The sequence below is a fragment of the Pongo pygmaeus genome, chromosome 14, assembly GCF_028885625.2.
Source record: "Pongo pygmaeus isolate AG05252 chromosome 14, NHGRI_mPonPyg2-v2.0_pri, whole genome shotgun sequence".
In the NCBI taxonomy this organism is placed as follows: domain Eukaryota; kingdom Metazoa; phylum Chordata; class Mammalia; order Primates; family Hominidae; genus Pongo; species Pongo pygmaeus.
Window position 1 is genome coordinate 115,160,269 of NC_072387.2, and position 288,358 is coordinate 115,448,626.

Genomic DNA, 288,358 nt, shown 5'->3' on the forward strand with positions numbered 1-288,358 from the left:
TCAGGTTTCTAACCTTTATCTGGGATGATCCATGTAGATTTAGTCCATTCATTTTTACTGTTGTAAGCGGTTCTCTTTTTGGTAGTATAAAGCAAATAATTCATCCCTTCTCTGAGGAAATAATGTTTTCTGAAATATCTTGAACATGACTCCTGAAGCACATCTGCAGACATTTCTCCAAGTTATAACTGATTCAGGACAAGCGAGCCTCCAAACTGGGGTTTCGCCCAGGGAGGTTCCTGGCTTCACCCGGGAAGGAATTCAAGGTCAAGTCCGTGTTGTTAGACAGCAATCTCTCATTGAGCCGTGATGCTCCTTTCGGAGCAGGTCTAACTCACAGGCAGTGCTCCAAGAGTCCCCAAAGGATGGGCTCTTGGCCACTGTACTTATTTCCACTTATACCCTCCTTCAATTACCTGCAAATTAAGGGTCAGGCTAATGCAAATTGAGACTCTAGTTATTTAGAATTTTGTAGGAAAAGGGCGGCAATTTCCAGCTGGTTGCCATGGAGAGGGACAGCAACTTCCTAGATATTGCCATAGCACTTATAAATTGTCATGACGCTGGTGGGAGTGTCTTATGCTAATGAGCAATGAGGGCAGCTAGGGATTGCTTTGGTTACCATCTGCTGGTTCCTGCCAATTTCTTCACTTCGTAACTATGCATGGAATTTCTGGGTTGTATGCTGTACAAATGCCAAATTGTTTTCCAAGTTGGTTCTACCGTTATCTTCCCGCAGAAATGTATAAGAGTTCCTGTTGATTCATATCTTATCCAATAGTTCATACCGTTATGCTCCTTTTTTCCTTTATTTCACAAGTGTAAAATGATTTCTCATTGTGGTTGTAACCTCCGTTTTTTTAATTTGGGATGACGTTGAACATACATGTTTCCTCTTCTGTGAAGTTACTGTTCAAAATTTCTTTTGAATAAGTGTCTCTGACTTGATAATTTATATTTTGTGTTTCAATACTTGTCCGTTGTGTATGTTGTGAATATCTTCTAGATTTTGATTCATCTTCACTTTTTAAACTCTCCTTTATTGAACAGAACTTCTAAATGTAAAGGTAGTTGAGTGTATCAATCTGTTATTTTAATTAGCACATTGGGTCTGTTAAGAAAATACTTTCCTATTATACGGTCAGAAAAATATAGTTTTATTTTCTAAAAGAGATGTGTGTGTGTGTGTGTGTTTGTGTGTGTGTGTGTGTTGTGAAGCAGAAGTCTGATATCAGGTTTTGTTTATGCATCAAAAATATATATTAATAGTTTATTAAACAGGACCCACCAGGCCTGCTTTGTCATATATTGAAACTCCATAAATATGTTCTGAGGCTTCTATTCTAGCCCTTAATTTTCATTGTTTTATTTTAAATTTTGATTATTTATGGATTATATCTAATCCTCCACTTCTTTAGTTTCTTGGCTGTTCTTTCTTTTATATACATTTGAGATTTAGCTTGACCAGATCCATGAAAAAAAAAACTGTTGGTATTTGGACTTTCATAGAATATATCTCAACTTTGGGAGAATTGACATCTTTGGAATGCTATTTCTTTCCAACCAAGAACATGGTATTTACTCTGTATGTTTACGGTCTTTTTAATGTAGAGTTTTAATTTTTTCCACGTTCTGTAGGCATTTTGTAAGATGTATTTTTAGTTGGTTTGTTGTTTATATTGATAGTGTATATAATGGGTTTTTGCTGTTTGTTTCTGACTGCTTTATTGAGATGTGATTAATGAAATGTGTTTTTAAATGAAATTTTAAAATTTTGACTTTGGTGTACATACTAAACATATTCCAGTGTTTTTCCAGAGAGCTTATACCTGTATAACGTGCTACTCTCATATTATTGTGAGTAGTCTGCCTGTAATATTTCTTTTTAATTTCAAAGTAGATAATATAATTATAGTTACTTCTTCCAAATTCTTATGTTTTTATTCCTTTTCTTTCCCTGCATTGTTTCCATGATCTAGTACATAGTTGAAGAGAATCTAAGAAAGCAAGCATCTTTGTGTTGCTCCTGATTTTAAAGATAATAGCTTCCAATTAATCCTTATTACAAGATATGTATGTTTATTTTTATTTGTCCCAAGTACATTGTACCATTTATATCTATAGATTTATATTTTAATGAGATTTGGAATATTTTCAGCCATCATATCTTCAAATATTATCTCTCACTCATTTTCTCTACTGTCTCTAATTGTTGTGTGTGTGATCTTCTCATTCTGTCTTTAATAAATCTTTATGATTATTTCATATTTTAGTCTTACTTCTTAACATTTCACTTTATCTTATATTATTTACTAGATTGTATTTTCCATTTCTCTGTTTCTTTTCAACTCTGTTTAATATATTGGTAAACTTTATGTTGACTTTCAAATTTAAATAATTAAATATACCTATATAATTAATGTTATATGATATATATTTAGACATACAGCCTAGAAGTTTTGTTTTCAAACTTCTGCATTTACCCCTGATAATGTGTTACTGCTGATCAGTCTTTGAAATTGTGTCTTTTTTAATAAAATATTCATATATAATTATTCCATATTTTGTATCAAAAATTCTAATATTTTTGTCTTTGGACACATTAAAACTTGTATGTATGCATATTCACTTATTTGTCGTTGCTGATTTTCAATCTCAGTGGTCCAAACTCTCATATATTTGTGTTTATTGATTGAAAACTCATTGTTTGTTCTTAAATAGGAGTCGTGTGATGCTAAATTGGGACACTCTGTTACAGAAAAGATTTGTTTCAATCAGTAGCCATGGGATGCCACTATCTCTGACTTGTCCAGCTCTACCTCTTTTAAGTATTTCAGTTCCGAGTTCACACCCTAGAGTGACATTCCTATGCCTCTAGTGATCCGAGTCTCCCTGTTTCCTTCACAGGGCTACTGGATGGTGACTTGATTGCACAATTTATTTGTGCACAATCCTCCTTTAATTCTTCATTGTGCTTTATCAATATATTAAGATACTGAGGCTGTAGTTCACACTTTTATTTTTATTTATTTATTTATTATTTTATTTCATTAGGTTTTTGGGGAACAGGTGGTGTTTGGTTACATGAATAAGTTGTTTAGTGGTGATTTTTGAGATTTTGATGCACCCATCACCCGAGCAGTGTACACTGTACCCAATGTGTAGTCTTTTATCCCTCACCCCCCTCACCCTTTCCAAAAGACTCTCCCCAAAGTCCATTGTATCATTCTTATGCCTTTGCATCTTCATAGGTTAACTTAACTTCCACTTATGGGTGAGAATATAGGATGTTTGGTTTCCCATTCCCGAGTTACTTCACTGAAAATAATGGCCTCCAATTCCATCCAGGTTGCTGCAAATGTCTTTATTTTGTTCCTTTTTATGGCTGAGTAGTAATCTACGATATATATACATATATATGATACATATATACCACAATGTGTTTATCCACCCGTTGACTGATGGGCATTTGGACTGGTTCTATATTTCTGCAATTGTAAATTGTAAATTGTGCTGCTGTAGTTCACACTTTTACATAGAGAACTTGCTTTACTAGTTAGAATTGATTATAAAATGCTATTTTAAAACTACATTAAAGCAGATTATCAATCTACATATAGGGAAGGAGATTTTATTGCTAAGATATTTACAAAGGTAATGAAAATATAGTACTTTTGTCATACGTGTTCCTAGATCCTTTAAAACTCCAAGCAGAGGCCTATAGATACATGGACAGAAAAATCGAAGGTCGAAATAGTGGGTGAGCAATTAAATATGCTCATGGTTAACAACTATAGCATATGATTGGAAATATTGAAAGCTATATTGCTGGTGTTATTTACATCCATGGCCAATGCAATGTCGTGTTTGCATTTCTGTGTTTTCCATAAGTTCAAATAAAATACTGTTTTCCACAATTTGCTGTCAATATAGAAAATAAATATAAGTGTCTGCATATTGCTTTTCTTTCTGTTGCTGACACAATGATTCCTGCCCACCAAAAGTTTAGGTGTAATTATATCACTTAGGCAGACAAATATCCTTTGTTTAGCTTTTTGAGTATTTATAGAGAATTTGGGTTGATAAGATGTCTTGGATGTATCCAGTCTGCACACTTGGCCCTTGACAGAATGAGGTTATGTGCTAATGGAAGCATATCCTGGAGTTACCAATAATCATATAGAATCCAATGGATAACATATAACATTGTCTTGATAACAAGTTTCCTATTGATATATCGGTTAACAAATTTACGTTGTTTATTGAACAGATAATATGCATGTTTTACTAATATATTATAAATCCTCCCCTAATAGATTTATAATAAATAATTCAGTGAAAATATATTTGTTTTAAGGGAAAACCTGTTGTTTTTGAAGTGAATTTTTCTGTAATTAGATTACAACATGACTACAATTTAGTTTCCATATGTTTAATAAAGAATATTATATATTTATATTTATATACTGATAATATACTCTTAAAAATCGAGACTTTTCTGAAGAAAACAGGTCCTGATACCTTATTAAAATATATCATTTTATCTTTTATGTGCTGTAAGGAACTAAACCAAAAATCTGTATGAACTTTGCATTGTCCTCCATACTAATTTTAAGCTAATATTGCAGAACTAATGACAGCCTTGAGAAATGCTATTATCAATTCCAGCTGTCTCTTACATCAAGAAACCCTGAATTACAGCAACATCTTTGGAAATGAAGCTCTTAATAAAATCCTTTACAGACAAGCTCCTGTTTTAATATTTTGCAGACTCCTTTTTATTGTGGCTATCTTCTTTCATCACAGTAAAAAACTTATGACAACCTCGGTTATTTTACGTTTTTATTTTTTACATCATTCAGTCTAGCTGAATGATGTTACTGAACAGCTTACCCACGATCTGATGATTTGGAATATTTCCAAATTGATGTTGGTATATTTGATAATGTTACTCAATCAGTCTTTCTTGCGGTCTGAAAACTGTATGATTTCTCTTCTGTATTCTCTACTTTCTTAAACATAAAACCACAGCTCTTCTAGGTTCTATGTATCTAATCAAATTAGAATTTTTAAAAAAAGTCTTATTCCACAAAGTAACAAGTTCTTCCCAGATTCTTCAGATGAAAAATACTCCATTGCCATGCATCTACTGTAACACTTACTACCTAATATTATTTACAGTAAAATTATTTACACATATACTCTTCTCCTTATATCTACATGACATTATTGAAGGTATTCCATATATACAGTCAGACGTGAAGAAACACCAATTTAGATAGACTTTGAGCATTTGTTATTATATTTTTTTAGTTACTCAGTCTTTCGAAAATCTTCTTTAGATACATACTATGTTTCAAACTCCATCTTCCTTTTGAAGATAAGGAGAAGAAGATATTGTTTGTAAATTTTTGATATCCACAGTGTCATGCATAGAATGGATCATGGACTGACAAATAATCAAGCACACACTAATTTCAATGACTTAAGTGCAGGTGCATACTTACCTAAAAAATGAACTAAGTGGACCGAGAAGAGAGCCTTCAACTCTACATTCTGGTGAAAGAAGCTATGCTAAATAAATATCATTTAACTAAATTTAAAATGATGGGGAACTGCTCACCTCAATGAAGAGATGTGTGTAAGTCAGAATTATAAATACAGTCTCCGATGGGCAGAGGAAGGGAGAGAAGAAAGATCTTGTTTTGGCCTACTATATGCAAGTAATTTGTAATGCCTGCAGTTCAACTCAACTGCAAGTAATAAAAAGATAACTATTATTCGATGAAACTAGAAAGCTTGGCAAAACCACATTGGAAAGGATTTCTGGATAACTTGCTAGGACTGATGGTATTAGACAACCATTGAAGAATTCTGTGCAATTGTGACGTGAGAAAACCACTTAATTTTAGAACAGTCATTTTGATGCAACATTTTATATTCATTAGATGTGAGTAAGAATGTATGTAGAAGATCCCAGGCTGAAGGTTAGAGATGATTAACAACAATGCTAATATTTACTGAACATTTATAATATTGCAAGCATTATTCTAATTTCTTTAAATACATTAGCCTATTTAATCATTCATGAGTTAGTTATTACTAACTGCATTTTATTTGTAAGAAAACCAAGTTACAGAATATTAAATAGCTTGCTCATAGTTGCAAAATTTCACATGGTAGAGTGGAAATTAACATCTATCAGTATACTGGGAAGTGCTTAATTTTGCTCTACCAACTTATCGCAGATAAGCATTAAGCTCTTCTTGTTTGTCTTAACTGATCCCTTCATGCTCTTTTTCTAACTAGGCAATCACTCTGTACTTCCATACACGCCTTATTGATTTCTGTTTTTGTGATTTCACATAGGCAATTGGCATATGGGCAATTCTTACTTCATCCTGTAGAATCTTTCAGAAGCCTGCTTGAAATTCTCACTTAAATTCTACTTCTAAATTTTCCCTAGTGTTTCAGTCACATGGATATATTACTTTTATGTGATTGAGTTGCCCCCATTTATAATTTTTTAATTTAATCTTTCATAAGATTTCTTACTGGTAAGAAAATCACATCAGTTTGTAAATTTTGTATTTCCCTAAGGCCCATGCAGGTCAGAGTCTTGAATACAGCTGTGTTTAATAAATCCTATTTACTGACCTATTAGCAGCTCATGATTCAAAAAATATTTCCTAAGTCCTTCTTTACCGGAAACCTCAATGGTTGCTGGAAATAATGAGAAGATACCGGAAAGAATCACAGAGCTATATTGTACTTATCTCTCTTCCTCATGGAACATGAACAGAATACAAATCCTGAAGAATGTAGGAGACCCCTGTAACTGGAGCTTGGGATAAGGTGAGGAAGGGCTTGAGGAAGAAAAGGAATTCCCTCTAGTGGCTTGATGGAGCACCAGCAGTTTCCGCCATATTCAGTAAACGCAGAGAAGAAAATTAAGAACTTGACAAAATGACTGAATAAGGACAAAACTAACTGTTCATGTGGCAAAAAGTGGTAAGAAGGGAGTTGATGCCTCTTATCTTTTAGAGAAAGTCAGTGGACTTCCTAGGTCCTTTCTTTCTTTTGTACGCTCTGCCTTTCCTCTACCATTTTTTTCTCTCATTTCCTGAAGGTCTAATTTCTATCTCTTACTATTTATTAACTTTGCACTCTCTTGTCAGCAAACAATAGCAACAACAAAAAACTACCTGCCTTCAGCAGGATAATTAAATTGCCTTCTTTCCTTTGGTCTCTAGGCTTCAGCTTTCTGTCCCTCTGTAAGATCTTAACATCTAAATATTTCCTAATTGAGGGTTGGCCATTTGCCTCCCTCTCTACCTGTCATGGCTTCCATTTTTCCTTTATTCTTCACTCACCCTCTACCATATTGAATTTCAGTCACCATTTATATTTTTATATTAAATAGTTTTTCCTCCATGCTGTATAAAAAGCATAACAATACAACAAACAAAGTTGGGGTTCTGACACTAACTTCAAGACTCAGTACTTATAATAAAGGGACAATAATCAAGAGAGTGTAGTGTTGGTGAAAGAATGTACAAATAGATCAATGGAACAGAATAGAGAGGCCAGAAACAGACACACAAAAATATAGTCAATACATCTCTGACAAAATAAAGACAATACCATGCAGTAAAGATAGATGTCAACAAATGGATCTGCAGCAGCTGTATATCCACATGCAAGAAGCAACAACAACAACAACAAAGAAAAAACAAATAAAAAGAATCTAAGTCAAGACTTTACATGCTTTACAAAAATTAACTCAAAATCAGCAGTAAAATGCAAAAGATAAAACTCCCATCCCTCAAGGATCTAGAACTAGAAATACCATTTGGCCCAGCAATCCCATTATAAAACCCCAAAGGATTATAAATCATTCTACTATAAAGACACATGCACACATATGTTTATTGTGGCAGTGTTCACAATAGCAAAGACTTGAAACCAACCCAAATGCCCATCAGTGATAGACTGGATATAGAAAATATGGCACATATACACCATGGAATACTATGCAGTCATAAAAAAGGATGAGTTCATGTCTTTTGCAGAGGGACATGGATGACTCTGGAAATGATGGTTCTCAGCAAAGTAACACAAGGACAGAAAACCAAATACCGAATGTTCTCACTCAAAAGTAGGAGTTGAACAATGAGAACCCATGGACACAGGGAGGGGAACATCACACACCAGGGCCGGTCCGGGGGTGGGAGGGTAGAAGACGGATAGCATTAGGAGAAATACCTAATGTAGGTAACGGGTTGATGGGTGCAGCAAACCACCATGGCACGTGTATATCTATGTAACAAACCTGCTTGTTCTGCACAGGTACCCCAGAACTTAAAGTATAATTTAAAAAAAATGAAAAAAAATCACATATACCACATATATACATACAACTAATATGTACCCATAATAATACATTTTAAAAATTAAATTAAAAAATAAAACATAAGTGGGAATAAAAAAAAACTCCTGGAGGATGACATACTATTAAAACTAGATAACCTTTGGTGATGACTATTTAGACACAACATCAAAGCCATAATCGGTGAAAGACACAATTGATAAGTTGGACTTCATTAAAATTAAAATCTGCTCTGCAAATGCAATGCCAGATGAATGAGACAATAAGCCGTAGACCAGGATAAATTATTTGCAAAGGACATATATGATAAAGGACTGTAATCCAAAATATACAAAGAACTCTTAAAACTCAACAATAAGAGAACAAACAACCCAATTAAAAAATGAGCCTAAGTCCTTAACAGACACCTTACGAAGAAGATATACAGATGGCAAATAAGCACATGAAAAGTTGCTCCACATCATACGTCATCAAGGAAATGCAAATTAAAAATGAGATAGAACTGCACACCTACTAAAATGGCCAAAATCCAGAATACTATCAACATCTAATGCCAAGGAGGATGGAGAGCAGTGCATTCACTGCTGGTGGGAATACAAACTGATAAAGTGTGGCACTTTCTTACAAAACTAAACATCCTCCTTCCATACCATCCAGCAATGATGCTTTTTGCTATCTACTTATAGCAGCTGAAAATTTATGCCCATGGAAAAGCCTGCACATGGATGTTTATAGCAGCTTTATGCATCATTGTCAAAAGCTGAAAGTAATCAGGATGTCCCTCAGTAGATGAATGGATGAGTAAATGGTGGTAAGTCAGGACAACAGAATAGTATGTAGTACTAAAAAGAAATAAACTATCAAATCATGGAAAGACACGGAGGAGCCTCAAATACATATTGTTAAGTGAAAAAAGACAATTCTTAAAAGGCTATATATGATTCCAACTGTAAGACATTCTAGAAAAGGCAAAACAATGGAGGTTCGCAAAAAGATCTGTGGCTGTCAGGAGCCGGGTGGAGGAAGGGTGAATAGGCGGGACACACAGGATTTTCAGGGCAGTTAAAACTGTAAGAGAGGAATGGTGGATATAGATAGGTGCCATTATACATTTGTCAAAACCTACAAAATATACGTCAAGAGTGAATCCTAATGTACTCTTAATTTGGGGTGATTATGATATGTCAATTAGGTTCATCAATTGTAACAAATGAACCACTCCAGTAGGGATTCCAATAAAGGGGAAAACTACTCAGGTGTTTAGGCAGAGGGCATATGGGAAATCTCTGTATCTTCTGCTCAGTTGTGTTGTGAACCTAAAGCTGTATTAAAAACTAAATCCTAGAAAAAAATATAATTACAACTAACCCAAAGAACACTTACTATGCACCAGGCTTTCTATTCTATTACACACACACACACACACACACACACACACACACTCACACAATTATTCAATCTATGAGCATTTAACATTAAAATGAATACATATTTAAATTGATTTACTATTTACTCAACTAATCTTCAGCACAAACTATATAGTAGTATTTTTTAATAATCATCATTTTAAAATAGAAGAAACCAAGAATACAACGTTAAGTAACTTGCCCATGACACAAATCTACTAAAGGGAGAGCTGGGTTTCGAACCTGGCACATGCGTCAGGAAGTCAGGCTGCCATCCTGAGTCTGTCAGTCTGGGTCGGATGCCTGCAGTGAATGATCTTATAGGATCATATACATGCTCTTTGCAGTTTTCTTTAAATGTGTATTTCTTCCAATAATAACGTGCTCAGCGCTTGTTTTCTCTGCTAGGCTGGAGGCGCCCTGAGGGCAGGGAAAGCATCTGCTTACTTTCTCCTGTGTCCCACCGCTGGCGCAGAGTGGGTGTCAATCAGTGCTTGTTCACAGACTCCTAGGAGAGCAAGTCAATTAGAGAAACTCACAGCAAGAAAAATGCCAACTGCTGAAAGTGTCGACAGCAAATGACTTTCTGCTTTGTTGACTTTTACTTAGGGCAGAATAGAAAACTGTCATATGTGACTCAATATAAAGTGGTATTTTCTCAAAGTTGTACCTCAGAAAGGGTATCACCTTGTATTTAAGACCTCACAAAGTATCTCACATTACAGGGCACTTTTGAAATGATTTAATTTCCAACCACAAAGTACTGTTTGGGGGAAGATATGTAACCTGAAACAACTTCAATTAATGATAGCTCAAATGCTTATAAAAGCCACCTGAAGTAATAGTAGAAAAAGAGACAAAGAAATTGAATACACGTTTATGAATTATTTAGAGGGAATGACCTCACAAGTCCAAATGTTGGATGTCATTACAAACAAGTATTTTATTATAATATATGTTAAAAGTAATACAGTAAATAGTTTACCCACATCATGAAGCAGATGAATTTATATTCATAAAGCAAATTAAACAAATAATGTTCTTAAGGTGACATGAAGGGATACTTGTGGTTTGAGATTCAGTTTCCAGTAATGGCATCTTATACGGATCCCCAAATGTGCTACATGACACACAACTTGGATGGAAGTAGCTAATATTTAAAATGTGAACACAGAGTTTGAATTAAATTTTTAAATTAAGATGTTATGAAAATATAATAGCTCTGTATTGATAGTTTATGATACCTATGTAAAATTTGGTTTATATACACATTTAATCAAATAATTTGATATATTATTAATTATATAAATATTAGATGCATTTATAATGATAGAAGTTTACTACATATAATTATAATATATAATCTAATATGATTTGTTCTATAATTTACATATGAATAACAATGCATAAATTATAGATATAAATACCAGGTGTGATTGACCACATATGCATAAGTGAGTAAATAATTAAATCCATTCAATGTTTATATATTCATATTGACCTAAATTTTTTTATCTTTTTATTGGAAAATTAGACACATGTTTTTGTGTTCACGTTCACCTTATACATGTAATTCCTGTTATCCCTCCTCCCTCACTTGACATCCATCCTTCTCAGCAGAGTCATATACACTAACCTTAGTGACCCAGGGAGGTTGGCACCTTCACCCAAGTACATTCTGTATACAGGTCCGAGTTGTCCTTCCTGGTTGTGGGTGTGATGGTAACAGGTAAGAAACCAACAAGCCTTGGAACAGTCGTCCGTGAGGCAGGAAGGAAGGACCAATGTGCTCTTTCTACTTTCTTCTCTCCCTCAATTTTTTTCCCTTTTCTTCATTCCACCTGAACTTTGAAATACCACCACGGATTATAAAAGTATGCAGATTATATTTATCAAATACATTTATTTATATCTAAACAAACAGCAATGATTTTAGGGGCAGTAACAATTTGTGTAAATTATATTAGTGTCAAATTAACTTGTTACAAATTTTGTAGAATCATATCACTAATACCTGTTCATGAACCCTCAGTTATTTCAGTTTTCAGGCCCCGTGATGATAAATTCATAAATGGGAAAAAAACATCCAAAACATCAAAGAGAACATAGCTTCTGACCGTCCTAGGAATTTGTATCTACAAAGATGAATATACAGCTAATTTTAAACCTACCATTATTTTAGTTAGGGGACGTATTACTATTTTTTAACTGTATCTAGTGACATACTTCTTGTGGTGTGCTCTGTTATGCTTGTAACAAACAAAACCCTCTAAAACATCTGTTGTGTAGGTGTATTCCAGAGGTTCTACGTATAATTGCCAAAACCACAAATATGTCAAATATTTGGAATGTTTTCTGTATAACAAAAAACATATATATGTCAAATATGGGAATGTTTTCTGTATAACACTTTTTCCTTTCTTCTTAATCTTCATGTTTACCTTTGAAAATAAAGATGTTTTAAAGTGTTTATTAAATTCATATGTATTTCATTTTAAGTAAAAATCTCAATTTCAGAGATTTTATATCCAACCAATTGTTTTAAATAAAATATTGTTTTTCAGTCATTCATATCATATTCAAGAATAGTATCCTTACTGAATTCTGAGATAGCTGTTTTCAGAATCTAAGGATCATTTAAGGGTAGAACTGAAGAGAGAATGTCCATGTGTTCTACATTCCTCCCCTGCTGGGCACCATGCAAAATTCATCTCTAGCAAAAAATGTTACCCTTCAATGTGTTGTAAATTGTGTCTGTCTCTCTTGAAACCTTTGTAGGAGAGCAGCATGTAATATGTGGCTGTATGTGTTAGATCCAAATGTCGGCCTCAGTTTTCTGAGAGTGGGCATCAAAGAGAGTGGACAGATATAATCTGTTATAAATTCACAGAGACTTTTAATTCTTGCCAGGTGAGAAATTCACTGTGCTCATTACAAAATTTAGGGAGATATAAGCCCCTTTCTGTGTTTTAATAACTATTTAAAATTCCTTGTGATATTAACATGTTTTCCTACTCACCATTTTCCAGTTCTCACTTAACTTCTGGGAATTTGATGTACCTACACTTACAGGAGATGTCAGTCTCTGAAAAGACAGCACAGCCAACAAGATGAGAGCTGGATTCAGAGCCAGGCTGCCCGGGTTTGACTCTATTCTCTCCTATTTTCAGATATGGCCTTGGGTAAGTTTAATGTGTCTCTGTCTCAGCTTCTGCAGTTGTAAGATGAATATAATAGTTTTTACCCTGAGAGAGTTATTTAGAAAATTTAATAAGTTAATACATGATTGCTTAGAACAATTGCTGACACATAATGAAAGCTATATACGTTTGCTTAAACATGATCATAGAAACGGTAAAGTGAAAAGAACCTATTTGCCTCTGTTTTTAGAGGCACCACTGTGCAGTAGCGAATATCATTTATTCTCCTGGGGCCTACCGTGAAATGCCTGCCACATGCCAGCATTTTCATTACTTCCTGCATCAAATGCTTATTGAGCACACTGTGCATTGGGCCCCATTTTAAGTGGCAATGACCAATTCTGAAAATGTCAGGATATTTAAGCTTCAGGAGCTGGCAGCACAAAGGGGAGAATCTCACATATACAGAAAGATAAAGGCTCATAAGCACCTTAGGTAAGCATCTTTGCAAGGTAAAGAGGAGTGGGAAACTTTAAATTAAGGCCACCATGGTGTGACCACAGCTAGTACTCTGGAGCCAGTACAACTTAGTTTAAATGCTAGATCTGCTAATTATCAAACTTCTGAACAAAAATAAATTATCTTACCATTTAAGCTTCCATTTCCTCTCTGCAAAATGTGGAGATCACATCATAACAGTGATGTTGTTAATAATTTTTTATGGCAATAGCTAATATTGATAGAACATTATAATTCAGGTAATAAGCTGCCTACTTTCTGTGGATCCTGAAGAATTGTACATAAGGTTGTTTGACTAATGCCTTACATGTTAGTAGACATTTTAAAAACAGCTGTTAATATTTGTTTTATTTCCTTTAACATAATATAAATCTGCATGTGCGTTGAAGGGATAACTGCCTTTCGGTAGCGGATTGTTCCACTGGGTAGATTTTGGTTTCCTCTCTACTTTCTGAAGAGTCTGACTGAGTCTATTATTGGATCAGAAAGCCTTCTGTCCAGGACGATTTATGAAAAAGGGGTTCTGGAGTGTTTGCATGCTTCAGTGAATGGGAACAAATCATTAATTCTGAAAGGTCATTGTAACTTCCAAAGTATCTCACATAATCTGAACACCTAAAATGCAGTGACGGGTGCATGGTGGATGGAACACAGCCATTTTTAGTCTCCTCAGACAAAAGACAAGAGAGAACACTATGGTCTTTCTATACAAAGATAATGTATTTCCCAAACGAGTCAGGCTGTTCTTAACTCAGGCTCACTGGTACTTGGTTAGAAGTAGAAAATACAGTTATACAATAATTTGGCATGATAGATTCATTTCATTGTAATGTTCAGAAGGCAAAAAAGAGATTGTTATGAGACAGGGTCAGAGCAAGTTGTGTTTAGTCAGCAAGGGACAGGATTTTTAATTATTTCTGAGACTGATGACAAGCTACCTGAAGATTTTAAGCATGAGAATGTCAGGATAGATTTTATGTGGCTTTAAAAGTTTATTTGGCTGCCAGATGGAGAACACAGAGAAGGATTAAATGCTGGAGTGGAAGGCCAGATAACAGGTATTTTAATAATTCAGGCAAGATATGGAAGTGGAGCAATGACTTACACCTGTAATCCCAGCAATTTGGAAGGCTGAGGCGGGTGGATCACTTGAGCCCAGGAGTTTAAGACCAGCCTGGGTACTATAGGGAGACACCATCTCTACAAAAATTTTAAAAAATCAGCCAGATGCCCAGGCGCGGTGACACACGCCTGTAATCCCAACACTTTGGGAGGCCGAGGCGGGCGGATCACAATGTCAGGAGATTGAGACCATCCTGGCAAACACGGTGAAACCCCATCTCTCTCTACTAAAAAACACAAAAAAAATAGGTGGGCCTGGTGGCGGGCGCCTGTAGTCCCAGCTACTTTGGAGGCTGAGGCAGAAGAATGGCGTGAATCCAGGAGGCAGAGCTTGCAATGAGCCAAGATCGCGCCACTGCACTCCAGCCTGGGCAACAGAGCAAGACTCTGTCTCCAAAAAAAAAAAAAGAAAAGAAAAGAAAACGAAAGAAAATAAAAGAAAAATCAGCCAGGCATGGTGGCACACACCTGTGGTCCCAACTACTTGAGAGGCTGAAGCAGGAGGATCTCTTGAGCCCAACAGGTGGAGGTTGCAGTGAGCTTTGATGGCACCAATGCACTCCAGCCTGGGCAACAGAGTGAGAGCCTTTCTCAAAACACAAAAACAAAAACAAAAACAAACAAACAAACAAAAATATATATATATAGAAGTGCCTTGGATGAGGCAGTAATACTAACAATAGAAATGGTATATTTTCGTGAGATAGCTGACATATTTTTTAATCCCAACAATCATTACCCGGGAATGAACAGTATCAGAAAGTAAGCAGGAGAATAAACAACAACAACAAGGTCTTGATTTTTAGTTTGAGCAATTATTGATTCTACTTCTCTAAGTGTGGAAATCTGAGGAATGCAATTTGGGCAGTGTGGGAAATGAAGATTTGTTTTTATTGTTAAAATTGAGAAGTCGGGGTGGGGGGAGGAGCCAAGATGGCCGAATAGGAACAGCTCCGGTCTATAGCTTCCAGCATGAGCGACGCAGAAGATGGGTGATTTCTGCATTTCCATCTGAGGTACCGGGTTCATCTCACTAGGGAGTGCCAGACAGTGGGCGCAGGGCAGTGGGTGAGTGCACCGTGTGCCAGCCGAAGCAGGGGCGAGGCATTGCCTCACTCGGGGAGCACAGGGGGTCAGGGAGTTCCCTTTCCAGGGGTGACAGACGGCACCTGGAAAATCAGGCCACTCCCACCCGAATACTGTGCTTTTCCGACGGGCTTAGGAAACGGTGCACCAAGAGATTATAGCCAGCACCTGGCTCAGAGGGTCCTACGCCCACGGAGTCTCGCTGATTGCTAGCACAACAGTCTGAGATCAAACAGCAAGGCGGCAGCGAGGCTGGGGGATGGGCACCCGCCATTGCCCAGGCTCGCTTAGGTAAACAAAGCAGCCAGGAAGCTTGAACTGGGTGGAGCCCACCACAGCTCAAGGAGGCCTGCCTGCCACTGTAGGCTCCACCTCTGGGGGCAGGGCGCAGACAAACAAAAAGACAGCAGTAACCTCTGCAGACTTAAATGTCCCTGTCTGACAGCTTTGAGGAGAGCAGTGGTTCTCCCAGCATGCAGCTGGAGATCTGAGAATGGGCAGACTGCCTCCTCAAGTGGGTCCCTGACCCCTGACCCAAGAGCAGCCTAACTGGGAGGCACCCCCCAGCAGGGGCAGACTGACACCCCACACGGCTGGCCGGGTATTCCAACAGACCTGCAGCTGAGGGTGCTGTCTGTTAGAAGGAAAACTAACAGAAAGGACATCCACGCCAAAAACCCATCTGTACATCACCATCATCAAAGACCAAAAGTAGATAAAACCACAAAGATGGAGAAAAAACAGAGCAGAAAAACTGGAAACTCTAAAAAGCAGAGTGCCTCTCCTCCTCCAAAGGAACGCAGTTCCTCACCAGCAACAAAACAAAGCTGGACGGAGAATGACTAACGAGCTGAGAGAAGAAGGCTTCAGATGATCAAATTACTCCGAGCTATGGGAGGATATTCAAACCAAAGGCAAAGAAGTTGAAAACTTTGAAAAAAATTTAGAAGAATGTATAACTAGAATAACCAATACAGAGAAGTGCTTAAAGGAGCTGATGGAGCTGAAAACCAAGACTCGAGAACTACGTGAAGCATGCAGAAGCCTCAGGAGCCGATGGGATCAAATGGAAGAAAGGGTATCAGCCATGGAAGATGAAATGAATGAAATGAAGCGAGAAGGGAAGTTTAGAGAAAAAAGAATAAAAAGAAATGAGCAAAGCCTCCAAGAAATGTGGGACTATGTGAAAAGACCAAATCTACGTCTGATTGGTGTACCTGAAAGTGACGGGGAGAATGGAACCAAGTTGGAAAACACTCTGCAGGATATTATCCAGGAGAACTTCCCCAATCTAGCAAGGCAGGCCAACATTCAGATACAGGAAATACAGAGAACGCCACAAAGATACTCCTCGAGAAGAGCAACTCTAAGACACATAATTGTCAGATTCACCAAAGTTGAAATGAGGGAAAAAATGTTAAGGGCAGCCAGAGAGAAAGGTAGGGTTACCCACAAAGGGAAGCCCATCAGACTAACAGCGGATCTCTCGGCAGAAACTCTACAAGCCAGAAGACAGTGGGGGCCAATATTCAACATTCTTAAAGAAAAGAATTTTCAACCCAGAATTTCATATCCAGCCAAACTAAGCTTCATAAGTGAAGGAGAAATAAAATACTTTACAGACAAGCAAATGCTGAGAGATTTTGTCACCACCAGGCCTGCCCTAAAAGAGCTCCTGAAGGAAGCCCTAAACATGGAAAGGCACAACTGGTACCAGCCACTGCAAAATCATGCCAAAATGTAAAGACCATCGAGACTAGGAAAAGACTGCATCAACTAACGAGCAAAATAACCAGCTAACATCATAATGACAGGATCAAATTCACACATAACAATATTAACTTTAAATGTAAATGGACTAAATGCTCCAATTAAAAGACACAGACTGGCAAGTTGGATAAAGACTCAAAACCCATCAGTGTGCTGTATTCAGGAAACCCATCTCATGTGCAGAGACACACATAGGCTCAAAATAAAAGGATGGAGGAAGATCTACTAAGCAAATGGAAAACAAAAAAAGGCAGGGGTTGCAATCCTAGTCTCTGATAAAACAGACTTTAAACCAACAAAGATCAGAAGAGACAAAGAAGGCCATTACACAATGGTAAAGGGATTAATTCAACAAGAAGAGCTAACTATCCTAAATATATATGCACCCAATACAGGAGCACTCAGATTCATAAAGCAAGTCCTGAGTGACCTACAAAGAGACTTAGACTCCCACATATTAATAATGGGAGACTTTAACACCCCACTGTCAACATTAGACAGATCAACGAGACACAAAGTCAACAAGGATACCCAGGAATTGAACTCAGCTCTGCACCAAGCAGACCTAATAGACATCTACAGAACTCTCCACCCCAAATCAACAGAATATACATTTTTTTCAGCACCACATCACACCTATTCCAAAATTGACCACACACTTGGAAGTAAAGCTCTCCTCAGTAAATGTAAAAGAACAGAAATTATAACAAACTATCTCTCAGATCACAGTGCAATCAAGCTAGAACTCAGGATTAAGAATCTCACTCAAAACCACTCAACTACATGGAAACCAAACAACCTGCTCCTGAATGACTACTGGGTACGTAACGAAATGAAGGCAGAAATAAAGATGTTCTTTGAAACCAACGAGAACCAAGACACAACATACTAGAATCTCTGGGATGCATTCAAAGCAGTGTGTAGAGGGAAATTTATAGCACTAAATGCCCACAACAGAAAGCAGGAAAGATCCAAAATTGACACCCTAACATCACAATTAAAAGAACTAGAAAAGCAAGAGCAAACACACTCAAAAGCTAGCAGAAGGCAAGAAATAACTAAAATCAGAACAGAACTGAAGGAAATAGAGACACAAAAAAACCCTTCAAAAAATTAATGAATCCAGGAGCTGGTTTTTTGAAAGGATCAACAAAATTGATAGACTGCTAGCAAGATTAATAAAGAAAAAAAGAGAGAAGAATCAAATAGATGCAATAAAAAATGATAAAGGGGATATCACCACTGATCCCACAGAAATACAAACTACCATCAGAGAATACTACAAACACCTCTATGCAAATAAACTAGAAAATCTAGAAGAAATGGATAAATTCCTCAACACATACACCCTCTCAAGACTAAACCAGGAAGAAGTTGAATCTCTGAATAGAACAATAACAGGAGCTGAAATTGTGGCAATAATCAATAGCTTACCAACCAAAAAAAGTCCAGGACCAGATGGGTTCACAGCCGAATTCTACCAGAGGTAAAAGGAGGAACTGGTACCATTCCTTCTGAAAGTATTCCAATCAATAGAAAAAGAGGGAATCCTCCCTAACTCATTTTTTGAGGCCAGCATCATCCTGATACCAAAGCCGGGCAGAGATACAACAAAAAAAGAGAATTTTAGACCAATATCCTTGATGAACATCGATGCAAAAATCCTCAATAAAATAATGGCAAACAGAATCCAGCAGCACATCAAAAAGCTCATCCACCATGATCAAGTGGGCTTCATCCCTGGGATGCAAGGCTGGTTCAATATACGCAAATCAATAAATGTAATCCAGCATATAAACAGAACCAAAGACAAAAACCACATGATTATCTCAATAGATGCAGAAAAGGCCTTTGACAAAATTCAACAACCCTTCATGCTAAAAACTCTCAATAAATTAGGTATTGATGGGACGTATCTCAAAATAATAAGAGCTATCTATGACAAACCCACAGCCAATATCATACTGAATGGGCAAAAACTGGAAGCATTCCCTTTGAAAACTGGCAGAAGACAGGGATGCCCTCTCTCACCACTTCTATTCAACATAGTGTTGGAAGTTCTGGCCAGGGCAATTAGGCAGGAGAAAGAAATAAAGGGTATTCAATTAGGAAAAGAGGAAGTCAAATTGTCCCTGTTTGCAGACGACATGATAGTATATCTAGAAAACCCCATTGTCTCAGCCCAAAATCTCCTTAAGCTGATAAGCAACTTCAGCAAAGTCTCAGGATACAAAATCAATGTGCAAAAATCACAAGCATTCTTATACACCAATAGCAGACAAACAGAGAGCCAAATCATAAGTGAACTCCCATTCACAATTGCTTCAAAGAGAATAAAATACCTAGGAATCCAACTTACAAGGGACGTGAAGGATCTCTTCAAGGAGAGCTACAAACCACTGCTCAAGGAAATAAAAGAGGATACAAACAAATGGAAGAACATTCCATGCTCATGGGTAGGAAGAATCAATATTGTGAAAATGGCCATACTGCCCAAGGTAACTTACAGATTCAATGCCATCCCCATCAAGCTACCAATGACTTTCTTCACAGAATTGGAAAAAACTACTTTAAACTTCATATGGAACCAAAAAAGAGCCCGCATCGCCAAGTGAATCCTAAGCCAAAAGAACAAAGCTGGAGGCATCACGCTACCTGACTTCAAACTATACTACAAGGCTACAGTAACCAAAACAGCATGGTACTGGTACCAAAACAGAGATACAGATCAATGGAACAGAACAGAGCCGTCAGAAATAACACCACATATCTACAACTATCTGATCTTTGACAAACCTGAGAAAAACAAGCAATGGGGAAAGGATTCCCTATTTAATAAATGGTGCTAGGAAAACTGGCTAGCCATATGGAGAAAGCTGAAACTGGATCCCTTCCTTACACCTTATACAAAAATCAATTCAAGATGGATTAAAGACTTAAATGTTAGACCTAAAACCATAAAAACCCTAGAAGAAAACCTAGGCATTACCATTCAGGACATAGGCATGGGCAAGGACTTCATGTCTAAAACACCAAAAGCAATGGCAACAAAAGCCAAAATTGACAAATGGGATCTAATTAAACTAAAGAGCTTCTGCACAGCAAAAGAAACTACCATCAGAGTGAACAGGCAACCTACAAAATGGGAGAAAATTTTCACAACCTACTCATCTGACAAAGGGCTAATATCCAGAATCTACAATGAACTCCAATAAATCTACAAGAGAAAACAAACAACCCCATCGAAAAGTGGGCAAAGGACATGAACAGACACTTCTCAAAAGAAGACATTTATGCAGCCAAAAAACACATGAAAAAATGCTCACCATCACTGGCCATCAGAGAAATGCAAATCAAAACCACAATGAGATACCATCTCACACCAGTTAGAATGGCAATCATTAAAAAGTCAGGAAACAACAGGTGCTGGAAAGGATGTGGAGAAATAGGAACACTTTTACACTGTTGGTGGGACTGTAAACTAGTTCAACCCTTGTGGAAGTCAGTGTGGTGATTCCTCAGGGATCTAGAACTAGAAATTCCATTTGACCCAGCCATCCCATTACTGGGTATATACCCAAAGGACTATAAATCATGCTGCTATGAAGACACATGCACACGTATGTTTATTGCAGCATTATTCACAATAGCAAAGACTTGGAACCAACCCAAATGTCCAACAATGATAAACTGGATTAAGAAAATGTGGCACATATACACCATGGAATACTATGCAGCCATAAAAAATGATGAGTTCATGTCCTTTGTAGGGACATGGATGAAATTGGAAATCATCATTCTCAGTAAACTATCGCAAGAACAAAAAACCAAACACCGCATATTCTCACTCTTAGGTGGGAATTGAACAATGAGAACACATGGACACAGGAAGGGGAGCATCACACTCTGGGGACTGTTGTGGGGTGGGGGGAGGGGGGAGGGATGGCATTGGGAGATATACCTAATGGTAGATGACGAGTTAGTGGGTGCAGCGCACCAGCATGGCACATGTATACATATGTAACTAACCTGCACATTGTGCACATGTACCATAAAACCTAAAGTATAATAATAACAATAAAATAAATAAATAAATAAATAAATAAAATCGAGAAGTCTATTAGATACTTAAATTGATACATAAATTGGCAGTTGAAAGTGTGATTTTAGAATTAGGATCTAGAAATTTTAGTTACATATATATTTGAAGATTTTGCATTGGATATAGAAGGTAGTTCAAGAGAAAGTTTGGGACTAAATACAATTAATATTTAAAATCCTGGGGCTGAATGGAATCACTGAATGATAGAGAATATTTAGAGAAGCGAAGACAGGTCAGAATCCTGGGGAATGTCATTTAGAGAAGAGAAGAGATAGGAAAGGAGTCGGCAAAGAAGAATGGAAGAGAGGTGCCTGGAGGAAGAACAAAAGGCAAAGGAAGGCTGTGTTCAGGAAATGAAGGGAAGAAGGGGAGATGAGGCTATTTTTTGATGAATGCTGCTGAGCTATCACTGAAGAAGAGCTCAGAGATGCCGAATGTGGCAATATGGACCCTTTGGAGACCTTGGTAAGAGCAGTCTGAGGGAAGCGATGTGGTCAAGTTCAAGTCGGTTTTTACTGGTAGTGGGACTCAGCAAATGACTAGAGACAGGAATGTCAAGATGTTTCGTTGAGGAAAGGCATACCAAACTGGATGGGGAATTGGAAATGAATGTGAAGTAAAGGGATATTGTTATATTATTTAATTTTTAAAATATTGTTGATATTAGGTCATGTTTATGTAATGATGAGGATAATCTGATGGGGGGAGAAATTAGAGATGCAGAAGAGAAATTTCACAATTGCAGAAGAAAGTTTCTTCTGGCAATTTGGCAATACGGGATGGGATCCATCAAATTAAAGGAACAATTTGGCACTGGTAGAAGGGACCTTTCATCTTTAACGATAGGTACAAGACTAAAAATTATAATTTCAGAAGCAGAGAGGTTGGCAGTTATGGCGGTGAGATGATGAGCATATTTTCATCAAATGCTTTAGGGCACTCCCTTTTACGTCTATGACTGTGGAGAAAAGCACAATTGTCCTGTGCATAAGCCTGGCAGGCATCTCTAGGTTGTCCCTGTGATGCTGAGTCATGGGCCTCCCTCCCCAGCTGGCTCTGTGTCTTGCCCAAGCTCAGTGCCTTGGTAACCCAATGTCCAGATGCTGAGAAACTGGTGTTTGCCAACACTTTCCTAAACAGAAAGCTTGAGATCAATGTATTTGTTCCTCACTTACTGAGCCCTCATGCTCATCTCATAAAACAAGACAGAAATAAGGTCACAAGTTTCTCTCCCAAAGGCCGTACTCATGGTTCCTCTAGGCCTCTTCATAGAATACCGGAACATAGAAGCTGTACACCTGCCACAACTGCCCGTATGTTTCTATGCCAAGTGCAGCTTGCTGGAAGTTCATGCATGCAAACTTGTGTGGATGTTATTGACCTGGCACATGGCAGGAGCCTTAAACTCAGTCATCTCAAGGGCTGAAGTCATCTCCTGGGGTATAGGGTAAGTTATAAGAATGGACAAGAACTAGGTGGCCATGTTGTCTGTCTGTAGGCCACTGCTGCTCTTGAGTTTATGGGAGCTGGCATCCCTCTTGAGGGTGATAGTAATTCACTGTGAATACCAGATGGCATGAGAATACAGGTGTCACTTACTTCCCAGGTATACACCGGGTCCGTAGGGCATTAATGTCTGAGATAAGGCAGGTTACATGGAAGGCAGCTGATGGAATGGCTGTTTTATACACCAAGGGCCACACACTTCTGAGTGGGCAGATCATTCAGAAACCCTAAATTACAAGGGACACCTGGAGTGATTCTGCCACCAATTCTGTAACTTGGCACCCCTTCAAAGTTGGAAGTTCTTTCTAGCACTAACAATAAGAAAGAATGGCTAAAAACTGTCCACTCCAAATCACTCCATGCCCCTTGAAATCCTAGAGAAGAAATACTGAGCTACCTCTCCTGGGAGTACCCAAGGGGAAAAGAAATCTTGGGATAGAGTAGATACATCCATGTAGTTGAGTGAAATCAAGAGCTTGGTGATGGAGTTAAGACTCCTAATGCAGATATCCTTCTCTGAGTTCAGGACTTAGGAGCAGTCTACTTTATACTTGAGCTGGTTTTTGGTGATTTTAGAGCGCATCCCACATAGCTTTCTGAGAGGCTTCCTGACAGCCTCACTGAGACATAAATGTAAATCAGAATCCTTTTACCGAAGCCACTCTGAAACAGCGTGTCATAGTATCATGGTTACAGAAAAATTACAAGTTATATAAATGATGTCAGGAAATGGAACTCTCTATAACCAGGACTCTGTGTCTCCGCCCAAAGGGAATATTAGAAATAAGACAATAGGAGAAGAAGAGATGAACAAGAAAAGGAAAGATAAATCATCACATAGACTTCTTTGTGCAGCACATTATGGCAGTGTTTCTGACCCAGATGTGTGGTGTGTCCAAATATTCTTCAGTCAGAATACGACTTTTGATCTGGCTTGGCTTTTTGTCCCAATCCAAATCTCCTGTCAAATTGTAATCCCTACATGTCAAGGGAGGGAAATGGTGGGAGGTGATTGGATCATGGGGTCTGTTTCCCTCATGCTGTTCTCATGATAGTGAGTCCTCATAAAATCTGATGGTTTAAAAGTGTGACACTTCCCCCATCCATCTCTCTCCCCTGCCACCATGTAAGATGTGCCTTGCTTTCCCTTCACCTTTTGTCATGATTGTAAGTTTCCTGAGGCGTACCCAGTCATGCAGAACTGCAAGTGAATTAAATCTCTTCTCTTTATAAATTGCCCACTCTCAGGTAGTTCTTTACAGCAATGTGAAAATGGACTAATACAACTTCCACAATTGGCCAAGAGACGAGGCTCCCTTGGGTCAGCCAGCATTGTGTCCATGAGTTCCCACACTCAATGGTACCTGCTGTTCACCCTGAGCACTCAGCACTACAGATGGACTAAAAACATGAATCACACCCTCAGAGTACACATCAAATAGATTCTATTTGTATGCTTTCATTGTAACCTGTCATCCATCAATACTTTTATATCTTAGTCTCATTAATTGTATCAAAAATATATAGTAAGAATACTTCTCTACAAAGATACATGACTAAAATCATCACAGTGTTTTGGAAAACAACTAAACCAGCAGTTGGACATCCAGGAATCTAGTTCCTACATGCCTGCACCTAACTGTTGAGACTTGCGCCAGCCCTCACAACTTGGTTTCCCTTACCAGAGTGAGCAGCGCCAGGGCACCCTCTACAGTGGGATCATGCACATGACTGACCTACCACCATCATCAGTGTCAGCTTTCCTCCACAGGGACACTTATAAGCGTCATGATATTAATTAATTTTGTTTTAGTGTAGTCATGCTTTCCTAACGGATTGCATTAGTTTATATTTTTTTCATCACCAAAGTGTTCAGGATCCTTGTCTTTGTAAATAAATTGCAAACTTGTGAAATCATATTGCTAATTTTCTTCCTGCAAGTTGGTAAAACAATTGTTTCTATTTTTAGTCCAGTAGGAAATATAGATTACATGCTGGTCTAACTTTAAAAAAAGCTTTATGAGAGAGAGAAAAAAGAGAATTTGTGGAATATAGGCTCGTTTCACCGGTTTTAGGTAACTAAGCAAATAAATATATTTCTATGTCAACACTAAAATACAGTAATGACAATGAACACCTAAAAATAAATGAATGTGCAGCATATTTTTAAAGTCTGTATAATTTCAGTTATGATATAATGTCTAACATGTATTGTGTTTCATACATGTTAATTTTATTTATATATATTTTTAATGATGCAACATTTTTCTATTTTTTCTTTATAGTACCAATATATTGTTGGTGACATAATTTATAAAAATGTGGTAAAGTCAAATAATATTTAAGCTAGTAGAAAAAAATGTGTTTTATTTGAAATAATATTTGGCCACTTTGACTAAAATTTCCTGGGATTACTTATGATCTGAACTCCCTTGGGCATCATTTTCTATATCAACAGTATCAAATAATTATATTGATTCCCACATATTTTTATCCTAGTTTAATGTAATTATGTCCATAAATCTCTCATCCCTCTCCTCAGTATTTCTGTCTCTGTCTCTCTTTCTCCCTCCCTCAACACATACTCAGCCATATTTGTATCATTCATATTCATATAAATGCTAATTATTTCAAATGAAAACTAAAGATAAAGGGTTCAGATTTTTAAAATTTATATTAATTAGCAGATAAGAGAAACACAAAAATATATTTTTATTAGCAGACTTTGAATCAATAAAAATATGTTATAATATTATGCCCTTATAAAAAATTAAAATGATTAATTTACATAGCAGCTGACCTTGTTTATTGTCTATAATACTGGTCTTAATTTGGAAATCAAAGAAAAATATTAAAGCAAAGGAAAACAAAACAAATGTACATGTATGTCAAAAGTTTTTGAAATTTAAGCAATACAGTATTCAGTTGGAAACATAATGAGCAATTATCTTATAAGTAATGTCATGTCATACTAGAATTTTTATAGATTAAAAGCAGTATTCAGGTTTGGTAAGTTCTAAATGTACAGACCATATGTTTAAGGTACTATGGACATGTGCTTTATATTCAGACAAGACTGAATACAATATGATATTATTTGGAGCAAGATTTTGTATCAGTGATACAAAGAAATGTACATCTATAATATTGATAAAACATTTAGTTACATTCATTATTTCAATGTGTTACAAATCAAATGTACTGAGAAAAATGTTTTATATCTTTTAATCAGTATGGGGATTAAAATAATACATATTCCTCAAATATATTAACTATTGGGGCACTGTAAAATTTCAAAAATTATTTTTATTTATTATAACATACATATACACATTTGTTATATACATACACATTTGTTTTATATATATATATACATTTGTTTTATATATATATACACTTTTGTTATTTATATGTATATATGTACACATTTGTTCTACAATAGTTTATAGATTTGCATTACAATTTTATACGATCTCACCAGGAGTTTGCTGCAGCCAGGAGCTAGCTGCTGGCTATGATTAGAGAGATTATCTGTAGTAGAGTATCAGAACAATCCTAATTGGGGTGTGAGTAGATTAAACAGAAAATATTACCTCCATTAAGACCATGTGCTAAACAAATCAGCCAATCACCCTTAGGATATAATGCTAACAAGCTCTTATGAATTCTCTGCATTAGATGGTGATTTCTTACACTTTTGAAGTCACTTCATATATTTGTCATTTAAATTTATCTCCTCTAAACAGAGCTGCCTATACTACAGACATATGCTTCCAAAATGATGGTCATTCCTAGGAGAGGAAAACAAGTGAGAAAGTCTATCATCTCTCTTTATTTTCTAATAACTTTTTAAGAACTCAAAGTTCTTGATCATAGCTTTAAAAATTGTCAAATGCTGCAAAAGGTAAGATGAGATGAATTTTATTGTAAACAGCCTGGGAAAGGATAAACTAGTTCAATCTTTCTGAAAAAAGTTTTGACAAGGTTTACAAATAGCCTTAAATATGCCCACAAATTTAAATTTAATCCATTATTTCAACTGTGGGGTTCTATTCTAGGAAAATATTATATTTTATAGATAGATACAGATATATACAAACCAGAGACAAAAGTTTGGAAAGGGCAAGTAGAAATCACTCAACCTTCCAACTAAGACCAACTTATATATTGTCGATTTTTTAAATTTTAGTTTTCATTTTTATGGTTATATAAGAGTTGTGCATATTTATGGGTTACATGTGATACTTTGATACAAGGATACAATGTGTAATGATCAAGTCAGGGCAATTGAAGTATCCATCACCTTAAACATTGATCATTTCTTGGTGTTAGGAATATTCTGATTCTAATCTTCTAGATATTTTGAAATACGCAATAAATTACTAACTATAGTCACTCTATTGTTCTACCATATGCTAGCTATTATCCCTTTTATCTATCTGTGTGTTTGTGCCTATTACCCAACCCCTTTTTATTCTCTCCTCCTCTACCCCTCCCAGCCTCTGGTAACCATCAGTTTACTCTCTAGATCTATGAAATCAATATTTTTAATTCCCACATACGAGTGAGAACATGATATTTGTCTTTCTCTGCCTAGATCATTTTACTTTACACACTGTACTCCAATTCCATCCATTTTGTTGCAAATAACAGAGTTTCATATCATTTTATGACTGAATATTCCATTGTGTATATATACCACATTTTCTTTATTTATTCATCCATTGATGGACACTTGGGTAGATTCTATATGTTGGCTATTATGAATAGTGCTGCAATAAATATGGGAGTGCAGACATCACTTCAATACCTGTCAATTTAAATTGTTCTTATAAGGGACAGGAATTTTTTTCTATTTTATTGATCAATTTATGACATTACTAGAGAAATAAAAATTATAATAATTTAATTTTAATAAATACATTCTCCATGAATAAAAGATTCATTCACAGTTCCAGATAGACCAATGGGTTTTAATGTAACATTGTGTAAAAGTCTTGTCAATGTGGTTTTAGTTGTCACTAACCTTTAAGAAACCACCATTTGTCACCTTTTGATGTAGTATCAAAGAAGAATATTTGCAAGTATCTGGAACAACCGTGAAAATACCATCTCTCCTTTAACTTAATATATTTTCGAATTTGGTCTTTCATTTTATGCATCAATCAAAACAACACATTTCTACAGATTGAGTACAAAACAGCCAGGAGAACTCAGCTAGCTTCAATTAAGCCTGGCGTTAAAGAGACTGAAGAATATGTAATGCAATTTCAGCCTTCTCACCAAATTATAGTTCTTTTTCATAAAAATATAACAATAATAACACTGTATGGGTTTATTATTGTGACTTTAATTTATAAGCACTTTTTAAAATTGTAATGTCTAATAAGGTAAATATAATTGGTGTTGCTTCTCAGTAATTTTTAATAGTGTCAGAGACCTATTCAAAAGTGTAAAGCTCACTTTTTAGAGGTTCATAAGAGAGAACTTAGTGGTCCCCATATTCTTCACCAGAAAAGTACCTGCTCTAAGGTTTAATGGTGATATTGTGAACTGCACCAACAGCCGATTTCTGAGACAGACAGGGAGAGAGAGAGAGAGAAGAAAGAGTCTTTTAGTAGCCTGTATCTATCAAATTGATCTTGCGGACAAACACCTCACCATCTGATCCGTCTCACACTCAAAATTCATATATTTTATACTTTTCCTACATTTATGAACTCTGTTTCTCATTTATGAACTCTCTTTTCCATTTATGAATGCTCTTTCCCTCTTAACCTTTTTTTTCTTAGAGAAATGCAGTCCATGTCTATGACACACCTTGAGCTCACGTGCTCCTCGTGCCTTCTTCCCCGACAACATTTATGGTTGAGCTGAGAGGTCCCTGCCAGTTCTTTCCTCCCCTAAAATGTAACTTTTAATCTAAGTTTTAAAAGTGGAGCTATTTAACAGGTCCAAGGGATTCTGCATTATTAGGTTGGTGCAAAAATAATTGCAGTTTTTGTCATTACTTTCAATGGCATAAACAACAATTACTTTTGCACCAACCTAAGTATGTCTCAGTTTTTGAGACCTTCAGTTTTTTTTTTTAATCATATTTATTATATTGTGTGTGGTGGCTTTTTTAATGTAAAAAACACATTTTGATAATTTAAAATCTTTTTCCAGAAATATAAAGATAGTTTAGAAGCTGTCTACTTGGGGGTCTTTTAGTTTTCAGCTGAGAAGACTAAGACTAGAAGAAGCTATGTGACTAAACTCATGGATTGAACAGTGTCACTTTTCTGCCTGGGCTCTGTTGTCACGAACTTCCGGAGCCTCTATCTCCTCAACTACAAAATGGAATGTGTGTTAGTTTTCCTGTGGGTGTCGTAATAATATACATAAGCTGAGTGGCTTATAAAAACCAAAAACCAAAAATGTATTGTCACACAGTGTTGGAGGCTTGATGTCCAAAATCAAGATTTTGGCAGAGTTGGCTGCTTGTGAATGCCATGAGAAAGAGCCTGTTCCATGCCTCTCCCCTAGCTCCTGGTGATTTTCTGGAATCTCTGGCGTCCCCTTGGCATGTAGACCCATCTCTCCCTCTCTCTCTGCCTTCATCTTCACATGAAGTGTTCCCTGTGTGTGTTTCTATGTCCAAATCTTTCCTTTCTATAAGGACATCAACCACACTGGATCAGGTGTTCACCCCCTTGCAGTATGACCTCTTTAAGCAATGGCATCTGCAAATGCCCTAATTCCAAATAAGGTCACATCCTGAGGCACTGTGGGCCAGGACTTCAAATATGAATTTGGGGGGACATAATTCAATCCACGACCGTAATATTTAAAATATTCTGTCAGAGTTTTTTTTTTAACAGTTAAATGAAGCAAAGTATAGAACATGCTTGGTGCAGCCTCTGAAACATAGTCAAAGGTCAATCAACGAAGCTACTCTTTTAGCATTTATGTGTAAAATGGAATCAAAGACACCAACTCCTTAGGGGTTTCATTAAGATTAATGCACCAATGTGTTATAAAATGCTTAGTAGTGTCTGTTATATATTAGTATCCTAGAAATGGTAGCTTTCAGGTGGCTTAATGAGAAGCAAAAAGAAAAGCATCTCTTTTTCAGTATCAATACATCAACCAATGACAAGTGGGGAAGAGGAGAAGGAACAGACTCCAAGAGACAAGAATTTTAAAAAAAGAATCTCTGCATGTAGCTGCCCTGTGGGGATAGAGCTAAGGAAAGAACAACTCAAGAAACAAAAGACAATCCACATGGCTGTGGCCTAAGTCACATTTCCAGCAGAAATCGTGTATCTGAAAGCTTTAAGTGGGGCTGTTAAAATATTCAATACATTCACTAATATTAGACATTTGCATGTTTTGACTATGATCTACTAACCTACAAACTTCTTTTTTCTAACATGACACCAAGTTCCTCAGGAATATTAATGCTAGGTCTATCTGGCATGATATAAATTGTTTCCAATTTTCCTTCTAGGTATGTTTTTCATTAATGAGCCAAGGACTAGAACTACCTAGGTAAACCATGCCCTAGGCCAAGCCCAGTTTAATTCCAAGCATGTTAAGATGTATGCACTGGCTTTGGGAGTCATATTTTAATTAAAAATATAGATTTATATTTTAGATGGATGAACTGAAAGTACCATGTGGCTCAAAGAGTCTGTGCACTTTTATCATAATTCCATTCACAGACTTGCCAGTATGTGCTTTAATCCTTTTCCTGATGTAAAAACATCTGCTTCTTAAGCTCATTTATTTATTTTCTTTGATGGTCATTTTGCTCAATGCATTCCATATGCTTGTTACACAATGTTTGGAAATGTTGCACCTGAATTCTTTGCATATTTCGAATCATCAATACTTTTGTACTATGGATTGTCAGTTTCCTACTCATCTAAAAAGATCTCACATATTTTTCTCCCTGAAAGTAACTCCTTTTTCTTAATATAATCTGATATTTTCCAAAATAACACAACCAAGGAAATCTATTTTTTTCCCTGTGAAGCCTCCAGGGATCTTTTGATACTAATACTCCTAAGAGCATACTTACGACTTGCCGGTTGAAGTTGTGCTGAGGAAATCCAAGATCAAAGTTCAAAGTGGATCAGGACCAGGGAAAAAGAAAGAAAACTAAAACTGAGTCTGTACATAGGTACAAGGCAGCAGCAGGTCAGGGCTTGATGTTACGCCACTTCCGTGCGGAAGCTGTTCAACATCGCACTTTATCCCACCCTGTGCAACATAAATGTAATATCAAAATGAGCTGGTGTTGGCCAGCACTCTCCACCACTGATTCAAATTTTAGGAATGACTTTTCTCTTTTACAATAAAAATAGACTTTAAAAAAGTTTGCCATAGAAAGCCAAAGAAAATAATTTTGACTTCTAGTATTTATTTTGATATCTTTATATTACATTGACGAGGATATGATGTTAATTAATTTTTTAAACTAAAAATTTAGTAGTTCCTTGTTGCTCCTCTGCCCAGCTCAAAAACTATTTTTAAGTGAAAGTCATATTTACAATATATAAATCCCAACAGGTTGGGAAATTTCTGTACTTAAAATGAGTTGAAATTATTGATAAAATCCCAGGTAAATTATTTAGATCTCTTAAAGATACCAGGTGTTTCATTAAGGTTAGTTTTTGGAGCTAATTACTGTTTGGATAATTGAGAAAAGTGATGATAACCTATTTAGTATACGTATTTTTAATCATTTAAAAATAAAGTCAAAATATGATTGCATAGTTAGATAAAATTTGTATCTACTAAGTTTACTTTGTATGTGTAATCTAAGAAGTACAACATTTAAATAGGTGTTGAAATAAACAAAGCTTATGAATAACACTCTCTATTGTCAAAACTTACAGAATTGCTCACTTCTCTTCAATATTCACTGTTTTGCTTTCACACTAGGAGATATTTTCTGTTTGCTTTCATTTCTCTTGTCTGCACATGTATACTCGAATGGCTTCAGAACACTAATTCTAAATAACTTAACAGTTTCATTTGTCCCTGGTCTTATCTGGTCAGAGGTTCTATCAAATTGGCCAAAAATTCCTTTTGTATGAGGCATATCTCAAAGACTTTTTGTGTTTTAAGTTACAGAGGCCTACACATTTCTTCTTCTTCAAACATTAAGCCAGTGGTTCTTAACAGGTGACAATATTGCCCTCACCCTGCTGGTAACCATTGCAATGCCTGGAGACATTGGCTACTGGTATCTAAAAGGTAGAGGCCAGGTATGCTGTTAACATCCTACATGAACAGGAAAACCCACACAACAAAGAATAATCTGACCCCAAATGCCAATAATGTCGAGATGGAAACAAACTATCATAGGTGATTCTAAAATGACACTTAGAATTAAAATTACATTGCATTGATTTAATTGTTCCTCACTCCTGCCTTGAAATCTCTTTTCTTCTTTACAGTGACTGAACAAAAATTGGTATTTTATAGGGAGCAGGTTCTCAGCAATCCAAAAAATAAAAATCAAAAAGCATGCTCTACATAATTGTCTACAAACAATCGTCTCTACATCAATATTTGAAGTGTATTGTAATATTCAAAACATATATTAACATGTTTCATTCCCATTTTACATTCTGTTGATGCCATATACTTTTCTGCTTATGATTTTCATCTTTCACTTGATTATTAATAATATTATTTCAAAATATATAACAAAGAAGTAGAAATTATTGCTCATTCTATGGTAGTTTCAATCATTTGGTTTTATTCTAACATACAGCATGGTAACAGTATATATGTATACTAAAAAAAGAAAGTTATTATGTAGTATTAACAACTATAATGATAATGACAAGGATGATGACAGCTTATCTATTATCAGTGCAACTAACATTAATTTTGTACCTAACAAGTGTCAAGCATGGTGGTGAGAACTCTACTTATATTATTAATACATTTAAATTTTAGAAAGTTGAGGAATGCCAATGTAAGTCTCCCTGGATTGAAGTTACTTGTGATCTTTCCCATTTTAATACAATTTCCTCACTAGTCTGGGAGATAATAAGCATTCAATATATACAAACTGAATGAATTAATGTTTGAAGAATTTAATCTCATTTCACAGACTCAAAATACACCAGTCATCTATTTATTTTCAGGATCACCCATTAGCTTCAATATACAGACCAGGCAATCTTATTTGCAATTTCCTCTTACAAAATAGTGCCTGGAAAATGTCAGCTTCATAAAAGAAACTTTGAAATGAATTCATGAATGAGTATTTGAACTAATTATTTTACACCCTATTATTTCATCAGAAACAATGTAAATGAGACTACAAAGTAAACCATTGGACATTGTAACAGTCTGCTTCCTTGTGGTTAACTAAAAAGTTGATGAGAAAAAAAGTCATTCATATAAAACCTTATCACAACTATGTGACTTTATTTGCTCTTTTTGAGAGTCTGAATAATTATCTATCTATCTATCTATCTGTCTATCTATCTACCGATTGATCTATCTACCGATTGATCTATCTACCTATTTATCTTTCTGTCTATTCATTCCTGTCTACTCTGATGAAATAAATAAAAGACTGTAGGTTGTTTCATCTCTATTCAATAATGTTCATTATCAAAGCTTGATGTCTATTTCTCATAAAGTAAAAGTACCACAAAATCTAACAAGCACTAGGTATTATCATTTACGAGAGAGAGAGAGTCATTTCTCTTTGCTTGTTGAGGGGACAGATTCCCATCAACAATTTCATATTATTATCTACCATCTGTGTGATGGCATTACATAATTTCTTACACACCATATCTTTGATAGGCCTTATTTCTGATACACAGAAAATACAATTAAGCTCTCATATGAGATCCATTACAGAGGAGGCTTGGAATAAATATAGTAGCTTTAATTTTTCCCTTTCACAAACCTGACAAGGCAGCTGCAGGAAGGCTCACTTATAAATTTTTGTTTAGAAAGAAATTCAAAATGATGAAGCTTCAGCCGTTAATGACAAAATGTGCTATATGGTCAATGGGAAAAGAAGTGTTTCCCAGGCTTATATCATACATACATCAAGATTAAAAGAATACGAGATAATTTAGAATAATAGATAATCATTTTGTGCCACTGAATTTTAAATCAACACCTGGGTGAGGCATGGTGAGTAGAATAAGAAGCCAAATACATTCAAGGAAGCACTAGCATTTGCTTTTAATATTCATAAAGTTTTAAAATTGAAGCTGTACAATATGTTGTATCACAGGTGGCACTTTAGGAAATTATGTCATTTGATGGGAAATAGGCAGGTGTATGACTATTAGCGTACCAAATGAGGTTGGACACAGGTAGGATACTGATCACTGAAAGGGAAAAACAGCAAAATATCCAATCTGGATATGTAAAAATCTGTTACAAAGTGAGAAATAGCTAAGACACTATTGTCCCTAAAAATTACATGTCAGAAAATAAGTTATGTTGCAAAAGATGTGAAAAATCACACTAACAACAACAACAACAAAATCAGCATCATTAACATAATGCGAAACATACAAATCTTAAGTGTTCCGTCTTTCTACTTTTGGAAATTATTTATAGACTTAAAGATACGGAACATCCCATCACCTCAAAGAGTTTCTCATGACCTTTCCAATTCACTCCAAGGAAACCCTTTTTCATTTATGTAACTATAGTTGTCCCAGTTCATGGGATATTATAAATGAAATCCATCAGCATGTTATTATTTGTGTGCATTTTCTCTCACATAAAATTCTCTTGTTAGTTACATACCTGCTGTTTCACGGCTCAGTAGTCTTTATTCTTCTTTTTTTTTTTTTTTTTTTTTTTGAGACGGAGTCTCGCTTTGTCACCCAGGCTGGAGTGCAGTGGCACGATCTCTGCTCACTGCAAGCTCTGCCTCCCTGGTTCATGCCATTCTCCTGCCTCAGCCTCCCGAGTAGCTGTGACTACAGGCATCCGCCACCACACCCAGCTAATTTTTTTGTATTTTTAGTAGAGACGGGGTTTCACTGTGTTAGCCAGGATGGTCTCCATCTCCTGACCTCGTGATCTGCCCGCCTCCGCCTCCCAAAGTGCTGGGATTACAGGCGTGAGCCACCGCGCCCAGCCTAGTCTTCATTCTTAGTGCTGACTAGTAAATAATTGTTTGGGTAAACTACAGTGTTCTTGTTTGTTTGTTTCATCTATTCTTCTACTGATGGACAGTTGGATTATTTCTGGTTTGGGGATCTTACGAATTTGGCTGCTAGGAAGGTTCTTTAAGAAAATCATTTTTATGAACATACGGTTTTCATATATTTGGGTATGATTAGGAGTGGAATTGATGGATCGTACATTGGCTGTATGCTTAACTGATAAGTAAGTGCCAACCAGTTCTTCAAGGTGATTGTGCCATTTGACGCTTCCACCAGCGAAATATGAAAGTGTCAGTTCCTCTATAACCTAACACAAGATTTTCAGTATATATTCTTTAAGTTTTAGACATTCTAGCAAGTGTAAAATGATATCTTACTGAGGTTTAATTTATATTTCCCTGATTGATTATCTTTTCATGTGAGTATTGGCTATCATAATATATGTCTTTTTTTGTTGAAGTGTCCAAGTTTTGGGCTATTCATTTTTTAAAAATAATTTTGAGGTGAAGTTCACATAACCTAAGATGAACCATCATATTAGTCCTTTTTCACGCTGCTGATAAAGACATATCCAAGACTGGGAAGAAAATTTCGATATGGCTGGGGAGGCCTCAGAATCCTGGTGGGAGGTGAAGGACACTTCCCACGTCGTGGCAACAAGAGAAAATGAGGAGGAAGCTGAAGTGGAAACCGCTGATAAACCCATCAGATCTCGTGAGATTTATTCACTATCACGAGAATAGCACGGGAAAGACCGGCCTTCATGATTTAGTTACCTCCCCCTGGGTCCCTCCCACAACACGAGGGAATTCTGGGAGATACAATTCGAGATATGAATGGGGACACAGCCAAACCATATCGACCATTTTAAAGTGAGTAATTTAGTAGTATTCAGTATATTCACAATATTTGTAACCACTTCCTCTCTCTAGTTCTAAAACATTTTCATTTGTCCAAATGAAAGCCACTTACCATTAAGCCGTTGTTCCTCCTTCCCGACTCCCCTAGTGTCTGGCGACCACCAGTCGGCCTTCTGTCGCTAAGGATTTATGTGTTCTGAGTAATACGTATAACTGGTTAGAATGTGACTTATTGTGTAAAATTTTTTAAAGAATTTGTAATTTGGCATAATGTTATGAAAGTTTCTTCACATTGTAGCACATGGTGGTACCTCATTCCTTTCTGTGGTTAAATAATATTCCACCGTATGCCCATACCACAGTTTGTCTGTCCATTCATCTGTTGATGAGATTTTGGGTCGTTTCCAACTTTTGGCTGTTATCAATAGAGCTGCGATAAACATTTGTTTAGATGTACTCTTTTCAGGTTTTTTTGGACATATAATGAGCAGTGGAATATTGCGGTTATATTGTAATTCTATGTTTATTTGTTGTGTGTGCTATTTTCCTTTTAAGTGTGGACTTATAGGAGTTCTTGTATAGGTATATAAGTCTTGTCAAATAAGATGTAAATATATTTTCCATTTTGTGGTTTAACTATTCCTTTTTTATAAGTACACATTTTGAACTTGGAAAACATTTAATTTATCTTTCTTTTTAAAAACAGATGATGCTTATTGTGTGACAGTAGAGTTGACGAAGAAAGCCCTTTACAAAATTCGTTTTGCTGATAGATGTAATGGAATGAGGATCAGCCTACTGGGTGCAGTGGTTATACATTTCTCAATTCAGAAGAGGCATCAGTACAGAGGAAGGAACAATGGCTTTCCCTTTTGCTATGTGGGCTAATAACATTTGTGGTGATTTTCTTTTCAGAGCAATTCTTGAGCACAGTTTTAGGCACTATTCCTATGAGCTTAGCTTTAAGCTTTGTTCTCTTATATAGCCTTCCCAACTCTGTGAGTTATCAAGTTTTTTTTATAATAAACTGCATTCCCATACAATTAAGATTAAGCAAATGTTCCCTGCAACAAGAACACTGACCAATATACCAACTAGGGATATTATACTGTTTATTGCCAATTTTATGGGTGAAGTTGATTATCCAATATTTGATTATTTTTATATTAATGATTATTGAGACAGAACGTTTTAAAATATTTTATTGGCCTATTTTATTTATTATCTTGTAAATTTCATATCTTTTGCCTGCTTTTATGAAGAGATTTCTTTATAAAATTTTTTAAAGAATTTGTAAATATATTGAATACCTATATGTCTTCTTCTACCAGTTAATTTGTTATTTTTTGTAACCCACACGGATTTAGCTAGAGCTCTAGTTAGCTCATGAGTAGGGACAGTAGGGTTTGGAGTTAATTTTACCCTGTACTTACGACTTAAAACTGGATTGGAATTACCTTCTGAGTAAGTGTTCCCTTATTACCATATCTAAATTAGATGTTTCCTTCTTTATAACTACTGTAGCATCTTCTTGGATCAACTATATAATTTTTAGGGCCAGTGAAAACTGAAACTATGATGTCCTTCACTAGAAAATGATTCAGGATTTTCAGGAGGTGCCAGCAGAGTGTTAGCCCAAAAGCAGGTCCTTCTACAGGACCCAGAATTATGGCACAGCCTGGGAAACAATAAAGCTGGCCCTGCCTCCTTCCTCAGTATTTATCAGAACTTGTAGTTGTAATTTTTATAAAATATGTATGGTAATTTTTCTGTTGCATTTGTTTGTTTTCTGGAAAACTTCAAGCTTCACAATGTGAGTGACGTGCATACCGTATTTCTTGGGTCAGCTCAGCATCTAGCACAGTGCCTGATGCAGCAGACACCGATAAATTTTGGTTGAGTAAATGAATAAATGAAAGTCTAAATGAACTAATAGATTTCTATGTAATAATGTTAACATCTCAGTTACAATTAAAACCATAGAAAGAAAATGAAACAGCACTGTCTGTGCAGCAGTGAGAAGAACACTACCATAGCACTGCACTTGCTTAATGGGAAACCCCTTCACCCTACAGGAGTAGTTGTATTGGCCTCATCCAGAGTGGAGTTACTGAAGACGAAGTACTACAATGCCTGCATACCACATCATTTACATCACATCAGTATACCCAGTCAGTAGAAGGAGAGGAAGTTGGTGCCAGTCCCTTAGCCAGATTTTGACTTGATTCAACTCAAGTCACATCCTGTTTTCAGGACTTCACCAATGTTTCCTGCTGGCATAACCCATAGATAGTTTGTATTCATTGATTCCATTGGTCTTTAGTACATTAACAAGTGGAGACGGAGTGCAACAGAGAATTGGTATGTATTACCTCTTTGTGTCCCTACTGTAGGTATGATTTGCTCATGGTAGGCACTAAAAATATGTTTAATTATTCAAATTGAGACACTTGTGACAAAAATAACATTATTAATACTAACATTACAAATTTCTCATAACTTTCTTGGATATAACACAAAAAACAGAAATATGAAATAGAAAATACAAAAATAAAAACTACAATAAAAATAATAGGCAAAATTTAGAGTGTATACATTAGACTTATTGGCATGTCAAATATTTTATAAATTCCTTTCCCCATTTGAATGTGTTTCATATGACACTAAACCTACTTTTTTGGAGCATATCTTCCATGCAGGTAAAAATAAGTAGTATTGAAGCTGCTTACAATATAAAACTTTATTTTAATCCATTTACAACTAAACAAATATGAAATTTAACAACATATACTGTTGACAGGGAATAGAGTAGATGATGTAAGATCATATGATTACTGGAAAATTACATTTACCTAATGGGAAAACTAAGCAGTGGCTTCATTTCCTAGTATTAGAACTTTCTTGGTGTCTGCTTGTCCTAAAAGATAAACAACAGCTAGCATGCAACATGAGTCTTTCATTTACACAGGACAAAGAGTACATACTTACTCTCCTTGTCTTCCAATATTAACTTGTCCTAATGGAAAAATTTCATTACAGAGTGAAAGATAATTGCCGTACATCTCCCTCTGGGAAACAGGTTAGCAACAGACCTAGGACATCTTGAAATTTGGATTTCCATATTCAGAAACTGCATATTACCAGCTAGATACAGTTGAGTTAGAGCAATCTAGGCAGATTATGGGGTTCAGTTTCAGCGTTGTTCCTTTTCAGGCAATGAAAAGTAATAGAACAAGAGCAGATCTCTCCCCTCATTGCTAAATGCAATAAAAGAGCAGGCTTCCTTTCTCCAGTGCAAATGACACCATCTTCAGGTTGCTGAATAAATCCTCTATTGTTGACATTCAAAGGAAAAGGAATTCAATTCCATAGCATCAAGAAGGAGCCAAGGACATGGTAATTGATACTCGGAATAACAAGGTAACCTATTTTCACAGAAAGGTCTTGAAAGTAACAAAAAAGACTTAGAAATTACCCACAGATTCTGAAAACAGTGGCCACAGAATTAGGTGGTATTAAGTATTGTGCTGTCCTTTTTTTTCGGGGGGCGGGAAATACTTCTAAGAAGTAGGGTATGTTGCAATTTAAACTCTAAGAAAAAATAAATATTATATTTTAGAAAACACTATGAAATATGTCTTCATATTTTTTATGAAAGGAAAATGAATAGAGTGGTTTACAATAGTCCAGAAAACAAATAATTTGGTGTCATACAAAATAAATGAATATGTTATAAGAAATAAATAAATAATTATTTAGACACATAAAATGGAATGTGCACAATTATGTGTGTAGTCTACAAATATATTCAGAACTTTTAGTCATAATATTGAAATACTACCATTGTCTTAAACCTAAATCTGAAAAAGGGATATAAAGAGAGGAATGAAAGATAACTGAAATGAAAATAGAAACTACCATCAACAAAATTCCTTTCCTAAACGTATTTTTCCATTTGTGTGTATGTGAGTGCGATGGTGAGAAATATAATGTGTTGAGAATAAAACGATACTTATTTGAATTGTCATTTTAATTAATTATGTACATGTAAGATTCCTTAACTTAGGCTAACTGAAGACTTAGAACAACATAAAAGACAAATAGCTTAAGGGGGATTGATCCACACAATTTAGTTAATATCTGAGATGTTTCTTCTTTCAGTGGGTCTTCAGTGGTTCTCCAAACAGAAACCAAATTCTCTTCCTCCAAATTTCCGTAGCTTTTTGTAGCCAGATGCCTTGTGCCGCTAAATATATTGCAGTATAGTTGTTGAAACTCCTTAAGTGCAAGACTGATGTCAAGCTTAATTACCTCTGTCTAAGATCAATTTCATAAAATGCATACTTATGACAGCAATTTGCTAGAATTATATCACTATACACACAGTAACATGAAACTCTTCGGTGAATAATACTTGCAAAAATAGTTCTAGGTATCAATGTTTTAGCTTAAAACAAAACATATTTTAAAAATGGAAATGTCTGAGAGTAAGTGAACTTTCCTTGTATGCCTATTAAAGATGAAAGCAAAACATAAATATTGGCTTTTCCCCAATAAATAATGAGTTGTGTTACAAAGGAGACATTGTTTTATGCACTGTAATCTGACCTCGTGTTGTCCTTATGTAGGTTCCTTTTGACTTTTCTTAAAAAAAAACCTTGACTTTTCTTCTGTTTCCGTTGCCTGCCTTTTTTTTTTTTTTTTTTTTTTTTTTTGACAGAGTCTTGCTCTGGCACCCAGGCTGGAGTGCAGCGGCGTGATCTCGGCTCACTGCAACCTCTCCCTCCTGGGTTCAGGTGATTCTCCTGCCTCAGCCTCCCAAATACCTGGGACTACAGGTGCACACCACCATACCCAGCTAATTTTTGTATTTTTAGAAGAGATGGGGTTTCACCATGTTGGCCAGGATGGCCTTGATCTCTTGACCTCGTGATCCGCCCGCCTCAGCCTCCCAAAGTGCTAGGATTACAGGCGTGAGCCACCGCGCCTGGCCTGCCTGCTCCTTTTTTGTATACCACCTCCTTCTCCAAATATGAGGGTTCTAAGATCTTCCCTGGACTATCCCATTCTTTCTTATTTCTCTCATGATAATCTTGTTAAATCTCATGACTTCAGGTCACAGTTCTCTTCAGAAAATTAACAAACCTTCATCTCCACTTCAACCATTTCCTGAGTTTTAGTTCCAGGCTTCTAATTGCCCAATGAACATGCCACCATAAATCTGCACTTGGTCTTCAAACCCAATAGGTTCAACACAAGACTCATTATCTGCTCTTTGAAATTATTTCCTCTAATTCTTTTGTTTCTACCTTAATTGTACCAGCTTCAGTGCCAACCAAGTTTAAGCATTCAGCATTAGTTTTTACTCTACTCCCTTTCTTGTTCCCATACCCATGAATTAGCTAAGATTAAGCCTGTCTCTGCAATGTCTTTTGTGTCCATTTCTTTAAATCCTACTAAAACATGAGCTCTTCATAACTTTCCCTCATTTCCCTCCCTTTTGTCCAGTAATAAAACTTACCAACAGGCTTCTAACTCTAGATTCTTTTTAGCCTGAACCACCTTTTTTCTAAACCTAGATTATCGATCCTAGGTCATAGTTTCTTATCATGTTGCTTCCTTAATCACATTCAAGTTCAAATTATCCACCATAATACAGATAGGCAGTCAGGAGCTATTGAAGGCCCCTGGCAGCTGCTGCACCTTTTCACTCTTATATCCTATCCCTCCATTTCAAGCACACTTCGCATACTCAGTCAGCCCTAGTTGATGTGTTCATCACTGCATGAAGGTGCTCAATTTCAGAATATTCTCAGGCAGGAACAGAAAAATAACTTCTTCTGAATCTTCACTTTTCTGCATTCCCCTCTTTCTTCAATACTCTGGTTAACAATTACCTTCTCCACAATGCATTATTCACCTTGAGGGCAAACACTTTTCATATTCATCTTTTTAGTCCTAGTACCTAGCAAAATTTATCATCTATCCTAACATTCAAAAAAGATTTATTGAAAGTAATTGAATCATCTGAAATAATTTCTTCTTTTGAAATTACTTTAAAATATAAGTATACTTTTATTGTTATTTTAATATTTTTCCTTAGTTTTCCTTATATTAGATTTACTTTTATATTGGTCTTATCTCTCCAATGAGACTATAAAGTCTTACTTGGTAAGATTAACCTTTTTATCCCCAAAAGACCTAGAATAGATTCTCTCATATAGCAATAAACTCAAGCAAAATTTTAAAGAATATGTCTTTGGGATTTTTTTGATATAAATCTGTTTAAATAATTATTGGCTTATGAAGCTAAGCACAAAATCTGTTTAGCTCATCATTGTTGCTGGCATGTTAGGTATGTAATTTTTAAAAATATGCTAAATATTTATTGAGGAATATGAATAATTAAGTAGAAAATAAAATAGAAAAAATGTATATTTACTATTGGTTTGCAATAGGAGCAGTGGAGTGAGAAGCATATAAAGGAGAATGCTACACAGATTCTGATATGAAATTCTATGCCCTTTTATGAGGTGCTGTAGTATTTAAAGTATAGGTACTTTATTATGTTGGAAATGATTGCATATATGTCTATATATGTACGGGCATATGTGTGTATATATGTGTAATTTGTCTTGATCATCAGCCAGTTATTGTTATTTGTTTCACCTACATTTGACATAGATTTGCATATGCTGTGGCTGACCACTTCAGTGAAAGTAAAACAATGAAGAATTGGAAATTCTGAGCTCTAGTAAGGGGATTTCCATGTTTTCAGCTTAGTTACATTTCATAACATCATGTATATATGTATATATGTGAGAAATCGTAACTATTTGTTGGGTGAAATCTATATTTTTTTAAGTTGGACATCCTGTCCTTTAGCTGTCCAGGTCCTGGTATGCACGTTACACACGTGTGTGCATGTGAGCGTACCCACCCACTCCCAAACATGCACACGCACATTTATCACTTCATATTTTTCTTGTTCAAAGTTGCCACCTAACTTACTTCCCACTTAAAATTATGTGGAAAAGTCTCAGCCACCGCATGATGCAGCAACTGCAAATTTGCACAATGCCTGGCATCCTCATTAATCGGATGTGAAATCCAGGAAGAATGTGGACTCAAAGCCTCTTTTTCACACGGGATGTGCTATTCTGACTATGAAAACAGAGCCTCCAACACAGTGCTCATCCTAAAGGAATTGCCCCTTAGTGTGGACTGCCTGGAAGAAAACTGTAAAAGGCTTTCTGTAATTTTATTTTCTTTAACGTCTCAGTTGAAAGTATATACTCTTTTTTTGTTATTTTATTGATTCATAGCCCTAAAAAAATCTTAAATAGAAGATGTTAAAAATTGTAAAGAAAAGTGCAACCGCTGAATTACATACACTTGTATCTCCTTTGAACTCTAGGTACTCTATCCAATTGCCAAGAAAGAACTGTATAGCCTCTTTTATTACCCTTGTAAATGTACCCAGAGACTATTATGTGATGTGGGTGCATCCAATAAATAGGATAAATAAGTAAGTTTATAGCAGAGCCCTTTCAGGCAACCTTAAAAAGACCAGGCAGCTAAGCAATCACGTGATAGGTAGTTTCAGACAAGTACTAAAACTTAGCAGGCCTTCCTGAGTCGTCAAATGCCATTATTCACATGGCTGTGATTAGAAAACGTGAAAGATTCTTCCTTCTTTAGGGCTCCTATTGCCTTTAAAATTTGCTTACATCTTACAGCAATATCTCAAACATATCCTGTCAGGGAAAAAAAATACCAATATTTTATGTTTTATTTAAGAACACCAGGCTTAAATGTCTATGAGAAACGGCTAAAGGATGTCACTGTACAGCATGAGCTCAGATGTTCTATGTCATTATGCTACCATTAAAACAAAAGAATAAAGAACCTCGCAGCCTCCGTTTGAAGCTTTAGCTTGTTTTGAACTTTCAAACTAGAAACATTTTCCTGAAATGTGTAGACAAATAGATAACAAAGTGCTGCAAAGTGTGCCAACATTATAGCTTTGCTTCATTGTTTTTAAAACATAAGCACTGAGTTTAGATTCTCTGTTCTCTTGGAATGCTATTTAAGTTACTAATAATTGGCTTTAAGTGCATAGCTTCAGCATTCTTCTCACTACCTTAGAAAAGTAGGAAATGCTGCTGACACATTGTTCTCCACTGCAGGCCCAGGAGCTCCAGGAAAAATAAATAAATAAATAAAAGAAAACTCCTTACTGAATGTTTTAGCATGCCATGATCTAAAGTAGAGGTTTGTTTTATTTTTCCGTTTTTAAAATTGTATTTGCCTACCAACAAGACAGTTATGGTGAAGGGATTCTAATCATTGTTAAGCACCTAATGTATGCCAAACACTGAACAAGGTAGTGTTACAGCCTACGCAATATTCTGAAGTTCAAATTATGGGAAGAGTGCTATCCCTACCAAGGAGGTATTGGTGATCTTACGTGCCTCAAGTTGCCATGGCCTCTAGAACATGAGATGCACTTTCAGTCCATGTTCCGGTCACAAAACAGCCCTACACTGGGAAGAACAGGGCATAGGCTCTTTGATCTGTCTAAGCAAATTTCTTTTTCCTTTTTTTTTGAGACGGAGTCTCGCTTTGTGGTCAGTGCAGTGGTGCGATCTAGGCTCACTGCAACCTCCGCCTCCTGGGTTCAAGTGATTCCTCTGCCTCAGCCTCCTGAGTAGCTGGGACTACAGGCGCCCGCCACCACGCCTGGCTAATCTTTGTATTTTTAGTAGAGATGGGGTTTCACCATGTTGGCCAGGATGGTCTCGATCCCTTGACCTTGTGATCCACCCACCTGGGCCTCCCAAAGTGCTGGGATTACAGGCATAAACCACCGCGCCTGGCCCGCAAATTTCTTTTTCAAAAACAAAACCACCACCACCAGCAACAACAAACAATTGTCTCTTATCAAGAAATCCTTCAGATATTGCTATATATAATTTGACCCTGAACTGGGTTCACCCTAGTTGAGACTTACCCTAAAGCTTCTGATACTCAAAAAATGTTAATGAATTGGCATCTATCCCACAAGTGTTTGTAACCAGCCTTATATTCTTTGTGTTGCTAATGCATGGCACCAGTGGTTCTCAAAACAATCTACACACCATCATCATCCGAAGACCTTTTAAAAATACAGATGCCTGCGCTCCTGCCCAGACTTACAGAATTCATAGTAGATTCTTCAAAGCAACCAAATTTGAAACTCTGCGTTAGACTTTGTATGTATATACTGTGTATATACATATATACAACATTTATATATAAAATTTAATTTAATACTTACAAAACTTCTGTAGGCAGGCATTTTACCTATATTTTTTACAAAGTAGGAATCAGGCTAAGGAATGAGTAATAATAGGCTCAAAATTGTATATCTAAGTGAATGGTAGGCTTCATATTATAAGGCAGGTAAATCTATCTCTAAATTCTATGCTCATCCTATTTATCACATTGCCTCACCCAAAGGAAATCAAATAGGGAACTCTTTCAGGGAATGAATGAAAAAAAAATTCTTAAATGAGGTCTCAGGTGATCCTGAAAAATGCAATAACCAAGGCATCTCCAGGATATCTTACACTGTAACATTAATCAATTAATTCATTAGTCCATTCAGTGAGCAATCATTTATTGCGTTCCACCTATGTACCAAGCACTGAAAATATGTAGAAAATAAACAAGTCAAAATAATCTCAAAAGTATTTGTTTACAAGCAAATCTCGGCAAAAGTAAAGTAAAAAGGGGGTGGAAGTCAACTTGTCCCAGTGTAAGTGGGCTTTCTATAAAACATAGCATTTATGGGTTGATTTTTTTTTCTCTGCAAAAGATGTGTTGAAGTCTTAACTCCTAGTATCTATAAATGTGACCTTATCTGATAATAGAGTCTTTGCAGATGTAATTAAGATGAAGTCATACTGGAGTAGGCTGGGCTATTAACCCAATATGACTGGTGTCCCTGAGAGAAGAGACACACACACACACACACACACACACACACAGAGAGAGAGACAGAGAGAAAGAGAAGAATGCCATGTGGATACACAGATACACAGAGAGAAGACGTCAGAGACTGAATTTAAGAGACTGCAAGCCAGAGAATGGTAAGGATTGCTAGCAACAGCAGAAGCCAAGACAAAGACATGGGGCAGATTCTCCCTTGAACTTCAAAGAGTGCATTCGGAACTCAGATTTCTCGCTTCCTAAATGTCTGTTGCTTTAGGCCATCCAGTTTGTAGTGATTTTTTATGGCAGTCCTCGAAAAGTAATACTCAGGGATTCTCAAAATTTTGAAGTCAGAACCTCTTTAGATTATTAAAATTTATTGAAGACTCCAAAGAGCTTTTGTTTTTACGGGATATATAATCAATATTTATTGTTTAATAATTAAAAGTGGTAAATTTTTAAAATAGTAACTTTTTAAAAGAGTAGCATCCTCATTATGCATTAATATAAATAATATATTTTAAAGTAACTTTTTTCAAAAACAAAATTCACTTAGAAGAGTGACATTGTTTCACATTTTTGCATCTCTTTAATGTCTTGCTTAATAAAAGGCAGCTGGGTTCTTATATTGACTTCTGCTTTCAATCTGCTTCAATATGTTGTTCTGAGTGAAGTATATTAAGGAAATATGGCCTCACACAGATATATAGTTGGAAGAGAGGAATATTTACTTGTCTTTTCTGATAATTAAAGATATTCTTCTTGGATGCTACACCTAAATTCATTAAGTGGTAGTATCTTAAGCTTGTTGCTATGTAGAATCGAAACTTTATAAACTTTTTATACCCTTTTCTATTAAATCCATTGGTTTGTTAATATCCAGCTTTCATTTTGAATGGATCTTTACGCGTGCATTATTTTGTACCCAACGTGCACTATTCATTTTGAAAATATTGGTTTACTCACTTAGGGCTAATCTTCCAATGTTGACACATGTCCTTATACAATAGAAAAAAAATAGCACGGGTTAATGTCAACAATCTTAACTAAAAATTACTTTAAGTTTTCGGTAACCAGTAAGTTCATGGTGGCCAATACAATTTTTTTATTCTAATTTTGATTGGTAACCGAAATTTTATAATTGATAGTTGATACTCTAGTTATCCTTGAAATGACATGCTCATTTTATTCAATTTGAAAATATGTCTGACATACACTGAATCCCTTATAAAGATCATTTATCTGTCAAGCATTCTTTCAAGTAAACATGGTGCTTTGTGATTAAAACTGCTAGTTCAGCTTGTAACTCAAGAACATGCTATTATCCCAAGACAACCATCAGAATTTGAGATGAAGCAGAAGTGCCTTTCATGTATTTCCCCTTTTATTACAGGGAATATTTTTTAAAGTCTGTTTAAGTGTAAAAATATAATAAGGTTTTACTGCTTCTGAGTTAACAAGAGAAGAAAGAGAAGAAAAGAGTGCATGAAGACATGTAAATAATATTAGGCACTGTTTTCTGCTTTGGGAAATGTCCAACAACCAGACAAAAATCTTTCCCAATTATTTGATACTTATGTGACCTTAAATATTTTACAAAATCTCTGTAGGCCTCTGTTTCCTTAATGGCATGAAGAAAGCTTCCACAACATTATTATAAGTCTCAGATCCAATTATTTATAAGGCATCCAGCACGGGGCCTGGTACTTCTTGGTGATGACAAAAAATTTAGTCCTTCATAACACTAGTCTTCTGACAAGGGCTCTTGTCCAAGGTATTAGAGCATTGACATTTATTTTCCCCTGACATATACCTGACATACAGGCAAATTATGTTTCCTCCATAGAGCATTGTGGGTACAGCAATGGTAGAGACATGAGTACATTTACTTACTGAGGGTGAGAAACCAATGGCATAGAGAAAGAGAGATTGAATATTCAGATGTGACACGATGTGGGAGCAAAATGTCAAAGTTCTCAGGAGAAGACAGGATGTAGATCCTATCCAGATGAAAAATAGAAGGCCTAAATAGGAAGGGTACCTCTTCGAGAACAAGAAGAAATAAAGAAGTTAACACTGAGACCTATGCAGGTAAGTTTTCATGGGACTGAAATTGGATAGAAATACTTTTGTTCCGATGTCTTTTTGTTACCAGGAAGGGACTGAGGTTTCTGAGTTTCCTGCACACCTGTGTGGATGTGACAGAGCAGGAGGACCTGGGGCTAACTTGAGGGTCATAAGACCAGGTACTGCTCCAGCAAGCTGTCTTCCAGTTTAGAGCAAGGGGCTGAGGGTCACAATGCTCGTCCCAGTGTTTGTTGGAAAGAGGAGCTGACAGTCATAGGAGTCATCTCACACTCTATAGGACACTTTCCTACAACCTTACAATCAGGATTGTGCCATTATGTGAGAAATTCTACAGCTAAATTTCTTTGCTATACACTTGAAAAATACTATACAGCTTATTTCCTTCCAATGAGAAAAATCTGGGGAATATTTGCTAACACAACTCTTTTTATGTTAAAATATTTACATTCGTTCTAAATGGTTCAATAAAGGAAATGGGATTGTTTACTGGCCTCTAACTCAAAATGAGATGTACCTGATGTCATATTCATAGTCCGGTACTCCAAGTTTTTTCAAAGTGCAGAATTACCTGTGAAGACAAAGCAATCCAAACTTGTCTTTCTACTAGGATTTGGTGGTATACAGTGAGTAAATTTTTCAAAATGCTTCTTTCTCTATGTGGAGAAAGGATGAAGAAAGCATAAATATTAAAGTACTAACTTATTTCTAAATTGTCAAAAATACAGATATGGGAGTTCCTCTGTTTTGTTCTTTGTCCATTGAAAGAATTTACCTTATTTTATATATATTTTTCACTTTTTTTTTTTTTTTTTTTTTTTTTTTTTTAGACAGAGTCTCGCGCTCTGTCCCCCAGGCTGGAGTGCAGTGGCAAAATCTCAGCTCACTGCAAGCTCCGCCTCCCAGGTTCACGCCATTCTCCTGCCTCAGCCTCCAGAGTAGCTGGGACTATAGGGACCTGCCACCATGCCTGGCTAAGTTTTTGTATTTTTAGTGGAGACAGGGTTTCACCGTGTTAGCCAAGATGGTCTCGATCTCCTGACCTCGTGATCCCCCCACCTTGGCCTCCCAAAGTGTTGGGATTACAGGCGTGAGCCACCACGCCGTGCCTCTCTTTCTTTTTAATATGATTGTTTTCTTCACTTAAATATGAACTGATTGATAAAGTTTTGTGGAGATATTCTACAACAAGGTACATCATGTGAGTCTGAGATCATGTGATTGGATTTCTGCTGCACTAATTACCCCAGAGATTAAGATGGCTGAAATGTATCAGATTGTCTAATTTGTTTACCAAATAGAAAGGCAGGTGTATAAAGTGATCTATTTCATTTTAGTATTAGAGACATAAGTAGAAAATCTCATCTCCATGTCTTGCAGCATAATTCTCCTTTTGCTATGAAGAAAATATTTCACCTTCTACATCTTGACTTACAATTTGCTTTATTACTTGTCTTCCTTTAGGAAATAGCTCCTCTGCTGCCTCTTTTTAGGCTACTTATCCAATTGTGTGTTATAAGCACCTAGTTTTTGTGGTAACATTCTACTTTCACATGTATCAGTGCACTCAATTCTATCACTGCCCTGGAACTGTGCTTACTCAAGTATCTTTCCCGATAGAGTGAGGGACTTAAGATGAAGAATACATTTTTTGAAGTGTTGTATCCAAACAATGAAGCTGCTGTTGAATGAACACTTGAAATAAATTAAGAAATAATTGTATGATGATACACCTAATTCCATTTCCAGCAGGTGACAGCCATTAAGAGAATCAGGACACATTTCAGCCTGTGTACATAGAATTTATCTCCATTTTCTGTGTCCTTTATATGGATATAACCAAGCCCTGTAGCTCACAAAGGCACAGAAACTAATTGCAGTTTCTATAACCCCTCCTGAAAAAAATGTTGCCCTCCTAGAAGCTTATTATAAATGAATCCAGTTCAGAGGAGGATTGAAACATTTTTATGTTGCGAATCTATGTTAGAAAAGGTAATAGCATATGGCAGCAAGAAGCTATTCATATTGACCTAGAGAATACAGACTTTTGCAAGAAGAACATAGTTAGCATGATTGCCCCCTCTTCTTTTTGAGACTATTGTATATGTGAGCCAGCAAAGACAAAAACTGATGACTGATTAGAGTTTTATGAATCAGAAAAATAGTTCTCATTTTGGAAAACACAGGAAGTAAAACAACTGTGCCTCATGGGAAAGGTTTTCAAAACTAGAATAGAGGATTCCCCAGTTTAAAAAAACAATGGAAGAAGATGACATTATGCAGATCTCATGTTATTATTATTTTTTCTACATTGTCCAGCTTTTAGTACCCAGTTGAACTTCGCTTTTCTGTACTTAACGCATCAGCGCTGGTCTAACTACTTCAAGTGTGAGCCTGCCTGCAAGCAAGTTGAGTGTGACCTTATGGATTCTCGGATATCTTCTTTCCACTTCTATAATGCAGGAAAGGTCTTAAAAATTATCTTTTATAATTAGATCATTTATAGATTTTAGTTAATAAATCTAAGATTTAATTTTTTCTGTGTAAGAACCTTGATTTGCGTTAAACATTTATTCTCATTATACAGTACAATTCATGTGCATGGTACTAGGCAAATAACAATTCTGAGAATAATAAATTCATCTCACTAGATTAAAGAAGACAGCTATTGAATGCTTAATTAAAAACAAAGTGATAATAAGAACGTATTTCCAGAGATTCAATCAAATGGCAACACATACACAATCTACCAAATAAGCCATCATAAGATAATTAAAAATTTTTAAATAATTAGCTATTGTAATAAATGCGTAGTTAAGTTGATTCAATATTATCTAATTCTTTGGGGGATATATGTACATAAAAGATGGGTTAGAGTATATTTAGCAATACCAATAGCAACTTTTCTTTTAATTTATAAATATTAGGAGTATGAAAAAGTAGCCTATTTATCTAAAGATGAAAAATATTTAATTTTTAAAATATTCACTAAAATACCATTGCAGAATTTGAAATGGCACTAAGTTTTGGGTTTAGGGGCAAAGAGTTTAAAAAACATCTGGAGATGCTGAAATAACCTGCATTCATTTATGTTATTTAGATTGTAAAATCATATTCAATCTTGACCCACTCAGGAAATCTAACATAAACGTCCTGCTGATTTTGACAGTCATACAGCAAAAACACCCTCTAATGAGCATTTAATAGTCACCAAAAGTTTTGCATTAAGTACAAAGCCCTTTTGATTACTTATTCCACTAATTTAAAGTAAATGCTTTTACAGATGGCATCTGTTAGGCCGCAGAACGTGTGCAGCATTCATATGCACTCATTGAAAATAGATTCCAGCTTCACTAGAAAGATTGTACCAAAAAGATCAAAAATGAGACACTGAGTAAACATTTACCGGTGATATATTTTCTTAAAACCTCTTCATAAATACTTATCCAATAAGAGAGTACAATGCTTAGGGCTGAGCAGTAATTGAGAAATACCTTGGCAAATTAACACCTACAACTGAATGATCTAGACAAAGACATAGAGCTCTCCATTCTACCTCTCATCTTCTTGCGTGTGGGAGCATATAATATTTCAGCCCCCTTCAAAGTGTATTATGTTACATACATGAAAAACGCCATGAAATACTTTCAGATGGCCGAGCTGATCAGAAAAAAAAAAGACACATTGCAAAGAAAAATCAAAGCAAGCCAAAGATGGCCTTATAGACAGATGAATGGATAATTTTCAGGTTTTCTTTTCATTAATAGATTTACTGTGAGTAATAATTCCTCAGACATCAAGAGACATTCTAACAGAGAACTAATATAAATTTAATTATGAGATTATATAACTGAACTTCATTTATTCATAAGAAATATCATACAATGAGAAGACATGAAATGAATGCATTGTTCCTGGTGTCTAATTCTGTTTTTTATGCTTTGGGAAGAACAGGAGCCTTCTCTGGCCTATGGAGTACAATATAATGTAGTAGAATCATAAATGGCTCCCCCGTAAATGTAAACGAAGGTGAGAACATATCCCACGCTTGCTAATAATGCAAAAAGTTGCTTAGAAAATACCAAGAAGTAGCCATTCTGATATCAAGTGACTCATTGATTTGTAAGTCTGGAACTAATTAATGAAACTTCAAAAGCAACAAGATTATAGTATTGAATAAGTACCAGCATCTAGTTTTGTATTAAGAAATTGAGTGATATAATAAATGTATGTGAAGACTTTGTTTCAAATTTTTTTTATTTTTTGAGACGGAGTCTTGCTCTGTCCCCCAGGCTGGAGTGCAGTGGTGCCATCTCGGCTCACTGCAAGCTCCGCCTCCCAGGTTCACGCCATTCTCCCGCCTCAGCCTGCCAAGTAGCTGGGACTACAGGCGCCCGCCACCACGCCCGGTTAATTTTTTGCATTTTTAGTAGAGACGGGGTTTCACCTTGCTAGCCAGGATGGTCTCGATCTCCTGACCTCGTGATCCACCCACCTCGGCCTCCCAAAGTGGTGGGATTACAGGCGTGAGCCACCGCGCCCGGCCCCTCAAATCTTTCATTTACTAATATGGTTAAAAATACATGCTTGAAAGCAAAACTACAATAGAAATATATCAGTTGTCCAACTTGGTACTATTGTATTGCAGGCTAAGAAGTTCTTTGTTGTAGAGTGCTGTTAGACACACTAACAGAGAGATTTAGCAGCATCTGGCTTTGTCCCACTAAATGACAGTAACATCCTCCAACACCAGTTGGAACATTCAAAAATGTCTCCAGTGATACAAAATAGTTGCTGGATGAAAACCTGTAAAATAAATGAATCTGGCTGAAATATTAGAATAATCACTTAATTGAGGTTATATTACATATGAGTACCGAAAACATATTTGAAACTTTGATAATTTGTCATGCTACTTCATATGGCTTTATTATTTTCAGACCCTGCTAAAATCCCAAGTCTTTTTTATTTTCGCTAGTATGCATCCTATTAGAAATATAGGGTATGATTTCAACTTTTTTTTTCAATATTCTGTTAAAGCAATGCATAGTTTTGTGGAATGCATAGTTTTATACCTACTATGAGACTAAAAGATAGCTAACGGAATTTCTTAAAGATCTGTAAGCATTTGAAAATAAGAATAAAGCAGGTAAGAGACTGACAAACAACTTGTCATATAATAAATAGTTGAAGAAACTGTGATGATTATCCTGGGGGAGGGGGAGGAACTCAGGTGGAGGTTGGACTTATTAGCAGCTATATATACTTAAAGCCATAGCCTTATGGAGAAACTGGAATACAGTTATTCAGATCTGTTTGCAAAATATTTATTAAGAACCTACAATGTCCCAAGGAATTTTGTTATGCTCTAGAGCTAAATAAATAGATAACGTACTCTGATGTGACACATCCACGATTAAGACAAGTAAGTATACATGAACTTCATTTGATTTTTTAATTTAAAAAGATAATTATATATATGTAGGCATGTGTATATACACATATAAACAGAAGAAGGAATGCACGTGATGACACATACAGTACTTGAAAATATTTAATGCCCAATAGTGTTTCTTTGTAGATAAAATTGCCATATTTTTTCTTCCAATATCTAACATAATTAATTAACGGATGGATTACTCAGAGATTTTTTTAAAAATCTGCCTGGCGTAAGTTTATACATTCTAAGATCAGTTGTAAGTAAGAAGGTTTATTTCAACTAAACTAAAAAAACTGAAGCTTGATTCAGTAGTAGGTTATTACTATGCTTACACTTTATTTCTTCTTTCAGAAGTTATAAGTTAAAAAAAATTTACATTTATTGCCCTGAATGTTAAATGGTTCAATGGAGTAACTAGTTTATCCTATATTTATGTATTTTTATTTTTATACATAAATAAATGAGTAAAAATCAGGATGCTGAGAAAATAGCAGTTACAAAAAATTTCATTCACAACGAGCGAGAACCTTTTGTAGATTATTTCTTTATGAACTTTGGGTCTTGGTCTATTTCTTCTTATTTTGTTAATATTCTCCAATGTAAAATTTCCAAAACCAAAGTTCTGGTATGTACATTGCTTCCCCTACAAAACATGTGCTTATACAGCGGAGCCACGTTTCTTAATACTACATGTATCCAAGAAAAGACCCTAATTCTCATGTCAACTCAGCTAGGATCCACTTCCTGAAACTCCCTGTAGGCCTGGCCTTCCCACTCTCTGGTTTCCACTGAGCTTGCTGTCTGGACCTCACTGGGCCACCCAGTTCTACAGTATTCTACAGAATGCTCTTATGCTCTTTGCCACCTACCTTCTCATGTGAATACAAGGAAAGAAGAATTCTGTTGACTCTATATTAGAGTTGGTGTAAAAATTTGTAACTGAACTCAATACATGAAAGTAATTTAATGTAGATTTGAAGAAAAAGATTCTAGATACTTATAAACTTCAGTAGCCAACTAAATATTATATGTGATGTTTCATAGATAGAAGAGATTCAGAGAAGTTGTTGAACAAGAAATGTTTATATTTTCATTCTACCCCGAATGCAAGTTTAATTAAACCCCAGCGGCAAAATAATAAACTGTGACTGATTAATTTAGTCTACAGTTATGGTTGGACTCATGTTATCTGACCCCTAATTTAACATATTGACCCCTTCTATAAGAATAAACAAAGAATATTATAATTTGAAAATATTTATTATCACATTTATTTTTTCTTTATTTTCTCATTTTTTAATTATCTTAATGTAAATACATGGCCAACTCCAAATCTGTATGTTGGAAAAGACTGATATTTCAGGTTCTCTATCATTTAGAAATTGATGATCTATACCTAATCATTTAGAATAAAATTGTATTTTAATTTATTCTTATCCTTTTACTTTACAAATTGTTTCAAAGATATTTACAGTAATAATACAAATATGATTACTACCCTGAGTAAAAATTAATCCTTAATGAAAAAAGAGAAGAGAAAATGTATAGTTATAAATAAAGATTATAAATGACATAATACTTAACCATAAAATCTAATTTTTGCTTTTCTAGATTCTGGGGAAAATAGGAGAAAACAATTATGTAGATCTTATTATCTACCGATAGAGGGCAAATCAATTCATTAAAAAAAAACGAGCCTCTTCCTGAACTTAAGGTCAAAGAGAAGCTTATTTTTAATCTTCTTCATAGATAGACACTGAACGACATAAATGATAACATCATTGGCACTATTTAAAAATTCAGATGAGTGTTTCATAGGCCTATGTGTTAGTTACCCATCATTACTGTAACAAGTTGCTACAAATGTATTGGCTAAAACAACAGAATTGTAATGTCTAAGAGTTCTGGAGGTCAGAAGACCAAAATGAGTTTCACTGGGTTTCAATCAAGGTATCCTCAAGGCCATGTTTCCTCCTGGAAGCTCTTGGGAGGAATCCTAGAGCCCTTTCCATGGGCACCATATGCCTTAGCCCATTGCTCTCTTCCTCCGCTTCAAAGCTGTCAACATCAGGTGGAATTCTCATCTTACTGCATCATGCTGACCTGTGTCTCCAACCTCTTTCCTAAATAAGGACCCTTGTGATTACAGTGGGCCCTCTAAGTTCATTCAGGCTAATCTCCCCATTTTCAGATCAGTCTGCTAGCAACCTGAAGTCCATCTGCAACCTCAATTTCTCTTGCCATGTAACATACATATTTACAGGTTCTGGGAACAAATGTGGACAGCTTTGGGAAGCCATTAGTCTGTCAGGCACACCCCATATCTAATATCAGTCACCTGGGAAAACTCAAATTGCATGATGCTTTGTGTTGGAGAGGGAAGAGTGAAATGTGGGTTTGAAGTGAGACAAGGGTATTTATAACATGCCTTAAAAGTAGTTTAGAATACCCTGAGAATAGTGTGTGCACACTTTAGACTAGTGGGTCTCCGTCGTAGAGTACATATAATGGAATGTCATAAATTTGGTTAACAGAAAAATGAACAGTGATAGCTAGCTAGTATTGAATTGTTTTAAAATAGGATGCTTATATAATTATGGACAAAAGTCTCAACACTTTTGAGAGTGAACAGTAGGTGTTAACAACAGAAAATATAAACCAGGATCTTTCCCAGTGAGCTGGAGATTATGGTTATACTCATAAGCCAGGCTGTTGCATCAGGCAGTAAGAAATGGGTATGGATGGTATGTTTTGGCATATATAAATGTTATTATAGGGAGACATCATGCAGTTTGGAGGGGCAGTTTGAAAAACAGCCTTGATTTCCTTCCTAAATATCAGTTGTTCTATGTGACATCTCAGCAACACTGAGAGTCAGACCGTGAAAACTCAGATCACTCTAAAAATGAAAAGCTAAATGTTCCTTTATAGTAATTCAGTGATATGGTTGGGACACTTCTGGTATTTAATTACAGAAACATATAGGACACATACAGGCAGGGACAGAAGGACAGTGTGCCATGGGTGTGTTGAAACAAATACCTAGGACATTTGAAGTATTGACCTTCCCCCAAATCATGGCTCTTCACCCCTCTTCTCATGTAAACTTTAGCATAATTACAGAGACTAGTGTTATTCAGTGGTGCTCCCTGATCTGCCCTTTCCATCACTGCATGACTAGTCCAGGCCCTCTCTCCATACCTGCAACAATTCACTCACACTCTAGCCATTATCCTTCCAAGCTAACACTTTCCTTCAATACTTCAGATAACCTCCTGCTCAGACACCATGAATACTTTCCACTTACTAGAGGATCAAGACCAAAATCCTCAGCTGGGCATTAAATGCCTGACCCTTCCTGCGCTAACCTACATTTAAAGTCACAGCTGTAGATTTTGAAAAGGTAACGACGCAACGACACTCAGATCTAAATCCATCATTTCATACAAGAAGAAAACAAAGCTCAGAAAGATTAAGTAACTTGACCTAGTCACACCAATAGTGACAGGTTAAAGAAGAGGAACAAAGATTATGTGACTAACAGTCTGCCCCTTGCAAATTCCCAACAGTATTTTCTGTTCACCCCAATATTGTATTAGTGCTGGTCTTCATGTCTACTCAGTATATCATCCTCATGCTGTACTATTGTATTATTGACAGAAGACAGAAACTTACCTACTGTTAGCTTAACTAAATTATTGAAGATAATATTGACTTTTAAAATTTGTCACCAATGAAAGTTATTTTTATTTTTTTTCTTCCCTTCTAGGTGCTTTAGAATTTTTCAAGTTTTGGCTAAAAAATACAATTTATGTTAACTTTTTTTTCTGAAGCCGAATATCTTATATTTATTATATTTATTTCCTACAACATACAATATACTATCTTATGCCTGCCTTTCTCTTCTTCCCTTCCTTCTTTCATTTCTTTACTATTTCCTCAAAAAGTGTATTTTTTAAAGAAATATTTACGTTCAATGATATTCTAGAAAGATTTTCAGTTAGTTTATGAGAAGGCAGGCAAAACAACAGAATGTGACAAAAAAAATAAGGCAGCAAAAGAAGTAAAAATATGTATGGGCACAAAGAATAGCCAAGAATAATACTAAAAATGCAAACTCTAGTGACCTACATGGGGAAAAGGGATGGAACACAATTTTAAATCTTATATTTGTATCAAATAATGTGAAGAGGAAAGATATGCCAATTAATCAATTTCAAATTTGTAAGTTTTATATATATAAACAATATATCTAGATTATTCTGGGAAACTATAAATGCTCTAATAATATTTTGGAGTTCTTTCTAAAGCAGTAATTACATTACCTACTAAACTCTACATGTGACAAGATGCATACAAGCAGCTGTTTACTAAATATTATCAACTTAACCTGATGATTTCACAGCAAAACATGAATGAATGAATGAATTATTCAGAGATTTCTGGCTTTTGTTCTGAGATATAGACAAAAATTGAGCATCATTTCTAATGTTAAAACATGAAAAAAATCTGGACAAGATTACAAATTTAAGAATTTCTTAGAAACCATCAGATAACTTGAGCTTGCAGAGTAGAAACTCAGTATCTGGAAGAGACCAGTGAATGTAGGAAGAAACAGGACCAGAGAATTTGGTTATTTGGGACAGATGCCCCCACATGTCATATAACCAGATACAAAGATTCAGCTAGAAATGTTTGATAAATTAAAGAAAGCAAGTATGGTTCAGGATGAAAAATCCCTAGGTGCCGTAACACAGGGGATTCACCTTTTCTGTAAGCTTTTTTTACAGGAACCCTAACAGGTGTTCATAGCTGGAAAGAATCCTGAGAAAGTTTCTGCCTTAGAGAGAAGAGGTAAGGAAAAATAACAGCAGGCAGCCCTATCACCCCTGTGAAATAAATGCCTTTATCTTCAGAGGGAAATAAAAGCAAAAACAAAAACAAAAATCAAAACCATTATCCTGAGGGCAGAAACTATTGCATCCTGGAGAAATGGACAAACAACAACAACAACAACAACAACAACAAAATAAGCTCTTTCCCTGGAGGAGGAATCCCTGGTAGTTTTAGCATCACTTAAGAAAAAGGGGCAGGAAACCTTGTGAAGGCCACATCTGCAGACTCAGGTTTAAGAGGTCTGGCTAAAACTGGATCTTAAAAAATGCACACTGTGTTCCTCCCTCCATCACCACACTAACAAGTACTGAGTGGAAATCACCTCAGAATGCAGGAGACAAATTCTCTCGGAGGAGTAAACTGAAGACAAATTCTCTCTGTCAGCCAGACACGGAGACCTCAGTGGAGAGCACTGTAAATCCTGTCTTGCTGCTGAGACGGTGAACACAAAATGGACAGCTAAGGCCTAAGAAAAGGATACACATATCCAATGCCTCTCATTTAAAAACCAAACCAAACCAAAACAAATCCCTCATCATCTACAATTTTACACATGTCCATCTTTCAACAAAACCATTGGAGATGTAACTTAAAAGGTAAAAGCAAATACAGTCTGAAGGTTCAAAGCAATTATCCAAACTATACTGAGATACGACAAATATTAGAACCATCAGAAAAAGAACTTAAAATTACTACCATAAGAGATTAAAGGTTCTCATGGAAAAGGTAGACAATATACAAGTTCACAGAGGTAATTGCAATTAAAAAAAATAGAAAGTATAAGAGAGAATTAAATGTAAATATATTTTTAAAAAACACACAGAGGAAGAATGTATTTTACTTGTTCATGATTAGACTTAATTCATAATGGGAAATCAGTGAGCTGGAAAATAAGAAAACAGGAATTACCTAAATGAAAATTTAAAGAGAAAAACATTGAAATAAAAATAACAGAGGATTCAAGAGCTGTGAGACAATGTCAAACAATCCAATGTACTTGTAATTGAATCCTTCTGAGAAAAAAGTGAGCACAGCACAGAATAAATATTGGGTGAAATAATAACTGATAATTTTAGAAATTATTGGCAGACAGTATACCAGAGGCCCAAGAGTCACAGAGAAAACCAAAATTAACAAATATTCAAACAGAACAAAACAAAATGAAAATGACAAAACCTAGGCATTCAAACTGCTGAATGCTAAAGACAAGAGAAAATCTTAAACGTTAACTGGATTAAAAAAGCCACATTATCTACACAGGACTGAAAATAAGAATTAGGGCATATTTCTTGTCAGCAGGCACAGAATCAAGAAGTCAAAGTTGTGAACTCTTTAAATATATGAAAGAAAAGCAAAACTCCTAACCTAGAATTTGATGTACAAATTGAAAATAAACAAGTAAAATTTCAAAATTTCAAAAATGAAGAAAAAACAAAGACTTTCACAGACAAACAGAAAATGAAAAATTCAATTACCTGGAGATCTCATCCATAAGAAATGAATAAAAATTTTGTATTAGCTGGCATCACCAGAAAATTTGACCCATTCAAAGAATTAGAATACCAGAATGGAATAAAGTACATTTTTCTTATTTTTTATTGCTCTAAAAGTAACTGCTCATTAAAGTAAAATTTGTATCAAAGAATTTTGTTTTTGTAGAATATTTAAAACTAAAATATATTACAAAAATGGCAGAAGGAATGGGAAAACAGAATTGAAAATATAATCTATCAGGTTCTTATACTACATATGAAGCTGTGTGACATTATTTGAGTTTAGACAGATTATTTATCACTGTATACTATAAATCCTAAGACAACCAAATACAGATTTTATAAAAGTAGTATTAGAAATAAGCTAATATGCTGTCCCAAAATTTAAAAGAAGAAAAATAAATAAATAAGCCAATAGAGAAGATTAAACTGGAACCAAAAAAAAGAAAAAAAGAAAAAAAAAAAAACCTCAAGTCCAGAAACTGCAAATAAAGAGGAAGAAAAAACAGAACAATGGAAAAAATAGAAAACAGCTAGTAAGAAGGTAGAGGTAGAATTTAATCCAGTAACATCAATACATTAAATATAAATGATCTAACCACAACAGCTAAAGCACAGAGATTTTATTATTAGAGTAAGATTTAATATGAATTGAGGAATTTTGACAATATTCACATGTAGTGGAATAAATTGATAGTTAAATGATTATCACTGATTTTTTTCCTACATTCTAAATTTTAAACAGTGCTGTTTATTAATGTATTTCTAAAACATAGCTTTGGCCATATTACATTGTGCCTTTCGTCATTGATAAACTATACAAAAATTACCTGAGATAAAAATTTCAATCATGGTTCTTCTTTTAACTGATTATTTTCAGATATGGTACTACTAAGAAGATGTATGCAAAAAATTTCAAAACCATGCAGTCACATTTTCAGATTGCTCTTGTTTTTTTTTTGAGACAGAGTCTCTCTCTGTCCCCCAGGCTGGAGTGCAGCGGCGCCATCTCGGCTGACTGCAAGCTCCGCCTCCCGGGTTCACGCCATTCTCCTGCCTCAGCCTCCTCAGTAGCTGGGACTACAGGCGCCCACCACCAAACCTGGCTACTTTTTTGTATTTTTAGTAGAGACAGGGTTTCACCATGTTAGCCAGGATGGTCTCGATCTTACCTCGTGATCTGCCCACCTTGGCCTCCCAAAGTGCTGGGATTACAGGTGTGAGCCACCGTGCCTGGCCTCGGATTGATCATATTATTTGTGACTATTTGCATTCATGGAAGAACGTAAATATAATTGCAATTTCTCTACCATCTAGACTGATCAATAATGATCATTTTTATTTGAAATTTCGCTAAAATTATGAAATAGTTCTGTTGAGCCTAGAACTAATTTTTTAAAACCTAATATTCAAGTCTGAGGGATAAACAGATTATGTAAGTGCCAGATTCAAGCACAGTATCTTACTGCACATTAATTGTGTTCTAGAAATTTTATGTTCAGTTTTTTAGAAAGAGAATTATGTAGACATTTCTTGCATTGATTGTTCCTTTTGTTATCTCTTGGTATTATTAGTATGTTTACCTTGAACAGACACCTTGCCAAAAGTACCAAGAGGTTGGAAACACCTTCCAGACTAAAGAAATTCTATTACTATGAGCATAACATAATGAGAGGCAGAATTTTCAAACTTCAATCTTTGAAGACTTTGATTGAACTATTAGAAATGAGCACAATCTGCAGAATTAAAGGCTAAGAATGAATTTAATAATTTTGACTACTTTAAAATGATAAAATCATTTTTAGGGCATTAGGACATTGTCCCTATAAAGCTTTGCCAAGTGATTATTGCATTTTCATGGATAATGTGAAACACACATGAATTGACCAATACATTCTGTTTTTTATTATTATATTGAGCAAATTTCTTTTAGAGGCAAATGCTATGTTAGGTACAAATGATAAATGACAATGAATAGTGCACAGGTCCTTTTTAATGTAAGAATTGTACATTGAAATAGACAAAAAATATATGAATAAAACGGGGATGTAACTACAAGGAAGCATATAATAAGGGCCAAATGTACTTTAATGAACAATGGGAGGAAATATTACACTTGCCTGAGATAATTTTACTCTGGAGAATTTTTATCCACCCTGTTCCATGAAATATAGATATCATCCAAAGAAAACTAAATCTCTGGGAAAGTTATTAAGTGTCATTGTCATGATATACTTTTCTGGGTCCTACAATTACCTTTCTTTCTTTACCCTGGGCAATCAAATTAAATCAGAATTGAAAGCACCAATTCACTTCTGTCATCCCATTCCATTGTGTTGGGCTGTTCCTATTGTGAATCAAAAGTCTGAGCAGCCTGTAAATGACAGAAACTTAAATTATTTCAGTAGCTGAAAGTCCCAATTACTGAGGAAATAACTCTATACAGATAAGTAGAGTGAAGTAGGATGGTTAGCACAAATTGAAATATTTCCATCAAAGTACCATAGAACCAAGTATGTCACCATGCTGTATAAAATCGACTAAGTAAAACCTAATAGTTTTCACCCTTTTACATTTACTTTTTAGTTCCTTTTTTTCCATTTCCATTTTATTTTTGAGAAGGAATAATGCTATTATCATTTGCAAAATTCTTATTAAGTCAATCATTTTCTAAGCCCCTACTAAGTGTGTCAAGTTCCGTGGAGGATATGGGAACAAACAAGAAAAGTTTCTCCTGCCATCAAAACCTCAGAGGCTAAAAGAAGAAACATATATAAAAATAATTACAAAACAATGTGAGATGAATAAAGGCAACAATAAGGTGTTAGGAAATTATGAAAGAAGACTCTGACTTGATGGCATTAGGATATAAAAGAAGGCATCTGAGAGGATGATCTGATATACAATGAACCAGTAGGAGATACTTAGGCATCTGGTTAGGGGAGCTCTTCCTAGACAGAAGGGCGGCCCTTCTCAAAGATCACATAAATAGAGTAGGGCAAATTCAAAACTCACAAGCAACTCAGTATAAATGGAGTGAAGACTGATGAAAGGAAATTGGCACGGGAAGGCAGGGGCCACATCATGAAGACATTTCTGTGCCATAAAAAAAGTCTTCATTTAGCCTCTAAGGTACTGAAAACTGCTGGTGGATTTTACAACAGGGGATGGGGTGCTCAAGGCCACCAAATGAGTCATGCACTTTGGTCGCAGATGAGTTTGCCCGGCAATGGAACGTCATTCTGCTCGTCAATCTATATGGTCACCTGGGCCAGATTCTGCCTGCAGGAAAGAACATCTATTTTGTTATCTGTCTGCAAAGGGAATGCCTTGAAATAAGCTTAGAAATTAGGAAGTTTGACCTTAACAGCTCTATGAAGAAAGAATTTTCTCTATTTTGAAATGGAAACAACTGAAGCTCAGTGGGGCCAGCCCTCTTGAACGGCTAAGAAAACGGGCCCCAGGTTTGAAATTTATACCCATCTTTGCTGACTATCAGATCTCTGAGAAATTCATTCACAGCTCTGCATCTCAATTTTACCATATGTCAAACAGGTATGATAATACTACCTATCACAAAAGGTTGTCATAACCATTAATTTATTATTAATGAATAATTTCATTAATACAAATGATTACGACAGTTACTGACACATCTTAACTACTCAGTAAGTATTAATGGCTGGGTACAGTGGCTCACGCCTGTAATCCCAGCCCTTTGGGAGGCTGAGGCAGGAGGATCACTTGAGCCCAGGAGGTATAGGCTGCAGTGGGCCTAGATTGCACCACTCTACTCCAGACTGGGTAACAGAGTGAGACCCTGCCTCAGAAAAATAAATAAATAAGTATTAACAATTTATATTTCACCAAATCTACTAAGTAATGAGAGGTAGATTAAGAAGCCCAACCTTGACTCCCGGCTAAGTAAGTTTGTCTATTTCTTTATATATGTCATTGATATTTACATTTTATAATGAGATATAATAATTTTAAAGCACAATTTGATTAGAGTACAAATTCTCCCTGTGACCATCAACAGTGGAAGGCTGGGAGAGCAGAGGAGTGAGGGGGGACCAGTGGTTACATTATCTGGACAAGCCATGTTTACTATGATATGAGTGTTTGCAATGTCTGTATAACATTTACTTTCACCCATTTCGTTGACTGAACAATTTGAATATGATCTGGATATGCCCTGTTCTTTCTTCGTTGAGATGCTCCAAGTTTGCCATAGGAAGAAAAGTCAAATGCAATTAGAACACGACAGCAAAATTTATCCTCTGTAATTCAAAACTTAAAAGAGAAAGATGGTTCACGACTGTAATCCTAGCACTTTGTGGGTCCCAGGTGAATGGATCCCTTGAGGCCAAGAGTTCAAGTCCAGTCTAGCCAACATAGTGAAACCTCACCTCTACTGAAAATCAAAAAATAAAAATAAATTAGCCCAGCGTGGTGACACGCCTGTAATCCCAGCTACTCAGGAGACTGAGACATGAGAATCACTTGAACCTGGGAGGCAGAGGTTGCAGCGAGCCAAGATCCCTAGATTGTGCCACTGTACTGTAGCCTGGGTGACAGAATGAGACTCTGTCTCAAAAAATAAAAAATAAAAAAAGGAGGAAGAATGAACAGAATTGACCACTGGGGCCTGGTGCTTCCAGTGAGAAGAGAGGCATTATCTTCTCACACTGATTCTTCTTGTAACTGTCTCATTTTATTTTCTAATACTGTTTTCTTTTAGGAAATGGCTTTATTACTTGTTTATTTATTTATTTGATTATTTTATTTTTGGTTTGTGTTGTTTTGGTTTTCATAACAATACCAAGGATACAACATTTCGGCTGAGAAAAACCAGCCCTTCACCTTCACCTTTGGGCCACAGCTTCTCTTACCTTGGGTCCTGAACTCATTCATCTTCTCAGGAAACTTCCACTCACTTTGTGGTGAAAGCTATCTGACTGGTAAATCATATATTATGTTTTTAGATTTAAAAATGTTTTGTTATATTCATTATAAAAGTATTAACTGTGAAAGCCACAGTTTCAAACCTACTTCTGGTTTATACAGAAAAAAAAAATGTAAGGCTCAATAAGAAATTTGACTTTACTATTGACAAAGTTGCAACAGATCATCATTTTCTACTCAGAATATCCCTCCTAATTGATTTCACTTGCTGGATGGTTCCAAGGTTCAGGGAATACTGAATATCCAAGATAGACTATTTCTGTTTCTACATTGCATTAAGAGAATGTTCTCAGATACAGTGCTTAAGGTACGAAAACATAAAACTATCCCATCTGCATTTAAATGCTCAGCAGTTATTCTTTTGTAAAACCTCAAGAGTATAAAAAATTTAGATGGAATTCAGAATAAAGCCATCTAGGAAGATGATGATAGTCACTCTGTTCAGACATGATATTCCACCGTAGCTGCCCAAGGCCTGAGGAACCCCTTGCCCCAGTGTTCCCTAGATGTGAGACATGGAGTCAAAAGAGATTATTTTGTAGCTTTAAGATTTAATAAGTGCCCTGTTGGGTTTTGGACTTTCATGGGGCTTATAGCCCCTTTCCTTTGGCCGATTTCTTTCTTTTGTGATGGAAGTATTTACCCAATGCCTGTACCTTTATTGTATCTTGGAAGTAAGTTACTTGCTTTTGATTTTACATGCTCATAGGTGGAAGGGATTTGCCTTGTCTCAGGTGAGACTTTGGACTGTGGACTTTTGAGTTAATGCTAAAGTAAGTTAAGACTTTGAGGGACTGTTGAGAAGGGATGATTGTACTTTGCAATGTGAAAAGAACATGAGATTTAGGGGGGGCCAGGAACAGAATGATATGGTTTGAATCTGCATCCCATCCTAAATCTCATGTTGAACTGTAATCCCCAATGTTGGAGGTGGGGCCTGGTGGGAGACGATTGGATAATGGGAGCAGATTTTCCACTTTGGTGCTATTCCTCTGATAGGGTTCTCATGAGATTTGCTTGTTTAAAAGTGTGTGGCATCTCCCTGCTTTCTCTCTTCCTCTTGCTCTGCACATGTGAAGACGTGCCTGCCTCCCTTTCCCTTCCACCATGACAGCTCCACATGTTGTACAGGAAGCATAGCTGAGGTCTCCCCAGCAAGAACACTCTAACACAACAACAAAACCACACAGAAACCTAATATATGACCAAAAAAATGTGGAAGATGATTGGTAAATGAATTCTCATTCTAAGATGGGTTCATTATTTTAATTATGAGGGAACTTTTCATACTGATAAGCCAACAGAAAACATCAGAAAGCTTTAGAAGTGGTATAGATAGGAAAGCCTACCTCCCCTTATTCAGTATAAGGTGAAAATAAAATTATGGAAACTGTGATCAAACTCCCTAAGCAGTATAAAACAGGGAAAAATATCTAGGCCTATGTAATTTTAGTGAAGGGACCATGTTCTGGTCATGTGAAAATATTTATTGCCTTGTGAAATTGCCATAATGTTTCACATCGCAGGCCTTTGTACAAATTGTACCTTCTGCTTAGAATAGAGCCTTTTATATCTGCCTGGCAAAAAACTACTTATCTTAATGAGAAGAATGCCAAGGGCTACAGCCTGTAGAAAAACAAGCTCCTCTTTTCTAGGAGGATCATATACTGAGCACATTGACAATTACAAATATTTATCAGTGAAAAAACTCATAAAGTAAAAATTAACCAATTCCAAAGAGAATGGAGTTAGTTTAAAAAGTGAAACATGTTATTTTTGACAATATCTAAGTAAAGTATATTTTACAACAAAAGTTGTAAACACATGAAACACTGAAGATTTATAGGGGTCAAAAATGTAGACACTCCAGAAAAACTTACATAGCTATGGGAGCTGAAACAATTCTAGAGAAGATGATATAGATATTTATGCTATACATGTAATATTTGTGATTCAGTTGATACATGAGAATACTACAGCTTTTTAAAAAACATTTTGCAGTGGCAAAAATTATCTGGTAGATGTTTTCTTTCTCTTTTCTTTAGATGTGATATAATATTCTCGTTGTTGTCATCCTATAATTTCTTAAATTTTATTCATAAACACAAAACAATGTATATCATTAACAATGTTTGTATGTGTTACAATATTTTTCTTCATAATTATAGCTAGTAATTGAACAATTCACAACATAAGAAATATAAGTAGGTTTTGTTCTTTCAATATTTTTATTCTTTATTTCCACTAATAATATCTTAAAAACCTAAAACATTAACAAATGCCATAATAACTTGAGCACTCTTAAGTAAGGAAAGCTGTCTTTCTCCATAACTGTGTTTTTTCTGAGATTAATGGCATGAGAAACACATCGGATGAGTTTCTGAACCATAATACGTATGCTATACTCATGACAGGTGTAATGTGAACTATTAATCTGACTATATGGGATTTCTCTCCAATTACCAATCAGGATTAATGTCAGCAAGTGCCAAGGACATTCTAACCTTCCAGGGCCACTGATGTGTTATATAATTTGTAACTCCACCTTTAATATGTTCCCAACAGCACCTAGAATGATATTAGCTAACATCAATATTTCAAAAATTGTGTTATTATATTGCTGACCTGGTTCTTTCTATCAAGATTAAGACCTGGTGGTACAATTTCTAAAAATAAACACAGTTTAATTTAACTTTTTAATTATCCTTTCCATGATATATGTTAGTTCATAATTCCTGAAAAATCAAATTTCCTGATCACTATTGAAACAACTTTAGAAGATATTCAGCATGATTCTCCTCTTCTGTCTCTCTGCAGTATGTTGGGAAATGCCTTCAAAGTGGTTTGCATTAGAGAGAGCATATATTGTTGTCTTGATGTTAATTTCCTGCTGAATCATAGCTTATGAGCTCAGAACCACAGGACATACCAAGAAAAGTTGTGAGTAAGGAAAGAGAGACTAGAGATGCTTTGGAGACAGAGCACCAAGAAGACACAGATTCCCAGTGTTCTGCTCAGACACTGACCCAGTCACCTTGGGAGACTCACTGATGCACCCATAGTTTTGTCATTCTACATTTTAGTGCGTGTCAGATAACATGTCAGAAGTTGCACACGCATATACATAAAATCTATTTAATCTTCACAATAGCATAACCTGCGTTGATAAAATGAGGAGGGTAAAATAGCACAGGACCAGCACTTGAAGACCTCTGGGTCACATCCCAGACTATCTGACCGTAATGTCTTCCTACTCCTCATACCCTGCATACATTTCTTTCATTGCATTTAACGTTGAGGCTAGACTGAAGTCAAATGTTAAAATGAAAATTGCTAGAACTAAAAATTATCAGTGACTGCTCCTCAAACCATTTTGTAATTTTTAGGACCTGGGAACTTGACTCCTAAATTGGCAAGAATAACTATTTTTTGTCAGCTTTTCTTTTCCATAGACTATGGGGCTAAAAACAGATGAACTGGAAAAGGACAAAAGGCAAATTCATGCCTTCTCTTCTCCAGCACACTCTCTTTTATCCTTCTACACATTAGCCAATTCTCTTCCCCTCAGTCACAGGGTTCATTTGTATCCACTTGATGTCCATGCATTAAGCAACCGCTAAGAGGTAGAAGGAAAAAGCCTGGCACCTCACTGTTGGTGTAATTACTTTGTGAACATACACATGGCAGGTATGTACAGCTGTTTTAGGCTGTTGATTCATAAATTGTGCTTGACATTTACACTATTTATTCCATTGTTAATGACAAAATCAGAACACTTTTTGTTGCTTGTTTTTTATTCTGAAAATATTTCTTTAATCAAATTCCATAATTTTTATTTAAGCAACAAAAAGCAGAAACATGGTTAATTCATTGTTAATCCAGCTTGCTTTAAAATTAAATAAAAAAGATAATAACTGCCAAACAAAAATTATTTTTTCCCACAACCCCAATGTATAGTTCAGAAGCACATATACTAATAACAGTAAATTTTTGGTGATAGCAAACTATAATTCTTGGAAAAAGTTTTCAATAATGTGTTTTCTACAATCAACGTTGTACCAAAATATCATAACTTAGGCAAATCTCAAAATCCATTAATTATACCACTGAAAATCATTGATAATAAGAATCACTGGGAAAATCTTTTTTAAACATACACTTTCAGTCATAAAAACAAATATACAAAGAATTATTTTTTGAAAGATTATTGTAAAATGTGTTGGGATAATGCTTGCTTGTTTAGCTTTTCTTAAATGTACCATTTTTCTCTAGTAGCTCTTTATCATATTTTTAAAATGATTCTTTCTCTAGATATTCGTGGTGATAAATGTGACCTCTTCTTTTAATTCGTCTTCACAAAATATGAAACATTTCCAAACAGAAAATAGTTTTTGACTATCTGTTCCTGCATAACAAAGTACCCCCAAATTTACTGGCTTAAATAAAATCAATTTGTTCATGATTCTTAAGACTAGGAACTCAGGCTCGGCGGCGCAGTACTGCTCCAAGTGGTGTTCACTGGGATCGTTTACTTATCTGCATTTAGCTGGTGGTTGGTCAGAATGGGAAATTTTTAAAATGATCTGGGTCCAAGTCTGGAAGGGGCTGCTGGCTGCCGGCTGGGAGTTCACCTGGGACTTTCAACGGTGGCTGTGCTTCTACTCCACATGGCCTTGTGGACTTCTCACAGCATTGAAAGTGCCTTCCAAAGAAATGGCAGCCCACATACATGGAGAGCAGAAGCTTCTCATCTCCTAAAGCCAACCTGAGAAGTGACGTAACTTTTCTTTTGTCACAAATTATTGTAGACTCCACATCTTGATAGAGAGCTTCAAGATGACCAGGCAAAAGGCCTTTAAGATAGAAAGTATTGCTCTGGCCATGTTTAGAAATACAATCTGCCAATAAATCTTTTTTTTTTTTTTTTTTTTTTTTTTTTGAGACGGAGTCTCACTCTGTTGCCCAGGTTGGAGTGCAGTGGCTCACTGCAAGCTCTGCCTCCCGGTTTCACGCCATTCTCCTGCCTCAGCCTCCCGAGTAGCTGGGACTACAGGCGCCCACCACCACGCCCGGCTAATTTCTTGTATTTTTAGTAGAGATGGGGTTTCACCGTGTTAGCCAGGATGGTCTCAATCTCCTGACCTCATGATCGGCCCGCCTCGGCCTCCCAAAGTGCTGGGATTACAGGCATGAGTCACCACGCCCAGCCCTTTTTTTTCCCCCCAAATAGCTCATGGCTTAAATCTTTTTTAAACATGACAAAAATATATATATTTTGCAGTTTATTTCATGATATGAAAGCTTGTATTTCAAGAAGTTCTCGAAAGATTAGTTGCATGAGATAATCTGATCTCTAAAATTCTGCCTTTTTAATATTTTATCAAGAGATCCAAGAACAGTTACTGCAATATTCATACCATAATCAACTTTACAATTTGAAAAGACACCAGCCTGTTGGAGGAGAATGAATTGTGAGTGGAGAGAGTCAGAGAGGAGATAAGACTCAGTTTGAGGAAGGCCTAGTGAGACACTTGGTTCATGTGACAGTCTGGTGTTTTGTACTGTGGTCATTTCCACGGAGATGGAGATAAATGAGCATATTTTGGACAGTTTATTTAATAGCATACCAACTTTTCATATTTTGAGGTTTCTAAAGTTAAACGCATCTTATAATTGATGACATGTCAGTTTGATACATTGTTTTTCTCTGTGTTAAAAACATATGCTGTGATACATGGCACCTTAGATGCAAAGAAATATGGTACTTTGGGTGGCACAGTGTACGTATAGCACATAGTAGGTAATACCTATTGAACTGAATGACAGCCAAATCAGATGAGTGTATTTTCTCCAATTATAATGTGTTTTGAATATCATATACAAAGGTAATTCAAACATGTTTTGTGATTGGTATGCCTGATTTTTAAATTGACCTAAAGAAACATTTCAAGGATTTGACTGCAATTGATCAGAAATGATCATACAGAGCTGGCATAAGGCCTTAGCATTGTTTACTTTTCAACTTGAGTCTTTTTGGTCCATAGTATGAATAAATGCTTTCTGTGTTCTTTGCATTAAATCGTGTCCTAGGTGGGGTGGATAATGTTCCCCATGCATTAACACCCTTCTCCAGGTACATTTTAAGCAGCAGCCCACAAATAAGAACAAAGCCTACAAGGTGAAACGAGACAGGGAGGCATCACTGAACATCATTTAGGTCTTGCCCATTTTTACTCCCAGACTTGCTAATTGCCACCTTTTCACTTGTCACTAACTTTGCAGACATCAAGCCTCCTTTCCAATAATTAGTCTTTCTGAAAAATATTTAACATAAAAAAAAATTTAAGACTAAACTACATTTTTTCTTTTTTTGTTGTTTTGTTTTGTATTTTTAGTAGCGATGAGGTTTCACCATGTCGGCCAGGCTGGTCTCGAACTCCTAACCTCAAGTGATTCACCCTCCTTGGCCTCCGAAAGTACTAGGCTTACAGGTGTGAGCCACTACACCAGGCCTAAGGCTAAATTATCTTCATCAAAGGTTAAAAGACTTACTTTTTCCAATGTGCAGCCTCATTATATACTGATGAATAAGAGTAAACATATCTATTATATAGAACTTTAATGAATTAAAATTAACAAGTTACAAAAGGGGCCTCACTGAAGAAAACCAAAAATGCTATATATCATACTTGCATTCTCATCATATTGATTTTCTCTTGGGATAATTTAAGGATTTTGAAATCATGAAGAAAACAGCACAAGATGTAGGACCTTATTATTTTAATAATTATATTTCATTTCCAGAAGCTCTCTTAGATGGAAAACACAGCTCATGGTCAGGTGACTGCAGCCACTATGATAGTGGATCACAAAAGTTAAGTTATTACTCATTCAAGATTTATAAAGAGTTACTTCTGGAAGCCACTTCAGCTACCTGGTATTTGGAGGTTTTATGCTGCTAATTAAAACCACATGCTCTTCTGTGACTGGAGAGCGCTCGATGCTGGAGTGAGTTTTAGCTGGCTTAACTGCACAGCATTCTATGCGTGAACACAATAGGCCTTATTAGGTTTGATTTCAATGCAATGATGTTCTCAAAGTATAGATAAAATTACTGAGCCTACATTAGAAAGACTTACATTTACTTGTTTTGATCCTCTCAGGAGTGGGGATGGTTTTCCCCTCATACTCAGTCTGTCATTTTGATGATCCGTGGCATTTGGCACCATAGCTAGTTGGCGTTAGAGAGCAGTCTGAATCCATGAAACAACAGAAAGCTAACCGGTCCATGCAGGAGTTGACTTATGATCTTGGCCCTGTTAGCCCATTGGCCTAAGTATGTCCTTGCCATCAAATCACTACTATTCACTCGCCTAGTTGCAATGACACTGGTAAGTAAAAGGGTAAAGGCCTTGGGAGTTGGAATTATGACTTTCTTTTCTTGAAGTGTTTCCACCTCAAATTACAGTACAACACTGACAAGTTGTTTGATCTATCATGCTAACCCACAAGGATAATAAGTCTTCTCCTCAGCCCTGTGGATTTACTCATGGGGTGGTTAGGTCTGTCACCATACCAAAAGCTTTGCAGAATCTCATTTCACCACCTCTTCATACAGTCTGGCATTTCTAGGACTTTTACTGCCCACTGTTAATGGAGAAATGTTATTATAGAATTTTATTAGCATCTACATCTATAGTTTCTTGCTCATCATAAGCCATTTGAATACAGAGTATTTATACATTTTGCCACATCATTTTATTAGTTTAGATTTTTAACATAAAAATAAAATAAAACTTCCACAGTAAAATATTTAAGAAGTTAAATGTAGCCTGGTAGTGTGATGTGTCATCATACAAAATGCTAGATATTATTATCATAGAGAAGTGATGTCTGATTTAATCTAGCATTACTTGATTTGAGCCCCCAAAAAATCTAGCCCTAGATTAATTTTGGAAATATAGATTAATGAAAGCTAGTGTTTTAGGCCTGGTTTTCAAATGTAAGACAGAATGATACAAAAGTGATTTCCTTGAATTCCTTAAAGGCATACCTCAGAATGCAATTTAATGTAGAAAACTGAAGGTTACTTGTTAAAGTATGTTTATTTGCTTTATACTTAATATGCATAAATATTACTTTTTATGAACCAAATCTAATTTGGAACTTAGAGGTTTTCAGATTTGAAAATAGTGCCCTATTATTATTATTTATCCTGCATAAACAATGTGATCCTTTGACATTTGTGTACTAGTAATTTTCAAAATTAGTCTTTCTTACTAATGAAAAGTAGCTCACATGTAAGTGGGCATGAAATAGTTAAATAAAAAACAGCATTCGCTACATCCAAGGGGAAAATATGATGGTGCAATACAGAAATTAAATAATAAGATGATTATCTAAAACGTGGCAGAAGGTTTTTGAGGTGAAATTTAACGAGAAATTATATAATAGCCAAAAATGCCACAGCAGCTAAGGGGGGAAATTCATTTCTAGGTATTCACAAGAAACTGCAGGAGGGATTTTTACAATAAGCACTCTAAGTTTCAACTTTTGATCTGCGTGGTGATAGCTAGTGAGAATAAAAATAACCAGCTAATGAAGATTCTGCACTTTGAGTTACAGACACTGATTCTGCAGAATAGTTGGCAATTTCTTCAAATATGCAATTAATATGTCAAAGCTGATCCATCTCATGATGAAAATGCTGACCAGTTCAGAAGAGCTTCTGTATAATATGTTGACGATAACTTTTCATCAACTATAAAGCTGATAGAATGAGATTTGAAAAACACAATTTGAGGATCACCAATAACATTTTATTGCCAGTGAGCCTACCACTGAGAAAACTCTATTTCCTTCTCCAGGATCAAAAATACAGATTGTAAAACTAGGATTGGAGCAGCTGTATTCTAACGCATTCCCACAGATGACAGATATCTTCCTACATCTCAGCCCATTAGCCAGTCCCCCAATTTCCATATGTATCTCCTAGCTGTACATTGCAACTCTCAGAACATTAAATAAGGAATGAGAACTAAGGGGCTATAGTTTATCCAGGAAAGTAAATGTTTTCTAGTAACTCTGTTAGCAGATATAGAGAAAAAAAAAACCTGAAATAGTAAATATTAGGACTTTAATTTGTTTGTTTCTGGTATGATTGCTTAGGAATTAGAAGCAGCTTCCATCTCATGCAGCCATGGGAAATGCCTGCTAAACACTGGTAATTGACTGAAGGGATACTGATATTGCCCTGTGGTCCAGCTCTAGACCCCAAAAGGAGAGAAAGGCTCAGAATTGTTGTAAGCCAAACCCATGCACTAGGTTGGCAAACAAAAGATCTGAACAGATATTCATTTTCAAGAGTGGCAATGAAAACTTATATAGTCTATAATAAAAAAAAAATGAGAGGACCAATAGATAATGCTGAAAACTTAAGGAAGAAGAGATGCTTTAAAAAAAAAAAAAAAGGTACGTATTGTAAGATCCAGAGGTTTGAAAGATACGTTTTAAAAATTGGCATGCCCTATGAACTATTAAGAAGTAGGCATCTAAAGAACACAAAGTGGAAAGACACCAGCAAAAAAAAAAAAAAATATCTGGAGGGCCAGAAACCAAGAACTATAGATATTTTTGAAGGAAATAAAATGTGTTAAGGAAGCAACTTAAAATTGCATTTAAAAGACAAAAATACATAGTGTTAAATCAAAGACGAATTCCTGGATGTTCACTTCTGCCCCAAAATCAGTAATTTGCATGAGAATGGCTTTCCCACTGATAAAAATCTAGAAAACTAGATAAATGTAAAAAACAACATTTTTTACATATCAGACAAACAGAAGCACAGGGTTGTAAACTTTAAGGGAAAAAACATAAATGGATGAATGGATGTCTCTATTTTTTGCCAGGAGGCAAAATCCATACTGCACTGAAAGGAGGGTAAACCCACTTTGAGCTAGGCAGGCTGTCTGGGTTCATGAGACAGAGAGGCGCGCACAGAGGCCAAAGCATTTCCAATTACAAATAATGTACTGAAAAGAAGGGGCTTTGCAGAGAAAAATCTCCATTCATCTGCATAGCATTGTCTTATGTCCCTTATGCATTTAAAAATAAAAGCAAAAACAGAAGATATCGATTCGAATATATAACATACTGAAAATAATTTTTTTTATTTTTTTCCTCTAACATTACTCTGTATTCTGTATTTCATTACTCATCCTGGGTTACTTACATAGTGGGCCAAAAAAATCTCTATCATAAAAGCAACAACCTTACACAACCTAAACAAAGTGTTAAGGGGTCAACCCAGAGGCAGGGAACCACCAGGTTCAGTACATTTAGCTTCTAATCTTCTATTTCTTAGAATCTCACTTACTGAAAGAATAAAATACTATTTTTTACTCTCTAATATAGTTATGCTTTCCTTTTCATCTTTATTTTTCTTGGAGAAAACAATTGTAATACATTTGCTAAATGATAGTAATCCAGTGCTAACCCTTTTAAGTTCTAATCGATTTTCCTTTTAATCATGCGTTTATAAAAGAAATATCTTCCCTTCCTGTGGCTTAAATCTTTACTTCATTCTGTGTTTTTTTTTTCCTTGTTATGGAAAGCTGGCATACAAAAATATGGCTAATTTCAAATCTTTCTTAAAATTAATATCAAGTTACAATATAATAAGCTCGTGGACAATAGCATAAGATGTAGAAGAGGGGTGCAAAAAATAGTTATATCTGTCAATACTAGGTTCTGCCTGTTTTTCAAGAAAAGAAGAATTTTACAGTATTGTTGCTCCAGAACGACTATCTACAGTTAAAATGCAGCCAATATAAAAATTCCGATACTCAAGTAGATTTAGAGATATATTCAACACTACGCAGCTAACAGGTGGTGGAATTAGGAATTCAAATCCATCAGGGCTTCCCCTTGGGTCTACAAGACCCTAGACAAATATGTTTTTTGGGGTCTTTGTCTATATAAATATAATTTTATAAATATAGACATTATAAAAAGATTTTTTAATGTCAGTAATCATGAGGAAAACTCAAATTAAAACCAGAATGAGACACTACCTCACACTCAACAAGATAGCTATTAAAAAATAATACAATAGAAAATAACATGTATTGGCAAGAATGTGAAGAAATTGGAACATTTGTACATTGCTACAAGGAATGCAAAATAGCACAGCTGCTATAGGAAACAGTGTGGTAGTTCCTCAGAAATTAAAAAGAAAAATACTTCATTCATCAGCCATTCCATTTCTGAGCACGTACCCAAAAGAACTAAAAACAATAGGTTTTTGAACACCTATGTTAATAGCAGCATTATTCACAATAGCCAAAAGTTGGAAGCCACCCAAGTGGTCATTGAGGGATGAACAGATAAACAAAATGTAATATATACACACAATTGAATGTTATTCAGCCTTATAAAGAAGGAAATTCTAACATACTACCACATGGATGAACCTTCAAAGTATTAGTATAATACACTAATACAGTCACAAAAAGACAAAAATTATATAGTTCCATTTATATGAATTTCCTGGAGTAGCTAGTTCATCGAGACAGAAAGTAGAAGGGAGATTGTCATGGACTCAGTGGAGAAGAAAGTGAAGAAATAGTGTTTACTGGGTGCAGAGTTTCAGGCTGGGAAGACAAAACATTTCTGGTGATAGATGGTGGTGGAAGCTGCACAACAGTGTGAATGCCCTAGTGCCAACGGACTGTACATTTAAAAGTGGTTATGATGGTGCATTTTATGTTATGTATAATTTATTGCAATAAAAAATACAAAATCTGGGAGCTCCTGTAAAATATAATGATTCAATCTAGACATTTATATCAATGAGTAGAGAGCAGAGTGGATTACATATCTGTCCATTGTCTAGCTGCCTTGTCTTTCTTGTCTGATGCAGGAACTATCTCTTTGTGTTCTTAACTGTCAAATATTGAGTGCTGGGCTACTTTTCTATCTCCTACCAGTAAAAAAAGTTAGCAACCTTCCTATTACCCTCCTTGTTAGGCCTGTGTTTGTACTTGAACAATATAGATGACCTTTTCCCTGCGGTTTCTTGACATCACTGTTTTAATGCTGGATATATCATCCCTCATCACTTTGCATTGTCCATCCTGCTGCCTGTGACCTCTGAGTTTCAAGGACTCTTCTCTTCGATCATGACCACAATGCAATCCAAAGTATATAGCAAAATGTGAACACTAATTCTTTGTCTGGTTATGTTAAATTTACATTTAACTTTTTCAACTTTTAGAGTGTGAACATAGAACAGTTTTCCAATCAGGTGCTCTGTGGAAATAATTGCTGTATGTAGAGGATGTTGCTCTTCCCATGTTGACAATGCCTCTGCTGGCCACACACCTGGTCCCCAGCAGGAAGGATAAGCACGGAGTTTGCATGTGGAGCTGGAACAGTCCCATTTATGCAGAGTATGGCAATTCTTCATTGAGCCTGGCAGATGACCATTCAGCAAACATGATATCACCCCATTGGTTGAGGTTAGAGAGGAGAATTGGAAAGGCTTATTAGCATTGTGGACTAATCATCTCAAAACCTCTTGAAATAGAGAGGTGCAGCCACCCAGATCTGCCTCACATAGAGTACAGAGCCAGCAGAAAGACTGGGTGACCACCCCAGGGGCAAGGACACACAGGGTAAGGAAGGTTGCTGTCACCCTTGCCAGCCTTGATTGCTGTAAACCAGACATGGTTCCATGGTTGGAACCCAGAGGTGAGAATCAGCATGCAGCCACACCAAAAAGTCACAGTGGATTGCGGGCAGCCCTATGCTCTAAATTTGTCCTGTGTCAACAAGCGTGACAGTGACCAGATCCTCTGAAAGAAATACTGTGACTGCCAGTGGTACATTCTGGACCGATGAGGCCACAGGTCTGAATGGAACCCAAAGAATGAGTCCCAAGGCTCCTCTGGGCACCCAGTTGAACCCACTCATAAGATGAGGGACCACACATGCCCCAAAGGGAAGAGTACAGGAACCCGTGCCCATGCGAGTCCCTTTCAGACCCAAGCTAGATTCCTGCCAGCACTGCTGGCCCTGGATGGTCTTAGCCACTGGAAGGGGGACTTAGAATCTTCTGAACAGAGTATTCTAAAGTGAGTCTAAAGTTGCTACTAGAATTGATATATGCCTACCTCCAAATTTAGTTTCACTGTCAGTGGGTTTCTAATTTTTTAAATAGCAGATGCTTTAAAATAAAATCTTACATAAGCCTAAACAGAGAAAGCAGCTAATAGAAAAAAATGTCTGGTTGAAGCATGAGTGAGGCCTAAGACATCACTCATATGTCCAACCTCTTGGCACCTCCATCATTCAGTGGCAGCTCCCAGGACATTGGCAAAACACCCTGCGAAACACCTTCTGACTGAACGGGGCTGTTGTATTCCATCCCTGCTCAGAGCTCTTTGGAAGAATCAATGAGATTGATATAATTTGATCACCAGGAGTCTTTTCTCCCCAGTTTGCCAGCTACCCTGGTTTCCTGTTTCATTCTATTGACCCTCACTCAGCTATCCCTAGGGAATGGACCTCACAGTATCTTACATCTTTAGTTTTATAATCTAACATACATATTCAGTAAATTAAACAATGCAAACAAACAAACACAAAAGTTATGATCAGGGAAAATAAAGCAAAAAGAAATTAATTGGTCCTGATACACTGATTCAGTGCTATAGCAGTTTCCTCTCTTACTGGGTATTTCATAATCCCTACCCCTTTGATTTGTACCATGACTGACTTTTCCTAGATTTTAATTTTATTAGGAAATGTCAATGCTTAACAGAATTTAAGTGATTAATGTGTAAATGAAATTATTCTATTTATAACATTTTGTATTCTGTGGTCAGAACATTCTCAAACATATTTTATGTTGGCTGTAGCTTTTATCAGATAGTTCCCTGACTTTAAAACTTTCAATAAGTATTAATCACCAAATGTTATCCAGATTCCTTATCAAACTTTCAAGGTTCACTGCAATTCAATCTCTAGCTGCCTTTGAATCTTTGCCAACGATTCTAATGGACCAACTGCTAATATCACTTATTAGACCATTTTTATGTGTCACTTAAGTAAATAAATAAGTTCATTGTTTAGATGTATTTATGTATAGATACATATGCTGTATATACAGTATAGATATTGTATATATGTGTGTATGTGTGTGTATATAAAACTGAGGTTTAGAAAACAAATAATTTTACCTAATGACACAAAATCACTGATTGTAAAGTTTAAGTTGATTTCAACTGAAAGGTGTTGCCATTTCTATTAAAGAAGTGAAATATTACCTGCCTCTTTATACCATCTCATGTGTTTATTTACCTCAAACACATTTTCAGCACTTCCTTTCTTCTTCCCTCATTCTCTGTTTCTGACTTCTCTCCATCTGCCTTCCTTCTTTCCTTCCGTTTCTTTGTTTTTGAGAAATTACCTTTATAATTCTGAGCATTGGACTCAATCTAGAGGAGCAATTGACATATAAAAATATTATATATCTATGTGTATATAGGCGTGTATACAATACACTTATTGACCAGCAAAGTTCAGTGCAGGTGCTGGGAGTTTTACAGGAAAGCTAAAACTTGACAGCAGTTAATTGCTGTACACTATCTGTTGCACAAGGAACTTGCATACTATGTTAACATAGTATGCAAAGATTTTATACCCTGAACAGGTACACATAGATTGATTGATTGATTTATATACATTATGTAGATGTGTATTAAACATTAGTTATACCCATATACTTAGGTACATATCAGTTATATGTTATACATAGTTATGTATACGTTTCTATTATATTATATATAATCCATATTGTATTATAATTATATTTTATGTTGATATGGTTTGGCTGTGTCCCCACCCAAATCTCATCTTGAATTGTAGCTTCCATAATTCCCATGTATTATGGGAGGGACCCAGTGGAAGCTAATTGAATCATGGGGGTGGTTTCCCCCATACTGTTCTCATGATAATGAATAAGTCTCAAGAGATTTGGTGGCTTTATAAGGACAAAACCCTTCCTCTTGGCTCTCATTCTCTCTCTTGCCAGCTGCCAAAGTAAGACATGCCTTCCACCTTCTACCACGATTGTGAGGCCTCCCCAGCCACATAGAAGTGTAAGTTCATTAAACCTCTTTTTCTTCATCAATTACCCAGTTTTGGGTATGTCTTTATCAGCAGTGTGAAAATGGTCTAATACAGTAAATTGGCACCTGGAGAGTTGGGTGCTGCTGTAAAGATACCCCAAAATGTGGAAGTGACTTTGGAATGGGTAACAGGCAGAGGTTGCTACAGTTTGGAGAGCTAAGAAGAAGACAGAAAAATGTGAAAAAGTTTGCAACTTCTTAGAGACTTGTTGAATGGCTTTGACCAAAATGCTGATAATGATATGGACGATGAAATCCAGGCTGAGGTGGTCTCAGATGGAGATGAGAAACTTATTGGGAACTGGAGTAAAGGTGACTCTTGCTATGTTTTAGCAAAGAAACTGGTGGCATTTCACCCCTGCCCTAGGGATCTGTGGAACTTTGAACTTGAGAGAGATTATTTAGGATATCTGGCGGAAGAAATGTCTAAGCAGCACAGCATTCAAGATATGGCTTGGGTGATGCTAAAAGCATTTGGTTTTAAAAGGAAAACAGCATAAAATTTCAGCAAATTTGCAGCCTGATGATGTGATAGAAAAGGAAAATCTATTTTCAGAGGAGAAATTCAAGCCCGCTGAAGTAATGTGCATAAGTAATGAGGAGCTGAATGTTAATCCCCAAGACAATGGGAAAAGTGTCTCCAGGACATGTCAGAGATGTTTGCAGCAGTGCCTCTCATCACAGACCCAGAGGCCTAGGAGGAAGAAATGGTCTCATGGGCTGGGCCTAGGGACCCCTGCCATGTGCAGCCTAGGGACTTGGTGCCCTGCATCCCAGCCACTCTAGCCATGGCTAAAAGGGGCCAAGGTACAGCTCAGGTTGTGGCTTCAGAGGGTGGAAGCCCCAAGCCTTGGCAGCTTCCACATGGTGTTGAGCCTGCGAGTGCACAGCAGTGAAGAATTAAGGTTTGGGAGCCTCTGCCTAGATTACAGAGGAAGAATGAAAATGCCTGGATATCTAGTCAGAAGTTTCCTGCAGGGACAGGGCCCTCATGGAGAACCTTTGCTAGGGCAGTGTAGAATGGAAATATGGGGTTGGAGCCCCACACAGAGTCCCCATTGGGGCATTGCCTAGTGGAGCTGTGAAAAGAGGGTCACTGTACTCCAGACCCCAGAATAGTAGATCCACCAACAGCTTGCACAGTGCACCTGGAAAAGCCACAGACACCCAGTGCTAGCTAGCCCATGAAGGCAGCTGGGCACAGGGGCTATACCCTGTAAAGCCACAGGGATGGAGCTGCCCAAGGCCATGTGAGCCCACCTCTCACAACAGTGTGACCTGGATGTGATACATGGACTCAAAAGAGATCATTTCAGAGCTTTAAGATTTGGCTGTCCTGCTGGAATTCGGACTCACATGGGGCTTGTAGCTCTTTTGTTTCGGGCAGTTTCTCCCATTTGGAACGGCTGTATTTACCCAATGCCCATACCCCCATTGTATCTAGGAAGTAACTAAGTTGCTTTTGATTTTATAGGCTCAAAGATAGAAGGGATTTGCCTTGTCTTGAATGAGACTTTGAACTTTGAGTTAATGCTGAAATGCGTTAAGACTTTGGGATACTGTTGGGAAGGCATGATTGCGTTTGAAATGTGAGGACTTGCGATTTGGGAGGGGGCAGGAGTGGAATTATATGGTTTAACTGTTTCCCCACCCAAATCTTATCTTGAATTGTAGCTTCCATAATCCCCACATGTTGTGGGAGGGACCCGGTGGAAGGTAATTGAATCATGGGAATGTTTTCTCCCATACTTTTCCTGTGGTAGTGAATAAATCTCATGAGATCTGATGGTTTTATAAGGGGAAAACCCTTTTGCTTGGCTCTCATTCTCTCTCTTGCCTGCTGCCATGTGAGACGTGCCTTTAACTTTCCACCATGATTGTAAGGCCTCCCCAGCCATGTAGAACTGTGAGTCCCTTAAAGCTCTTTTTCTTTATAAATTACCCAGTTTGGGGTATGTATTTTTCAGCTACATGAAAATGGGCTAATACATAATTATATAGTGATTCATGAAAAGCATATAATTTATCATATATTGTATTACACACCTAGTTCAAAAGTAATATAATATATTGCATATAATGAAAGTCGTATTATATGCTGTATTCTATAGAGCCTATATAACATATATCATAAAAGTTGTGTTATATACTATATACTAAATAGCCTATATAATGTGTGAAATATATAATATATTAAAGAATTCACTAGGGCTAGATTGTGAGATCTTGACTCACATGCCAAAGTGTTGGTTCCTCACCCCAAAGGTGAGGCAGAGCCATAGCTGCAATACAGCCCCCTCCTCTGTCATGTTCCTCCATCACAACCTACTATAAGCTTCTGTGGTTGTAATTGTATTGCACCACAATAAGTCAATTGCCTTTTAATTCACTATATTTTCTTTGCTTTATTTTCTTCAAATTTGGCTTATGTATCCCTTGCCTCATGAATTCAATTATGATTTCCTTAAGTGCAGGTGCTATGTGTGTTTTGTATATTTCAGAGCACCTAGATACTTTAAAATAGTAGTAATTATATTTTTAACTTTTAGTTTCAGGGGTACACGTGCAGGTTTGTTTAATAGAAAAATCACATGTTGTGGGGGATTTGGCGTACATATTATTTCATCACCCAGGTAATAAGCATAGTAACTAATAGGTTAACTTTCAGTCTTCACCCTCCTCCCACACTCCACCCTCAAGTATGCCACGGTGTCTATTGGTCCCTTCTTTGTGTCCATGTGTACTCAATGTTCAGCTCCCATTTGTAAATGAGAACATGCAGTGTTCGGTTTTCTGTTACTGCATTAGTATTCTTAGAATAATGGTGTCCAGCTCTATCCATGTTGCTGCAAAGAACATAATATCATTAATTTTTACGGCCGCAGAGTATTCCATGGTGTATATGTATGAAATTTTCTTTATCCAGTCTACTATTTATGGGCATTTAGGTTGATTCCATGTCTTTGCTATTATGAACAGTGTGGTGATGAACATATGCATATGCCTTTATGGTATATACTATATTTCTCTGGGTATATACCCAATAATGGGATTGCTGGGTTGAATGGTAGTTCTCTTTTAAGTTCTTTGAGAAATCTCCAAACGGCTTTCCACAGTGGCTGAACTAATTAATATTCCCACCAGCGGTATATAAGCATTCTCTTTATCTGTAGCTTCACCAGTATCTGTTGGTTTTTTTTTGACTTTTTGATAATAGCCATTGTGACTGGTGTGCATATCTCGCTATGGTTTTTATTTGCATTTCTATAATGATTAGTGATGTTAAGCATTTTTTAGTACGCTTATTGGCTGCATATACATTGTATTAGCCCATTCTCACACTGCTACCTGAGACTGGGTAATTTATGAAGAAAAGAGGTTTAATTGACTCACAGTTCTATAGGCTGTACAGGACGCATGGCTGAGAAGCCTCAGAAACTCAACAATCATGGCGGAAGGAGAAGGGGAAGCAAACACGCCTTACCATGGCCACGCAAGAAGAAGAGAGAGCGAAAGGGAAAGTGCTGCACACTTTAAAACAACCAGATCTTGTGAGCACTGTTTCACTATTACAAGAACAGCAAAGGGGAAGTCTTCTCCCATGATTCAATCACCTCCCACCAGGCTCCTCACTTAACATGTGACTCGGGTTTGGTGCTCAGTTGGGTTTGGGGCAGCTGCTCTGCTGTCTTAAGCCGGGGGCTCAGCCTTGTGAAGCCTAGTGGGTGTGGGAAGAAAGACTGTTCTCCACTCTGCATGGCAGCTGTGGAGTGCTGGAGGTGCCAGCGATGCAACCAAGCCCTTTGTTCTCTCCCCAGACCGAAGGCAGGAAGGGTAATACCACTGCAGCTGCAATGGGAGAGGGCCGTTGGTTGTCTCTGGGATTTCCTCCCCAGAGTAACATGGAGCCACCACCGACTGAAGTGTTCAGTCAGGGACAGGATGGTTGGGCTGGGGACCAGGTTGAGAGGCCCTGCCTAGTGAGGAGTAACAGGGGCAGGGACCTATGTGGAAAACACTGTGGCCACTATTGTGTAAGGCAGCTGCACAGCGCTGGAGGCCTGTGTTAGTCCTTTAGTTCTTCCTCCCTCCTTAGCCTGAGGGCAGCAGAGGCAGGAGCTGCAGAACAGTAACAATGGTGGGCCTCTCTGCTGCCTCTGGGAGCTCCATCTCAGGGAAGTGCAGAGCTGCTGCCAGCCCTAGAGCTCGGGTGGGTCTGGGGTGGCTTAGGTCCCTGGTTGGGAGGCCCTACCCAGTGAGAAGTAGCAGGGGAAGGGACCCATGTGGAAAACAGTCTGGCAGCTTTTGCATAAAACAGCTGTGCTGTGCTGGGGTCTGAATTTGTCCTTAATCACTTCACTGTCTCCCAAGCCTGAGAGTAGCAGGTGTGGTGGGGCGGGAGGTGTTGGGGGGTGCTGTAGAGCACCAAAACTGGTGGGCCCGTGTGCGTGTGCTGGGAGCTCCATCCCAGGGAAGGACAGGGCTGCTACTGGCCCAAGAGCTCAGGCACGGCTGGGTTGGCCATGCTAGGGTCCCAGGCCACTTGGCCTTGTCCTGTACTGTGCAGTACAGGCAAGGCCTGCAGTCCATCTGCTCCTCAGTCCCATAGATTCAGTCCCTATTCTGACAGCGTGTAAGGGAGCCTGGCCTCCCCTGTTGCCAGAGCTGCAGTTGCTGGTGCTGGGGTGTCCAGATGTCCAAGTTCCCTAAGGCTAGGCATGTGCCTGCACAGTGGCTCTGCCCAGACTCCATGTCACTCTCTGTGTCAGTCTGGAAGTCCTGGTGGGGATGGGAAGGGATGATCACAGGGAATGGCCTGAGCCCAGAGTTGCAAAGGTCTGTGGCAGAAGTGTGATCCTCGGGGGCTTTCATCCACTCACCGTTCCACACAGTGGGGAGCCTCCTCTGGCTTAGTCTTAATCCTGTCTTGTCTTGCTCTTCTTTGTTCTCTGTGGGTCGCATTGTTTCCTGGATGCATCCCAAAGTGTCCTCCTGGACCATCCAGGTCAGGAGCTAACGTATACTCACCACTGTTTCTCCTCCCCATGAGAATGGCAGATATCAGCTTCTAGTCAGCCATCACGGCACTAGAAAGTATTTCCTGGCTTCCAGGGATCCTGCTGCCTTAGTTATGGGTGGATCTCCCAATACCTTCCAGTCCCAGAACCACAGAGTCTGCAGTAGGGTCACCTAGGGTCTCCAGCAGCAGAGGGCACAGAGCAGAGAAGACAGGATGTGGAGCTCTGTCTGGAGCAAGAGACAAAGGCCCTGCCAGATCCCAGTAATTATTTTTTAATGTAATTTTGTCATAATACTTTTTCTAATTTGTTCTAATTTATTTGTGTATAAAATGTACTTAAAATGCTATTTTTCATTAATAAAATCATAAAATGTTTTATGTATTACCAAAATTTGTATTCCAATTTTTCAAATTGGGAATAATGTCCTTGAATTTTTACCATTTAAGTCTAACAAAGTTTTATATCATTATTGTATGAATACACACTATATAAATAATATAAACATATTATATATAAATATATTGCATATATGTACATGTAAATATATAGATCTAGTATATATGTAGATTTATTGAATACATGCATATGCATTTGCATATGTGTGTAATGGTTACGGGCATTACCCTCATTATCAAGATCTATGATATAGTAAATATCAGTATGTAAATTTTCAAGAGTCCTACTATACCCGTTCATAGTATTTACACACATACACATGCACACAGCCTGCAAGAAGAGGTGCTAATCATCTTAAAGCATATTGCAGCCTTTTTCAAACCAGACTCATACATTATTATCTCCACTTCCTGATTTAAAGCCTGGCTTACAATTTTATGTATCACACATCTATTTGGATCATAATATATAGAAGACTATTTTATGAAATGATGGTTATAAACTCTTTAGGTATGAACTTATAATTAGGTCCAGATATCAAGTATTTTGACCGAAAATACAGCTCCTTTGGTGGAATCTAATCAAATTGGTCCAATTAATGACTCAGTATTTCGTACTTTTTAGATGTTTAAGTGTTCGTTAGCACAAGTTAAATTTTTAAATATAATTTTTTCACACAGAAGTGTTCCTTTTTAACTAATATTTTGTACTGAGTTTTGGGATACTGTTAAATGGATTTTGTTAAAATTTCTTTGTCACTGTTTTTCAAAAACAAATGTCTCCCAGACATTCTATGTTCATGGATTGAGAGACTTAACATTGTTAAGATGTCAATACTACCTAATGGTATCTGTAGATTTAATCCAATCCCTTTCAAATTTCCAATGGCATTTTTTTACAGAAATAGATAAACCCATTCCAAAATATGTATAGAATCTCAAGAAATCCCAAATAGCAAAAACAGTTCTGAAAAGGAAAACATAGCTGAAAAACTCACACTTTCTGATTTAAAAATTTACTAGTCTTACAACAATCAAAACAGTGTGGTACTGACCTAAAGACATAGACCAGTGGAAAGAAAGAGAGAGTCCAGAAGTAAATTCTCAAAAATATGTGCAGGGGATTTTTAATAAGGGTGTTAAAACTAATCAATGGGGGAAAAAAGTCTTTTTTAACAAATGGTGCTAGGAAAACTAAATATCCACATGCAAAAGAATCAAGTTGGACCCTTACCTAATACTATGTAAAACATGATGTAGTATTTAAATAAAAATGAATTCAGTATCTAAACAGAGACCAGAAATTATAAAACTCTTAGAACAAAACACAGGACAAAACTTCACAATATTGAGCTAGCAATAATTTCTTGGCTAGGACACCAAAGACACAGGCAACAAAGTAAAAAATAGGCAAAATGCATTTTATAGAAAGTAAAAGAAAATAAAAATAGATATTCAAAGGACACAGTCAACAGAATCAAAATGCAACTCACAGAATAGGAGAAAATATTTGCACATCATATACCTAATGAGGGATTAATATTCAGAATATAAAGAGAACTCCTAAAGCAACAACAACAAAACACACAACCCAATTTAAAAACAGGCAGACAGCACAATTTTTAAAAAAAGACTTAAATAGAGATTTCCCCAAAGAAGATATACAAAGGGCCAATAAGCCCATGAAAAGATGTTCATCTCTAGTCATTAGGGAAATGCAAATCAAAACCATAATGAAATACCAATTCCCACTCTTAAATACCATTTCAGGCAAAATTGGTCATCTTACTGCTTTAAGTGCATTTATCTGATGCTAACATTATTCTTTTTAAGAGACAAATATCTTTATCAAATAATATATAAAATATTTCATTTTTTCTATCATGGAAGATGTTTGCGTACAATGCAAAATAAATAAATGCTGGCCTCTTGCGAGTATGAAAGGAACTCAGTATACAGCACATGCTGTTGGTAAAACACCCCTGGCTTTCTCTATTTTGTCATGAACTCTGCTAAGAACCACTTACCCTAGTCAAGGCCTTAGATTGCGCCTGTAGTTTGGCAGAGAGTCCAATTTATGGTGTAAGTTGAAGAGCTCTTCTAATACACACTTTCTTTGTTTGTGGTTCTAAAAAGAGTTGAGCTCTGTACAGAAAGCTCATTACATTCACAATAAACAAGCAGCCTTGTTCTAAGATATTCATGCGGGGTAATCATCATTGTGAACATATGTATATCCAAGTTCTTGGTTAGCTTTTTTTCCCCACCCACCCCCTCCCCAAGGGGTGCCATTTGGTATGTATTAAAATTCTGTCTTCTTGAACATTATTGACAGTCAGTTATAATGATTTCACCAGAGGTGATATGTGCCTTATTCAAAAATAAAAATCTTAAATTCCAAGAACTTCAGTGATACTAAGGAGTCCGGCATTCCCAGTGAATCAAAAAATTTGGTTTTCAGATATTAAGTAAGTATGGAAAACTCACCTATGCTTAGAAGATATGGCACAGATTGAAAATAAAGAAAAAAATTGGAGGGCTAGGGGCAGTGGCTCATGTCTGTAATCCCAGAGCTTCAGGAGGCTGAGGCAGGAGGACTGCTTGAGACCAGAAGTTTGAGACCAGCCAGACAACACAGTGAGACCATGTCTCTACAAGAAATAAACAAAAGTAGCCAGATGTGGTGGCCTGGATGTGCTGTAGTCCTAGCTACTAGATTGCAGTGAGCCCTGGAGTTCAAGGTTACAGTGAGCTATGATCATGCCACTGCACTCCAGTCTGGGAGACAGAGGGAGACTCTGCCTTAAAAAAAAAAGATTGGAAATGTAGGTAGAACTCAACTGTATTATCCACCTGTTGGATAATAACTGTATTATCCAACTGTAAGGTGGTTAACAATATGTGGCCCTCAAGTGTCTGTATACACATATACATATGTATCTAATGTTGCATATATTATTGCTAACATATTATACTACAGAGTATATAAGTGTATATCTAGAAGTTACATGATATTATAACTATAAATAAAATGTCAAATCTAAATTTTATTTTCAGACTATCTTAATAAGTTTAGCATTTGGGAACATATTAGAATCATCTCCGTATGTGAGAAATTGGGAGAAAAGTTTTCAGCACAGCATACATTAGCTCAGGATGAAATCTTACCTGGTTGCAAGTGATTGTCAGAGATTAATATGCTTTAAGTTTCACAGGGAGGACACCCCAATAATCATAGATGCTTCTTGGACAGTTCAGCCGTGTCTTAAAGTCACGTGCAGAGCTCTCTGAGTTCAAATCTGTAAAAATGTTCTCTTGTCTTATCTAGTTCAGTCTACACTTTTGTACAGATCCAAGGTATTTATTTTTTTTTTGTTAATGTAAGAATATATATTATGCTGAAATAATACCTAAGTAGGTTATAGATACTGAACACTTAACAAAGTGACAAAGTGCTTACTTATTATGAATTTTGTTATTTGTGTTTTTTGAACTAGTCTATTTTAAAAGCACAGATGTCCAAACATTATAGTTAGTTGTTTAAATACCTTGTATCTCATTTGATTGTAAGCAAAGCAGGGCTATGAATGAAAGAGAAATACTTAAATTTGATTGTGTTAGAATATTTAACTGCATAAATTATTCTAAAAATATGAAGTCTTGTGACTTAAAGATTTGGAACAAAACAAAATGGTGATGACTATTAATAATCCGTGATGACTTGTGCCCTAGTTATTTTTTATCAAGTTAAAGGTTAATTTACAATTGTTTAATTACTAAACTATTAATTGAAATTCCGTCTCAGTATGGGCTCAAGATGTTCAATAAAAGAGAGATAAGTGAAACTTTCTTTGATTACTGAAGCTCATCAAATGTTTGCATATGCCAAATTTTATAATAGATTTAGGCACCAAAGGAACTTATGCTTTTCTCCAGGAAAAAAAATAAAATACCAATCACCACCATGATGTCATGATGTATACATCAGTTTTGAGGCAAGTCACAATCCCCACTTTCACTCCCAAACACCCCATTGCAATAACTGTGCAAGTAAGAGTCCTCAATTCTGAAGCCTGGGTGGTCAGCCTGGCGAGTTTGGAGGTTCTAAGTAGTTTCTGATGATCAGAAAATGAGCAAGCAGAGAGAAACAAAGCAGGCCACAGGGAAATGGGAGATACATACATCTCTCACGATGTGAGCCCAAGTTTGCAGAATGAGAGGTAAAGGTTAACTACCTAAGCTGATCCCCACAGGCTGGCCTCCCGGAATTGGCCTCCTCTAATCCTCTGAGCAAACTGGCTTTGGTCAAGTGCTAATGACAATCATCCATCTTGGTCAATTGCAGAACTTAGACCCCAGTCTCACCTCCATTCATTAGTCTGTGGAAGAGCCTTGTGTTTTCTGAACCAAGAATGCTGTTGTGGCAAATACTGCCAGTAGCTCGTCCCATCGTGCAATTGCAACACTTCATGGATGCCTGTACTGAATCATGCCAGTGGAGGGGCTGGAGTCCCCTCTAATGAACACAGAGCAGGAGACAAGGGACTGACTGCTCCATCATCCTGCTATTGTGCCTTGCTCCCAGACACATCAGGGAGGGAGCTGATGTTTGCCCAAGTATAGAACTTGATTGCCTCATGGCCTTAGGTAATTTGAGTTTCCTCTTTGCCTTCTCTGTCATTCAGACAGTCTCTTAAAACGTAAGATTTCCTTGAAATATCTCCAGCTAAAAACTGTGGCTTGAATATATCCCTGATAAAGGCTTAATTTTCTTGATTTTATCTGGAAATACAAATACGGGGCAGGGAGGAAGCACAATAAATAAATAAATAAATAAATAAATAAAATAAAATAAAACCAGGGAATAGGAAAAGCTCTCATTTGAAGAGTCATCTTAATTGGATACAAGTTCATAGAACTTTTATGAAATATTCTTGTAACTCTCACTTATGTATCTAATAAAATAAAATAAAACCAGGGAATAGGAAAAGCTCTCATTTGAAGAGTCATCTTAATTGGATACAAGTTCATAGAACTTTATGAAATATTCTTGTAACTCTCACTTATGTATCTAAAAAAAATCACTGGAAGTAGATACTTATTCCAAACTGCCCATGACAACAACTATCTGTGCTGTCTCTCCTGCCTTAAAGAGGCATCATTCTCTAAAGGCAAATAGATAGCAGTTCTGTCTTCTAGAAGAGAATCTAAAATTTAGTTTAAAATATAACACCTGGTAAAGTAAAGCATATAGTAGATGCTTAATAAATGTTTTGAGAAACATGAATGATGATTACATAAATGAATTGATCAAAGGATGGTGGCATTAAGAAATTCTAGTCCAATTGAAGCCACTGTGACAGCTGTCAGATAATCTAGGCTGACATCCTAGGGCACAGAATAAAAAAAAAAAACCTAGTTTCAAATTGCTTTCTTCAGACACTGATCAATACTAATAAACTTTTAATACATTTGCAAATAATACATATTATTTGCAGAAATACCTTCTACAAATCCTCTGAATAACAGGCTGCCTGGCTAGATCTCTTTTCATGACAATGATATTTGCATGTCTAGAGAAAGATATGGTTTAACAATGTTGTCCCCTGGTCTGGAAGATCCCTCCCTGTAAGGAGAGATCTTCTCGTGTTTTATTTTTATTTCTTCAATTCCTACATAATCACTGTCCACAGTCTGTAGTTAGTAAAAGGTGCTTTTTAAACTGGACTAAAAATATACAATGGCCTATAATTAAAATTTTTAAGTTATTTAATGCAGAAATCCATAAAAATAAAGGAAAAATGAGAGACAAAATAGAATTGAGAAATAAAAATTATATTCCAGATGGAATTTAGTCTACATGGTCCTTAAAGATATAGAACTCGTCTTATTTATTACCGTGTATTTGACACCTAGCCCAGGGCCTATAACATAGTCATCATTTTATCAGTTTGTTTATTGTGTTTATTAATACAGTTGAAATATTTATTAATACATTGTTGAAGGAGTGATTCTGTCCTCTCATTTAGGCCTATGCACATCAGATTTCAGTTTCCATGTCTAGATTAATGTATGTTAACTTGAATATAAGGTGAAGAATAAGAACAGAAAGTTGAATTTTCCAAGATCTTGTAAATCTCTGAATTACCAATTTTGGTTTATGTAGAACTAATAGAAGTTATGGCTTTAAACTAGATAAGCCTACTCTAGCCAGAAAAACTTAGTGGGCTTTATTTCTCATTTAAGTAAATTGGCCTCTATGCAGATGGTAATAGAATCAGTCTCAAATAATAGCCACAAGCTTAAATGAAAAGATACATGTTATTGTGCAAAGGCTGAAAAGCACATGTGCATCAGATAAGGACTCCCAAGCCACCTGTAGTGAGAGACAGTGATTTGCATCACTGTGTCTTGTTACCCTCGAGCTCAGAGAACATGATACTTACAGGCCAGCCAAGCCCTCCTTCTTGGACTCATTCTCATTCAGAATCTTCCACAATCTCTGACTCCTGCATTTTCATCCGTTATTGACTCCTCAATCTGCTTCCTCACAAACAGAAGATGACATTCTGTCACAAACATAGAGCGAACCTGTACCCCCAAATTCAAAAAAAAGGCAGATTTTCTGCTCTGTGTGTCCACATAAAACTTCATACTCGGTTTTCCAACTTGAGGATGTAACCCATCTGAACAACTTATGTCACTCAAAGCAATTGAAGAAAACACTTACTCAGAGAATCGTTAGCAAAACACCATGAGCCTAGGTCTAGTTGGGAAGGAAAATATTTCAATCCACTTCAAAAATATTCTGCCAAAAAACATGTTAAAACACCCATCAACTTTTTGTTTTTTAGATTTTCCTTCCCCCGTCTTATGTGGGTAACTGTTTTGTTGCTGTCAAGTACTGACATTCAGCTGTAATCTCTCCTTCCTTGGTAGTCTTGGGGCTGTTTATTTTCCTAGGGTTTTAAATTATTTTTCTTGGCCTGAAAACTCATGGTGCCTACTGTTAGAGCTGCACAGAACCCAGTGCTCAGCCACTGCGTGCCTCCAAGCGCTGACGTCCTAACAACAGCCTGGGTCTCTGAGGTCTTGGAGCAGAGGGAGGCGAGACAAAGATAACAGGGTCTAAACTGTGCCTACTGGAAGTCTCTGCTCTCAAATGATAAAAAACTTAAAATGAACAACATTTTACTAAATATAGCCCGATCACTGTATTTGCATGGGGGCTGGATTGATCTGGAACAATCAGAGCTAACATGAAGCTCTTTTCTGGAAATGTGGGACATCAAAGTCACATACTAAGAAGGGATGAAGACATCGCAGTGTCTCAGTCTCCCTCACCCTGTCCTTCTCTAGCGATACCTCCTCTCTGAATCTTTTCCTACTGGCCACAAAGAACAAAACTCTCAGTGCAATGCCATGACAAATTTCTCCAGGAAGGCTAACCAAATCGTGAGAAAGTGCTTTTTTTGTTGTTGTATTTTTAAGGAGTCTTTAAAGGGTAAAGTGAATCCATAAAAGTCTGAATTAGAAATGTTATGTTTTTAATTTTAATAAGCCATCTTACGTGTTGCTCTACAAATACCAAGTTCATTGTGGAAGCTAAGAAGCAGCGCCGCTGTGTGCATTTGTTTTGTGAGGTCAGTCACCTCTTCTCTCTCATGCACACAATAACATATGCAAAAAATTCAACTCATACAAATGTGCTCCACAGGAAAATCAATGCTTTTTTGGCCATGCCAACCTAGTTATTTTTCTTTAATGATTACGGGCTAACTACACACAGTCGAACAATGTTCACTAGAAATAGATTAACTCAGCCTTTCAGTTGATGTGAGCTGGCTTCCAATGCTGGTTATGAAGACAAAAGCCGGCCCAACAAAAGCTTCTACCCTCTCTTTAGTAGCTTTGATGCTGCTTTTCAGCCCCTCTGTGCAGTGACAACCTCATCCCTTGTGATTGATCTGAGAACCTGTGCACTTGGATTCCTTGAAACTTTTTGTCTTGGTTTCACTGGCATCTATCTCGCATTCAGTTCCGATATCTGTGACTTCATCATATCCATGGCCTGCCACTAGCTACAGAAGTGCTTTGTTCAGCCTCTCTTCATGCCGGAGGAGGTTTTCCTAGGGGTTGCTTCTTGTTCTCAAACATGAAAATGTGTGAAGCATAAAACTCCAGCTGTGAATACTTACCTCCCTGCAGTGTTAAAAAGTTCAATATACAAAACACCTGGTTTCAAGTAAAATGTACATCAAGATATACAGCAAAGAGACAGATTTAATATCCCCCATAGGGCCCTTGGGCGGTTTTTAAAATTGAAGACACAACACACTTTCTTTTTTTTTTTTTTTTTAGTTGAGGTTTTACTATTTTACAAATAATGAATGAATAAACATCACGCAGTTGAAGGGAAAGTTGTAAGAAAACAGTGGAAAGGGTCATTGTCATGTAAATGAAAATCACACAGGCGTTACTTAGACACATTGTAAATGTATTTATTCCTGGTCAGTAAAATTCTTTTTACAAGTGATAAATGTGGCCAAAAGCCTCAATGATTTAAATCCTGTGGGGAATACGAGCTCTCTTAACTTCAGCGACCTTCTAAATGTTCATCATGAATTAATTTATTTACTAGCAGATAAAAGTAGTAGAGCGGCAATTTTAATGTCTTCTTCCTTGCAAGAATCCTAAACTTGGATAAATGATTATTAGAAAGTAACTGAATGGTTATTTTTATAACTATCCTTAAATCCTCCCAAAGTTAAATTTAACATTTTTAGATATATATACGTATATATATGGAAAGATATTGAGAGGGCAAGAGTGGAGACAGCAGAAAACATATTAATACGGTTTGGTGCAAGGTATTAATCGAATAAAATATCTTTAACTATTTTGTTTTTTTTCTGGATTTCCCATTTCAAGGTTAAAGAGCCAAGTGCCTGTCTTTAGGAAGAACGGTGAGTGTGGGTATCTGCGGGGGTATCAAGAGTTACCTCAATGTGGTTCACAATGTCTTTCCAAGAGGGTGCAGAAGCTGCAGCAGAAAGTGTGTGGTTGGCCTCACTTTCCTTCCCCCTCCACTCACACCCATGCCCCCCCCATCAGGACTCTCTCCCCTGCATTTTTGGTCTAAATATCCTAGGACCGTTCAGGGCCAGGTTCTGAGATAGAAACAGCTTCCCATTATAATTATTGTGCAGTATTCAGTTACAAGGGTCATTCCCCACAGTCTACTTCAGAAAAGGAAAAACAAAAGAGCCCAAATTTAACATTCTGTAATTCTCACTTGCTTCTGGTGTAGTTGTTAAAAAGCACAGATCCTCTGGGCAGAATGCCTTAGTTCAGACCTCACTGCTCCTTATGCTGTCTGTGCAACACTGGGTATACTGCTGGTCTGCAGTTTTCATCTTTGCGAAATGGGAATAATATTAGTACGAATCTCATCCAATTTTGAAAAGGATGAAATGAGTTAAAACAGGACAAGGCTTAGAATAGTGTCTGTCAGATAATAATATTCAGCACGGTTAGCTAATATCATCACTGCCGTCATCTTCTCCATTAAATATTGATTTTAGTAAACTCTGATTCTATCTTGTTTATACACCCTACCAGCAGGTTTTGATTCTATTTTACTTCATCTTTGGTGGAGTTTTTATTTAAAGTATTTGGCAGAAGTAACGTGATACCGGTAGTGTTACACAAAGTGTTGGTGCATTCACTCAGCAAATGCTTATTCATTAAAACTCAAGGGACCCTTGGGCATCATCCTCCAAGAGACGGTTTTTGAAACAGGGAAGATGTATTAGGTTTTGTATTTGGGATATGCAAGCGCCAAGAGTGGTCCTAGTGTTAGTTTAACAAGCTTAACAAATGATGTACCTTTTAGCATCTCTGAACTATAAATGCATAGTCATAACCTCATTTGTTTATGGAAGGGTGTTCTGGAATAAGAAAATATTTTTTCACTCAATTAGCTCTCCCACACTCTGCAATGATCATTTTATTCTCCCTGCAAAAGTAACCAACACCTCTCCTCACTTTCCCACTCACCAAGTTAGATGACCTTGCCAGAGAAAACAGAGGGCATTGGTTGGAATATCTCTCAACATGTCCCGACCCACATCAGGAACTGTCTTACCTCTTACTAAACAAAAGGAATCATTTTTCTTTTTGCATAAGGCCAGTATAATTGTCCCATGTTTCAGTACTGTTAATATTTGGCTTCTCTGCTTCCACTTTTATCACTTTCTTGCTGATTCTCAACACAGTCACAATCATCCTGGTGGTCAGCTAATGTCTCTCCTCTGCTAAAACATCCTTGTGATTTTCCATCTCACTCAGAGGAGACACCAAAGTCCTCCTCACAATCTGCAAAGCCCTGGAGCTGTAGCTCCTAAGGTGCTCCTGGTGTTGCCCTGTATCAGTATTCCCTTAGAACTTATTAGAAATGCAAATTCATGGGCCCCACCTGAGACTTAGGGAATCAGAATCTCTGAGAGCTTAGAAATCTGCATTCCTTAAGCCGCTGGGCGATTTGATATGTATCTCACCTTTTACTCTCTTCTAAACTGATCGTTCTCCTTCATTTTCATCAAACACCCGTTAAATATTTTCATCAAAACCATCATGCTCTCAACGCAAGACATTTGCACTTTTGGTTTCCTCTGTTAAAAACATCCTTCACCCACATCAACTCAGGCCTCCTTGCCTCCTGCATATATTTATTCCAATGTGACTTTCCCAGTAAAGATGTTCTCAAACATCCTATGTTTAATTTCACCTTTCTCCATTTAGATATATTCCTTTCTCCCTTTCCTGATACATTTTTCTCTGTAACATTTATCTTATAATACACAGAATATTTTACTTATCCATTTTTGTCTCCTTGCACTGCAATAGGAGCTTCTCTACAGCTAGTATCATTGTCAGTTTACTTCACTGGTGCCTCCCCAGACCCTGGAAGATCAGAAGAGCTGGTTAACACTTTGATTTGGAAAATTTTTGGTTTTGTGGGTCCTATCTGAACTTTATCTCATGGACATCCCAGTATTTCTTCATACCAGAGCACACATATTTTTCAGCTTTTACTGAGGCAACAAATAAGCCCCAGATCTTAAGTTCTTACAACTGACTCGTGGTTCTTGCTGAAGGTCACCTGGGGTCTCTGGGAAGTTGCAGTTCTGCCAGGTTCTGCTGGGCACTACAGGAATCAGCTCAGCCCCGCTCAGTGTGGCACTCCATGTCTTTTTATATGGTTCCCAGGTTGAGGGAAGGAGCTCCAGTAGCAGAGTGAGGGGGGAAGAGGGTTCTTGCAATATTTCTAAATGTTTCTGCTAGTATAAGGCAAACACATTGTCTATTCACAACCCACTGGCCGAAGCTAGAAGCATGCCTAACCCCAAAATCTATGGAGAAGTGAACATATTCCTTCAACAGGACGGGGTAGAAAGGGGATGGATGTAATTGGAAACAAGTAGTACAATCCACTGCATGCAATCTCTTCAAAGTGAAGTTTGTACTTCTTGGATTTCAGAGAATTATAATACTCTGGAAGGAAAAAAGGTCCCAGAACCTCTGCTAAGTTATGACACCATACTGGAGAGCCTCATCCTGTTGCATGTATAGACTAATTTCTAGCAGGACACACAGGGAATGCAAATAGCAGCATTCTCTGTAAAGTAAAAATCATGAAAGAGAAAATAGCATTCTCACTTTTCATAAAAACTACTTAAGAATTGCTTGAAACTGTTTTCAAAAAACATGTTACTTTTGTAATTCTTGTTTTTTTATTGTGATAAAAGACAGATAACACAAAGTTTTCTATTTTAACTATTTTGCTGTGTGCAATTAATTCATTGGCATTAAATACCTTCACAGTGCCGTGAAACCATCACCTCTGGTAGCTCCAGAAGTTTGTCATCACCCCAAATGGAAATCTCATACCCACTAAAGAGTCACTCCTTATTCCACCTAACCCCCAGCTCCTGAACAACACCAATCAGCTTTATGTCTATATAGGTTTACTTATTGTGGATGTTTTGTATAAATGGAATCAAACAATGTGTAGCCTTTTGTCTCTTTTTATTTTCCAGTATTTCATTTCTTTTTGTAGCTGAATGATAGCCCATTGTATGGGTCTAGTCTTAACTTCAGGAGTATATATATATATCTCCTAGAATAAAGAAGACAGCTGAATTCCTTTTTTTTTTCTATTTAAGCCAGATGTTTCAAATGGTAGACACAGGCACTGGAGATAAAAAAAAGTATTTGACATTCAGAAGATATAAATAGCAAATATCAACAATGAAAACATGATGAAACAGGGCATAGAACTTATTTATAAACAGGAGACTGGGAAGATTTCATATGAGAAGGTAGTTCTTGTCTCACCACCATCCAGCATTCTCTCCTCACCCCTCCCATCGCAGTCCCACTAAGAATGATACAGTCATTGTTTAATGAGGGAAAGAGCCAGAATTATGGAAAACAGCAAGAAGGTTAATGACTGATGCAAAATTTTTTCAAAAGGGTGTATTAGTCCATTCTCACGCTGCTAATAAAGACATATCTGGGACTAGGTAATTTATAAAGGAAAGAGGTTTAATTGACTCATAGTTCAGCATGGCTGGGGAGGCCTCAGGAAACTTACAATCATGGCAGAAGGGGAAGCAAAAACGTCCTTCTTCACATGGAGGCAGCAAGGAGAACTGCCAAGCAAAGAAGGAAAAGTCCCTTATAAAACCATCAGATCTCGTGAGAACTCACTATCACGAGAAGAACAACATGGGGGTAATAGTCCCCATCCCCATGATTTGCTTACTTCCCACTGGGGCCCTCCTATTACACCTGGGGATTACGGGAACTACAATTCAAGCTGAGATTTGGGTGGGGACACAGCCAAACCATATCAAAGGTAGTTGTACCTTGGCCTCTAGTAGGATCAAAAACCTTGGGAGAGGTAGAATAAAAAGATGGAATTTTCACAGTTGTTTTAGGGAAATCCCAGGAGAGAAAGGACCTGAGCCCTGATTTCCTGGAAATTTCAGTCATAGAGAGATGCCCTGATTGGGCATGAAGCTAGAATAGTCAGTAGCAATGGCACAGTGCCTTGTTCAGGAGAAGGGCCTGAAGGCATCCTCAAAGGCACACCAGCCAAGGGAGAGGATGACATGACCTGGCTCAGTCAGGGTTTGAAAAACTCAGAGTGCAAACCCAGGGTCTGGATATTGAGGGGGGACATCAGACATCAGGCATTGTCTGCAAGAAATGCTGGCTAAGACCTTAGGGGAGCTCCACTGTAGAGGAAGCCAGTGGGAACATGCCTAGGCCCTGCAAGGTACTTGCTAAGTGCCAACCACTGTTTTTAGGACTTAAATATTGTAAAATATTTAATTCAATTATCAGTATAGTGGGAAAAATATGGTTATTTCCATATTCCTTTTACAGATACAGAAATTAAGTCATAATAACGGTATGTAACTTGTCCAAGGAGGTCCAGATGGGAGGAAGACCTGGCGTGAGGCAAACTACACCTAACATCTACCCTGGAGAAGAAAATATGAGGGAGTGGGATCAAATCTAACAGAGCATCTAAGTCTGGATTTTACCTTCAATTGCAAGATGAAGGTCATTGGATATTTGGAACTACCTTGAGTACAGGTAAACAAAAACTAATGTGTTTAATTTTTTATATATTTTATTTACATTGGATATGAAGTTGCCTATTGACTACATGTCTCTGTATCTCTCTATCTTCCATGTATTTATTATTACCTATTGTATAGTAATCTCGACATTTCCTGCAATGCCTAGACTGATACTGTTCTCAGAGTAGGCATTATAACATGTGATTGAGAAATCAACCAATAAATCAAGAAGTTCATTCTTTTTTTGAATTTCCCAAGACCTCCAAATTGATTGTTGCAGATATAATTTTTAAAACAAAAATTGAAATAACTAATTTTATTAGTAGCAATAGTAGCATTCTCTGAACTTTAACGTATCTTTGAAATTTAGATTGACCCAAAGTTGAGTAATTTAGTTAAGCAACTAGTCTGAGAGAAACATTTTATTGGCTTTAAATTTTTAGTTGGGTAAAATAAAGAATCACAGTATGCTATATCTAGAAAGCATTAATGTTGTCATTTCATGAATGCAACCACTCTGGTTTTGCAATTTTAAGCAAGATTTTATTGTTAAATAATAACAGAGTTAGCATCAGCCATAAAATAATTCTAAGCTCCTTGGTCTGTCCTTGAAGGACTGGTGTGTTTTTGGTTAGCCTTTATGTTTGCTTTCTTTTCTAAAAAATCTTCTTCATAAAAGTGAAGTGTTGAATAGATCAAGAAAAAAAATTTAGACAATTCCAAGAACTCCTATAACTTCATTTGAGGTCAATAGTCACGCATCCCTCTTGAAATCCTTCAAGCTCAAAGCATTGTATTAAGCATAGACTTTTCTATTAAGTTAACCAAGATATTAATACAAAATATTGTATTAGTCTGTTCTCATGCTGCTGATAAAGACATACCTGAGATTGGGATGAAAAAGAGGTTTAATTGGACTTACAGTTCCACATGGTTGGGAGGCCTCAGAATCATGGTGGGAGGCAAAAGGCACTTCTTATATGGCAGTGGCAAAAGAAAATGAGGAGGAAGCAAAACCTGGAACCCCTGATAAACCCAGCAGATCTCATGAGACTTATCCACTATCTCAAGAATAGCACAGAAAAGACCGGCCCCCATGATTTAATTACCTCCCCCTGGGTCCCTCCCATAACACGTGGGAATTCTGGGAGATACAATTCAAGTTGAGATTTGGGTGGGGACACAGCCAAACCATATTAAATATGTTATTTTATCATCAACAACTTTGTTTTCTAAGAATCTTAAATTTAGCTTTGCATTCTCTGTTTTCATAAGATCAGTATTAGGTAAGAGAGATATAATGTTTAAATTTGATACTAATATCCCAATCTTAAAAACAGGACAAATTAGTCCCATCATAAAGTAGAATAATTTGCCTCAGTCCAGCAATTAGCAGTACTTCTAGAAACCAGTCTTAACAACTCAATTACTGGGCTAATATTAGAATTCTAAATAGAATTCTATTCTATTTAGATAGAATAGAATTAGATGGGATTCTATTCTATTTAGATAGAATAGAATTAGATGGGATTCTATTCTATTTAGATAGAATAGAATTAGATGGAATTCTATTCTATCACATCAGATGTTTGAATGCAGTTCTGTCTCTAACTGAAGGGGAGTGAGAAAGGGACAGTGGTTTTGCTGTGGGCTTTTAATATATAGTGTTTCAAGTATAGTATTTAAAGGCTTATTCAAGGTGGTACCACTAATATGAGTTTGCAGAGGAGTAAACATGAGGTAGAGAAATATATATATATATAATTTTATTTTTATTTTTATTTTTATTTTTTTGAGATGGAGTCTTACTCTGTCGCCCAGGTTGGAGTGCAGTGGGACAATCTCTGCTCACTGAAAGCTCTGCCTCCCGGGTTCAAGCAATTCTTCTGCCTCAGCCTCCTGAGTAGCTGGGACTACAGGCATGTGCCACCACACTCAGCTACTTTTTGTGTTTTTAGTAGAGGCAGGGTTTCACCATATTGGCCAGGCTGGTCTCGAATTTCTGACCTCGTGATCCACCCCCCTCGGCCTCCCAATGTGCTGAGATTACAGGCATGAGCCACTACACCCAGCCAGTATTTTCATATTTTTATAACCTTTCTATACTTTTATACTTTTGATAGGTAGCTCGAGCTGGTTGTTTTCTTTGTTTCTGCATTCATCATCTCTACATGTTAGTTCTTCCAGTAGAATGCTGCCGTACGTTTTACAATATAGACTATATGCACATTCCCAAGCATAACGACAATCTTTAAACAATGATCTTCCAGTCCACTCCTTTCTCTACAAGTGATATTGGAGCCAAGTTACACAGAATGACTTTTATACCTAATGCCAGAGAAAATACATTTCTTATTAGCTTGATTTGACCTGGAAAAAATGTAAAAAATTGATATCCGGGCAGAATATATTTTTGAATCAGTGTATCACACTGGCAGTCCATTCACAAGCACTGCAGGCACTTTGATGCTTCCATAAGCTGATGAAAACACAAATTGGATTATGCCATAGTTGTCATTTAAACTCACAGTGAAAATAGTCTGATAAATGTCAGCCTGCCACTGGGCTGCTTAATTGTTCTATTTTGCCATGAGCCAACGTGATGAGGTACAATTTATTCAATATAACACTATGGACAAACACATATTTAACAAGTTCTGATTAAAATCAATTTCCAGATAACAATCCAGCTTCCATACCAGTGACAGCTTCTACCAATTGCAGGGAAAGCTGAATTTGAAGAAAGAGGTGGTTGAATTTGAGCTTATAGGAGTATTAACATATTTTTAATGACATTGAAATAAGTACTCGGTCCATTCTGTTTAAAAAAATGTAAGACCCAAAAATGCTGAAATGTAATTGGCTGGAACTGCTTCACATGATGAGGAAACTTTGCAACTTATCAATTATTTTCCTGGGTATAGTATCTCTGAGGAGTTGCATGCAGAAGGCCTATTAGGCTGCAGTGAACTCAGGAGACACATCAGCACACCAATGAGAAAGGCCAGAATGGATTCAGGGTGACACTGACGTATAATACGGTTGCACCAGTGGCCACAGGGAACTCTAGAACTGAAAGGACCTTGAGGATTCCAGCAAACCTTAGGGAAGGAGCTAGGCCATATCCTGCAGTCATTGGCCATGGGCTGCCCTCTTAAAGGGGTGTAAACTTGGTTGGGGTGGTTCCCTGTGGCTGAGGGCAATTCCTAGTGAGAGGCACATCTTCTCTTGCTCAGACGCCAATATCCACTGCATTTAAGAGGTGGGCATGTCAGTCACACAAGAGGGTATCTGGGCAGGCCTCACAGTGTCCAGTTCATTCTGTATAAATTACCTGCAAAAGATACTGTGTGCAGAGTGATATTTTTACCCCACTAGCCCATAATCCATTAAGTCTACCCTGAAGACAATGTGTTTCTAAGCAAAGTTTGACATGTAATACTCAATAGCAAGGAGAACCAGGGTGTTTTCGTGAGTTTCCAATCCTAGAAAATGCTAGCACTCATTCTCTTCTTAGGCAGGTCAGGCCTCTGCGGCTTATGTGAATCCTCTTTTTGACCTGTGATTCTATATTCCAGCTCATTAATAAATCTCAAATATAGTGCCTTTATATATACTCATATGCAAGACTCTAGTAGCGTGCATTCGGTCATGCCTGATAGTACTGAAATTTGGAGTTTAGGTCAAATTACTCCATAAACCCCTAAAACATTTTGTTTGTGCTTAACCCTGGTGTGACCAAAACCTTTAATGTATGCTTAGCCAACCATATAGTATATACAGTACCTAGAAATGTATTTTCAAGGCTGAATTCTTTAGCTTTTTTCTTCTACGGTTGTAAAGAGGAAGGGTGTGCAGTCCAAATGGTCTCCAAATCAGAAACCATGGAACACAAACCATTTTTAAACACAGCAGCTGGCTAGCTTCCAGCCACAGAAGTGCCAGTACCAAGATTTGTTTGCATATGAAGTTTTGAGGTTGAGATGAGATCTGGAGGTTTGGGGAACTAGTTTGAGGATAACAACACTTGGGACCTCTCTTTGGATGTAAGCTGTAGTTTGAATTGACTGCATTAGAAATTTAACATTTTGCTTTCCCATAAACATAGTTGCATACTTTGAAAAAAAAATCCAATCTCATATCAAACTTCTACAAGCTTTTGCCATATGTGATATGTGTTCTTGCATACATATCAGTGGCCACAAAACTTGCTTACTTTCCAAGGTACATATGATGAGTTTCAGATGCTTAGGAGCTATAATCAAGACTGGGAAGCAGTCGTGACTGTTGTGGTGTAACTGAGATGATAAGTACACCTATGAAGTGGGGGTGTTGGGGACCCCGTTGCTAGCAGTTATGAGATCCTTGAAAACTGGACTGTGCTTTATTCAGCTTTTATTCCTTCCACTGAACACTAAAAGTGCTGCATAATCTGAATGATATGTTTTGTACTAAATAAGCAAGGTATTGTTCTGAACCTTTGTTAGCTCTTATCTAAAATGATTCAAGTCCCTGGGAAAATATGACTTTGATAGTATTGAAAGAAGGGCATTGGGAGAGCCAGGTACTCATAAGGCTGTGCACCTGTGAATATGCAATAAATCTTGGTTGACTGGTTGATTAATATATACAATACTTCATATGGTTCTCCAAAAGATCAAGCAATGAACTAAGTAATCTTCCAAGGTCTCTTCCAGCCTAATAATTCTGCTTTTGTCTTTTCTATTCACAGACGAAAGATGATACTGAAAGCTATAATATTGCCTAATTCTACATAAGAACTTTAATAAATGATGCATGACATATTATGCTACCTACCTTAGGCACATGTGTAGATAGTCCTTTCATTAGGAACGGTGGTCAAGATGCCAGTTTGACACCACGGGTCAGATGCTTCACCTCAGGGGAGTAATAGAAACTTTGAACAGTAAATGCAGCCTCGTTCCAAATTGCTTCAGGCCGGGTCTGACTGCTACCGCTCAGAAATCACTATTTATGAGCAATGCCTCCTTGGGCCCTATTTTCTTATATTAAACCTAATGAGTGACAACAGGATCATCCAGGGAGTGAAAGGTCCCCGGGGTTCGGTAGTTAAGATATGAAAAGACACACACTCCTTTCCTGTCACTAATCTCACTCTTTTTATGAAGATGAAGTCTCTACTGGCTCATAGTGAAATATCAATAAATGATAGGAAGTTATTTTTAAAACAATAGTAAATGACCCATAATCCCATCATCCAGAGGTTTACCTCCTCTGTTTATTTTGTTGCACATTTCCTTGTAATTATTTGTATAGATTAATAGGAAAAAAGTGTGTGCATGTGAGTCTATATGTGTGTGCATAATTTCATGGTTAATGCCTTGTGTATGACATTTTATACCTTGACCATACCATAAACATGTTTTATTACATAAAAGCTGGCTAAGATTTTGGGAGTTATATTTATTATATTTCTATTATATAATTATGTATTTTATTATATAATATATATTACCTTATATTATAATATATAGCTATTATGCATAATATCATATATTATATATTATATTATATATTATTATATATTATATATCATATATTTTTATTACATATATTATTATACTTCCATTCTTCCCTTCACAATTAGTCTCCTGTGGCACATATGCTTTCCTTCCAACACTACATTATTATTCATTTATCAATTTATGTTTAAAATCTTCATTACTCCAGAGAATCAGGTGAGTCCTCTCTTTCTTCTCTGCAAAATCCAAGGTACAGGTTCCATCCTTCACTTAAATTTTCTGATCACTCCCACAATCACAGAATATGATTTTTTTAAATCTTAATTTCCTGAAAAATAATCAATTCTTTTTAAAAATCATTAATTATTTTCATGACTGACCCTCAAGTTCAGGGTGTCTCCAGAGTTTCCTCCAGCTGATCATTCTTCTTGGTGATCCTGCTCACTTGGGGGTCTACACCCTGCCCCTTGTCTTATTCCCTCGCCACCATGATCTCCAAGTGCCTGTATCCCCAAATCTTTATCCTGAATTCCAATCATCCTAGTATTTCTTAAGTTCTTGCTCTAGGTTTTACATTGTCTTAAGAATTAGAGATCTTAAGGTAATTGAGACATTGTGCATTAGACATTTGGCACCTAAAACTCAATAGATCCAAATCAGATTTCATTGTCTACTAGCTCCAAGCCTCCTCAACCTCCTGTATTTCCTGCATGGATTGAGGACCTCTCCAAGCAACCAGGCAATAAAAGCCAAACTCACTAAAGGCCTCTGCATCCCAAATACTCACCAGTTTCTCTCATGTTCATCTCTTCCTATTCAACCTTCTCTTTCTCTTCAAACTTTCAGTATATGTCCGGGCATGGTGAGCTCATGCCTGTAATCTCAGCACTTTGGGAGGCTGAAGTGGGAGGATTACTTGAGCCCAGGAGCTCGAGACCAACATGGTGAGACTTTGTCTCTACGAAAAATTTTAAAAATTAGCTGAGCATGGTGGTGTGCACTTGTAATTCCAGCTACTCAGGAAGCTGGAGTGGGAGGATTGCTTGAGCCCAGGAGGTCGAGGCTGCAGTGAACAGAGATCACACCACTGCACTCCATCCTTGGCAACAGAACAAGACCCTGTCTCAAAAAACAAACACAAAAACCTTTCAGTATGTAATCCTCACTTGCCAGGGTTATTGCAATAGAATTCTGGAAGTTTTATTTCCTTCCTGCTTTGCTCTCACTAAAATTTACTTCAAATTGTTAGCAGAGTGAGGCTTGCCATAAAGACGGCAACTTATCCACTTTAAAAATTAAACAAAAATGACAATGGAAACATCATTCTATTGCCCAATAAATGATATACAACTTTCTACCTAGCTAAGTAGAACACACAGCTACTTGCAAGTGAATGAGTTTTCTATCTGTATCTTAGAGTAGGTAGTTTTGGTAAATATTTATATCTTTCAGATTTGAAGTAACACTGCTGTATATGAAACTGTGACATTAAATTATCTTTAATCAGTTTAACCACATCATGGGAAATATTGTTCAAAGAGGTAGTTTGGCAGAGTGGGTAAGTTTCAGACTCTGAGTTGAAATGGTACATTTGAATCTCAGGTCTGCCACTGATATGATTTGGCTGTGTCCTCACCCAAATCTTATCTTGAACTCTAGTTCCCATAATCCCCATGTGTCAGGGGAGGGACCCGGTGGGAAGTAATTGAATCATGGGGCAGCTACCTCCATGCTGTTCTCGTGATAGTGAATGAGTTCTCAGGAGACCTGATGATTTTATAAGGGGCTTTTCCCCACCTTCATTCTGCACTTCTCCTTGCTGCTGCCATGTGAAGAAGGACATGTTCTGCCATGATTGTAAGTTTCCTGAGGCCTCCCCAGCCATGCAGAACTGTGAATCATTAAACCTCTTTCCTTCATAAATTACCCAGTCATGGTATGTCTTTATTAGCAGCATGAGAATGAATAATATAGCCACTATCTTGCTGTATAACTCTAGAAAAATCACTTCACTACTCTTTTCCTGAGTTTTGTCATTGATAAGATGCTGCTGCTGAAAATAACATATTTACCTACATGGTAGGGTTTTTCTGTGAATTAAACAATACATAAAAATAACTTTCTCTGAACCCGGCACATCATAGATGTTTAATACACTTTAACTAGTTTTATTATCTAGTGATGATTTATGGAATTTGCAAGTATGTGTCCAAGAGCATTGAAACTGTAGAGATCCCACAAGAAAAACCAACATCTTCTTTACAAACACATCTAAAGACATTTAGAATTTTTATTTTGAATATTTAAATATATGTGCAATTGATCTCTGAGAAATGCTGTAATAACTGAAATCTTATCAGTACTACAATTAACAAGATGTGAGATATATTGCTCCTGACACCAGGATCTAAAGGGCGGGTTCAAATTCTTGATTTGTCCTTTGCTATATTGGCCAAGTTACTTAGACTCTTTGGGCCTCAATTTTCTCATCTATAAAAGTGTGATAATATCTACATCAAAAACTCCATGACCTGATCTCTGTCTTTGAATGCAAAGTTCATAGTTCAGAGTTGACACTTGATAAATGGTAGTTACTATTATTATTTTAAATAAAATATAGTTGCTTAATTCATATCAGATATTATAAAAATGATCCCATGCTATGCAAATAAATAACTTAGCTATGATCTGGAATATCTGAGATGATGCCCACTAACCTATTTTTACTCAACTCAGAAAAAAAGCAAGAAAAAAAAGGATCACTTAACATATTATTGTGTGCCTACAATCAATTTGACACCACCTTCAAGCTCCATTAAGTTTGCTCTTCTTACGGTACATTCCTCAAGTAGTGTAATTTCTCAGAGTGAGATTTAGGTATGTGGGTGAATGCTACAAAACAGATCTCAGCATCTGTCTGAGATCTAGGGGAAACTTTTTAACATATAAAGAATTTCATTTAGTTGAGTTCTGAATTTGTCCTATAAGAGTTGAAAAGGGGCAGAGGTCACATTTTTTAATGTTTGTATTTGCACACTACATTCTTTCTCCCAATTTAACTGGGTTTTCCCCTTTCAAAGGAAAATATTCTGGATTATATATGATACTTATAATAAACACCCTTTAAGAGAATTTATTACAAAGTAACAATAGTTAGCCACTTCTAACACAACAAAATATACATCACTGAGGCTTCTTTCCCAAAATACTGAATCCATAAGGGAGATTTCTACAGATGTATTTATTTCTACAAAATTAAGTGTGAAATAACTTTAGACTCTGTGATAATTCTGGTGCTAAATAAAGTTAATGCTAGAAAATGCACTGAGGTATTTGGTAGCTGATGATTTGGTAGTAAATAATGGCATATAATTTAATCTTATAGTCCTTTAATATTTGAAAGCTTTAAGATTCTTCAGTGAAAAGACCCTATTTATTATCTTTATACAAAATTCAAATACTGCAATTTGTATCTGAGCAACAGGTCAATCTTGACTGAAAACTCACATCTTCTGAGTTAGAATTTACCTGAAGCCTGGCACCAGGTCTTCCTTGGCTTCTGCTGAGAAACCTCCTTCAGTCATTACTTTCTGCTTACCTGTTTGTCTACAGTTGAAACCTCACCTCTCCATACTGGAGAAGGGTAAAAGGAAAGCATTTAAGTCTATTAAATTCCTAGCAACCTTTCATTCTTTCCAGCTCTCTTAATGCCAATGTGCATTGACTCCCCATCTACCAAACCCCTCTCTAGGTATCATATTTAAGAATAGCTTTATAACTTCTAGCTACATAGGATATGAACAGAAACAATTCACAACTGGTAGCCGATTTCTCAAAGTCAATTTTGAACAATGCAGAAAAAGCAATTTTTTGATTTTTCAAAAATCAATCCAGATTTTAAAATATTATCTGGATAAGGCAGAATTGTAAAAATAAATAATTACACACTTTATGAGGAGATGCCCCTGGGTGGTGGAAAAAAGAAGAGGGGATCACAAGCCCCCAATAAACACAGCTCTCTGGGTGTGCAAATGGGAGACAAAGGGTGGCGAAGCTCCCCTCTAGCTCCCAGAGGCATGCGACACAGCTGTGCCACTAGATACCTTTGCTTCATTATCCGGCCGCCTGTCCCTGAATTTGTGACTGGGTTCCAGCCCTGTCAATATGCTTCTTTCAATTTAGATCATTCATGCTGGAGGCCAAGGCTATTTTCATTGATTCTACCAGCTACTTTGACAGACACGTTCAAAAGTGGTATGTGGAGCCTTCGAGAGGAAAAGCCCTAAGTGCACGCCCAGCATTACCGTTCTGGCACAAATGCAGTTCATGAAAGCTGGCCTGCAATGAGCCGTCATTATCTCATGCAAACGTAGCACAAAGTCCTACTTTCCCATAGCTTTTACAGCCATTAGAGTCAAAGCTAACGAATGCTATTGCTATCTTATTTCCAGAACAATAATGGCACTTAGATAAAATACACTCAGGGTTCTTTCCCAGAAAAAGGCAGTGTCAGTAATGCAGCCTCATATTAATCAAAAGCAATTCTGGACAGAAAACATTCTTTCATGAATATAGAAATTTTCTCTATTATCCTCAAGACATAGTATGCTGGTGGCATTCTGCAGAGTTACAGGGCAAATCTTGAAAGTAATTTACTGGCCATAAAAGAAATTCTTAATTAGAAAATAGGTTCATTTAGATAACTTTACTCTGAAATAAATGATGATGGATGGCAAATAAGTGGATTTTACATTTATGTGCTTCAGATTCATTCCTTTCCTGGAATTGTGACCAACAAAAATGACTACAGTTCTGTGTATTTCCAATGGTACTTGAAATATTAAGTATTTTTAATAATAAGTACTTTTAAAATAATAAGTACTTTTAATGTTTAATTTACAAATGTCTTGGCATTGTAAGAATAATACAGGCATATTTATATTAAATATTAAATGAAAAAAAGAGAAAAAATACTCCAAAAACTTTTTAAATGGATGGATATTAGTACTGATCTTTTTTGCAATGAATGTTTCTGGATGTTTTATTATTCTACTTTGCTGTTCTAAAGATACATTTCAATTACTAAGGAAATACAAGGAACATAGCTACCTTCCATCAAATGAAACATCGTCTTTCTTTTTGTTTCCTTTATTCTGTATAATTTTTTAAAGAACCAAGATGGAAATTATTAGTTCTGCATTTAGTTCTCAAAATGTGAAAAGCACTCTCATGCTTATACTTCACTTATGAAACTTTTACTACTTACTGCTGCATTAAACTTGTTACTTAATTGTATCAACTAATTTACAATTAGTAACTCAATTCATCCTTACAGCAACTCTAAAATGAATACTACTGTGATCATCGTGATCTCACCCACTTTGCAGATGAGGAAACAAGGTGCAAAAAGGCTTCACTAAATTGTCTGAGATCATGCAGCTGAGGAGTAGTAAGACTGGGATGTGAATCTATCCCATAGAAACCAGAGTTCAGCCTTTTAAACCTGATCCAATGGTGGCTTTTTCCAGAGGCTGCTTCCTCATGGTGCTCTTCACAGTAACATGTGATGTGCAAATCTCATGTTATTATCCCCATTTTAAGAAGGGCTTTGAGAAACTGGACAGATTAAATCATAAATCAGTTATTACAGAATCAAAGTACTGAGTTCTTCTAAATTAACTTTTTTCCTACAACATGATACTATATTTAATGCTTGTGACTTTGATAAACCATAAATATACTATGGCTATGATATAAATATTTCAACTATCAGAAAAGCATTGTTAAATTAATATTTCTATCGGTCTTTACTATACTCCTTGGTGAGTAGTATGTTTTTAGAGGAATTCAATCCCCAAATAAGAAAACATAATCCTGAAATGTATATTAAGAATAAGACATTAACATATTGGCACACAATGATCTTATTTATTTGTATTACAGGCAAATAAAAGTGTGGGTCATGAGGAGGCTTCTCAAGAGTTAGGCTTTTAGGGTGGCCAGGTACTTCATCAAGCCTCACCACAGGAAAATGTCAGTATTAATTATTTGATATCAATTGTCAAAGGCAGCAAAGAGGAAGATTCCTTTTATCCAATCACTTGTCAAGATGAATGATGCTCTCATTGGAATAAAAAAAATTTTGTTTAAACATTTTTGATAGCATGATGTACAGATAACACAAAAAAATTATAGACTTAAATGGGAAAACCTGCCATATAATACAAATGAGAAAACCTGACAAATAGTATAACCCTATTGTGTGTGTGTGTATGCATACATATATGATATGTGCAGTATCTGAGTCCATTTCAGCTGCTATAACAAAAACACCATAAACTAGTGGCCTAAACAATTTATTCGCTATTGTTCTTAATGCTGAGAAGTCTAAGATCAAGCCACTGGTAGATAAGGTGTCTGGTGAGGGTCTGCTTCCTGGAAGACAGATAGACTCACCTGGTGGAAAAAGAGCAGAGTGAGACAGCTCTCGGGGTCTCTCTTTTAAGGGTACTAATCACATCCATGGGTACCCCACCATCATGACCTAATCACCTCTCAAAAGTCCCATGTCTTAATTCTATCACTTTGAGTGTTAGAATTTTTCAACATATAAATTTTGAGAGTATAAACATTCAGTCTATAACAGTGCAGAAAATTAAATCTGAAGTACTAAATATTTAATAGGAGTTATTTCTACCGGTCAGGTTGATATCATATTTTGGTAATTTCTATAATATTTGACCATTTTTAAGATAAGAGTAGATTGTTTTCCTAACTACAAAAACTATTGTAGCTATATAATAAGGAATTATACATACATATCTTTTACCAATAAAAAACTATAAGGTGAAAAAATAACCCTCATCATATCACAGAGGAATCAGTACAAGAATGCATGACAGGAATAAATTATATCAAGGTTAATAAAAATTCAACCAACTTTTGCCATCATTTCCAAGTGTATTTCTCCAGAGTATTGCATGGTTTGGTAATTGTGGAAAACTTTTGTTGCTGTTTATAGGTAAATAATATTTAACAGCTTAAAGAAGAAAATCACAGCTGTAAGGAAATAGAGAACATTACATACAAAGTTAATAAGATTGATTGGGTTGAAAAGTAAAATTGAGACAACTGTATAAAGACTTAGAATTTCACATTTGTTTGCATAATACTTTTTATCACATCTAACCATACAATATTTAGAGATCACAAAAATGAGACTTAAAGATGAAGTATTCTAATGAGAGGTAAAACAGTACGAACATGTAGTATTTTATTAAGAATCATAGAAAGCTTATCTTGATTATTTTTCTATTCAGTTCATAGCACAAAGTTTTCTTCAGATGTTAAAATTACACATCTGTAAGTCAATTGTTTCTCCTGCCTTATGGTGTATGCAGGCAAACCCAGAAGAAAAATATGGAGCTTATCACCACATCAGGAGGCCTTGAAAGAATCAGAGCCCCAATAACTGTTATGGAGAAAGTAGAACAGGGGTTAGGCCCTACACAAGTGTGGGGAGAACTTGGAAAGTTGGGAATGGAACATGGATAGGATTAAAGCAGGAGTCTTTCTGCAGCCACCACACAAGCCAATCATGCACCAAACTGGGACCAAGAAGGAAAACTGGAGGGTCACCTCTGGGAAGCTGAGCCTCTGTGTCATCAGTACTCAGTGCATCTAGAGCCAAGCATCTGGTTCATGGAGTTGGAACCACTGTTGTTCAACAGGTTATGTGGACATGAAGGTGAGCTGGGCATGGATCAGAGGACGGCGAGGACAAACTGGAGCCCAGCAGGCACTTATGTGTTCACCTGACATTACATCTGACCATAACAACCTCTACGGATAATGATAATTGCTTCCCTACCACCTTGCAATTTCATGGACTACCTCCTTTAGCCAACTCTAACCGTAGCCATGCTGGGGAGACGAATCTGAGAAATGTGTTTTCCTGCTGAACTAATTTCACACTTTATAAACCCCCAGAATCTGTGTGCACAGTTACGTTGATACTTGCTCATGAATCACACTTCCAGTATTATGCATCTTCTTTAGCCCCCTCCCATGTTGATCCTGTCTTGTTTATGTGGTTTTACTGGGCCAACAGGACATTAGCAAACATGATGCAAGCAGAAACTCGATAAGCATTCTCTCCATGGAACATGCAACCCAGGGACCACCTGCCGTGCAAGAACCCAGGTCACCCTCCTTCAGGCTCAGAAATGGTGGATGTGGAGAGTCCTCGAGTCCACAGGGAGAGAGAAGTTCATCCATTGCAGAATCCCAGTATAGCTCAGCTACGAGAAAACCCATTAGATAAAGGAATCTCATGAGTGAGTCCTGCAAAGACCAGTGGAAGACCTGTCCAGCCAGCCCACAGAATCAGAAGCACCTGAATTCTGTAGCTGGGTATGAAGCAATAGACAACTGAATCAGCCACAAAACTTACATGAACTCTTTCATTGCTGATGAAAAAATAAAATAAATATTATTACGGTCTCACCAACAAGAACCTTTTTAAAAAGGCATAGAATTTGAGTTACTAGAAAAGAGTTTTCATTTGAGCCTTAGCTTTCTCATTCAAATTACTGAAGGGACACATCAAAAATTTTTCAATACTTAATATTTGCCAAGTACTCTATTAATACCCAGTGTCCTCATCATATCAGTGATGAACATTTATTGAATATATACTGTGTTCCAACCTCTGCATTAAGTCTTTTACTCCATGAATTCTCATAACTTTATACTTCAAAGACCATGAGTATGCCTCAGTAAAAACAGAAGTACAGAAATGGAAGTAATTCACCCCGCTGTATCAACAGAGCTGGGATTGGGATCGTGGCAGAGGCTACAATCTTCCTCACGACCCTAGAGCTTCTCTGAGGAATGTCATGCGCCTGGGGGTTTGGGAGGAAACATCTTAGCTCTGGGTTACTGCAGAAGCACAGGTAATAAAGTTCAGTTACTTGCCAGATTCAAAGTTAACCTGGGCATGAAAAGGGGGAAAGGAGGTTTATTTTGATTCCACCAATACCTCTGGAAATGGATTAAATGGTTTTAGGAAGTTAGCACAGAGAAGCCACAATAGGACTTCCTTTATCTCTCCTCTGATGATGACAGGCCTGCAGATACAAAGCATAGTTTGCCTCTAGCTAAATAAAAACTGGTGTCATGTGAAAAGATAGAAGTTTATAATTTTTCTTCTGATGAACTTTGCCACCCTTTTCATCTCCATTCTAGGGGCTAGAGTAGTCTATCTTCGATTCTAACATGAGAAAAAATGATAGAAATTAAGGACTATCTTGCTTTTAATCTCCAGGATGCTAAACTTTTATTGGAGAGACTTCAATATGTGAGAGAAATGTCACTGTGAAGAGAGCTGGGGACTTGAGTTTCCCATAAAGGGCAGAGAGAAGATCGTTTGCGCTAGACAGAGTAAACAGGGAGACAGAGATGAAGAAAACATATAAGTTCAGTGTCTCAAATTGATGGTCCCATGCCCTGACACCAGACAGAGGTTTGAGTGAGGGAGCTGGGGAGAGGGGTAGGGTGAGAAGGGGATTAAAAGGCTAAAGAATGGAAATGAGTTTATAGGAAATCTATGTAAATGTGCCTCCTCAGACCCTAAGAGGGTGTCATATCCAAGTGATTATAAACCTGGTGAATGGCTACATAGCCTTAGATAGGACACAAAAGTATCTATTACCTACAGGCAAACTGGAGGTAAGATAAGCTCATCAGTGTCCAGCTCGGATTTCTGTTTAAAGATCCCACCACACAATGAATCCTTCAGCAAATACCATCTTAGGTGGAAGATTCAAGATGGCGGACCGGCACCAGAATTCAAACCTTGCATTGACATGCGTTGGTTAAATGGGATCTCAAAACTCAAATAGAGCCCATTTAAGTAGAAATGAAGAAATCAAAACTCAAATAGAGCTCATTTAAGTAGAAATGAAGAAAGGTTATTTGTATTTTCTTGAATGCTTTAGTTAGACATTGTTTCTGATCTGCTGCATCCAGGGTACAGCTATGTATTCTACTCCACGGCTACTCTCCTAGGCAGTGTTGAGCTTCACAGACAGAGCAGGTTCAGTTTATAAGAGCAGAGGGAAGGATTGGTTTCCTCATGAGGCATTTAGAGGTGAGAGAAGAAAGAGGAGTTGCAAATATAATGGAGAAGGAGCAGTCAGAGAGCGCAAGAAAATACAGTGTCAAGAAGACCCAGGGAAGTCAGAAGCTTCAAAAGATTAGAACTTAAAGAAGGGAAACTGTCTAATAATGTTACAGAGAGGACAAATGTTTAAAGTATTGCAGAAAACATTAAAAAGGTGTAAGACATGGAAAAAAGTAGCCCGTCTGGCTATTCAGGTATCTGAGGTATGCTAGATTTGAAAGATTTTGCAAGCGTTAGAGAAAGGGATATGTTCTAAGGGAATGAGCACAGTGAGTATAAAAACGGAAGTTAAAGGATTTGACTATAAAATATTTGGGAAAATACGGTAATCATTGGAAAGGGAGAGGATCAAAGGGTTTTTAAATGGGAACTGCAGAAAGGAAGAATACATGAGGAAGTTGACACAGAAGGTATTAGAAAGAAGTCATAACAGTATGGGAATAAGGTACTTCAGGAAACAAAAATAAATTGGATTAAAGATGAGAAGAGAATTCTCATATTCAGAATGCTTGCAGACGCATGCAAATTGGAGTCAAAATAGATGACATAAAAAGCATAAATGGTGGGAAATTGGTAAATCAAACACCAGCTGTTCTTAAATTCATAATAAACAGATAGAAGCAAGGTTACAGATCAAATTGGGGGGTGAGAAACTGAATGTGAGTAAAAAGAATGTGTTTAGGGAATAACTTTTGTGAGAAACAAGAAAGAATGTGGGTGGGCTTAATGCTTTGCCCGTAGTAATAACTAAATTAATATTTACTTTTAAAATGTTTTAAATCACAAATAAAAATGACAGCCAAACACAGCTGATTTTTTTTTCTTTTTTGGTCAGTACAAACCTGTGACAATATCTCCTTGTTTATGAGAAACTCTTCAGTACCTAGCTCAGCATAGCTTGATTACAAGTTGCAAGTTCTTTATCTACAAAATAGACATAATACAGCCTACATTTCCCAGGGTTGTTATAGAAGTTAATTAATGTTTATAATACCCTCTAGGATACAAAGTGAAAACTCTGCTACTCACATATGAACACAGAATAATCTGAAAGGCCTACTTAAGTCCATTTGCCCATAGTGAATAATCAGTCTAACAAATGGAGAAATTAAAATCTACTTTTATATACTTTTACTTTGTAAAGTTGTATTTCTTAACCATAACATGTAAAAAATAGAAAGATAATATAACAAAATACTAAGAAGACAGGTTTCCAGAACCAATGAAACTGACAGATTGACTCACTTATGGCAAGTGAAGGATAATTTTGGAATGCCCCATAAAGACAAAAACAGATATGGACTCTAAAGGAACTAAATACTCCTAAATAGTTAAGGAAGCAAATTATGTTTATGAAGAAAAATGATTGTCACTTTAGGAAACAACTTCTCATTATTGTAAAATGCATTGTGTATCTAAGGGGACTAATAAATAAAAAGTCAAAAATCACATACTTTGTAAAGATGTAATGACTTCTCCAGCTCAAGATTGTGTGTTGGTGAGTTCACCAAGAGTGAACTCCTTTAATCCTGCTTTCAGAGAGAAGTATATAAGATTTTACAGCTTTGACCATCAAATTCTTATAAATAAAACCATTACATAATAATTGATTTTGATTCATTTTGTCAGTTTCATAAAATTGTTGTCAAATCTCACTTGACTCTTCCTTTGTGAATGGGAAAAACTGCTTAATATGCCTGTAGTATTTCAACACTGTATCAGAAGCTGTGGTATATATATTTTAAATGGTTCTTTTGCTATTCTATGAAAAGCTTAAAATACGGATGAAGATAATGTTCCCAGGGTGCAACAGAATATTCCTAGGAATATTCCTTGCAAAACAACAGAGAAGTAGAACTGACTTCCACCTCCGTTACCGTGGGACTACAAAGAAAGAGAACAATCATCAGAGCACAATTAACACAGAATCATGGGCTTGAATAGATTCCATTTTGCATTTTTCATAGCTATTTAAAGTGCTTAAGTATTGCTTTCCTAATTTTAAGACCTTTGTGGAATTGAAGTCAGAAATCTGAGTAGAAGAGCAGCTTCTGCCTTTTTCTAACCTTTCAGCCCGGACAATCCATTTCTCTTAGCCTCAGTCTTCTCTATGAAGCTGAGTTACTATTTACATCTTAATGAGATGGTAAGAGAAAATTAAATGGAATAACCTGTGAACAAACATAATTCATCACAATGGCTCAATACTTGTTTATTTGAGACAATTTTGAGAGAATTGGGACTTGGGGTCAGTCATTTCAAGACATTTTGAAAACTGCATGGGTATAAAAGAGCACATATGTTCCAAAAGTAATATAGAGGTAGATTTATATTAATTGCTCAACAGGTTTTTATTAATTTATGAAACATACTGACATTCAAAAGTTAAATAACTTGGAAGTGATCACTCTACTACATGTAATAAGAAAAAGCTCAACAAACTTAAACATGTTTTCTTGGACCCATTACCGAACTGAGGTTTTGGGGCAAACCACCCCAAAATCTGGAGAGACAGGCACAGCTGACAGGTGGAGTTGATATACCTGGACAGAAGCTACCGGAGACATAACCTGGTAGAACACTTAGATGGTAATTTTAATAAATTGCTGAAAGCTGGGTGTGGGTTAGTTTGAAAGTGAGGAACTACTAAGGACCATATTCTTAGAGACTAGAGTTCTAGTTTCTAACTAGAAACTTAGTTCTTGGAGCTAAGAAAAATCCCCTTTTGGCTTTAGCAGAAGGAAGGGAAAGTAACAGCTGTGAAATATACCCAGAAAATTCTCTAAAACAAAGGCCTAACTCCACAGGAAAAGACTTTATCAGAACCTGATCTATCCGTGGAAAGGTCATTTACCTGACTGTAGGCCCCTCCAGCCTTCCTGTTTCACCTGAGAGGAGTGGGGAAGCTAAAAAAAAAAGTGTGAAAGTGAAGTTCGCAGCTCAGGAACACAAGCCCACTAACAGATGGAGGGTGTCATGAATTTCCAGAACATTTTCCATCTTCCACATCTATCACTGCACCAAAAGTGAATTTTCACTAAAAGATGTACAAGATACAGACCCTCTCTTTGAGCAGAACCACTTAGGAAAGTCTGGAGTTAACAGGTGAGACAAAGGCAAGGCCAATAGAGGAATATGAAGACTCTGACACCTGGAGTACCGCTAAACCTTCAACACAACCCAACTTCTAGACAGGTTAACGTAAGCCCCCAAACTATAGTCGTATTACCTCCATTCCTGTTGTCCTATACAACACGCCCAGCTTTCAACAACAACAACAAAATTACAAGCCATGACACAGGCAAGAAAAAAAACACATAACTAACCTGCACATTGTGCACATGTACCCTAAAACTTAAAGTATAATAATAATAAAATAAAATAAAATAAAGAAAAAAAACACGAGAGCCACATTTAGACATGACCCAGGATACTAAGCCTGGCCGATGGAGGGGGATGAAAAGATACTGCTGGAGAAGAGGAATGTGCTTCCCGACTGCGGTGTTCTTGCTGTCAAGGCTCCTGCAGCATGGGTGGCCCAGGCAATGCTCTATAGCCAGCAGCACGCAGTGGGCAGTGGCTGCCCCGCAGCATCTTAGAGCTCTGTAAGTTCCAAAAGGTGAAGTTTCACCAAATTCCATCAGAATGCCCCAACAGAAACCTACATGCCATACAATGATCGGTGACTATGTCCTCACCAGTGAGGTCTGGGAGCCTAGTTTTCAGCCTGGGAGGAAGTGGGGTGGTTCTTCCTTGGGTACTGTATCTTAGCGCCAGTGATGACAGCTATTATATTAGATGATATTGGATCATGCCATATCATATTATGCCAGATTTTATTGCATTGAATTATGCTACATTGTATTACCTTACTTTTAACCCTTCATATAATATTTATATTATATAGGTATGTTATATTGTGTTATATCATATCTGCTCATATTCTTTAGAATATTTTTAAATTCTTTACAATTCTTTTTGCTTCTTGACATTCCTCCATTATTTCAATACTCTGTAAAAGTTAATAATTATTTGTTATATATTTATTTATAAATTTTTCTCTTTATCTTTAATTTTTCAGTTTTTATCTTTAATTGTTTATGTTTTATAGCATACATTTTCCTGTTCAAATTACTGTGCAATTTCACTTTCTACATTGGACCAAGGCCGATAAAGAAAAACATATTTTAATGGCTGTCGTTTTATGCCACTAAGTTTCGGGTGGTGTGTTATTCATAAACATTAACCAAATTTGGAATGTGAGTAATTAACTAATAAATTGATAATTTTGAACTTTGTCACATTGCTTGAAATTCTCTTGCAACTGGATCAAATAAGATTTTCTAAATATTTTCTATATTCAGTTACTCTGAAATTTCTCTAAGTCTCAATTTTTTGATCTGCAAAGGTATCTGGGGGTAATAACAATATTTACTTCTTAATATAGTTTAATATGAATATCAAAGAAATACTCTATACAAAAGACTTAGCACAATATGTGGAATATAGAAGGCATATTAACTAATAAAATAATATGTAAAACTGTAGGTCTTCTCATTGATGCTACTTTTGTAATAGTTAGAATTATTCTAAAAATTGCTACCAAAAATTACATCAAATAAATATTTATGGCAACCCATTAAGGAAGAATATAAATTGAAAATGTGCAAAATAAAAAAAAATTACTTGATCCTTTTGTGTGTACCATTCATATTTTTCAAGACTCATACTTTTAAAATATGAGTCATATAAGACAAATATTATATAGTGTGGAACCTAAGTTCTTCAGAAAATGAAAAGAGAACACCTAATGTATAGATAATCAGGAAATAAATCATGTAGATAGAAAACACCTCCTATATTTTCTTATGGTTATACATTTTTAAATAAATGTTATAAATTTATTTCATAAATTTTTGGTAGATAAGGCAGAAATTTTTTCCTTTATCTTCCCAAAATAATCTTTCTGCTTTAATTTCACAGCCTTTTGACAGACCACTTACCTATTCCATACTCACCAATTAATTGCTTAATTTGGCTAAGACCTGCAAGGCTGTGATCTAAAATCCCTTCTTAATAAAAGCCTTCTCGGCCTCCAGCTCTGATTTCTCATTGCGTCTTATACGCAGATCTACAATAATACGTTCACACTGCATTGTAAATGAATTTTCCTTCTTATCTGCCTATGTGCTTCAGGACCATAATAAATCAAGGATAAACTCAGTGTCTGACACCCAAGATTAGTACATTTTGTTGGAAGAAGTATGAATGAACAACTGACTAAGTGAATGACACAACACACTTCATTTTCTGCACATTGCCAGGCTCTACACACCAAAACCAATGAATATAGAGACAATCCCAAAACAAGGAGAAGGCAAATGTATTAGTCCATTCTCTCGCTGCTAATAAAGACATACCCAAGACTGGGTAATTTATAAAGGAAAGAGGTTTAATTGACTCACAGTTCAGCATGGCTGGGGCGGCCTCAGGAAACTTACAATCGTGGCATAAGGGGAAGCAAACACTCAAACTCACTATCACGAAAACAGCATGGGGGAAACAGCCCCCATGATTCAATTCTCTCTACCTGGTCCTGCCCTTGACATGTGGGGATTATTACAATTCAAGGTGATATTTGAGTGGGGACACAGCCAAACCATATCAGCAAGTTTGTCACTAGATTATGAAATAAAATATTTCAAGTAGTGACTATAATGTGTACAAATGTACACATATGGAATTTGGAAAAATGAAATGTTCACCATCTAAATATTGAGTATCTGTTTTATTCATAGGTATCATATAATTGAGTTACACAAATACAATTCTAGATTATCATTTTTTATGAAAATAGGTAAGAAAAATCAAGAAAGACTTATATTAACATTTATGAACAGTTTATCCATGGATTAAAATATCACACAATAAATGTTAAATGAATGGTCCTTTTCCACATTAGTTTTAAATTCAAAAACTATTTTACAACTTGTTTGAATAATTAATATTAAAAACAGCATTGCCTTGGGATGATTTGTTGGGAGATGCTGAAACAATAAAGTCTCAGTGTTTCAGAGCCACAAGATTAAAAATCAAATGACATCATTTCTTTTCTTCCTTTGAGTGCATATATGCATGTGTTTCTATTACATGCAAGATGGCTGAGTAAAATGGAAAGGTCACTTGCTTATTTTCAAGTCAGAAAGACCATATTAGAATTCCAATTCTAACACACAGTAGCAATGTGACATTACGAAATTTATTCAACCTTTTTGGGTCTTATAGTTACCTCATCTGACATCTGGGTGTAATAACCTTGCCTGTATGGGGTTGTCATGAGAACTGATGAGATAACAGAGGTGGTAGTGTGAGTAGAGCCTGGCAGAGAGACACTTTCTAAAGTCAAAGAATTAGTCCATGGGCTGATGGGGTAACAAAGATAGATACTTAAGCTGACCTCAAGGAATGTAATGTCATTGGAGACAATGGAGAACAATGATATCTGCCCTCCTCATCCAGTATGTTTCATTAAAATAATGATTAAATGAATAATGTATGTGGCAGAGATTGAAAATGCAAGGTGGTGTGATAAAATACAAGAATATTATTTCACAATAAAAGAACAGGTTCAGAGAGCTAAGTTGAACTGTTCTCTAAATAGATGCTATTAATGATTTCACTAATGACACCTGTTAGAAAGGGTCTCCGAGGCAACACCTTAAATGTCTTAAACATGCTTTCCAGTCACATCCTTGGCTTTAGGTTTTGTTTTCTTGACAATGTCCTGGATTTATTTTCTGTCCAAAAGCCATTTTTTAATCTCAGCAGACTTTGCCATCTGGACAGACTAGGAATAAAGAACAGTTTTATTTTCAAACCGAGCAAATCCCAGGTCTTTTGTAGTTAACAGTTCTTTCTCTAGTTTGTCTCACCCTCTCTCATCTGTCATGTGCAGATAGAGAAAGTCACGTGGTCCTGCGGTTCACTACCTGTTTCAAAATCTCTTCACTACATTATCAACTTAATTAGAACTCTTGTTAATTTCCTATGTTACTTCAGGCAACAATGTTGTGAAACTTATTGCTAGTATAAAGCAAGGGTCTCCTTTCTGCCAGCTTTTACTATCATTTTCATTTTTCATATTTTTTGTTAAGCCATACTCAGAAGCCTCCTGCAGGCCCATTATGTCTCCACTAACTCTCTCCAAGGCTCTCTTGTGAACATCATTTAGTGTCCTCCTCGATTGTGTCACCACTGCCTCAGCCCAGAGCTAATGTCAGTGTTTGGGTAGTTATAGGAGCACCTTCCTCCAGGTACAGAACTCTGTTCCAATTCCCTTTAAAACTAAGTGGCATCAAACATCCATGCTTTTTTTTTCTCACTAACCTGTTTTTTGGGCCAGACTTAGAGGAGGTATCCCATGTGGCATCGAGAGGGGCAACTGGAAGGCCTGGGATGGCTCGATCCTAGGTACTGAAATAATCAGTGTTTCTCATTCATGCCTGATGACTGCTGTTGTCTGGAATGCCAGATGGGGCTATCAGCCAGAACACCTACATAGGATCTCTTTATGTTGCTATTTGTTTTTTCTCACAGCATGGTGATGGGTTCCAAAATTGAGTGTCCTGTAAGAATATCAGGAGTGCATGACCTTTTATGGCCTCACCTTGGGTCTTGCTTTGCATCACTTTCACCATACTTGCTCACTTGGAGCAGCCCCTAAGTCCCACGCAGGTGCAAAGGGATGGGACATGTCCCCTCAGTGAGAGCAGGTCAACCTCACATACACAGAGGAATATGTAGGGTGTATTGTGATGACCAACTTAGAAAGTACAACCTGACACTGTTGCCAGGGTACTCCTTTACCTGCAATAAGAAATGATGAACCCCAAGACAGCATAAAGATTTCTAAAGAAGAACTCTTTCCTACAAATGTAAAAACACACTCTCCTTTACAGAGAGCTTTAATTTATCTATTAAAAGAAGGGGATCCATAAGGTTATCACCAAGGAACAAGCAGCACGTGTCCCACAGGATTTCAGAATGGCCATGGACTAGTGGTTTCTGTGAGCCTCCTAGTCTCTTCCTTTTAGAAGAGAAGTTTTGAAAGTCTATATCCCATGCTTGTGTCACCATTGTATATTGTGTGCGATGGCGCTGGAGACGGAGAGACAAAACACTTCTCTCTTCAATTTACAGTTCTTCAGTCTGAAAGCAAATACTCAGGGAATGCAACCAAGTAGAATCATCTGTACCTGGAGACGATTTAGGTAATAGACTTCAAACAGCTATCATGGAATAGACTAAACTGTGTCCTTCCAGAACTCGTATGATAAATGTCTAACCCCCCAGTGCCTAAGAATATGACTATATTTGGAGACAGGGACTTTAAATTGGTAATTAAATTACTATGAAGTTATTAGGCTGAACCTGAACCCAACATGGCAATAGGACTGGCGTCCTTACAAGAAGAGGAAATTTGGAAACAATTACAGAGGGAAGACTGTGAAAACACAGGGAGGAGATGGCCATCTACACAGGGAGAATCCTGGGAGACAAGGATCAAAAGAAACCAGGCATTGTGACACTTCGATCTCAAAATTCTGACTCCAAAATTGTGAGAAAATACACTGTTATTGTTTAAATCACCCAGTCTGAAATATTTGTTATGGCACTCCTTGCAAACTAATATATATCATAAAGGCCTGAGACTTAGATTTTGAGGGAGAGGTTGAATGCATTTTACATGGAAGAGGGGAATGGATTGTTGTGGCCAGGTGGCAGACTGTGGCAAACTGTATTTTTCAAAGAGGGCCTCTGCAAGATATTTTGTTCCCTGTGCTCATGTTAAATGACGTTCCTCCCATGAGGTGGTTTCCGTGACTGACCCCTCCCTTTGAACCCAGGTAGAACTTTGTGAATAGAGTAGAAAGGATGTTATGTGACCTTCAAGGCTGGTGATATGCTTTGGCTGTGTCCGCACCCAAATCCCATCTTGAATTGTATCTCCCAGAACTCTCACGTGTTGTGGGAGGGACCCGGGGGAGCTAATTGAATCATGGGGGCTGGTCTTCCCTGTGCCATTCTCATGACAGTGAATAAGTCTCATGAGATATGATGGCTTTATCAGTGGTTTCCACTTTTTCTTCCTCCTCATTTTCCTCTTGCCGCCACCATGTAAGAAGTGCCTTTCATCACCCGCCATGATTCTAAGGCCTCTCCAGCCATGTGGAACTGTAAGTCCAATTAAACTTCTTTTTCTTCTCAGTTTCGGGTATGTTTTTCGGATATGGCCACAGGAAAGCCACGGTTGACCATTTTATCTCCTTGGGATACTCCCTTGGGAACCCAGTAGACATGCTGCCAGGAAGCCAACTAGCCACAATGCAAGAACATGTGCAGAGGTTCTAGCAGATGGCCTCAGGCAAAGTCGCAGCTGGCAGCCAACCTCCACTGCCAACTCAAGTGATCTATGCAATAATTCTAGTCCCACCTGTCAAGTAACCCCTACCTTTGGGCTGGCCCAGTGGATGCATGCAGAGAAGAACTGAGATATCTACTGGAGCCTTGATCATACTGCAGCGTCAGGGACAAGATAATCATAATTGCTTTCACACTGAGTTTTGTGGTGACTTATTATACAGCAATACTTAACTAGAACAGAAAACTGCAGCCGACATAAATAAACTGTTTGTCATGTAGAGGTTTCCCTTGCATCCTCCCATTGACCTGAAATTCCGTAATTTCTCCTGATAATTTTAGTTGGTATGTTCTTATTAAGTCAACTATTGTTTTATAACCTCAAGTAGCAGGATTGCAAATTTCAAACCAAAAGCAATTAAATTAAGTAAAAATCAAAATGAAAAAGTTGGCAGAGGAGGAGGAGGTGACCTATGAGTTCATTGGTTCATTCCACTTAATCTGCAGAATTCATTTTACCTAGACAGACATTAAAAAAGACACACAGGTGCACAAACGCTTAAGCATAAATTGTCAGTTTTTAGCCCAGGTCTGTCCTATTCCCATTATTACATATAATTGGATTAGAAATGTCATTTTAAAATTATTAAGCTATAGGTAAGGCCTTTCTTTGCTACATATATGTGTATATATATATATATATATATATATATATATATATATAATCTTGACTTCTTTAAAATCTAGCCTAGAAAACATTTTTGTTTCTTTTTCTTTTTTTCTTCATCCCTTCTTTAGCTCCCAAGAATTTCAGAAAATTGTTGCATTTTAGATTATTCTGCCAGCTGCATACTTTTCTGTCTAATTTGCAGACTTCACTTACTTGATAACACTTCACACAGCTGTCTACCCCAAGCTTAAATGATTTTCTGATTTCTGAAGAAGTGGCTACACAAATAACGGCTTCAGATCAAGGTCTTTGGCAGTATAATTTTATCCACCAGGCCTGGCACAGAGAAAAGTAAAAAAAAAAAAAAAAAAAAAAAGGGGGGGGTGTGTTAATTTATATTAAGAGTTTGAATTTTTGTCTTATCAAATGTTGAAGAATACAATTCAAAACTTGCTTATAGCATGCCACACAAATATCTCAGTGTCTGTTTAATCCACATCTTCCTTTGGAGTTTATCATACTTAGAGGTAAGTTTTTTATTTTTTTTAGTGTTTCTTATTTTCCCCAGTAGAGTATCACCATGATTCTGGCAACATTTTACACTCCTTTTTGTTACAACCAAAATACATGTAACCCTTCAAGCAGCTATTAATGGTTATCACCTTGAAGAAGATATGAGGAACCTGGAGCTGTCACACTGTGACGTGGCCAGGCTCACTGACATTACCCCTTTTAACATACCCCAGGCTCTTTTTCTGAATATATACTGTATGTGAAGTTACTAAAATGAAGACAAAAGAGTGCTAAACAATTCAAAAAGTCAATGATAACAACACAAACCACTTGATAAGAGTCAAAGAAGCTAAAGAAACATCAATTACAGTTGGAGTAAACAGTTTTTTGTGTGATTAAGCAAATGAATAAACACACAAGAAGTAAAACATTTCTTTATTAAATACCTGACAAACTATGTTAGTCAATAAATTTTTTTTGTAGAAATAAAATACCTTAGGAGTAAGGAAAAAAAATAAGAAAAAAAATTCATAAAATTCTGGGAGCAGAAAAGATGGTGGCTATTTCAAAATCCATGATCCGTTTTCCAGCTTGTGCTGTTTTGCCATCATTTGACTCCAAAAAGGCAAGATGAATTTTGCTAAACAATGCAAGATGATTCCAGGTTAGATAAGAGCTAAAAATACACTATTATAAGAAATGAGTAGTTAATTCCTAACTTTTTAAATTAAGTTTTACAAACTCACAGCATTTCAATAACATCTTTAATTCCTTTTATTTTTACCAGATTTTATAATAAGTTGTACTAACACATGTGCTGCAAAGTACCTTTAAATCTAAAAGGAATAATGGCAAAGAACACTAACTTCTTATAGCACAGGCCTTTTTATTAAGTTTTTAAATATAACTTAGTATAACTAAAAAAAGAATTCAACAGAACTTTGCAAATGAACTTGGAAAAAATTATTTTTTAAGTGAGTAGGCTGAATCTTAAAGTGCATTTTGAATTCAGTCTATTGCATTCTCAATAATATTTTAAATATGGGGCAATTATAGTTCTCTCCAAAAATTTCTGACTTTGTGCAAAGGGAATATTAAGCAAAATTGCAGATAGCTCTCAAAATTGGATAGCACTTTATCCTGCTCTCTAGACCAAAACCAAGATGAGTTGAACTTACCAATCAGTGTACTCTGTGAATATGAGAATATTTAATCAAAATAAAAGCAAAAGGGAAACAATATGTCTTTTCAAGGACTAGAAGCTATGCAAATGGCTTTCAACTGCCCCTTTATCACAGAAATACAAAGAATGGGAGGAGACCAAGGAGAGAAGTTTGCAGTGGAGTATTATTCCAATTCAAGAATGATGTTTCCAACTCTATTATGTTCATCTGTGTATGAAAGTATAACTGCTGCGTAACAGCCAGTTTTCTTTCACAAAGGTACAATAAAAACTGTTCAGGGCTTGGTGAAGATAATCTTTCTCTGTTGGTATTCTCTGAAACTGCAAGCGTCTTGAGTGTAAAAGACACCCACACCTAAACTGATTTGATTTCTTTTTTTTACCACTTTGTACTTTATGAATAAGTACAATATATAATTTCAGTCTATATTACATGCTGTAAACAGAAGAAGATGCACATAATCCTGTCAGAACACTTCTTGATAATCTTTTTTCCAGGACAATATTTATTGTATATGATACTTACTTCTTCAAAATTATTGACAATCTACTATGTTCTGGTTCTGGGAAAAATAAACACCATACATTGTGTTTGCATTGTGAACTTGGAGAGTGAATCTCTATTCTTTGTTGTTGGCAATGTGCTTCATTGTTTGTTACAGTAAAAAATTATTTTATTGATTGATTTTATTTTTTCTCCAGTTGTATGTAAGCTCCCTGAGGGCAGGGAGCTTTGTCTTACTCACAGTTGTATCCTGGCAATTAGAACAATACCTGACAGAGGGAAGTATTCATAAATATTTGTGGAATTATTGTAAGAATGAATCATTGAATAGATAGATATGCTACACTTATAATTTATAATAAAGTATAATGCAATGCCTCAAAATGTCAGGCTTTAAATGTCTTAGAAAAGTTATGTTAAGAATACTACCAACTGGCAAAGGAATTTATGTTTTATAATATATCATGTTTAAGAAAAAACTGTAGAATACAAATTTTCCTAAAGCATACATTGGTTGATGAAATGCTGTGATTGGAGGGATTTGGTAGAAAAATACATACTAAAGCATCTAAATCTTCAGTCTGTAACAATCAAAACTTCAAGAGGATTCTGTAAATTTGTCTATGCCTGGGACAATAATAGATAAGGTTATTAATAAAGTATTATAATGTGAGTGATAATAATAAAGGTGTTAAGGTTATGATTTAAATGACCCACTATTAAGGTTACAGAAAAGCTAATTTTCACGATGGGTAATAAATTGTTATCCAGAGATATTTTAGAAGATGAAACTAAGAGTTATGTTCCAGTACAGTTTAGATCAATTCACATTTCAGAGGCACTCTTGAAAACTGTGCAACCTCGAGTGTTTTAACCTGAAGAAATGCTCCTTCAGAATGTTCCTTGAACCACTGGATTGATTGAATTAATATTTCCCCCTGCTTTGCCATCCATTCAATATGTTAAAACTTTTGTGCCAGACGTATTAGACATACTCATTTTCTCAAAACTATGCTATTTCTCATTAATTTGTTTTCTTCATATGTATATTCGTCAGGAGACGCACTCCAAGAAAGGAGAAACTATTCTTTAAATATATACAGAATTTCAGGGAATACATTAGAACAAAACGCTTTATTTCGGGCTTAAAGGAAAAGAAGTTAAGCTTTAACTTCAGCTAATTGAAGGAAGAAGAAAATAAGATTAATTGCATATGGATTTTCTAGGAATGTGAAAGGATTGATTGATAATAGAATTGACATTGAAAACATCAGCAAATCTGGTTTGCTACTTTGCACTAGATGAACAGAACTCTCAGTGAGAGATCAGAGCAGTATCCAGGGAATGGGACCTCAGAATGGATACTGACACAAGTCATTTCCAGAATTATTCAGTAAAAGACAGGACTAAAGGCATCAACTTTTAGGTTTTCGTTTAACCTAAAGATCTATGTTTTTCAAGATCTGGTAGCATTGTAGTGAAGCCCAACCAAGTAACTAACTGCGATGGAAAGGTTTGGCCACTTCCAATTGGCCATGAAGAGGGCCCATGTGCAGGCAAGGAGATAGCTTTCTTCTTTTCATTGTATGAAATCGTACACCTCAGGGCATCTGAATGACATTTTTTATGACTGCTGAATATAGAAATGAGGTAATACAGGAGCTTCCCCTGGAGAGCTGAGTTATGGATTATTCTATCCGAGAATTAGGCAGGCCTTTACTTAAAAACGTTGCTCCAGCTTAATGTCAACAAGACTTCATTACTTCTCCTGCTGGTACTAGAAAAATACTGCTACTGCTGAGGGTTTATACATGTTTTTGTTATAGACCCAATTTCCTGGGGTCGATTTGTCTTAGCAGTCATTTTAAGTTACAAATTGTATCTACTCTCAATGTACCTAAGTTGTCAGATCAACTAAAATGGTGTTTTACAAAATAGTGCATCATTATTTTTTTTAAGTCCGTTAAAATAACAATAAAGATTTCACTGAATAGTCCTGGAGCAGGGGCAGTTATGTTCTTCTTAAGTAGTAGCTTTTATTTATCAAGTGAGAAGTGTTCTGATATGTGCCCAACGTGCTAGTCAAAAAAGAGTTGGGCTGAACACAGGTAGCTTGAGCCTATAATCCCAGCGACTTGGAAGCCTGAAGTAGGAGAATGGCTTGAGCCCAGGTGTTCAAGACCAGTGTGAGCCTTATAGATAGATTCCAGTCTCTAAGAGGAAAAAAAAAAAAAAAGTGAAAGAAAAATTAACTGGGCCTGATGGCATGAGCCTGTAGTCCCAGGTGTTACTGGAGAGGCTGAGATGGGAGGATCGTTGACCCCGGCGTTTGAGGCTGCTGGGAGTATGATCATGCCACTGCACTCAGCCAGGGCAACAGAGCAAGACCCTGTCTCTAAAAAAAGAAGAAGAACATTTTTTTTTAAAGGTAGGATTATTTATAGAGAGTTACTAAAAAATTTAGTATCATGATAATTTGTTACATTTAGAGAAGGAATTCTTATGACTCAATTTTGACAATTTATGACATTCAATCAGTAACATTTATGAAAAAAACTAGTATTTTGAGCAAGGAAAAAAATTTCCCCAATTTTTTAAAACTGATTCCTTAAGAATTACCATAACTCTTGCAGTAATGGCACTTGTTTCTAAAAGCAGAAAATCTTTATTTAATATAAGTAAAGCAACCACAACAGTAAACTTTGCTTTAAAAATATATTTAATAAAGATTTTCAACATAAGTATCCTTTAGAGTAGAAAACTAAAATCTAGTACAGAAGATATAATTAGGGAACTGATTTTAACAGAGGATCCAAATAAAACTTGGGAATAGACAAAAATCAAAATCATGCGTTTCCCTTGTTTGAACTGATACCCCAATTATTACAGATTGTTTTCCTGTATTAAAACATTACATGTGCTCCATAAATATATACAACTATTATGTACCCATAATAATTAAAAATAAAATAAATTTAAAAATCATGCACTTCATTGACCTGGAGAACACTTAAAACACCAGGGGCCATTTCAGGGAAATTGGAATTTAGCCATTGGTAAGTTGAGACATGACTATCACATGCATAGCTCTCTGGCAATATTTATTAGCTTAATGAAATTAGACACTTGAGTGTTAGTGAGAAACTTCCTAGTCAACTTATTGTTACGTAAATATATTCTTAATTGGATCCACCTTTTAATAATGAGGTCATTATAATAAAATATCAATATGAGTCAACGATAATTAACCATCTCTATTAAAGTAGAATGGATTGACTTTCATTAGACATCACTTTTTTCACAGGATGTCGTGGGCTAGGAACAGAGGTGACTCTGCCATAATTCTCCAATATTCCTCCCTAACATTGCCCTACCCTTCCTAATGTAGCTTTTATTTCTTCCAGCAATGTTTGCTAGGGTAAGTGTGCAAAATAGGAGCAGCTCTTCATACTTCTGTACAGAAAAGACCAATACACTTCTGAACATTGATGCAGCTCATGAAGAAAATATATTAAAGTTAGTTTTATAGATGAGGAACTGGCAATTTTACGTGAGACTCAGAAAAATTCCTAAATTCTAAAAGCTAAAAAAAAATATGGAGATAAGATGCAAGGAAGTCTAATCGCAGATTCTTTCTTCCTCTGCTATTCATATTGAATTCTGTACAAGCCATACCAAGGGAACACACACCGTGAATATTAATGGTTATCTTAATAAAAGGTCTAACATTAGTGGTACCAGCTCTAATAATAGCTGTCTTCTTCAGACCCTAACATATGCCCTGCCTTGCTTAGCTCAATTCCAATAATCACAGCAGCTGTATAAGATGGCCTGAAAAGCTTGCAGTTTACAGAAAAGGGTAACTGGTACTCACAGACACAAGACCAAACTGTCAAGTTCACAATGTTCCTAGTTGCCTTTTTCAGCCTTTGGAATCTAAAGCTCGTGTTTCTACCACTGCAGCATAACTTTTGAAGAAATGAATTCATGTTGTTGTCAATTAACCTGTTTCCATAGTATTTTTTTGTTTATTTCCATCTTTTTAATGGCTAATTGTTGAATGCTATCTAGGTAAGCAGTCAAATAATTCAATACAATTTTTTTATCAATACCCACAACTCCATAGGGCCAATTTGGCTAATTTAGTTTTGGAAGCACAAAAACCAGATTAAATATTTACAATTCAACTAGCATCTTGGCTATTGATTAATAAGTACTACATCACAGACTGCTTATCAAATCACATGTAGAATAATTTGCATGATTGACATTTGGGACCAGGTAATTTTTTGTTGTTGTTGTGGGAGCTGTCTTGTGTATTGTAGGATGTTTAGCAGGATCCCTGGCTTCAACCTACCAGATGGTAGGAGCACCCAATATCACCCCAGCTGAGAACATCGGGACTATATATTATAGTCCTGTGACAGGAATATTAGAATTTATAATAGTGTCTTAGTTCAGGCTGCTGTAATAAAATACCATAGACTGTGTGGCTTCTAAACAACACAAATTTCTTCCTCACAGTTCTGCAGGCTGAAAGTTCATGATTATGCACTGGCAGATTCAGTGTCTGGTGAGGACTGGCTTCCTGATTCACAGAAGGGTTCTTTTTGCTGTGAGTCTTTACATGGTAAAGAAATAAGGATGCTCTCTGGAGCCTCTTTTTATAAGGGCACTAATTCCATTAATGAGGGCTCCACCCTCATGACTGATCATCTCCTAATGGCCTCACCTGCAAACATTATTACATTGGAGATTAGGTTTCAATACATGAATTTTGGGGGAACATGAACACTCATTCTAGAGTAAACTACTTAGTTTCTCTGTCTTCTAGTTAGGACTAGGATTTCCTGGAGTTTGTCATTCTTTCTTTAGTACCTTGCACTGGCAATATTTCTACTGCTGTCACTAAGCTATGCTAACTAAGGTAAAAGTCGGTCTCTCTTTCTTGGTTCTGCAGGTCAAAATGAGTCCATGTTTTTGAAAGTTAGAACTCATTGTTTAGACCGTATCTCATTTATCTTTCTTATCTTCCTAGGTTTAACCCAATACTTTGTACAGAGTGAATGTTTGATACATTTTTTTGTTGTTGTTAGTGGTGACAAATTTACCTGAATAGATGTGTATGATCTGATTGGGAACACTTGAGAAATAAGACATAAACTTTTAAGCAACCAATAAAATCAAGATACAGTTAAAACTGCAAAGGGCTTCTTAAAGAAAAATTACCTCTAAATGTTTTGTGTTTTAAGGAACTGGTGTACTGATCCTTCACATTTTTAAATGGAAATCTTTTATTCTTGCTTAGAAAACAATAAGTCATAACACAAAGAGAGGGCATGATGAAAAATCATATATGACCATGCACAGTCAAATATATATGTTTAAAATACCAATTATCTCACCATTTTTGAAGTCAATGGTTTTCTACTTGCGTCAATAGTTTTCCATTTGTTCTCCAATTCTGTTCAATAGTAAAGGGCTAAAATGGACTTTATTTGAGTTGCCTGGCAGAGGGACACTCATCTTAAATGTAGATAAGATACTCAATTTTCTATTCTGGGCACTATTATCAAATCTGTATTTTTTTTAAATGTAATTTGAGTTTGCCATGGGTTATGCAGTCTCATTCTCCTTCCTAGCTTCTCTCCATGGATGACCCAACTTCATCTATCATTTCTGCAATCACAAACCAGGCTGCAGCAGCTACTTCTAAGCATACCACTTTCACTTTTCACACTTCTCTTGGAGTAGCCTATAGCTGATATGTGTAACTAACTACTTAACTTTCATTTCTAGACATGCAAATTAGCTTCTGGACTGGATCCAAGTGAGACAAATTATTTTCTAGACCCTCATTAAGACTGAGTTGAATGAGATTAACAAGAAAAAAGTTTACTCTACTAGTTTTTTCTATCATCCTAATGAAAATATTTTTGTAAGTATAAAAATGGTGAACAATACCAGTTGGAATAAAACTTGAAATGTCATCTGTAGGTTGATGGAAAACTCACAGCAAATTTATAAATGTAGTTGTAATTATATAATTAAGTAGTTATACTTTGCACTAAAGATCAATCTCTTGATTATTTTTTTGAGATTACCATGAGCTATTTTACATTTTACAACTCAATAATAAAGATGAAGTAGCTAAAGAATACATACACATTATATCTTATCTTGAAACAGGGAGACTGTTTCTGCTTATCAGAACTAGAAGTTCACAGCCTAAAGAAAATATTTATGTGCTAAGCACACACAGACAGAGATACCCAAATTTAATTTAAATACTTGGCAAATACCAAGAATCACTGTCTGATAGACACTTCATAGGTTTCACAGTCTGCTCAATGTCTTTCTTCTATATTTTCAGATTGAGCCCAGCAAAAAAGGTTTCCAATAGGCGTATACAGTATTCTACAATATTTTTTCATTTATTAAAAATAGCAGGGAATATCTTGGAACTGTCTCATGGTAGCAAATTCTTGCTGATATTGAGGGGGGAAAATCCATTTTTGGTTTTGTGGTTTGCAAAAAGAAAAAAAAAGACATAATTTGATTTAACATACTCATTGTATCTATGCCCTTATTTTGTTTTATTTTTTGCCTTACAAATTTTTTTCTATATAGTTTCTCTTTCTCCCATAAATGAAACAAAGTTGGCATCAGTAAACACTTTAAATAACTGGAAAAATCACAATTTAGGTATGGTTACAAGCGTGTTTTAGAGGTTTTCCAAATATTATACCTAAAAATGATATTTAGATTAGATTTTATCTGTTTTAAAAATGAAATTACAATATAGCACCTACGTTTCAATGCTTAAGCCCAACAACATGGTCATATGTATGCTGCCAGGTTAATTTTTTTATGTGAACCTCAGAATATAGTTCCTCCTGTCATCTATATGCACATACCTGAACTGCTGGCAAATGGGTCATTTATTAGGAAATGTGTAACACTGCAGTTTTTTTTAAATTTATATAGGTTAGCCTCATACATATTGGTCATGAAAAACTGGTACAGGTTGAACACTAATACCTCACATGTGCACCATGGACTATTAAACATCAAAACATCCAGCAAGGCTGGTGTTTGTTGGCTGGGCACATGATCTTCTCTTGCACGTTCCTGAGGGAGCACCGAATCGATCTCACTGTGATGACAAAGGATTAAAGACAGCTTTAGATTTAAGCTTGGAGTGATACTTTTCTCCATTTAATGACAAATCCTTTGAGCAGTTTTTAGATCTCTTGGTCTTAACATTTTGACACAAAATATTCTATTATTTTTCTTTTAGCCTTTCAAATTATTTGCATTCAAGGTGACCCTGAGATTGTGAAGCAAGTTGATAAAACACAGAGACTTATTGTTGACTACTTACATATGGAAACCAAGAGAGATGTTTTCCATTTTATACAACCAAAATGAAACCAAGAGAGATGTTTTCCATTTTACACAACCAAAACAAAAGATGAAGAGATTTAAATCTTTGGAAAAATACTCAACGCAGAGGCATAGCTAAGGTTAACAGCTTGGGAAATATGACAGGGGTAGAGTCTGGGGAAGAATCAAACAGAAAAAAAAAAGAACCACAATATAAAGAATATACAGATAATGTCAAAAATTATTTAAAATGTGTGCCATGGTTAAGGCAGTGACATTTTCTTAAATGTTATCTCTCATGTTTAGGGGAGTATTTATCATGTTGCTGAAAGGTGAACAAAAGAGTATATCAAGATTTTAACAACACAGAAAATGATATTTGTTTTGGTTTCCAAGTTACTCAAATCCCCAAATTTTACTTTTTGAAATCCAAAAAGATCTCTTGAAAAAAAAACAGAATTATATATTTTTTATTCCAAGTTAATTGAAATAGTTTCTTTAGGCATTAGTTGTCTTTAAAATAAAACAAACAAACAAAAGCAAAACCAAACAAACTCTAAGAATTTTGAAAGTGTAGTAAAGTGAGAGATTGGGCTTTAAAAATCAAATTAATTGCTACCTTAATGAGATAATAGGAAAGAGTTTAGTAAGCAGAAATACTCTAAGGTTGCATTCATCCAATAATGTTTTCGTATTATGGTAGCAGTAACTTTAAATACATTTCAAGACTGTTAAAATCTAGGGTTTTAAATGTTACCAAATGGTAGAAAGTAGAAGTTTAAAATGTTACTGATCAAATACTTTTTGAAATGGAAAATATTGTAGAAATCAGTCTTATGGTCTCAGTTGGGAAGGGAAGACTTCTAAGTGTTTCCTCAGGGCTTCTATATCATTAGTAAAATTTAGAGGTTTAAAAATCAACCACATGCCCTGGCCGGGCTCCTTCATTTACACAAAAGCGTTTCCACCTGCCCTCCACTTGTTTCCAGCCATGGAAGACTAGACAAAGACTGTTTCATTCCATGTATTCTGGATTTTTCACATTTTCAATATTCAAGAGACAGAATCTTAAAGATACATAATTAAGAATGATTGCCTGGAGGTTGCCATCAACTTAGGCTGAAGCTATTTAGTAGTTTGAGGTCTTTTAAACGAACACTATGAACAACAAAAAGCAGTGTTAAAAATGTCTTTGAAATCTATACCAAATAAATATTTTGATAAGCTTTCTAGGAAATTACCCAAAGGGAATAATATATACTTATTTTTTAGTTAAACTTAAAGCCTTAATGATCCCTCAAAACGAAAACTTAAAACTCTGCCCCTAATGTTTCACCTTACTTGATTAAGTTCATACAACAGGACTTGAAATATTCTAAGACTAGGCTGAGTGCAGTGGCTCACGGCTGTAGAGAGCTTGGGTCTGTTGGCGGGGAGTGGGGAGGAAAAACTGGGTATGATGACCTGCATTTCTAGCTATTAGAGAGCAGGTGGCAGGATCCCTGGAGTTTAGGATTTACAGGCTCCTGTGAGCTATGATAGTGCCAGTGTTCTCCAGCCAGGGCAACAGAGAGAGAACATGTCTTTAAAGAAGGAAAAGAGAAAGAAGAAAATGAGTATTCTAAGACTAAATGACCTGAAATTGAATACCATTTTGTCTTATAAACATTGTTTTTAAAATAATTATAAAGTATAAATGCCATAGATAATGATGTAAAATAAAGGGTGAATGGTAGATTATCTATATACACAAACGTATGTCCTTTAAAAAAAAGTGTAAAGACAAGGGAAAAAGCTAAAACAGTATGAGAGTAATTTGATCTAGTTGAAAGATCACCAGCAATGACATTAACTCACAAAGGAATTGAACTTGAAGGAAACAATATACATTTCTTAACAATTAGCAATTAAAGCACACAATAAAAATGGCATCACTTTATTATCTTTCATTGTATGAAAACACTAATACCAAACATTAAGGAGTCACATAAACTATTAATAATGCACTTAAAAGAACTGAAGTGGGAGTGTAAACAAAGATATCTATGGCAGCTCATTCCCAGGGTGCTGGCTGATGCCTCTCATAGGGTCTACTCAAATCAATTTTAGAAAGAAATTCTTTGCTCTCTAGTATAATACATGTACTTAACCACAGGAAACCTTTTAAATAAACAGGGTGCTTATGTGTCATTATTCACACTGTATAGCCACAATCCAGCATCAGAGAAAAGGAAAGAGCTGGCAAGACATTACTTATATAAAAAGAATGATACCTTGTGATGGAAGACATGATATATTCTCAAAATACATATACACCAGCTTTAAATGGGAGGCCAAGATAATGGAAAGAAAGAATGAGGTTTCGATTGAGGATGCTTAGATAAGAAAAGCGCAGAGCCCCCTTTCCTGGGTCAAGTTGCTTTTCAGTGCCAGCTCACCTTTGTCAACTTCCTAGGTCAAATGTCGTGGGAAAGAAAAATAGTGATCCAAATCAGTAACTTTAAATGATAGAATAAATAGAGAAAACAATTGGCTGAGAGAAAGCTGACTCGATTGTAACGTTTAGCTGCTAGAGAAGATGAAAGTTCAAAGAACTTAACATGAAGTGTAAGGAGATAATAAGTTTTGCTCATTGTTAATTTGTCTCATGATTGTGTCAATGGGCACTGGTCATGTGACTTCCACAAGGAAAATGCATTCTTCACTACAGCACATCATCTTCCTCACTGAAAAACCAAAGGTACAATGTGGGTTACTGTGACTTTTAGAACTTCTAAGGGCCTATACTAGAGAACTTCATAGTCAAGTTTTCTAGATCAAGTAAATAAATACATATGCATACATGTATATGTTCATATTGTATACACCAAGTAAAAAAATTCATACATATGTATTCACATTCTCCTTTATATAAATTAAATATATTCATATATATACATATACATCTTTGTCTTTAAATATTATTTGTGTTATTATTTTAAATACTTTTGGCATAAACTTTTGTTCGACCTTACTATTTTAAAATGAAACTACCCACCCCCATCCTGGTACTTACTTTGCAATATTTTTTTCTATCTTTTCTCATTAAGAAAACATGGAGAAAGAGAAGAAGGATTCTCCCTAACTTTCCATTTTCAGGCTAATTAAATTATAGACCAATGAGATAGCAGAGAGAGCCCAGAAATAAATCCACATGCTATTCACTTTTGACAAAGGTGCTGAGGATATACAGTGGGGACAGGACAGTCTGTAATAAATGGTGCTGGGAAAACTGGATATTCATATGCAGAAGAATGAAACTGGATTCCCATCTTTAACCATGTACCAAAATTGATTCAAAATAGATGAAAGGCTTAAATGGAAGACCTGAAACTACGAAACTACTAGAAGAAAACACTGGGGAAATGTTATGGGACACTGGTTTTGGCAAGATTTTCTGGGATAAGACGTCAACAGCACAGGCAACGATTGTAAAATACACAAATCAGATTACATCCATCCAAAAAGCTTCTGTATGGCAAAGGAAACAACAAAGAGACAACTCACAGAATTGGAGAAAATGTTTGTGAACTGTATATTTAACAAGGGATTTATAAGCAGAATGCATAAGGAATTCAAAGTGCTCAACAGCAAAAAACAATCTAATTACAAAGTGGGCAAAAGACCTGAATAGACATTTCTCAAGACATACAAATGGCCAATAGCTAGATGAAAAATTGCTCAATATCACTGAGTTATGGAAATGCAAACCACAACCACAGTGAGATACCATCTCACACCAGTTAGAATGACTAGTATCAAAAAGACAAAAAATAAATGCTGATGAGGATCCTAAGAAAGGGGAACCCTTTTACACAGCTGGTGGAAATGTGAAGTACTGCAGCCATTAGGAAAAGCAGTATGGAGGTTCCTCAAAAAAAACAAAGAATAAATCTAACATAGTTCATCAATCCCACTGTTGTGTATAAATTCTGAAGAAAGGAAATTAGTATTTTGAAGAGATGTATGTACTCCCTTGCAGCATTGCTCACAATTGTCAAGATATGGAATCAACCTAACTGTTCATCAACAAATCAATGCGTAAAGAAAATGTGTATATATACACAGTGGAATATTATTCAGTCATGAAAAGAATAAAATTCTGTCATTTGTAGCAACATGGATGAAACTGTAGGTCATTGTGCTAAGTGAAATAAGCCAGGCACAGAAAGGTGAGTATCACATGTTCTCATTCTCATGTGGGTGCTAAAAAAGTGGATTTCATTGTATTAGTCCATTTTCACACTTCTGATAAAGACATACAAAAGACTGGGCAGTTTACGAAAGAAAGAGGTTTAATGGACTCACAATTCCACCTGGCTAGGGAGGCCTCACAATCATGGCGGAAGGTGAAAGACACGTCTTACGTGGCGGCAGATAAGAGAAGAGTGACAGCCAAGCAAAAGGGGTTTCCCCTTATAAAACCGTCAGCTCTCATGAGCCTTATTCACTACCGCGGGAACAGTATGGGGGAAACCATGCCCATGATTGAATTACCTCCCACTGAGTCCCTCCAACAACACGAGGGGATTATGGTAACTATAATTCCACATAAGATTTTGGTGGGGACATAACCAAACTATATCACTCATGAAGGTAGAGAGTCAAATGGTGGTTACCAGGGGCTGAGAAAGGAATGAGGAAGGGGAGATGAAGATAAGTTGGTTAAGGGGTACAAAAATACAGGAAGATAGAAGGAATAAAACTCAGTATTTGCTAGTAGGTAGGGAGATTATAGTTTACAATAATTTATTGTATATCTCAAAACACCGAAAAGGGAAGAATTAAAATGTTCTTAGCACAAATAAAAGAGAAATGTTTGAAGTGATGCATAGTCCAATTACCTTGATTTGATTGTTACACAGTGCATATAGATATCAAAATATCACATGTATCCTCAAAATATATACAACTATTGTATATCAATTTAAAAACACTGAAAAGTCTCTGTCTCAAAAAATAAATAAAATGAAATATATAATAGGTAGTATTGTAGCATGCAGTTCACTGAGTTATTTTGTCCAAAGACAGTAAGATTTTGTTGAGACCATATGAATGACACTCTCAATTTTATAAACTAGACTTTTAAAATATAAATCACAATGCTCAAGAAATGTATTTGTGGCTTTGTAAACAGCCTCTATGATACTTAGGCATATATGCCCTCTCTATGGAGGAAAATATTACGTCAAAAAGCATTTTTTAAAGAGGGACAAGAAAGTGTGTTTTAGACATCTGTTTTTATAAGTTAAATCACTCATCTAACCTTGATCAATCCACTCTTAAGGATCAAACTCTTCTGATTTTAAAGAGAATTACTTTGCTTTCCTAATGCATGGCTGCTTCCTATCTAATTGCCAAGATTTAAAAAAGAAAGAATTGTGAGAATTTCCACACTGTTTTGGAAAAAGATGTAATCATGGATCTCCTCCAGCAGCTAAAAAGTGGCCTATAACCTAATTGGAAATTCTTGCATAGAGGGATTTCCTTTAAATAGTAATGAGTTAAGTATCTCTGTGTGTGTGTGTGTGAACAGCTGTAGAGTGTTAGCAAGAGTAGTTGCACTTTATTTTCCCAAAATTTGTGCTAAGTGCTATTCCGATCACAAGTTTAATTGATAAAATCAAGTTGAAGTGGAAACTAAGACAGATATACAATCACAGTATAACTCGTGAGCAAATAGCCTTCACCTTAAAGTTATTATTTTTATAATGTGCATATAGAGAATATTCACTTTTTCCATGACTCATAATTGACAGGGCCTTACTTTTCTAAGGGAGATTAGACAACACAGTCTGATTAGTTCCATAGCTGTTTGAGGCAAAAACTATCAGAGTATAGATACTGCACTAATTCTACTTTACTTGTAAGGACATTAGGACACTTTTGAAGACAAAAGAGAATCTTGTGTGTTTGTGTTGTAGTTTATTGCACGGGGCATTTTCAGGTGGAAATGTTTTTGCTATTTTCAGCTTGTTATTAAGTGCTTCTTCCCTGAATGCAAAGGTGGGCACAGAGTCTACCTTTTAGTGATTGGGATAGTGCCATGTCCTATAAGTGCAGCCACATGATGGTATGAGGTCTAAAGGTTTGCTTCTTTTACATTCTGATGGCTTATATTACACCAGTCAGACTAAAAACAACAGAAAAACAAAGAAAGGGAGAAGGATTTAGAAGCACCTTCTTTCCCCTCCTGAAGCAGAGCGGAGGTGGCCTGGGTTTCCGTCAACGGCATTTGAGCCCTAGCGTCATCGCCTATGAAGAATATTCTGGCTTGTTCAATAGAGATAGAGCACAGCGTATCCCCAAATGTTCACACTTTTTATCTGCCTTCTCTGTATATTTTCCAAGATCTTTATTACTACCATGCCTTTCTCTTTTCTCGGCAGATCTGACAGAGGTTGGGCATTGTTACTTGGTGATGATGATGCTACTTCGTTAGAACTCACCAACTCCCATGAGAAAAGCCTGTACATCTGCTGAGGCTCAGTAAACAGCCGGGCGGCAATAATAAGGGATGTCCGGGGGCCCCGCCAGGCCTGCTTCTCTTTCATTCCACGAGATTAAGTACCCAGTGGTACCCAATACTCACCATGCTTTATGTCTCAGGTTTCTTTTTCCTTGAATATTCACCTGCAAAATACTTACTCCTTTTAAGGTCTCTTCTGGGAAATGGGTAATCTACCTTAAGTTTTCCAGTTACTTTTCTCATTTCACACTGAACATGTGCATTGCTATGGATACCATCACTCAATAGTATTACTCTTCTTAAATATGTTTTATTTACTTAACAGTACTCAAATATATAGTATTGCTAAATAAACTTACACTGTATATTTATCAGTCATAATACACCAGGTATTTTTTCAGGACCTCTCCTTGACACGGTGTCTTTTAATATTTGCATCCTCAGGATCTAGCACCGAGTGTGGCCCCTAAAAACTGTTCAGGAAATACTTGCAGAATCTGTTAGGATCACTTGGGTCACCAGAGTTTCTGTTTGGCTTCTAGCAATGGTTTCTTCCACTCTACTGAAGATTTAGACCTCCTTACCCTTTTCTTGAGGCCTTTGAGGGTTGAGATTTTTAAGACTGAATACATAATCATCCAATGAAACTGCTGTTTTATTTTTCTTTTATTTTGAGTTTTGCAGTTTACAAAAATGGAATTTTAAAGAGACTCCAGCAAACACAAAGAAAAAGAATTTCTCTACCGCCTTGTTTTCCAGATTCTTATTATTATTTTAGAGATGTCCTTCTGAGAGAAAGAAAAAGGGTGTTCTCAATAGGACTTAACACATCAAAGCAATAATCTACAACTCACCCATATTAATAGGAATGGACGAAATTAATTCAGATTCATTGACATTTGTATTTAAATATATTGTAGAATTAGGTTGTCATACTCTTAACTGCTAAATTACATATTCCTTTAATACTAAAATACCTAAGACATTTTAGATAGATCAGAATTCAATGGTAGGTTATGTAACTACTCTAAAATTAAAGCCTTGCTCCAGATAACCTAAATGCTGATAAATGATAGCTAAATTGCTCTCACTCATCACCTTTAAAGACCTGGAATATTAAAAAATCCCGAGAAGGCTGTGAATCTCAGTCCGAAATCACAGATGTGCAAGCATATTTCATTCTGAGTTTGCTATGGCATCAATTTAAGTTTGAGCTTAATACAATAATGTTTTGATTTCAGAGTCTTATGAAATGCCAAAACATGTGTCTGTGTGTGTGTTTTGGGCTACGGACAAAGGAGGGCTGTCTCAGTCACCTCGGACTGCTAGAATACATTATCTAGACTGTGTGACTTAGACAACTGAAATTTATTTCTCACAGTTTTAATGACTAAGAAGTACAATATTATGATGCGGGCAGATTCGCTGTCTTGTGAGGGCCTGTTCCTGGTTTGTAGGCAGCCTCTTCTCACTGTGTTCTCACAGAGTGGAGAGGGGCAACAGAGAGCAAGCTCTGACATTTCTTCTGAAGAGGGCACTAATGCCATTCATGAGGACTACACTGTCATGATCTAATGACCTCCTAATACTGTCACATTGTAGGGTTAAGAGTTTAACATACTAACTGGTGTGAGATGGTATCTCATTGTGGTTTTGATTTGCATTTCTCTGATGGCCAGTGATGGTGAGCATTTTTTCATGTGTTTTTTGGCTGCATAAATGTCTTCTTTTGAGAAGTGTCTGTTCATGTCCTTCGCCCACTTTACCCAAAGGACTATAAATCATGCTGCTATAAAGACACATGCACACATATGTTTATTGTGGCATTATTTACAATAGCAAAGACTTGGAACCAACCCAAATGTCCAACAATCATAGACTGGATTAAGAAAATGTGGCACATATACACCATAGAATACTATGCAGCCATAAAAAATGATGAGTTCATGTCCTTTGTAGGGACATGGATGAAATTGGAAATCATCATTCTCAGTAAACTATCACAAGGACAAAAAACCAAACACTGCATGTTCTCACTCATAGGTGGGAATTTAACAGTGAGAACACATGGACACAGGAAGGGGAACATCACACTCTGGGGACTGTTGTGGGGTGGAGGGAGGGGGGAGGGATAGCATTGGGAGATATACCTAATGCTAGATGATGAGTTAGTGGGTGCAGCGCACCAGCGTGGCACACGTATACATATGTAACTAACCTGCACATTGCGCACATGTACCCTAAAACCTAAAGTATAATAATAATAAATAAATAAATAAATAAATAAAATAAAATAGAAAAAGAAAAAAAAAGAGTTTAACATAGGAATTCTGGGAAGACACAGGCATTCAGTCTATAACAGAGGTCATTTGTTGTCTGTTCACTACACTATCACAATAACATCCACTTATCCCTTGCCTTACAGGTCCTATGGAACTCCCAGCTTCTTTCTATTTCTGCGCCATATTGGTGACCTTACATTTCTGTGAGGTCTTATCTACTTTGATTACCTACTCACTGCCTTCCTTGTCCACCAGTCAAAAGCCATACCTGGGTCTGCATTTCTCGGCCCTCTCTTCTCCTCCTCCTTTACCTAAATCATTCCTCTCTCTCCGATCTTCTTACACCGAGTGCACCTGCTTTTTCCCAGTGAACTGCTTTTTTTCCATTGCACCTCTTTAAATATTGTACACTCACTTATACAGGCTTAGAGTTTGGAAAACATGTGAGAAACACTTTCAAATAACTTTGGCCTCTTTGGAAAAAGAAAATGAAAACAATGTTAAATGAAAACAATGAATGTTTTAAGGCAGTATTCATCCACCGCTGAATTGGAAGTTAGACAGAGATTAGCTTTCTGGTCTAAATCTCTGCTTCTGTCGGACTGGCTGGTGCTATTCATTTCCTGTTTGCCCCACACCAGTGCACTCCAGTTACTGGAACGGCAAGAGGGGATGTGTTCCAGAAACAAAGGGGGAAATAGTAAAACAAATGTGTGCTCCAATTACTTATTTTTATTTTTTGGATTCTAATACATCAAGTATATTAAATAGTCAGATAGATTGGAGATGAAATTCAATAAATGTATCACAAAAATATGCCTGCTGCTTTGCATTTTCACTAATATAAAAATCAGTAATTTCTAAATAACTGTTGAACAATTTTTACCTCTTCTAGCTTTGTTCTTTCAGTTTGGCACACGACTTCAACTATCTTAAACACAGCTAAACATTACAGAAACAATGTTTAAATTTTTTAGAAAAGTTAATTTTGTCCTGCAAATAAAAATATATTATTTATGACTAAATCTAATGTAATTGTTTGAAGTCTCATCTTATTTAATCAAAACCATGTACCAAATTCCTACAAGAGTGGAGTTTGTCCCATAATCTGGATGGATGGATGTATTCTAAATTTGTTCACAAGGGTATCTGAGAAGATATAAATAGATCAGTGGGTTAAAAAAAATAACCATCATTGTCTGGAAAATTGCTAAAAATATATTCAACAAAACAATGGGCAATAGCCCAATAGTTTATTCTTAGAAGAACGGCACATTTATTTTTTGTGTAGGACATAAATGAAGGGCTCAAGTAACTTCCAGCTTTTTTAAGAAGTTATTGAGAAACCAAAATACCATAGAGTAGTAGTTGATAAGTCCATCTGTGCTCCAAACCTGGCCAGGTCACTTTATGTGATGCTATTTATTTTCTTTGTGTATCAGTTTTAAAATGGTTAATAAAATAAATTTACCATATAGCTTGCAAGAGTAAAGGAGCTAATACAAGTAATGTGCTTAGAACAGTAAATTCCATGTAAAAGTCAGCTGTTAATAGTCTAACCAGCATTAAGAATCATCTGCAGAAAAAAAAAAAAAATGGGTCAGTGTTACCGAGCCTTCTGTAAATAAAGGAAGTGTCACTAAATGAAAACCTCAACTTGTCTGTGTGGACTGCGCAGCATTAAAATCCTTAAAAGTGACCACGGCTCCTTTGCTCTATAGTTAGAATTGCACATAAGTCAAGACTTCTCTACACTTGTGTCTCACCTATGGCTCTGTTTCTCATATATTACATTGTATATTTATCAGTCATAATAGACCAGGTATTTTTTTCAGGACCTCTCCTTGACACCTTGTCTTTTAATACTTGCATCCCCAGGATCTAGCACTGAGTGTGGCCCCCAAAAATTGTTCAGGAAATACTTGGAGAATCTGCTAAGATCACTTGGCTTCTAGCAACGGTTTCTTCCATTCTACTGAAGATTTAGACCTCCTTGCCCTTTTCTAGAGGCTCTTGAGAGCTGGTATTTTTAAGATTGAATACATAATCATCCAATGAAAATGTTGTTTTATTTTTCTTTTATTTTGAGATTTGCACTTTTTAAAAAATGCAGTTCCAAAGAGACTATAGAGAACACAAAGAAAAATAATTACTCTACCAGCTTGTTTTCCAGATTCTTCTTATTATTTTAGAGATGCCTTTCTGATACTTACATTATTTCTACCCAATATAATGTTGCGCTCTTGCTGGAGGAAAAAAAAATGATGCCATTTTGGAAGATACTATGGAGGAGGAAGTTAAAGAAAAATAGCTTTCTAATTCATCTCATTGTGAAACCATAATTCCTTTATTAGCTGAATGTCTTCCTTTCTCTCCTCTGTGAATGGGAACATGTATTAATTGGAAATTATGTTCTACATTCTCCTTCACAGTTGGAAAAGGAGGGAAAGACAGACACATCCCTGGACTCAGACGGTTCTTCCTGCCTCACCAAGGTCTGGAAGAGTCACTTTCTGTCTTCTTTCCCTTCCATTCTTCTTTCTTCAAATAATTGTCCATGAAACTATATGCAGTTGGAGCCTGATGGTCTTCCCCTTACCACCTCCCCAAGTGAAAACGGGTTCCTTGTTGAATTTGTGAGAAGCCTTTCCCCAAGTCTCTTGCTTTGCTTGAATCCCAGAGCTTAGATTTCTGGGAAAATAAACTATGCAGTAGAAATAGGACTGGTGTGGCTCCTAGGACAGGGCTACACAGACAACTTACATCTCAAACTCTGGAAGACGATCATTGTAAACCCTTGAATGAGGCAGGGGCATGGCAGGTCACTGTGAGACTAGCTTCTGTTAAACTGAGGGCTTGAAAATCTGTGTTTCTCACCTAATGAGTTTTAAAAGGAATTTTGTTATTTGCCATAAATGTCAGTGTGATCAGATGATGCTACGAACTTCTAAAAATATTCACAAAATGGGAAGAACTATAAGAAGTAAACCATTTATGAGTCATAAATAAGGAAACATAAATGAAGTATTAGGCAAAGTTCTAGGTTTTACAGCCCAATAATGATAACGGGAAACTGGCCAGCACATTCCCGACCTCTTTTGAGAGAATGTTCTTTGCCATGCCTGGAATTCTTTTTAACATGTGGAGGCAAACATTCAAAGAGTTTAGGGGTTATTTTTATTTTTGCCAAAATGCTACTTTTACTTCAAAAAAAGAAAAAAAAAAAAAACTCCCAAAACTTGTTCCAAAAGCAACATGGACTTTTAGAGAACTCATCTATTTCTATTTAAAAAATGATATTTTAATTAAGTAGAGATATACATACATTAATTAAATTTAGGATTTATATCATTTTAAAAATCGGTATTGTACTTTAGAAAAATTGAATGGAAATTGCATTAAAGTTAATTGACATTAAATTTAATTAAACTCAATTGACTGAAATAAATGTTTGCTGTTAAAAATAAATTTCATAATTTGCCCATTGCATAGAATGTTGCAACACCACTTGTCAGTGGCCATGTGGCTGGTGCCCAACTCAGGTGAGGACTGCCTGGCCTCTGAGGTCAACCTTGATTCTGGCTTTTCTTTTGAGGAAAGGAAAATAGTAGGAAATGTACAGAAGACAGGAAATTTCAGGTATCAGATATCAAGCAGCCCACATGAGCTTACATAAAAATTCTCCCCATGAAAAGCAATTATGTTTTCTAAGATTTCTTTTTAAAAAATTCCTACCAATACCTAATGTTGGATTCTAATATGACTTAAGCTTCACTTGCCTCTATTTATATATCTCTAGATATCAACATGTGTTACTTGCCCTTTTTTCAATTTTCTACAATGACTTTTGCATACATTCTTAAACCACATTACTGAATATTATTTTCAACTTAGCTATAGAGCAAGCAATAGTCAACCAATCATGGACTATTTATTTGTTTGCCAAATGTCCACCACTTTTGTGCCACAGAACTAGAAATTAGGTAAACACAATCAAGTCAAGCTTTTAGAGAAAAACGTGGCTTGAGCTGCATATGACTGGAAGTGAAAAGACAAAAGGAAAGGGGGGTGATTGTGAGGTGCTGTGCATGACTTTTAGCATACTACAAACATTAGCTCATTTAATCTGTCATGAAAGGAAAACATTGCTGTATCGGTTTTCTAATTGAAGACATGAGGACCAGAATGATTAAATCACTGTCAAGTCCTTCATTGCAAATCCTAAATTCCAGATTCTCATCGTCTAGAACCTTATTTATCTCAATAGCCTTCTAACAATCTGTCAGTCCAATAGAGTAACCATTTCTTAGCACTTCATACAAAGTCCTTCATCTGATTCTGTCTGGTGATCTGTAATCCCCACTGTCATTCTTGCACGCATACTGTCATTCCAAACAGATCTCACAAATATGTAGTCACAAATATGCTCGTCTTCCTTATGTGTGTGATTCCTGCTGCTCTTAATGGACTTCACTGCATCGTAAACAATGCTCAGAATTTATCTAAAAACATTTCTCCTTTTATGAAGCCACTTTCTCCCTTGCACATCCAGCACAGATGTGTGCTTTCTCAACTGTTTCCACCTCCTTCGCCAGTATCTGCCACGTGGAATCATAATCACTTCGTCTCTCCTAGGAGTGAGAGTGCCTCCCTTGAAGGCAGTTTCTTCATTATATTCACCTTAATGTCCCTTGTGTCAAAGACAGCATCTGATTAGCATCTGGCACATGGTAGATACTCAGGAAATATTTAGTATAATAGTGAATGATCAAGGCATGAGCTAAGATAATTTTTAAATGATTTAAGCAAGACTAAATTAGAAGAGGAAACTGAGATTTCAAACATGAACAATTTAGTCTGTGCTCTAGGAGGATCAAACGTAAAAAAGGCTTTTGGTTTTATCTTTTTCTCTCACTCATTAAGCAGGAAGTAACTGAAAATAGTCATGAATTCTTATATTTTTCCTAAAATCTTCTCCAAAGCTGACCAAAGGGGAACTTGAATAGTGTCTCTCAAGTGTGGAGACTTATATAAACTCTGTCCATATTTTTCACGTTCAATGAGAGTTCTGTACATATTTAATATGCAGTGGCTTTGATATACAGTGGGGGTAAGCTGACGTCTTTCCAGTGGAGAAAATGACGAACATTTCTCTTTCATTTACTTAGATACAACTGTTGCAATAAATGACTTGGAGCCTTCTTATGCTGTGAAGTCTCTAAAATTCCCTGCTCCCCACTCTAAGCATTTACACAGGTTTCATGGACTTAATGAAATTTTTTTAGGAGAAGCTTTGCTAGCTTTTCATCACAAGATGTTAGTTTTTTTTGATGTTGTGTGCCTGTATGAAGATTGGCTTTTATGTGCCTAGTAGGAAATTAAACAAGACATTCACCACTTTTGAGTTTCTCGGAACCACAATTTGGTGCCTACGTTGCTCACATTTTTAAATGAGTTACATTCCCAACTGCTGAAAAGTGAGGAGTTCCCTGAGGACAAGAGGGGGAAATTGCAAGTTTCTTCATGAGCTCCCAGGGATGATTTCCTTTACTATGGTCAGCCTGGAATAAACTGATCACAGAAAATAAGCTATTTCATTTTGTATATGGATATTTTCACCCATTTCCCTGAGAGTCTTACCAATCTGGATAAGCCTCCTCTCTGGCAAGGTTAGCCAGGGGCCAAAGAATCCAGATGCTGCCAAGAGGCTGCTAACTTTCTCTTAAGTCAAGGACCAATGCAGAAACTCCAGTTAGTTTTTCCTTAGGATCTCCTAGGCAGTCATTTCTTATTTGCAAGCATGAATTAGAAGAACTTCCTATTAAAGGGTAATCAACTCCACTGTACACTACTGTGTCTATAACATAGCATTCAGAATATATGGACAACAATCAAATCCTAGTCATTTCCATTCTCATAATTCCTCACAGTCTCTCCCTGATACTTTTCTGTTGCTAATTCTAGTAGAGAATTAATGATATTTCCTGAAGATTAATCCTTCCTTTCTGAGTGTCATGGCCCCTACAGCACCTTCTCATTTTTGTCTTCTCCTCAGCCTAAAATATGCAGTCAGTATTTTGTTGCAATAATTTTCCTCCAGCCACTCCCTTTCCTGATTATTTGTGAAAATCCATAGCTCCACATTATTTTTATTTTAGCATGGGAACCTCAAAGAGTTTCTCCTGAATGGATCAATGTATCTGACTCCTAAACAGACAGCCATTAGCATTAGACAAAATTATGAGTATTAGAACAAAATTATCCCTAACACACTGGAAGACCCTAACTAGTTAATCTCATATGACATAATTCAGTCCATAGAACCAGGTTTGAGCCCATTTATGTCTCTCCCTGAGGCCCCCAGGGTGAAAACCTGTCTCTTCAGAGCTCAGCCTCTACACTGGGTAACAAAGGACGGTACTCCAGGTCTAGATAACACATCTCTTTATCCAGAGTTTGGCACCACACCCAGAAAGCCTTCCATTTACTATCCAGACATTCTGGAAGGGATTCTCAAAATAACTATGTCTCATGGTCAATGTCAATTAAGGGTGAAATCTGTCCAGACTACTCTTACCGAAGAATTCCTTCAGAGCAGACACACGGTGAAGATAAGACCACTAATCCTACGCTACACTCCAGCCAGGCAGTGCTCATTTCTAAGCCAGCTCTCAGTCCAAGCCTTGGCAGGCCTTCATTTTGCAGAGGACCATTATTCTTGCAGGAGAATAACTCATCTCATTTTTTTTATTTCTTTTATTATTCTTTTATTAAATTTTTGCCCTTTTAAAATACTTCATGTATCTCTAAATTGTATTCATTTAGACAAAGTCCTTGAAGACAAAGGCCTTGTCCTCTGTGTCCTGCCTGCAGTGCCCAGCACCACGGCAAACTGCAATATGGATTGATGGCAATGATATTCTCCTCAGGTAGAATTGAGACTGTTTTCGGGGTTTGTTTCTTGGAAGAATTTTTTTTTACAAACAATATATCATTCCTATGTTTAAAATAAACATTTCCAGGCCAACAGTGATAATCACAATTTCCATATCACTGTCAAACAACATTTATGTATATGCACGGCTTATTTTTCTCATAATTTACATCTGAATTACTAGGGGTTATTTCTGAGACAGTAAAACATAAGACTGTATGTACCCAAACTTGATACCTGTCGTTCATATTTGGTGATACTCTTTGAAAAGTTTCCAAGTTTGCATCGTGTTGTAATTAGGCTCTAGTTTAATTCCAGAATAACTTTCTGTTCACAACAGAAGCAGAAAATGTCTCCTCTTTTATAGACTGACATCTGGATTCACCAAAGGTTCCATCTGTAATCAAATATGCCTTCTCCCCAGTTCTGCTCCTAGGAATCCATGCCTAGGTGACTGCGTGTGGAGTTTATAATATTAGTTTTCTGTAACTGCTGTAACAAATCAGTACACACTTGGTGCCTTAAAACATGGACCAGAAAACTATCTTTTCTCAGTTTGGAGACTAGAAGTCCACAATCAGTACCTCTGGGCTGACATAAAAGTATCCATAGGATGGCATGCCTTCCAGAGGCTCTCAGGGAGAATCCGTTCCTTGCCTCTTCCAGCTCTTGACAGCTGCTGGCAGGCTCTGCCTCCTCTTCACATTGCCTCTTCTGTGTGTCAAGTGCTCCTCTGCCTCTCTCTTCTAAGGAGGCTAGAGAATAACATTCATGCCCACCTGCATAATCCAAGATCCTCTTCCTATTTTAAGATCTTAACTTCATTATATTTGCAAAGACCATTTTTCCAAAGACAGTAACATTTACAGGCTCAAGGGATCAGGAACCAAAAACCTTGTGGAACATCACTGGACCTACCACAGAGGGACAAAAAAAGAGTAAAAACTGAAAGGGGTGACTTAAAACAATATCCTTGGGACATTGCAACATTGGCTGCATTAGCGATAGATGTGTTTGTAATAATAGGAGACAATGACTGTGATTTGAGCAGCAACCATTCTGGCATTGGCAGGAGAGATCTGGATATCAAACAAGAGAAGACTCAGAACAACTCTCAGCTGGCATCAGCAACTCCATTTGGACAGCAGCAGCCATCATTAGACTGGGCATTGGCAATTGTGCCTCTTTTGTCGGACAGTGGTGAAGGCATAATTGGCAGATATTAGTGGCCTAGCTTCTGATTCTGACTTCAGAATCAAAAGCAGACATTACAATGATGATTCAGAGATAACGATGAAAAATGATAAATTCAAAGTAGAAAATGAAAGGGGTAACTTTAAGAGTACTAAAGAAACCTTCTGCAGTCACATGCCCTGAAGATGTTCCCAAATCATTTGAAAAGGTTTTGCAGAAACCTAGAATTCCAGCAGAACAGAGAGAAGAGCCCCCAAACCACTCTTTGATGCCATGTTTACCCCATAGGCTGGTTCACATTGAGAAATACAAGTTACATAATGACCGTCCTGCTCCTTGGTTTTTATATAGTTCATTTTCAACTCTCCATGGAACCTTGTTCTTAGGATTTATTTGTGGACCATTCACATCCATGAGGTCTTTAGCATAAAGAACTTAGATGAATTCGCTGTGCTGTCATTCTTTAAATTGAGAACGTTGCCCCATGAGCAACCCATTGGCCTGGTGCCCACAAACCTACATGTGAGGATGTTTTAGATCTATTCAATTTTCACATAAGGAATTTTGAGAGAATGCTCCATGCACTGTCAGTCTGTCACTCCGTTCAGCTGGTATTCTCATGACAGTGTGCTGCGGATGGCGTGCCTGCCCTCAGATGTGAGCTTCTGCAAATTAGAGGTTCTATCCTTTCTTACTCATCCTGGATACCCATGACTCCGATCACTGACAGAGTGCCCCTCATAACTTAGTCATTAATTCTGTATTCTTGAAGAGTTTATATATGCTCTCTAATAAAAAGTTATTTCTTCTTTACATTTTAAGGCCTTTCATATGGCTTGATATCCTCTGACAAAAAGAAATCCAATCCAAGGGTAAGATCATTGCATTTAAGTTTTGTCCACAGTGCCTTGCATATCTAAGGTGTTCAATAAGGATTTTTAAAGTAAACAATTGAATATATATATAGTTATGCCTATTACCAATAAATAGGTAAGGCCCTGGAATCAGAAAACCTTAAATTCAGTTTTCAGTGCCTCCCAAGATAGAAATATTTGACACCTTGAGCAAAATTTTAAAAATGTTTTATCTCAACCCTCACCACAACTAATCTTAGATAATAACATAAACTTCCTTTACATAAATTGCTAAACTCTTCTTTGTAAATCTTATTTTCTTAATGGAGAAATGCCTCTCTATTTTATTTTATTTTTTTCTCACTGGAACTGATGCCAAGAGAAACAGATCAAATGTGACTGGTCAGGAATGAAGCTGGGTAGCCAAGCGTAGAATACTAAAACCAAGTCGAGAACTAATTTGGAGAGGTATGGCAAGGGGCCAGCTACTCAAAGAAGAGAAATAAAAGTATAAGTGAGCTAATGTGAAAGGTAGAACTCAGGTCAAGATTCGTAAAAGAGAACAATACAGTTGGGATCACTGTGGGACTGAGATTTGAAGTTAAGGAATTCTAGTGTCAAGACCTTAACTGACATTTGGGTGTCTCATCTTCACCAAAGAAGCAGGACTGCCTTGATAAGTACAGCATTCCTGGTTTTAAAATGTAGGTACTCACAGCCAGCTTGTGGTGTTACCCACTTCCTGCTTATGTATGACTGCATACTTTGACTGCAATAAATGTAAGCTCTACTACTGACATTAGCAAAGAGGACCAACTGACGACATTTTCTTGAGAGGATGTTGAATCCACAGAAAAACACATCCAATCATTTCACTTTCATCCTATAATTTTATAGAAGATAGATAGATAGGTAGATAGATAGATAGATAGAGATAGATAGATAGATAGATAAGCTGAATGAAATCAAATGTTTTGGTCCCCCCACTGCCTGAAAAGCCAGGATGTCAAGGTCTTGTGTGCTCCTGTGGGAGGAATTTGGGTTAATGATGTAAGAAATGGAGTGATGTCCTTTCAGTCCCTGTATCATGTGTCCCCTCAAAACCAAACAACTGACTTTTGTAGAAGAGCCTCCAAGAAGCCACAGGCTTATGTCTATAAAGTACAACATGTCTCTAAAGGGTGTCCTAAGGTTCTCAGTAGAAAGAGTTATTTGGCTTTCAAGCTTGTAGGGGCAACTCGGCTGAATGTTGCTGTTGCTTAAAGAATAATACAGAAATGTAAACAGAGAGCTGATGATTCTGGAATTTCTACAGGTAATAATCCATTGGGTTTCAAAAGAGAGTAGCTGAAAGACGTGTTTTAACATAGAAGGTCTTAACACATATGAAGATAAGAAACACATATGGCATGTGGCAAAATGCAAATTCCACATGCAAATTATGCTATAAAACTCACAGCCTTCCTAATGGTCTATTGTAGTGAAGAAAAGGAGTATGATGTTATTTGTCTTATAACTCTTGATGTGGGCAAGCCATATTAACTTGGTTGGGTTAAATTTTACTATGATATACAGTAAATCTCTTGGTTTATTTCAAAAGAGTATTATGTTAATAAATACAATAGTAAATGCTTTGATTTCTTTAGAAAAAAGGATATACTTAACTAAATTCAAGTTAATCATAATACTTGTTACAAAACAGAATGCCCTGAATTGAGTATATAGTTCCTGATCTCAGAGACTTAAACACTAGTGTGGCATGACATAGTCACTTGCCTACCCATTTATATAGTACTTTCTAGTGAAAAACAGAAATGCTTAATGTATGTATTTTATATTTCTACAAAATTTATTCAGTTCCAGAATATACCTGTAAGTTAGGCAGAACATTGCAAGCAGAAGCTTCATTTTGCCTCAAGGAAACAAGTTTGGTGAGGATTGAAGAACCAGATTTTATTAGCATCACCACATGAAATTTTATATTTTCTTTGTACTATAGATAGATAAATAATTATTTTAAAGCATCATGATCTATTTTCTCAATGAAATTCCAATGGACATAAATAAAGGTTCTTCTTAAATATTTTAATTTTGTATAGATACATGCTATCAGTTATATATTTGCATACAAATTACATGCCATATTATTTATGCTTTGAAACTACTCACATTACCTTAAGAAATCCTTTTCTTCAAAATATTTACACTTGACCATTGTTTCAAAATGGCCATGATATTAGCATGTTCAATTAAAATCACAGTTGTCTGTTAGTTGCTGTTTTTACAACAGCTAGGTTTGAATTTGAAGCCACTCAGTACCAGCAAAACTGACATAGCTTTCTACAGTGCACATATTATATTTCCTATGGAGCAACTTGGACTGCCACGGCCATTCAACATGAAATGTACCAAGATTAAGGCAGCCAAGCATACCAGCAGAGGGTCATGGCAGGGTGTTAAGTGGAATCCCCAGCTATGCAAAGCAATCAGGCACCAAGCCAGGGAATTCCTTATAGTCCACCTATGAGGCACACATCACCCTAATGGATGGAAAATTTATGTGTTTTTAATTCCAGTATTCTTTAATGTCTGCAGATATTATTTTGCCCAATCTGGAAAGCTAGGAAGTCATAGGAAAAACAAAAACAAAAAAACTCGTGAATTAGCAGCTGACTATAGGCTTGATCAATTGTACTTCTGCCCTGACGTTGAGTAATGATTTGAGATAAGACATCAGACATTTTTCACGTACTCTACGATAAAGTAGAATCAAATTACTTGCTTTATGTGTTTAATTGCTATAGGTTTTCTGTGGCCAAAATTTAGACTATTGAACTTAGTTGATTTCTCTTCAAGAACTCAAGTCTTTTCCACTTAGCTTGGCACCCAAGACTTTCCACCAACCTGGTCTCTCTATATTGACTTTCCACTACAACTCCAAGTGGACTTGAACTTCCTGGAAAAGCATGTCCTTGTGCAATGTCCTCCTTTACTTAAAAAGCTTTCATCAGCCCAGGATGCCTTTCTGTCTCTCCCTAACAAATCTTAATTCAATTAGACACACATGTATTGATCCCCAGACCCATTATGGGCTGTGACTCACAGGTAATACACATTTGTGTTTGTAAATAAATGATGAAATGGTCATGTACAAATGTTTTCTTAAGTGCTGTGGGACGTAGAAAGATACAAAGATATGATCTTTAACCTTAAGGAAATCAAAAGCTAGATAGGGAGACAATAGATAAACAGCCAACCATTAAAAACACATAAAATAAGTTTCATAAAGATGAAGGTGATACAGGAGTCTAGACTTAAAAGTATGAGTATGAATTCAGGAAAGGCTTTCTAAGAAGGTGTTATTTAATTTCTGGGCATTCATATTTAAGTATAGGAAAAGGCTTGTCAGGATTCAGGAAAAATCTGAGTCATGCTTTATGGTATGAAAGTGTGAGGCATGTACTGAGAATGTTCAAGAGTCGGTTGACTGCCACTCCTTCCTCCAAGCTCATAGCAAATCCCACTTCATCACAGAACTGTTCTTAAAGTCCACACTTACCGCTCCTGCTCCCTCATTCCCAAAGTGTCTTGTTTATTTAGAGGCAGATATATTGGTCAGGTCAGACAAGCTAAGCTTCAGTAACACATCAACTCTTAAATTTCAGTGGCTTCACCCAGTGAAGATTTGTTTCTGACTTAGGCTCCAAGAGTATCTTAGGCTGGCAGGAGATCAGCTGCACATCGTCTTCACTGACTCTCAAGGGCATTGTGGTGTCCTCTCATGGGTCCTCTGTATTTACCCAGCTGCAAACAAAAAGAGGATGAAGGGAAGAAGCTTGGAAGTGATGACCTCGCTTCTCCCCAGGCTTTATGACTGCAGCTAGCCACGCAGCCCCTGGAGATGTACAGGGCCTGGGAAAGGGAGTATTCCTATGGACATAGGAAGAATCTGGAAACATTTTATGAACATACAATATTTCGTCTGTCATATCCAGTAAATACTTAATTAACAGGGAACTAGTGACATACCCAGCATATTTGACACCAACGTAGATCACTCCTTAACACCTCTTGCTCAATATCTCATAATTTCAGTAGTCATCAAGACGTAATTTATATTATAAAAGAACGGTCAACAAAGAAATACAGTAAGTGCTTTTTTATAGTATTCCATATAGATGTTATTAATTGTACATTAAAAATGGCAAATGTATTTTATTTAATTATAGTACAAAAAAGGGAAAAAAGCCACAACTATTATTTTAATAGTTTTTATATCTTCCTAATAGGTTGAAGTTTGATTCTTTGGATAAAGTAATAATATGTAATACTCTTGGGAAAATAATTACACCGTAACTACTACATGGATTTAAATAAAACTAAGACATCAGCAAAGGGTACAATTTTGACAGCTGCTAAATCACATCATGAATGAAGCCTTTCATTTTCTTAACTGATTCTTTAGTTTCAAAATGAAATAATAATAATTTAAAAAGGAAACATTTCGCTGTTCAAGATACTCAATTTTATGAAAATATTTCAGGCATGAACTAAAATTTGTACTTTCCAACATATACACCATGGAATACTATGCAACCATAAAAAAGAATGAGATCATGTCCTTTCAAGGACATGGGTGAAGCTGGAAGCCATCGTCCTCAGCAAACTAACACAGAAACAGAAAACCCAACACCGCATGCTCTCACTCATAAGTGGGAGTTGAACAATGAGAACACAGGACACAGGGAGGGGAATATCACACACTGTGGCCTGTCAGGGGGTGGGACGCAAGGGGAGGGATAGCATTAGGAGAAATACCTAATGCATGCGGGGCTTAAAACATAGATGACGGGTTGATAGGTACAGCAAACCACCATGGCACATGTGTACCCCTGTAACAGTCCTGCACATGTACCCTAGAACTTAAAGTAAAATAAAAATAAAAATAATAAAATTTTGTACTTTCCAAACAAAAATATTTTAGAAAGTACCTTGCATTATGCATTCGGTTTCACCATAAGCTTTAAAAACACATATAAAAACTGAGTGGTCACATAAAATAGAAGAACTGAAGCAACTCAAGTCCTATTTTTTAGCCATTATAGTCATTGTGCTAGCATTGTTTATTTCAAATATATCATATAAATATAGAAATCCGTAGAGCTATTTGGAGACTTCAACTGTGCCCAATTTCAAACTATTATGAACTAATCTCCTAAAACACAAGCACACAGCTGAGTCCCGTCGAGACAGGAACTATGCAATAGTGAATTCTCAAGTAGGAAACAGGTTTTATTAAAGCATAATGAGTAATTCTTCTAATTTAAAGGATACACTTGTAGTATAAAAACTCAACTCTGATTATAGTAAGTTTAGAACTGAAACCAAAAGTTCTCTCCCTTCCCCTAGAGGAGTATTTAATCATTGACACTGTTTAAAATTGCCAGGCAATGGTAATAATAAAAAGCGGATCAACTTTTAGTTGGTTTTATCACTGGCTTGCAATTTTCTACAGACAATTACTGTTTCTAAATTCTCTAAAGTCTCCAGGTTGTATTGCTCCCATCGCTTTGCCTCTGGAACCTCACTGCTTTTCACTGTGGCAGTGACCTTACCTAGCTAGACTGGAAATCCAATATGATGTCAAGGGATTTTTCTTTTACTTGTTTTGAATCTGGAAGAAAAAAAATCCAAGGCATCAAGTACAAGTCCAAAGAAAATAATTAATTCCAGCTGCCTGTGAATATGTGTACCACGTGGTTGTGGTCAGATCCAATCTCTAGCAGTCAATGGACAGAAATGACTGTCCAGAAAAACAAATATTCAAAGGACACTAATCGATGTAGCTGTTTAAAAAGCCAATTTACACATTCACTCACTAAATTTTTATTTTACCTATGTATATGACGATCTGGGGCTGTAACAGCCAATCAAGAGCCCAGGTCTCTTGTCCTCACTGACCCTCGATCTCATTGCGGAGATAGATACTCAACACGTGGTGCAGCAATTAACATGCAGTTGCAGATGAGAAGTGCAGCTACAGAAACAAGAGTCTGACCTGATTTGAATTAATTTCTAAAGGAAGCCTTTTCCTGAAGGTAAATTTAACCTTTAGTTTCAAGAATAAAGTTAGTCAGTCAAGGAGGTGGGAAAACCATTCCAGGCATTTAGGAAGACCACAGTTATGAAAAGGGTTCAGTCCCCTAGGGAGCTAAAGCAAATTCAATGTGGATTTAGCATCATGTGTGAGTGGGGATGCGCTGGAGGGAGAGATGAGGCTGTCCATTTAGCAGAGGAATGAGTTCAGAGTATCTTCCCGAACAGTAAGGTCCTTGGATTTTATCTTAAGTATAACAGATGTCACTGAGGAGTTTTACACAAACAAGTGACATGACAAATGTACATTTTCTCTATTTGGACTGTTACACAGAGCCTAGATTGAAAAGGACGAAGAGAAGAAGCAGGCAGAAGGGAACAGCTGGGCTATTACTATAATTGGAGGTGTGAGAAAGAGAAGGTCAAGAACTCCTCTCAGTTTTCTGGCGAAAACAAGTTAAAAACCTAAAAAAAAAAAAAAAAAAAAAAAGCAAATAGATGTGCCAACGACAAAGTCAGAGAGTCCTAGAAGGACAAGCTTGTGAGGGAGTAGGAAGGTCAAGGGTTTTATTTCACTGTATTAAGAATGGAGATTTTGCTGAGCCATACCGCACAGATATCTAGTCAGTTGGAAACATAAATCTAGGTGAAGAACAAAGTTCTGTGCTAGAGATAATTATTCAAGAACCATTCTTAAACAAAATGATTATACTAGAAAAGATATATCAATTACTTTTCATACAAAACAAAAATGCATATTTTGGCATTCTGATTGTATTTTTTGCATCAAAAATACAGTATATGGCAATTAATTTTTACAAGAACAATTTATCTAAGAGTCAGTAAGCCCTTTAAAGCAAATAAAAAGCATTAACGTTAGAACATTTCAAATATATTTTTAAATAAAAGAAATCTATAAACTTGTGCTTTAAATATACCACTTAAAACAACAGTATATCTATATTTGAATACAACTATGTCCACGTACAATTTAAGAAGAAATACCAGGCAAATTAGAGAAGAAACTAATAGAAGCTATCAAGGATATACAAAATAATAGTAATGACTTCAAAGGAAAAGTATTTACTAATAAAATAACATTTTTAATGTCAAAAAGCTAAAATATTTTGCAATCTTGATTTTTGCACCAGCCTTTTTCACTTAATAACTTTATGAAAATACATATTTTAAAAAACAAGAACCAGATTTTTGAATTATAACAAAATGTTTATTCTTTGTTAAAGATAATATAATTTTAATTATTTTAAAAATCAAGACAAGAAAGACATATGTAGGTTATACATATTATTAATATTACATAATTTATATGATTAAACTATATATTAAATAATAAAATGATTAGGTCAGAATACAAATTATCCTTCACAAAGTGAGTAACTGAAAATATCATGAGCTATAGTTTGACATTCAAGCTATAATATCATTTAATATTTCTGTCTGATAGTTTAATCATGTTCATTCATGAGCCATTTTTAACTATTTAAAATATCAGTATGGTGAATATTGACAAATCCCTCTTTAAAGTTTTGCAAGGAGGTCATGAAGTCTAGAGTAAAATAAATTAACTTAGTAAATGGTCATTTATATTGTAATATATGCTTCATTCAGTATGTTATCTCATTAGAAAATGGATAGTTTTGATGTTCTGTGCAAAACTTTAATGAACATGGTACACTAATAGAACATTTCTATTAATACCTGAAAATGTATCTGGTGTGTTGCTTCAAATAATTTTTCTCTCTGATATTCAGTGCATAAATGTGTGCTTTTGGCATATTTTAGTAGATGTAAGCAAAGAGATTCTAGTCTACAAAAGCAAGCTGTAAATAAACAGAAAAAAAAAAAGATACAGATTTCAAGACTCTATGGCCGTGCTGTATATACATTAATCACCAGTGCAAAATTTCTAAGATTATTATTGTCAATTACTAAAATAAAATCCATACTATTTAAGTGTTTGGATCAGTTTTGAGAAGCTCTGGGGAGTATACAACGTATTTTCAGTGGCACCCAGATATGGTGAGGTTAACAGGTTCATTCCACATTCTTAATTCTCATGTCTGTTCTTCTTACAACTATATCGTCTGAGAGCTTTTGTATTATAGGTGCCATTCTGGTTTTTCTTTTGGACTTCTCCTTCTCTCACTGTACTTTTTCAGTTTACAGAGAAACTGGGTAGTTTCACCCATATCACGTGTGCATACATGCCTTTCTGTGTGTCTCTCCATTACCATGAGAAGAGGATGGCCAGGCCACTGATGTAAGGGGATGGATAGAGACAAAGGAAGCAGAGCCTCCAAGTTGTCCTAGCCTTTGGTGGAGTAAATAAACTATCTACAAAACTTAGGTGACTTAGGACCCTGAACCAATGCACATCAAAACTAAATGCCCATTATTTAACTTAGGGCCCTGACCCTTGTTTAAGAGTCTTGTGTGTTGGTCCCAAGCAAATAGAAGTGAGAAATTTCTTTCTTATTAAATCTTAGTTAAATGAAAGGTATTGAAAAGAAAATAAAAGTTGAAGTAGTTTTGTAGCTGTTAGATTCATATAAATACAATGAAAAACAAGCTACAAGATAAATAAAAGCAAGTAGTTCCATATATAATTAAAAATGGACTGGCTGAGTGCCTGTAATCCCAAGATTTTGAGAGATCAAAACAGAGGATCACTTGAGCCCAGGAGTTTGAGACCAGCCTAGGCCATATAGTGAGACTTTGTCTCTAAAAAAAATTTAAAAATTAGCTGGGTGTGGTGGCATGCACCTGTAGTCCTAGCTACTCAGGAGGTTGGCATGGATCTCTTGAGTCCAGGTGGTTGAGCCTGCAGTGAGATGTGATCACACCACTGCACTACGGCCTGGGTGACAGAGCAAGACCCTGTCTCAAAATAAATAAATAAATAAATAAATAAATAAAAAGGAAGACAAGACAAAAGAAAAGAAAAATAGACAAATGACCATTTTGCTGAGATTGCTTTAGTATGATTACATGCCACTCTTTGGTGCCTGTGTGTCTCTTCCTCACCGCTGAGACATGACACTAATGTGACTGCGGAGCACCTGTACATACCTCCTTCTGGAGAAGGAAAAATGGTTCAGAATCACTATAAAATCACAGGTCATACAAGGCTCATGGCTAGGTTTTAAATAGACAACTCATAGCAGCTGGGAGGGTGTGAATACTTACATGAAATCCCCACTGAGGAAATTTGTTTATGCCTTCCCCATCCAGAGGGTTCCAAAGAACATAAGAGATGCGCTTGGGATGTATTTATAATATACTAAACCAGGTGTTCACAAACTATGAACAGAACCTATGGGCCAAGCTCTGCCCACTGCCTATTTGTAAATACAATGTGGCTGGAGCATAGACATATGCCCATTTATGTAGGACCTGTGGCTTCTTTTGTGCTATAGTGACAGTGTGGGATAGTTGCAACAGAAATGTACAACCAATTAATTCTAAATTATTTACTATTTGCCCTTTTCATAAAACGTTTTCCAACCCTTATATTAAACTACAACCATTCCTTTCTAATACATATATATTTAAGTGCTTTGCAGAAAATATAAACTTTGTCCAATGTCCCTCTATATATACTTAAGAATAACTAGGAAGTTAGTGACTCCTTCTTTTACACATTTCTGGTTTCAAAGCAGATTATCAAGTAAAATTTTAAACTTCCACCAGGAGATTTAGCTAAGGAGTACCAGCTGATTTTGTTCTAATGCAGTCTTTAAAATAATGTACACTGTGACATACTCACAAATAAAATGTGTAGCATGTAAATCCTACCACATTCTCCAAACCAGACAGAGGGAGAATCACGGATGCCCCATGAATAACCTAGAAATCCTGTCAACATATAACAAATTATATGTGGTAGACCCATAAAGTCAATATCAAGTTAAAAGCATTTTTTTTGTCTTCATGTAAAAGAAACTCTGGAAGGAGAGAATGATCTTCACATGTCACTGACAGTCTGGGAAAAGGGAGGGGTAGAGAACAGAGCAGAATCAGAGTTCAATTCAGAAGCCATAAGGAAGCAGGGGAGGGAGCCGTGCTTACCAACAGCAAAGAGTGAAGTCAGGTGTGCAGAAGAGCAAATACCGTAGCAAGAGAAGGGCGCCAAAACCAAAGGCCCTCCGAGTGTTGTTTTTTATTTTTAGGACAGCTGCTCTGGTACAGAAAGTTCTTTCAAAATGAGTTTAAAAAAATTTTTAGTGCCACTGTCTTGACAGGCAATAGATGCCATAAAATACTAGGCATAGAAAATAAGTACTTTACAAGAATACTATTTTAATTTTTAAAAAGCTAAATATTAAATCAAAATATTTAAGAATACAATTAAAATGAGATAAAATAAAAATCCCTGAAATATGTTTATGAAAATATGATTATGAAAAAAGACTTTTTCTTCCCTTCTATATTAGCACTATTCTAGACGTTTCCGGTAGCATGATATGAGAAAAGTACACATACACACTTTTAGACTGGTGCGTTTTTGTTTAAAATGTGAGCCTATCTCCAAATACATGTGTATGCAGGACCATGACATTGAGGACCACATCTGAGCCTCCAATCCAGCCCAGTGCTCAGCGGAATGCCAGCCTGTGGTAGATGCTCATGAAATATTTTTGGATAATTCAGTAGGCAATTTATTTGGCAAAGTGTTAGTTACGAGTAAATTTCAGAGCCAATATTGAAACCCAGTTTAGTGTTTATCCAATGTCAAAGTTTAAACAACTACCTGGTCTTACTTCTCTGTGATAGAAAACAGAATCACTCATGATGCCTGGCTAACCTAATTTATGGGGTTGTTAGGAAGACTAAAGAGTATTTTATTCCATATGAATGTGTTTTGAAAACTGTGAAACACCGGACAGATGTAAATAATAGAATTATTGAGATACAATAAATTTATAGCACTCCTTTCAAACTTAAAAAAAAAATCAGTGACATCTAGCAATACAGAATTGGAAAAGAGACTTGTCTTAAAATAGGTATTCCAGTTGGGTGCAGTGGCTCACGCCTGTAATCCCAACACTTTGGGAGGCTGAGGCAGGTGGATCACAAGGTCAGGAGTTCAAGATCCACCTGACCAACATGGTGAAACCCCATCTCTACTAAAAATACAAAAATTAGCCAAGTGTGCTGGCATATTCCTGTAGTCCCAGCTACTCAGGAGGCTGAGCAGGAGAGCTGCTTGAACCCGGAAGGTGGAGTAGTTGCAGTGAGTCCAAGATTGTGCCACTACACTCCAGTCTGGGCAACAGAGCAAGACTCTTAAAAAACAAAAACAAAAAAAAGGGGGTTTTCTTTACCTTTATGTAGGCAGATCCTAAATTTTCTAGCATATTATCTCTTAAAAGTTCACTTTTTGTATTATAAGTTCTTAGTTAATAGATTTTTAAAATTTAGTGTAAACGCAGGAGATCATCACATTTTATTCAACTCAAGTCTCAACCAACTCTTTTCAAATTACATTTTCCCCACAGATTGAAGCACTCACAAAAAAGAAGAACATATGCATTTTCAAAACCTTAAAATCATGGTTTTTGTCTTTGCCACAAGATAAAAACTTTCACCAATTTCCTGGGGTCATTCTTGATCGATGGACATCTGGCCTCTGAAAGCACCACAATTTCCCTTAAGTCATCCTCTATATTTTCACTAAAAGCCTCTCTGCTTGAAGTTCTGGTCAGTAGGAAGCGAATAATAGTGATGCACTAAAAGAAAGATTTGATCAGATGTAGAGGAAATGTCTCAACTTCCCCGTGTGGGAAAAAAATAATATGTTTCCCCCCGTTATCCTTTCTAGATGCATAATTCTTACACAGAAAATGTGTGGATTTGGGATTTTAAAGAATGTGAAACACACCCATGTAGCCAAGAATAAAACGACTCCATAGATTTAATTTTTAATTTCAGTGTTCTCTTCAGACTGAGTTACACCTCTTCTTGCACAAGCTAGTCTTGGGGGCCACAGTTCAGATAATACAGACTATATCTCATTTGTGCTGCCTGATTCACACCATCATTTCAAACTGGAATGTACATGCACATCCAGTGGGTATCATGTGAAGCTGCAGTAATTGATTCTGCAGATCTGGGTTAGGGCCCAAGATTCTGTGATTCTACCAAGATCCCAGATAATACTGATGATGCCCGTGATCCATGGACCACACTTTAAAGAAGCAAAGATCCACAGCAACTCAGTAAGTTCCCAACTCATGGTCCTGAACCTACTTCTTGGGAACTCCTGTCTGGGCTGTTGCTCAGCAATTAATTCTTCTCTGGCATTGGTGCCACATGACAACAATATATTGAATAATAATACTGTTGTGTAAATTTCCTAGGGCTCATAGAATATCTGAATGTTTCTATTTTTACTATTTCTCTATGCTTCCATTATGCTCCTCTTTGGTAATTTTTACTAATGGATAGCACAAATATTTTCAAAATGCACTTAAGAAAAAAAAAGGTGAGGCTTCTGGCTGATGCACAGGTGGTCAATCCTGTCACTGCATTGTCTCCGATTACTGTAGTGTCTCTTGATGTTTGGCGTTTGTTTCATTAGCTTAAGAAGCAAACTCCTAGTACTGAACATCTGAATGTCAGGGTTTAGGTCAAATGACTGTCCTCCCTCTCCACCCAGAATTAGTTAAAACACAGTGTGCAACTGACGCAGGAAATTGACTTCCTATGGAGACTACACAACATGGGGACCTCCCTCACAAGAGAGAGATGCTACCAGATAAGGGTGGATAAGTTTGCAGCAGCCAGAAAGTAACAAGTATCTGCCATACCCAGGTAATCAAATATTCTATTAAATTGGCCAGGTGTGGTGGCTCACGCCTGTAATCCCAGCACTTTGGGAGGCTGAGGTAGGCAGATCACCTGAGGTCAGGAGTTTGACACCAGCCTGGCCAGCGTTCAAAAACCCCGTCTCTATTAAAAATACAAACATTAAATGGGTGTGGTAGCGGGCACCTGTAATCCCAGCTACTTGGGAGGCTGAGGCAGGAGAATCACTTGAACCCAGGAGGCAGAGGTTGCAGTGAGCAGAGATTGTGTGACTGCACTCAGCCTGGGAGACAAAAGTGAAACTCTGTCTCAAAAAAACAAACACAAACGAACAAAAAAAACATAACAACAACAACAAAACAAATATCCTATTAAAGTGTACACTTTAGTTATACAATTGTCTTTAAACAAATACTTCAGAAAACACATAATTTTATCAAAAGAAGAAAGTCAATTGTAGAACCTGCTTGAATGTAACAGGCAGTAGTTTTTATGTTTAGAGAAAGCCATTGTATTTAAGACCTTTTGTGAGTTTTATTTTAATTTTGTAAAAATTATGGAACAAACACATGCTACATTTTCTTTTGAGACTATTTCTCCTTCACAGACAATTATAGGCACACTCCTTTTTACTGTAGTTTGCTTTATTCTCCTTTGAAGATACTGTGTTTTTTTACAAATTGAAGATTTGTGGAAACCCTGCGGCTAGCAAGTCTATTAGTGTCTTTACATTTTGTCTCTGTGTCACATTTTGGTTATTCTCACAATATTTTAAACTTTTTCATTATTATTATATCTGTTATAGTGATGCGCGAACAGTGGTCTTTGATGTTACTATTGTAATTGTTTAAGGGCACCATGAACCATGACCTTAGAAGATGGCTGACTTAATAAGTGTTGTGTATATTCTGACTGCTCCACCAGCTGTGCATTCACCTGTCTCCCTCACTTTCCTGGAACTTCACTATTCCCTGAGACATAATACCATTAATATTAGGCTAATTAATAACCCTACGATGGCCTCTAAGTATTTGAGTGAAAGTAAAAGTCACACTTCACTTCTCTAATGTTGAAACAAAAACCCAGAAATGATTAAGTTTAGTGTGGAAGGCATGTTTACAGAAAGAAGCCATAACATAAAAGTGCAAGGTGAAGCAGGAAATGTTGATGTAGATGCTGCAGCAAGTTATCCAAAATTTCTAGCTAAGACCATTGAAGAAAGTGGCTGCACTAAGCAACAGATTTTCAATGTAGACAAAACAGTCCTATGTTGGAAGAAGATGCCATTTAGGACTTTTATAGCTAGAGAGAAGAAGTCAATGCCTTGCTTCAAAGCTTTGAAGGACAGACTGACTCTCTTGTCTGAGGCTAATGTAGTTGGTGACTTCTGGTTGAAGCCAATGCTTATTTACCATTCTGAAAATCCTAGGGCCACTAATAATTGTGTTAACTCCATTCTACCTATGGTCTGTAAATGAAACAAAGCCTGATGACAGCACACCTGTTTACAGCAGGGTTGCCAAATGTGTTAAACTCACTATTGAGACCTACTGCTTGGAAATTTTTTTTTCAAAATATTGTTGCTCATTGACAATGTACCTGGTCACCCATGACCTCTCAAGGAGATGTATAAGGAAATTAATATTATTGATATGTCTGCTAACACAAAATCCATTCTGTAGCCCATAGATCAAGGAGTTATTTCAACTTTCAAGGCTTATTACTTAAGGAATACATTACATAAGCCTACAGCTGCCATAGATGGTGATTCCTCTGATGGATCTGGGCAAAGAAAACTGAAAACTTTCTGGAATGAATTCTCCATTCTAGATGTCATTAAGAATTCATGATTCACAGGAGTAGGTCAAAATATCAGCACAAACAGTTTGGAAGGAGTTGATTCCAATCCTCATGGATGACTTTGAGGCACTGAAGACTTTGGTGAAGGAAGTAACTGCAGATTTGGTGGAAATAGCAAGAGAACTAGAATTAAAAGTGGAACCTGAAGAAGTGACTGCATTGCTGCAATCTCATGATCAAACTCAAAAGGATGAGGAGCTACTTCTTATGAATGCATAAAAAGTGTGGTTTCTTGAGATGGAATCTACTGTTGTTGAAGATGCTTTGAACATTGCTGAATGACAAAGAAAGATTTATAATATTACATAAACTTCATTGAAGAAACAGCCAGAAGATTTGAAAGAAATGATTCCAATTGTGAAAAAAAGTTCTACTGTGAGTAAAATGCTACCAAATAAAATCACATAGTACAGAGAAAACTTGTGTAAAAGGAAGAGTCAGTTGTTGTAGCAAACTTCGCTGTTGTCTTAAGAAATCACCACAGCCACCGTAACATCCAGCAACCACATCCACCCTGATCAGTCAGCAGCCATAAACATCAAAGCAAGGCTATCCAATAACACAAAGGTTGTGACATATTGAAGCCTCAGATGATCATTAGCATTTTGTAGCAGTATCTTAAAATTAAGGTGTGTACATTGTTTTTTTAGACAAAATGCTATTGCACACTTACTATTCTACAGTATTATGTAAACATTAATTTCATGTGCACTGGGAAGCCAACAAATTTGTATGACTTGCTGGATTTTGAATTCCCTGTATTGCAGTGGTCTGGAGCCGAACCTGCAATATTTTCCAGATACGTCTGTATCCTGTTGTGTGAGGTATGGACCTCAGTGTGTGGTGTGATCTGCCTGCTTTTATAGCATTTTCTACTTATTTCGGATTTATTGAATGGACATTGCTGGTTTTATTTTAGTGTCTATTGTTTGGCTTTGTGTCCCCACCCAAATCTCATCTTGAATTGTAGCTCCCGTAATTCCCAGGTGTTGTGGGAGGGACCCAGTAAGAGATAATTGAATCATGGGGCAGTTTCCCCCATACTGTTCTCACGGCAGTGAATAAGTCTCACGAGATTTGATGGTTTTGTTAGGGGGTTTTGCTTTCACTTCTTTCTCATTCTCTCTTGCCGCCACCAGGTAAGAAGCGTCTTTTGCCTTCCACCATGATTCTGAGGCCTCCCCAGCCATGTGGAACTATGAGTCCATTAAACCTATTTTTCCCTCCAGTCTCGAGAAGGTCTTTATTAGCAGCGTGAAAATAGACTAGTATATTATCAAAGGAAAAAGCGGTTAATTTAGAAAATCTTAGTCTCTAGGACATTTGTAAATGAACACCATTTGTAACACCAATCTTGTAGTCTCTAGGATGTTTGTAAATGAACACCAAACAGAATATGTGTGTGTGTGTGTGTGGGTGTGTGTGTGTATTTGCGTTGTTGGTAGTTTCCTCCTTAAACAGAAACATTTCAGTTGTCTTTACTGTGTCTAGTTATTTAAATTATTTTTTAATGTAGCAAAGGCCTTGGAATTAATCAGCCCCATCTGCATACACAAAAGACATGACACAGGGAACAAAAAATGTCTGAGGACAAAACTAGGCTTCCTTTCACAGGCAATAGGGGAAATTAGTGTCATCACTAGGTTGAAGACATAAAGAAATTCAAAACTAAAAATCCTTTGAACGCTTCTAACAAGATTCCTATAATCAGCTGAAAGATAAGCAATGATCAAAGAGCCCTTTACAACAGTATTGTTTGCTCCATTAGAACTGTTTAAATGTACCCTACTATTCACCAGAAATTATACAAGATTACTGGAGAAACTATGCTATTGTTTCAGCAAAGCACCCAGATGTTTCAAGGATGGTTTTCTCCACCAACGTAAGGTTAAAAGCCAGGATACAAAAACAGCTGCAGTTATAAAACTTAATTATCAGGAACATCCCACCATGTAGGTGCTCAATTGCTTTGACAAATTGATTTATCTTAAAGAGAGTGGGCTGGATTTGGTGTTTGGAGGCTGGGGAAGGCAGATGGGTAGGATGGAAAGTTTGTCCTTGCATGGGATCAAATTGTGGGTAGTTCCTCAGACAAACCCTTTCAAAGTGTTCACTAGTTTGTTAATCTCTTGAATATTTCCTTTTTCATTTAGTCCACCTTATCCCGGGTCTAGTATGATGGGAGAAGAGAGGAGAGCAAGTGTCTGCACACCTCATTACACTGTTGTTTTGTGCAGTCCCTCGCAGGACATGACACACAGCAGGGTCACAGTGAGATCTGAGAACGTTCCTTAACGGGAGTCTGCTGTTGCTTTTGCTGATAGGAATTTGGAGGGGACGTCTTCTGTCTCCATCATTAAACCTTTTAAAGATTTCATGCCCATTGCCTACTGTCACTAACTGAAGACGGGGACAGTATAAGGAGGATTTTAGAAACTGATTTCTGGCAGCCATTTTGAAAAAAATAGCAATTTTAACTTTATATTCTAGGTGATAACAGTTTAAATGTCACAGTCAGCACCACGTCTGATGCACATATAGAAAAAGGGAAATGTTATAAGCTAAGTGTAATCTCTAAAGATGTGTGAATCAGATCAAAAAGTAAGCATGGCTTCATGCTTGTGTGTTGTGTCAAATATAAAACTTCTAGCACAGATCTGAATATGTTTATCTCTAGAATTTTTGGAAAATGTAAACCTGAAACCTACTTTTTCAGTATTCTAAAATGTACCAGGTAGTCCTTGAAGATGGGTCAATTCCATGACAACTTTTTTACCATTAACTAACTTTCATAAATGACATCAGTCCCAATTCCATTTAAATAGTTACAATACAGAATAACCACAACAAGGAGCATAGTGTTGCTATGTTAATCAGTGCTAGTCCTTTTTTTTTTCAGATGGTAGTATGCAGTTTTTTGTATTTAAGAAATGTATGATTATTTTAGGAGACAAATATCATGCTGAGAACAACAATGCTAGGTGGATACCTGTGAAACAAAGACAAGGTGTGGTCTCTGAACTTTGGCAGCACACGGATCATGTTGTATTGGAAATTCTGCTCACAACTAGGATTCACTCTCCCATCTTATCTTCAAATCCCCATGTTACACTATAGGTGCGGTAAGTATAAAACGAACCTAATTGGTATTCTTAGATAATGCAGACATTTAAAAAACACAAGTCATTTTTGGAAAATGAAGAAGTGCAATGCCTTTGAGTTTACCTTGAAATCATGAAAATGGCTTGACGGAGTGCTAATGTACATATGCTTAACAATAAAAGGTAAAATCTCTCACCATCACTTTGGTAGTCATTTCTCTCCGACCCCCACATGTAAACTAATTCTAGGGGAATTGCAGAGTGATAGTTTTGATTTTTTGTATTCCAAGACAATAATTCTTGAGTGCTATTTGCATCACAACTACTGTGAGTGGCTATTAACTCTAATAACAGCGATAATTATAATAATCATAACTTATATTTACTGAGTATTCACTATGGACTTTGCTAACCATTCTCAAGCATGCTGTCTTTCCAAGATACAAATGTTTTAGAAAATGAAATTTCTAGAGGTAAGGTCCTGGCCTCACTCAGATTATTTCAGTTTATATTGGGATTTGAAAACAACTGTGAAAACGAAATATTACTTTCCATCTAAGTTTAAAGCCATGAGGATTAGAGCTCATTGATGAATGAGGGACTTTAGGAAGCTTAGAAGAAACTTGGCCCATTCTCCCCTAGATTAACAGGAATCTTAGAAGAGATTCCGAGAATCTCTTCTGAAGGCTTTGATTTCTTTTCTGCTATGACCCTGAACTCACAGTACTATGCTTTCACTCTTTTCTGCTGTTAATCCATATTTCCAAGTTTCTTGAAAACTTTTGAGAGACCATGGTCCATCATTATATCTGGGACCATGTAGATACAAAGCAGGCATTGTGAATTAGCATCTTCGTTTTGTGTGAAGAAGATTAAAAAGAGTTTATCTTTGGTGTTTGGAGTTCTTTGCACTGAGGAAGGTGTGAGGTTTGAAGGGAAGTCTATATACTCTAGGTACCTGAGAAAATACTTGGTAAAATTATTTTAAGAAATCTTGACCTTCCAGGCTTTCACATATGCTGGCCTTTCCATTTGGGACAATTCTCTGTCACTCCAATCCCTTTTAATTGGTAAAATCCAACTCATTTGTCCTGAATCACGAATTATTATATTTTATAAATGAAATGCAAACTATCTGGAGGAGACAGTATGGACTGGAAGTTCCTCAAGGGCAGGCAATGACTTTTTTTTTTGTATTACAACATCTAGTACTTAAAAAATGTATACCAAGTAGACTTGTAAAATATGCTTTTTGAATGAAAGGAAAGAGCTTTCATGGGTAACATATCATTTTGATACTACAGAAAAATACAAAATTTTCTTTTATAGGTAAGTTTTATTGAAAAAAATTGGATTCTTCTAAATCCAATTATTTTTCAGCTATCAAAATCTAGTTTTTAAACACAGCTTATGGAACGTCATTATTTTTAAATTATTTAATATCCAACTAGAAAAAGATAGTTAATGCATATATACTCTGGAGGTGGTTTAAGTCTCATCTTAGACTGTGATAAGCTGTACAGAAAGTACATGGCAGGGAACATACTTTCTCCATGAATACCTTCATTAGCTAGACTTTAAAATAATACTTAAAATGAGCAGATTTGTTCTGTTGTTTTGCTCTTTCCATGAGAATCACAATTCCTTTCCAGTCTTCTATTTCATAGAAATGCATCAATTTTGAACAACAGTTAAATGATTGACTTTGATATAAACCCTAAGTAATTTTGAAAGAACTATTCAGAGACATTTTATATAACATACTAAATAATCTTGCAGAAACACTATCATAAAAGATGAAATTCTTTGGAGCGAAAGGCTATTGCATGAAATTGATATAAAATGTAAAGGGTTAACCAAGACTGACTTTTTAAAACCACTTTTCCGTGGTTAATATTTGCCAGGACCTAAAGGAATTGCTATTTTGCATGAAGTAATACATTTCACTGGAAGTGAGTTAAAGTGTTTTTGGTATTTGCTCTACATGACAGGTTATATAGGTGGTGGGGAGGAGGCTGAGTTTTATTATATGCTCTTCACATCAGGCCCTAATATTTGGATTTTGAGTCTTTAAATATACACTTACGAAATATTTTATCTTCCTGATAGAAGAAAAAGGATTGTTAAAACCTGTTTAAAACATACCCTATCAAAATGGTTACTACTGACTGGGCATTTTCCCCATTATTCCATTTTAACTTACCCGTGTCAAACTCCTGCCTCCTAGCCATTTTGGCAGGGTTAGCTTAATGAAATAAAAACGAATAAAAAAACAAAAAGGAAAAAAAAGAAAGAAGGAAAAAAAAAAGCTATAATGGGCTAGACTGCTCTAGTAGCCCTAAATGCTTTTTTTCCACTTGGATTTGTTTTAATGAACACCATGTCAACCTGCCCTTATTCAACTTTATGTGGAACTGGTATTTGAATATATCAAATGTCAGCATTAGCAGCACAATTTGCATGCCTCATTTTGAAAGCCAAACTCTTCTGTTCACAGGGACAACATTCAAATCACCATACAACATTGTTTTCATAGTTACAGATAATATAATTTGAGTTTTTCCCCTATAATGCTTTTGGGGAAAAATAAAGAGGATAATAAGAGTTTTAGCCCAGAATGAGGTCACCATTGATTACTTGGGCCCAATCTCACCACACCTAGACAGAGCAAACTCCATCATACCTAATGCCTGCATGCAATTTTTTTCCTCAATTTTCTAAAGAACAAGAAACATCTGCCTTTTTCAGTCTCTTCACAGTATCCAACCCCATGCACAGATGTTTTCAAAACCACGTTGTCTGTGAACATTTAAAGGAATACTATATTTGCATAAACTCTGGGAATTCCAAGCTCTGTGCTTTCCAAACTGTTTTAGTTTTTTAAATCAACATTTTTTTGTTCTGTACCCATCATTTTGTTTTACTCCTCATAAAGCAGACATTGTGTGCACACATCTGTTAAATGTGGGCTGCATTTATTACAGTTCTGTTCTTCCAGAAACAGGAAGGATTAATTACCACAGACCGGCTCTAGAAGCACCCCCGTGTTTCTTAACACACAAAATTAATTCAGAGTTGACAAAACTCTTTCAGACACAGCCTGCTTCCTGCTGATGGCGCTTTATTAGCATATTCTTCCCAGAAAAAAAAATGCCTGATAGACCCTTTTTACCTCTCCTCTGAGTTCAATTTGTACAGCACTGAGTGACAGGCAGCAAAATGGCTTGAATATATCTAAGGCAAGTTGCCAAAATCCTCCCGATAGAAGCACTTTGGAGCCTTTGTTCAGAGTACATTAAAGTCACAGAAGGTCCGTGTACTGTAGACGGGACGGGGCAAGCAGGATGTTCTCAGTAAGACAAAACAGCAGGTGATAAATGACATTAAATAACAGTGAGAATTTACCACAGACCAAATTAACTACTGGAGTGAAATGTTCTCAGCTCTAAGGCTATATTAACAGTGAATTTATAATTAGGCGATTATCATTCTTTTTAGCGTTTGAGGAAGTCTATATGTAAAAATAATGAAGACAGCTCTATTTGACTCTGGAGACACACTGCTGGAAGTGGTTCTAAAAACGCTGGAGAATAATTCTTCTTTCAGGACTTACAAAGTCATTTATAAAAATAAGTGTTGGAAGAGAATTAGATGGTTGGATATCTTATACACGCACACACACAGAGTTTATTAATAATTGCAACCTCAGAGAACTGACTGCCAGAAAATTTAAATCCTCCAAAGTAAAAACTTGTAGATGTTCTCAAAATTCATCAGTAGTTGATTGCTGGAATAAAATGTTTTTAAGATAAACGTTGATTTTGTCTTTGTCTTTACATGACAGGCTGTATCCTTAAAAAACAGATATTTATTTTCTAAATCTTAAGAAATTCCTTTATGATGTTGCTTGTACTTATGACTTTAAGAGTCCTTTCATTTATATTTTACCCTAAAACCTCTGAGAAACAAAAGAACTGCAATATAATCTTTCAAAAACTGTCAAGAAAGACAATGAGCTGCTAAATTTGTCATTGACTAGGTTGTCCTAAAATCGGCACTTAGCAATCGTTTTTGTCAAACACCCTTACACAAAATAATAATTTAAAAACCTACAATAATCTTCAAATAATTTTTCTTTACTCATTATTTTTCTATGTTTATGCCCAGTGATTAGTGTTTCACTGTTTTCTGAATATTCATACGAACCCCTCCCTTCCTAAAAGGGGAACAAGTTCCAAACGGTGTCAGAAGCACCTTTGGGTCTTTGGTAGAATTCTCACCATGTAACATCTTGAGCACTTTCCATGAGGATGTCTTGTAAATCTAGAAGACTTCATTTTGGGAACCAAGCCCTGAATGTCTAGACACATTATAGTGCTTGGTTACAATTGCATTTCCATTGTAAACTAGTATGCATTCATTCATAACTTTCTCCAAAATTCTCCTTTAGGGCTTTAAACTCTCCAGGCTTAGCCTCAGCCAAAAGTGAATATTTGGAAAGTTTCTGCTAAATCCATTTTTATCAGATATTGACTTATATGACTCAAAAAATCATTTTCCATATGTCCGTAAGAACGATTACCCAAAAATGTAACCCAGGAGGAGCTGACCTTTATAATTTAAAGTTTTGAATCAGACTAGTCCTTTGAGAGACAAACTCAAAAGCTGGAGTAAAAGTTTCAAATTTAAAGCCAAAATTTGTCTATATACATGCATATTCCACTGAAGCATCAATACATCAACATACAATTTTATTTTTTCTCAATTCTTTTGGGGATATCCCTCTATGTGCTTACATATTTTGCCTTGAAAAAAATTATCAGTGAAGTCCCAAATAAACTATTAGAAGTTCAAGGCTAGTGGAAGAATCTCTTTATATGGAGAGGAGGATAAATTTTTCTAACATGGCTATACTTCCTATAACACGTTCAGTCCCCTGACACTTGGTTCTGTGCATTACATTGCATATGGTGCTTCCAGGTGTCCTTTAGAAGTGTGTGAGATTGGCTCTGATGTGGTACATTGAGAAAGTAAAATAATAATAATAAAAAGAAGTGTGTGAGCTGTTGGTGTAGGTAGAATGGAGGATTTTACAATCTGTATTAATTTGAGTTTTTTTCTTTTCTCTCTCTCTTTTTTTTTTTTTTTTGCATAACCTAAAATGATTCTAAATACACCACGTGTATGAGATGACTACATGTAACCTTTAGGCAGATTTGCTCACTGCAACCCATTTCCTCTCTTCCTCACTCTTACAATCCTCTCTGCCTATCTTGGTCACCCAGAGTTCTGAGCTTCCCTGGGGACTTGCTTCTCTAAGACATTAACTAATGAACACTGAGTTAATGACTTAATGTATTAGCCTTTCCAAAATTATTTTTATTTAACAGGGTAGTAATAAAAGCAAGAATAATTCAAAATAAAAAATAAAGCTAGTATTCCAATTTAAGATATTTGGCACTTTGTCAATGAGAATATTTTATTCAAAGTCACTTCACAACAAGACCTTAGTAAATTACTTATTTAACTTCTATGCATCTCAATTTCTTCATCCAGAGAAAAGGAAAAATCACAGTGCCTACTGATTTGGCTACTTAGGAAGTTTAAACAGTGTTGTGAATATACATCACTTAGAAGAGGTCTGCTTCAAAATGTCCTCAGTAAATATTAGTTATCATTAGTGTCACCACTATTATTTTTATTGTGGTTATCAAAGATAACTACAAAGAGAGCCCTGAAGATTTAAACTCTAGAGCTAAACCCAGTATTAACTATAATAAAAGTTTTTCCCACTTTTAAATTAATAATAATTATAATTAATATATAATATAGTAAAATTATATATGTTATATATTTTATATATGAATATAATGTATAATGTAAAATTATATACATTATTAAATTATGAAATTATATAGTAAAATTATATAATGTATATTTAATATTTATTATATATTTATATATAATGTATAAATATACATATTTATATGTAATGTATATATATTATATATACACATATATAATATATACATATACATTCCATTTTATATGTGTATATATATATGCACATATGATCTGGAGAAAAGGTTTAGTGCATACACACACACAAAATTCCTTTTCAAGCTTTCTGAAACAGATATTAACTGCCAGCAAATATAAATTACTAAGAATGTCCACATTTTGTAAGTTAATGGCCAGTCTATGGTGATTTCACCACAGTTGTCCACAGAGTATGTGTGCATGAACTCATGTGGTGTCAGCAATCCATTCAACATCGCCCCACATGTCATCCACTACCCCAAACCATTTTTCAGTCTTTTCAACATTGTACATTCTTAATTCGAGGACCATAAAATATTCATTAAAAATTAGTCAATGTACGGTCTTATTATTTACATTATGATATCAATAATTTCTATATTTTGGTGTGGATAAAAAAATGAAATATTTCTATCCCCAATTTTTTTTATTTAAAAAGAAAAACCTTTGCCAAAATGAACTTACAGACTTTTCAGCAATGTGACATTTGTTGCCAGAAACAAAAAGAAAACCCATAAAAGTTAAAGAAATTGTACTGTGATAATATTGGGAAAAACCAGCTTGTATTTTTTTAATGTTTATCACAATATGACAAAGGCATTACACTGATTTGTTTTGCAGTACCAGAATAGAGAAGGAACGTCTTCTATGAATATTTCACAGTGAGTTTAAAAATCATAAGCCTTTTTATAATGACTCATAGATCATAAAATAAGTTAGACAATTATAACTTCACTGAAGTATAGTAATTTAGAAAATTACCCATATCACAAGTCAATGGTAGCAAAATATCAAAAAAATGAAAGCCTTTCTTCTAAAATCAATAACCCCTTGTCAGTATGTGTGCTTTCCTTTCTTTACGTTTATTATTAGGGACAATTTCTACTAATTGTGACTAAACTTAAATGATAATTGAGTAAAAATTACATGTAAAATGCATTTGCTTGTTTTCTTATGAGGTTAGTAATGACTCCGTATTTCAATAATTAACATTTATGTAACACATACCCGTTTATGAAGCACTTTTCTACCCAGGAGCTCATTTCATTGTTACAGGGACCCTGTGATGCATTCATTAATACTTCCATTTTACAAGTGAAGCTAAGTGGGTTACCCAAAGCCCTGCTTCTCTAAATTATAAGAAACAAGAGTCGGATTCAAGTCTTCCAGATCACGAATTCTACCATATGACGCTACCTCTCTCTACTATTATTTCAACTACAAATAATAATTACATTTTTATTTTATTTTATTTTATTTTATTTTATTATACTTTAAGTTTTAGGGTACATGTGCACAACATGCAGGTTTGTTACATATGTATACATGTGCCATGTTGGTGTGCTGCCCCCATTAACTCTTCATTTAACATTAGGTATATCTCCTAATGCTATCCCTCCCCCCTCCCCCCACCCCACGACAGGGCCCGGTGTGTAATGTTCCCCTTCCTGTGTCCATGTGTTCTCATTGTTCAATTCTCAATGTCCAACAATGATAGACTGGATTAAGAAAATGTGGCACATATACACCATGGAATACTATGCAGCCATAATTACATTTTAAATGACTCTTAAACAAGAGGCATTGAGAATTTATAATATGCCAGGCAGCGTTGTGTGGTCGATATTCATTATTATATTCAAAACAACAATGTGAGATACAAACTTCATATGAAGCGTTTTACAGATAAGGAAACTGAGGTTCAGGATATTTAAGAAATGTTTTAAGATTACAAAGCTATTACATAACAACACTGGGAACAAAACTTCAATCTCCCTGCCCCGGAGTCTGTGTACTTAGGCAGGATGAATTACTTGAAATTATTTTCAGCAAAAGACCTCTTTGTGGGCCTTCATGGAAATTGCTGAAGCTCTTAAAGCAAAGGTGATATAATGAACCTGTTCTCTGGTGACAGCTGAGCACATGGTGTTGGTGGGTACTATGACATTTATCTCACAGATTCCTATCATCAAGGATCCAAGTGAAGTGAGAATTTAGATACAAGGTTAAGGAACCTCAAGACGGAATACAATGGCCATGTAGAGTTCAGAAAATGCATGAATTTAACTCTATAGGAAGTGTGAAACCATGGAGATAGAACCTGTGAGAAGACTTTACTGTAGCTAAGTGGTTGTGAATGATACCACATTAACTCATTAAATTCCCCTCAATGAAGAACACCCCCATGCCCCATCATGCCCGTTTGGGGGCGATTGTGTTAGGACATGTAATATGCAAAACATAGGTCAGGCTATGGGTATAATTCTGTGTGTGAGGATCACGTGTGTTAAGACACAGATTACACAAAACATAGGGCAGGCTGTGGGTATAATTCTGTGTGTGAGGATCACGTGTGTTAAGACACAGATTACACAAAACATAGGGCAGGCTGTGGGTATAATTCTGTGTGTGAGGATCACGTGTGTTAAGACACAGATTACACAAAACATAGGGCAGGCTGTGGGTATAATTCTGTGTGTGAGGATCACGTGTGTTAAGACACAGATTACACAAAACATAGGGCAGGCTGTGGGTATAATTCTGTGTGTAAGAATCACGTGTGTTAGGACACGGATTACATAAAACATAGGGCAGGCTATGGGTATAGTTCTCTGTGTTAGGATTACATAAAAGGGAATCACGCAGAAAAAATGAGAAATAAATGAATGAGTTTTATTTGTTTGTTTTTTTAATGGGATGTCTTGGCCAGAAAAAAGGTAAGGGTATGGATGTTCTTGGAGTCAAATGATATTAAGTCAAAAGGAACAAAATAGAACCTTTTGTGATCACTTAAAACTCCTGGAGTAGGTCACTCATAAGAGTAGGATTAGCTAAAGTCAGAAAGGTTTGAAGCTAGAAATCAGAGAACTACCAGAAGGACATTTCATTAATCTAAATGTATTAGTTAGCCGGGGTCTAGACAAGGACTTTATAGAAAACAAAGTAAAGAAAGGGCTAAATGTAATGAAATAGGGCTTGAAATGGACATAAGAGATTTAAGATAAGAAGCATTGAATTTAAACCCCATTTACATCTGTGAGAACAATGTAATAAATTTTCATAATAAGTAAAAACAATGGCAGCTCATTCAAATTATTTGCCAGGCCGTCTTCTCCATGGAGATTATATAAAAATTAAGATGAATGAAATTCATTATTATTTCTATTGCTGGGGCATAAAGACATTCTATTTGCTGTGTAGATGATCAACTTAGTTTCCCAAAAGAGTCAGGAGATAAAAATAAAAAAGTGATTTTATCAAATCTTTTCAACATGCTGATGGATTAAAATATTAAAATATTGATTTTTAATTTGCCTATTAACACTGTGATCTACAAGCTATATCTACAACATGTTGTCAGCTTGGATAAATATTATTTAGTATTTAAATTATTCCTAAAAACTATTTTTAGTGTTTTAGGCTAGTGATTCCAAGGCACTTCAGATTGCATTAAAATTATGAATTTCACAGACACTCCCTTTATTTTTTTTAACCATTCTTATTAGCATTTTCAGGTTTTAGAGGCTTTTAATACCTTGTTGCAGACCCAGAGAACTCTGGCTCCTGGAACTTAGTCAAGAGGTTAGGTTACATAACATGTGTTCTTTCATCAGCTGTGTTGTGTATGTAAAATCTCTTTCCAATTTCTCTTCATGATGTTGGCTTTCTGAACTTAAATCTTTCAACTTATTATACGAGTGTAGGAGAATGTGTTAAATCTGCATATGTCACAGTCTCCTGCTGAACACAGATCTGCTCTTCACGGTCTTTGGGGAAGCTGAGACATGCAAATATGTACCAGAAGTTGCAGGGCATCTCTACTGAACATACCAGACTAGCTGCCGGGAATGCTGGCTGCTGTCTCTGGGGTCTGAAAGACACTGGGGAATTCCTCATAACTTGTTACACTTTTCTCTAAGCATGCTCCTAAAATTACAGAGGAAGTAACTCAGTCGTCTAAGTTAAAGATATTAAAACTAGTGTCAAAAGAAATGGGCGATCACTCTCACCCCTTCTATTCAACATAGTACTGGGAGTCCTAGCCAGAATAATTAGGCAAGAGCAAGAGAAAAATGGGCCGGGCGCTGTGGCTCATGCCTGTAATCCCAGCACTTTGGGAGGCCAAGGTGGGCGGATCACGAAGTCAAGAGATCCAGGCCATCCTGGCCAACATGGTGAAACCCTGTCTCTACTAAAAATACAAAAAATAGCTGGGTGTGGTGATGTGTGCCTGTAGTCCCAGCTACTCAGGAGGCTGAGGCAGGAGAATCGCTTGAACTTGGGAGGTAGACGTTGCAGTGAGCCTAGATTGTGTCACGGCACTCCAGCCTGGGAGGCTGAGAGAGACTCCGATTCAAAAAAGAGAGAGAGAGAGAGAGAGAGAGAGAGAGAAGGCATCCAAGTTGGAAACAAGTTAAATTGTTATTCTTTGTAGATGGCATGATTTTTGTATATGGAAAACTCTAAGGAATCCACTAAAAATGTGTCAGAAATAATAAATGAACTCAGTAAAGTTTCAAGATACAAATTCAACATAAAAAAATGAGAAGAGTTATTCTACACTAACAGTGAGCTACCTGAAGAAGAAATCAAGAGCTATTTACAAGAGCTAAAAAATAATAAAATACTTAGGAATAATTTAACAAAGGAGGTAAGAAAAGAGTATGCCAAAAACTCATAAACATTGATGAAAAAATAGAATAAATGAAAAGATATCTGTATTTACAGATTAGAAGAAATAAATTGTTAAAATGTCTATACTGTCCTAAGAGATCTTGACATTCAAGCATACATTTTTCATAGAAATAGAAAAAAAATCCCAAAATGTGTATGGAAATGCAGCAGACCCAGAATTGCTAAACAAACCAACAACAAAAAAAAAACTTCAGAGAAAAGAGCAAAGCTGAAGGCATCACATTTCCTGATTTTAAACTATATTACAAAGTTGTAACAATCAAAAGAGAATGGTAATGGCATAAAAACTGAAAAATAGACTAATAGGAAAGAATAGAGAACCCAGAAATAAATCCACACATTCACAGCCAACTGATTTTTAACACAAGTGCCAAGAATACACAACTAGGAAACGATAGTCTCTTCAATAAATGATATTGAAGTAACTAGATAACCATGTGCATAAAAATAAAATTAGACCTTCTCTCACACCATATACAAAAATCAACTCAAAATAGATTAAAGACAGGCTGGATGCAGTGGCTCATGCCTGTAATCTCAGCACTTTGGGAGGCTGAGACGGGCAGATCACTTGAGGTCAGGAGTTCAAGACCAGCCTGGCCAACATGGTGAAACCCCATCTCTACTAAAAATACAAAAATTAGCCAGACATGGTGGCAGGCACCTGTAATCTCAGCTACTTGGGAGGCTGAGGCAGGAGAATTGCTTGTACCTGGGAGGCAGAGGAGGTTGCAGTGAGCCGAGATTGTGCCTCTGCACTCCAGCCTGGGCAGCAAGAGCGAGACTCCGTTAAAAACAACAACAACAACAACAACAACAAAGTATAAAACCACTATCAGTAAACATAGAGGAAAAACTTCATGACATTGGTCTGAGCAATAATTTTTGAAATATAAAACCAGAAGCACTGGCAACAAAAACAAAAATCAGCAAATGGGATTGCATCAAACTGAAAGCTCTGTAGGGCAAAGGAAATGACAGAGTGAAGAGACAACCTAGACAATGGGAGAAAAAAATTGCAAATCATACATCTTATACAGGACAACTATTCAAAATATATCAGGAACTCAAACTACCTAATAGCATGAAAACAAATAACCTGATTAAAAATTTGGTAAAGGACCTGAATAGACATTTCTTAAAGGAAGACATACAAATGGCCAACAGATACATTAAAAATGTACAATATCAGTAATCATGAGAGAAAAACTAATTGAAACCACCACGAGGTATCACCTCACACCTGTTAGAATAGCTTTTACCAAAAAGTCAAACGATGATAAGTGCTGGAGCAGATATGGAGATAAGGAGCCCCTTGAACACTGTTGGTGGGAATGTAAATTCATACAACCATTATGGAAAACAGTATGGAGGTTCCTCAAAAAGTTAAAAATGGAGCTACCACATGATCCAGCAATCCTACAACTGGATATGTATCCAAAGAAAATGAAATTGGTGTGTTGAAGAGATACCCCACTCCCATGTTCATTACAACATTATTTAAAATAGGTAAGGTACAAAATTGACCTAACTGTCTATCAATGGATGAATAAATAAAGAAACTATGGTAAGTATACATAATGGAATACTAGTCAATCGTTAAAAAAGAAAATTCTGTTATTTGAGAAAATGTAAATATACCCTAGGACATTATGTTAAGTGAAATAAGCCAGGCACTGAAAAACAAATATAGCATCATCTCTCTTGTGTGCAAAATCTATAAAATCTAAAAAAGTTGAACTCAGAAATAGAAAGTGGACTGATGGGTACTAAGAGATAGGGTGGTTTGTTAGGAACACAGGGAATGAGGGAAATATTTGTCAGATGAAACAAAATTTTCATTACATAGGAGGAGTAAGTTGAAAAGATCAACTGCACACATAATGACTACAGTTACTAACAATGTATTGTATCCTGGAAAAATACTAAGAGAGTGGATTTTAAATGTTCTCATCACAAAAATGATAACTATGTGAGGTAATACATATGTTAATTAGCTCCATTTAGCCATTTCACAATGTATACATATTTCAAAACATTGTATTGTGGAGAATAAATATACATCACTTTATCAATTTTAAAAAGTAAAAATAAATAAATAAATGTATATACATATATATATGTATATACACATACTAAAAAGTTTTGGTGAGGATGTAGAAGATATGGCATCATCTTATGTTGCTAGTGGGGTTGTAAAGTAGTTCAGCTGCTTAGGAAAAGAGTTTAGCAGTTCCTTAAAATGTTAAACATAGACCTATTGACATTATATTGAATTAAAAACACACACATACAAAAGCTTGCATAGTTTCTAGCAGCATTATTCATAACTGCCAAAGAGCAGAATCAACCCAATGCCCATCAACTGTTACGTGGATAAACAAATTGTGGTCTATCCATATAATGGAATATTATTCAGAAATAAAAAAGGATGAAATATTGATACATACTACAACATTGAAAAATTTGAAAACATTATGCAAAGTGAAAGAATCCAGTCAAAAAGACAACATATTCTCTAGTTACATTTATATAAAATGTCCAGAAAGGGCAAATAATATAGACCCAGAAAGTAGATTATTGTTTGCTTACAATTGAGGTTGGGGGACATGGGGAATGACTGCTAATGGGTACTGGGCTTATTTCTTGGTTTTCCTTTATCCTTGTTGATAAAAATGTTCTAAAACTAGTTGTGACGGTGGTTGCACAACTCCGCAAATACACTAAACCCACTAAATTTGAAACATCTTAAATGGGTAAATTGTATGGCATGTGGCTTATATCTCAATAAAATTGTTTTATTTTTAGAAATGAGCAATCATAGCTTCTTTTCTAATTTTAACAAGAGTATGAAGGTTTTTGCATTAATCAAAGACACACACACACCATAAAATGTCATTAACACCTATCTAGTTTCTATTTGCAAAGAAAGAAGATGAGAGGTCAATAATATTATTAATGTCAAACAAGAATTGGAGAACTATCAAAATTAAATGTTTTTCTTGAAACTGAAAGCAAACAGAAATGTTTATCCTCAAAAGTACAATCACTGAAAAACACATTGAAATATTTTTTGATTTGCAAAAAAAATCAAGTTTGTCAAACTGTTTATGTATAAAATTTTGTCATAATCTTAAAATTGCTATAACTCTGTACAAATGCTAATAATTATTTTTCAATGTATATACTGGAAAAAGTACCCAAATACTATTTCTGTTGATATTGTCTTTAATTGTGTGTGTAACATTAAAAACAATTGGCATGCTTGCTCTAATGCATGGATCAGAAAATCCAGAAGTAGTTTTTAGGATCCATTTTGTTCATTGTCTTATTAAGTCTTTACAAATATACTGTATGGTCAATATTATTTTTAGTATACCCTGAAGAAGGTAAATATAAAGGAGGCCAGGAGGCTTGGTGAGGTTGCACAGCTAGATCTTTGTTCACACTGGGGAAAACACTGGGCTCCTGCCACCAGATGAAGGCTGGGCTGCCTTGCACTTGTCACTCCAGAGCTTGACAGATGGAGGTGGGGACCAGCAAATCTCCATGAAGGTGCAGTCAAGTCTCAGCTTTATGGTGGGATGGATTCAGTGGGTCATGTGTCAGCTGTTGTCCAAAACTGTCTGGAATGAAATAAGGAAGGCCGAGTAGTTCGAGGAACACATATTAGGGGCTGATATGACCACAGAGCCAAAGCCTTTTCTCCAGTATAACTTTTATTAGAAATAACTGAGCTATTTTAATTCCAGATTCCTGATGTCCTGTGTGAACCTCTCAGTTGGCTAGAATCTTGGGAGCAAAGATGGATAATATTTATTGGGCACTTTTTCCAACCTTTCACAAACCTGAATAATAGAGGTAAGACTAAACCGAGACGTTGTAATTCTAAGTACAGGGACCTTTTAGTAATCAAATATGCTTTTTGAGAGTTGAATGTTCTATCAGGTCCTTGAGGAGACATCTCTGGTCTCAAATTATATTCTGCATCTACTCATAGTGACTTAGGGAACATTTACTGTCATTCTATACTTAGTGATAAAATTCAAGATGGAAATATTAAGGTAATTTGTGAGAAATACTCTGATTTAAACACAGGAGTCCAGTTTATTTTTAACTGTGTCAATTTTTCCTAGAAATAAAACTCACATTGGGGTTGGGGTGTAGTGAACACTGCAAGAATGTTTTGATGATCTACACAAAGAGATTTGGGGGGCTTGGATATTGGCCTATGAAGATTAAAAGAGGTGGGTGGATCTGACAACTGAGTAGGAAGTAGAATAAAAGGCAAAGAACATGAAGAAGTCATTTTCAGGAACAAAGAGTGAATTGTCCTCTATAGGCAAAAGTTACAATCCCTTTTTGTATATAAATAAATTACAATTAATATAATATTAAGATACTACTTCCTCTGCCTATCAAATAGCAAAGATTTTAAAGAGAATTGGAGAGTGAAGAAATAGCATAAATTGGTGCAATCTTTTGTAATGATATTTTAATTGTGTATTAAAAGTTTTAAAATGTGCATAGTCTGTGACTGATTTTTCTCTTTCAAAATTCATCCTACAGAAATAACCTGAGATATATATAAAGCATACATATTTATGGAAATTAAAAATTATCAACAGAAAATATGGAAACAATTTCTTTTATGCTGAGTTAAGGATACAAAGTATGCACAGATCATAGAACCTTGATAGCATTTCTCCCTTGTAGAATAGTAGCTGTTATTGTCAGAAAATATGTACACTAAACTGAGTTCAAACATCAAACCATGATATAATACACCCTTTAAAGTTGTTTTTTACAAAAACATACATGGAAAATAATAGAACAAATGTAAGAGAGAAAGAAAGAGAAGAAAAGGACACGTCATTATTAACGATCTTTCAGGAAGTAGAGTTTCAATTACGTTTTTATGCATTATTGTTTTTCTTTCACTTTTCTGGGTTTCCTAAATATTCTGTATTGATCATTTAGTGTTAGGATAATTAGGAATATGATTTTCCTTTTAAAGTTTAATAACTTTGTGGAAGTCGCTTCCAGTTGTCTAACCAGTTCTTATTCATTCGCGTTTCCTCCTTTCTAATAGATCCTCATTTTTGTATGAAGTTGCAATATGCCCAATTTAAAGTACTCAACTGCCCCAAATGCCTTGCAGATAGGGTTTGCTATAAAGTGTGAGCAATTATGTGTTAATGTAAGTGACTCTGGTTGTATGTACCTTTTGGACTTTTGCATTTTACCCTTTACTCTACTATATCTTCTTTCTGCCTGTAACACAAATATGATGCCTAGAGATGGAGCAGCCATGTTATTAACGTAAGAATGAAAAGTCCCAAGCTCGACAAAAACTTAGAAGAAACTCTGGTCCTGAATAACTTCATCAAGCTGTTGCTCAAGCCTTGTACTACCAGCTACATGAGTTTCTTTCTACCTAAATGAAAATCACTCTTCATGTGTGCAAATCACTCTGGACTAATTTCCTTTGCATATAACGAAATTCAGTCTTAACTGACACAAAGAAGGAGAAGAAAATCATTAATTCACACTCTACTCTGGGTTGTAAATGATGATGGATAGAATGAATCTAGTAAACATTTGAATTGGGGGAACAAAAAGATGAAAAGATACAGAAAATATTTTCGGAGTAGGGAATTTTTCTTACATCTTTACTGTATTTCAAAATGTGGGGCACCAAGGAATACCTGATGGGGGTGTGTTACTGTGATTTCTATCTCAACTTCAGAACACTGGGGAATAGTTACTACCTCAGTTTCCCTTGATAGCCAACTGTCTACTGTTATGTAATTAGATATGTTTATCTCTTAGTAGTAAAGATTAAAATAATAATTCTTACATAGTTGAACATTTTGTGTAAAAAGATTTCAATGGCAACATTACATATTATCAAATAGAATTCTCAGATTTAAAAATAGGATGATAAATAAATATCTTTCCTTTTAAGAGGAAAGATAATTTTGACCATTGAACATGAATCAGCCCTGGAAAAACCAAGAGCACATAATGTTCATGCTTTTGGCCTTTCTTAAGACTTCATCTACCTGTATACGGGATTCTTACCCTACGTTATTTCAAAGGTAATCCCTGTTCCAAAATCCTCATCTTTTTTCCTTCTTTGCTAGAGTATGGAAATGCTTTCCACACTGTCCACAGCTAGTAGCCCTTCTAGACATGGGTTAAAATCACCCAGAACTAGAAGCTGTGCCATTAAAACACATGCATTTTTCTTAATGACGGCCAATGAACCATAACAAAATTGAAACTTCCCTCTCTGGTAGTGATCAGACAGGTTCAAAAAGAATATTTGATGAGATGCCAAGCCAGCACGTTGCTGCCATTATAAAAGCAACGCCCACACCCAAATCAGCCAGGCTTTTCTTCTCTATTATAGAACAGCTGCCTCCCATAGTGAGCCTGATTTAGCACAAGATCAAAAATCTCAACGCCTTCTATGTGGGTTCTGTGACATTTCACAGTTGCATGGGACCCAGGTAAAACCATTAAAAAATACTTTGGGACTATTTCAAGGAGAAAATAGAAACACAAGTCCCTGTTATCCAGTGTCATTAGGCTTTTTCTTATACTACATGGAGCTGTCCCCTTAGAAACCTCAGTGAAATGTTGGGAGCAAGCAGCGTGATCTTTAATTCATTCCTGCATTCATGTATTGAGTAGATATCTATTGAGAAAACATTATAACTAAAACATTAGGATTAAAGTGCTGTACTAAGCTGCTTCTGCTTCTGGTTCAAACATTTTGCTTTTTTTTTTTTAATAAAAAAAAATATATTTCTTTGAAACAAGGTTTTACTCTGTTGCCCAGGCTGGAGTGCAGTGGAGTAACATGACTCACTGCAGGCTTGACCTCCTTGGCTCAAGCAATCCCCCTACCTCAGCCTCCCCAGTAGCTGGGACTATCTAGGTTTTTGTTTTGTTTTGTTTTGTTTTGTAGAGATGAGGTTTTACTATATTGTCCAGGCTGGTCTTGAACTCCTGGGCTCAAGCTATCCTCCCATCTGGGCCTCAGAAAGTGCTGGGATTACAAATGTCAGCCACCAACCAGGCCTTAGTTTGCTGTTTTTATTGCTACTTCAAAGCACTATTGTTATTCCAAACACCTTCGTTGTATCTGTTATAAGAAATATTCTAATCAAGGTGAAGCAAGCTATGATTCTACTCCATTCAATTGCACGTTTCACAATCTCAGTGCTATAAGCACCAAAAATGTGCTTTCTGTTATTTAATCTATTTTAGAGTGAAGCCTTTACTCTTATTTTATGTGCTAATCAACTTGTAGCATCTTATCTATTTTATTGTGCAGGTATATAACATATAATTGGTGAAATAATAGAATCTCAGTCAGAACGGACTGAACACTGTTCTGCAGCACATCAAAAGCAATGCTTTCAAATGCTACTTGGACAACATAATTCTTAGAAAGGTAGCTTTTGTACTGCATTGACATCTACACTTGTTGGTTCTTGTTCTACATTCAAGAGCCACAGAAACATCTAAATATTCTCTCATATAACAGCCCTACAAGGTTTTGATTTTACTCCACAAATGCAAATTCTTCCCCATCCCAGTCTTAACAAATTTACCTCTTTTTCTGGATAAACTTCCTCAGTTTTGTCAAATAATCCTCCTAGACACAACCTGCAAACCCATCTTTATTCTTCTTCTCTGGATGAATTTTTAGTTTGTCCATGTCCCTTTTAAAGTGTGAACATAAGTTGTAGGTGAGGTTTGTTAAGTTCATAGACTAGCAAGAATGTTGTCTTCTTCTTGACTGGCACTATCACCTGACAAAGTTGGCTTTGTTCACATTTGCATTTTGGGCCACTTCACTGTCTAATGTTGAGCTTTTGGTCAATTAAGACCCCTAGATCTTTTTTATGCACAATGCTATCAACCCTATTTATAACTACAGATTTTGTATTTGAAGGCAGTCTATAGGACTTAATCCTCTCTAAAGCTCTTATCTTTTGGACTTAGTGTAGCATTTTATAATGATATCTATTATATTTCACATCCTCAGTTTGATTCTTTTCTACGCCTTTTCAGGGTTGTCTCTGTTTCTGACAATTTTAAATGTGAGGCTGATAATTTCATGACTTTATTCAAAAAACTTCAAAAATACCTAAAAATCCATCTAATTAGGTAAAAATTCCTAGCTTAGGATTTAATTGTCTCCTATTACCTCACCTGATACTTCCAGTCTCAATTCCAGATGAGAAGTTGCAGATATGACTTGCACCCTTGTGCCCTGGCATAACCCCCTCCCCCAAGCAACCTAAGCCACATTTTTTTTGTAGTTTATCAGGAGCCACATTATCAACTAGGACAGCTTCAGAGATGGTCTGAGTGTTACAGGAGCTACTATTTATGGAAACTCACTGAAAATATCTAAGCTTTAAGCAATTGCAGGTTAATCAACTTTAGAAAAATAATCTGCTTCCTGCAAAATGTTTCCCAGCCTTTATGCTTTGAGATAATGTTAATTTTAATTAATAACATATGCTACAAATTATCACTATATTTAAAGTTTCATTGCATCTCAAATTTTTGAAATGCCATTGACCTTAAAAGATCCACCACTGTACTGTTTCGCCTGATACATCCATCTAATGCATCCTCTTCCTTCATTAAAATTTCATCACATTCTACTTGCTTTATCAAAAATGTTGTACTCTAACTTACTGTATAATAGGCTCTATACTTTGCTTTCACCCTTAATCTTATACCTCAACCCTAAAACTGTAAGATTCTTGAAAATTATGTTTGTTTTTCACTCATTCTCAACATCAATATCTGCTAATACAAAGCAGGTGCTGCATTACTATTAGTTAAATGGAATTAAATTAGTATTTCTCTCTATAGTAAGCCATTTTTGCATTGATATAAAGAAATGCCTGAGACTGGGTAATTTATAAAGGAAAGGGGCTTAACTGGCTCATGATTCTGCAGGCTGTACAGGAAGCATGGTGCTGGCATCTGCTCAGCTTCTGCTGAAGTCTCAGGGAGCTTTCAATCACGGCAGAAGCTGAAGCAGGAGCAGGTACATCACGTGGAGAAAGCAGGAGCAAGAGATAGAGAGAGTGAGAGAGAGGTGCCCATACTTACAATGACTTGATCTCATGAGAACTCACTCACTATTGCCAAGACAGCACCAAGCCCCACCTCCAGCACTGAGGATTACAATTCATTATGAAATTTGGGTGGGGACAAATACCCAAACTACATCTTATGATTTTTCATACACAAATTCCATCAGAAACCCAGAAATTAATGTTTAAAAAATGTCTATGGAGTGCTTTTCTGTTTTCTAAATTATTTTAGAAATAGTTGAGTTCTCATCTAAAATCTTTCTTTGACGTTTGAAATAGAGGAAAGGAAGCGAGTCATGCTGTAAGATGGGTCTTCCAGGAGGATGGTAGGACCAGCGGGGTGATAAAGGAGGACATGCCGTCCCAGAGAATAGCAGTGCTGTATGTGTGCTCCAGGATTTGAGAAGCAGAAGCAACATAACCTGCATCTCAGCTCTCTGCTTCCATCTTTGAACTGAATTTAAGTCATGACATGGTACCATGTATGATGGCCATCTTTTTACTAGTAGTCGGCCAGATGAACCAGCACATTGCTATCGAAACCATTTCCATGGTCTGGGAAGATGGAAAGCAGGATTGATGAACATTAAGTTTTATTCATCTGGCTCAATATTGCATGAAAATGTGGGTAAAGTCTGTGTTGAGTTTGTGGATCTAAGAAACATATGAACCCTTCTTTTCATCTTCTGGAATAACCTCTTGATATAATCCATTTCCTATTATGTTTATATGTTAATATACATAAAGTATAAACGCATGAACTTCAGTTTATGTGTTTACATCTGCAGCTCACTTGGACCAAGTGGGTAATGTGAAAAAAATCTTAATAGAGCCTATGTCTCTTTGAGAATATCAGGAAATCACGTCAAGGCGTCAAGAAGTTTATTTATCTGATAGACTTAAGGTAATAGGAATTAAACAATGAGAAACAAAATAGAAGAACGATATTAGAAGGTTTGAGACAAGTGACAGATTAACATAAAAGAATAGGAAAAAGGAAAATTAGTTTGATTTTATATAATCTGAAATGTTTCCCATTTATTTACATTACCTGACATGCATACCCTAACTTCATGCCACTGACATTCTTTGCAGCAGCAAGAATAAATTGCCTAAATAATAGATAACAGTTTATCAACAAGAGCAATGTCCTAGCAGAGCTGAGACAACAGTGAGGAACTTAATGGGCTAATACACCTATCATATTCATATCTTCAGTGACAAGTTATGTTTCCTATTTCTGAAATGTGTTTTGCATTATTAGTCAGAGCAGTATCTCTTATGTATTATTTTCCTACAAAATAATCTTTAGGTTTAATTAAAAAGTATTATGAACAGGTGTTAGATATGTCTTGATTACATCATTATGCAGTTTACAGAAGTGCATTAACAAAAAGAAAGCGTTAATGTAACTGAAGCTTGATTCTAAGCAGGATGTTCCTATTTTCTTAAAGTGGATACATGAAAATAAATAATGCAACATATACATAATGTATACTAGAAAGTTATTCTATGATTCAATACCTGTTTTGTCTGTCAGTGTTTAATCAAATGTGATTAAAATGTGAGAGAAGACATTTTCTCAAGACATTGTTAAAAGTCTAAAAGTATTTTTTTGTTTTATCTTAACCTTCACAATTTTTCAAACTATGGCATTTCCATATAATATTGTTAACTGAGTTAGAAATTTTTTAAATAACTACATAAAAATTTTTCATAATACATTATTTCCCCAAAGACTCCATTTCCCCAACATGATTCAGTTCTAAAAGTTTAAATATTGAGAAATATTTGTAAACTAATAGAGAGAGAGAAAGTAGTATTAAAAACTGGAAACAGATATGCAGTTTTTGGCATGTAGAATATTTTAAGTGCCTTGAGTGAATATACAGTTGATTTGTATTCTAAGGATATTCATTTAAGTTATTTTTATGTTAAAATATTCATTCTATAACTTTTCAAGTCTGACAAATCATGAGATTGACTACTTTAAACTCTGATTTGGAAAAAAAACATGAAAATCTCTATCTTCAAACATATTTTATTCTGACATCATATTACAATATTTTACATTGACTTAGAAATCTTTCATGAGTGTATAGTGCTATAGAACTAAGGCCATATCTATAAAACTATAACTAAAAAGGATCTGAATAAAGAAAAATTACCTAGACAATATTATGAAATTTGTACATACAGTTAGCCTATCAAATTACAACTGGAAATATTTATTAAAACAAAATAAATATTATAATTAGCATTTATCATATATGCGTAAGCAAATAAATTCATAAATAATTTTTAAGGTGAGCCTAAAATATCATAAATGTGAATCAATCTTATGTAAGTATACCTTAATATCTCTAGGAAAGTATTTATAGCAACATAATACCATCAAAACAATTTAATCATTATAATATAATTTAGAAATGAATATTTTTTTCTGCCACTATATTCTGAATGCAAACAGAAATTTATCAGCTTTAAAGTTATCAGGATTTTAATTTTATAAAATATCCTCCTTCAAATTATGTGGTTCAACTAAGCTCAAAGTAGGAGAGTACCAAATATGTTGTTGACCCTACAGTTATTCAGAAACTTAAATTAATAGAGATTTATATAGAAAATTATTAAGTGAAATGAATCTTAACAGAAAGTTATAGAATATACTTGGCACATGCTGTTGTTAAGTAGTTGAATTTTGCATGTTGTGTCATCCATTCAGCTTGAAACCATTACTAACTGGAAGGAAAGCCTAACAAGGTTGAAATCAAAACTTCCTCTTCCTGTGATCAATTCCTCTAGGTGGAGGTCCCACTGCATGGCTCGCTGTGTTAGCTGTGCATCTAGAGCAAACCGCACCAAGTATCCTTTTCTACTTGCTGTAGATTTGTACACTGGAAATAAGCTTCATTATGCAGAGTGCATATTCGTGCTTTCCACCTGGTCTGATCCCTATGAGTTAACAGTATTATTAATTTTTTTAAATTGTGGACTTTGCTTTCTCAAAGAAGGAATGAGTCATCATATAGGTTTTTTTTGTATTCATTATTATCTATACCAGTGAATATGTTGTAGTTGTATATTAAAACAACTTAGGAATATTTTAGTTTTAAATACTAGCACCATGACCATGCCATTGAAGAATGTGTTTCAGTTGGTTTGGGAATGGTACTAGTGCATCAGAATATTTTAAAATATCTTCAAGGGAACCAAATTGCAGCCACACTTGAAAACCATCAGCAGCACAAGTCCCAGCGCAAATGGATGACACAGAAAAATGATGAGACTGATGAAAATACAGTCAAAAGAAACGCACCTAAAAGAAATCAGAGGAAATAGTAGTCGTTACAGTGTGTCTCCTGTGTGATAGAGGAGAAATTTTGAAAACTGCTTTTAAAAGTATTTGTAAGTAAGTTTCCAGGATTTATTGCATCTATGAAACAATAGTTTACCCTTCCAAAATTAGTGAAAAAATCTACACAATTACAATAAGACATTAGGATAAGATAAATACTAATGTTTTAAAACTCCAACAATAATGCATGTGGTGTTCAGATTACTTTAGGGTAAGATGGTAATCACTTCAGAATAAGATGGTAAATATTGAGGGATTTTTAAATTTACATATTGAGGAAGTTGTTACAAATGCAGAATTTTTGAACAGCTGAAAATAATGGAAAAATACAGAAGTGTGAGATAAATAAACCTATACAAAATACACAATAAATAATGATAATCCATCTTAAATAATTCATCTATATTTTCTAAAAAAAGAGAATTTTATAAGATATTTGCTGTTGCCTAAATTGCCTTGGAGATGGGAGATTTAAAAAATCTAGAGTATTGACTTATAACAAAATTATCTGGCTGTATATAAATATTTGTCACTTTCCATTTTTTTGGTCTGCCAATCCTCCTACACTGCTTCCTACTTTTGCATAAGACTTTGTGCTACACGGAGTTCTGCTTCTCCCTACAAAAGGCAGAGTGTTCAGCTTACTCATTTCTAAGCCTGTTGGTGTCAAAATAGAATCATACATCTCAAAGTCAGTTGAACATAGCATACTGCCAAGGATACTGAAACTGGGTTAGAGAGTGGAAAGAAGAAAGTATTAAATTGGCACCCGATGTTGTAGTGGTCCAGCAAGTGCAACTGTATCTGGCTGCAGGGATGTACTAGGAGGTTGGATTCAGTGGTTAGGGTCTCCGAATTTTTGGAATCCTCCTATATACACCCATTTCATTGATTAGTTTCCAATTATTTTCTGTTCAATGCTTTACATTTTAAATAACTTTTCTATATATCTTACAGTCTTTGAGTGAAAGCAACTTTAATGATTTTTACTAATGTAAGCAGCCAAATATTATTAGGATATTCGGAAACGCATATATAAACCCATTTCCAAAGCTGCCTTAGTAGCCTTCGCATATGAGGAAGTTACCTCAGACTGAGAAGATAATTCTCATCGTAACCCCTACTTACCCAGTCTTCATTGCCTGCAGCCCTAGAACTTGAGCCAGAGCTAAGCATTAAATAGGGGTCAAATATACTCAGAAAAAAATGATACAACAACAGAATTGCAAGACATTTATGTCAACAATATATGCAAGAATTTCTTAGGAATAGGTTCTGAAGGTGTACATGCAACCAAGATAAAAGATTGTATTCAGGTGAATTTCAAAGTGGACACTTACCCAAAGAGTGTGGATAGAGTAGGTAAGTTTGAAGAGTTGAATGTGTTTCTAGCTGTTTGATAAGCTTATTGGCTAAAATTTAGGCCCAATAAAAGCCTATAAGAGACACAGTCCCAGGAATCCATTGGATTTAAGGTAGAAAGAGGGAAAAACTTTGGACTGTGCATATGCTACAGTGTTTGTCAAGATTGTTATCTGGATAAAATTCACTAAATGAATATCCCAAATCCTTGATCATTATAGGTAGGTGATGCCACGGGGAGATAGTGCATTGAATTGGTCTCCATAAAAACACTGGGACTGGGGAGTATTTATGGTGTTAGAACCCAAAACACAGCACTTCTCCAGGGAAGGCAAAGGGCTCTTGTGTCCCTAATGAACATCAAGGCCATTGGAGCCATTTGAATTATATGACTCACGGATTACTGTAGCTGTAAATAGGCCATGGAGTACCAAGGACCACAACTGGTGGCAGCTCACGTAGGCACTGTTCTATTTCTGTTTTTTAAAAGTATTCACATTCTATTGCATATATACCTAATTGAAGCCACCAAAATAGAGTTCTGTTCCTCACGCAATTCCCAAATTTGAGTCAAATCACATATTCAAAATTCTTTAAATAAAAACATGGTAGGTAGGTACTTCCATATACAGACTCCGAAAATACCAAATATTATTTCTATAATTTCTAGCCTTCTGGAAAGGCATCTGCATCCATAAACAAGAGGAGCTGTGCATTGGTGAAATGAAAATACGTTAGATAACAGGCTTATGGATTTTGAAAACCTACAGTCCTTCTGCCATTTAAGAGTCAAAGTGGACTTACCTGGGATTCAGAGGACAATGATGTTGTCCTGAATCTGGTTCATGGTTTGCCCGTGGATGTTCCCCCCAGTTCATGATTACAAGTCCTCCCTCCAAAAATATTTTATTAAATATTTTGTTGCTCTAAGTCCTAAACAATTACTTTGTTTCTCTTGAATTTAATTGTATATATACATAAGTAATTGTTTATATACATATATATGTAACATCAAATTAACATACATTTATTACAAGTTGTTTTATAAATATTGCATTTTACATGGATGTTAAATTAGAGAACTTCCAGTTTTACAAATGGCCCTGACAAACACGGACTCAGTTACATGCATTCATTTCAAGAAAATGTTCATAGAGATTTGGGATCATTTAGGCTTGCCCTCAGTGAAGTTTCTGTATCTAAATTTTCTGGTGCTATGGATTCCTGTGTTTGAGCAGTTGATTTGAAATAAACAATTATAACACTGTGATTATAAAGATGAAGAAACAGAACTTGAATATCATTAATTTAGCCACTCTAGGTGATCATTCTGAGTTTTTATTCTTGTTTTAATTTTGTTTCAACTGTAGCAATATTTGAAAGCCAGTGGAATCAGTCTCAAAGAAACAAAATTATGGACAGCAGTATAATTTCTGGCATTTGTTGTACAATGTGATCTTTATGACATTCTGCCAAACTTAGCCATATGTTTAAGATTTTCTTTACTATATTATTTCTTACTATATAAATGTATACACACTATTACATAAGATGTACATTTTTGAAACTACAATTCATGAAAAGCTTTATGGTAAACTTTGACCCAAGATAGATTGACAAATTAAGCTATTTTCTATTGATAATACACAGGTAAAGAAGATGAATTTGGACAAAAATTATTGACACCATATATCCGGTAGTTATTTTAGAGTATTTACGGCCATCTAGAGACCCTCGCCCCCACCCTGTGAAGTTACCTAGCTGGGGCTAGAGCTGTCTTCAAAAGGTCATTCTACCGTTCTATCAAGCCAGCTGCTTCGGGACGGTGGAGAACATGATAAAACCAGTGAATCCCATGAGATTGGCCCATTGACACTCTTCTTTTTCTGTGAAGTGAGTTCTTTGATCAGAAGCCATACTGTGAGGAATACTGCGACAGTGCATAAGGCAGTCTGTAAGTCCGTGTTTGGCAGAAGCATTGTGTTCAGGAAAGACACATCCACATCCAAAGTCTTATCCAGTAGAAAAAAAATACTGCCCTTTCCATGAGGGAGGCTGTCCAGTGTGATCTGCCTGCCACCAGGTAGATGCCTGATCCCCTGGGGAATAGTGTCACATTGGGTGCACAGCGTTGGTCTCTACAGCTGGCAGATTGATAGTAGGAAGGCAGCCTTGGTGAGTGTAAGTCCATGTAGCTGAGCCCATGCATAACCTCCATCCCTGATACAATGGCTATTTTAGTCATGAGCCCAATGGGAGGTGACAGGGATGACTGAGTGAAGAGGCTGACTGGCACCCACAAAACAAGTCATCCTATTCTTTTAATTGTTAAAATCCTCCTATTCTGAGGTCATCCTTTTGTAAACATCCAAAAATATCTTCAAGTTTTTGTTCATTCTGAGAGTTGTAGCCACATATCTCTTCCCCAAATTTTCTTGTCATCAATATTTCAATTGTCTTCCTTCCAAGTTCCTGACCATCAAGACAATCCAAGTGCCAGGGCCCAAGAATGGACACATAGTCACATATCTAGCTCCTTCTCCTTCTAAGCAACATGGCAGTGGTTCTGTGATGAAATATCTCTTCTCCTGGCCACTGTGTGTCTCCTTACTAAGTCAAGTGACAAAGGTCTTATGGATAGAAACATGCCTAGGACATGGTAAAATGGACAGGTTGCCAAGCTAATAGCACCCCTGAGTGTCTAATTCATTCATACTGAGCACAACTTAGAGGCCCTGATAGAGGAGCAAGACTGATGCTAGCAACTAAGTACTGTGTGTGTGTTGGGGGTTGGGGGGGGCGGTGGGGGGGTGGTAGTTGATTTCTTCAATCATGGAGAGTGCAGTGATTTGCCTTCAGTAGAACAGCTGCTGTTAAAAAATTGATATATTTTTCTTCTGTGCCTGCCTTTGCTGTCTGTACCTTCTTCAGATATTTTCAACAAACTCTATAATCACAACTTTTACATATCATTGCTACTAAACAAAGAATATAATGCAAACGATGTTAGGCATTGGGCTTATTCCCATAGGATTCAAGGCTCTTACTGTGTAGCCCTTGTGGAATACTGGATGATTCATGGAAAACTCACTATAGAGCCAGATGGGAAACAACATCTTGGAAGATCAGCGTTCTGTGTGGTAGACGGTGTATAGAACTACAATGTTCATTAACCGGAAGTTAATGAAAGACTCTTTTCATTCTATATGTAAAAAGAAAAACCCTTAGAATCTTTAGGCATGAAAATTCTAGCATATTACAGAAGTGTTCCCTGAAAGTAGAGGGAGTATATATTGGGTAATGAAGGAGGCAAGTCATAAATACTCAATTTGGCCTCATAATCAAGTATGGAAATGAGGAAACTAGAATCCACATGTCTTCTCTTCCTTTTCTGTATGTGTATATGTGTGTGAAAGAGAGACTACTTATACATATGCATGTAGACACACAGAGTAGTTTCTCCTTATCCAAAGTTTTGCTTTCTTAGCTTTCAATGACCTGCAGTAAACCATGGTCCAAAAATATTAAGTGGAAAATTCCAGGAATAAACAATTCACAAGTTTTAAATTGTGTGCTGTTCTGAGTATCGTGATGAAGTTTTGTACTGTCTCTCTCCATCAAACTCGGGATGAATCATTCCTTTGTTCAAGGTCTCCAGGCTGTCTCTGCTCCCCACCCATTAGTCACTTACTAGCCACCTCAGCTATCAGATTGACTATTGCAGTGCTTGTGTTCAGGTCATCTTTATTTGACTTAATAATGGCCTCAAAGCACAAAAGCAGTGATACTGGCCATTTGGCCATGCCAAACAGAAGCTGTAAAGTGCTTGCGTTAAGGAAAATGATGAAAGTTCTTGACTTAATAAAGAAAGGGAAAAAAATCATATGCTGAGGTTGCTAAGATATACAGCAAAATGAATCTTTTATCTGTGAAATTGTGACAAAGAAAAAAATTATACATAGTATATATAGGGTTCAGCACTATCCACATTTTCAAGCATCCACCGAGGGTCTTGAGATGTGTCTCTGAGGTAATGGAGCCCTATTGTATATAGATATATCTTTCATATATCTACATCTATCTATATACATATAGATATGTATATATGCATATATATTTATGTATATATTTGTATACATGCATATAAATAGATATAGATACCGTATGTAGGGTATTGTTGTGGGGATGATGTTAATTTACTCTGTAGGTGATGAAATACTGAGACAGGATTAGAAAAAATTAGAGTCAGAAAAAATAGTCCACAGAAATCCAAGACTTGGAGATAGCAGAATAATAGTATTTTGGAATTTCTGTTTGGTTTTTTTTGTTGTTGTGTTTTTGTTTTGTTTGCTGAAAAGCATAAATGCATTATTGTTTTTATAAATGAAAATTTAATTTTGTTAGTGAGGTCTTTTTTCACTGGACCAGTAAGTATAATAAGAAGAATATATGCACATTTTAGCAGCAAAAGGGAGTGAATGACAGTCACAGTGACCATAATTTATCATCCAAATTGTGACACTTCTGCCACGAAGGTGTGTTTAACCATGTGGGATATCAGTTCTAAACTGGGACTTTCTCAAGGTAGCTAGGATATATGGTTATTCTAACTGTAGTGGACATTTTCAAAATGTTTGGCTGTTTAACATCCAAATCTCTCCTCTTCTTAGTTTCAGGGAATTATACCTTTCACTTAGAGGAAAAGTAAAGAAATTTCATCCCTTCTGTTCTCCTCTCAACCAAGGCAAAATCCAATATAGGTCAGGAACTTGGTGGAGGTATGCAAATTCAAAAGGACAGCAAGATTAGTTTTACAGCAACCATGTCCAGTGGAGTCCGTGGTGTATAATATGATGGCCATTGTTCTGGCCACATTTATTTTTTTCTGGACATTTTTGAAGATCTATTATGTGTCTTTCACATGTTAACTCAGTTAGCTGTAAGAGTAGTCTAATTTTGAAGATCTGAATACCGGGACATAGAAAGGTTAAGTCACTTGCCCAAAGTCACAAAGTTCTATTAAGTGGTGGAGCGAAGATTTGGAACTTCAGCTTCAGAGCCCACGTTCAGAAGCACTGCAGGTTAATGCCTTTGAGGTCTTTCCTTCCTTGCTTATTGCCCAATTTCAGAACCTTACATTTGTCTCTGACATCTATTCCATAGCCTCCTAATAGATTATTTTCCTGCTTTAAATTTTTGTCACTTGCAACCAAGAACCTTAACTGAAATCTTGCTCTTGTGCATGATCATTTCTGTTCTCTTTACCACAGTTGCATTGACCAAGGTGTTCAATAACTTTCTTTATCCAAAGCAGCATTGTCAATAAAAATAAAAAATTGGTCCAGGCGCAGTGACTCACGCCTGTAATCCCAGCACTTTGGGAGGCCGAGGTGGGCAGATCACGAGGTCAGGAGATGGAGACTATCCTGGCTAAAACAGTGAAACCTCATCTCTACTAAAAATACAAAAAAGTAACCGGGCGTGGTGGCACGTGCCTCTAATCCCAGCTACTTGGGAGACTGAAGCAGAAGAATCGCTTGAACCTGGGAGGCAGAGGTTGCAGTGAGCTGAGATCGGGCCACTGCACTCCACTCTGGGCAGCAGAGTGGGACTCCACCTCAAAAACAAATAAATAAATAAATAATAAATTATCATCTAAGTATAAAAGGAAGTTTTTTATTTACAAACTGTAATTAGTGCAAAACATTTATAAATTCCCCTTATTACAGATACTCATTAAATTGGTCAACATTATTCAATTTTAGAACTTGATACCTATTATTTACATTAAAAACAGAAGTATAAGCTGTCAAGATAATCTTTCTGTCAATAAAATGAAAGAGCAATATTTTCTACTTATTCAAAGAATGTTCAAGCATGCCAACTTATTCACAGCGCTTATCTTTTCCCCAAAGTTCATACAGATTAAGCTTGAGGGAACTGGGTTAGAATGAGGTATAATGACCTACAAAGTATAATTCTGTTAGAAACGTTTTTAAAACAAACTAGATGAGGAGGCTTAAATTTCAACCTCAAGGTCAAGGAGCTGAAGCAAAAATTCTTGACTTCCAATCACTAATCCTCACCCATGTGTACAATTATAATTTCATCCAATAAGACACTCTGAAACAATGTTTCAAATTTAATATATTTTTAAAGACATCTGTTAAGGGACAATGACCATTTATTGAATCCTCTCCTTTTATTGGTCATTGTGACAGTGCTTTCATACATCTTCTTTAGTAGACATCACAAATCTATGATGTGGATATATACATTTACATGAAAAAGAAAGAGACTGAAAATGTTGAGTGGCTTGCTCAAGATAGGACAGGAAATAAGTAGAATAGAATTTCAACTCATTGTGTCTGTTTGCAAATTCTGTTTTTAATCTTAAGCTGTATGGCCTTCCACTGTTATAATTCAATTTTATGAAATCCTAATTCCATGATCACATTTTAGCAAAGGGCTATGTGTTTGTACATGGAAATGTACTCTGTAAATGGTAAAGATGTATCTGTGTTTGTGTCCATATTCATATTTGCAGTATGATAATACAGAAATTGACTTACACTCCCTCACACAAAGTGCACATGGAAATAAATGCTATGTCCCATAGTCAGGGACTAGCCTAGTCATTTTTACGTATTCGTATATTTTACTGCTCATTACAACTTTGAATGATAGGATTTATTGCCCCTTTTTCCACATCAATACATTGAGTTTAAAGAATTAAGGCAATTTGCCCTAGCTGACATAGCTAATAATGGGAAAATCTGAAATCTAAGCCAAGGTCTGTGAATTCCAAAGTTCATACACTACCCATCACCACATACTGCCTGTCTGGGTATTCATTATCCTGCTATCCAAATACCAAAAGTTTATTTGAATCAAGGAAAAGTTACTTTTCTACGTCTTAAATTGCCAGATACAATGAGATTGTAAAACTAAACTAAATAGAATAGTCTTATACATGTTTCTGAACTCCCTGCAGCAAGACAGTGAAAATGTCAAGGTTGCAGCCAGGCAATCCCCACTGAAAAAATACTTCTCTTTCTGAACCCAGTAAGAAAACCAAAACCGCATGATCATATAAAATCCGTAAGCTCATTACTAAAATGTTTACTTAATCTGTATATTACTACAAAGTAGTTTAAAAATAAATAAATAAATAAACACGTTTTTGTGGTTCAGGGGAAAATGTGTTATACTAAGCTGCCAGCACTAACATATTGCAATCAATTTTATGAATGGATAATACAACTACACTATAAGCACTGGTTGTTATTTATTTAAAATTTTGAGATTAGTTGCATTCTCTAAACAATGATTTTTTTATAATTTTAGCAGACTAAATGGCTTTTTCAAAATATATACCCTCTTTCAATGAAGAAAAATATAACAAATATGCATCTTTGCATATGCTAAATATTTTCCAGGCCTCGAGTTTGCTCAGAATACTAAGAATAAGGTTCTTATCAAATACATCTAGAACATTAAAGTAGTTAGCATAATGTTATTATATATTATTACCAGAATCACCTTCACTACAAAGATTTTTAAAAAGTAATTTAATACGCAAATGCCTCAATAATAGTTGGAATTTCTAGAACAACTTGAAGCAAGATACAAAGCAAATAGAGTGGGTTCTCAATGAACATGATCAAGCCACATTTCCTATGAAAAAGAATTACTGAGATATTTTGATATTCTACAATGTACCTGTCTTTCCTTGAGGTTTTCTTTATTAGTCCATTTTCACACTGCTATAAAGAAATACCCTCAAGACTGGTTATTTTATAAAGAAAAGAGGTTTAATTGACTCACAGTTCCACATGGCTGGGGAGGCCTCAAGAAACTTATAATCATGGCAGAAGATAAAGGGAAAACAAGAACCTTCTTAACATGGCGACAGGAGAGAGAAGTGCAAGCAGGGGAAATGACAGATGCTTATAAAACCATCAGATCAGATCAGCCGGGCATGGTGGCTCACACCTGTAATCTCAGCACTTTGAGAGGCCGAGGCGGGCGGATCACGAGGTCAGGAGATCGACACCATCTTGGCTAACACGGTGAAACCCAATCTCTATTAAGAATACATATAATTAGCTGGGCGTGGTGGCACACACCTGTAGTCTCAGCTCCTCGGGAGGCTGAGACAGGAGAATTGCTTGAACTCGGGAGGCAGAGGTTGCAGTGAGCCGAGATCGCACCACTGCACTCCAACCTGGGTGACAGAGCAAGACTGTGTCTCAAAACAAACAAACAAACAAACAAACAAACAAAACCACCAGATCTTGTGAGAACTCACTCACGATCACGAGAACGGCATGGGGGATACTGCCCTCATTATTCAGTTACCCATTAGGTCCCTTCTTCCACATGTGGGGAAAAATACTTCTCTTTCTGAACCCAGTAAGAAAACTGGGGATTACAATTCAAGATGAGATTTGGGTGAAGACACAGCCAAACCATATCCGTATTATGCTCTTTGGGGTCTGAAGGTACTTGCGGTGATGCAGTAGGAGGACCACAGCAGTTCATTTATTCAACACATACTTATTGTCAGGCACTGTGTTCCATTGTTGGGTTATAATGGGTGAGTAAAAATGAGGTGTGGTCCCCATCCCAACATGCGGTACAACATATTAGCAGGAATTTCACATGAAGAGGAATATTCTACTATTACTTCATTGCTTTGTTCTCTGATTTTTTTTAAAAAAAATTCTCAGCTAATACTAATACAAGTTCTAGCTTTGAGTACCACTTGTGTAGAGAGTTGTGCTAGACCCTGGGATACAATCTCCAGAGATGAATATCTTCTAAATCTCATCCCTAAGATATGGTGGATAGTGATCATCAATGAGGCATGTACTATGCAAATCATGTGGTATGGGCTGGTTTGGAGCTTCAACTCATTTTCATAGGTCATGCTTTCTCAAGGCAGCACCTCTCAAAAGAAGTTTGGCAAGAATTGCTCTGAGGATTGGAACAGAGTCAACAATACTTGATTCTGGGAAGAGCTATTTTTCCAGTGAGTGAATGGAATAACTGTCAAATCAGTTCATTTACTTCTTGACAGATGTATAGGAACTCGGGGATTCTTCATATCTTCTGCATCTGTTAGTAAGATACCAATGCCAGTCTTCACAGATGGAATCCCAAGCTAATAAAACACACTTTCCTTGGGCAATATTGGATGAGCCACTGACAAATACATTTGGGAATTCTAGTTGGGAAGGGCAGGAGAAGGTGGAAACCTTATTGTTATATCAAGGGGTGGGAACTCTACCTTACTGGTTTTAAGAACAGGTAGAATAGAGAGCCAATACCACACTGACAGATTTAGCCAGTACTGCTTCACTTGCTTAGAACCCACCACAATGAGTTATTATATGTAATGATATGTCATTTTGTTTATATATGAACATGAGTTTCTCATTCTGTAGGATGCTGTGCAGAAGTCAGTTGCATGACTAATGAGTGAAAAGACTCCATTGTACAGATAAAAAAATTGGCTTTCTTGCTAAAAATACACACATATCAATAGTGGTTTTTCTGCATGAAAATATTCCAAATTGCCGATTTTGGTGATGGAATTTAAGGAAAGGTAAATGTCCTATTGAAGGAGTGTTTCTGGGGCAGAAAATAGATATTTAGGGTGAGCAAACTAGCATCTCACCTATATTTATAAAATCATCAAAGTCTAAAGGGATCACTTTAAATCTTCAATTATACTTTATTGTATTCTATTAAGCAAAATAAATCCAATAATGTTATTCACAAATTTGGTGACTTACAAAGTAAATATGCATTTTATAAATACCCACAATCTTCTGTACAGATTCTTCCTAGATATTTTATTTTTTAATTGACAGATAACATTGTATGTTTTTTTATCATGAACAACATGATGTTATAAAGTGTATATTCATCGTTGACCTGTTGAATCTAGCTAATTCACAAATGCATTACCTTCACTGTTACAATTTCTGTCATGATGGCACATCACATTCATTCTACATTTTTCAAGAATAGAATTATATTTTCATTAATTAGAGTCACCTTGCTGTATAGCAGATCTCTTGAAATTCATTTCTTCTATCTAAATGTAAATGTATCCTCTGACCAACATCTCTCCATCCCATTTCTCCCCTAAACACCCAGCCTCTGATAGCTACCATTGTACTCCACCTTCATGTGACTAATGTATTTGGATTCCACATGAGTGAAACATGCAGTGCTTGTTTTCCTGTGTTTGGTTTCTTTTACTTAACATAATGCTTTCCAGGTTCATTCATGTTGTCACATGATTTCATTCTTTTTATGGTTGAATAGTATTGCATTGTGTATATATACCACATTTTCTTTATCCATTTTTCCATTGATGTCCACTTAGGTTGATTTCATACCTTGGCTGTTGTGAATAATGCTGTCATAAACATGGAAGCACAGACACTTCTTTGACATACTGATTTCATTTTCTTTGGATGTATACCCAGTAGTGGGACTATTGGATCAAATGATACTTCTATTTTTATTTTCGTGAGGAATCTCCATACTGTTTTTTGTAAAGGCTGTACTAATTCACATTCCCACCAACAATGTTCAATGATTCTCTTTTCTCCACATCCTCGCAAACACATTATCTTTTGTCTTTTGGAGGATTGCCATTCTAACTGGGGTGAGGTGTTATCTCATTGTGGTTTTGATTTTTGATTAGTGATGTTGAACATTTTTTCATATACTTGCTCTTCATTTGTATGTCTTCTTTTGAGGAATATCAACTCTTGATATTTTACTCATTATTTTTATTGGGTTATTTGTTTTTTTGAGATTTTTTATTTCCTTTTTTTTGTTAACGAGAAAAATAATTAATTGACTAAAGACATATGCCATAGTATAACAGGTACGAAGTCAGTGTGATGTTCAAAATTTCTAGGACTCTTTGTGACTTTAAATATTAACTTGACTTTCATAAGTAGTCTTTAAACTTCTGTAGCCAGATGATGTAGCAAAAAGATGAAAAGAGTGATGTTATTCACTAAGCTTGGAAAGCTCAATATACCAAATTTGTAATCCATGTAAGTCAATCAACAAGTTATACTTGTGACTTTATATTACAATTCCATTTTTTTTCTGTTTGCATGGGCATTTACTACTTAATCTCACAATGGCTGACCACCACTGTGTTCACAGCAGACTTTTTCAGTGTCCTATTCCCTTAACATATTATTCCCTGATATCCAACCAAATGTTTCTCTCTTACCGCTTGATTACTAAGACAGGATAGATTTCCTTGCCTAATTAGAACAAATAAAAACCTATTAGTTTACAAAAAGTCTATCCTTTGACAGATTCATAAATATGAGAGAGAAACAACATTCGGACAAAGTTTACCATCAATTTCTTGCCATTTGGTTTATTTGGCTTCAGCAATTTGAAACTATACCTTGCTGTGTGTAGGAAATGGACTCTGTATGGCAAATACATTCATGTGTTTGTAGACTTGATCATTGTGTGCAAGTGATTTCTCATAGGAGACCTAACACAATCCTCCCTAAAACAAACTAGAGAAATGACTACTTCCACAGATTCTTTTGTCTGGGCAGAAAAATGTCTGGAGATAAAACTACAGTGAGATAATTGTTTCTACGATAAGTCTATGGGTGACAGCTTAACAGTGGTTTGAGAAAGAACAGATATGCATCTCCTTTAAGCAGATATACAACATTGATACTTTTATCAGCCATTTCCTGCAGTATTTTACTCAAAATGCACTCAGCTGTTAACTCTCTAGCCAGAAAACTTTCACATGAATAAAGATAAACCTTAGGTACTTAAAGCCCACTTTAGCCACTGAACTACTGGGGGCTTACTACCTGCCTAAGGTTCTGGTGTCTAATCTGTGGGACTTTGTACACCAATAGTTCTTTATTGCTAGTGGAAAATATTAATTAAAGTAGAGCCCTTGGACCATGATGTATAATTAATAAATTATATTATTAAAGTAAAAACCTCTACCATGCTTCATTGTTCAGTAATTAAAGTTAGACATTTCAGCTTATTGAATATATCTTATTACCATCCAATAGGAAGAATTTATTAAGACTTTATTTAAAACAAATAGGAACAGGTATGGGCAATGAAGACTAACCCTGAACGCTCAAAGCTGTGGGAAGGGAAGCTGGAAAGATGAGGATAACATAGTGCCTTGTTGAAGAAGGAAGAGATTTGGATTAAATTGAAGCTGACTGGGTTTCTAAAATGGATGAGGGGCCTTTCTGACTTTTTCTATATCTATTATATTTTATCTATTATCTTATTTAGTTACAAAATCTATTAACCTATTATCCACAGATTTTTAGGTGTAGATGTTTTCTACATTACAAAATAATAATAATAATAAAATATAAACTTGTCTGTAGAGTACGTCATATAACTTTCTATTATATTTCAATCTTAAGCTGTCTGAATAACTGCAATGGGAACGGCACAACTTCCTGCCATCTTCTCGTGATTGATGGGCTCTCTTGTCTCTCTGTTTGCCTTTGCATGTTCCTCTTGGCCTTTGGGTGTGTAGTTCCCATTGCAGTGCTAATAATCCATTAAGTCACAGAAGCAAGTCTCCCATCAAGAGTTTAGAAGTCATCATGGTGCCATTGTTGTCACAATCTATGGAATCTTATAACAGAAAAATAGCTGTCCCCATTGGGCCCAATTCTCAAAAACGTAAGAGCACATTACTCCCCTTAATCATGATGACAGAGAAGTGTGTGTAGAGATTTAGGAACTGATAACAGGTATACACAAATCTGCCATATGTTACCATGACGAGTAGGCTAAGACCAGCTTATAGATATAAATATACATATCGGTATAGATATGAGTATGGATAAAGACAGATGCAGAGATGATGGATAGATAAATAGAGCCTTATGGAGAGAGGGACGGGGGAGGGGAGAGAGAGAGAGAGAGAAAGAGAGAGAGAAAATATCTCCAAAGAAGTAATATGTTTTCTTTCTTGACATGTTTGCACTAATGACAATTTCTCCTCATTCTCCTCCTTATCACCAGTTTCTTTTGAAATATCCCTAGATAAATATAGTCCTCATGGGAATGACATTACCTTATTCCAAAAATCTGTCCTCTATTATCACACTTCTTTATAGAACTCACTTTCAGCTTTCATTCCACATAAAATGTAAGGTCCCCAACATTTTCATTCACATCACTTACATCCTCCTCTAGAAATACTTTAACATGTCCACGTTTGAAATTCTTACACTACTATGGAGAATAGAAGCATGTGGGGAAAGCTTAGATCCTTCCCTAAAAATCAGATGCTTCATTAAAAAATAACTTTTGACAAAACTATTGCAAAAATTTTAAATACACACACACATAGAAATATCATTTATAATGAACTTTCATACACTCATTACCCAGATAAGTTAATTACCAGGATTTTGCACACTTGAAAGAGGTTTCTTTTTTGTTGTTACTGAAATATTTTAAAGGTACTGATAGGCATTATGTCATCTCAATCCTTTTACTTCAGTAATAATGACACAATTTACAGTAAATAGAAATAAAATGAACTCTTGTTTATTCCAGCATATTTTGCAAATAGCAAAATATGAGAATATTAATGATACAAACAAACAAAAATTTTATTAATAAAAAAGATAATTAGGCCCATCCATACATCGGAATTCAATATAGCTACTAATAATATATGGTAGATCAGTTCATCCAATCATATTAAGAGAAAGGTTTATCACTGTATATCTTATTTTATAGTGATGAAGATATATATCTATATAGAGATATAGATAGAAATAATGAGTGTAAAATATAATATTTTTCAGATAAATATAATAAGCTATTAATATAAATATTGGTTTGGGAGAAGGAACTCGAGGGGTGGAAAAGGGGGCTCCGTGTTCTGCCATTTTTATACTTCTGTATTATTTAAATTCATATATGTACATGTATTACTCTTATTTAAAAATAATGAAAATCATTCTGTATCAAGATTACCTGTGCTAAAATCCTCACTTTTTTACTTGTAAGTTGTATGAGCTTGAATTAGTGATTTTCTCTTTCTAGGCATCAGTTTACTCCTATACAAATGGGTTATTCATTTGTACCAATCTTCCGTAACTATTCTGGTGGTTAAATTATTCATATGAAGACTGCCACAAAGATTCAATAAATTAGTTATTATTAGTACTTTTTAAGTACTTTCATCATTAAGATTTTATATAAATCCCCTACTTATATAAATGTTTGCTCAATATTTTAAATAGTATATGTTTACTTTAAAATATAAATATTTTATTTTAATAATGTTTCTTATTGTTTATGCATGTGCTAAGAGCACACTGCATTAGTCATTGTATGGTTAACATTTTAAAAAGTCAGTTTTCGTGTTTCAAATTTTGAAACTTTCCCTATTGTTTTACACAGGGTTATGCTTTGAGAATTTTAGAATGCTGGAGTGTGTTTCTTTATTTGAAATATAATGTCATGCCCCATGCCAGAGCTGCCTAACTAGCATTCATTATAGGTTCAACCAATAAGTATTTTTTGATCTAGTACTACAATGTAAGAAGAAAATTGGAGCTAAATTGGAGCTATAGGCAGAAACATTAAAAATATACTAGACCCTGCCCACAAGGGGTTTGCAATAGAGCAGGAATTATTCAGGACATGCTGCTAGTGAATCAATGTAACCATGAAAATGCTATCTGACCCCTGCAGAATTACATTAGCACTCATTTCGTCCCTTTATCTCATAGTGAGAAGGATATTTCTAATAAAACATAGTGACAATAACTCATGATTGAAAAGATCTAAAATATTATTAATGCAAGTACAATAATACAAAGGAGATTATTCCACTGAATTGTAAAACCATATATAAGTTTAGAAATTATTTTAAGCTGTTAAATTAAAATTAAAATTTGACATTTGCAAAAATTTCAAAAGCAATAAAATCCCTTCTAGGATAAAGATAATAAATACTTACCATACCATTAAACTTTTATTTAGAATGAAAGAAACCTTCATTTTACACCTTGAGTAACATCAAAGGACACTACGCGCCTGCATCATCCATTGCCCTTATGAGTCCCACATTCTTGGTGATCAGCCAAGTGTAAGAACAAACTCATCCCCAGCAGGAATATTGACCTGGTGGCATGAGAGTCATCTGAAAGTGTTGTAGACAATAACTAATTTTTACAAGTAGATCTCATTTATTACAAACTGCAGAAGAAAGATTATGCTTCTTTGAGCAATATTTGAGTGTTTTACTGTAATCTGTACAAACGCAATGATTTGTGGCTAAAAAAAAGAGGCGGTAGGGAGAAAGGAAATAAGATTGAGGAAACATGTAAAGCAGAATTACATATGAAGAGAAACCTCCTCTAACATCTGGATGGCCCATCTTTGTGCTCTTTAGCTCTGATACCTCCCTCCCAATTCAATAGCGCCTTATTGCATGGTGTTCTACTCAGATATGTTCATAATAGATAATATGTACCATAACTTGCCTCTTCTCTGGAAACAACTGGGAATTTCACTTTAAGGAGGTTTTGGAACTCAAGGCTTCTCTTGGTATTTAATGCAGCTAAATGCATTTTGCGGCACAATTCTTCAACACTAGTGTGTGTCTAGGCTTGCTTATATAATTATTTATGAGAAAGGATTATGACATGGGGAGAGATGAAGGGATTATTCAAGAAATCATTCTGCTTTTGTTAATAGGTTTATTTCATGGCCTTTACTTTAATTCTTTACTCCTATCCCCTTTCCCAGCGGCATTTGCACAAACTTTAAGAGCAGTAATTACCATGTCTATCATACCAAAAATATACAAGCTAAATGAAAGACATAGAGGCATACGCCCTCCAATAATGTTGCAAAGAAACCATTACATTTATGACAAAGCACAATGTATAATCAAATCCCCAGGCCACAGTTTCCATGACACTAAGGTGGCTGAATATTAACATACATATACTCATATGTGCACACACACACTCCATGGCAAATTTCTAAGCCATTCAACAGTCCTGTTCAACAGACTTAAAAATTGTGTTGAACAAAAGCCATTCTGTTGCACTCATTTGCAAAAGGATATAATTAGTTGTTCTTTCAGTTTTCTAGATAAAGATGGCACATATGAAAAATAATAGGCTGTCAATACCCCAAAGGGTTAGCAAGATGAATTCAACAAAGGAATATATTTTAAGACAACAACAGTTTATTTTTCCCCTAATATCTTTGGTATTTTGGGATCCGTTATGACATGAAAGCATGTGTTTAAAATGAAAAATGAGTGTATTTACATTTTACATATTTTTATATTTAAGTCCTAAACTGCTTCTACTATAATTCAAAAATTTAAAATATATAAATAACCAACGGTAAGCTTAGGAAGTTGAATAATGTGGAATAGCTCTAAAAAATAATTCCCAGGGCCAATTTTGACCTACAAAATGTATATTAACCAATTCAGTTTATTTTTGTGTTCAAAATAACTCAATCAATAGCCTCTATTGAGAAACTCATACATTTCAGTCATAGTTCTAATGTAATTTTGCAAGAAAAAAATAAAAGGAAAATGAATAGTAACATAGGCTAATTATAAATTATTCATTGCATGTAAGTCAATGCAGAATATGTTAAATGTGCATATTTTAAGTTACATTTCACTTGTCTCTGCTGTCCATAGCCAACTTTAAAAGAGAAAAACAAACTGGAATTGAGGGAGGGGAAGGAGATGGATCAGAAGAAAAAGAGGGAATGAGAAGAAAAGTTGATATAAGAGGAAAAAACTATGGTACTACTTCTGTCCATAGTGCACACTGATGCTCTATTTTACCAAGTGAAATGACCAGAACATACATATAAAATAAATATATATTTTATCATCCAATAACTAAATACCTGTACGTATGTATATAAGAAATATTTGGATATTTAATATTTGGATGAATAAAACAAATGTACCTTTTGATATTCTTTCCCCAGAATATATATGTCTGTATATCATGCAGAAAAAAAAAAAAAAACTCACAAAATCTTACATTCAGTTTTAGGTAGCTTTCAGCCCTGTGAGGTCACTGAAGAATAACAGGTTAAGAACAATGGACTTAATTCTGAGAGACATGATGTATTAGGATTCCATTCCAATCCATTCCTTTCCATTCCAAAAGTTAGGTTATAGATACGTTTACTTTTCCTTTTTAAATTCCATTAACTGTCACAAAAGCATAGCGTTCAGGAGAACAATCACAATTGGTAGCACTAGTCTATATTCTGAAATGCAATTGTAGTCTTTAACTTTCAAGTAGGGTTTCTTTTAACATGTTTGCTTCCCAAAACAGGTCACTTATTGGATTGGGCCCTGTAAAGGAGAGAAATTGATAAGCACTATAACCTAACAAGGACAGCGGAGGGCTCTTCTAATGGTGCTTTGTCAGGAAGCTGGCCACTTCTCACTTAGAAAGCAGTGTGTTCTTATAAGCAAATAAATGACCTCTCCCGTCACTCAGTTACTAAGAGGCCACGACACCTATTCGACCTAGCATCTATTTAAAGGAAATAACTGAAGCAAGACTAAGGCATTTCAGCTACAGATTTGAGCAGCAAGCTAGGGAGTGCAGGCATTGCCCCCGACTCTGGAGTTCACAGGTCTCCTGTACCCTGAGGAGCGAAAGCTCTCCCAGAGTGAACATAATAAAAACTCCTCAAAATATGTACGTAGAATACTGTCATGATCTATAGGCAAGAAGAGGGCATGTTAGAGAAGATTCAGAAGAAAATATATGTAAGGATGCACATCATGAAGCCATATAAAATAATCAGAATAAACATGAGGATTTTCAGAGACAATGAGTAAGAATCTCCCATGTGTAAGAAAACAAAAAAAGGACAATTGATAAAGCAACTCAGAGAAAGCTTTAGAATCTAGAGCAGCAGTTATCCAATTATGGTGCTCAGGCAGGTCTCTGGGTGTCCCAATACACTTTTAGGGGGACTCTGGAGCCAAAACTATATTTATCGCCATAATATTAAGAAATGTATACGCCTGTAATCCCAACACTTTGAGAGGCCGAATCAGGCGGATCACGAGGTAAAGACATCCAGACCATCCTGTCCAACATGGTGAAACCCTGTCTCTACTAAAAATACAAAAATTAGCCCAGCGTGGTGGCGGGCGCCTGTAGTCCCAGCTTCTCGGGAGGCTGAGGCAGGAGAATGGCCGGACCCCGGGAGGCGGAGCTTTCAGTGAGCCGAGATCGTGCCACTGCACTCCAGCCTTGGCGCCAGAGAGAGACTCCATCTCAAAACAAAACAAAACAAAACAAAATATATTTGCCTTTTTCACTGTGCTAACATTGCATAAGGGGAGCAAAACTAGTGGTGGATCATTGGTGAAAGTGCAGATGAAGAATCGAGGAGCTACTTACTGCACTAGGTGCCACTGAAGTTTTCACTGCCACACACCCACTGTAAGCAAACAACCAAAAACGATGCTGCTTTTAGTTAAGCACGTCCTTGATGAAGCAGTGAAAAGTGTTCATTATGTGAAATTTCCATCCTGAGTACGTGCCTTTTTCACATCCTCAGATGAAATCCAGCACTTCTCCTGCACAGCAGCCTGACAGTTGACTGCAGGAGGGTGCCCATGCAGTCGTTGGAGTGAGAGTTCATTGCCTACTTTTTGGTAGCTCTTCGCTTCTAATTGAGAGAATGACTGACAAACCATGGTAATTCATAAGTAGGCATTCGGCAGACTTTTGTTTTTCAAACATGAACAAAGTGACCCTAAGGGAAACATCTGACAGTACTTGTTATTCATTATAAAATTCAAGCTTTCAAGTGAAAAGCAGAATTTCGGAAAACGTGTGTCTGCCACCATTAGCTTGGCAGCTTACGGCTTCCATACTTAAAACTCCTTTTGAAAACAGTGGTGGCATTAACAAGTGTTATTTGTATCATAAAATGTACCAACAATTGGAAAATCTGCAAAGCTTCATGAACAAACCTTTTCCAAATGACCAATGCAAAATTCTACAAAATCACTTCTGATTAAAAGATCTCTTCAAAGTGAAAGAACGATCAATCAATTTTAACGTAACAGGTTATAAGAATTTCACTGATACAGTTCCGAGTTACACATTGCAACTAACATGTAAGAAATTACCACTTGTTTAGTGCTGATGTAGTATCTATCTGTCTGTCTATCTATCTATCTATCTATCTACATATATATATACACACACATATATATACATATATATATTCACAATTTTCTGAAAAGGTAATTGAAATACTCCTCTCTTTTCCATATCCGTGCAAGGCAAAATTTCCTTCATACATTTTAACCAAAACAAGAGCCTGCAATAGACTAAATGCAGGAGTAGATGTAAAAATCTGAAAATCTTCTCTTAAGTCAGATGTCAAAATATTTCCAAAAATATGAAATAATTTCACTCTTCTCTAAAATGTTTCTAATAGAAAATATTTTAATAAATACTTTTTATACTAAAATAGTTTATTATTTTAACACATGCTTTAAATATTTTTCTCAGTTTAATATCTAATAAAGTGAATATTGATGGATGTATCCTATATAAAAAATAGTTCTTTGGGTTCCTCAATAATTTTCAAGAGTATAAAAGTGTCCTGAAATAAAAATATTTTCAAATCATTGATCTTTTCTAGAAGAAGTATGTCTCTCTTAATTATTGTTAAACTATTTGAACCTAGGACAGTGCCCAGCACAAGTAGTTGCAGAATAAATATTTAATAAAGGCAGGAATTAAACATGTATTCAATCTTAACTGACTATAAAACTGCTAGTAATAATTTAACAAGACATTGTTTATAAAAACTAAATGCATACTTGTATATATCTATAAATATATATAGTCAACTCTTCAGGTTGTCTTATTTTAGCATTTTTATTGATATATTTTTCACATACACAAAATTCACCAGTTACAAGAGTACACGTTAGTGTTTTGTTTGTTTGTTTGTTTTAGTATATTCACTATGCTCTGCAACAATCAATATGAAATCCAGAATTTTCTGATAACCCAAAAGGAAACCCTGTACATGTTAGCAGTTAATGGAAATCTCCCACCAGCCACTGGCAACCATTAATCTATTTTATGTCTCCGCGCATTTGCTTGTTCTGAACATTTCTTCTGTATGGAATCATACATTATGTGGTCTTTTGTGTCAGACTTGTTTCACTTAGCACAATATTTTCAAGGTTCATCAAGTTGCAGTATATAACACTACCTCAATCCTTTTTATGATGGAATAATATTGTATTGTATGAATATAATGCACATGTGCCTTTTTTCTACTTTTACCTATAATGAATATGCTGCTAGGAATATTGGTGTGTAGTTTTGTGAGACAATTTGTCTTACTTCAGGTATGGCTTTGTTGTGTCCCCACCCAAATCTCATCTTGAATTGTGGTTACCATAATTCCCACATGTTGTGGAAAGGACATGGCGGGAGATAATTGAATCATGGGGGTGGTTTTCTCCATACTGTTCTCATGGTAGTGAATAAGTCTGATGAGATCTCAATGGTTTTATAAGGGGAAAGCCCCTTTCACTTTGCTCTCATTCTCTTTTGCCAGCGGCCATGTAAGACGTGTCTTTCACCTTCCGCCATGATTGTGAGGCCTCCTCAGCCACGTGGAACTGTGAGTCCATTAAACCTCTTTTATTTTATAAATTACCCAGCCCCAGGTACGTCTTTATCAGCAGTGTGAAAACGGACTAATACACTTCTCTCAGGCATTTACCTAGCTGTGGAATTGCTGGGTCATATGGTAATTCTACGTTTAACTTGTTGAGGAATTGAAAACATTTTTTTTTTTCATAGTGGCTGTACCATGTTTCATTCCTACTAGCAATGTATGAGGATTCCAATTACTCTACATCCACATCAATAGTTGTTTTGTTTCTGTTTGCTTATTTTTTAATTATAGCCACCTAGTAGATGCAAAGTGCTATTTCATTGTAGGTTTGATTTGCATTCCCTAATGACTAATGTGAGTATCTTTTCACTGTTTATTGGCCATTTGTGTATCTTCTCTGGGGAATAGCTTAATATTAAACTTTCTCATCTTTTAATTGAATTGTGTTTTTACTGCTGATTTGTAAGAGTTCTTGAAGCATTCTAGATACTTAATCCTTGTCAGACATATGTTTGCAAATATTTTCTCCTATTCTGTTACTTGCTTTTCACTTTCTTGGTAGTATCCTTTAATGCATAAAAGTTTTTAATTTTGATAAAAGCTAATTTATTGATTTTCCTTTGGTTGCTTGTGCTTTTGGCGTCATGTATAAGAAATCATTCCCTAATAAAAACTTTGCATATTTTCATCTATGTTTCCTTCTAGGAGTTTTATATTTATACTTATTAAATTTAGATCTTTGATTCGTTTTGGGTTAGTTTTTGTATATAGCGTGAAGTGAAGTAGGTGTTCTGATTCATTCTTTTACAGGTGGATATTCAGTTTCTCCAGCAAGTATTTTATTTATAATATTTACTTGTTAGTGTTACCTTGGTATGTGGTGAATGAACCCAACAGCCTTGTGCGGAAGCTACTTTTTTTTTTTTTTTTGTCGGCTCAGTACATTTCTCCTTTTCTTTTTTTTCTCTAATTGATTCTGTTCTTCTTAAGCTGTCTGTCATTCAAAGATCTTTTTTGGCTTGCTTTGGTTGGGTCCTATTGGCATAGCCTATCCAAATAAGATGACATGTTGCCAAAGCTACATATCTTGTTATTTAAAATGAGGCATAAAATTTATTTACAGACTGGATTTTAGAGGAAAAATGTAACTTTACATAGTATCTGTCTTTGAATCATTTACAGGGTGACCTGAACACCTTCCTGGTTTGAGGAGATTAGAAGAAGAATCTCTATCAGGACCAGTCTTCAGCCGTAGGGGTTCTGCTTCTCGGCTTCTATAAACAACCAGACAAATAGTGATGGCCAAAGAAACTGTAGGGAATTCATAGAATTTGTAAAAACTTGAAAAACTAAATCCTAAGTTTAGACTCAGATCTCTTAACATTATTTATGTTATGAAATAATAGTAATAATAAAGTAAGAGTACAAAAGCAAAACAACAGATATATCCTACTGAAGTAATTTATGATTCACTTTCTACTAAAAGTATATAGAAAAATGTAGTGTTGAATTAGGAACACTGTACAGGAAAAAAATGGATAAACCTAGTTTTTAAAAACATTTTCACCTTGTTTGTCTGACAAATAAAAGAAAAATAGAAAAGTATATCTGATACCACATCTTAGATTTTAATCTGGAAAAATCAAATACTAAACTGAGATCTTTGAGCTTACCTGGTCCAGATAAAGAAATTAAAGTCCAGAGGAAAAAACAATTTTTTCAAGGGCACATCACTAGAGATGGAAGTTAGATGGAAAGCTAGAACGAGAACCTGTTGTGGTCTCACTTCCAGATAATATGTTTTCAACTACAACACCACTGCCTATATTTATAGTTCCTATGGATTTTTCTCCTTCTTTTCTTCTTATGTATGGAATATTAAGAGATACCATCACAAGTCTCTTGTCTAAGAAGAAAGGCAAGAATAACAGCTACAATTTCTTTGGAAACACACTGTTAAACTGAGTCTCATTTTTGCAAGATTGCAAATTTCTTTTGAATCAAAAATTATAGTTTCTAAAAATAGCTGTGAGTCTGAATTGTGCACATGATTTTTGTATCATGTAATATTTTGAAAAATTAAAGGGAATGGAATGAAATCTCTATATTTAAAACTTTTTCACTTTTGCAAGAGCAGTTTGGTCATATTTATTTATCCAGCTAATATTTATGGGGTGCTTAATGTTTGAGCATATTTTTATTTTTTATTATATTTTGCAGATATAAAACAGAAACTCAGTTTAATAAAGCCAAGCAAAAATCAGTGAGGGTAGTATATTGCCGTGAATACAAGATTTATAAAATAGAAATTAAATATATTTCTGAATCATTAATTGGCTTATGGTTAGTACAAAAAAACTACTAAAGTAATATTTGAAGGATACTACATAATAAAATAGCCATCCTTTTAAAGCCATGACATCTTGTCTATTGCTAATAAAATAAAATCCAGTTGATAAGCTTTTTAAAATAGTTTACAAAATTTTGCTTGATGATGCAATAGACTTAGAATTGAAAGTGATATTAGATCACATTTCAAGGTGTGCCAAATATCTTTCTAAACTTAATACTAAAATAATACATAGAGTGTTTATATTTCACATGAAGTCTTTTTCTCTCCAGACATGACACTATTCTAAACTCATAAGTCAAGATTAATTCAAAGAAAGGATGGCCAATATAAAGATGTATCTGCTAAAATTATGTCACAGTGTCAATAGAATATATTTTGTAATCACTTTGTCCACATTCTATGATATTACACAAATCTTGACAAGTTTTAGTTTGAGATAATTGCATTATTTCTTATAATTTTTATCAAACCACTTGAAATTTGGGTATTTAAATCCATGTCACACATGGACTCATCTTAAACTGACACCACAATATTAAACTATAATCAATGGAAGAAAAGAGGCCCTTGCTAAAATGAAGCATCCAGTAGTTAGTTCCACTACAGCTGCAAGCCTTTGATCATGACAGGTCTTCTAGGAAACATCTTTATGTGGTAGATTTTCTTCAATATATGGACTTTAGCTTTTCATGACAAAAACTCTACTTGGTGTGGACAACCCAGATATCCAGATATCAGTTCCTTGGTGAAAACACACTAACAAAGCTCACAGGAGAATAATTTTTACAGGTGCATGTAAATACATTTGGTTACAGTGAAAAATAAAACTGCTGGGAAGATGAACTGCTTACATTGGCTGGTCAGTTCAGGTGCTCTGCCTTTAAATATCTATTTGAGCCACCTGGATCTACGTTCCAGTAAAAGATCATTTATCATTTGGCAACCCACAATTAATTCATACGTTAAGCAGATGTCATAATATCTGCCCTGCCTAATTCACAATACTTCTGTAAAGGTAAAATAAGATTAATCATATTAAAATATACATAATCTTTCAAGAGAAGAAAAGATTTTAATCTAAACAGGAAAAGAAATAAAGGGCTCTATATTGTAAATTAAAAAATATATCTTATGAAAATAGACTTGTCCATCCCTATAAGAACATACATATGAGAACATATAAATACCTTTACTTTAAGTATTTCCTTTTATTGCATGATATTCAATGCAATTTTGTTTTTATCTGAAGCTTTGTTAAGCTCAAGATATTGTTAAGATGAATTATACCATTTTAATTATCATTTACCACTGCTGATAGTACATTTTTTTAAAGTCATCAAATTTATGAGTACCTCTGAATTTCAGCAAAATTATATGTAATATCTAAACAGTTCCTTAATGGAGAGTTCAGAACAATAGATCTGACCAAAACTTATGGTCTAATCAAAGCTTCTGACCAAATCTTATTGTAAAACAATAATAACAATTCAATTTATCGGTTGGTAGAATAGGTAGGTGCCTTCAAAATAAGACTAAAAGGGGCGACAGAGACTAATTCCATTTAACATGTCAATGGAGAGGCATGGAAAGGATTGGATTTGGCAGCAGAGTAGTATAGCGGTCAGCAGCTAAGCCTTCTGAGTCCAACAGACTTTGGTTTGAATCCTTCAGCTGATCGTACCCAGGTAATCCGAGAAAGTTACTAATATTTTTCACCCTCTTAGGTGTTATATTAATTTTATGTTACATTTTAACACATTTTGAATTAAGGGATGACCTGCTTATAGCAAAGCACATGAAGTGCAGTAACCTGATCGGTCACCACTTTGAGACATAGGCAATGTTCAGCACCCCAGGATTCCCCACACCCCTCACCTGGCCATACCATGTAACCACTGACGGCTGCTGTCACCATTACAGAGTTATATCTGTTCTTAAACTTTATCTGAATGTTCACTTACCATCAGGATTGATCTTGGCAATTTTAGATATCACTTATATTAAACATCCTTCTCTCAAAATTTTACCTTTGGCTTCCATGATGAAAATTTGCTAGCTCCCTCTTTCCTCGTGACCACTTCTCCCTTTTTACAGACAATCTCTTCTGTCCACACTTAGATGCTGGAAATCACATAGGTTCTCTTCTCACCTCCTTCTTACCTTTCCCTTACCTTTCCCTTACCTTGTATTCCTCGCTTTTCTTCTGTCTTCTGCTCTAGTGCCCTACTTTTAACTTGCTGCTCTCATGTTCTCCCCTTTATCCTCCCTCCCTTTTTATCTTCTGTCCCCTTACCTTTCTTGTTTCATTTTTAGCAACCCCAAATAGTGCCAAGAGTTATACCAGTACACTATAATGTCACAAAGACTAGTAATATCCACCTAGGTCTCTTTGTAAACTTTCTAGTAACCAGTAGACTCCTTGTATAGACGTCAAAAGTTCAACACACTTACAACTGCTTCTTTTCTCACATTCTTAATCTCAGTGTCTGGAAACACTGTTCATTCCTTCTGTCTCCCATGAAATCCTGGATTCAACCCGGATGACCCTTTCTAATACTCCCTCCTGTTATGTGTTTTGGATGTAAAATATATATATATATATTTTATTTTTATATATATATATACACACACACACACATATATGTGTAATAATCTCTTGTGCTCATTCACATTTTTAGATTCACTGTTACTGCCTATATTATTTCAGACTCTTCAACTAATTTTCACACTTGACACATTCTTTATAGGATATCAGAATGAGCTTTCTAAAATGTATATACAGTTACTTAATTCTTCCCTCTAAAACATTCCAATGAATCTTTCTTACCTAAAAAAAGATTTTAAATTCCATTACACATATGCATGTGTGTGTTTATCTATGATCTTACCTTCTAAATAACCTAATTTAATTATTTGCTATTTTGACCCTTAAATTGGATGCTCCACCTTCCTCATTGTTTGTATATTTGTTCATTGTACCACTGCTTCTTTCACCTGGAAAGCACTTTTCTTCTTGTCTGCAAGGATTATGCCTCCATTTATGCTTTGAGATTCAATTTATCTATTCTAGAAATCTTTTCTGTCCAGCTAAGTAGAATTGGCCATTCCCATTTCAGTGTCTGTATTGTACCTCTTTATTTCTGTCCTGACTGTTTATTCCAATTATTTTATGCTCTAATATCTTTAAAGGTAATAAAAATACCACATATAACTCTCTGTCAATAGGACTAGCATGGTGTTGGCATATAATAATATAAAACAACAGCTTTAATAAAGGGGCAAGTATATATTTTGTCTTTATACATTTAGCTAACATAAATGTTATTTCATTATGCGCATAGAATCCCATTAGATGTTTAAAGAGAGCTATCCCTGGATACTCCGACTCTAGGAACTCACACTCTGCAGGGGATCACAGATACACACACTCCAACATAAGGTGGAGTGGGTCTGCAATAACAGAAGTACAAATAATGACTAAATATGGGGATACCAAAGTGGAAAATAAGTTTAAATTCATTAGAGGGTGGGATTACAATGTAGACTGTGTAAGTGTCATACAGGTAACAAAACTGGGCGTGGGTTAAGGGAAGGTAATAAAAGCTTTAGAAACAGTTTTGGGAATTCAGATTTTCCTGTTCATGTAGAAGAGCCATCAAACACAAGATAAGCAAAGAGTGCAAGTGAGGAGATTGTGCATTTAAGGCTAATTTTGAAGTGTTCATTAGTGTGCATTGCGTGATACACAATGTGCTAAATGTTAGGAAAGACACAACATTTTAACTAATAAATTATTGTTTTAATTAATAAAACACATCACAAAGAAGCTTTAAAATTTCCTGATAACAGAATGATTTATATTCCTTTGGACATATACCCAGTAATGTGATTGCTGAGTAAAATGGTATTTCTGGTTTTATGTCTTTGAGGAATGGCCCCACTACCTTCCACAATGGTTGAACTAATTTATATTCCCATCAACAGTGTAAAAGTGTTCCTATTTCTCCACAGCCTTGCCAGGATCTGTTGTTTCTTGACTTTTTAATAATCACCATTCTGACTGGTGTGAAGTGGTATCTTGTGGTTTAGATTTGCTTTTCTCTAATAACCAGTGATATTGAGATTTTTTTCATATGTTTGTTGGCTGCATGAATGTCTTCTTCTGAGAAGTATCTGTTCATGTCCTTTGCCTACTTTTTGATGGGGTTGTTTGTTTTTTTCTTGCAAATTTGTTTAAGATATGCACACATATGTTAATTGCAGCACTATTCACCATAGCAAATACACGGAATCAACTCAAATACCCATCAATGATAGACTGGATAAAGAAAATGTGGTACATATACATCATGGAATACTATGCACCCATAAAAAGGAATGAGATCATGTCCTTTGCAGGGACACGGATGGAACTGGAAGCCATTATCTTCAGCAAACTAACACAGAAACAGAAAACCAAATACTACATGTTGTCACTTATAAGTGGGAGCTGAACAACGAGAACATACGGACACAGGGAGGGAAACAACACACTGGGGTCTGTTTGGGGGTTGTGGGGAGGGAGAGCATCAGGATAAATAGCTAATGCATGCTGGGCTTAATACCTAGGTGATGGATTGATAAGTATAGCAAACCACCAAGGCAAATGCTTACCTATGTAACAAACCTTCATGTCGTGCACATGTATCACTGAACTTTAAAATACAATATAATACAATTTTTAAATTCCCGATTAAGAAAAAACTTATCACTAAGACACAAGGCATCAGGATCCTAAGAGAATCACAGAAATAGTACTATGGCAATATCATCTTTGGCAAAATTTATGTTCCCTGAAATTAAGGTCTGGTCTGTCTTGTCCTCCAGTAAATTCTGTTTTCTTAAATACGTGGCCCATGCTTGTTTAATGAAAGCTGAGATATACTGAGAATGATTTAGGGGGATGAGAAAATGGCTTTTCAGAGGAGGTGACATTTAAAGTGAACTTTGACAAAGTATAAGGTCTTGCTTTGATGACCAGTATCCATTTTCTTTTTTGACAATTATACTCAATTTCTTTGAAAAGAAATGTCTTTTCTAGTGTGGGCTGTCTTGAGGAAGCTGTCAATCAATATACTCTTTTTTTGCCCTGACTCTCTTTCCCAGTATCTGACCCTGACATCAAAGAATACAAGGAAGCAAAACACACGTGCAGCTTATTTATTCCTGAGGCAGGGCCTATGTGAGTCTGTAGACTAAGTTCCTTACAGGGATGCTGTTTGACATGTCCTGTCTGAGTCAGACTATGTAGCTGTTTCTTTGATTTTGTGACCTACCCATCATCCTTACACATTGACGTTTTTGCTTCAATCAGGCAAGTAGAATTGTTTTAGTTTATTATTAATAGTAGTCAAACAACACAAATTGGTGCAATAGTTAACATACCAAAATGCTTTGCTTTTTTATATTTACGTAACTATCATATTTCATGGAAAATGTCACAGTTTGCTGAGCATTAGAACATACAGGGGGGAAACAAACTCACAAACATAGTTCCCCTGCCAACCAAATTGTAGATAGCTGAGTTCCAGGTAGTCTTCATGCAAATTTGCCATGGAATGTTAGACAATTCACTGAGCCTTTCAAGAAGTTAGTTTATAAAAGTTACCATCCTTCACTTATCTAATATTATATCAATCACCTGATCATTACCTTGATTCTAGCTATATTCTTTATATTATGAAGTTTTCATTGATTTTGATAGTGTTCTTGGTGTGCTATTATGGAATGCAGTCATGTGAAGCCTGGCTGCACGTGTGCAAATCTATGCTCTGTAGAGAAAGGAGGAGGGATCACGAGAAATTCCTTTACTGACCAAGTGTCCTCACTGATGAATTGAGAAAGAAGATACCTGTGTATGTTGGTGGAGGGGCGGGGGGAGTCCCTTTACTTATTTTTTTTCTTTGATGCTTCAGTCTTTCCAGTATGCTTTAAAATAAAGTACTGAAAATCTTCAAAGGAATAAAGGTATGCAGGTTAGGTGAACAAATAAAGAATGTGTTCGTTTATAATGGTAGTGTATCAACGACTTCCGCAGTGGAAAGACTACTGCAGAAGGGATTGGGGAAACACAGTTTCCACATAAACATTCTTTTGGTCTTCATTTATTCCATCTGGAAAATAAAAACTAATAACCATATGATTTTAATCAAAAGACTATCTGGGTCAGAGTAGGGAATTTCCAAGTGCCCTTCAGCTGATTTTTGTGAGTTAGCAACGTAACTGGGATGTAAGTGTAGGCTTAGAGGGCGACACTCCATCGGCCTTTACTTCTCTTTTACATCATAAAGAAAGACTCCTAGATTTGATAACCAAATTTAGTGAATTCTCAGTTTACAAAATCATTGTACACAAATCATTAGCACTGCTATGCACCAATAACAACCAAGCTGAGAATCGAATTTAGAACTCAACCCCTTTCACAACAGCTGCAAACATAAAAAAATAAATAAATAAAATGCCTGGTAATATAGTTAACCAAGGAGGTGAAAGATCTATACAAGGAGAACTACAAAATGTTGCTGAACAAAATCATAGATGAAACAAACAAATGGAATCACATCCCATGCTCATGGGTTGGAAGAATGAATATCATGAAAATGACCATACTGACCAAAACAATCTACAAATTGAATGCAATTCCTATCAAAATACCAATATCATTTTTACAATATTTAAAAAAAAGTAAAATTCATATGGAACCAAAATTAGAGCCCGAAAAAAGCAATTCTCTGCAATAAGAACAAATCTGGAGCCATCACATTACTGGACTTGAAACTATACTACAAGGCTATAGTTTCCAACACAGCATGGTACCGGTATACAGTAGATATATACAATGGAACAATATAGAGAACCCAGGAATAAATCCAAATACTTACAACCGACTTAATTTTGACAAAGCATACAAAATCATAAATTGGGGAAAGTACACCCTGTTTAATAAATGGTGCTGGGAAAACTGGCTAGCCACATGTAGAAGAAAGAAACTGGATCTCTCAACTTATACGTACATCAATTAAAGATGTATCAAAGACTGAAATCTAAGACCTGAAATTATAAATTTCTAGAAGTTAACCTAGAAAAAACTCTTTCAGACATAGGCCTAGGCAGAGAGTTAAGGAATAAGACCTCAAAAGCAAATGCAACGTAAACAAAATAAATTAATGGGACCACATTAAACTAAAAAACTTCTGCACAGCAAAGAAACAATTATCAGAAGAAATAGACAATCTCCAGAATAGGAGAAAATATTTGCATACTGTGCATCAGACAAAATATTAATATCTAGAATCTACAAATAACTCAAACAAATCATCAAGAAAAAAAATCCCATCAGAAGTGTGCAAATGACATGAACAGACATTTCTCAAAAGAAATGCAAATGGCTAACAAACATGAGTCATCAGGAAAATGCAAATTAAGACAACAATGAGATACCATCTCACTCCTGCAGAAATGCAATCATTAAAAAGTCAACAAACAGTAGCCGTTGCTGTGAATATGGTGAAAAGGCAATGCTTAAACATTGCTGGTGGGAATGTAAATTAGTACAACCTCGATGGAAAACAGTGTAGAGATTTAGTAAAGAAATAAAAGTGGATCTATTATTCAATCCATCAATACCACTACTGGGTGTCTACCCAAATAAAAAGAAGTCATTATATTAAAAAGACATCTACAGGTGTATGTTTATTGCAGCACAATTCACAATTGCAAATATGGAACCATACTAAGTGCCCATCCACCAATGAGTTGATAAAGAAAATGTGGTATAGGCTGGGCGCGGTGGCTCATGCCTGTAATCTCAACACTTTGGGAGTCCGAGGCAGGTGGATCACGAGGTTAGGAGTTCAAGACAAGCCTGGGCAATACAGTGAAACCCTGTCTCTACTAAAAACACAAAAATTAGCCAGGTGAGGTGGCAGGTGCCTGTAATCCCAGTTACTCGAGAGGCTGAGACAGGCGAATCTCTTGAACTCGGGATGTGGAGGTTGCAGTGAGCTGAGATCGTGCCAGTGCACTCCAGCCTGGGTGACAGAGTGAGACTCTGTCTCAAAAAAAAAAAAAAAAGAAAAAAAAGAAAAAAAACGAAAAGAAAATGTGGTATAGATACGCCATGGAATACTAATCAGCCATAAAAATAATGTCTTTTGCAGCAACTTGGATGGAGCTGGAGGCCATTATTCTAAGTGAAGTAACTAAGGAATGGAAAATTAAATACTGTATGTTGTCACTTGTAAGTGGGAACTCTGGGTGTGCAAAATCGTGTAGAGTAATATAATGGACTTTGGAGACTCAGAAGAGGGAGGTTTGGTGAGGGATAAAAAATTACATATTGGATACAATGTATAGTATTTGAGTGACTGGTGTGTTAAAATCTCAGACTTCACTACTATACAATTCATGCATGTAACCAAAAAACACTTGCATCCCAAAAGCTATTGAAATAAAAAAATAAAATAAATAATATATCAAATAAATAAAAATCCAACAACAAATGCAAATGATATTTATAAATATACCTCTATATTTAAATTGATTATGAGCCTATCAAAAATTATTGTTTGTAGTCAATAAAAATGTGTGTTTTCTCATTAACACTTTTTTAGTTCCTTGGAGAAGCTAATGGTCATTATATTGAAAATCATTTAGTTAATTTCCCATTATCAAGTAGAGGATATAAGTCTTCTATAATCACAGAGGGGTAACCCAGGATTTAAATACTCTAAAGGATGGGCACCCTTGGACACAATATTTACTATCAAAATAAAATTTGACATGTAGTCCCAAGTTCTTCCACTTCAGACAAAGCCCAAATATTCTTGTCATAATATCCCCAAATAAAAAGTTATACCATTTATGAAGTAACAACCTGAAAAGAAGATAATCATTTTTCTTTTTTCCTGGAATATAAATAAGAGTAAAGCATTTCACATATATCCCAGTCTGTACATAAAATATCCTGTTTACTATAGCTGAGATTTAATATTAATGAAAATAACATTTTATAGAGATAAGTTAATTTCTGTCCCGGTCACTTATTAGCTAAAAAATCTCAAGCAAATGGCTTAACTTCTGTCATCTTCAGATTTCTCATTTATAAACTAGGAAAAATAACAACTGCATCATAGGTTTGTGGTATGGCTTAAATAAGATAATGTGGGTTACTATATGTGGGTAAATAATACTGTGGGTTACTATGTGTTTTAGTCAGGGTTCTCTAGAGGGACAGAAGTGATAGAATATAGATAGATAGATAGATAGACAGACAGATAGATAGAGGAGTTTATTAGAGAATATTAACTCACAAGATCACAGGGTCCCACTTTAGATTGTCTTCAAGCTGAAGGGAAAGGAAGCCAGTTCAAGTCCCAAAGCTGAAGAACTTGGAGTCCAATGTTCGAGGGCAGGAAGCGTCCAGCCCGGAAGAAAGATGTAAGCTGGGAGGCTGGGCCAGTCTAGTCGTTTCACATTTTTTTTTACCTGCTTAATGTCCTGGCCGTGCTGGCAGCTGATTAGATGGTGCCCACCTAGATTGAGGGTGGGTCTGCCTTTCCCAGCCCACTGACTCAAATGTTAATCTCCTTTGGCAACACTCTCACAGACACACCCAGGAACAATACTTTGCATCCTTCAATCAAGTTGACACTCACTATTAACCATCACACTATCTAAATGTCTCTTGTTATTATTGTGAATTCCAGGATGTAGAAATCGTTACTAAGAGTGAGGAACATCTCTCAACAATTGACCAGAATAATCAATGACAATTTGAGAATATCACATAATTGATATTAAAAGTATAACATTTGCATGGAGTATATATAAAAACTGTGAATAGATTCAAATGAAATCTTTATGAACATGTTCATATTATACTGTAAAATGCAATCATATGGCAGGAATCTATGAGTGTAAGTGCTCAAAACTAAAGCCATCAGCATATATACTCTCTAGTGAAGGAAGGCACGTTTAACGTTGTGCAAACAAGTAATATATATCTAAGTAGGATTTGAGACTTGCAACTTAGCAGGCATTGTTGAATCCCTGTGATAAATACTAACTTCCCCCTGTGATAAATACTAACTTAACAATTATTGTTTGTTTTTATAAAACAAAATGTACTCCTCATTTATGAACTTATAAAATATAACTTGTAAATTATACCTTACCATTAGGATTACAAAAAGAGAAAGTAGAGTACAATGATCAGTTTAAACAGCAAAGTTGTATTTCCAGATGTAATGTTTTTAATTTTAATGAATATTTTTGTGACTATTAAATCTTAGGAAAAGTAAATTATTCTGATGCCAGTTTGCAGGATGTTAGAGGCTAGACTCAAACAATATATTATACCATATTATTTAAACACTTCGTAATACAGAATAAAATTGGATGTAAGGAAATATAAATGAGTCATTAAGGTTCTATTTCAGCATAAACATATCAAATGATTCTTGCAAGATGTGCTCATACGACAAAGAGCTATATATCCATATTTTATTTGGGGAGTAAAAGCGTCACGTCTCCTCAACTAGAGAATTATGCCACATAAAATAATTACCATTTAGATCATTTTCTGGAAGAAACATTGAAAATGATCATGAAAATTAAGTGTGAAGCCACTTCTGAAATTTTCAAGGATAATTTTTAAAGTAAGAAATGTAAGAAAAATCGAAATCAGGCATAAAATTATTCAGGGTACAAGTCAACGATTTCTCATTTTCTCAGACCATTGCTTTAAATTAAAATTTATTTTTATTTTTTGTGGAGACAGGGTCTCACTAAGTTGCCCAGGTCCAACTCCTGGTCTTCAGCAATTCTACAACCTCCAATCTTAACTTCCCAGGGTATTAGAATTGCAGGCATGAACCATCACATCTGACCAGACCTTTTCTTTTTCTTTCTTTCTTTTTTTTTTTTCAGAATTGTTTCTACTACTAGTGAAACTGTGACTTAAATAATTAAAACAGAACAGAATTTGTTATCCTTGCCACTCAGCTCATAATATAATTCCTCCTAAAATGCTATTATATTACTAAAAGTCTATGTATACCAGATTATGATTTCATATTCATGAATTAAGTTCAATGGTGTACTTTGTTACATAAATTAATCACATATAAAATCATTCATATGTGATAAAAAATATCAGAAAACATATATATAAATTAAAATGGAATGTTTAAAAGTAGTAAACTTAATTTTTACAACTGTCATATGGTAACATTTGAAAATGCTACAGTTTACCATTGTCATATAGTGACACATTTCAAAGTGTAAGTATAAAAATTAGATGGATAATTAGATGCAGCTAACTGTGCAGTGTTATCTGATACCTATTGGTATTAAAAAGAATAAAGAGTGAAAATTACCTTGCACAAAGTGTTTCACATGACAGACACTTGATAAATGTCTTTTCTACTCTCCTGAGAATTAGCAGATTAGCAGAGCTAAGCAATTTAGAACACGTTTGTCAATTCATTTCTATAACCCTCTATTTATCCACAAGGTTGATATGCCTGAGATCTCAGTCTCTCTCTCTCTCTCTCTCTCTCTCTCTCTGATTCTAATTATTTGGAAAATCCCACAAAATTTTAATTTTTATTATTAATTGGAAAGGCTTACTTCTTCAGCCAGCTGAAACAAATATTTATTGAGCACCAATTATTTATCAGTATGGGGTTAAATTTTAGTTGTGGAAGCATGGTATGAAATTCCCCATAGGAGCTTAGACTAAAGGTCAATGAAACTTGGATAGAAATCATTTCAATACAACGTGATAAGGGCTAAGAGATGGATTGTGTCAGGTGCCTACCTTTTATTTCAGTATATTTTTACTGAATACACATTACAAATGTTTCAAATAATACATTTGGATTACATTGCACATAATATGAATTATATTGCATATGATTTAAGTATAATATCATATAAAGGCTGTAAATATCCAAAGTATTTTACTGAGTAAACTAGCTCTGACAGCTCCATAAAGAAATACGTGATTCTAACATAATGTGGCACAAAAGAGTTAAATTAGTATAGCAAAAATATACAATTTTGACAATCCATGCAATACATTGATTTTATTAGTAAGTTACATTATATATATTTTAGTACCTCATATCTAAATGTGTGTGCATGTATGTATACATTTATATATATTTCCCTTTTGAAAAATATGCAAAATGTTGAGACTTGTAAATTATAAATTATGAGTTATATTTTCCATGACTCTCTGTAAATGAATCCATAATCAAAGGTAGTATATATACTTTGTGTTTGAATGACATTGACATTAAGCATTTAGTAAGTTGAATTTCTTAGAAAACTGACTAGGCAAATATTAAAATACAAATATTAATTTACTTCAAACATTTGAAGCCCCAAAGTTTTCAAATACAGATAGGGCAAATGGCAATTCCCCTAACATATAGAAAAAGAGTGATATATTTGCTTAGGGCTTCTAGATTCTGTAATAACAAAAGACACTTTACAAGGTTTTCTTGAGTCAAGTATTAAATATAACAAATGCAAAGCCAAAAACACAGTTGGAGTTTTGTCTAGTCAGTGGTAGTTAGCTATAATTTCACCATTTCATCCCGAAGGGAAAGTTTTAAAAAGAGAGTATTTCTCATTTGCTTTTAAAACTTAACTGTTCTATCAAGAAAGGCCAGCCAGGCCTGGAGTGGTGGCTCAAGGCTTTAATCCCAGTACTTTGGGAGGACAAGGCAAGTGGATTACTTGAGGCCAGGAGTTTGAAACCAGCCTGGCCAAGATGGTGAAACCTCTTCTTTACTGAAAAAATTAGCCAAGTATGGTGGCACATGCCTGTATTCCCAGTTACCTGGGAGGCTGAAGTATGAGAATCGCTTGAACCTCAGGGGTGGAGGTTGCAGTGAGCCCAGATCCCGCCACTGCACTCCAGCCTGGGTTTCAGAGAAAGACTGTGCTTAAAAAGAAATAATAATTAATTAAGTAATTTTAAAAAGGCTAGCCAATTGTCACCTGAAAGAGTATCTGTTTAGTAGAATGCAGTTAAATATACTGTGCGTGTGCGTGTGCATGTGTATGAGGCCCATCTTTCTCTCTGTGTTCATTCTTTTCACAAAATTAAGCTAAGTAGCCATCAATTTTGGTTTAAGATCTATATTATGGTGATCACACAAATCAAATCTTGGCAACTGATCTGACTCCTATGTTATTCTGTTTGTGTTTCTGATTGGGCTCTGTGACCTTTGGGAACTTGCTTGATTTCTCTGCCATTTTTATCCCTATCTCAAATGAGTATTTTGAAATTTTAATGTCATTGTTAATGTGAAGAACTCAGCCAGTAACTGGCATGCAGTTGATGCATAGTAAAAGTTGGGGGTAAAAGGAATACAGTGACTTTACACCAAGAAACGTGGATGATTACAACTGGAAGAAATATCACCTTCTCATTTCCTATATCAGGTAGAAAAACATTCCAAATAGGCAACAAGGCTTACATAAAAGCAGAAGTGAGAACTCAAAGTTAGGCTACCAGCTCTCAGTGTATTGATTATTTTGAGTGATGTGTATGCTATTTTACTTCCATCCACTGATATTGAACCCTAACATGAGAATAAAAGTAAGGATTTTTAATGTTTTTGAATGGCAGTGTTTGCCTTGTATTTTCAGCTGGGAAAAAAAAAAGAAAAGAAATGTATTTAAACCAGAAATTTTAGCAACAGCACTGACATTCTGACTTTCATGAAGAAAATTCTTTGAAAGTTACTGGTAATGTTCCAAAGCCAGATCATCTTCAGTTCACTCCTATCAAAAAGCTTTCATGGTTGAGAGTAACGCTCCTGGAATTTCTTAGATTAAACCTAAGAAATTTGAGCTCACAGATCTGCCACAAAAAACCACATATTTCTCAAAGAGAAAATTCTCATCATCCCCAAATGAGGGAAAAGATAACTGACTTATTTTTCAGCATTTTTGGAAAGACAGATGACTAAATAATAAATATATAAATAAAGTTATATATATTAAGATATGATTGTTTAAAGTTTTCAGCAAATAATTTTGTAACTTAAGATTATACATAAATACTCTACCTTTAGATCACATTATGTCTAACTGTTCATACTTGTTTTTCAAATCAGAACATTCAAGTCCCTGAAACTGTGTTACAGAGAATAGCCAGATAGAACAGCTCATTTAATTTGTATTCCAAAGTCTAGGATTACCATCTACCCTGCAGTAATGCTCACATCCTTTTAGAAGTATCCAGAATTTTGAACATAAAAACTCAGAGAGATGTCATTCTTAATTTTAAACGAAAAAAAAAGAGATAAAAGTTTACATCCTGGTTACTTAAGTTTAATAATTCAGACTAAAATGCCAAATTTACAGAAAATCAAGAAATCTCAGATTTTTTAAGGATGTGACTGCAATGCATGCAAATTAAGAACATTTTTATTACTAAAATAGCAAGCTAGATGTAAATACCGAAAAAATTGTTCTACGGTTTAGCAATGAATACTGTTACTTTTATATAATTTACAGTCTTACAATATGAGAAAAAATAAGAGTTGAGATATCTGCCAAATTACTGATGAGATACGGTAATTTTTATTATTTGGTGAATGAGCCATTCATTAAAGTATTATAAAAAGTGTTTATTTTGTTAACAAATATAATTTTACTCTATAAATTATAGATATCAATTAACTTTAACACCTCTCAAAATAAAAAGAGAGTTACGTACATGATAAACAGCTGTAATACCAAAGGGGTAAACTTCAGGGTGACGTTAATTCTGTAGGAAATTATCAACTTGTTGGTAGTTCTTTTTTTTTTTTTTTTTTGAGACGGAGTCTGGCTCTGTCTCCCAGGCTGGAGTGCAGTGGCGCAATCTTGGCTCACTGAAACCACCGCCTCCCAGGTTCAAGTGATTCTCCTACCTCGGCCTCCTGAGTAGCTGGGACTACGGGCACCCGCCACCACGCCTGGCTAATTTTTTGTATTTTTAGTAAAGGTGGGGTTTCACCATGTTGGCCAGGATGGTCTCAATATCTTGACCTCGTGATCCACCCGCCTCGGCCTCTCAAAGTGCTGGGGTTACAGGCGTGAGCCAGAGTGCCTGGCCACTTCTTGGTAAATTTTATGTCTTCATATTATTGAGGGCGTTGTAATTTAGTAAAATCTTTAAAAAAGAACAAATAACTGCATTTTCTCCTTCTGATTTTTTTTATATAAAAGAGACACATGCCAAAGCAACATTGTATTATTATGTTTTATTGTAAGGTTTTGTAATATTAATTCATTTTTTCAATATAATGTTTTATAATTTTTATTGCATAATCTAAGAGCCATTAGATAATTTCAAATATTTTGAAACTATAACAATAAAGATTATTCAGTTGTTCGTAGCATGGCTAAGTTCAAAACCAAGGACATGTAAATGCAGTTACTCATAAAATATAATTAGGCAAAATAATGTATGTTCGTTCTCTCTCTGTGAGACCACTGTGTCTCTATTTTTTAATAAAATCAGTAAATTAGGATTAAATATAAATCACCACATGCTTGTGTAATAAACCCACTATGGCAACTAAAAAAATTATGTGATTACATTTGTTCTTATTTTCCCTGTTGCCCAGGCTGGAGTCCAGTGGCACAATCTCGGCTCACTGCAACATCTGTCTCCTGGGTTCAAGTGATTCTCATGCCTCAGCCTCCCAAGTAGCTGGAACTACAGACACACACCACTACACCTGGCTAAGTTTTTGTGTTTTTAGTAGAGACGGGGTTTCGCCATATTGGCCACGCTGGTCTCAAACTCCCGACCTCAAGCGATCCTCCACCCACCTCAGCCTCCCAAAGTTCTGGGATTAGAGGAGTGAGCCACCATGCCCAGCCTTATTTTCCGTTTTTAGAGCAAGGGTAAGAATGGCTTTCACAACAACATTTTATTTTGTCAACTGAACTAATATTATTAAATTATGTTTGTTGAATACTTTAAACATCATTTTTGCTTCGAAAAGTGTTTTTTTGTGGAATGATTAAGCCTAAATTTCACAAAATGCAATTAAGTCTTAAATCAACGTAATATTCTAACCAGAAAATACTCTGTATTTTCTACTTTATATTCTGCATATTTTAACTGAGTCTATTGATTTAAAGACAGCCATGAATGAAGAGGACGAATTTAAAAACAATATTAAAGTATGAATAAAATATAATAACGAACTATTTATTAACTAAGACCCATCAAAAGGTTATGGTGATATCGAACTTCTCACACAGAGACCTTGGAAATATAAGGAACGTTCCTCAGCTGCGCTCACTTGTGATCTCTTTCTATTACAACGCACACTAACGCTTTTTACTATTCCTACCATTACATTTTAATTAATAAAGCTATATTTGATTTCACAATTTAATGATGTATATTTTATCATAAAGAAGCTTGATTTTAATCCAATTGGTAAGGTTAGATACTGGGATTTTCTAAGGAAAATGTCATCTTGGAAGGTTGTGAATTTAATTTGGAATCACCTGCTGAGTTCTCAGGGGTCTACTCGATAATTCAGAAACCATTTATCTGATTGTTACGAACAGAAGAAAAAGAAGAGGGAACTTCATTACAAGGTCTCTTTCTGACTCGTCTCCCTTAGCTGATACATGTAAAATGAGCCTTGGGGGTAAATATTTGAAAGAAATGTTAGAATTTATGGAAATATAGTAAAACAAGGCTAGCAGAATGTCTTTTTTGAGTCTACCCTAGAAGCTCTGAGGTTAAAAAAACAAAGAAATAAAGATATGCATTATATTTTGGTAAGGAAAATGATATCCTCGTGGATATATCTTAAGCAATTTGTTAAACCGAGTATATTTATCCAAGATCCAGGGTATCTTACTTTCCTCTAACTTAAGCTCGTTACACTAATTTTAGCTGTGTTTTATTCTCATAGGAATTCTCAAGATATATAGAACCCAACTACTCTAAAAGATTAGGATAGAATGAAAATCAATGTCTTTATAAGGCCTCCCAAAATGCTGAAATTACAGGTGTGAGCCACCATGCTTAGGCATATTTTTTATTTTTAATATGCACAAACAATATTTTTAAGCTTCCTCGTTGTGTAAGCTATTTCCTCTCCTTTGCCTCCTAGACTAGTTCACTCAGTCTTAATTATTAGTATATTGATTCTGCTTTCAAAACAAAACTCACATACAATCCTTCCCTTCCATGTTTGTTCTAAACGAGAGCCTTCTCTACTCAGGATGAGACCTCGGTAGTAGTTTCCTAAAGCACTTGTCCATCTATGGTCCCTACAGCAGTGATCTCTGATGCAAACACCTTTCTGTTCCAGGCTGACAATGGGGAGCAGGCCAGCTTCAGTCACAACAATGTGGAGATAAGGAGAGTCATGGAAAGCAGAACCGACTTAGCTTCTGCCAACTATTGCCATGTGAAATCTGTTCTACCAGATCTTTGCAATTTCAGGAGATTGTAAATCTTCTGTTTGTTGTGGACCTGCTGATGTTAGCATTTGGTTTTGTTTTTTAATCAAACACTCTACGGAATGGGTCATATCTGGAAATGATAGCTACCAGTTTAATCTTGCTCCCCCACCCCGCCCCCCTGCTTCAGATGAACATTTTCCAAACACCCCTTTTCTCTGAGTCAGATAGGAAAGGATTCCTGATTGAAATTTTCAACAGCTTCAAACCCAGCCCTGTAATTTCAGTGTCCATGGCGTTCTGTAAACTGACCTGATGCTCTCTGTGCAAAACTTCCATTTCCAGCAGTTGATGTCATCTTCTCAATCCCAGGTGATCCCCTCATGCTCATTTTTCACCTGTGTTTGTTTTCCTATTCTCTTCATTTTTTTTTCTATAATAACCCTCACTCCTCCCCACCTCTCCATTCAGCAAATTCTTATCCTTGCTTTTAATATCAATCAAATGCTTGCTAATCCAAGCCTTCTTTCACCACATCTGACTCTTCTTTTCCTTCATTCTTGAAATTTCTTTCACTCTTATTTTCTGGAATATATTCATTGACATTTTATAGAACCATTGAATCAGTAGATTTAGTTGGAATGTGGAGCCAGTGTAGTCTTTTTTGCTTTATTTTGGCCTAGGCACAAGAATTGATTTGTACAACACGACAAATTAGTGATACAGGTAGGATTCAAATCCTGCTTATAACTGCTTCTTCTGCATTTCTTGACTCATCAACAAGATTCAAAACTTCTCAAAGACAGAAACTATGCTTTGCATTCTTATATGCCTTTTATAAAAAATACATAATACAAACTGGCTATATGTATTTTTTTTTTAATTTTAAAAAGCTAAAGAATTCTTTAGAGTTTTCCCAAAATGGAAGCATTGATATTCCATCACAGACAAAGAATAAAGCTGTGTTCTATAAAGCAGCCGAATATTGTGGATCTGTGAGCAGACTGCTTGCTGCCTTTGCTGCTGATTTACTCCGCTTTGCCCACTTGGACTTCACCAAATCCACCTTGCCATTGCCCTCCCTTCTCACGTGCAGTGAATCCAGGTGTCATGTCTCTCTTGCTTAAGGCCATAAATATTGATTATGCAGTTATTGGAATAACTGATGCTGATGTTAATGTCGTCCTAGGCTAAGATGGGATTGATTTATTTCCTATAACTTCACATAACCAGAGTGGCTGTTTCATCTGGAAAGCTAAATCTCTAGATATGGCTCACTGTAGTTTTGCTCATGCATGTTATAACTGTCCACCTTGTGTTCAAATATAACTTTTGTGATAAATGCAATACATATACAATTATGAGACACTCAAATGAGACCACAATAATACAATTTCGGGAACTTGTTTCTTTGTAACTCATTCAGTCTTTGTTTCTCAGTACAAACAAGATGAGCGAATTAATCCAGGCTGTTTAAATACCTTCTGCCTGAGCAATAAATAAATACAATACCTTACTGTGTTACATGCATTGTATTCTTTACACAGGCACACACACACATTGCATACAATATTAGTGCATAAATGATTAAAAACATGTTAATCTGCTTCCCTCCCTGTTTGCTTTCAGTATTTTACAAAACATAATACAACTTCACCACCACTGCCCTCCATGTGGAAATAGGCTCATTTTCTCACCTAACAAAACAAGGGCTGGGCACAGCGGCTCATGCCTGTAATCCCAGCACTTTGAGGGGCTGAGGGGAGGTGGTGGATTACGAGATCAGGAGTTCGAGAGCAGCCTGACCAACATGGTGAAACCCCGTCTCTACTAAAAATACAAAAAAAGTAGCCGAGTGTGGTGGCACGTGTGTGTAATCCCAGCTACTCAGGAGGCTGAGGCAGGAGAATTGTTTGAACCCAGGAGGTGGAGGTTGCAGTGAGCCAAGATTATGCCGCTGCACTCCAGCCTAGGCGACAGAGCAAGACTCCATCTCAAAAAAAAAAAAAAAAAAAAAAAAACAAGGGTGAATTATAGCTAGAGTGACTTAGATTAGATAACAAAAGAGACTTCCTGGATTACTACACTAATCGTCTGAAAGATCACCTAAATAGTAGCTTTCACACTCTTGATGGGAATTAGTGAGAAAGACACAATTAACTTAAGAAATTCCATTCTCTGTGATTATTTATGCAAAATCACATCCCTTAGTATTTCCGTGATGGGGCCAGATACATTTTAAAGGCAACTTGCCATTAAATAATGGGACAAAATATAGATTTTTTGTAAAAAAGCAGAAAGTTAAAATGAAAACAAAACAAAATACAAAAGCAAGGCCCTGTGGCCTTGAAGTGAGCTTTAAGAGTGCCTTTAGATCCTATTGCTATAAAAAGTGAAAAGAAACAGATTCTGTTTCTATGGGCTCACACACCTTTTATTCTTACCCATTTTCCCATCAGGATGTAAAATATGAACATTATGCTGTTCTCAACTTGAAATTATATCAGGGAAAATGGAGACTTGTATGAAGCCTCCCACTCCTTTTGTTAATCTGACAAGTGCCACATGTTGCAGCTAATATGCTATTCTGTTCTTATCTCCCCAAATTCACATGTCTGAGAAAACCAGCACACAGTAGAAAAACAACCTGAATTCTGGCCACATCTCAAGAGTTAAGATAGGCATTAGTTCCTGCCTTAGAATTTCCTGACCTGGGAGTAAAAATTCCTCACTTAAGCCATGCTGTCATTTAGATGAGTTCCATTGTAATGGCATATCTATGAACCAACATTTCTGAATAGGTCCTTGTTTCATTTGGTGATTTCCTGAGGAAGTTTTATCAGTGCTCTGATGTACAGTAGCCTGATAAGCCTTTATTTAGCACCCATATATCACTCCTTAACCTTTAAGGGAGACTATAGGCAGCCAGGCTTTCACCCATTTGGGTAATGATGGTGCATCCACCATCATTTGAAGCAGATTAACCAGATGGTACCTCTACACAGAAACTTAGATTTTAAGCTTCATTAAGATTTCTCTACCAAAAATGTCACCCTCTGAACTATCTATTTATAAGTGAGAAGGTTTGGAATCTTGTAAACTTAGGAATACACATCAGATCATCTCTCTCTCTCTCTCTCACACACACACACAGAGCACACACACGAAATCAGCATCTGATAAAATTATAATAGTTTAAATTAACACATTTCTTAATAAGAGAGAATTACAACATTAGATATGAGAAGTAAAATCTCTAGGAAATGTTGAGCTTTAAAAAAAATTTCATTCCTTTATATTGACTTTTCCTCCTATCTAAACTATTTGTATTTCAACTGTGTATCAATGAATAATGCTCAGAAGTGTTAAGTCAAATTCTTTTGTGGATTGGCACATTATTAAAATCCACATGAAAAACTCTTAGAGACACAAATGATGTATTACACAAAAATCATGGTATAAAATAAAAAAGATGTCAGGTGGACAATGAATACACTTTGTGATTCAAAATTCAACTTGAGTCTCATACCACTTCGTGGAGCCGTTGGAAGCACTTGGAACATTATCAGAATGATCTTAGATTGCATTATGAAACAAATGTACTGGAATTTTGAGATTTCCTCAATCCTCAATTTTATTCACTTAAATTTGGAAATAGGCAGCACTCTTCTTAGAAGAAACTTTATTGGAACTTGGCCTTGAAGGGTAAGTGGCCAGTTTCTAAACTGTAAAGGTGGAAGGGCTTTCTGGCCAGAAAATACAGCAAGATCAAAGTGCAAAGATACCAAAGAGAATGGTATATTCAGAGAACGGACAACATTTCACTTATGAATGGCAGAACTACTGCTGTAAAACAAGAGTAACATTAGGTCCCAAAGCTACGCAAGGTGGTTGGGCCAGATTGTCATCCCTCTGTTGAATCCTGCAATGGAGATTTTGACTTTATTCTGTTAATTGCAGAGGGTGACACTTATTTTTAATGAGAAGATCTACTAAGAATAAAATCAATATCACCTTGGAATTTGTGCAAAATGCAAATTCTCGAGCCCACCCCAGTCTTAATCAGCATGTCTGGGGCTAAAGCCCTGGATACATTTTGAAATAAGACCTCCAGGTGAATCTAATACTCAGTGTATAGGGGCTTGTTTATTCAGAAAGCTAAAACCAAAGCAAAATAAGACCATTAAAGACCTTGTCATAAGCTTACATGTGGAATTCCCATTATTTATTCTGAGTAAGTATAAAGGCATTTGTTTGCATGAAGTATCCATACTTGCATCATTAAATGTGTCTACTTAAATTAAAATTACTCTTTCCTTAAATGTAGATATTATTCCTAGGAGTTAATAATAATTATAATGCTTATGAGATGTTAGCGAGTTTGCCTGAAAAAAAAAAAAAAACTATGGAAACCGTGTGTGTGTGTGTGTGTGTGTGTGTATCCCCACATTTATTATTTAATTATTAGAAATAAGAGAATGATGCCTTTAACATCTTTGAAAATGAACATTTATATTCATCCCAGTTGGTGGTGTCATCACCAAATAGTAGCCAAGTTTCAAAACATAAAGTGACCATAGGGAAGGTATTAATAGATCTGGTGTCAGGGTTTCTCAACAGAGGTGCTATCCACATTTTACGTAGGTCAAGTTCTAATTTTTGTTTTGTGGATTGAAAAAATGTTAGCATACTTGGCCTTATTCATTAAATTCTAGCAACATCTCAGGCCTCATTACACTCAGCATAGGCATCCACATCCAGATCCCTCTGGAAGGGTGGGGTGGAAAGGACACAGCAAAGGCCACCCATGGAAAGAGCATGGTGGTGGAGGATCCACTAGGATACTCATCGGAAAATGTGAGGATAATTTTCTGCCTGATACACACACACACACACATTTTCTGTATTTTTCCTGAACCCCTATATTACCTTTCTTGCCTCACTTGTAAGTGTACAGTTTGGATAGGATGACTGCTGTTTGCAGCACAGACTTAGCACCTTGCTTACATCATGGCACAAAGTAGAGGCTCAGGAAAACTTAACTGAAATAACATGAACTAATGTGCCATCTACATCTTGACTCAACAATTCGTCTTATGGCAAAACCCCACATCTACAAAAAATACAAAAATTTTCCGGGAGTGGAGGCATGCACCTGTTGTCCCCAGCTACTTGGAACGATCGCTTGAGCCTGGGAAGTTAAGGCTATAGTGAGCCATGATTGTGCCATTGCACTCCAGCCTGGGCAACAGAGAGAGACTCTGTCTTAAATATGTATGTAGTCTGTTGGGTTAAAACCAGATTACTGACAACTATGTGCCTAAGAGATGATTACTTTTACTTTGATGACTTTGAATGAGTTATTTTTATGGTTCAAAACTAAACACAAATTAATTTTGAAAATTCAAAAGAAATAATCGAAACATAGAAGACAGGAAACAAAGATACATTTTAAAAGATACAAGATTTGATGAATTTTCTTTTTACTTATTTGGAAATGTGTCAAATATTAGATGGGGCAAATAAAATGAAAGTTTGAATAGAGAAATAGATATTTTAAACATAAAAAACGATCATTGGAGTCTCAGAATCAGATTGTTGTATGGTGAATTTCTCCCAAATGTTAAACGTTTACCTAATTTACATCTTATATAAGGTGCTCCTGCAAATGAGCAAAGATCAGAAACCTTCACTCTATTTTATCAGGTTGTTATAATGTTGATTTCAAGATCACTTAAGATACATGCAAGAAAATAAAACCATAAGTTCAATATGTATATGAATCTCTATATAAAATGTTTTACTTAAAACAGTAACTTAATAACATATATTCTTAAAAAGATGTTTAGAAATACTGAAAAGTAATAATAATAATAGTAATTGAGCAGTAGTATTAGTAGCAGTAGTCTGTTACAACAGCAAGAACAGATACATCGACCAATGAAATGAAATTAAAAATCCTCAGAGACAGATGTATGTATATATGGAAACTAAATATATAATGGAGTAAGGCCAGGTTACTTAGTAGAGGGTAGAGAGAAACATAAATCACTATATGTGGAGAGAAATAAAAATGGACCCCTAACACTATATATACATTTGGAATTGAGCAGTGATTAAAGACTCAAATGTGAATGGTTAAGCTATAAATTAAGGTCCTACACTGTTATTAATAATACAAATATTTATGTTTATGGTTATAATAATAAGCTTGGAATTATTTTGTCTCCAAAAACATAAAACATAAGGTAAAAGTTATTAATGTCATTATGTCATAATTAAGAGTTTCTGCTCATTGAACCTTTGTCTACACCTTTGGATGGTGGATGCTCTGTCAGCCAGAATTGGAAAGTAGATGAGTTAGGGATCAGGCTGTGAGATTAAGGCCTAAAAAAGGTAAAACCCACCTGCAAGTGCACTGAAAGATCTATTGACTTTTGTATATTTTTTAGAGAGAAGTGAACTCAAAAATGGAAAACAGCTCAGCAGCTGATAACTAAAATAGCATGATAAGGTCCATTCTAACATTAAAATTTTGTGATTTTTAAGACAAGCACACATCTGTATAAGACATGTATGAGGGTAAATGAGGGTAGCAGAAGGAGCTAGGATGTCAAAAGAGTACAGAGGTTTCTGCTTTTATAGAACAAGTTTGGCTTTGGAATGAAAGTGATATAAAAGTGATCGAGGCCTGAGCCATCGCTTTCCCTCTCCCTTTCTGGGTGACCTGTGGCAGATTACTTTCTCCACATAATTGTATCATCATCGGTGATCTGTGCACGGTGCTTTTCTGTCTTACATGGGTCCTCTAAATAACCCGCCTTCCAATATATATTCGGTGACAGCTCTGAAAGTCACAAATGAATTTCTATTTTTATATAATTAATGGTTCCTTTATGTTTATATTTCAACAGGGAATATTTGAAATATGGGAGATTAAAACTTGACATCTCTTGAGAAGTTTATTTTAGCAACACCCATCATATTCTTGGTCTTTAGCTTTACTCAGTCTCGTACAAAACAAATAAATCAACCCTGAGAAGTTATAGATATTGATCATAAGCATAACAGGAAATAGATTTGAGAATGAATTGTGTTGCAACAAATCTTCATGTATATGTTTACAAATCTATGTTTGAAAGTTTGTGTGTATTGTGTGTTTTTGTAGGTGTGAGCATATTAAAATCACAGGCAACCTCTGTATATGTACATATTGTGAAGCTGAAAGGAAAATTAAATGAAAAATCCATCTTCTTAGAAAGTATATTTGTTCATAATTCACAACCACAGGAACAATTAGGCCCTGATTTTGACATGTCAGAGGGTAAAACGATGTCAGATTTTGTGAGTTAGAACTTTAGAATTAAGATTTCATGCACTGCAGGCAAAGCAATAAACACCACAGAGGAGAAGTTTCTAATTTTGGTTTTTATATTAGTATCCCAGGCCTCATCAGCCTGTGGGAAAGAGAGATAATAAAAATAATGTGTACTGTTTAAGATTATACATTTTCCAGTTCTCACGTATTTATGTCACCCTAATTTTCCATCAACACTCTTGACTACACTTTTATTACAGAAATTTTGTCACAAATGAAACTTACAGATGCATTTAAAAAATACTGCCTCTTTAGCCCATGGCACGTTAACATGAAATTAAGGTAGGGCAAATATCTGGATGGAGATCCAAATGCAATTAACATCATTAATAAGAGAAGGGATTTAACGGCCCTAAGAAGTGGAACTTGCCTGGCTGGTTCTTGACTAGAAGGCTTCAGGTCATCTTGACTAGAACGAGGTAAAGAGAAAATATCAAATTAAACAAAAACTAACTTCTGTGTAGACACTTTCTTCTCTTCTCACTGTGTACACATTCTATCCATTCACTGAGCTGCAAGGCCCATCGCCAAGGTGCCCTCCGCAATCCTGGTCTCACTAATGTTTTTGAAGGTGGGAGGAGCTATTTTTCTTGTTTTACTTAATTCAACACTTTAGTATTTGCTCTCATTTCTCTTAAAATCATTTCCATGTTCTTTGGTGTATCCTGCCACTATTAATCTAGCTAACCTCTTTGTGGAAAAATACACCTTGTGAAGCTTTTGTATCTACCACAGAAACTACAGAATATCTGATCCACGGTGAATACTCAGAGAATGAATGTTGTGAAGAAACAAAATATCTGTCACACCAGACCACATTCTATCTATAATTGTTCCAGAAAGTTTTTGTTAATATCACTTTTCCCATAATAAATTTATGTAGAAGTATGTGTTGGGGGAGAACAAAAATCACAAGTCTTACTGGCATAACCTTTTTCACAGGTAGGAGAAAGTAAAATTGTCCCCAGCATTAAACAAACTGGAAATTAAATACAACACCTAATACTTAGTAACATTCCATAGGTTCAGTAGACTCTACCTTATTCTTTACTCGCTAGCTTCCACAGATAAACGGAAAATACGATTTTTAATGTCATTACTTAAAAGTAGTTGGAGTTTGAGCATGGAGTTCAGCAGACCACGTGGTAAAACCTACCACATGATGATTGTTCTCCTGTGGTTATCCTCTCTGTAGTAACATAGCATTGGTATTAACTCAAGCTTGATGATCATCAGCTCTTGGTAGTAATTCAAGGTATTCAGTATGACTCAAGTCTCTCAACAAAGGTTCCACCCAAACTAATGGAAGCAGGGATTATCTCAGGTTTCTGTAGTATCAGTCATCTAGAACTGAAGAACTGTAAATAATTCTGTGAATACATTGCATAGAAACATCACTGTACTATATGAGAATAAAATTCCATTTTCTCCATTGATACAGTGTTGATCATTAAGGTCTCCTGAGGGTAATTAAGCAACACCAAAATAATTTTTTGGAGAAAACCAAGGAATGTCCTCATTTTTTCCAACCACTAGATAATAATGATTTATTTTGGCCAACAGTAGACGGAATCCTGACTTAAAAGATGCACACTATTAAGATTACACTTCACACATATGCTGTTCATGCCTTCTCTTCCTTCTCCTTTCTGTCTTCCTATTGACGTGAAATCTGATGAAAAAAATCTACTGCTTCTCTGGCCTCTTAGTCACAGGATTATCTCTCTTCCAACCTTTATAACAAGGCCCTGCCATTGGGGACATCTTCCAAGAGAAGCCCTCCATAAGATAGTGACCCACACAAAGTCTGGCAACATTTGAATTCTAATGATCTTCTAAAAACTGAATATATGGCTCATGCCTGTAATCCCAACACTTTAGGAGGCTGAGGTGGGTGGATCAACTGAGGTCAGGAGTTCCAGACCAGCCTGGCCAACATGGCGAAACCCCGTCTCTACTAAAAATATAAAAATTAGCCAGGCGCGGTAATGTGGGCCTGTAGTCCCAGTTACTCGGGAGGCTAAGGTGGAAGGATCACTTGGGCCTGGGAAGCAGAGGTTGCAGTGAACCAAGATTGTGCCACTGCATTCCAGCCTGGGTGACAGAGTGAGACTCTATCTCAAATAAATAAATAAGTAAATAAAATAAAATAAAAACTGTATATAAACAATTTTAGTACATTGAAGATGACAATTAGATTGTCATATTTTAAACATAAAAATTCTACTTTTGAGAAAAATTTAAAAAATATTATTTGAAGCTTAGTTCTTAAATATTTGATTAGAAAAATAATAAAGGAGGACATCTTCGCCTTTAGATGTAGGGAGCATTTCTTAGTGGCTACAAGTTGGCACTGAATGTATTTCCAAAATAGAAGTCCCAAAATATTGAACAATCGCAGTAATATGGGAACCAGAACACAACTTCACAATCTGTTTTGAAAAGACACACTCTCTTAGATATAGTTTAATCTAGTTAGCATTTGATTCAAGGCATATGCTCTAATATATTCTCATATATTAAACAAATGGCAAGTGAAAATAATAATATGCTAAGATATATTTTATGGTATAATGCAGAGAAGAGAGAGAATGCTTTAAAAGTATTCAGAAACCAAACCACTGCTGAGTATTTCAGTAATGACACACAATAAGTTTTTTCAGACATAGTCCTTAAAGCAAATTGATGACAGAGTGCAATCCCATGGAATTCTGAAAGATACATGAACCATATCAACCTCAATCTTCTCCACACCAAACCATCTCTAAAGTTTCTTTACATTTAACTTTGTGAGTTTCTTGACATTGTAGCTGCCACAATTGAGCTGATGATGGTAATGTTATTAAAGTTATGGCTATAAGAACTATAAGAACCTCTCAACTAATTTGAAAAACAAAACTGGGGAGTTAAGTGGCTATGAAACTCAAAGGTCTATGTTTATTTATTCCCAATGTCATCTTCAGTCATTATTAAAAAGAAATGATACAACCGTATGATGACAACCAAGTAAGTCCACTCCTATATCCATCCAGCTCACACTCTACCTTTGTCTCCACTCATCTTGAAGAATGTTTAGATCTAGAAGTGATAGCTGTGGTCCTCCTCTCCAAGTATTATTTTTTCATTTTTTATTTATTTTTTTTGTGAGATGGGTCTCGGTCTGTCACCCAGGCTGGAGTGCAGTGGCGTGATCTCGGCTCACTGCAACCTCCACCTCCCAGGTTCACGTCATTCTCCTGTCTTAGCCTCCCGAGTAGCTGGGACTATAGGCGCCCGCCACCACGCCCGGCTAATTTTTTTGTGTGTTTTTAGTAGAGACGGGGTTTCACCATGTTAGCCAAGATGGTCTCGATCTCCTGACCTCGTGATCCGCCCGCCTCAGCCTCCCAAAGTGGTGGGATTACAGGCGTGACCCACCGCGCCCCGCCCCAAGTATTAATTTTTCTAGGAAAAAAAACAAACAAATAAACAATCCCTTTGGAGTTTTATAATCCACAACTCTTATGAAAAAGTGGTATTTAAATATAATGCTAACAACATATAGACTAGTCAAGATATATAAAGAAGGCATTTGTTCATTTATTCATTGTTAATTTATACGTAGTCTGTGTAGATAGTAGAGAATGAAGGAGTTCCTTCCTCAAAAACTTTGCAGTCTGGTGAGGAGTAGATGAATTGATCCTTAATAATACACAGGATAGTAAGTGATGAGACACAGCCCTGAACTGGGTTCTGTAGAAAAACAGAGGAGAGGCTTTACCACATTCACATTCAATATAAAAGGAAACAAAGCCGTCTCTTTTCCAGTAATGCTCTAAGTCTTCCATAGAAAATATAAGTTCTCCAATACTGCCTCAAGTACAGTGAGAGCAGTATCTATAGGTAGACATTGACCCAAACATTCCTTAGTGACAGTTTACACCCTACTTAAAAACGAGTGTTTGATTTGGTAAATGGTGCACTTGATCTAGTGTAGACACGTGATTGAGGGCAAAAAAAATCAAGCTAAGATACATGGAAGACTCAGAATGGGTTGAAAATCGTTTAGTAAGAGTTTCTTTAATCACAATAACTCTGTAGGGGCAGCTAGTAGTGAAACTGAAAGTGGTCAAAATATACTTCTTGCATTGCTGCTTTTGTGCATTTCTCTCCCAGCTTTCGAGGTCCCCTGTCCTCTGCTCCCCACAAGTTCTTCTCTCTGACAGCTCATAGCTGTCTGCTCTGGTATTCCACCCAAGCACATTTTCCTTTTATGCCAAAATAACTTCTCTCCATCAATCACTATAAAGACTTCTATTTCCTTAATGGAAATTATATCTGATGTTTGAAGAAAAGTAATCTGATTTTTAAGCCATTTCATGCTAAAATAAAGGTGACTTTTCTGTGAGGCTTAAAATATTCCACGGGGTGGTTGCTACAAGAGGATGCTTGTAGACATAAATAAATTTTTAATTTGAAGAATTTCTTCACGGAGGTCAAGAATGACTGCATTGCAGTGGCAACTTCCTGATGTCTATGAACTGGCCTACATTTGGCTACAGGGAGGGCACGTGTGTGGCCCTGCCACTGTCCTCCAATCCATGAGCTCATGGTGAGACAGTGCTAAGCATTCACTCAAAACTTGTTATGTGTTATTCAAACTAGGTTTGGGGTTTTTTGAAAATTATAAAGCTTTTAGTCTTTGTAAGGAAGTCAGCATTTCTGAATATATTGGGCCTGGCCACGTGAATGTCCCAGCTGACGAACTCTAGATTGTCTTTTTTAGGGATGGGAGGGGGGGTCCTAACACAAATATTAGATTCAGTGAAAGCTAAAAGGACTCAAAGAATTTAGAAACACTAATGCACTCTTAGTAATGGTTTATTACAGTGAAAGGCTGTAGATTAAAGTTAGCAATGGAAAAATGTACTAGGGGAGGGTCCAGGAGATAGCAGACATGGGCTCTATTTCTCTTCTTCCATAACATGTAAGTGAAAAGAAACAAATACAAGTTATAGACTGTTTTTTAAGATGTTTTTCAGATGCCAACTGCTCCCACAAAGTCACTGTAGATCAATTGTGCCAGAGTTGACTCCTGTTTGAAATACAGAAGGAAGCTTTCACAATTTTAAACATTTGGCCTTGTATTATAAATACGTATACTCTTATTTTTCATCCTATGCGCGAATGAAAGGTCCTTGAAGGCATGAAATCCAACTGACCCATCTTAACTTGCTACTGTCTCTGCCCTTATTCATGGTAGGGGATCCATCAAAATATGTTAATGAATAAAAGAATATAATTATCCTATTTATTTTTTTGAGACAGTCTTGCTCTGTTGCCCAGGCTGGAGTGCAGTGGCACAATCTCAGCTCACTGTAAACTCTGCTTCCTGGTTCAAGCGATTCTCCTGCCTCAGCCTCCTGAATAGCTGGGACTACAGGTGCACGCCACCACGCGCAGCTAAATTTTTGTATATTTAGTAGAGACGTGGTTTCACCGTGTTAGCCAGGATGGTCTCAATCTTCTGATCTCGTGATCCGCCCGCCTCTGCCTTCCAAAGTGCTGGGATTATAGGCATGAGCCACCCGGACCCCTAATTTCTTTACACCAATCTGTTAATAGCAGCTCTAATATTTTAGGAAAATAAACATACAGTGCAAGCTGTTAAAATCTGTCTGTGACAAAAATCAAATGGATGGTAGAAAAGAAAAAAGGACTAGAAAAATAAATAAGAAAAAAGGAAAAATGCTAAAATGAATGATGTAGAAAGATACTTTTCTTTGATGGAGGAAGTTAAGGTCAATAAGGTAGTTGAATTCCAGCGAAACTTCTTTTGATGTATTTCTTCCTTTTCTACTTATCGTCTATAAAGAAAAAATCTTAAAGCATAGGGAAGTCCAAAAGGCAGGCTAAGGCCCTCTCTGTGACTATATAAATGCCCTGGGAAGAAGGAATACAGTATTTGTGTCCTTGATAGAATATGGTCAACTCTTACCAAGAGAAGGTGAGCAAGTTGGAAGCTGGAGCCACACAATTTGAAAAGATTTTTACCTCTAAACCAGGCTTAGAGAAAATATGGTGACAAGTAAAAGTAATATATAGTTTAACAGTATACAAGATTTTATTATTTAAACTTCACCTAAGATAAATAATAAACATGTCTGATTACTTCCATCAGTCTAATAAAAGAAGATTAACACATCTTCAACTTTTTGTATATGTTATTCAATACTAATGGTTCATGTCCTTCATGAAATACCCTGAAAGTAGAAATCTAAATGATAAAATAAACGAGGAATTAACATTAATTAATTATGGTATGTTCTTCAGAAACAACATTATAATAACATCACTCTAACTAAAGGATAAAGCAATAATATCTTCAATAAAGCCAAAGTGAGTGAAATTTGCTTCAACATTTTAGAAAATTTTGGTTTAGTACCCTGAGATACAGCAGTTTAAGGATTAGGTTCTCAGTTGAATATATGCCAATATTTGGCTTTAAAGATTGTCCAAATAAGAATTAATAGAAGAAGTTAATCAGTAATTACAAATATAAAATCCTTGTGTTAATTTCTCCATTGCACTTCGTAATTTTTCAACTCTGCTTAACAATTTTGTTTGTTATTTGGCTATCAACTTTTCATCTTTTTGATATTAAACTGTCATTCATTTACACTGATTTAAGTTGTTATTTTTTTAGCAAGAGGCTTCAAAACCCATTAACTTTTTGATTTTTAAGAATTTTAAGCAAGTTTTTAAATATGGAAATTTGAGAGTTTTATAAATGACACATGCTATTTTATAGGTTTTGAATTAATAACCATAATATTAATTTGGGATGATAGTGGGGTGCCTGCACATCTGTGTTGAAATTTCTCTCCTGGATAGCATATAAATTATAACATAAATGACTTTGGTGTATTGTAATGTCTGCAACTATATCCTAGAATGTTCAATTAAATTATGACCATAAAAATTCACAATAGCTGATCTTTACATAATGATTACATAGTTTTAGGCAGCTGTCTAAGTACTCTACATTAACCAGCTTAGTCCTCATGAGTTCTCTCTGAGGCCAGTCCTATCATTGTTCCTGATTTACAGGTGGAAGAACCACAGTTTGAACTCAGAAAGTTGGCCCCTCAGTCTTGCTAGCTAACATCAATAGCACCCACTGTCTCTAGTACTCCAGATGAAACAGTGACTTCTTCAGGGTGGCATCTTGTAGTTACCTCCCCTCCCCACCATGTGTCTTGTGCTATTAAGCAAGTCATTTGTGCCTGGAAACTAGTTTATTTAGCATTTGTTTCCTTTAGTGTTCAATGAATTAAGTGTGCTACATTTATTACCAAAGTCATATCTTGCAAAAGCCTAAAATAAAATATTCATTGAATAATTTCAACAAAAATTGAGTGAATTCCTCCTGTGTGGCAGAGGCTGTGTTACATGCTATAATTCAGCTGAACATAAGAAATACAAATCTTCTCCAAGTAAATCATATTCTACTAGATCTGCTTTTTAAAAAATCCACATGTATAGCAAACATCTCACACTATGTACTTTGTTTTATGATTTTTCCTACAAATCTTCTGCAAGGCCTGCTACACACCCGCCAACATAGTTTCTTGGCAACATAATGCATTTAAGTTTGTGGCCATATGCTTATTACATATTATTTTAGTCACATTTATAGCGGCAGGCAAAAGATAATGTTTCCCCCAAAGCATCCAGCTTTTGAACTTTCTCTATTAAGAAGGACACCCATATCCATCATAAAGTTTAACACAATTTTGTAAAGTCCGCGATTGAATATAACAAAATTCTAAACATTGCGATAAATTTGTCAAGGTTTGCTTTACTCATGATGACTGCTTGATCTTTGCGGTTGTTTCTTCAATCTTTTGGTCACCTTTTTCGGTCCTGTACTCTTTGGAAGGAAGTCACTCTCTGCTGCCCAGGAATGAGAGTTAGGCTCTGCCTCTTTGAAGGCAGGACATCCACATAAATTATCTGGATTCTTCTGCATGCAAGAATAAACTCTCCCCCATTGACTTATGTATTCTGTCATTCATTTAAATCAAAATGAATTCAGAAACATTTATTTTGTATTTTGGGTTATAATCTGATACTACTGGTTAATTTTGTTCTGAAAGTTTTCCAATTTTGACTATTAGGAGCTCTTTCAGTTGGCTACTATGCCCTGTGACATACCCCATGTCACAGGGGTGGCAAAAATGGCAAAATATAATAAAATATATTGTTTTACTCGGTTAAGATGGTAAATATAGTAATAACTACATTTTCATATTAATAATATTAATATCTACAAAATACTCTGCTTTGCATAATCCTACTACAAATCAGAGATGGGGGCAGCTGTACTATCTACTTTGCACATTGATTAAGCAGTTTCTTTAAGAAGATTAAGTGATTCATCTCTAATCATGCAGAGAGACCACAAATCTCAACGCATCTTTTAATGAGACACCTTTCCCCAATATTTGTTGAATGAACTCCAGAAGCAAAAGAAAATAATGCCTGTATTCTTTTGTTACGAGGTTAGATAACTATTTTCTGAATGTTTGCAAAAGTAACTATTTTCAATATTAAATGCATACAAAATATATTCTTAGCTTACAAAAGCTATCAAAACAATTGTTGGACATAATATTCTATGGAAGTTCTAGAACTAGATGAAAACTCAAGTGTTGCATGATATTTTTAGTTGTATCAAGATTTCAAGTCAATAATGGACTATTGTTTGTGCTATAGTATATTTTAAACAAAAAGCAGAGACCACTGAACATTTTCATTTTGCTTTTATGGAATACATTCCTTCTACAGAAAGGTCTTCTGCATCCAAAATGAGTTCATTTTACCCATTAGTGGAGAAAAACCCATTTTGCCTTTTTTTGGGTTCATTTTCATCTCAGAGAAATAATACAAATCTTGGCCTGCAGCATTTCCTGCGGCTTAATAACCAGCTAGACCTCAAGCCATCACCTCCTCTCAGGCAACCATTAGTTCCCAGGAAACACTCTTTGCCTTGAACATTATTGCATAATTAAGACCATTTTGTGTTCCTTTAATGTAGCATATCAATTATTGAGGAGAAATATAATACAGGGAAAAAAGTGATGACATTGCTTTATATTTAAAAAGAAGAAAAACGAAAATGAGTAATCCTAGAAGCTTCTTTTGTCCTTCAAAAGAAAACCAACATCCGAAGTAAATTGCTAAAGAGCTTCTTATTTCGATATTTCTACTTGCAGACAATTTGGCAAAATGGATAAATAACAAAGAATACAACAAAGGGGATATCTGTCCTCAAGGAAATTTTACAGAATGTTCCCAAACCTTGGTGCATGTAAGCTGCAGTGTTGGGAATAATCTCCAAATTCAAATAAGTAGGCAAGCTAAGCAGCCAATGGAATATTCACATAAAATCCTGAGCTCTTTCGGTTACAAAAATTCAAAATAGACCTCTTCCCCTCTGATTTCCTCTTCATTATAATTAATGGCTTTATTTTGCATAGAAAAGATGAGTAGAGAAAAGGGACCCTATTTACCCACATACATACTGTGCAACAACAACCTCTGATGATTCACCCCCCTCCAAACCAGAGGAAGTCAGAGAGTAGGTAGATAAAACATAGGCAGTTAAATTATTCATATACTATTCTTAAACAAACAAGGGATATGAAAAAGTGCTAATAGTCTGTTTTGTTGTTGTTGTTGTTGTTGTTTGTTTTTGTGGGGTTTTTTTTGAGATGGAGTTTCCCTCTTGTCGCCCAAGCTGGAGTGCAGTGGCACAATCTTGGCTCACTGCAACCTGAGCCTCCTGAGTTCAAGTGATTCTCCTGCCTTAGCCCCCCAAGTAGCTGGGATTGCAGATGCTCACCACCACACCTGGCTAATTTTTGTATTTTTAGTAGAGACAGGGTTTCGCCATGTTGACCAGGCTGGTCTCAAACTCCTGACCTCAGGTGATCCACACTCCTCGGCCTCTTGAAGTGCTGGGATTATAGGCGTAAGCCACCGCACCAGCCTTAATAGTCTGTTATTGTAACAGGCTCTGCAGTAGTCACTGTCTCCTTTCATAGTTCCCTGGGAATCTTCCTCTGCCAGATATCTTCCCTCTCTCCCTGTAACTGAACAGGGAATAGGTTGGGAAATGGAACATCTCCATATGGACCAGAAGAAGCGGGAGTAGTTATAGACTGAAATAAGAAAGGAAAAATAAAGAGAAAGAGAGGAAGACAACCAAAATGATTCTTTTATTTATAAAAGTGGGCATAAACTTCAAATGAACAATCTTGTTAAATTATCATTCGATGAGTCAATTCCGGCAATATATAAAGTATACACTGCGCATGTTTATATTAAAAACTCACATTCATAAACATAAAATTCTGTTATTTTTGCTTTGAGTAACTGAAAAAAAAAAGGAATTATGGAACAGTGGTTTAGTGTGTTTCCATCAAACCATAGTGTTAATGAAAGTTACATGGACTTTTTGCACTGGAATAATCTTCTTCATATTGGCACAGGTAAGGTACATCCTGGGGACGTTGGGCCATTTCCAATTGCGTACTTACTTTGTTACTTTCTCTGGCAGCTTAAAATTATAAAAATATCTAGAATTAGTTGCTTTTTCAACAATGTTATAAGTTTTATCTAAAACAATCAAAAAATGTTTTAAATGGGACTGCATTTCGAGGAGGCGTCTTTTAGGTGAAACAGAGTTGCCACTGCCATTTATGCAGGAAGAGGGATTCTTTGTTTCCTGTGCTCCACTCTGTGTCATTCACCATTGCAAAGATATAGAATCAACCTGTGTCTCCATCAATTAACAAACAGATAAGCAAAATGGAATACTATTTGTGCACAAAAACATCAAAATTATGTCATTTGCAGCAACATAAATGGAACTAGAGATCACTATGTTAAGTGAAATAAGGCAGACACAGAAAGACAAACACCACATGTTGTCACTCATATGTGGGGATTAAAGATGTTGATCTCATGTAGGTAGCAGACAGTAGAATGATAGATGCCAGAGGTTGGGAAGTGTGCATGGCTGAAAGTGGGGAATGAAGAAAAGATGATCAATGGGTACAAACATAGGGTTAGTTGGAAGCCATAAGTTCTTTTTTTTTTTTCTTTGAGACAGAGTTTCACTCTTTTCACCCAGGCTGGAGTGCAATGGCGCAATCTCAGCTCACTACAACCTCCACCTCCTAGGTTCAAGCAATTCTTCTGCCTCAGCCTCCTGAATAGTTAGGATTACAGGTGCCCACCACCATGCCCAGCTAATGTTTGTAGTTTTACAAATACAAATATTTCACCATGTTGGCCAGGCTGGTCTTGAACTCCTGACCTCAGGTGACCCGCCCACCTAGGCCTCCCAAAGTGCTGGGATTACAGGTGTGAGCCACCACGCCTGGCTGGAAAGTATTATAAGTTCTAATGTTCAATAGCAGAATAGAGTGACTATAGTTAATAACAATGTATTGTATATTTCAAAGTAGCGAGAAGAGAGAACGTGAAACGTTCTTAAAACATAAAAATGCTAAATACTGAAGGGGATATATATCCCCAAAACCCTGATGATAATTACACCTTCTATGCATGTAACAAAATATCACATGTACTCCATAAATATGTAAAATATTCTGTATCAATAAAAAAAATGAAATGATATATATGAAAGAAAGAAAATAGGCTGGGCATGGTGGCTTACATCCCAGCACTTTGGGAGGCCAAGACGGGCAAATCACGAGGTCAGAAGATCAAGACCATCCTGGCTAACACAGTGAAACCCTATGTCTACTAAAAAAATACAAAAAAACTAGCTGGGCGTGGTAGCACACGCCTGTAGTCCCAGCTACTCAGGAGGCTGAGGCAGGAGAATCGCTTGAACCTAGGAGGACGAGGCTGGGTTGCAGTGAGCTGAGCTGAGACTGTGGCACTGCACTCCAGCCTGGGTGACAGAGTGAGACTCCATTGCAAAAAAAAAAAAAAAAGAAAAAGAAGAAAGAAAAAAGAAAGAAAGAAAATGAATATATAAACTTGATGCTCAAAAAGTTGTGTAATCTCAGTTAATCTTTCTTCATTTTGAATATTGTATTAAAATATTTTCATATGCAAATATATTATTTACCATTTATCTCCTAAATTTGAGACTTTAAACTCTCCAACTGTAGTCTTTTTTTTTGAGACAAAGTCTCACTCTTGTCCCCCAGGCTGGAGTGCAATGGCGCAATCTCGGCTTACTGCAACCTCCGCCTCCCAGGTTCAAGGGATTCTCCTGCCTCAGCCTCCTGAGTAGCTGGGTTTACAGGCGCCTGCAACCATGCCTGGCTAATTTTTGTATTTTTAGTAGAGACGGGGGTTTCACCATGTTGGCCAGGCTGGTATTGAACTCCTGATCCACCCGCCTCGGCCTCCCAAAGTGCTGGGATTACAGGCATGAGCCACCGTGCCTGGCCTCCAATTGTAGTCTTTAAAGACCTACTTGCAATATGCTTCCCAGCTGAATAACAGGGAAAGTTTAAAACAAATTCCTACCAGTAAATATTTTTCTAATATAATAAAATGGCATAGCGTTTCTTAACTAAAATATAAACGGATCCTATTTGAGCACAAAAGGAGAGAGCATATCATTCAGTATATTGATTAGACATTGCAGAGATTTTAGTAAAATTGAAGTTTATTAAAAATATATACAAAATATCAACTTGAAATACATTTAAATGAGATGTACTTTCTCTTATATAAAAACGATGTTTCTTGCACCCCAAACAGCATTTACTCTGTTTTAGCGGTTATTGATTTCATCATCGGTGCTGGTCAGTTACATTACGACTATAGCTGAGTTATGGCAACTCATAAAATAACATAATCGACAGACAATGAGCTTTCCAGATACTCAGTGCTTCCTCTTGGCAAAACAGACAATATTTTCCGGGTTTGGCTGTACTATTCTTTGTGTTTAGGTATTGACTTTCCGATAATCCTAATTCGGCCTCGCTCACTAACAAGGAAAGGTATCATTCGCCATTTTAATGTAATGGGGTTGGGGGAAGAAGAGAAGACTGCTATTAAAAGCAGACCTCATCAAACTACAATCAAATATAAACTACTAAAAGTCTGACTATCTGATAGCCAAAGGCGTAAAATAATCTTTTAACATTTTTACTTTGTTTACATAGACATGAAAGTGTTTTAAAACCATACCACCCTGCAGAGCTGATGTTCACGCATGTGCTGGAGTATGTTCTGATTCATCAGTCTCCCATGATATTTGGTTGGTACTTATTCCTGTTCCAGGTGTTAAATGTCTGGAATAGCATTCCTGCTTTGAAATATTTTTCAAAGTGTGAGAAACAAAACAACAAAATAGGGTATTGTTACCCCACTTCTTCCCCCAAGCTCCCCCTTCCTCACACAGTTCATACCACACGCCACTCTCCTGGACTATTGGAAATGCCTCCCCATCCCACTCTGGGCTCATCCCATCATCCCCCATGCTGCAACCTGAGAGAGAGTTGCAAGTTGCAGATCTGATCTTGTCACCACCACTCTCCACACTAAATCCCTCTAATGCCTCCCCCATTCTTTTTGGATAAATTCCTTCTGCTTGCATTGCCACGTGGTTGGCTTCTTTAGCATCACTTCACACTGTGGTCACCTGCCTTCTACTCACTCGGGAACTTCTCTCCATTGAAGAAGTCCTTCTCCCCCAGCTCCAGGGCTTTCCCACTGACAGTTGTATCTCCCCCATACCATGCCCACGTGGTCATCTCATCCCACAGATGTCTTTCAGCCCCATCAACAATTATTTGGAAAGGCTTCCTTGATCCCCCAATTTAAGCCAGTTCTCTTGATGTAGGTGTCTTTCCTTCAGACTAATTATTTACATTTGAATCGAGTATATATTAATTAATGTAATTATTTCACTATTATCATTTTCCCACATAGGATTGTAAGCTCTATGTGAGCAGGCTTCTTGAAACCTGTAAATAGTTTTGATCATCACCATAAACTCAAAGCCTAGGACAGTGATTGCATGGGATAAATACTTAACATGTTGTATCAAATAACAAATGTTTGCTGTTCTGTAAGCAGAGTAACCTCTGCTTATAAGTTTTGTAATCTCTTAATTAATTATATTTTTCATTATAAGTGCTGACTCTTGTTACAAACACATTTTAAGTTGTGACATTGTTGGTTGATTTATTCAGTTAAATGTATTAATTCTGAAATTTATTTAAAATCAGAAAAATGATGATAATATTTATAAATAACCAATGAGTCATAAAGACAGAGTGGTATTAAGGGAATATCTCTCCCTGCAAAAAAAAAAGCAAGCAAACAAATAAAACCACATTTATCAGGTTTTCTATAAAGAGGTTTGTATTTAAATCAAATTTTAAATTATGATAAAATGCATTTTGAAGTGTTAAACAGAAATCCAAATATAGGTAGTATTTTCAATGCTCCTCAACTACAAAATTTAATTTTAGAGATGGCTAACCACCTATGAAGTGTTATTGGATGAGCAAGGTAACAATATGATGAAATAGAGTTTTTCTCACTTAAAATCCCAAAAGGAGCCCTGAACAAGTCATTTTAGAAAACAAAACAAAAAAAAATACTGAATAATATTTTCACAAGGGTTAAATTAGATATTAAGTATAAATGAAAATCTTCAAACATGTAATATATTAAAGTAACTTTTGTTATTTAAGCATTACCAATACAATTTCAAAATTATTCTTACTTTAGATTTTAGAAGAATTAAGTAAAAGAGATCAGCCAGGAGTTCTGTGTAACTTTGTGTAAGTTAAATTTCAATTTCATCTGTGGTTTCCATGTCCAAAATGGAAATTTGAAAGATCCAACAGACCTTAAGACACACACCTTTAAACGGAAAAATTGTTGCTGTTTGTTTAATATTTGGTAAGATTTCAAAGTATTGTTTTTTATTACTTCTAACTAGGAAAGATTCCATCCAAACTTTGAAATGTCCTTTGCCCTCATATATGAAAATGTGCACACATGTGCATTCATGAAGGGAAGAGAAATGATCGATGCTCTAATTAGAGCTGGCACCAAACCTGGCGTAGGCAGCTGCTGTGAGCTTTGTCATTACAATTTTGACATGACATATGATTTGCGAAATGCTGGGAGCATTAGAAGGCTGCCCCATCCAGGCCCCATCATGCTCAGCTCCAGACACTACTCCCACCAAAAAAAAATCACATAATACCACATAAAATTATTCAGATGTGTCCAACCTCTTCCATCACTTGGTTACTCCATACAACCTCAATAGATTCTCCGGCACCTGATCAATTTTGAGACACTATTTGTCAATCTAAAGTGGTCCAGAACATTATGGCTACAATCCCTTGCTGTTCAGTTACTTTTCTTGTATTCAGACAATTTTTCAAAAGAATGACCTCTCTTAAAAGGTTATGTTTTATAAAAAGTCACTTGAAAGTGGGATAAAATTTTCTATCTCAAAACGTTCCTCTGCGATTATAAGTAGCAAAACATGAAGAGACACAGGTCTTTATACTGACTTTAGACTCATTCTGTTTAGATAACTGTATCACAGAAGTATTAGATCAACAAAAGTTCAAATCATTTCTTCACTAAGTTTCACTCTCCCATCAAAATCCAATGCTCAGCTCTCAAAGTCAGCAGGAGATTTCAATGTAAGCAGAGCAATGATTTCTGTGCCTATAGGTTTTCTTTCCTAAGAGAAGAAAAAAATGGTAACTATTAATCAATAGAAAATCCAACACCAGTGGAACAAATGTGTGCTTGCTAAAGCAGCATTTTCAGAACCCATACTGAATCTTCAGCATGGAAACAAAGTACCTATGCCTAGAGGCTCCTCCAGACCTTTTGCATTCCTAGAATCTTATGGAGCTATAATCTCTCTTCCATAAATCTCAATTCCAGAAGGTCTTTCTTCCTGAAATTATGTTACAATCTCTTTAAAACCAGATTTGGAGAGATGGTATGCGGAAATGTTTCAATGAATCCTTGGCTATCTTTACATTTGTTATGAATGTTCCCTATCTTTGATATTTAATACACAAATGGAATTTATTTCCACACATTTGGCTGGCTTAAGTCTGGGCAGAAATCTTACAAGTGTGAGCTTAAGGGAACTATTGCGTTAAAAATGTTATTTGTAACATTTTTGTGTAGACTCTCATGAAGAGGATGTGTAGTCTATTTGTGGAAGAAGAAGGTGGTGAATATATGCATAAATCAATAAGTAGAGAGATACAGAAATAGCTGGATGCCCACTAAGGCACTGTTCATCTTGGGAGGAAGTAGCAACAAATTAAATTACTAGCCACTTACAAGTAATTAATTTATACACTGAAATATTATATACCCGTTTAAAGAAATGAATGAATCTGTGTACAACGATATGAAACAAATACATATAGGCCCAGAGAGAGACCTGCCCATATGTTGCATAAGCATAGGCAAGCATTTAACACAATATACATCACTACTTAATTTCAGAGAGTAAGATAATATTATAATCTATTAGTAATATTCAAATTTGTTTTTAAGAGTATATTATAACCATTTAAAAATAATGAAGGAAAAAAGAGGAACGTGCTTTGGCAAGGACAGCTTGTATATTATACAAGCACAGACCAGGGGAACAGGGCATCTAAAAAGTCAAGGTAGCAGCTGGGAGGGAGAGCCCTAGACACAAGGAAAGAAACAGACTTGTCCACTGAAGTTTCACTTGACCTGGTCTTGCTGCATTTATAATGTACAATTGGACAATGTAGTTAAAATATTCCCTTAAAATGAGAAGATACAACCTTCATAATACATAAAAGATCAAGTCTACTACCATGTGTTAGCTGATTGGCAAATAACACTGCCAAAAGTAAAAATAAAAATAATGGATAATAATAGTAATAATAATGTGGTTTTTTTTCCTCACTCAAACTGGCTTCCAGTCATTGAAAAATATTCTGTTTGTCTTTGGTGTTGGTAACAATACTAACATTTTCTGAATAATTATCTTTTTTATGATATTTCTTATGTTTTTCTTTAACATTTAATGTTTTTATTCTTTTCTTAAGGGAAAATGCCGGTGGACTTTAAAAGTCAAGAACTTCAGATAAATATCTATTTTTTAAATCTCAGTTTTAATCATATCTTTTCACTGGTTTTTTGACTGCTGGCATTTATATTTGCTTTTTGCCTAGAATAATTGCTTCTTATTTAAAACCCTCTGAATTTCTAAATTGAAATATTGGATTACTCCTCACAATGAGGGTTTGGAATTTTCTTCAAGATGCACATTTTTCTTTCTTTAACCTTTAAGGAAAAGAGTTGAAGCATGTCATGGTATGTATTTCTACAGCAACCACTTTGCTTCTGCAATTTCAGACACTTTACACTGTCTTTCAAGAATAAATACCATTTGACAAAGAGTGGCGGGGGTAGCACATCTCTCCAGCCTCAAACTATTCCTTCCTCAGGGCAGAATTTCCCCGTGACGCTGTCTTGTCATCATCACCTTCTTGTCTGAACTCATCAACATTTCAGCCAAATTACTGTGCTGCTAAGTCACTGGGAAGACCAGGACCCCACACCAAGATGATCATCTTAGAGATGCACAAAACTCTAGAATGGGTAAAGAGAGATCAAATATTTCAGATAGAAAAGTGGGATGTTTGTCTAGATAGGTGGCCTAAATGTCTACTCTGATCAGGAAAACTACCTTAAGCAGAATGAATCAAAATAATGCCTTAATAATGAATCAAAAAGTGAATGCCGAAGTATCTGCCTTTAGTCAATTTGAGTGTAGCAAATGAAATATGACTTAAAACAGGGTCAATCTTGAATACAAAATATGGACTTTCTGAACACATACAAATGTTTCCATAGATATATAAAATGTATTTGTATTTCATAGACAACTAAGGTACAATTTAAACTACATTTGGTTTTGCAAACTCCTAAATTTCATTATCTGCCATTCATTAAGAAAAAGAGGTGAAAGAAAAAAAAACTTTAAACACTAATGTATAATTTCAATTTTGTTTTAGGCAACTGTGGAAATGGCATTTTTTTTTTTTGCATATTTGTATAACAATAAATGTGTAGCCCACAGCCAAGGGGATTGCATAAATTTTCCCCTGGCATAGCTACTATTTCCAGTCCAATCATGCTCAAGAGAATATTTTATCTGCTTTGTGTATATATATATATATACACACACACACACACACACACACACACACACATCTTCAACATTTGTTAACATTAACATTCATTTTGTTTCCCGTTATGCATGTGTGTATGTGCTTTTATTTAATAATGTTAGTTAACATTTCCTTTTTCTGTAAATAATGATAGTATAATTTGAAAAGTCTGGCTCAATTCCCAGACTTAGGTCAAGCTAATATACGAATATATTTAGTCCAGTTTACTGTTTTATTGGACTTTGATGTTGAGTTATGTTTTTTGAAAGAGTATTTTTATATTGCAAGTTCCAAAAAAGATCCTAAAAAAGACAAAGCCTTGTTTTCTTTTTATCTTTAACTGTAATAAGAAGTTGGATCTAATTTCAAAACTCCCACAATTTGCAGCACATATATTTTGGATTATGTGGGAGGCTAAAATTATATTGAGCATGAGGAATTGTTCCTATCTTATTTTCTGGCATAAAATCATGTTTTTCTTTATTGTTTTTGTATGTCTCAGAACTTCAGAAAAAGGAAAAGCATGAATCCAAAATTAAAGAAAAAGTAATTATAAATTTACAACATCACAAGTGAACCCAACCTACTTCTTGTAATATTTTTGGTTTGGGTATATTGCTAAATAGCATCATCATTGTCTTAGACATGAGGTTGAAAATTTCTGGGTTACTGTTGACTTCTTTCTTATTCTTACTTTTTTTAAATCCTTTTGTTTATTTTTATTCTTTCTGTTATCACAGATCCTACTCATTTTTGTCCCTCTGTAACTATTATCTAAATACATTTAAGAGATTCCTAATTGTCTTTTATAATTTACTTTCTTTCCTCTCCAAGATGTCATTAATTTTGAAGCCAAAACAATCTCAATCAAAATATTTACTTCATTTTAATGATTTCTCATTGTCTAGTGTGTTGAGTTTCAGGAAGAATGCTGGTGTCCTCTCTGTTCTGGCTATACCTTAAAATTACTTCAGTGATTTTTAAATACACCAGTCTCTGGACCATAACCTCGAGACTCTGATTCATTATGCAAGAGTGGATATGGGTCTTTGAATTTCTAACAAATGTTATTGTGTTTTAATTGTGCTAATAAGACCCTGCACTGGCAACCTAATAAAGTAGCCTGCTAATAACAGGTATTCAATAAATATTTGTGGAAAAAATGAATTATTGATTCTTTGTATGAATAGCTCATTCTCAAGCAAACACCGGAACATCAACCTCTCCCACCCCACACCCCTTTTGAAATGTTCTTCATAAAACTTCCTACTGTATGAAAGTATCTTCTGTGTGTGAATTTTTACTGTCTGTATCACCACATGGAATGTGAGATACCTGAGAGCGGAGACTTTGTTCGTTTTGCTCCCCACAGTGTCTCAGTGTCTGCAATAGCACCTGGTAAATCATAGGGTCTTCTGAAATACTTTCTGAATGGATAAATGAGTGGTAGGAAAAGTGTGAACATGGTAGATAAAGGAGAAGTCACCATTAGAACACCAAGTTCCTGACATACAGTTTCAAGGTCCAGCAACATAGTTACTACGAACTAGCTGCTTTTAAAGTTCTCTAGATCAACTATATAGATTAGCAAGTCGTTTAACCAAGCATTAAGCAGAGTACTGCTCTGAGATTTAGCACCTCAGTCTTTTAGGTCCCTAAAGACCCCAGATTGGTTCCAGAGGTGGACTGTCAAATAAGAGGACTTTCTGCAGTAATGGAAATGGTCTATGTCTGTGCTGTCCAACATGGTAGCCAAGTGTTTGTGGTTATTGAGTACTTGAAATATGGCTAGTGGCACTGAGGAACTGAAGTTTTAATTTTAATTAATTTAAGTAGCCTTAGGTTGCTAGGGTTTACTGTATTGGACATTGCAGTTCTAGAGTTATTCTTCTCTCCTCATATTCAAAATTATCTTATGATGCTATCATAATCGAAAGATTAGCTAGGGACCCTATCATGGCTATGGCAGTCATGCCCTGTGAAAAATTCCATTAATGACCTCCACGTTTTATGATGTGTAGAGCAAAATCTCAGTCTCCCTGAGTAAGGCCTGCTCCATGTGGATACCTGGCTTTCTCCCTTGTCTACCCCCCTCAGTGGAGAGTCCACCTGCTGACAGTGCACTCCTTAGGTGTCTGTCTCTGGCTGTCCTGTGCCACCTGCCCAGAGTCGTGCATGAGCTCCACTGTGGGAAGTCTCTAGAGATGAGCTGAGCTTACCCTACACCAACTGAAAGAATCTGTCTTAGTCCTGAAGATCTCAAGTCATCCTCATATTCCCATGAATGTGAATGGAAGCTGGGCCTGCTCAGAGTATCATCAGTGCTCTTTATTGTGGCCTGGAGCCAACTGCCAAGGAATGCCTAGGAACATACTCAGTAAGAGTGTTGCCCTCAGGCCAGATCAGACTTGAACCTGCAGAGAAATACCCTAGGTATGTCAGCAATTGCTCATTTGGATGATATAAACTTGAAGTTGTGAAAAATATAAAGACTTACATTATCCAGTCTCTCCTGGCAAAATATGTAGGTTTAATCATTCCTGAATTTTCCTTAGTTCACACAGATATATATCCTAAAAATTGGCATTGGTAGGTGTGTCAGGTTATCATTTTAAAAACATAGAAACCTGAACAAGAGATATCACTCCAGTCTAGAAGGTCTATATGCAGAGTATCCACAAAAGAACCAAACTTCAACATTCTTGCATGTCTATATGCCTTCCACATTCTTTGTCTTCAACATTCTTTCATGTCTGGAATATCTATATGCAGAGTATCCACAAAAGACCCAAACTTCTTTCATTTAAAGAACCAAACTTCTTTAAATAAAAATGACTCACAATAATTTAATATTTTACCATTGACAAAGAGATTAACTACAACAATATTCATCTTGAGTTAATTTCCCATGAATAACATTTTCATTTCTTAAAATTTGCTGAATGGAAAGCCAGAAAGTAGAGTGAAGCAAGTAATGTGTGTGTGAGTAGTCACTGGATACATACATAACAGTGAGCAAGTTTATCAGCTCCTGCATGGCAGTGTTCTGATTATCTTTTGCTGCAAAAGAACTACACCCCAAATTAATGGCTTAAAGTAAAAGCTTATTATTGTATATGATGATTCTGTTGGTCCAGGATTTGGAAAGGGCATGGCAGGAGGTCTCATCTCTGCTTCACAATACCTATGATTTAGCTGGGAGGACCCAAAGGGCTGGAAAAGCTGATGGGTGCTGATTCTCTCCAGCTTTTCAGGTAGGTAGCTTGGGGTTTCTTACAGCATGACGGCCTTAGTGCAATCTGACATTTGCATGGCAGCACAGAGCTCTCAGAGTGAATGTTCCTAGAGACAGGAAGTGGAACATGTCAGAGTTGGAAGCCTGAGCCCAGTATATGGTTCAGCCTTACTTCTGCCATATTCTGTCAGTCAAAGGAGAACCTAGCCAAGGATCACTCATGTTAATGAGGAGGAGACATAGGCCCTCACCTCTCCCTGGGAGGAGGATCAAAGAGTTTGAATCTTTAATCCACAGCAGGCAGACAGCTTTCCATTGTTATAAACCACCTCCCCCTCACTCCATCTGCCTGTGCTAATTGTTTGATCACAGGAATTTGTTTAGCACTGTGTAGAGTTGGGATAACTTTGTGCTTATTTTGCAGTTAAAAGGGAGAGGCGCTAGGTTGGAGATTTTTTAAAAGCAAAGGTTTGAGAGCCAGTAAGACCTGGAGTGAACTCTCCTGTCAGCTATTTACCAACTGTATGACTGAGCAATTTATAAAAAAAAAAAATGCAAACCTCAATATCCTCATCTATAAAAATAAAAAAAATTAAGACATATTTGTCTGAATATTTAAGATTAAAAATATGAAAGTGCTAAACCACACATGTTATGTGCTCCATTGATTCTGCTTATTCTTTCTCCCTTCTGCAGGGTATAAAGGAATCTGAACATGATTGATATTTTCTTTAATTTTTAGATCCAGATATACATTGGGTAAAATCTACTTCATAGGTTTTCAAAGGAACATTCTTCTGGGAAAATCTGAAAACTCTCTAAACTCCATTGGTATGTTACTCTTTATCTTTATATGAATTTAAATTCTTCTAGAAGTTAGATAAAACTGTGGTAAAGCTACATAATACTTTTGACATATTTTCAAGAGTAGACAAACTTCAATTAATTTGTAAGATACAGGAATAAAATTTTTCCAATTAAAACGTACCTCTTGGTTTCTGGAGTGTTAATAACCATTCCAACTTACAGTTCAAACAGTGCAACCTTGTAAAACATATATAACTTATGAAGAGGTAGATATCTCTTTTTATAAAGCAAACAAGTAAATTATTTCACTCAATCCATGATTTATTTTTGTAAAGTGGGAATTTAAGGCAGTAGTTTTGCTTTCAAGTGAAAACCTGGATCAACTTTTAAATATCTATAGGCGCAAACCCAAGCTAGGTCTCACACAGCTCCTCACTTAATAATCTGTTAACGTTTAATTCTTTTTCTTTTTTTTTCTTTCTGGAGACAGGGTCTCACTATGTTGCCCAGGCTGGAGTGCAGTAGCACCTCCGCCTCCCAAAGTAGGATTACAGGTGTCAGCCACCACACCTAGCCCGTTAATGTTTAATCCCCTAGAAGGTGATCTTTTTTTTTTTTAAAGAGACAAATTGCAGCTCCTTCTTTGGGCTTTTCTAAACTATAGCAGATAACTTAAAATCTGACAAGCCAAGATATAGCCTTGTCTTAGTTTTCTATCACTGCTATAAGAAATTAGCACAAATTTAGTGGTGAAAAAACAAACACATTCATTATTTCATAGTTCTCATCAGGCTGACAGACATCTTACATGGCTAAAAGCAAGGAACGGGAAGGGCTGCGTGCCTTCTGGAGGCTCCAGGGCCTAGTCCATTCTCTTGCCTGCCCCAGCTTCTGGAGGCCTCCTGCGTGCCTTGGCTAGTGGCCTGTCCTCTGTCTTTAGAGCCAGCAATATTGCCTCTCTGACCACTTTTCTTCCAGCACCTCCCTCTCTGAGCACAGCAGGGAGGCCTTCACTGATTATAAAGATGCCTGTGATTACCTTGGACTCACCAGGATAACTGAGGTCACTCTCCACCTCCCAGTCCTTCACATTAATCACATCTATGAAGTCCCTTTGTTAAACAAGATTCCACAGGTTTTCAGGATTAAGAACTGGACATCTTTGGGGGCGTGGAGCAAAGAAGTTTCTGCCTACCACAGCCCTTGATAGCATAAATTAAAACATTGATTTTCATAAGGTTTTCCTAAACTGAATTTTGTTTTGCCTCAAAGGTGCAGATGGTCAGTCTTTGAGTGCCAAGTTTAGATGCTCATCTTACTTTTAATTTCTGACCAAGATTGATGATTACTTGAATATGTTGGCTACCCAAGTAATTTTATCCTCTTTACTTTTATTAAACAGGATAATTGTATTTCAATTAATAGATTCTCTTTAACAACAATTAAAAAATTACAAATGTTAGCTGAGAGTGACAGATATGAAATAAATTTAAAAAGTCTAATCAATGCCTGGTGGAATAATTTGAGAAGGAAAATAATTAGAAACAATTTTCATTAAAAGGCATGCAGTATGTTAATTTCTTCCACTTAGCCTTCAACAAAGCTAAGGATGTTGGAATGAAAACAAGCTTATTGTCTTCTAATGATGGGCATGCCTTGGAACACTATTCCCTTCAGAGATTTGTCCCTGGTTTGTGGAATCACAATGAAATATTATGAAAATAATTGTGGGTAAACAGGGAGAAGCCAGACATGAAAAGAAGCGAGATCTTGGAGCATATATCTATTTGCGTGCTAGTCTTGTTAGCTGTAAATAGACATGAACATGAAATGTGGGAATAGCCGAATAATTTTTCCAAGTGCATATTTTTATCAAATCAATCTTTACTTTAAAAATTAGTGTAAAATTAAGAAGACAGCAGGCATCAGTATGTTTCAGCATATATATAAGCAGAAGTAGGAAAGGCATCTATATTTTCTACAGGTAGGAGAGAGTTATCATCTCATTAGATAGTTAAGCACTATACCATAGGGTTCAATAATATTCGTGCTAGGTAGAACACTAAATTCAAAGTAGCTGGAGGTCAGAATTTTCCTTATGTTCTCTTATCATCATCCACGCTTTCTTAACCGCCTAGGTGTGTACCGTTAGTTCCTGGCTGCATTTTCTCCTCTTCAACTTGAAAATTTTTCCTGTATTAAAACTAATTCTGCTCTGTCATATTTTATTTGGGCTTTATTTTCTAATAATGACAATGAGTGTAAAAAGAATTCACATTATCCAATCCTATTTTATTTCTTTCAAGTATTCACCAAATCCACAAAAATGTAAGGCCCAAAAATAATGTACCAGTGGTGAAAATTTTAAACATTTCTGACACATAGATGAAGGAGATATATATTTTATGAAGTAATGAGCTTATTATAGGGGACCGAGTTTGATACTTTCTCTGCCTTCACAGCATTGCGAGAGTTTACAGATTTTACAAACTCAAGGTTATAAATTACTTTCCAATTATCGTTTCCCTACTCTGAAATAATTAAAGTAGATTCAAATGGTCTTTTTGGTAGCATTCCTTCTTTCTGTCATAGCACTAATAAAAGCCCTAAATTTGTCAAGAAAAAGAAAATGGCATCAAGCTGAATTTTGTGATGTGCGGGGAACCAACTGAAAGATATTTTTCTAGCAATTGTCTAATTTACTTTCATCATATTTCTAAACATTCCGAAGCAATATTTAATCTTCTGACAGTTGCGTTTTCTCAGTCTCTATTGAATGCAAAGAGACTCACTCTATGTCTTTTTTTATTCCATATTGAGGGCTATTTTTAGTTTTTTATTACTTGGATGATTTCTTATTGGCTTTTACAATAAATTCCAGCTACTGGTTAATCTTCCTAACCAAAATTTGATCTAATTTTTTTTGTCCCCAGGCTGGACATGTTTCTTTTTGGATTAATCATCTTGCTCATTGGAATTTTTTTTTTTTTTTTTGCAAGAAGAGACTAGAGTTATATTCTTGTTATATCTCTAATCAGAATAAACTATCAAGATTAAAAATAATTGCTTAAGGAATAACAGACATAATTTCTAATATATAGCAGGTATCTTTGTTGTATATTAAGCACACTGTCCTCATGTAAAATGCTATTATTTTCCAGTTTTGGAGAAACTGGAATTTCTCTGTGTAGCCAGGCTGGTAACTTGTCTCGGTTTCCTTTTTTTTTTTTTTTTTTACCCCCATGGCTAATGATTTTAAAATGCCTTTGATAGCATGCCTTTTTTATCATTCTCATTTTTAAGCCAACTAACAAAATACCAAGCAACACATTCATTAATATTATCTACTATTTATTACATATTTATAAATTATAGAAGCTAGACTGGTAAAAGCACATTATTTTAGAAATCCTACGTATATAAAATAAAGCAACCGACCCATGTACACTCAACCAAAATATTCTATTTTTATTTGTTTATTTTAAATTATTTTGAGACAGAGTCTTGCTCTGTTGCCCAAGCTGGAGTGCAGTGGTGCCATCTGGGCTCACTGCAACCTCTGCCTCCTGGGTTCAAGCGATTCTCCTGCCTCAGGCTTCCATAGCAGCTGAGACTACAGGCACGCACCACCACAACTAGCTAATTTTTTTTTCTTTTCTTTTCTTTCTTTCTTTCTTTTTTTTTTTTTTTTTTTTGACGTAGTCACGCTCTGTGACCCAGTCTGGAGTGCAGTGACAGGATCTCGGCTCACTGCAAGCTCCGCCTCCCGGGTTCACACCATTCTCCTGCTTCAGCCTCCCAAGTAGCTGGGACTACAGGTGCCCGCAACCAAGCCTGGCTAATTTTTTGTGTTTTTAGTAGAGACGGGGTTTCATCGTGTTAGCCAGGATGGTCTCGATCTCCTCACCTTGTGACCTGCTGGCCTCGGCCTCCCAAAATGCTGGGATTACAGGCATGAGCCACCGTGCCCCACCAATTTTTTTGTATTCTTAGTAGAGACACGGTTTCACCATGTTGACCTGGCTGGGCTCCAACTCCTGACCTCAGGTGATCCGCCCCGCTCAGCCTCCCGAAGTGCTGGGATTACAGATGTGAGCCACCGCACCTGGCCATTCAATTTTTAAAATACTGTTTGATAATTGAGTTAAAGCCATTATACAGAGATTAATATTGGTCAAACCAAATGTGTGGCAAACACACTTTATATTGATCAAGGTGAAGGATATAGGAGTGGAATAAATGTTACAAAATTTGGACTAAGAACCAGTTCCAGGACAAATAACATATTAGCACAGATTTGATATGAAATTTACCTAGATGATACCAAGAGGGCTTCTAGGAAATGTTCATCCTTTCATATAAAAAAATAAATTGATGAGCTCAGAATTTCAAGTAAGTGTTTGCTACTTACTTGAAAATAAGAAAGGGAGTGCTATTTGTCTAGAAAGTAGGTTATATTACATGATAAGGCATTTAAAAGCATTTCATGGTAAGCTCATACAGGTGTATAATGAACATGAATCAAAAATTTTACTGGATTAATAAGAGAAACAATAAGATGTTACAACCGATTCAAAGGCAAATTTAAAATCATCTATAGGTAAAACTGGTCGATTCACAGAGCAATAATCCATAGCATTTTCACTGGACACAATCACTTTGCATTTTTCTGGAAGAAAGTCAATTGCATTTATATCATATTTTAAAAATTTCACAAAGTTGCAAAATAGCTCAAAGATGATGAAAGGCAGAGAAATCTTGGAAGACTCTGCTGGTCAGGTGATTTAGTAATCTTTACAGCTCATTTCACAGTCTTTCACAACTTTTCCCGGCATTCACTATCACACTCCGTTCTCTTTCCACACCAAAGTAAGAGGAATTATTTAACCCTATCTAAGATCTCATAAAATACTAATATAACTTAAGATCCCCTCAAAAAACTACCTTGTGGTCAGCACAGGAGGAAAGGCCCCTTGACAGGGAAAAGGAATCTTCCCAACACTCAATCAGGGAAAGGACGAGAGGAACATTTCATTGTGAGGTTTGGAGCTTTGGAAAGGCTACGCATTAAGTATGGTATAGGCAATCCATTTCATGAGGAATGAAGAATGAGGCACCACAGTTAATTTTTTCTTGCCATTTTGATATTTTTGTTTTACTGTAACTAAATGACTCAAAGTATAGTCCGATCCAGAGAGAGAAGCCACCCTTCATTTGGGCTTAATCTCAAAACACAGATGTATATTTCAATCAACAGATGACATTTGAGTCTCTGAGGGAATTTTGTCTTAACCAAAAACCTCTGAAAAGTAAAATGGACAATTCCTACAATCGCTCCACAATCATTAAACCAACATGTATGTTAAAAGATGTGATAGAGTTGATATGTATTATATATGCACTTAAATACTGTTGCAGCAAAGGAGACAGAGAGAAGAAGGAAGAGAGAAGGTAACAAGGAAAGAAGGATGGAAGAGAAGGCATGAGGACGGCTATTTGGAAATGGCACAGAGGCAATTACAGAGATTATTATGTCCTTGGGTCTCTTACCTTCCTCAGCCCTATGCAGAGGATGTATCTTCCTCATTTTAAACTTTTAACCAGGAGAAAGCTAAATGCTAATCTTGGAACTTATGAAAGCAACTTCTCTAGGCTTTTTAATATTAGATTATACTTCATGTTGAATTTTTCTCTAGCTCAGAAATCATTTGTCTATTACATAGGAACCATTTTAACACTTTTTAAAAAGTATCCACTGGCTTCTTCATATTTTCTCATGTGGTAGTTTTTCTCGAATTTTGTTGTTTATAAAAATTACTAGGAAAGTTTGTTAAATTTTCAGATTTCCAGGCCTCACCTCATATCATCAGTAAATCTGGATCACCCTCAAAATACCCATCTTTGTCAAGCATCTTGGGTGATAACGCTGTGTCTCTCTTTAGAACCCCAAGGCTATTGAGAGGGAAATATGTGAAAAATAAGCCTGCCCATGCACAACAACATGGGAAAGGAACAATGTAAATTTCACACGGCCTACGTGTGTGTGTGTGTGTGTGTGTGTGTGTGTGTGTGTAGGTGTTTTAAATATAAAACACTTAAAACTGTTTCCCGGATTATTTTCAACTGTTTGATCCCCTAGTACTGAAGGTCTACCAAGCTACAATATCTGATGCTATCTATCTTTCTTTTGCCTCTGATGATAATTATTTAATTATGTATTCACTTAGGTAATGGGACTTTTTCTCCTAAATAATGCTTTTATTTTCTTTATGTTAGGCTTAACGAGAATAAGCAACATTGCATTTTTTTACCTTTTTAGAATAGTATAAACATTAAGTTAAAATCAATTGCAAAATATTATTTTTTAAAATTCTTCTGAAAATAATTTTTAACCAAATAATTTAATGTTGACTTTCATGTTTTATCTGAGGCTATTTAAATTTGTCATTTACCATATTCCTAAAGCCCTTTCGTTTGCCACGCAAAAAAAGTATAGCCAAGCAGCTAGAAAATGGAAAAGTCACTCACTGAAATTATATTTATAGGCATAGCAACAGAACTATTACAGAGTAATTCCACAGTGATTTTTAGTCATACTGATGAGCTATAATCTGTCTATAAAGTAGTAGAGGCTATAGTTTATTAGTGTGAAGCAAAGTTAAATTTAGATGTGTTCTATAAGAGGTTATTTCTACTCGTTTTCAATCTAGAGTTCCAATCAGAGCTGCCTAATCTTTTTGTACTACAGGAAAGCTACTTAAATAAGCTCTACCATCTCTAAAAGGAAGCTAAATTATTCAACTTCCTTATCAAACTTTCCTTTGGAACAAGGAATTAGGCAAGAATATATTGTAGGTACGATTGTGTGAAGTTTCATGCTAGAAGCTTACCTGGCCAGAGAGTTAGACTGTACCATTCTATAACAGATGGTCTAATTTAAACTATGTAAATATTTTATTTATCTGTGTTGAATATTTCTATGACATCCTATTTATTAGGTTATAAAATTTTCCATGATAACTTTTATTATTATAAGTAATGAAATTATTTATTTATACTGAATGAATCTTTGATATATTGAGAATAATGCCAATGGGACTATGATGTTTCCCAAGTCCTTCAATAAATATCTAAGCCATATAATTGCAGGCATCACATAGGAAGACAGAAATTGTTTCGATTTGCTAAACATCTTTCAAAAGATTTTACTCGAAACACTGCTTATTACTAGAAAGTGTGTGTGTGTGCGTGCACGTGTGTGTGCGTGTGTGTGTGTGTGCGTGTGTATTTTAAGAACATGATCGTTTGTAATACATAGATGTTGTCTTACTAATGGCACTATTCTGCTTCTTCAAGATTATCTCAAGGCAAAGGGCAATAGATTAATCAATAAATGACAATGTTCTGTCAACCTACATTTTAAAATAAAGTCAGATAATGCTACAAATTCATAAACAATTATTTCACAGTGAAATTAATCAGTTTAAGGGTTTGGGGATTGACTGACTAAAGCCAGCAATCATGTGTATCTAAAACAAAATCTGATATGCATAAATTTACAATTATATGAAACAAATCGGCTGCAAGAAAATACTCCAGAATGGAAAAAGTTAAGGTTGCAATTACCCTTTTCAAGTTGGAATTGGGAATTGGGGAAGAGAGGAAGTTGGAGAAAAGCCAGAGTCAAAATTTTGGTGAGAAATAAAGAATAGTTGAAGGAGTGTTTTCACAAGTGTCCTTAAGGCTTTGAAAATGTCATTCCTCTTCTGGAAATCTCATGACTTTTAAAAAGTAAAAGACAAACTTGATGATAAATCTGAAATTAAGCAGAAGATTTTATTTCCCTTTCTGAACGAACACTCGCCTCATTTTTTCTAGACATTCCAAGGTGATACTAAATGGCAATTTGCACTGTCATTTTAAAAGAATTTCTCAGATATTTACTGGGCACTTTATGGAAAGAGACACTAAGGTAAAGATGTTAAACTGCATACTCCTAGTGAGATAAGAAAGCAGAAGTTAAGTCAGCCTTAGAAACCAGATCCCCAGACTCCTGGGCCTTCATTCTTAAACCACACTCTCATTTAATATATTCACTGTGGCTTTTACCATGACAAAAAATGTAATTGGATCCATGAATGCAGAGCCTTGGAGGGCACTATCAGCATTACACATTATCTTTCATCTTGAAATCTCACAAAGCTTTATTAAAGTGTTCAAAAAGGAAGTGTTATTGTTCCCAGGTACCTCTCTCTCCCCAAAAGATAGCTCAAGTGGATTTATCAGGTGGCTAAATGGGAGTACTAAAGAGGTTAAATTTAATTCAGGAAAGGATCTTTCCCTTAGGAACACAGAAGCTTTTGTAGTGTTGGTGCTAAAATGGTTCCCTTGTCAGAGGAGTTACGTCTTATGAGATCCTCTAAGCAAATTTAGAAAAGGAGAAGAACTTGACCACAGAAACTGTGTTTGATACATTTGAGCAGCAAAGTAAGTTTTCATTACACGGCATGCTGTAATGTGGGAAGGTAAAAATATCTCAGATTCATCAATTCCACTAAATTAGATCAATCAAAGGCTGTATTTATGAAGGAAAAATAAAGAAAAAATTAGAAATAATCTGGGTGATTTAGGGTGAAGAATATTACATTATGAATCTTTAAGGCAATTTGAAATCCAATCATTTTTATTTAAAAAGTTTAATATGTAAATACTCTCAATTATAGTTAAGACAAAAAGTAAGGTGTTGGTAGGGTCTTTATTGGAATATCTATTTACAGAACTTGGGAGGAAAAATGTCTGTGTAATGGTTTCAATTATTCACATTTATTTTGTGTGTTTTGCATAAAGAAAAACTAAGAACTGCACACTAAATTTTATGAATGCAGACACATATATATATACCCACATTTTTAAATGGGTTATGATAGGGGAGAGGACTATTAAAATAACTCTAAATAATATTTATTGGAGAGTCTCATTCTCATACTAGTTTATTAAAATTTTATGTAAATAATTCTCCACATTAATATATATTTTTTCAGACTCTTTCAGAGACATTTTTACTCACGATTTGGGAAAACCAATGAGAGAAGAAAAAAGAAATTCTTATCTGAAACTTCAACTTATCAAAACTCACTTGTCTAGAAATTAGCCTGGGAATATCCAGGCACTGGAATTTCTCACTTTTTTTCCTTCTCCCTCTCAACTTCAGTACTGAAAGGAGAAAGTCATTTCCAATTGTCTATGTTTTGACTTTTAAATAGACCAAATTTAGAGTCATGTAAAGATACAATAATTAGCTTTCTTAACAACTTTCACCCAGAGGTATTTTTATAGAGAATAAAAACAACAACAACAAAAAAGACTTTTCCTTATAAAACATTCATTTGTACCAAAAAACATGAATCTGTAAAAAAAAAGAAATCACATATGAGGTACTACAAAAAGGGAGGTCCACAGGCCTAATTCTCCCTCTTGGTGATTTATGATGTGGGTGTAAAAAATGAGGTGGATATTTTAGAAAATAATAACAAGAATCCTTCCTTTACCTCATTCTAAATCTGATGGATGGCTATAAATAGGGCATGAAATTTGGGGCCAGCCACAGTTCCAATTTTTCCTAATTTCCTTATACCCAAGGCGTATGATTGAGTTAGAGTAGCTGGTGAGTACTCTAACTCAAAACGTTTGAGTCTCAGCACGATTCCAGTCCCTGCCTCAGTTTCTCCAGGCTCCCATTGGTTGGTGTCAAGCACAGTTCCTTCACCCGCTGCAGAGCCCCTGTATTCCCAACCCACCACCCACCAGGGGCTCCTGTCAGCACCCATGAGCGTTTTCATAGCCCTCTGCTGCTTACAGTTATCTCTGTAAATTGTTCTGAGGAATCCTCAGCAACTTTCTGATGAAATGTGTTAGTAGCCACAAGCTAGTGGAAGAACAACATCACTCTTCTCTTACTTTCTCCTGTCTGCCTCCTGTAGTGCCCTCTCTAACCTGGTGGCTTACATCTTTCAATCAGGCTCATTTTGTGTAAAGCAGGCCTTTATGTCAGAAGCTGAGACCTCCAACAGACGGAAATGAAAACCATCCTGCCACCAGACCTTGGATCTGGAAGGTCAGTCTTGGTGCTTGTTATTCCCAAAGTCACTGAGGCTCTTCAAGGCTGTGACACCTTACCTTTGGTGCAGTCTATCAAATAGAATTTCTACTCTCCCTAAATTATACTTCCTCCAGTGCAGATTAATTCGTGATTTACTTCTGGGTTACATACCTAAAACATATTGGTTATAAAAATAATCCTACACAAATGCCAGTCACATAAAAATGAACTGAATGTAAAAATTAGAAACTAACCAGGCATAGTGGCTCATGCTTGCAATCCCACACTTTGGAAGGCCAAAGCAGGAGGATTGCTTGAGCCCAGGAGTTCAAGACCAACCAGGGAAACCTAGACGCCATCTCTACAAAGAATTTAAAAATTAGCCAGACATATTGGTGCATGCCTGTAGTCCCAGCTTCTTGGGAAGCTGAGGAGGGAGGATCCCTTGAACCCAGAAAGGAGAGTATTCAGTGAGCCGAGATCACAGCACTGCACTCCAGCCTGGGTGACAGAGCAAAACAACCTATAAACCAAAACATTTAAAAAATTTACTTATGACAGAAAAACATGATTTCTGAGATAGATATTTATCAGGTATCTACTAGAGCAATTTAATTCCTAAAAATAGGCACATAGTTTTTAAAATATTAGAACATCATGAGAGTCATTTCCAAAAGGCATGATTCTACGTCTTGAACATTAATTATTTTGCTTGTAAAATTTCATTAAAATTTTATTTAACTTGTTATGGTTAAGACTTTGCCTCAAACCAAGATGGAATCTATCATTTAAAATATTTTTCAAAACATCTCTACTGTGCAGTGTTATTTAACAGTCTGTAATGATAGTTAATACTATGAAATACATTTGGTTTCTTGGTCATTTGTGACCATCTAGTTAGGCAATTATTTTAAGCCAAAGCAGCCCATAAGAAATTTTAAGCTGAGTTTTCTTAGAACAACATCTAACAATACAGCTGCACTTCAATGAAAAAGGATTGTTTTTTATAGAAATGTGCCTTATACAGATGTACTTTTCTAAAAAACCTTTTCTTCAGATTCACCAGGAAGATTACGGTGTGTTTCTTTAATTAGAGGATTTCTGCAATTGTGTGGTTTACTGGTCTGTACAGAAGCTTCCCTTAGTACACGTTCAATAGTCAATTGGTATGGAGGAGTGCTGAAACCTGTGCTAATTTTCCAACTGAACAGAGCAGATGCATACTCACCCATTTGTACTTTCACAAACTAGGACAATAGCAGCTTTTCTTAGGGGCTTATATAAAATTACAAAGAGAAAGGGCACTGTGTTCTTTTCTGTTCAAGAATAGACTTGATTACACGTTTTGCGGCATAGGGTTTAAAGGAATATAGGAAAAGGGAGTCTCCAGTTGCCTACATTTAGAGACTAGACCCTTCTCTGCACTTTCCATGGAAGGGTAGTGTGAAAGATATTTTAAACCAATTGGTTTATCTTGCTTTATTTCTGAGCATCTTGACTCCAACTGTATTGCAATTAAAAATAATTTTTTAAATGGCAGAAACTCTGATTTGTCCTATGCCTTCTTCTAAATTCCAAGAGTCTACGTTCCTTGACAGTAGGACTTTGCTTTGCCATTTCATTATGCCAAACACCAATACCCATGCCTGGCAAATAGCAGATGCTCACTTACTTGTTGGTTGAAAAAATGAGTGATCTTCAATTTTTAGTCAAACTAACCCACTCTTGTCTACTCATTTGCGTTGCTTTTTGTCTCAGATTGATTATCTCATCAATTCATTTATTTGTTGATTCATCCATTCATTCAACAACTATTCACTGGGCACTAACATATACTTAGGTTTTGTTCAGAGTTCTCAGAATTCAGTGGTGCACAGGACCATTTATCTTTATCTCTTTATCTCCACTGTAAATTTCTCCTCACCTTTTGGAACACAGCCCCCATCATTCCATTTGAGGTTACTTCCCAAAACAAGTACATAGCTTTGTTTCTGTTCATATTGTTTCTTGGTTTTTTCAAGGGATTTTTGCCAATCACAATAAAAGAAAATAGGAAAGACCGAAAGAGCAACAAACATTACAGAAGTGTAAGAATGCTAGAAGGTCCTATCAGTATTGTCTGTGATCTATATTTCCTGTCACCTTTATTGAAATTCTTTAGGGCTTTGTATTAGCTTTTTAGGGCTGACATAATACACTATTGCAAACCAAGTGGCTTAAACCAGTTTTAGGCAATTTATTGTCTCACAGTTCTGGAGGGTAGAAGTCTGAAATTGACACACAGGCTGGTTCCCACTGGACGAAGAATCTGTGCCAGGCTTCTCTCCGACCTCCTGGTGGTGGCCAGCAATGCACCACCTTCCTTGGCTGGCAGTCACATCAATCAATCTCTACCTCTGTCTTCACAAGGTCACCATTCCCTGTGGCTCTGCTCCTCCTCCTAGAAAGACACCAGCAATATTGGATGTAGAGCCCACTCTACTCTAGCATTACCTCATCTTAACTAAGTACATCCACAATGACCCTATTTCCAAATAAGGGCACATTCTGGGGTTCTGGAAATGACACAACTTTTGAGGGGACACCATTTAAACCAGTAGAGACTACTTTCGTGAATTTTAAGAAACTCATAGAAAGAGTTCACATAGACTCTTGGAATTTAGAAGAAGGGGCATAGGACAAATCAGAGTCTCTGCCATTTAAAAAAAATTATTTTTAATTTCAATACAGTTGGAGTCAAGACGCTCAGATATAAAGCAAGATAAATCAATTGGAAGACATTTTCTCTGATGTCTTCTTTAGCAGAAGCCTTTATAAACTCCTTTATCTATAAGTACCCCTGAAAATAAAATAGGTCAGAATAATAGGTCATTTTTCAATGACAAAATATTTAATAACACATAGTGTTTATCATTTTAGTACATAAAAATTTTCAGCCAGTCACATCTTATAAATTGAAATAGTAAGATTAAAATTCACTGTCATTAAAATTTCATTTCTTTTTCTTCTAAGTAAAAATTGATGATTTTAGTCTTTTGGAGGCTGTCATTTTCTAAATCAGTATTTGAATAATGGTAGATTGTGATAGTGAAATGAGCTATGTGAACTAGAAGATACAATATTTTACCTTTTCTGGCTTGTGTATTACATGGAATTTTACATGTGTTTTTAGTTCCTAAGAGTCATTAAGGACGGAGAGGAATGTCAATGGTAGACATTTGCTACTTGGTTTTGGTTTGCTGGCAACTGTGTTAGGGTTCTCTAGACAGAACCAATAGGATAGATATAGATGATAGATACATGGATGGATGGACAGATAGATAGATAGATGATAGATAGATAGATAGATAGATAGATAGATAGATAGATAGATAGACAGATAGATAGCATCTGTTAGGAGAATTGGCTCATGTGATTATAGAGACTGAAAAGCCTCCAGACAAGCCATCTGCAAGCTGGAGGTCCTGGCATGGAGTAGTGTGGCCCTGGAAGCCAATCGTGTAACTCTTAGACCAAGATCTAAGGAGTAAGAACTTGGCTATGGGAAGTGGGGTGCTAGTGTAAGTCCTAGAGTCCAAAAAGTAGAGTTCTGTTGTCCAAGAGCAGGGAATGAAGAGTAAGTTCCAGCCCTAAGAAGGAGAGACACACATATTCCTTCCTCTATCTTATTGTTCCATCCGGGCCATCAGCTGATGAGACGGCACCTGCCCACAGTGAGAAGGGATCTTCCTCACTCAGTCCACTGATGCAGATGCCAAAGTCTTCTGGAAACATCCTCACAGAAACACCAAAAGTCTTGCTTTACCAGTTCTCTAGGTATTTCCGTAATCCAGTCCATTTGACATCTAAAATTATCACAGCATCTAAACCAGCCTCCTCTTTGAGCAAGATCTCCACATGTTAACCTAATAATGTGGATCTCCATTTCCAACAATATTCTTCTTCTTAGTATTGAACTCCTTGGAAACATATTAATTGGGCCATTGTGTTTTTTCATTTTGCTTTATAATAGCAATAGTCTTGGGCACAATTTATTCAAAACCCAGTGTCAGGACCTGTGAAAATAGTTGAACTAAAGTATTTCATTTATTACTCCCAAGAAGTCTATGATGAACATGCCATTATCATCCCACTTTAAAGAAGATTTGGGGTCTTAACTTGGTTCTGTTAGTTGTTCACAGTACCACAGGTGAATGGAGGAGCTAGGATTTGAATTCAAACTCCCTATAACTCCAGGGACTCTGGTCTAAACTAAAACACATACTGTCTGTCCCACTCTCTGAAGTGGCTATTTCGTATATGTTTTTATTCACTAAAACTCTGATCCTCCTGTCCAAACCCTTAAATCTTGGCAGACATCCTTTCTGCCAAGATCAAAGAGAAAATAAGAGCCATAAAAAACAGACTCCCTTAATAATATCCCACCCTTAGGATCCAGCATTCAATCCCATCTGCTCTTATCTCTCCAATGAGGAAAACGCATTCCTCTACCAAACCTCTGGATCTCATCCTTTTCTGTGATAGTGGAAACAAACTATTGATTCAAATTTTCTCTTTCTCTTGTATCCTTCTCATCAGTATTTAAATATGTTCTAGGCTCTGACATCTTAATAACAAGAATCCTTTACCCTTCAGCTAACAATCTCTCTCTCTACTCTCCTCTCTTCCTTTAGAAGACAAACCTTTAATGCTTTTTATACTTGCCGTATTAGTCTGTTCTCACGCTGCTAATAAAGACATACCTGAGACAAAGGAAAGAGGTTTAATTGACTCACATTTCCACATGGCTGGGAAGGCCTTACAATTATGGCAGAAGATGAAGGAAGAGCAAAGGGACTTATATGGCAGCCGTCAAGAGACAGAGCCTGCGCAGAAAAATTCCCCTTTATAAAACCATCAGATCTCATGAGACTTATTCACTATCACGACAACAGCACAGGAAAGACCTGCCCCCATGATTCAGTTACCTCCCACTGGGTCCCTCCCATGACACGTGGGGATTCTGGAAACTACAATTCAAGATGAGATACGGGTAGGGATACAGCCAAACCATATTACTTGCTACCTCTATTTCATCATTTCTCAGTCAACCTACTTTCTTTTGTCTCATGCCTTATTTTACTAAATTCCTTTTCATTAGTCCATAATGTTACTTCTGAATCAAATGGCATTTTTTAATTCTCATTTTTTTTTAACTTCTAAGTAGCATGAGGAAGGACTGTGTGGTTCCTACTCTTAGCTTCTGTGGGAGCTCTCATTTCTTATTCTCTATCACTCTGCTCTTTTTCTCAGTCTCTTTTGCCACCTCCTCCACTTTGATCTTGATGTAAGTTTTTTGTTGTTGTTGTTGTTTTTTTGAGATGGAATCTCACTCTGTCACCCAGGCTGGAGTGCAGTGGCGTGATCATGGCTTACTGCAACCTCCGCCTCCCGGGTACAAGAGATTCTCCTAACTCAGCCTCCTGAGTAACTGGAATTACAGGTGCCCACCACCACGTCTGGCTACTTTTTATATTTTTAGTAGAGACAGGGTTTCACCGTGTTGTTCAGGCTGGTGTCAAACTCCTAACATCGTGATCTGCCTGCTTCACCCCTTCAAAGTGCTGGGATTACAGGCGTGAGCCACTGCGCCTGGCCAGTTTTTAAGAGTTCAAACGAAATTGTGAACTTGGAAATAGGAACTTTTTTAAAAATCAACTTTACAGAGGCATAACTGACACACTAAACTGTACATATTTAAAATGTATAATTGAATAAGTTTTTACATGTGAATATACCCTAAAAACATTACCACAGTAACGTTTACCGCAAACCTATTATTCTCTGAAGTTTTCTTATGCTCCTTTTAATCTCTCCTCTTTTCTTTATCTACCCCTTTCCCTCTCCTTCCTCTCCCCAGTTCTCAAATAAGTAATTTTTGTCATTGTGTATTAGTTTGCATTTACTGGAGTAAGGTATAAACAGGATGGCACAGTGTTTGCTCTATTTTGTTTGGATTCTTTTACTCAGTATAATTATTTTTAGGCTCACCTTTGTTGAGTCGTATTCCATGCATCACAGTTTCTTTATCCGTCCATTCCTCTGTTGACGAGCATTAGAGTTGTTTCCAGGTTTCAGCTGCTGTAAGTAAATACGTGATAATTTGCATAGAAGTCTTATAATGAACATATGCTTTTACTTCCATGGGTAAATACCTAGATCAATTGAATAGATCTAATAGTAGTTGGATAGATCACCCTTTATTTAAGGAATCTGCTTCATTATTGTTTTTCAAAGTAATTTAACCATTTTGCATTCCTACAGACAGGATATGAGTGTTCTAGTTTCTCCATATTCTCACCAACACTTGGTATGGTCAGCATTTTTAGTTTTAGACTTTTAAAAAAGTGTGCAGTGTTATCTCATTATGCTTTCATTTGCATTTTCCTAATAACTAATGATATTGAGCATCTTTTCATATGAATATTCTCTACCCATTTTTTTTCAGTGGTCTGCTAAAGCTTTTGCTCATTTTTTATTATTTTTTTTTTCTCTTATTGAGTATTGAGGTTTCTTTATACTTCCTGGATACAAATCTTACATTAGATATATCCTTTGTAAATCTTTTCTTGTATACCATGGAGAATTGTCCTTTAATTCCCTTAATAATGACTTTTAAAGAGCAGAAGCTCTTTTTCATTTCTTTGTTATTTTTTGTTGTTGAGATTGTTTAATTTTGATGAAGTCCAATTTATCACATTTATTCTTGCATGGATCATGTTTTGTTCTGTTGCATCTAATACATCTTTACTTAACACTAATTGACACAGATAGTCTCATATGTTTTCTTCCATGAGTTTTATAGCTTAAGATTTTACACTAACATCTATAATCCAACTTGAGTTAAATTTTAAATATGGATCAAAGATTAACTGTTTTGTAATGAATACCCAGATGTTCCAACATCATTTGTTGAAAATATGATATTGCTATTCTCCCAACAAGTTTCCTTTGCCCCTTGGCCAAAATCAGTTGTCCATATATGTATAGATATTTTTTTTTTACTTTCTATTTTATCCTATTGATTTGTCTATCTTAATGCTAATACCTGTCTTAAAAATATACTTATTCCCAGTTTTGTTCTTTTAGAAAAGTGTTACAGCTACAATAATTCTTCTGCATTTACATAGGAATTTTAAATTCAGCTTGTCAATTTCTACAATGTAGCCTGCTGGGATTACATGGAAGCTATAGATGAATTTGGGGACAACTGACATCTTAAGAATATTATCTTCCAACCAATTAAAAATGTATCTTTCTGCATTTATTTAGGTAATCATCAATTTTTCCTTAGTGTTTTCTATTTTTAACTGTGTGAAACTTTCACAAATTTTGTCAGATTTATCTGGAAGTATTTTATTTTTTTGCTATTATAAGTACCATTTTTTAAAATTCAATTACATATTGTTCTTTGCTCTTGTAACAGATTGTTCTTTGCTCTTGTATCAAGTGATTTTAATGTTATATATTAAATTTGAATTTTGAAACCTCACTAAAATCATGCATTAGCTCTTATACCTTTTTGTATATTTCATAGTTATTTATATAGTTTATGATATTGTCTACAGATAAAACCAGTTTATTTCTTCCTATCCAATTTGGATGCCTTTTATTTATTCCTGCCTTACTACTATGAATGAAAATTTCAATATCAAATTAAATAGAAATATTGAAAGCAGACAATCTTGTCTTTTACCTGAACTTAGGTAATCTCAGGCAATTGTTGGGCTCAATGTGTTTGCTTATTTTTCTGTCCTTGGCTGCCTGGTGTTTTTTGTCTCTAAAACCATCATTTCAAACGTCCTGTCTGTTTCTTGATGGTTTGTTTTTCTTATGGCAGGGTCAGCCTGGTCCTCTTTGTTCGTGTTAGTCTGAAATAGTCCACATTGTCTTTTAAAATGTTGAATGTTGATGTCAGGATTTCTTCTATTCTGCCTAAACATTATCTGGTTGAGGAAAGTTATCTACTTGCATAGCTTTGATGATCATTTGAATAGAAATGACTCCCACACTTATCTCTCCAACTCAAATCTCTCATTTGAATTCCAAAAGCATTTTTAACCACCAAATCTACAGCTCCACATAAAAATTTCACAGACAGATCAAACTTGGCATGTCAAAAAATGAACCCATGCTCAACCCACCACTTACTTGATCCGTTGGATTTTGTGTCTCAACAAATGACATCATCATCTGGAAGAAACCTGGAAGTCAACCACGACTCTGCTTCCATCCCTAAACTCAGACTTAATCATGAAGTCCTGTTGAGTCTACCATCAAAAATATATTTTAAAACCTTTACATGGTTTCTTTCCACTACCCCTCATCTCACTTCCTTTCAATAATCCCCTGTTTGGGGTTAAACTATATCCCCAAGAAAGATATATTTCAGTCCTAATCCGCAATACCTATGAATATGACCTTATTTAGAAATCGGATATTTGCAGATGTAATCAGTGAAAATGAGGTCATTAGAGTGGCTGTATTCCATTATGACTGGGGTCCTTGTTGGAAGAGGAGATGAGGCACAGAGGCAGACATACACGGAGAAGAGAAGGTGAAGACATACAGGAAGAACACCATGATGATGGAGTGATATGTCCAACAAGCAAGGAGCTCCATGGATTGCCAGCAACACTGGAAGCTAAGAGAAGGACATTGAACAGATTTTCCCCTAAAGTCTTTAGAGAGAGCATGTCCTGCTGAAACCTTCATCCCAAACTGGGAGAGAGTAGATTTCTGTTATTTTAAGCTACTCCATTCACAGTACTCTGTTGTAGCAGCCTAGGAAACAAATCCACTCCCATCCCCGTCACCTTATTTCAACAAGAGCCACTTAAACTCCTATGTGCCACCTGGTATCGTGCTTAGCCCTTTTATATGCTACTCCAGGCAGAAGTCAGAGTGGTCTTGTAAAAAAGCAAATTGGAACATGTCATTGCCCTTCTTCAAACTTTTAATGGCTCCTTATTATTTTAAGGATGCTGTCCAGGATCTAAAACATGATCTAAATGGACCTCAATAATCTGCTCTCCACCCTTTTCTTCATATGCGCTCACTCATTGGAGTGTTTTTTTCACTTCATCAAAGTATTCTAGTCACCCTTGTTCCTTTGTTGTCCCGCACCCTGTCCCCTCTCCTTGGAATACTTTTTTCCCCAAACCCACCTGCTTCATTTGGTTAACATCTGTGTATTCTTCAGATGCCACTGCCTCAGAGAAACCTCTCCAGAATATCTGATACAAAATTGCATGTCTATTTCTGGGCGGCTCTCTCACCCTGCTGACCTATATACTGTCATATGTGAACAACAGAGTGTGCTTATTTGCTTGATTTGTATAATGAATAAGACATAGTACAAAATATTCTTTGGATGCAGCATTCATGAATGCTCTCAGTTTCCAGGTCTCAGTATCGACTATTTTATTTATTTATTTATTTATTTTTCTTTTGAGACAGAGTTTCACTCTTGTTGCCCAGGCTGGAGTGCAATGGCGCGATCTTGGCTCACTGCAACCTCTGCCTCCCAGGTTCAAGTGATTCTCCTGCTCCAGCCTCCCGAGTAGCTGGGATTACAGGCGCCCACAACCAAGCCTGGATAATTTTTGTATTTTTAGTAAAGACGAGGTTTCACCATGTTGGCCCAGCTGGTCTCAAACTCCTGACCTCCAGTGATCTGCCCACTTCGGCATCCCATAGTGCTGAGATTACAGGCATGAGCCACGGTACCTGGCCTCAGTATCGACTATTTTCGTACAGCTTCTATTTCTTCATTGTCTCCCCTCTCCATTACAGGTCTACATTTCCAAACAATTTCATGGGTAACCTTAATCGTCCAAATCCTAAAACTTTAGAGTATTGGATTACAGTGGTCAGGAATTAGGGTAAGAGGAGAATGGAGGAAAAGGGAAGAGAACAGAGAACCCATGAAAGCCAGCAGAGGGTAGGGAGTAACACAATTTTGCCAGCTGATTTTGAAATACCCAGAGTCTCACATATATGCAATTATTTATCAATTATTTTGCACATGAACCAAATCAGTAAATGGACTGGCTTCTGCTCCCCATCCATTCCTCATGGTGCACTCCTCTCCTTTCCCAGGCTTTTGCTGTTGTTCTGTACTAAGGCCATGTTCTTTTTTAAAAAAGTGATCTAATTCATATAATAATATTCTGATGATGGAGCAGGAAATGACGTGATTTATCCTGTATCTTTATAAGAGCATCTGAGTTCTGTGCTCTGTAAGAGACAGGACTGGCAAACACTTTTAACATTCCCTGTCTTTGGAATTTACATTTTAGAAATCATTTCCTCTCCCTGATACCTTTTCCCTTTGTTCCTACAAAATTTACCTAAATGTGTTAAGGCAGAAACTCTAAAACTATTACAGGAGAAAGAAAAAAAGAAAAAAAAAAACAGTTTGCAAGAAAACAATCAAATGCTAGAGGGAACAAAGTAAATAATCATTACTTGAAGTGAAAACTAGAAAATTAATTAACCAATTTTGAAAATATACTACATACTATTTTAAAATAAAAGTCTTATATAAAACAGTGAATTCCAAATACCTTCTTTTGTTTGGGCTAAACATAAAATATTTATAGAAAATTGATCATCAAAGTCCTGTTTCTATAATTGCCTGATATTTATTTCAACATTTCTGATACAGCAAATGGAGTGACCAGTGTCAACAGGCAACATTTAAAAAGCCATTTCTTTGAGATTTAGAATACTTTTGCCACCCCCGGGGACATGCTTTGAATCTGGCAGGAACATTAGCTGATCATGCTACTTCAATCTGACAGCTTCAGATTTTTAACAGGGGAAAAAGGCAGAACTAATGGATATGAATAAACTTAAAAGCATGGGAACTTATCAATCACTGTAAACAGCTGTATTTTGGGAAGCTAACAGAGGTACTTCTAAAAACGTAAAAAGTCAATAGATATATTTCTGGCAACTAATAATTTCACTCTGGTCTTCTTCATTTGTCTGTCCTCCAACCCCCAACCTGCCTGCCTTCTGTTTTTTTTTTAAGTGTAATATTCTTGTCAGCATTGATTAACATGAAAACATTCTCCTCACATGTACCGTTCTACCTTCCAGAAGGAAACAACACAGTATCTAATTTTATGAAAAGATAACTCAAAAGATGAATGAAGCAAATCAAATTATTAACGTGATTATAATCTTTTTCATCCCGTTCTGATTTTATAATAGAGGACATGTACACACAATGCTATTTATAATTGGTACATTATTGGGTAATGACTATAACTATTTATCTTTTTGTTCAACCTCAGGCACATAACATCTTACGTATATATTTCAAAGAGCTTGAAAACACAATTATCTGTTTTGCTTTACAATTATTTCAAAATATTCCACTATTGTATTCCTCCACAGAGGCCTCTAACCCATTATTTTCCAGAACAAATTCGCTTTTGAAGAGATTACTAGTGTGACAATGATTCAAGAAGCACAATAAAACCCTGCTTACTCCACTGGAAAAGTGAAAAACATATTTAATTTTATTCTCTAGCCTTCTAAAGGATTAGGTTAGGATCAGGCCGAGTCATTAGACCTTAGAATCCTATGAAGAAAATGTCCTCAATATGGAGTCCCCAAGGATACAAGCTCATTTCAAATACTGTGATGGTAATCTCTCAAACTGAGAAGCTACTTTTCAATCAACATGGCTTGACTGTTTGGGGTAGAACTTGAAAGGCATCAAGATTAATTTCTTTCCACGCAGAAGGCACTACATCATTTACTAAGGATAATGGGACACACAACACAGTCATGCTCTGATGAATTAACTATTCACCAGGAGAGACAAACAGTGTGAACACACCTATTGCATTACAATGTGGTAGAGCCTGGATACTGTGGATAGTACTTACAAGATGGTGTGATTAACTCTATTACTTAGTGTGTCCAGGCAATTTGTTGGTTGGAAGTAATATCTGAGCTGGGTTTTATAAATGCGTTATTTCCCTGGTAGAGAGAGTAACATTTGCATGTAAGATGGATGTCAAGTTTAATGTCAGGTTTAATAGCATGAGGTCTGAAGCCAGCTGCCTGAATTTGAATTCCTGCTCCAAAATTCTTTAGCTGTGTGATTCTGCAAAAGATACTTAACCCCAGTGTTTCCGTTTCCTCACCTGAAAACTTAGGTTTAATAATTAAATTTACTCATTTCAAAGCATTCTGTGTTCACATCAGGTTTGAAGCAGGTCTGCTGGGCTTTTCTGTTAGATCATATTCCAGGAATTGTTTTGCAGAGAGAGTATGTTATATCTGTATTTTTTAAATTATTTTTCCCCTCAAAGACAAGTCAGATAGCTTTTCCCAATAAGTAAAGTCATATAAACCCATTTTTAAAAACTTTCTCAGTAAGCTAGACTTGTTTAATGTAAGCCTTACAGGCATTGTGGATAAACATCCTCAATTCTCAGGCAATTCCCACAATTCTTTATGCTTTTTCACAGTCTTTCTTTGAAATTATATCCAAATAGGTAGTTGTGGCAGATAGACCCTAAGTGACCCACATAATCTTGACTTCTTGGTGGTCACACATTTGTATAACCCCTTTCCCTTGAATGTGGGCAGGAGCTGGGACTTCTAACCAATGGAACACGGGAAAGGTGATGAGACATGACTCCGGTGATGAGGTTACCTTATACAAGATTTGGCCAACTGAGACCAGATCTCCTTACAGGCTTGAAGAAGTAAGCAGCCATGTTGGAAAAGTCCTCATGGCAATGAACTATGAGTGACCTCTAAGGACTGCAGGCAGCCTCTAGAACGAATGTGGACCTGCAACTACAACCAGCAAAAAGACCAATCATGCAACCACAAGGAAATAACTTCTACCAAAGCTGAATGAGTTTGGAAGCAGATTCTTCCCAGCCAATCCTTCTGATGACAATGTAGTCTGGCCAACATCTTCACTGGACTCTGACGGACTCTGTGTCTGGGACCCAGCTGATAGCACATGGTAATATGTTTTATAAAATTATATTTTTATGAAGATTTGTTACACAGTGATAGAAACTAATACCATCGGTAATCAAAATCCTCTCCTCTTGTTTGGTAATATTTCATCACTAAATTATTATTGAAAGTTACACATACTGCTTTGTGAGCTATCATAATCAGTATAACAAACAATGGAAATTCAAAAGTCCTGTGAAGTTTTTTGAATA

At 36.0% G+C, this 288,358-nt stretch overlaps 1 protein-coding gene across 1 annotated transcript; it reads left to right on the plus strand.

Annotated features, from left to right (window-relative positions):
- The first annotated feature begins 270,494 nt into the window (after positions 1 to 270,494).
- On the plus strand, positions 270,495 to 288,039 carry DAOA (D-amino acid oxidase activator). The gene is given in 3 exon segments (XM_054446502.1): positions 270,495 to 270,582; positions 287,763 to 287,924; positions 287,927 to 288,039. Coding segments are annotated over 3 exon segments (363 nt in total).
- The last annotated feature ends 319 nt before the right edge of the window (positions 288,040 to 288,358 follow it).